This window comes from Stegodyphus dumicola, chromosome 1 (genome assembly GCF_044657685.1).
Source record: "Stegodyphus dumicola isolate Sdum_Otavi_A_Nest chromosome 1, ASM4465768v1".
Lineage (NCBI taxonomy): Eukaryota > Metazoa > Arthropoda > Arachnida > Araneae > Eresidae > Stegodyphus > Stegodyphus dumicola.
The window spans coordinates 160,111,009-160,399,366 of record NC_140768.1 but is presented as its reverse complement, the minus strand read 5'-3'; positions in this window follow the sequence as shown (position 1 = coordinate 160,399,366).

The following is a 288,358-nucleotide window of genomic DNA, read 5'->3' as shown; positions in this document are numbered from 1 at the left end:
ATAGAAAAATATATCTCTGCATATAATAAAAGAAATAGTCTGTCTGTGTGTCTTCTTATTAGCGTAAGCTAATAGACCCAGGGTACCCAAGATATTTGGTACATAGGGGCATCTACACAAAAACCAGTGACCCTCGAAGCGATTTTTTTAAAATTCCAATCAGAGTTTTTTTAATCTTATCTTTTTGATAAAGTCGCGTCATTTTGAATAGTTTCATTCTTTTAGAAATATGGTTTTTGGCAACAGGTTTTCATTAACTGTTTTGGATACCGGACTGTTGACTGTTTTCTCACGAAAATATGTGATTTATTGCTTATTTAATTGCATTTTTATATTATGATTTAGTGATATGTAATTTTAATTATATAAAAAGTTTTTGCTCCTTTTTTTTTAAATTCTTAAGATTTTGCAACGGAAAGTTGGTTAATTTATGTATTAGGATAATTAATATTTGTGTTAAGGATATTGCTTATTTCATTGTAAATTTTTTTATATACAATACAATTTTATTGAAATATCTTTTTTTTTTTTTTTTCAGAGTAAAATTCTGTGCAGTTCTAATATTCAATGTTTGGTGTTTGCTTTATTAATTTTTTTTTCTGTTATATTTAAAAGCCAGACGAAGCTTGGCCGCATAGCGAAAAATAAAGAGTAAAATAAAATAATAATAAAACAAATTGAGACTGGAGTAGATTTTGAGAAAAGGTTTTGTCAAAATTTTGGTCCTGAATTAAAGAAATCAGATGATTTTTGAAACGTATAAAATTTAAGTCAAAATCCACAAGAAAACTAAATTTGAATTTTTGCCTAATTTTTAAATTTTACATAGGCAGGTTTCTCTTCTAATTATAATTTTCCATATTACATGCAAAATGCTCAGTATAATTTAAGCAGTAAAACTGTAATTTTAATAGTATACAATAAATTAAGTTTGAACATTATAATTTCTCGAATTATCCTATTTATCTTACTTCATATCGTTTTACTCTGTTGCTATGAACCCACCAGCGGCCGAGCGGTAAAGACGCTGAACACTGGTAGTTCTGTCCGAGGTTCGAATCCCGCAAACGGGCTGGCTGCATGGGCGTTTTCATGGTTTTCTCCATGTGTAACGTGTATACGAACCAGTTCCCCTTAGAAAGTCTTCCGCGAAGGCATCCCTCCCTTTAGGCAGATAGCCCTCGTGTGCTTTGCCATAATTAAATAATCCAATCCAATTTGTTGCTATGAAAAGTTATTATAAATTCTACTACCATACTCTAATATCAACTCCTCTCTTAATATGCAAAATTCGTACTAAAATAACAAGACGTCATTCTACAGTTATGTTTTTTATATATTTAATGTTTTTCTCTTGACATGTGAAGTCAAGTAGTCGTCTGTTATGTAAAGCTAGGTTCCACTTAAAAATGGAATTTTTAAAGCCGGATGACCTAGAGTGAGTGAGTGAGTGCACGGCTATGATGGCTTCCGACCACGGACATGAACCAAACGGAATTATATACCATCACGGCGGGGAAGACTCCAGAGTAACAAGGTTGAATATTATATACTATTAACAGTTTTTACATATTGTTAGCTGCAAGGCACTAAGCGTTATTCTGGTTATCTGCTTTAAGTTCTGAACTTTTGAAACATTATAATATTATCCACGGTTGTTTTTGCTTAGGCAGTGTCCTGAGATTTTCTCTATTTTATCAAGGGCTATTCTGTTTTTGAGTGTGTTAGTCGTCCACATTGCCCAGACACAGTCCGCTGGTTTCCTCAAGTGCCAGGTTCTTGTATGTACACAATGGAAGTAATAATGGTCCGTGTCGCCTTCCTCTCCGCATTCGCAGAAAGGAGCATCCCTAAGTCTGAATCTGTTCAGGTATACTAGGAATGGTCCATGACCTGTCAAGAACTGTATTAGGCTAGCACAGTGAGTCTTTATTTCCATGTTAACTTTTGGCAGTAAGCGAAATGTCCTTCGTCCTACCTCTGCGTCTGTCCATCTACTTTGCCAATTTTGTAGCAGACTTGTCAAAGTTGTTCTCTTAATATATAAGGCCAAGGAAGTTTAGTTGGTCTTTCTAATATATCCGTGCAGTTGGCTGCCTGCTTGGCCAGTAGGTCAGCGGCTTCATTGCCTTGAATTCCTGTGTGAGCGGGAACTCATTTTAAAGTGGGTCTTTGCGAAATAGGCATTGTCAGAAGCTGTTTCTGAATTCTGTATACCAATGGACTCCGGCTGTTTTGACTTGCGATAGCCGCCAGACTTGATGCCGAATCACTGAGTATGGAGAATTTCTCCTGTTGACATGTGTTCGCATATCTAATTGCAGCACTGATAGCTAGAAGCTCTGCTTGGTATACCGAGTTGTTCGAGCCTAATTTCCTTTTCCACTCGAATGTTACAACTTCATTTTCTAGTCTACAGAAGGCGCTGCCCGTGCCGTTCTCAGTTTTGGAGCCATCTGTGAAAAGGTTATTACTGTACCTCTGAATTGGTTAGTCGTTTATACTGATACCGTCAGAGAGATTAAAAGCTGCTGGATGAAAGTTATTGCAGTTGTTTTGCTCCTCGTAGCCCGAGTGATGATAACTATGACCCCAGAGTGTTGAAGTTTGACCCAGCCTGGTAACGCTTACGATAGCTGCCTCCCTTTCTACTATTAAATCTAGGGAAGGAATTCCTGCTAGTTGTTGTAGGGCTAGTGTTGACGTGGTACGGTAGGCCCTGCATACTTGAAGTAGCTGCTGTCTCTGAATAGAGAGCAGGGATCTTTTCATATGAGAGGTACGTTCGCCACCCCAGATTGCTGCTCCATAAGTTATTACTCTTTCTGTAATGGTTCTATGCCAAATTTTTAGTAGCTTAGATGAGATACCCCATTTATGTGAAGTCATGCGTCTCATGTTGCTTAGGATGCTAATTCGAGTCATAAGATTCCTGACATGTGGCATCCAAGAAAGTCTGTTGTCGAGTAATAGCCCAAGATATTTCAATTGGGGGAAACATTTTACCGGTATCCCATGGAGTTTAATGCTTGAGTTGCGTCTTAGCTGCCTATGAGTAAAGCTTTAGTTTTCTCTGCCGAAATCTGAAGCTTATGTGCTCTGGCCCATTGGGAGAACAGATCAAGACAGTATTGAGATCTCATTTCGAGGTTACTCCTTCCTGCCACAACTAGCATAAAATCGTCCGCATAGGCTATGATTCGAGCGTATTCTACACTCTCAAACTGACGAAATGCCGAGTTTGCCACTATATTCCACAGTGTTGGTCCAAGGCATGGATGCGAGCGAAGGATGGTAATAATGGCTGTTGGGCAGGCCATGTTGTGCAGCAAATTTATTACGTCTGGCCACCAAAGGGAGTCAAAGGCTCCCTTGATGTCAATGGCTATTGCCAGTGAGTGGAAATTGTTATCCTTGTTCTGTTTGATAGTGGCCATTAAGTCTTTTATGGCATGTTCAGTTGAGTTGCCCATTCGGAATCCATATTGGTTGGGATGCAGGGGGTTGTTCCTTTGCAGGAAGAAGTCCAATCTGTAAAGAATTACTCTTTCCAATACCTTACCGAGCGCTGGCAGTAGACAGACTGGCCTGTAAGATGTAGGTTCTGCCGGAGGTTTGCCTGATTTTAGGAATAACGCCACTTCTGCCAACTTCATATTTTTAGGAAAGTACTGATGTTTCCAGCAAGCTGAAATGACCGCAAGGAATAGTTTTGGGAATTCCCGGTGTATCTCTCTAATGATGATATTATCAATTCCATCCGGACCTGGAGCTTTTTTGGGTGCCAGAGTACGTATGATGTTATCCACTTTCATTTGCGTAGGAGGGAGTTCGTCTCTTCTGGTAACTTGGCGAAATTTCGTACTGTAGGTTTTTCTCGCTTCTTTTTGCTCCTCTAAGAAATCCTCTTCATCATAATCAGGAAAAACTGCATTTATGATCTCACTGATTACTTCGATGTTGGATGAGGCAGTGCTATTCACCATAGGCGAAAGGGTCGTAGGAAGAAACAGGTTGACCTAGAGTGAAATTTATCTTCCTTCGTATTTAATGTGTAGAGATATTAGGTATTTTTTGAAAGCAGAAGATGTGAAAAATGAGTAACGCTTTCGCCGGGACTCGAAATACCTGCCTTTCGAATACGAGCCGAGTGTGCTGACCACTACACTACAAAGGCATGCTAAGAAGGAGGGAGAAATACCTTATATATTTCCCCCTTTTAAAGGACGTCTGGGGATTAGAGGACTCAGTCGTTAAATTCTGGTGGAAGAGAATCATCATCCACCACATTTTTTTTTTAGTTCGGACGGCATTATAGAGACATTACGTTATTTCAATGCAGGCGAGATGAAAAATGAACCCTCGCCGGGACTCAAACCTTGGACTTCTCGAATACGCGCCGAGTGTGCTGACCACTACACCACGAAGGCATGCTAAGAAGCTGGGAGAAATATATTATAACCTCTCTATCAAAACTGGGACAGAACATCCCTGTTCTCGGAGGTCTAAATTCTATTGCCCTCTATGGTGCACCCTGGGAAACGTTCTCGGTGATGAGACAAATACATAGCTCACGGTCTTGGTCATTCCCGATGTATGCTTTCAGCTGCGAATGTCCGGATATTTTAAACAAGATTTTTAACTATTTATTTATTTGAGTTTTTACATTTGATAGAATATTTTATACGAGGTGCTTACATACTTAAATTCTTCAATGTATTAATGTAAGATGAAATTTAATTAATTTTTTATTGTTGTTGTCAACAGCAAACGTTTTCTCGCCATAATTCAAACGCATTTTCCAATTATTATTATTGTGCTGAAATGGACAGGAATGAACCTGCTCTATTTCCGCACTTTTGCTAACGAAATAAAAATAAAATTTAATTTTCGTAAATGAGGTTGCAGAAAGTCCTAATTAAAATGTTATTAAATCAACAGAGATTAAAATGAAGGAGATCCAGTTAAAAGCAAATCGATTTTTTCGTGCTTTGGTTCGTTTTAGTGACTTAGAATCCATACCTTCTTATTGTTAATAATGACAAATTTGCGTTATGCAGCGGTTTTAAAAATCAAGAAAAATAACTAAAAAGACTTTTTTCTTTTCTGTTCTATACTCTTATGTTTTCAAACAAAAGACAACAGAGATAATTGTAAGAATTTGAATGCTATTTTTAAGATTCACGTTCCTATTAATTAACAATTTATAAACGTAAGAAAATGAGTTTAGAAATGTACTTATTTTCAATAATACTTCCGAGAACATTTATTTTTTTTCAGGTTAAAAAGATAAAGAAATTCGTGAAATATCGTCTGATTAAAAAATCTCATAATCTCAAAATTAGCAATGTAAAAAAATGAAAGCCATTAAATTAATTGCTTTGACTGTTTCACTTAAAATAATTAATTTATTGATTTTGTTAACATAATAATTAAAATGTGAAAGCATCCCGTTTAATTACGAAAATAATATAATACAATGCTGCCTATGTTGATTCCCTTCGCGCATTTAACATACAAAGGAAACTATTACGTAAACCGCCTTAATTTACCTATTTTATTTAATTTACTAGTGCGGAAGCCCATTATATAAGGGTGCTGCAGCCAAATAAAAATTTATACGTTCTATGTACACTGAGGGGGGGACAGATGTATGTCTCCCGTTGTAATCGGACTGTTTCTGAAATAATATGCCATTTTTTTCCATATTTCGATTCTACGACGCAAATGATGCCAAACTGCCAAGTTTTGCAAAAATCGTGTATTTTTTTTTTTAAAAATTAGCTCTCCAAATGTTAGCTCACCCATGTTAATTGAATTTGCTATATATTTATTAATATCTCTTTTTAACTAAACTTATTTGATTCTTCCTTTCATATTTATAATTTAGGTTCATTCCGAATAAAATTCGTCCATTTTTTATGATTTATTTATAAAATTTGTATTTTTAAATAATTTTTATAAATTTTTCGAAAAAAAAAAGTTTAATTATAATTTATAAAATTTTTACCGTTAGCTTAAAGTAGTTGTATTTCTAAGTATACCTGCAAAAATCAGAGTTTTTCATTCAACATTTCCTAGGATAAACATGAATTTACATATTGGCGAGTTCTGATATTTGGAGTCTTTATTAACTTATTATATGCGATTATAACGAACTTTATAAGCGATAATAACGAAAATGTGCTTTACGCACTTTGCTAAAATTATTTGAAATTATTTTTGACGCTGCTCTTTTCCCCGCTCGTAGAAAAGGAAAAAATAGAAAGGAAAATAGTTTGATATATATTAATGAATTCGCCAAGTGAATTAGTCTCGGCGCAAACTGAAAGAAATGCGCCAAGATAAATTTCTCCATAAATATCGCATCAAATTTTACAAAATATAACATTTAGACGTAATTTGAGTCGCAGAATCGAAATATGGAAACGAATTGGCATGCCACTTCAGAAAAGGTCCGCTTTTGTGTCAAAATATCTTAGATTGGTTTATTGGTTTATTAGATTACGGCAAAGCTCTCGAGGGTTATCTGCCTTAAGGGAGGGATGCCTTCGTGGAGGACGTTTTAAGGGAAACTGGCTCGTATACACATTACACATGGGGAAACCACGGAAACGCCCATGCAGCCAGCCCGTTCACGGGATTCGTACCTCGGACCGAACTACCAGCGTTCAGCGACGTTACCGCTCGGCCGCTGGTGGGCCATCAAAATACCTTAGGATAACGCTATGTATGCCAATTTAATATATATCTTAAGTCGCGCTTTCAAGACATGAAAAACGCAATTTGAATTTTGTCAATCGGCCAGGTAGAACGGGAGATATAGAACTGTCCTTTTTATTTCATTTATTTATTTATTGCACATTGTGCATCTACACAACACGTCTGTTCTCTGCGGTAAAATTTAAATTATTGTCCTAATTAAAAAACTTAATTTAAACTAATTAAAAACGAAATACGAGTCTATGATGAATATTTAGTAGTCGGTTTGTAGCTACATGTAATCAAGCACTGGTCATAGTAGTGGCTATTACACATCTCTGTCAGAATGATATTAAATAGATTCGGTAGTGCGCAGAGGTATGGAAATTATTTCACATTATGAAAGCAGACGAATTAAAAGAGCAATACGCAGGAACAACTAACTCATTCCGATTATAACACCTTTCTTTAATTACGAAACATCAGGTAATTGCCATTAATTCGTTCGGAAATGCAAGGTAGAGGAATAATCAATGTGCCGCAGCAGCGTATACAGTAAAATGTTCTCTTCTAGGTAATTAACATTTCTCCAAATTCTGTTAGCAGCTCACTACTTAGCTGTGCTTAAGGTTAACTAGAGGTGTTTCAACATTAGCCCGCCAACAGAACCTGATTCCGGAATTCTGCTGCAACGTAACTAAATAATGAAAAATGCTAAAATCAATTAATTTCAAATAATGAAATTTATTTTTAATATATCAGTAACTGTGTTCTTAAACTACAAATCGATTTGGTGTTAATAGAAATTTATGATTTATGTGAAAATATTAATTTATGTTTTTTTTTCCGCTTTTATTACGGTCAAAAGTATGCATATATTACTTAAGAAAATGCAGCGAGTTTGGGAAATAAAATTAAGAAGAAGGTAAATCATTAAGTACAGTGTGAAATAAAAATGTAAGATATATAAAGTTTTTAAAAACTTGCAAGATAAAATGGCTATGCAGAAAAGGATGCAGTTTAGATAGTAGATTTATTAAAGAGGAAAACAAATTCACAGTACACGTAAATTTTCATTTCAATTTACATGAATTACATAAAAGACAGAACAAAATATGAAAAAGAAGAAAATCTGAAACGTTTCAGATTTTAAATTACTTCCAAAGCGGCGTTTTTTAACATTTTGTGTATAGCCTTTATTTATTAAATATCATGTTCTTCGCACTTAAACCATAACATTCACTTCTACAGCAATATCGCAAAATAATTTAAAATTGAGCTTATATTTAAAATTTCCGATACACAGTCTCTCGCGCTGGGGATCAAAACGTTTTTTCTGTACAATGTTGCCATGGCTCGCTTTGAAATCCTTGAGTTTGGTAATCAAAAATTCTCTAAAGTTTTACAAAATATACAATCGATCATAAAACAAATTCCAAATTTCGGCTTCCAGATGCCCATATTCGCAGTAGGATTACGTCTCGTTCAAAATTGGATGGCTCTAGGTACCGTCATTTTATCACAGTGCGAGAAACATACATACATTTATGCAGATTCTCCATTATTTAATTTCTTCAAATATAATGCAGTACGATAATATTCTGTGGCAACTGTTTCAAAAGTGATATAGCTATTTATAGTGTTTCAACGCGAAATCACAAAACAAAAACAATAGTCCCTCAGTGACAAAGCCCCTTTGGACTAATAATGAATTTGATTTTTAATATATCAGTAACTGTTTTTTTAAATTATACACAATATACATTTATTTCATAGAAAGTTATGATTTATTTGAAAAAGCAGCTTATTGATTTTCTGTTTTATGATTTCAACTCTATTCCCTCCAAAAGTATTCATACATTACCCCTGCTTAAGAAAATCCAGCTATTTTGGAAATAAATTTGGCAAAAAAGTAAATCACTATGTACAATGTGAAATAAAAATTTAGATATACCAAGTTTTAAAAAACTTGCAAGATCAAATGGCTATGCAGAAAAGGAACCAAAGAGCAGAGAAGAAAAGCAAAGAGAAAGATACCGATGCAAAAAATACGATTCATAGTCAGACATTTTTCAGTCTGATATGATAAAGAACGCACATAAAAAATTTCTATAGAAAAACCAACTAATTCTCTATCATTATATAAGCTACAATGGTACGCAGATTTTAATGATTTTCCTCTTTGTAATCAAGTAAAAGCTCAAGTTCCATCCAATATTTCATATATGTTCAATTTTAGTTGATTAAATGTGGCAAGAATGATATCATATTTCATCAGAAATCAATAACGTGAACAAGCAAACAGAAAAACAGTCATTCTTCCTTATATCTATATATATATAGATTTTGTAAAATTTACACACATTTTTGATTAACAAACTGTACTATTTGAAAGCGAGCAGTAGCAAAACATTTCGAAAAAAAAAAAAGCATTTTTAGCTTCAATATGCGAGACTGTTGCTACGGTGGAAATGAGTGCGAAAATTGATGTTTTCGGAGTTTTTAATTAATTAAAAGTCGATTAAAGTCGTACGCAGTCGAAATGGCTTCCCAAGAATTTTTGGAATCGGGAATAATATATTTAATGCTTGGCAAAGCTATTTTTATTTCAAGTTAAACTTCGAATTTTTTTATTAACGAACTCTACCATTTGAAAGCGTGCAGTGCCATCAAATTTCGAAATAAAGCAGATTTTCATTTCCAGCTTGCCTTATAAATTATATAATTATGTGGTTGTAAAGATCAAGATTGACTTTATTAAACTCTTAGGAAACACTGTAGAGACATTAGGTTTTTTAAAGTAGAAAACATGAAAATGAGCAGTGCTCTTGCCGGAACTTGAAAAATACCTTAGGACGGATAAAATACCTTATTAATCTTCCTTTTAAAAGGAGACTTGGGATGGGGACTCAATCGACAAATCCTATCGGTCAAGAATCATCATCCAGCACCTTTTCAGTTCGGGCGCCACTGTAAATTTTTTTTTTTTTATATATATATGGAAGACCGAAAAAATGAGTAATGTCGTCGACTGTATTCGAATGAACGCCGAGTGTTGCAAACGTTACACCACCATGGCATGCAGAACGGAGTAAGGACATAAAAATTTAAAATATGTATCATTTGAGACACAATAACACGCCGAACAAATACTTATTTTCAAACAACAAAAATCAGCGTTATATTTTCGATGGTTTTACCGAACCACCCTCCTCAGCTGCCCAATCTGAAAATTTGAAAATATAACGCTGATTTTTGCTGTTTGACTTCTGAATTATATATCAATGGACAAGCAATATGAAGAGCTATTAAGATTTGAATACTTCTCGCATTCTTTATGTATTTCAATGCTAGTTTCAATCTTATTACAGAGCTCGTCGAGTTTAGTAAGATAAACATTCGAGAGAAACGGAATTAACTACAACGAAAACAGAAAGAACGTGATAACGATTTAGGGCCAAAAGCATCTCTCACCTCTGCCGCATGTTCTATGCATTGATCTGGAGAGCTTATGATAGATTCTTAACATGTAACCTGTTGAAATCAGGAATTGGAAGTTTCGCATTAGGCGGCAAAATGTTCGGTATACACTGTTTACATAAACTTGCTTTCGAAACCGCTTGGAGATGGCCGAAATCGAAATATATTTTGTTATTTCTTTGTATTTCGATTTCAAAGCTAAACAGACCGGGTCTACGAATAAAATCCATTTTATAGTCAAGAAAATATTTCGCTGAACGAATTAGCAAATATTTGTAATGTGTCTAGCATTTCAGCGAAGGCTCGAACACAGAAGCGAGCACAATTTATGTGATTATGACATGCTTACTTTATATGGACATTTTCTAAGAGATTCGTTGTTTGTAAATTCCTTTAATAATTCCTAAAGGGCTCACTTGTCTGACGTAGTCAGCCCACGCCCACGAAATTCCTCGTGGCAAGGAGTGCACCATTACGCCTGTCGTTTGCGACAGCCTTGAACATCTTACAGGTTATAAGGCATTTCTCCCACCTTCTTAGCGTGCCTTCGTGGTGTAGTGGTCTGCATGCTCGGCGCGTATTCCAGAGGTCGGTGGTTCGATTCCAGGCGTAGGCGTTGCTCATTTTTCATGTTGCCTGCACCCAAAAATACCTGATATCTACAAGGTGCCAGCACGATTTGGCTCAGTTCCGCCCCCCAATTTTGATGGTAAGCAGCCCGGGGGGAACGAGTCCGAGGGTTTCCCACCTCTCTCCCCTTCCATCAAACCACACTAGAGGACTTTAGGCTCGTCGCATATTTAGAGTGCCGCCATAAAGTACCGACATTATACACTTACAAAAATCCATGCCTTCGAACCGGGCACTTCGGCACGGCAGTTAGCGACGCTACCCACTATATCGGTTGGACGAACTAAGAGATTCTTGTTAGCTATAAGGAATCTGATGATGAAGTTTCCGACATGGAAGTAAATTACGCTTAAAATGATGTATTTCTAGAGGATAAACAATGTAACGTGCAACATGTATACCGTATGTTTGTATCAATTAGTTTTAGTGATTTAGATAATGTAAATGTCCCGTTCATGATACTCTGCATTGTTTTGAGGATAAGTGGTTGGATGACATTAAAGATACTTCTAAACCGTTGGAAAGAAATGGTTCATAGAAATAAATATTTGGTAAAAGGTTCCTAATACCTAAAGTTAAATACTTTATTCAAATCCAATGAAAAGAGCATTGATGTAACATTTTGAAGACATTTTTCTGAAGCAAATTTGACATTCATTATAATTTTGCTCAATTTTATGACTTAATAACCAAATATAAAATGAAAACAAACGAAACTCTGTTTAAAAACGTTTTATATTAAACGGACTTTGTGCTAAAGGTATATGGAAGACGCGTCTTTAATACGATGCAAAATTAATGGAATAAGAAGTACAGCACAAGATACAGTTAGTTTGGTTCTTCCTTATAAAATACTGCCCCATTTCTGTACATGGCACGAAAATTATCTTTAAATCGCAAATATTTTTAAACCATTTTCAAATTCCCGTCAACACGAAAGACGATCATTGATAATTTGGTTGTGAAGAGGAGAGCTCCCGGTAAATCACATTTTCTCGTGTTTTCTTTTTTCCATACAAATATTAACAATTTAGGATCGCTCATAATTCTGTAATTCTTTCGTCAAAAGACCAGCTTCGAGTATTCCACATGTTAAATTAAAAAAAAAATAATAATAAAAATATAAAAAATCATTTATCATATTAATATTATTTTTCATTAAATTATTGTAAATAAAAAAGGCTGAAAGCTTTCAGATTTTACATTATCTCCAAAAGAGCAAATAAATTTTGTTTAGTAAGAAAGACAAATTAATTGGATATCATGCAACAATACATCTTATTTAACAGAACCGACAAAGCCTTAACAGAAGATTTAACTTTAAAAAAAAAGAGAATCTGATCTTTATATTACCAAAACGTTAGAAAACGCCCAAAATGGCGTTTTCTAACGTTTTGGGCGCCGTTTGACGCCCAAAATGGCGTTTTCTAACGTTTTGTGTGTTACCATTATTTGTTTAATTAAACGCTCTTTGCATTTAAACCAAATAAAATTCATTTCAACTGCAATATCACAATATATTTAAAAACAGGAAAATAGCATATATTTAGAATTTACGATATAGAGGAGAAACTCTCTGGAACAATTTTTTTCGTACAGTGTTGCCATTGCTCGCTTCGAAATCTTTGCGTTTGCTAATCAAAAATTCGTTTAAAGTTTTACAAAATGTTAAATAGATAATAAAACAAACCCGAAATTCAAAATTTGGGCTTCCGAGTGATCACGTTTGGTTGGAGGACTACGTTATTCAAAACTGGATTACTCTAGGTGCCGTAGGTTTTTCACAATGCGAGAAACATTTTTACAGATTCTTCATTATTTAGTTTCTTTAAATAAAATACATGGTAATCCTATTTCCTAGCAACTGTTTGAATCGAGGCAAAATGCCGTTCTGAAATTAACAGTCCTTTTCGGCTAGAAAGAAAGAAAGGAGGAAATGAAAATTAATAAAATTTAAAACTTTATTTACAAAGAAGCAACGAAGATGCTATATTTTTCCACCAAGGAAGCTCAATTTACATCGTCTTCGAATATTCGAAGCTGGCTATTAGCAGTATACAATATAGAATATTCCAATAGCACTGAATGTGAAATGTGATGAATAGCAAGCGAAGAAAGATCATACATTTTGAAAACTAGATCAGTGTTTTCATAATACAGTACAATGCCTTTTATCCGGCAGCAATGGATATTCTTGGATTCCGGATAAGAAATGTAATAGGATAATTGGAAATATGATTTTATAAGGTGTTTTGTGATGGCCATGACAGCATGCGAAGTGAGTCGGTCATGCTTTTATTTATCCACGGGACACAAATAAATAACAGTGAAAACCTTACAGGTCGATTAAAATACATATATGATTTTAAATTCATAAAAAGCAAAATCAAATAAAAGTAAAAAAAAGATAGAGATATTTGCTTATTTTAAGCAGGAGATGTGAAAAATGTGCAATGCCCTAGCCGGAACTCGAACCTCGACCTCTCGAATACACGCCGAGCGTGCTACGGTTACACCAGGAAGGCATACAGAAAGGAGGGAGAAAATACCTTATTTTCATTAATGGGTATGTGTTGCTATTTAACCCTTTCCGGCACGCTACCTCTCAAAGTCGGGGTTTTGATAAAAAAAAAAAAAAATAAATAAAAAAAAAAAAAAAAAAAAAAGAGTAGGCAGTCTAATTAGGCCTAGAGGAGTACACAAGTAAAATTTTGTGAAGGTAGCAGTTATAGTTTTAATTCTGTGGGTATGCCCAAAGTGGCCCACTGATATAATAGAGCTTCGAAAAGAGTGCTGAAACGAGCCTTGTTGTCAATGAAGTGACCGATGAGATGCAGAGAAACAAGCAATACAGAATCTTAATTGTCCTAGATTATCGGTGAACTCGATCTGGGCACACCTAGGGTTCGCCGTTTTGATTTTAGACAAGATTTCAAAGTAAAAATTTAAAACTAATATAGAATAAGGAGATTAGCACAAAGCCAAAAAATTACATAGAGATTTCGTTTCAAACAATTCCTTTTATAGCGTAAAAAAAACTGGAAGATTTCTTTGAAAAATGAGGGTCTTAAAAAACTAAACACGGCTAAAATATATGGACTGGTTTGTGTTGAGCTGCCATCTACTATAAATAAAGAAGATTCAGAGTAACCTATAATAACCTATAAATCCTTTTTTATTCAATTTTTCTGTGCGTACAGAAGGAAATTTTTAGGTGTGTCCAGACTGGACATACTGCAAAGGATTGACTGATAACGACAAAACACAAGATGGCTCAAAATCAATTTGAAATAAGCATGCTAGCTTTTGAATATTTAAATATTTGCAGTGATGGCACCCACAGATTTCAAAATTTAATATATTTATTATTAAAAGCTAAAAGCTTTCAATAAATATTTGAAATAAATGTCATTCATTCTTTCACAAGAATTTCAAGTTCCATTCTTATAAAAAGAGTTCACTCAATAAATAATTCCTAAAGGGTGTAACAGAATAAGACAGTACTTCTACTTTGAAACTTTTTGAGAATAGCTCAGATATAGTACATGCTTTTCTTTACGGGAAATACAATTTTTCTTCTGCATGTAACCTTTTATAACTGTCATTCATATGAAGGATATATCTTTTCTAGAATCTACTGAACTACTAGAAATCTACTGAACAAAGTACGTCCAAGAACTTTCCAGGGATATAACCTTTTCATTTGTATGGACGCAATTGTCGATCTATTTGCAGTAGCTACCTAACCCGCGAGTACACGCAACGGGTATGTCATACCCATGCGCATTTTTCTTTTTGTATATTTCTCACCCATTCTTTCATAAAAGGACGAAACTTGGTGTAGCTGAGTTCAAGGTCACATACTTAAATGGGAGAAATTCCTGGGGTGACAAGTGCAACGGTTTTTTAGGAACAGCATTGTTCGGGCATGTCATACCCGCGCGTGTACTCGCGTTTCTCAGTGAGTCGCTTCGCACTTCTCGTTTTCAAGCTTTTAGTATAGGTTTTTCTTGAGTTGTAAGCATGGCATCGTATATTCCTTACGATGAAGAGATGAAAAGATTGAGAAATCTTCTTGAAACAGTTTCTTCTGATGAGGATTAAATTAATGAAGATGATGAAGATGTTGATGACGAAGAATATAATAGTAATCATGATTCATCCATAGAGAGTAGTGATTCAGATACAGAAACAAAAAACTTTGGAATGTAGCAATGAGTTTTATGTTGGAAAGAATGGAGTAAAATGGAACAAAAATAAATTCCGGACTAATGTTAGAATTGGCGCCAAAAATATTATAACTAAACTCCCTGGAAATACGAAGTATTCTAAAGACGTCTCAACACCTTTAGATTCCTGGTCACTGCTTATCGATGAAGCTATGTTAAAACATGTAGTCGACAATACAAATATTTATATTGATTCAGTACGTGGAAATTTCACTCGTAAACTGGATGCGAAATCAACAAATGAATTGGAAATCAAAGCTTTAATTGGATTGCTGTATTTATGTGGAGTTTATAAATCATCCATGTGAACGTAAGAGATTTGTGGGCAACAGACGGAACGGGAATGGACATATTTCGGGAAACAATGTCAGTGAACCGATTCCTCTTTCTTTTACGATGCCTCCGTTTTGATGACATTAGAGATCGTCCCAGTAGAAGAGACGTTGATAAATTAGCTCCGATCAGAGAATTTTTTGGAAATTTTGTCACAAATTGCAAAAAGGCTGATACTGTAGGAGAGTATGTGTCCATTGATGAGAAGTTGGAATCATTCAGAGGTCGTTGTTCCTTCAAACAATATATGCCCAACAAGCCAGCAAAGTATGGCATAAAAATATTTGCTCTTGTAGACGCAAGGGTATTTTATACCTGGAGTATGGAAATTTATGCTGATAAACAACCAGATGGGCCAGTTCAAGTTGAAAATGGTGCAAGCGAAGTTGTCAAACGTTTAATAAGGCCCTTATACAACTCTGGTGGAAATTTAACAGTTGATAATTGGTATATGGGATATGAATTATCTCAAGATCTCCTAAAGAAAAAAATTACGATAGTAGGTACAATTCGTAAAAATAAGAGAGAAATCCCACCTGAGTTTCTGGCAAAGGAAAGAGAAGTATATTCTTCAATTTTCGGTTTTCAGAAAGAAGCAACACTTGTATCTTATGTGCCGAAAAAAAATAAGAGTGTGATCCTGTTATTCACAATGCATTCCGGCGATCAAATCGATGAATCTACTGGGGAATCTAAAAAGCCTGAAATCATTACATTCTATAACATGACAAAAGGAGCAGTCGATGTTGTAGATGAGATGGCAGTTGCGTATTCTACAGCAAGAGTAGCACGTCGATGGCTTATGGTGATTTTCTTTTCAGTGTTAAACGTGGTTGCCATTAATGCAAGAATAATTCTACTATCAAAGAAGGAACCACCAACGGAATACCGTACCAGGCGTACTTTTCTCAAAGGGATGCAGCTAATAGAAAGTGTTCAAAATGAACGACGACGAGTATCTGTAGTTCCTGATTCTAGACAAACACTGACCACCGATGAACATGTTAACAATGAAACACCCCCCCCCCCGAAAAAAAAAAAAAAAAAAAAAAAAAAAAAAAAAAAAAAAAAAAACTAAAATTACTTACAAGAGGTGTACAGAGTGCCCCAAGAAAAAAGATAGAAAGACTAGATTCATTTGTGAAAATTGTAGCAAAAGTATATGTATGGAACATATGACCTCATTTTGTAAACAATGTTAAAAAAATTGTAAGTAAATAATTTTACCTCTCCTTATTCTTTCATTTGTCTAAAATAAAGTATTAACTTGGTTTTACATTTTAATTTCTTTTAAAAACAGATTAATTTTATTTGGCAAATTTTTAATTACAAACTTTTTATTCGGGTATGACATACCCGGCGCGTGTTCTCGTGTTCGTCGGATCGGTGCGTGTGCTCGCGGGCTAATATTGTTTTGGAAAATTGTCGGATGTAGATACCACATGATTTCCTTGTACGACTTCCTATGAAATTATACGCATTTTGTGATGCATTACAAAATTATTTCCTAGAGCTTTATTAAAGATACTTTCGCGTGCGTACGGGTTCGTTATGAAATGAATGCACAAGTCCGATAAAAAATTAATAAAATTTATTATTATCACTGTAGAGTACCTCACTTTGGAATTCTAAGTTAATGTTGGAAGTGAGGAGTCTAAGAACTAATAAGCGAATAATCGCTTGCGTTCGGTGACAAGAAACAACAAGATAGAAGGGTAACTAACCCTTTATTATTCTAATAAGATTTAACAAACTCCGCCTGGGAGTGTACAAGCAAAGCCCGCACTTGGACTTGAACTAAAAAGACTAAGAATTAAAATAAAACTAAGATTAACTAAAAAGAAGTATAGCCGAAGCTATCAAGGTTCAATTTGAGTTGGCCCCTTAACTTATTTTACTACGAAGCTTAGCAAGGGCCTGAGTACGGCTGAGCGTAATAACATCTTTGAGGGAGAGAGTGGCCAAAAAGGCAGACGCGCGTAAATCAGAAACTCTGATTCTCTCTGACTCAGTAACTTCGTGGTTTAAATATCGCTCCTCCTCATTAAATATTAAGCAAGATTCCAAAAGTATGTTCTGGCCGGAAGTAGTAAGTTGAAGTTAAGAATTTGACAGGAAAGGAACTTTAACTTAAAATTTAACTGTTAATAAAATTAACATAATCCTTACATCACACCAAATAAAACATTAATGCTTACATTTCCTCAGATTATTCGTACAATACCTCTAGTTATCTTTTAAACTACTAAAAGCGTTCAAGAGAACTAATTCAAAATAGAGAAAGCTAATACGATTTTACCGCGAATTCGCAACAGTAAAGAACAGCAATTTTCCAAACAAAACTGAGCTGAGGTGTTCTTTCTCTGGCTTTTATAGCTTTTTAAATCGGCCGCACGATATTGTTCTAGCAATTTCTCGAAATCAAAAAGATATATTTATTTATTAAATGTTAAATGCACGTACTCTTGTATTTTTAATTTCCCGGCTTGGCTTCCTCTTAATATTCGTCTCGCGCTGCACTGCACGGGGAATAAGACAATTTAATTTATAATTCTATTAAAATTAGCTATTTAAATACCAAATCCGTAACAATATTTCTCATTCTGTTAATTCAGTTCTCACTTCGTGCCAAGGCTAAAGTACATAAAACTTCAAAATATCTTTATTGATAATTGAAAAATATAGAAATATGTAAAACACAATATACAGTTAAAAATAGTTAAAAACGATTATGCAATAAAAATAAGAAAATATATGTGAAAACAAGCAATTCGGCCGACGTGCAAGAAGACAGATTTTTCGGTGCACACAACTAGAAGTTTACTTTTGGTTCCACTCGGCAGAAAGACACTGAAGTTGGTGTACAGACTGACTTAATTCACTGTTCTACTAGGAGTTTCAAATATAAACAAGCGGCGCCCTCGTTAGGCTTACCAGCGCCACTTTTAAGTTGTTGGTAATTCTACAACTATTGCATTCAAATCCATTTTTCCATGCATCATACTTTTAGAATAACATGTTCATCTTTTCATCTTATAAAAAGAATCCATTATTCAAAACTGAAATTTAGTAGTGAGGTTCTTCACATTAATTACATTCGAATGCACTTCACTAAAGGTTCCTCATGCTAATTGCATTCGCATACACTACACAGAAAAATATCACACGAGACATTACGTAATTTTTTAGAGCAGGAGATATAAAAGATGAGCAATGCCCTCGCTGGGACTCGAACCACGGACCTCTCGAAAACGCGCCGAGTGTGCCGGCCATTACACCACGAAGACATGCTAAGAAGACGGAAGAAATAACGTATACACTAAATAATAAAGTACATAATATAAATACAGTAGCATATGTAAGCAATTTCCCACTTAGCTATCTTCCCACTTAGCTATTCTATGTTTAATCATTTTATTGTCGTATCGTCTGTGACCAGGATAAACCAAGCTAATCCCTTAGCATTTTGGGTAATAACGCCTTCAAGTAAAATTTTACCTAACATACAAAAGTATTAAAAGCAATATCATTTTAGGCCCACCACCTGCCGAGCGGTAAAAAGTCGCCGAACACTGGTAATTATCGACAGGGGTTGGATTGGTTGGCTGCATGGGCGTTTTTGTAGTCTTCCTCATGTGTAACGTACATGCGAGACAATTTTCCTTAGAAAGTCCTTCACTAAGGCATCCTTCCCGCTAAGTAGATAGTCGTAATATGCTCTGCTATAATCTCAATAAACCAAACCAAAGCAATCATTTTACAAATTTTTGAGAACGCACGTTTTTCGAGCGTAGTCCGTAGGCTCTCTGCAACCATTGGTTTTCTGCCAAATGGCTCCATCTATTGGCGTGAAGTACTGGGATGGCGGTGGAAACGAAAAGACGAATTTACTGGTGATGACGCTATAAGGTGTTTCTCCCGCCTTCTTAGCCTGCCTTCGTAGTGTGATGGTTTGCACACTGGGGGCGTATTCCAGAAATCCGTGGTTCGATTCCCGGCCAAGGCGTTGCTCATTTTTCACTTCTCCTCCTTCCCCCCCCAAAAAAATACCTAATGTTTCTGCAAGTGGTGCCCGAACAAAAAAGGTGGTGGATGATGATTCTTCACACCCAGAATTTGGCGACTCGGTGCGATAAAAAAATCCCAGTCAGCCTTTAAAAGGGTGGAATATATAAGGTATTTCTCCCGCCTTCTTAGCGTGCCTTCGTGGTGTGGTGATCTGCACGCTAGTCGCGTATTACAGAGGTCCGTGGTTCAATTCCCGGGGAAGGAATTGCTCATTTTTCATCTTTCCCGCTTCCAAAGTACCTAATGTGTCTACACCCTTTAAAGGTATACATAATACCTTGATCTAATGGCTGGAGTAACAAAGTAGTGTTAGCTAGTAGGAACAATATTTTGACGTTGGAATGATTCAAATCTTGTGTTTGACATGGAGGTGCCTGTGCTGACATGGAGGTTTGACATAGAGGACATTATCTAACAGCAATAGCGCCGTCAAGCTCAAATGTTTATGCCTTAAATAACGTTCAATGTCTGTCACAAAACAACTTATAAACCATTCTTTAAATAAATTTGCAGTTAGCCAAGCAGTGAGGGTGGGCAGAATTTCTCTGACGGATACATGAGTCAGATTGTTTTTTTTTTTTGGGGGGGGGAGGCTTTGCAAATCTGGCTTATATTTCGGCCACCGTCTTCAAAGTGAATTATGTTGGTGCTTTGCTCAATATGGAAAAACTTCCTCCGGACTTTTGTTTAATTCCTTGGGATTGCTTGGGCAATTTTCTGATCGTGTTAGAGCAAAACCATGTTATAGGATGACGTGTTGTAGGAGGGTTTTCGCAATTTATGATTCGTGTAATGATTATGACATGTATGGTTTATGGCGTGTATGATTCGTCTCAATTTATGATTAAGACGGCATCCTGTAACACGCAAAACCGTGTTACAGGATGCCGTCTTGTAGGAGGGCTACCTGTACCACCTATAACCAATGGTAGGCTAAAATATTATAACTTAGAGATTTATTTTCTAGTAAATTGCTGTTTCTGTCAGTGAAAAAGTAGTGTATTAAGACTGCATTGCAAAACTTGCACAGAAAAAAAATGTAAATCTGAAAGGTTTCAGATTTTAAATTACGTCTAAAGGGACCTTTAATTAACATTTTGTGTGTTACCTTTGTTTATTAAATATCATGTTCTTTGTACTTAAACCATAAAATTCAGTTCAAGAACAATATACCATTTTTAAATTGAGCTTATCTTTAAAATTTCCGATACACACTTCCGCGCGCTGGAGATAAAAATTTTTTTTTTTTTTTTTTTTTTTTTTTCCTGTAGAGCATGGATTGCTTTGAAATCGTTCAGTTTGTTAATAAGCAATTTCGTTAAAATTTTACAAAATATGAAATCGATAATAAAACAAATTTGGGCTTTCTGATGCCCGTATTCGCAGTAGGATCATGTCAATTAAAATTCGAAGACTCTAAGTACCGTTGTTTTATCTCAATGCGAGAAACATACATACTACATTTACTCAGATTCTTCATTATTTAATTTCCTCAAGTATAATACAGGGCGATAGTATTTGGTGGCAACGATTTGAAAAGTGGTACGCCGTTTAAAGAGCTCCGACGCAAAATCGCAAAACGAAAACCATTCTCCTTCAGAGACAAAGCCCATTTGGATTAAAAAGAAAAAAATGGGACAGTTCTATATCTCAGGTTCTACTGAACCGATTGTCGAAACTTAACTTACGTTTTCTATGTCTTGAAAGCGCGACTTAGGATATATATAATATTGGATTTATATATAGCATTGTTCTAACATAGCCATTTTGAATACAAAAATCGGAATTTTTCTGAAATAACATGCCAATTTTTTTCCATATTTCGATTCTATGACTCAAATTATGCCCATATACTAAATTATGTAATTTTTGGTGTGAGATTTACGGAGAAATTCAAAAATTTATCTTGGCGCATTTTGTTTTCAGTTTGCGCCAAGAATAATTTATTTGATGAATTTATTAATATAGGTCAACCTACATTCCTTTCCTTTCACATTGTGCATGAGCAGGAAAAAAGTCACATCGTTCCTTTCAAATACTGTTTACAAAGAACCTAATTCACATTTGATGTTATTATTGTTTCAAAAAATATGCCAAATTTCAAAACACGCCAATATATAAATTCAAGTATATCTTTGGAAATTTTGAACAAAATACTCAAACTTTTTGCAGGCATGCCTTGTGGAAAAATCTCCCAATTGATTTATGTATCGCCGTTAGAGGGCGCTTCGCTTCAGAGAAAGAATTTTAGTTTTTCAATTTGCGACGTAGTTAGTTAGCAGTGAATAACTGATGCAATTCAGGTTGCTTTGTAAATAAAATGATTATTTTTGTAGATTGTTGAAGTATTTGCCTTCAATTAGAATTAGATCAACATTTCGCAAAATGTCTAGAAGTACATCTACGTTAACATGAGAGTAAATATTTGATAGATTAAAATTCTAAATGTTTTTCGAAAAATCTATAAAAATTATTTAAAAATACAAATTTTAAATGTTAATTATAAAAAATGGGCGGATTTTATTTGGAAGGAACCTAAATTTCGAAATGTGAAAGAAAGAATCAAATAAGTGTAATAAAAAAAAAAAAAAAAAAAGAAGAGATAAAAAATATATATCAAACTCAATTAACATTGAGGATTTAAAATTTAGAGAGCTAATTTTTTTAAAAACTACTCGTGCAATTTTTACAAAATTTGGCAGTTTGGCATCAATTTGAGTCGTAGAATCGAAATATGGAAAAAAAAATTTGGCATGTTATTTCAGAAAAAGTCCATTTTGTGTCAAATTACCTATATTAGAACAATGTTATATATACGTCTAATATATATCCTAAGGCGCGCTTTCGAGACATGAAAAACGCAAGTTAAATTTCGTCAACCGGCTAAGTAGAACGGGAGATAAAGAACTTAAGATATCTATTAGATTTATATATAGCATTGTTCTAACATAGGTATTTTGACGCAAATCGGACTTTTCTGAAATAACATACCTTTTCTTTTCATTTTTCGATTCTACGACTCAGATTATGCCTAGATATTAAATTTGTCATTTTTTGGTGGAAAATTTAGAAAGAAATTGAAAATTTTATCTCGGCGCATTTTTTTTTTTTTTTTTTTTTTTTTTTTTTTTCAGTTTGCGTCAAGAATAATTCACTTGGCAAAATTGGTTCGGTAGTCAAACCATCGCAGCTATTCCTGGAAAATTTGCAAATATAACACTGATTTTTATTGTTTGACTTCGAAAATACTACCTGAATCTTTTATTCCGTTGAAATTGTTCCTACTATAAATCTACATCAAACCTAAAATTCTTTAACCCACATTTCGACAGCGAAAGGTTTTCGTAGAAACTGCACTTCGCTTCGAACGGGCGAAATACGCAGTTCATCTACATTCGCTTTAATCTAATTTGTAAGGTAATTAAGGAGCGCATAAATTAGACCCTATTAAAGTCAAGCCAACACCCGATAAGGACGGTTAGTGAAGACGAAAAGGGCACATTAGATGCGAAATATGCTTCTAAAGTTTTTCACTGTGAGACGATTTCGGGGTCATATTACTTAATTTAGCACTTTGCTGGGAATAGCAATTCATGTAATTCAGCGTTTCACTTACGGATATTAAAATGTATTTATTATGCAGTGTTCTGTAATATAGATCTCTCAAAATCTTTATAACAATTTTGCAGTCGGTTTGAACTAAAAAATAATGTAATTACTTGAAAAGGTTATAAGGTATTTCTCCCACCTTCTTGGCATGCCTTCGTGGTGTGGTGGTCTGCAAGTTGGGCGCGTATTCCAGAAGTCCACGGTTCGATTCCCGGCGACAGCGTCTCTAATTTTTCATCTTACCTGATTCCAAAAAAATATTTCTACAGTGGCACCCGAACTAAAAGGGTGTTGGATGATGATTCAGTAGCCCTTTAAAGGGGTTGTATATAAGGCATTTCTTCCACCTTCTTGGCATGCCTTCGTAGTGTGATGGTATGCACGCTGTACGCGTATTTCAGAGGCCCGCAGTTTGATTCCTGGCGAAGGCGTTGCTAATTTTTCCTCTTGCCTGCTTCCAAAAAAATGCCTAATGTCTTTACAAGGTATTGTGTGCATACGGATTCTTAATAGATTGAATGCACAAGTACGATAAAGGTTAATAAAATGTATTCTTATCACAATAAATTTAATAGAACGCTGGATTTTTCCTTCAGAAATATTCGTTCAATATCACGCAATATAATCAGTAGCTATAATAAAAAAAAATTGTTAAAATAGAATGCAAAGAACAAGGAAAGCTAATCTGATCAACAATAACAACAGCAGCTAACTAAAGAGCTGAGTTCAGATATTTCTCTCCGGCTTTTTAACGCTCTCAAACGGTCGCGAGAGATTTCTAGTTATTTCTATGCTTCTTCTTTTTTCTGGAAAGCAACAGAGTAGAATTACGGTTACAGCTAACACATTAGTCAATTGCATTTATTCACTTTCACTACAAATAAAACAGATATCCATTTATTGAATGTTAAATGTACGTGCTCTTATATATTTTTTACTTTTTCGGCGTAGCTTTCTCTTAAAATTTATCATGCGCTGCATTGCACGGGGAAATTCATTTCACATTTCGAAATTTAGGTTCATTTCAAATAACATTCGTCCTTTTTTTATGGTTTAATTTTAAAATTTGTATTTTTAAAGAATTTTTATAATTTTTTTAAATTTTAACCTCTAAAACTTTTACCATCATCTTAAGTAGATGTGTTTCTAAATATATCTGTAAAAATTCAGACTTTTTCATTCAAAATTTCCTAAGATATACGCGAATTTTAATATTGGTGCGTTTTGAAATTTGTCATATTTTTTATAAGCGATAATAATGCCAAGTGTGGGTTACGCACTTTGTTAAAATTATTTGAAAGTAGGAACGATGACTTTTTTTCACTGGCCAAGTGAATTATTCTTGGCGCAATCTAAAATAAAAGGCGCCAAGATAAATTTTTAAATTTCTGTATAAATTTCTCACCGATAATTACAAAATTTAATATCTGAACATCATTTGAGTCATAGAATCGTAATATGGAGAAACAATTGGTATGTTATTTCAGAAAACTCCGATTTTGTGTGTAAATACCTATGTTGGAACATAATCTATACATAAATCTAATGTATATGCTGTGTCGTGCTTTCAAGACATGGAAAACGCAAGTTAAATTTCGACCATCTGTTTAGTAGAACTGAAGATATATAACTGCTATTTTTTTTTTTTTTTTTTTTTTTTTTTTTTTTTTTTTTTTTTTTTTTTTTGCAAGTTGTACATGTAGAATGTACAAATGTACATGATCTAAATGTACGGAGACTTATGTTACCATTCTCCGCCCTAAATCAGTAAGCGTTATCCCACCGAACTGATGTTTATCTGCATTCGGTACGAGTGTTACAGATAGCCTGTGGCATGTGCAGAATATAGCCTATTTACGACCCGGAGGTCTACACTGGGGTACATCAAACAGCAAATGAAAAATGACTAGATGCCTCCTTCCGAAATATCCAAGATTTAAAAAGGTGTGAGGCCCTTGGTTAGTTGCCAATATTAGGCGTATGCTAGAGTGAATACCGGATCCTATATCTCAGTAAGTGTAATTAATATAAATTCATATATAATCACATGTATTATACATCTCAATGATTACAGAAAATCAAATTATAATCATAATATATATTATGAAAATTAGTGTATTAATCTTAATAATTATATAAAACAATAATTATGCAAATATAAACCCTTATTATTAGAGATATACTAAATAAATATGAACGAAAAATATAAAACCATAATTATTAGAGACACTAACTATCGTAACTGAAATCTAACAAAACTTTGAAAGGATTTTCTATTTTCTAGTTATAAAAAGCTTTACAAAATGTTTAATCTATCTTAAGTTAAATGCTGTTTTTGTAAAAACATTACAAGGTCAGTGAAAGTGTGTAACAATAGGGGATGTAAAGGGAGATAAACCCATTTTACCGATATATGTTTCTAACCAATTAGCGGGGTGTTGGGTTAAAAAAAAAAAGTTGTCCTTTTCTACCGAGTAACAAAATATCTATATTTTGAAATTTGTTGATAAATTAGTAAATCGATTTACCGATATTACAGCCTCTAAAACTAACAAGAAAACTGCGAAGAAGGAATTATTTCAAACAAAAATCCAATGGCAAAAATTTGATATTTATTTCTGATAATTTTTTAGTTTCTTATTTATGCGTTTGCTGCAAAACTCATATATGGGAAACCGAAAGGGTTGAAAATGATGAAGATGCGATTATAGGTATGACACTACGATATCGATATATATGTACAACAATATGAGAAGTTAAAATATATATTAGTGGCATTATTAATGTTTCCAGAATAGTCTAAGTAAGCAACTTTTTGTATTAGCTGTGCTACTCTTTCGAGTTCCTTCCTTGAGTTTTGTTTATTTGATTATGGCAAAATCCCTCGAAGACTATCTGTCTAAAGGAAAGGATGCTTGTCATGGAGAACTTTCTTTTTCCTTGTATGAAGAAAAAAGGAAATATTGTAATCGCGCAAAGTTTCAGGCATCATATTTCAACGCAAACATCTATTTTTAACGCAATCGAATGCAATTTAACGATGTTTTAGCGTGACATCTGTACGTAAGGACAGAATAAAAGACTCTTTTCCCCGAAAAAAAAATTATAAAACTAATTTAAAATGAATTCTGAAGATAATTTTTTTTTTTTTTTTTTTTTTTGTGGCGTCTGAGCATAGGTACGTATCTCGCATAACTCGAAAGCGAGTAGCCTCAGAACATTGAAATTTTATATTATAAGACTGCTACAACACGTAGATGTGCACGTCGAATTTTGGTTGCAATCGGCCACACCAAAAGTATATAAATATATGTATATATACATATATCCACTCTGTTACTCGACTCAGTGATCTCAGGTTTTTTATTCTTATATGTTTGTAAATTATGCATTTTTTTTCTTTAAAAATGATTGAATTATGTTATTCTCATCGTCCGCTTACGGTTTTCGTTCCTTTGATTCCCGGCGAAGGCGTTGCTAATTTTTCATTTTTACTGCTAAAAAGAAACCAGATGTCTCTACAGTGGTACCCGAACTAAAAATAATTTTGGATGATGAGTCTCCTCATCCAGGATTTGGCGATCAGGTCCCCTAAAAACCCCAATCACCCTTTAAAGGGGGGAGTATATAAAGTATTTCTGCCGCCTTCTTAGCGAGACTTCGTGGTGTAGTGATCTTCAAGTTCAGCGCGTAATTGAGAGGTCCGTGGTTCGATTTCCGGCGAAGGCGTTGCTAATTTTACACTTTTACTGCTTTAAAAAAGGATACCTAATGCTTCTACTAAGAAACTAAAATTAAAGGTACTTTCTCTAGGTTTTAGGAATATTTGTTCTGTACTTTCGATAGGCACTGAAATGCACAGATGCTAAGACAATTCTCATAAATATTGTTACGAATTGTGTACTTAGATAGGTAATTTTAGTAGAATTATAAATAAAATTGTTGCCTTTTTTTTGTAACACGATCAATCTAAAGAGGAGCTGTGCCGGAGAAGTACAGGACGTTCAAAACTGGATATGAAAGTCTAATTAAAAATAACTGCTGAATTAATTTGGGCAATATTTCAAAACCAGACAAGTTTAAATAAGCTTTTATTCAATTCGCGAAATTTTATTTTATTAATAAAAGAAATATTAAACAACCCAGACAACATCAAGGTAAAGAAGTTAAACAGAAAATGTTACAACTGCATTTGAAAAAACCTACAAATTATCAAGATTTGAAAATTTAAATATCAAAAGCGTTCTGCAGGAAGAAACTGAAGATAACTCATGAGCGGATAAAATCAATTAAATATTACATAAATTATCTTACAAGTGAATTTTCTCGAAGAAAATAAAAAATCTGATGTGTACACTACATGACTTCCTTGTACGGAATATTAAATTATATGACTTTTTTCCAGCATTCCATTTAAACTTATTTCCTCGAATTTCATTAGTACAACAGACCGCTTATAAACCGCTTTAGCGCAGCTTACCTAATGCGCATGCGCTACTAATTAATTCTCCCTTCCTGGCGAGGCAAAAATACACAAAATCTCAAAATATCTTCATTAAAAACTGAAATACATAAAACAATTAAAAAACAGTTGTTACAATTAAAATTACAGTTTCTACAGAAAAATAAGCAATTTGGCCAGCAGGCTAATTTTTCGGTGCACAAAACTAAAAGGTCCCACACGACAAAAAGACACTGAAGGTGCCGAAACTGACTTAATTTACTCTACTGCTAAGTTTCACATGTAAACAAATATGGATGCTATGGTAAAAAAATTAGGCCGCAATTAAACAACTTTTAAATTATTGATAATTCTACAACTATTGAATGCAGCTCAACTAAAGACATATAAACTTTAACCGGAAGATAAGCATATAATAATTCAATTATTTTTAAAGCGAAAATGCTCAATTTAGTAATATATATATATATACATTTGGTGCAGCCGATGGCAACCAAAATGGGAAGCGCAAAAGTACAGGTTATAACAGCCTTATGTACAAAATTTGAACGTTCTGGGTCTACTCGTTTTTCCGTTATGTGAAATACATATATACTGCACGAAAAAAATCTCTTCTGAATTCATTTTAAAGCAATTTTGTAATTTTTTGAAGAAGAGTCCTTTATTCTGTCCTTGCGTAGAGATGTCACGCAGAAACATCGTTAAATTGCGTTCGGTAACTGTCAAAATGGATATTTTCGTTGAAATACTATACCCGAAAGTTTTCCTGACTGCAATACTTCCTTTAACTTCGTACAAAGAAGAAAAAAGAAGTTAGTACTTTTTATTTGCGATCCGACAATTTTAAAACGCAATATGCCGCTCAATCAATCTTGCAAATCTCTGAGTTCAATTTAAGGAACTGAAACCATCTCGGGAACATTTTTGTTTCTGTCATCAAATTTTTGCTGCCACATAATTTATGAGTCAAAAATTCGGTTGTATCATAAATTTTCATCACAACTACCCGTACAAGCGACAAAACATAATTTCGGAAGCTTTCAAAATTTTTTTCCAAAAAGGATAATGCAATTTGAGGATGTCTGCAAATCGCATTTTCAGAAAAAAAGGAGACATGGTGCACTTGTGCTTTTGAATATAATGTCATTACGGCAGCATCCGTTTTTCTAAAGCTTTTATTTCCGACGTAAAGTGCAATGTGACTCAAACAGAATTGCAAATGGAAATCTGGAATATAAAAAGCAGAAAAGCTATTTCTTTGTGTTCCTGAGTAATTTTTTTAAATCGTTTTCACAAAAATGAACTAAAGCTAGTAGTGAAGAGAATATTACATAAAAAAATCCACATTTTTAAGAAATCTGAATCAATATTTTTCAATTATTCTACTTCACTGCATTCTTCTGGTTAGTATTATTGCGTGCGTATCTTTATAGACTGAATACACACAGGTACGATGATACTTTAACAAAATTTTTTTCTATCAAAATAAAAACTTCAAAGTTCTGAACATTATTAATAACTAAAAACGTTAAACACAACGCAATGTGAAGCGCATCTAAAGAGAAAGCTAACTCGGATGTATCTCGGTTCACGTGAACTCAATAATAACTATACAACTGACAGTAGAGACTATCTCTTCGGCCTGAAATAGATTTCAACCGGCTGCCTAGACATTTCTACTTCTTTCTGCTTCTCGAAATTACTGGAAAGCAAGACGAGGGTGGAATTACGATTACAACTAACCATAGAGGTCAATTGCATTTATTCAAATTCAATACATATTACGGTTCTAAATGAACCGGACCAAAATGACGCCAAATGTTTGCGTAATTTGGCGACATTTCGCGATAAAATAACTCGCCAAAACCGCTGTCAGCTTGGCGATTTCTCGGCAATTTATCGAGATATCTGTTTACTCAATGTTAAATGCAATGACCCTGTACTCTTGCTTTTCTGGCATAGCTTCTCTTTAGAGTTTTCATGTTGCCAAAATAATACAAGAATTTTACTTATAATTCTAATAAAATTACCTATGTAAGTACAAAATTCGTAACAGTATATATAACATAAAAATATGTTTTTACCATTATTATTTCTTGTAGGTGATGGTTGAAATTTTTCTTAATTTCGATGTAAAGTTTTCACTTTCTTTGCATAAAGTAATGACCTTTTTTTTTAAATAAGGTTTCGAATGTGGTTCGTTAGCTTGAAAAAATTTTTACATAAATCATTCATAATCGTAGATTTATTAATATACATAGTAGATGGTGTTATTAAAACCAAATGAACAAGCACTATAATTATTTTAAAAAAATCTGATGTGTACACTACATGACTTCCTTGTACGGAATATTAAATTATACCATTTTTTCTTGCATGTCATTTAAATTTATTGGATTGAATTAAATCTACTTCTTCGATAGCGCATAAACCACAATAGAATAAATCCACTCTTTAAAATTCACTATATTTGTTTACGAATTGCGACACTCTGGCGCTAGTTTTACTTACGTTATATTTCATTCATTTTATACCTCAGAATGCACAAAATTTGTATCATCTGAAGAATTATCTAATCGTTGCCACATTTTCTATTCAAATACTGTAATAAATCAAACGATGTATAAAAGAAATTAAATAAAATAAAAAAAAATAAAAAAAAAAAAAAAACCAGCTTTTCACATACGATTCAGTATTTCTCAATCGTTTAATTTAGTTCTCACGACAACGCAAAAATACATAAAAACTTAAAATATTTATATTAAAAATTACGAAGTAAACTTTAAACACTTATTTTTTCGAATAAATTCCAGAATGGATTTAAGATGATTTAATTTGCAATAATAAAAGAAGGCGTTATCTTTATTGTTGCGAAGCTTAGTTTCTCTAACTAAGCTTCGCAACAAATCCATTCTCTTAAGTTTCAAACATAAACAAACATGGCCGTCATGGTACTCAAAAATTAGGCTTAGCCGCACTTAAAAAATTTTTAATTGTTGATAATTCTACAAAAATTGCATGAAGATTTACTCAAGGCAGTTAACCGGAAGATAAGAACAACATAATACAATAATTTTTAAAGCAAAAAATGCACCATTTACAAACGTATAAGAATAAAGAAACTGAGATCACTGAGATGGTTAACAGGGTGGCCGTCTGGTGATGGTAACGTCTGGTGAGGCCGATTGCAACCAAAATGCGCGGTGCAGATCTACAGCAGTCCTGTATACAAAATGTTAACATTTTGAGGCTTTTCGTTTTAGAGTTATGTGAGATACGTACGTACGCGCAGACGCCAAGAAAAATTCTTTTCAGAATTCATTTTAAATCAGTTTTATATTTTATGGGGGGAAAAAGAGCCTTTTATTCTGTCCTTACATGAAGATGTCAAGTAAAAATATTGTTAAATTGCATTCGAATACTTTTTTACAAAAGATATTAGTATACTGTTACAAAACGGAAAAATATGCGGATTATTATTGCCCGAAAAATCCTGACTTATTGGAAACGCAAACCCTCACATTTTCACTCCGAATTTAATGTCGTTTGAATATATTTAGCTACGAATTCAATGTCGATTCAAATATATTCGTTTGAGTTTGGGAGTAAAAATAATATTTTATACCTATTTGATTCTTACGACTGAATCGGTAACGCAGTGGGGAAACGAAAAGATATAAACATTATTTGAAAATTCGTGTTTACAAAAGACATTAGTATACTGTTACAAAATTTCAAAATATGCAGATTATTATTGCCCGAAAAATCCTGACTTATTGTAAAAGCAAACCCTCACATTTTCTCTCCGAATTCAATGTCGATTCAATACATTCAGCTCAGAATTAAATGTCGATTCAATACATTCAGCTCAGAATTCATTGTCGATTCAAATATATTCGTTTGAGTTTGGGAGTCAAAATAATATTTTATACCTATTTGATTCTTAAGACTGAATGAATAACGCAGTGGGGAAACGAATAGATAAAAACATTTCCTGAAACTTCTTGTCTACGAAAGACATTAGTATACTGTTACAAAATGGCAAAGAAAAGATTATTACTTCTCGAAAATTTCTGTCTTATTTTAAAGGCAAGCCCTCACATTTTCACTCCGAATTCAATGTCGGCAGCGGCAACCGACGTTGGCGAAAACGATTAAAAGTTGACCGTCAAATTTGAGGACTTAAAGGACTTCTGTTAATACAATTTCAGCCAAAACAACCACTAACGACAGGACAAACAAAGCATACAAATTTGATACAGATGTGAATTTAAATCTTTGAGGAGAAGGAAAAGGCAATTAACTTTTTCAGCCAAACTCTTGTTTTATTTACTGTGTCAGGTGTTACAATGAAATTATTTGCAACCATTACACATATTTTGTTCAATACGCGGGAAAACATATGACCACTTCTGGTGGTTCTGGAGGTTCTCAGACCACCCCCTGGATGCTCTTCCTCAAAATTGGGGTGTAAAGTAAGTCCAACCTTCTTGAGGCTCTGGCAACTATTCATCCATGAAATTACATAGACAAGATAACAGCAGAAGGCTGTTACAGCTGTTGGTGTGAGTATTGTTACGGATTTGGTATTCAAATAGTTAATATTAGTAGAATTATAAATTAAATTGTTTTATTCCCCGTAAAGTGGCGAATATGAAGAGAAAGCTAAGCCGGAAAATTACAAATACAAGAGCACGTGCATTTAACATTTAATAAATAAATATCTCTTCTAATTTATATTTAATTGGAATAAATGTTAATTGGACTAGCCATAACCGTAATTCTACTCTTTTTGCTTTCAAGAAATTGTTAAAACAATTCATGCGGCCGATTTAAAAAGCTATAAAAGCCAGAGAGAGAACATCTCAGCTCAGTCGTTTAATGAGTTTTGTTTAGAAAACTGTTGTTGTTTACTGTAGCAAATTCGCGGTGAAATCGGGTTAGCTTTCTGTGTTTTGAATTAATTCTGTTGAACGCCTGAGTAGTTTAAAAGATAATTACTGTAAGGTATTACAATATTGTACGAATATCTGAAGAAATTTAAGCATCTTGCTTTATTCGTTGTGATAAGAATCAATTTTATTCACTTTTCATCGGACTTGTGCATTCAATTTATTACCAACCCGTACGCACGCAACAGTATTTAAAAATAAAATACCTCGACATTTGAATTGTATGTGAGAAAGTAAAGTACACTGTTATTCGGTATAAGCGACAACTCAGTTGTAAACACATTTTTATTTTATATTTTGGAAAACTTAACACGTTTTCTTTATTATATACTAGCAGCTACTCGGTCAGCCTTCACCTGGCTTTTAAGTGAACCGGAAAAATGCCTGAAGAGAACACCAAACGTTACATTTAAAAACTTTTATTTACTCTGCAGAAAAAACTTCAGAAAAAAAAAATATTACATGTAACCAAATTACAACGAAATAAGCAATATCCCTTAATACAAATATTAATTATCGTAATAAATAAATTAACCAACTTCCCGTTGCCTTCTCTCCACAAACGTCCAGTATCGAATAGAAACATTAAATTAAAAAAAAATGTATAGAATTATCGCCGTCATTTTTTTAAGTGACAACACTGCTGATTTTCAATAGTCAGCAGTCCAGTATACAATTGAATGAGAAACTGTTGCCAAAACCCCATTTCTAAAAGAATGAAACTATTCAAAATGATGCGATAAAATCAAAAATATAAAATAAAATAAAAAAAATTGATTCGAATTTTGAAAAACATCGCTTCGAGGTGCACTGTCTCTCGTCTAGATGCACCTCTATACCAAATTTCGTAGCCCTGGGTTTATTACCTTACGCGCAGCAGGAAGGAAAGACACACAAACTATTTCTTATGTAGAGACAAATCTGATAGCTTTAAAAGATTAGTTTCATTACACTGCTGACATCAAACGTTTTTATATTTTCATCAAAGATTTTTCATAAAGTATTCCAATTATTGGTTGAAAGAAGATTTTACCAAATGCAGCGAAGATAGTTATTAGTCCAAAGGGCCTTTGTCCTTGAAGGACTACTGTTTCCGTTTTGCGATTTTGCGTTGAAAACGTTAAAAGGCTGTTATCACTTTTCAAATCGTTGCCACCAAACATTATTGCCCTGTATTATATTTGAAGAAATTAAATAATAATGAATTTGCATAAGTATATGTATGTTTCTCGCATTGTGATGAGACAAAGGTACTTAGAGCCATCCAGTTTTGAATGACGTCATCCTACTGCGAACATAGGCATGTGGAAGCCCAAATTTGGAATTTGTTTTATTACCGATTTCATATTTTGTAAAACTTTAACGAATTTTTGATTAACAAACTCAACGATTTAAAAGCGAGCAAAGGCAATACTCAACGGGGGGGGGAACTTTTTGTTTCCAGCGCACGGAACTGTGTATCAGAAATTCTAAAGATAGGCTCAATTTAAAATTATTTTGCGATGTTGGCTTTGAATTGAATTTTATGGTTTAAGTGCGAAGAACATGATATTTAATAAATAAAGTAAAATAGGAAACGTTAAAAAACGCCAGTTTGAACATAATTTAAAATCTGAAACATTTCAGATTTTTTTCAATTTTATATTTTGAAAAAATTACCACGTTTTCTTTATTATATATGAAGCTAATAGTTTTAAAAGATTAGTTTCATTACACTGCTTACATCAATGTTTTCATTTCATAAGTGTTTTGATAAATTATCCCAATTGTTAAAAGAGATTTTACCAATTGTAGCAAAGATATTTATTAACTTTTATTATCGCTTCCAAATGATGGAACAACTGCCTCGTATTTTCCATCAGTCGAACCACCCTTCAGTTCGGCTTGTCGAACTATGACAGAATAATTTTTTTTCTTTATCATTCGTTAAGTTCGTCTAATGGCATTAAAAATGTTCTGCAATCGGATGAGTCAAATTTGTCCAAACCTAACTCTATAAGGTATTTCTCTCGTTTTCTTGGTATGCCTTCGTGGTGTGGTGGTCTGCGCGCTGGGCGCGTATTCCAAAGGCCGGTGGTTTGAATCCCGGCAAGGGCGTTGATCATTTTTCTCATCTCCCGCTTTCAAAAAATACCTAACGTCTTTACAACTCTTTCACGAAAATGAATACCTAGATGAGATCGTGTTGGGTATGCTGCGCTAACCATGAGGTGGATTATTATCGGCCTGAAGGGTTGCAGCGCACTTGCATATTACATAATATTACATTACATTATCTAGCTGAACTTTAGGAACTATTTTAAAATAAAATTCTCTGGAGCATTTCATATTGAAAGATCGATACAATTAAGTCCATCTTTTATTTATGTGACTTTTATCTTTTTATTTATGTGACTTTTATCTTTTATTTATGTGACTTTTATCTTTTATTTATGTGACTTTTATCTTTTATTTATGTGACTTTTATCTTTTGTTTATGTGACTTAGCTCACTTGTCTAACAGTAACATCAGAACAAGACGACGAAATTCAACGTGGTAAAGACAGCAAAATGCGTCTGCCGTCGGCAACAGCCTTGAGCACTATACAGGTGACAATACTACTTCAGTTCCGCCCCACTCCCCTGCTACCAACCTCTCGAGAGGAATTCGGCTCGCCATATATTTAGAGAGCCCCCATGCCGCAAAGACATTATACATTTTTAAGAATCCATGTCTTCTCCGGGATTTGAAACCGGCTTTTTCGGTGTTCGTTTTTCGGTCTCTCCTAACCACTACTAGCAATTACTCTTCTGACTCTGGAAGATAGTAGCCATAAAATACAAACTTGAGTCGTACCTAACACACATTAGGTTCTAACAATGCCATTTCTAAGCACAGTTCTCTTAGAAATAGACATCGCACCTTCAGTATGGCATTAACTCTTCTTAAACTGGCACATTTATCAACCTGAAGACAGAATATTTGCTCTGCAAAGCATACCAGTATGCACGTTAGACCTATATAAGCTAGTTCAATATGTCAGCAACAGTGTATGTGATACGTATGTTCAACATGTAATTTTGTATTCATGCTGTGCCAGGTTTTCATACACAAAGTTTGTACTGTATCTGAATGCTGTAATGTATCTGTACATGTTTATATCTTTTATTTATGGTACCTAATTTATAATAAGGATCACGCGTACCTCATTGGCATGTAAACTTTAATTAACATCATAATGTATAGATTATATATGAATTGAGTGAGAGTATGTATACTTTTATTTGCTTCGGAATATATATGTATGTAATTGTGTATATATCTGTATCTGAGTTGGTATTTATATGTTATATGCATATATTTTGAATGTATTCTTCTTCAAGTGCCTTTCATGCACATGTATATATCTTTTTTGCATTTTATAAATGTCGTCTGCTCAGCCGGGGCTACCCAGGGCTGAGGCCTGGCAGCTAGTGATTAACTCCCGCTGAATCGGTAACCAATTCTGCATGGATATACCTGTACCTGGGTCGGAAGCCAACTCGGCGGTTTACTCCCTTAACCACTATACCGGGTCTGGGCGACGATTACGGAAGGTTCGATTGTCATAACCATCTACAGGAGCTTAAAGCGAGTGCGATACGTCCAATAATCGTTTAATGCGACTGAGCGAAATATTATTATTTCTTGCTTTAGACAAATATTGAATCATTAAATACTTTTTACATATTTTTTAAATGTTTTTAATCCTAAAATGTACGTTTATTCTATGTTATATTAAACGAGCTAGCACCAGATTCTCTAATGAATCGAATAATTCTTAATTATGATTGTACTATGATGTTCTTAACTCTGTAAGTTAGAAATTTACGAAAACAAAAATTCTGAAAGCTTTCAGATTATACCGTCAGAGCTGCTCTTTTATTTGGTAAAAGTTCTCTGTAACCAAAAACCATTTACTTTTCAAAATATCTCGAGCTTTCGAATGCAAATTTTCAGAAAAGTCCAGTATCTTTAATTATTCACTTCAACACATTTTCAGGAAATATCTCTGACCAGATCGCCAAATATTTGTGCATTTTCTGACATTCCATTGCTTTAATTTTAATGAGAATATTTCAGCCAGATGTTAAAATAAATTAAATGTGAAAAAAGAGTTTTAAGCAGACTGACTGGAAAGATTTGTTTTAAGAAGAAGACAACAAGACAAAGCTCTTTGACACAAAACAATATCTTCCGTGAAGATATCTTCTCTTACGAGATGGGTGGTGGAGACATTTCAACTCGTAACCGAAATAAGAACCGAGAGATAAACCAGAAATAATATTTTTAACATCCAAATGATCGTATGTCAATAAATAGATATAGAAACAAATGGAAAAATTAGCTACTAAGAACGAATGGATTTATTCGTCTGAACGTGACTTCTAAAATGATGCTTATTGACAATCTGATAAATTCCTAAAACTCTCAATCCTTTGTTCCTAACTTTAACATTAGCTAAAAGATCCGATATATACACCACATGACTTCCTTGCACGGAATATTAAATTATGCGCAATTTTCATGCATTTCATTTAAATATATTGAATTAGCTACAGAATTTGGAATAAAATTTACTTCGCCGATAAAGGAGAAACCACAACAGAATAAATGCACTCTTTAAAGTTCACTATAATTATTTACCATAGCGACACTTCGGCGCTAGTTCACTTAACAGCATTATCTCTCATTTATTTTATATAACTCAAATGAGGCAAGGCAAAAAATACATAAAAATTCAAAATATTTTGATTAAAAATTAAAAGAAATAGGAAAACACAAAACACCAGATACAGTTAAAGCAATTAAAAAAAACAATTTTTACAATTAAAATTACAGTTTCTACGCAAAAACCAACTAATAATTGAAATGATAATTCCAGAATGAATTAAACATAATTTAATTCGCAGTAATAAAAGAAGACATTACTTTGTTGTTGCGAAGCTTAGTTTCTCTAGATTGGCAACAAATCCACTGTTCTGCCAAGTTTCAAATATAAACAAACATGGCTGCCATGGTAATCAAAAACTAGGCTTAGCCGTACTTAAAGAACTTTTACATTATTGATAATTCCCCAGTTATTGCATGCAGGTTAACTAAAGGCATAAAAATCTTAACCAGAACAACATTATTCAATCATTTTTAAAGCAAAAAATGCAGAATTTACAAACACGTAAGAATAAAGGAACTCAGCTCACTGAACCGAATAACAGAGTATATACATATATTTATGTACTTTAAGAGCGGCCGATTACAACCAAATTACGAGGTACACATTTGCATGTTATAGCAGTCCTACATACAAAATTTCAAAGTTCCGAGGCTACTTGTTTTTGAGTTATGCAAGATAAATACGTACACACAGAAGCCATGAAAAGTTCTCTTTAGAATTCGTTTTAAATCAATTTTATAATTTTTTTGGGGAAAAAGAGTTTTTTATTCAGTCCTTACGTGCACATGCCACGCCAAAACATTGTTAAATTGCATTCGATTAGCGATCGAAATGGATATTTTCGTTGAAATATTACACCCTAAATTTTTCGCGATTACAACACTTCCTTTTTACTTCGTACAAGGAAGTAAAAGTAGTCCAAACTTTCATGAACCCTGAATAAATCGTATAAAAACAAAATTTCTTTAAACTCTGGTTGAAATTGCATAAAATGACTTTCGCTTCGGTTCCCAATTATGCATTTCAAGAAACCAATTTCACCACTTGACTTTTCTAATGAAGCCTTCTCTAAATAGCCGTTGTTTGACTTCTGAGTTAGAACCGTTACCTCTCCAATAATTGGATCTTAGCTGCTATCATGAAAAGTAAAGGAAATTCGATTAAAGAGAAATATTAATTATTGTCACTGCAATTCGGCATTAGCAGTGGGAGAAAGTAACATTTAAACTATTCATCAGAGACAGCTTTAATTCTCAGAAACTTTAGTGAAGGTTTCATCTAAACAGAAAGAAATACCTCATGTATAAAAACAAACGAATAAAAGAGTGATTCTTTAAACAAATTGGCCCTTAACATTTATGTCCTAGAAGAATGTTAAATATTCCGTTCGGGTGTCATATTTACATACAAATATCCATTTTGACCATTGTCAATTTAAAGATGTTTTTGCTTGGCATTTGTAAATGCGGAAAGGATAAAGGACTCTTTGTTTTCCAAAATAGATTGTAAATTGAATTTAAAATGGCTTCAGAAGAGATTTTTTTTCGTGACGTCTGTACGTAAGTAGGCATGGATCTCGTATAATTCAAAAAGAAGTGCCGCTGGGCATCGAAATTTTGTCTATCGGACTTCTATAACATGTAGTTGTGCACCTCCCTTTGCAGGGTTTCCTTTAATGTAATTAACCAATTATTCAAACTTTTGTTATCTCTCCTGAACTCCTCAAATTCCCCTCGCATTTCCCGGCCAGGATGCAAATTTAAAGTTCAGTGAAGTGAGTATTTAAACGGGGGAATCTTGAAGGTCTTACAGAGCGTGTTTGTTGATATGCCGTTCTGGCCATTTAAATAATTATCATGTCGGGTAGGTTGTTCAGTCAGCCTAGTTAGCCTTAACTTGAAAGCGCTAGTCCAGCACTCCTCTTTAGCTTCGAATTTATTGTGTGAAGATTTTTAAGTTCCACCGCAAGTTGTCGGTGTTATTGTAGCCAGTAAGTACGTGCCTTTTTCTGTTCAGAGTTTGAATAATAATATATGGTTATTTTTACCTTTCTTCTGTGCTACTTTCCTTTACGCATGTGCGAGAAGTCGCCAGGTTCCTTGGTAGGATCTAGTAGAGTTTATATGTAGAGTTTAAGAGAATACGAGCCTACACATTTTCCTTTGTAATCGGCTGCACCAAAGTATATATAAATATAAATAAATAAATATATGTAAGATAAAAAATATGTTAATCAAAATTATAATTTAAACTAACGGTGAAACCTTAATTCTCCTTCTCTATTCTAAAAATTGCAATACCCTCTCTCGATTGCATCATTTCTAGATCATTCTATGGCCTGCTGTGATTCTATGGTTCTGATGACGTAATAATTGGGAACTGAAACTATCAGGACTTGTATTTCTCTTGATTTGCGTTGGAAACACGAATGGTCCTGAATCGGAACAGGGAGCTTACTCAAGCTATGTTCAAGAAAGTGTGAAGTAGACAATCCCAGCAGGAAAGGTAACGAAACCCTTTATTTTCTATCTTTTACAGGATATTCCGAGCTGCGGAATACAAAGACCAACCACTCGTGGTCTGAACGTAAGAATATAAAAACTACTAACTAAAACTCTAACTAAAAACTAACTTTGAATTATTATACAAATGCCTAGCACTAAGATTGGCCTTTATTTAAAGAAAGGTACGTATGAAGTACGCCGTGCTGCTTAAACTACAATACGTTTGCAAATAACAAAAGGGCTAAACCTCTGGCCTTAAAGGCAACCAGAAACAGAGTGAAAACTCGTAAAAACTACAGTGGCAAGCGGCTTGCTTCCTATAACTCTTTCCTCTCTCTTTCTCTCTTGGCAAAAAGCCACAACTTAAGCACTTGGCATTAGCAAGACAATTTGCATAAACAAGTTAAAGCATTTAATTCTGGCCGGAAGTAGAAAATAAGAAGTGATAGTACAGTTTTAAAATAAAATAAACGTGAGTAAAACTTAGGATCCTTACAAAACGACCATCGTAAACCAAAACGTTTTCTCTTCGTGTGCTTCAACCTTGTATAACTACGCGCTTCAGCCTCTGTCTCTGCTTTACTTGGACGTAATTTTGCTATGCTGCTTGCTATTGCAAAAATATCAATAATGTAAATGTTCTTGAACAGGCACGATTAAGGTGCCTAGTGATCTGTGGCCACATAATGTCAGTTGGAAATAAAAATGGAATTAAAATCGCCAAGTTTTATTTACGAATTCAACTCATTAGCTTACGACGCAATCAGAATACTTCCTCTTCAATGTAGGATAACTACGCAGCAACAGTGCTCCGTCTTTTCCTTTGCTTTTATTGTAACATATATATATATTGCCACTCTGTTAAACGCCTCGGTGTGCTCAGTGTTTTTTTCTTACACGTTGTTAAATTTTACGTTTTTTGCTTTAAAATTGATTGAATTGTTTTGGTCTTATGTTCGGGTTACGTTTTCATGCTTTTACATTAATCTGCATGCAATAGATGTAGAATTATCAACAATTTAAAAGTTACAATGTGGCGTTACAATTCTTCTTTGACTATAAGGAAGTAAACATTTATCAGTATATAAATGTGTTAGCCATAATGCGTTTAAATTTCCGTGAAGTTTACATCGCAAAGGTAAAGCTGAAATAACCTTTTTTGCAGAAAAACATTCAAAGAAGAACTTAAAGCCTTAATAAGGAATACACTTCATACGAATTTGGCACTCTCGTTTAATAGTGCGCAGCATTCTGTGTCGCCGCAGAATGGAGCCATGACGAGTATATTCGTCAATTACAGATTAATTTGCGCTGGTAACATATTGGATGAAAAAGATGGGTTTATTTTATAAAATTGAAAATGTTATTACTAATATTTACTTATTTGGTTAACATAAGCATATATTACATACATATTAAACTAAAGACGCAATCAATTAAATTAAATATTATACATATAAAAGTAAGAATTTAAATTCCTGCTGTGGAGTGATATTCAGCAAACAGGGTACTATACACAATGGAACTTTGCAAATCGAACACCATTACCGCGATTCCTTCCTGATCTTACGTTTGCAGCCATGCGAACACCTTCGCGTAGGGTTGTTTTTTTCCGATGTTCCGGGTATATAATCCGGAAGATGATTCCCGCCTAATTGGCTTATATTAGGTCTAAATGACCGAGTTTGTGTCGATTTATTTCTTTCAATTGGATACGTCGCAAAAGTGTCTTCAATCAATTTGAGCAAAATGTTGATACGCGATCATGTCCCATTATTTTTTTTATATAATATGAATGCATTTCTTGCTGTGGAGTACGTTATGATAATTCTATCGCTCATATCCACTCCACCCACTCCGGTTTCTTTGTTATTATATTTTCTCTGTTTCTATTACGTTGTTATTATGTACAGTACTTACTGAATAAACCTCCGTCTTATCTTTCCATTTCATTATACGCATGACGAGAATACTCGTCAGTACACAAAATCATGCCAATTCTCCATGACGAGTGTACTCGTCAATCACAGTTAAGTGGTTAAATGCATTGTAATTTAGAAATTCTGATACTGCATTAAAGTTCAGTTAAGAAAATATCTAGGGATGCTACATTTCAGTGAAGAAGTTCCATTAAAACAAATATGAAGTTGCATTACAGCTAAATAACAATTATATTTAATATCGCACTTAATGTTTTTATTTTCCTAAAAAGAAGACGTGTATTAAACAACAATCGTATTTTGCACAAATTCCATTATCAAAATGCGTAATCCATTTAAAGTGTGCAAAGCAACATGAATTCTCCAGCAGTAAGGTAAAATACAAAACTGTTCTACTCAGAAATTCTTCCAGGAAGGCATCCGTTTTCAAAGGTCTGGAGTGCCTTACAATAGTTAATTAATTAAAAATCTCTACAATGCAAATAAAATAAATGAAAAAATCTGAAAGCTTGCAGATTTTACATTATGCTCAAAGGGGCGCTTTTCTAGCGTTTTGCGTGCTACCATTATTTATTAAATATCATGTTCTTCGCACTTAAACCAAAAATTCAATTCAACAGCAATATCGCAAAATAGTTTCAAAATGAGCATATCTTTAGACTTGTTGATACGGAGTCTCACGCGCTGGAGATAAAAATGTTTCTTTTTTTCCGTACATTGTTGCCATCACTCGCTTTGAAATCGTTGAGTTTGTTAATCAAAACTCATACATTCTTTAAAAATATGAAATAAATAATAAAACAAATTACAAGTTCCAAATTAGATCCTCTGGGCTAATGAAGCAATGCAAATAAATTTCTTCAAGTCTTAACACTTAATATAAAGTCACCGCAAAAGAAAAAGACACATAATTATGAAAAATACGGAAGTTAAAAACAGCTCTAATGAGCATTTATTGAAGTTTTTCCCGTTAAACAAAACTTTTCAGCTTATTAAATGACATAATTTATAATCACACCCATATGTTTTCGATAGAAAACTATTTTATTCCCTTTTTACTTCCCTGTACAAAGTAAAAAGGAAGCATTGTAATCGCGAAAAGTTTCAGGCAGAATATTTCAACGAAAATATCCATTTTGACCGCTATCCAATGCAATTTAACGATGTTTTTGCGTGACATCTGTACGTAAGGACAGAATAAAAGATTTTCTCAAAAAAAAAAATTATAAAACTGCTTTAAAATGAATTCTGAAGATAATTTTTCGTGGCGTCTGTACGAACGTATATATGTACGACGTATCTCGCATAACTCGAAAACGAGTAGCCTCAGAATGTTGAAATTTTGTATATAGGATTGCTATAACATGCAGATGCGTACATCGTAATTTGGTTGTAATCGACCGCACTTTAAGTACACAAATATATGTATATATATATATCCACTCTGTTACTCAGCTCAGTGATCTTAGTTTCTTTTCCTCAACTTTTTTTAATTTCAATTCCTCAACTTTTTTGCTTGAAATACTAGAAAGAGGAGAAATTCTGCCGAAAAATAAAATTACGGGGCCAAATCTTTTTAACATTGAATAAAGGGCTATCTCGTTAAACTGGCAAGATACCCCAAGCTGGCAGCGGTTTTGACAACTAATTTTGTCACCACATTTGACGAGAAGTTTTGAAGGGCTGCCAATCTTGGCGACATTTCAATTCGGTCCTCGAATGAACTGAATGTATAAATAATTGATAACTATATGTAACTGCAACCGTATCCAGTCCTTAGATGCAACTTTTACCGTATATGCCTCCTAGTGGTTTCCGGAAGTGGAAGGTACTAGAAATTTTTCGGCGGCTGGGAAAAACTATATACCGGCTACAGCATTAGCTTCGGAGTAGTAGTTGATAGTTCAGGCCTGAATTAGGAGTATTGAGACACCCGTGAGAGCTTCGTCTTTTAGATAAGCTTTGCACTGCGTTGTGTTTAACGCTCTTAGTAGTTTGAAGTGTAATTACTGATTGTGCATTGTGATACATAGATGAGCTGAAAGAATATTTTTGTAAAATCCATTAAAAACCCATACGCAAATAACAATTCTCTGCACTTCTCGAAATATATACAATCGATAAATTTCTTGATATTTCTCCAGATACTTATGCATAATCTTACATGTTTTGAAATTAAATTTAATAGTGTTTGAAGAAGTTAATGAAATAATCAGTGTATTATTAAATAAAATCCTCTTATTTTTTTCATTTATTAAAAAAGTACTTATTAATACACACTTATTTAAATAAAGAGTTCGATACATATGTAATTAAAGAAAATAATTATGTTGAACTAATTTGTCTATTATGTAAAAAAAGGGGACAGTTTTATTATGCATCCCCTTCTACTGATCCGATTGACGAAATTCAACTTGCGTTTTTCATGCTTAGAAAGCGTGACTGAGGATATGTATTAGATTTATATATAGAATTGTTCTAATTCAGGTATTTTAACACAAAATTGAACTTTTTCTGAAATGACATGCCAATTTTTTTTTCCATATTTTCATTCTACGACTCAAATAATGTCAAACTGCGAAGATTTGTAAAAATCGCATGAGTAGTTTTTAAAAAATGTAGGTCTCAAAATTTCGGCTCGTCAATGTTAATTGAGTTTGATATATATTTATTAATATTTCTTTTTTTATTAACCTTAGTTGACTCCATCTTCCAGAATCCAAAACTTAAGTTCATTCCAAATAAAATTTACCCATTTTTTCCTGATTTATTTTAAAATTTTGTATTTTTAAATATTTTTTATAAATTCTTCGAAAAAAAATTTTTTATCCTACAAAATTTTTAACATCATTTTAACGTATATTATTTCTAGGATTTTATTCAAAATTTTCAAAGATATACATATTGGCGCGTTTTGAAATTTGATATACACACACATATATATATTATAAGCGATAATAACGCCAAATGTGGTTTAGAACTTTATTAACATTATTTGAAAGCACGGACGAAGACTTTTTTTCGCTCCTGTACAGTGAAAAAAAGGAAATGAAAATAGTTTGAAATAAATTAAGAAGTTCGCCAAGTGACTTATTTTTGGCTGAAACTGAAAAAATGTGCGCCAAGATAAATAAAAAAAACTAATAAATAATATATCTCATGTGTACACCATATGACGTTCGTGTACGGAATATGAAACTATATGCATGATTCCTGCATTTCATTTAAATTATATTCTCGAATTTTGTTAGAGATATATCTCTCATTCAATAAACTCAGTTCTCATTTCGCGGCAAGGTGAAATACATAAAAACTCAAAATATCTTCATTAAATTTGAAAGATATAGAAAAACGGAAACCACTAAATACAGTTAAAACAATTAAAAAAAACAAATTTTACAATTAAAATGACAGTTTAGATGGAAAAACAAGAAATCGGCGGGGGGGGGGGCAAGAAGGCAGATTTTTCGATGCACAAAACTAAAAGTTTCGTTTTGGTCCCACTCAGCAAAGCGACACTGAAGTGGCGAAAAATCATATTTCACTATTCTGCTAAGCTTTCAAATGTAAACAAATATGGCTACTATGGTAACAAAAAAATTAAGCCTAGCCACACTTAACAACTTTTAAAATGCTGATAATTCTAAAACTATTGCATGCAGATTAACTAAAGGCATAAAAACCTTAACCGGAAGATAAGAACAACGTAATTCAATCATTTTGAACACAAAAAGTGTACAAAACCTACAAGAATAAAAAATTCAACTCGCTGAGTCGAGTAACAGAGTGGATATATTTATATATACCACTTCTGTTACTCGACTCAGTCAGTTGAATTTAATATACTTTCGCTGCGGCCTATTGTCATCAAAAAGGGAGATGGATCACTACATGTTATAGCAGTCCTATATACAAAATCGCAACGTTCTGAGTCTACTCGTTTTTTAATTATGCGACGTACAGGCGCCACGAAAAATCTCTCCTGAATTAATTTTAAATCAGTTTTATAATTCGTTTGGGGAAAACGAGCATTTATTCTACCCTTATGTACAGATGTCACTCAAAAACATTGTTAAATTGCATTCGATAGCGGTCGGTCAAAATGGATATTTCCGTTGAAATATGATACCCGGAAATTTTCGTGATTACAATAATTCCTTTACTTCGTAAAAAGAAGTAAAAACTCTGGAAACAAGAAATACTCTGGAATCGTAAAACATTGATTAGCTGTATACGTCCGCGCTACATTCATATATTTTTTCTTGTTTTTTCTAATATAATGCAAGTTTCCAAAATTTCTCAAGAAAAGATAATTTAAAAACTAAAGAATTTCTCTAAAGGACTTCAAGCGAAACGCAACATAGAAAATACAGAAAAATTGCACATCACGTCAAAATTAGTCGCCTTTCATGAAGAAATTTCTAAAGGAAACTGTTTTTATATTATGCTAAAAGAAAAATTTTAATATTCACTCGCATCGAAATTATGTCAAACGAAAACTTTAAAACTGTGTAAAATTACAAATCCTAAAGGATATCTTTAACTAAAGATTTATCTAAATGATGCGAGAAAGAAAAATATAAATTATATCTGAAAATATTTCAGCCTATTTGCAAGAGATTAGCCATTAATTATGCGTGTATTTCCTTTGACAATACCAAAAAATTATATTTGGTACATGTCACGCAAAAAATAAGTCTTTCATTCTTCGTTTAATGATGTTCAGAATGGTGTCAATTATTTTTATATCTTTGATTATGATAATTGAGGCTAATTATTTATAAACTATAACAGAATTTCAGGTACATGTTCTCTGCTTTGAATAAAAGATAAAAGAAGGAAATTCAGATAAAGGTTAAAATAAAATAGATGCTCCTTTAATAAGAAGTGCATTTCTATAATGGTAGGGACAAAATTAGTAAACTGTTGCTGCTATTCTATCAAGAAACAACAGCTTTGACAGCAGTAATCTTGTATAAAGATCTTGTGCAAACATTAAATTCAACTTCCCGTTGCAAAATCTTAAGAATTCAAATGGTATAAAGGAAGTTAAAAACTTCGTTTCCTAAAAAAAATCATGCAAAATATTTTATATAATTGAAATTATATATAATTAAAACAAAATATAAAAAATTACAATGAAATAAGCAATAAATCTCATATTTTCAAGAGAAAACAATCAGCAGTCCAGTATCCAAAGCAATGAATGAAAACCTGCTGCCAAAACCACATTTCTAAAAGAATGAAACTGTCATCAGAAAGCGATAACCAATCAAAATCTTGCTTTGTGGATGACATAATTCAAAATATACAAACCTCTTTGCCATTAGCTACTAAAGAGAGAGAGAAAGAAAAAAAGGAGATCATTCTGTTGTGCCTCGCGACACTTGCGCGTCAGAATAAGAAAATTGCGATGTGCGTGTTGCGTGTCCGAAAATCAGAAGAAAATAAGCAGCATTTTATCTCATATTTTCAACAGTCAGCAGTCCAGTAGACAAAGCATTGAATGAAAAACTGTTGCCAAAACCACATTTCTAAAAGAATGAAACTATTCAAAATGATGCAATTTCATCAAAAAGAGAAAATAAAGCAAAATTTGATTCGAATTTTAAATTTTGAAAAACAAAATTTGATTTGAATTTTTTGATGCCAGTGCATCTTTAAAATTTGATTCGAGATGCACTGGCTCTTGTCTAGATGCGCCTATGTACCGAATTTCGTAGCCCTATCTATTAGCTATTCGTATTATCTATTAGCTATCTATTATCTATTCGTAGCCCCGTCTATTAGCTTACGCGCAACACGAACGAAAGACACACACACAAAGACAAACTCATAACTTCTAAATTTTGTGGCCTACAATTTTTTTTCGGGTTGGGGGAGAGGTGATATCGGCACCGGAATTTTGAGATTTATTTTTTATTCAAAATATATAGTTAGAAATTTTGTACTTAGATATGTAATTTTAGTAGAATTATAAATAACATTTTAGTATTTTCTCTGTGAAATGTAGCGCGAGACAAATTTCAAGAAAAAGCTATGTCGGAAAAGTAAGAATACAGGATCAAGTGCATTTAACATTGAGTAAATGGGTATCTCGGTAATTTGGCGAAAAATTGCCAAAAATCGCCAAATTTGGTGACATTTGTGGCTGGTTAAGCATGACCGTAATATGTATTGAAATTGAATTAATTTAAGTGGCCACAATATTGGCTGCAACCGTAATTCCGCCCTCGTATTGCTTTCGAGTAATTTCAAAAAGCAGAAAGTAGTAGAAATATCTCGCGGTCGGTTGAAAACTATTTAAGGCCGAAGAGAAAGCATCTTCTCTCAGTATTTAGTCAGTCAGTCAATTGCTGTTTTTGCGAGTAAGATCGGATTAGCTTTCGCTTCAGATGCGCTTTGCATTGCGCCGTGTTTAAAGTTCCTAGTGGTTTGAAGTATAACTACTGATTATACTGCGTCATACTGTGAACACTTGTGCGAATATGTCTAATAAAAATTCGAGATTTGTAATGTATTTCTTTTGATAAGAATAAATTTTATTAATCTATTATCGGACATGTACATTCCATCTATTACGAACCCCTACGTACACAATAATATGTTTTTTATTTGAGTTACTTTTTGCGTTCTTTATGTTTCGAAAGTTCGACTTAAGCTATATATTAGATTTATATAGAGCATTGTTTATACATAGGTATTTTGACAATAAATCGGATTTTTTTCTGAAATAACATACTATTTTTTCCATATTTAGATTCTACGACTCAAATTACGACTAGATATTAAATGTTGCAAAATTTGGTGCGAAATTTACGGAGAAATTCAAAACTTGGCGCAATTTCTTCAGTTTGGGCCAAGAATTATTCTCTTGGCGAAATTCTTAATACACGGCACCTCGTTCCAATATTAAAAATGGCACCTCGTTCCTACCTTTCACATTGCTCTCCTTATATTAAAAATGGCACCTCGTTCCTACATTTTTACATTGTGCATGACCGGAAAAAATTCACATCGTTCATACTTTCAAATAATTTTAACAAAGCACCTAAACCACTTTTGATGTTTTACCGCTTTCAACAGATGTGCCAAATTTTAAAACGCGCCGATAGATAAATTCAAGTATATCTTCGGAAATTTTGAATAAAAATTTTAACTTTTTGCAGCTATGCTTAGAAATGCGTCTGATTTAAGATGATGGTAAAAATTTTATAGATTATAATTTAAACTTTTTTTCAAAAATTTGTAAAAATTATTTAAAACTACAAATTTAAAAAATAAATCATAAAAATGGGTGAATTTTATTTGGAATGAATCTGAATTTCGAAATGTGAAAGGAAGAATCAAATACGTTTAATGAAAAAAGAGAGATTAATAAATACATACCAAACTCAATTAACAATGAGGAACTAAAAATTTGAGAGTTAAATTTTTAAAAACTACTCGTGCGATTTTTACAAACCTTGGTATTTTGGCGTAATTTCAGTCGTAGAATAGAAATATGGAAACAAATTGGCATGTCTTTTCAGAAAAAGTCCGATTTTGTGTCAAAATACCTATGTTACAACAATGCTAGATATAAATCTAATACTTATCCTAGTTCGCGCTTTCGAGGTATGAAAAACGCAGTTTGAATTTTGACAATCGACCCAGTAGAACTGGAGAAATAGAACTGTACCCCTTTTTTTCCCGCATTGCACATCTAGTCGACCTCAGCAGTTGGAACATCCAACAAAAATATTTTATGCTAACATACACAAGGGTTATGTAACAATTTGACTTGTGGGATATTCTGACGCTGAAGAATGTATAAACAGAAATATTATGAATAAATGTTGTGGCTGTCTCCAAAGCACAAAGAAGTATTACTTTCGCGTTAATGAGTAATTTCGCATACATTTTATCTGAATTAATTAATTTTCTTTATATAACAAGTAATATAAAAATTATTTTAAAATCAATTCCTACTTAGGTCAAAAAAATTATTTTAGTTACTTTTTATTAACATTATTAAAATTTTTTCGTTTTCTATTAATATTTCATTTCATTATTAAAACTTTTTCGTTATAGATGGAATATTAATTGAAGAACTGGACTGCTGGAAACTCACTGGAAAGGTTCCTTGCAATAGTGGAGCATTACAAGAGATTTATAGAATGAGGAACTATAGACCACCACCAGCTTCATAAATTTAAAAAAAAAAAAAAAAAAAAAAAAAAAAAAATGTTAATAAAAAGAAATGAAAATAAAATTTTTCTCTGTTGACCTAGGTAGGAATTGACTTAATTTTTTTTATTATTTTAACATATGAAAAAACGGTATTAACAGCAAGTGTCATCAACTATACGTTTAAAAAATACATTTAAACCTATGAAGATGCTTAAGAAGCATTTTATTAGCAATTGAAAATTCGAACAAGATATAGAGAAAGTGTGAGCTAATAGTATGAATTTAATAATTGAGAGTTATTTGTTAACAATAATGTTAGTAACTAATAATGAATAAAAAATAGCAACAAAACCTTATTTTACTTCCCAGAATTCTTTATTAAAAAATTACATTGAAAACATACATTCTTGCAGAAATATAAACTTTTAATATTTAATTAAGCTAAATATAGAAAGAACACATTAAGACACACATTAGTAGAATAACAGCGGACAAGCCCGCCAGATGAGCGGGTTGCAGCCGAAGCAAAATTTATAAGTTCTATGTGCCCCTGAAAAGCAAAGGTACAAGAACATTTCAGTATGAATGAAACCAGTTCATTCTTTCCAAGTAATAACATTGCCGTAAATAATTTTTTATTGCCAAACCAGGAAACAAAAACTTTCGACACTTCAGGTTAGTTTAATACGTATGACGTTAGGATTTAATTTTAATGTAATGTCTAATAATATTTTGTCAATATCAATAAAAGAATTATCGTGGCATTAATATATGATGTCGAATTATACTAACACGAAACAAAAACGTTGCCAACAGCGGCTATATATTTAAAAGCCTGATATCGAGGAAAAAAGTTTTCGACATACAGTGACGCCACATGTAATCTCATGCTTTATTCGAATTCAGAATATGACCTTATATAATAATAATAATATGTTTAAAGTTTGGCAGTGCTTCATATTTCGTAAAACTTAAAAAATTTTATTGACAAACTCTACAATTTGAAAGCGAGCAGTGGCAATACTTTTCCAAATAAAGCAGATTTTCATCTCTAGCGCACAAGACTGTTGCCACTAGAAAAAATGAGTGCGAAAAAAAGCGTTTTCAAAGTTTTTAATTAATATGTCGGCTGATTAACGTTGTTCGAAGATGATAATGGTCAAAATGGCTTCCCACGAATTTTTGAAATTAGGAATAATATATTTAATGTTTAGAAATGCTATTTTTATTTCATATTTTGTTAAACTTAAAATTTTTTTATTAACGAACTTTACGATTTCAAAGCGAGCAGTGGCAACACTTTTCTAAATAAAGCAGTTTTTGTCTCCAGTGCATAAGTTTGTTGCCATTCGGAAAAATGATGGCGGAAATTAGCGTTTTCAGAGTTTTTATTAATTAAAATCGTATGAAGATGAGAATTGCTGAAATGGCTTCGCACAAATTTTTGAAATCCGGGCGGGGGGTACCTCTTTCAAAGCTCAATTCTCCGCCGTTCGGAGGTGATAATGCCACAAACAAACAAACAGACGGACACATTTAATATTCAAAATAAAGCTTTAAGCCACAGTTTACAGAATTGGCAGTTGTGTATAAGTGTACCGCATAATGAGCTATTGAAGTTCATTTAGGGAAGAGTATCTAATTATATACATTAGTTGGTAAAGTTACTTGTAACAGTAAAAATGCGGGAATTACAAAAGACTATCAACTTTTCCTCCTTCGTCCCCTATCACATTCGTTAATTCCTAGCCTGAATTATTTCGGCATACGCCGGGGGGAGAAAAAGTAAAACTAATTTCGCTTGCACAAATTACTTCCTCTGTCTGCAAACTCTAATGTAAAAATCAATTGATGCATAATTTGCTCATACTAACGTTAGTAAAATGAAAATGATTAAAAGTTATGTTTCTCAGTGAATTTTATGCCTTTTATTCGTGATCCAAATTCTCAGTTTATTTTTCCTTACAGGGAAAATCACGGGCAGACAATAAAATGATGATAAACATAAATTAATTAAGAAGATAAAAATGGTATTTACGTACGCAACGCAATTTCTAATTCAGGGAGTTTACAACGATATGCACGATATTTGCTTTTGAGATAAAGATTTCGCTTAAGCGTTTATTTTAGAAACTTGCGTTTTTAAAAGATAACAATGTTTCAAAATCCAATTTAGAGTAAAACATACATCTCTGTTTTTTATACTTGAAATTGATCTCTGAACTTGAATTAAAAGACAGTATTATTGCGTTTAGTGAATGTACGTGTGTCTTTAACGTAACAAACTAACTTTGTATTTTATGCATGTGCAATAGATGAAGTTTTATTAATCTTACTAACACAACATCCTTCTAATTACCACTTCTATGATTCGCATACCTGATTTGAAAAATGATGCAAATTACTTTAATATTAAAAATTTAGTATGTTTTATTTGATTGTGGCAAAGCACTCTAGAGCTAGAATCCAAGGGGAGGGATGCTTCCGTGGAGGACTTACTAAAGTAAACTGGCTCGTATCCACGCTACACATGGGTAAAACTAGAAAAGGTCCATGCAACCATCCCGTTCTCGGGATTGAACGGTTTTATCGCGTACGAACCTGGAAATTATTAATCATTTGCGTAAATAACAGTAAAGTAGCTATAAGTGAAGATAGCTTCAATCACCCGGCGTGGATTCCATATTTTTTAAAGCCAACGACTTAGACGTTGCACAACTAACCAACTTATGCTAGTTGTTGTGGTTGTTTCCATATTACAAGGAAGACTGATTACCAGAGCCGACTCCAAAGAGAGTTTGGACTTCTATTTTCCACTCTAATTTAGAAGGAGAGCACCTCTGGGTGGGGGCCTCGGGTTGCGTAATGGCAAACTGCACATTGAGTTGATCAAAGTTAGGCAAATTTCGCTTATTGCGCATGCCCAGAATATAATTTGGTGCAATTACAACTTTGGCGCAATTTTAAAAGTAGATAAATACGGTATATGGTTGATATTGTGTTATCTGGAAATAACGTAAACAGTTCGGAGTTTTAAAACTTGTAAGGTTGTAAGTTGCTTCATTACATAGAGTGCAACTATCGATTGTGCACTACGCAAATTTTAGTTTAAGAAGGATTACAAAACAGGAAGCATTGCAAAATACAATAGCTGAATATTTACTGATTATACTTCTGACGAATACAAACACTTGAGTATTTACCATACGTTCCATTTCTATATACTTTAATAAATTAAGGAATAAATTCAGTTTAAATTACTTAATTAAAGTCAAATAACTGATATTAAATGTAATGTTTATAAATAAAATAAACCAAAATAAAATGAAACAGGAGCACACGCAATAAGCACATACAAATTTCCTGATACAATTGCAAACAGTAAATCCAATATGACAAACTGGCTTATGTAGCGTTGCTTATGCCCCTTAGCCGCCAGTATTTCCACCCACGCCAAAGGTACACCAACAATGTTGATTTTCGGACCAACAATGAACAATGTTGGGCAACAGAAGACTTCTGTGTTTCCTTTTTTCTAACACATGCCTCATGTTCCTTGACGCGAAATTTTAAGGCTCTCTTAGTTTGGCCAAAGTAAATTAAACCACACTGGCAAGGAATCCTATAAATACCCCAGAAATTCATATCCGGAATGGGGTCCTTGAGTATGGTACTCGGAATTTTATTGATGGGAGAATAAACGACCCGAAAGTTAAATTTCTGCAAAATATGTGCAAGTTTATAGCTAATTGATGGAAAGAAGGGAATGACAACAGAATTTTTATAATCTCCTAAAACAAGAGTGTGTCTTTTAGCGTGTTGAGATGAGAATTTTTTAACTGCTTGATTAATAATGTTGGGTGAAAAGCCCCTGTCAATAGCTGTTGCTTTTAAATAATTTAATTCTTCATCAAGGGAGACTTTGGAGAAGCAAACTTGAAGAGCACGGAAGACATAGGAATAAAATGAAGACAACTTTTGTTTAGTCGGATGACATGATTTAAAGTGTGGTGGAAGGCAAACCCATGAAAGTTTACGGTAAACCGTAGTACTGAAGTCGGATGTGTTACGTGTGACCAGAATGTCGAGAAATGGAAGAGAATTACAAGTCTCAAGTTCAAAAGTGAACTGAATAGCAGAATCAATAGAATTCATTGTTGAAAGAACTTTATTTAAATAATTTTTATTAACTTCAAACAGGGTAAAATTATCGTCTACGTAGCGGAACCATAGAAACCGGAAAGTTGAAAATATAACGTTGATTTTTGTTGTTTGACTTCTGAATTAGTATTTGTTCGGCGTGTTATTGTGTCTTAATCTGTGTATGTTATATTCTTTATATCCCCCGGATATGTAATGACTCCTGCTATGTACATCGTTTCTTGCCACAATAGTAACACTATATAAATATGTACATGTTGTATTATTTTTTCAACTGTAACATTGCAATCTCTTCTCATATAGTAGTCGCACCATATAGTAATTTGCAAGTTATTTATTATCAGTTGATTGTATCGCATGTCTTATGCGTATGACTGTACATTCCATTACTGCGCTTTGCTCTACGTATTACATCCGCATTTCTATATTGAACAAGTGTACTATTTTTATCTTGTAAGTCACATAATATGAGCACGCATTTTTAGTATGCGTATGTATATGTACCTCTGGTATATCATCACTTGTGAAGGTAGTGTGGACGCACAACAATCTGTAAATATTACATATGTTATATAGTTTATATCCTATTCTTCTTGATGTAATTACTCCTGCTATGTACATCGTACCATGCTTTATTTGTAATGCTAGTTACATATGTTAATGCTGTTCTCTAAATAATGGTGGGCGTGGTGCTGTACTGATTAACCACTATGGTAAAGGGACAGTGCCCACGTCCTCCCTCACTTATCACTTACCCTCTACCACACGATGTAAAATCTATTTCATATACTAAAATTTTCCAGAATAATAGGTGTGCTTATAGTAAGTCGATCGCCTCGTGTGGGACATATGGATCCCACCATTAAACACGACTGGGACATAAGTGTCCCAGCCATTGGCTCAAACCGTCTGTCAAAAAAATCCCAAATGCTAAATTAAACTTATTTATGACATATTTTATTCACTTGGATAGAAAATGAAGTAATTTATTTTAAATTCGTAGAGGGTTAAATATTCATTAAAATGCACTAAACCATTATCATTTAGTCTTCTTCTCCCCGATATCATTTGTCTGCTACCACCGCACTATTCAAGGCATGTGGGGTTATGCAAAGGTAACAAGCTGATAATTTATGCAGGGAAGACTGACTGAACTTATAGATATTAAGTCAAGATCGTGAATATATAATTATTTCTGAAGCTATACTTCGGAAACATGGCTACTAAACTGATGATATTTAGATAGTTTTGTGTAGCGACCGAATTGAATTGGTAGTTGAGTATAGTATTGGTAGTGTAGAAAAAAGGCTATGTTTATCTTAAAAAATACTCATATGCAAATTTGGCCAGTCAGTTACGTGTAGCCATATGTTTAAAACATGCATTAAGTTAATTTGACATTAATTTCTTCCTTTTTAAAGTAATTCATAAGTCATTTCAATAAAAGTAAACACGTTAACATAATTTTACCTAAAGACATGTTATTTAGGCCTGTTAGTTATCATTTGGTTTACAGCCTGTGTCTTATCTTTATAAATGACACGCTATCTTATACGTAATTCATTCCTTTTCTTGTAAAGCGTCTTAAAAAATGCACGCGTGTGTTATAAATAAGACCTCAGATAGGACACACTTTCTTCCTCCTTCCAGCATGCCTTACGCTTAGCACACTCGGCGTGTATCGAGAGGTCGAGGTTCGAGTCCCGGCCAGGGCATTCCTTACGTCTTCTGCTTCAAAATAACCTAATGACTGTACAGTGGCACCCGAAATAAAAACGGTGGTGGATTATGATTCTTCACGAGCAGGATTTGACGACTGGGTCCCCTAATCCCCAATCGCCCTTTAAAAGAGGGTGTACATAAGGTTTTTTATTCTTGACTATTTAATTATGACAATTTAATTATCTGCTGCTAAGTTGGAAGTCTGCTGTTCCTCATTCCAACTTGCCTTCGTGCTGTAACGGTTAGCACACTAGCGCGTATTCGAGAGGTTCAGGTTCGAGTCCCGGCGAGGGCATTGCTCATTTTTCATGTCTCTTGCTTCAAAATAACCTAATGACTCTACAAGCATATTGACTAATAATAATGAACTAATATTAATATCAATTTTCTTTTATTTAGAACGTTATTTTGCAATGAAAATGTGCATTACATTTACTTTTAAAACACCAATAACCAGACTGAGCCCTATATTTTAATATTCAGCTAATTCCATCGCCCTTCTATTTATCTCTAGATATAATAAAAGAAATAGTCTGTGTGTGACTTTCGTTCGTGCTGCCTGAAAGCTAATAGACCCAAAGCTACGAAATTTGGTACATAGATGCATCTACACAAGAGCCAGTGCACCTCGAAGCGAGTTTTTCAAAATTTGAATCAGATTTTTTTTAATTTTACTTTTTCGATGAAATTGCACCTTTTTAAATACACTGCTGGCCACCGTAAATTCAACACCCTGAAGGAAGCATGCAAATAACATGAAATTTACAACATGCATTAGAGGAGGTGAGATATGCAAATGATTAGAATTTCAGCGCAGACTCACGTCTCGCGCACCTGTGGCGCCACTTCAAAGCGATATTTAAGGCTTGGAGTTTTCGACGATATCAAGTTCGGCAATTGTGTTTTTCCTGTGTTCCCCCCCAAAAAAAAAGATCAATTATGCCTCGTAGTAAACAGACAGAGGAAGGATAGTGGCCTACCGAGAGTGTGGATTATCTTTCAGGAAATCGGTAGTCGTGTTCCACGAAACCAAACAACTGTAATGGAGATATGTGACCGTTGGATGCAGGAGGGTGCAACGGACCGACGTGTTCGATCGCATCCACTCAGGGCACCACTTCACGTGATGATAGGAACATTGTGCGCATGGCAGTGACGGATCGCTCAATCACATCACGAACCATAGCACAGCACTTTCAGCCTGTAACGCATCATCCAGTGTCTGCGCGTAACATTCGACGCCGTTTACAGCAGAGTGGTCTGTCAGCAAGACGTCCATTGCTTCGTCTATCCTTGACGCAGAACCACAGACGTCTCCGCCGCCAATGGTGCGATGAAAGCAGGATGTGGACGGCAGAATGGAATGAAATTGTCTTTACTGACGAGTCAGGCTTCTGTCTGCAAAATCACGATGGTCGCATTCGAGTCTGGAGACACCGTGGAGAGAGGATGCTGAACAGCTGCGTTATGCACCGCCACACTGGTCCTGCACCGGGTGTTATGGTAATGGGCGGTATTAGATATCACTCTCGCACTCCTCTAATACGCATTGCCGGTACTTTAAACAGCCAGCGATACATCTCCGTGGAGTTGGAGCCCGCGACCATACGTGGGACGCATTGTCCAAGGGTTGTTCGTCAATCGCCATATGGAATTGCTTTCCTGGCCGGCTCGCTCTCCGGATCTTTCGCCGATAGAAAACATGTGGTCCATGGCTGCTGAATGATTGACCCAGATTTCATCCCGAGCTGCCACACCAGATCAACTTCAGGCAACGTGTGGAAGCTGCTTGGTCTGCTGTACCCCAAGAACACATCCAAAGTCTCTTTGAATCAATGCCGAGGCGTGTGGCAGAAATGATCTCCAACAATGGCGGCTACTCTGGCTACTGATTCTGGAAGGAACCACGCTTCACAGAAGTCTATAATTTAATCATTTGATGCTTGGTCAACATGTTATCTGCTAAATAAGTTTTGTTGTGATATCTCTTGTCTTTTTTTGTGTTGCAATTTGGGTGGCCAGAAGTGTAGCTTGATTCTTTTAGAAATATGGTTTCGGCAACAGTTTTTCATTCAATGCATTGTATACTGGACTGCTGACTGTGGAAAGTATGAGATAAAATATTATTAATTGTGCACAAAACACCCACATCACAATCTTCTTATTCTTAAACTCATGTGTCTCGCGGGGCGCAGCAGAATTTCCTTTTTTCCCCCTCTCTCTCTTTATTATCTAATGGCAAAGAGGTTTGTACATTTTGACATATGTCATCCACAAATCAACCACACTGATCGGGTATTGCTTTCTGATTAAAGCTCCATTCTTTTAGAAATGGGGTTTTCGCAATAGTTTTTATTCATTGCTTTGGATACTGGACTGCTGACTGTTTTCTCTCGAAAATATGAGATTGATTGCTTATTTCATTCTATTTTATATATTGTGTTTTAATTACATATAATTTTAATTATGTAAAAATTTTGCATGATTCTTTTAGGAAACAAAGTTCTTAACTTCCTTTACACCTTTTGAATTCTTGAGATTTTGCAACGGGAAGTTGGTTAATTTATTTAGTAGGATAATTAATATTTGTGTTAAGGGATATTGCTTATTTCATTGTAAATTATAAATATATGACTTATATAATAATATATTATAACATATACTTTTTTTTCTTTTTTTTTTAATAAAGTTTTTCTGCAGAGTAAAATTTTGTGCAGATTTTAAATTTAATGGTGTTCCCTTTAGGCATTTTCCCGGTATATTTAAAAGCCAGACAAAGGCTGGCCTGGCGGCGTAGTGGTTAGTACAGATATAAATACATGCATGCATTTTGAATTTTCTTCGAAAAGAACACATATCAGATACTTGGGCATATAGAATTTTTGTATAAAACGTTTAACTAAATGACTGTTTGAATACTGAAATATGTATAAATTCCATTTTTATATATGCGATTTATTTCTGAAATTCAAGTCACGTGCTATAGAATTTTAACTCAAGAGTTTAAAGAAATCTATATTTTTATATTTCTTATTTTTGAGAAGGAAGTTCAGTAGAATGATTGGCTTTTATTTTTGGAATAACAACCTAGTGGCAATACTTTTCCAAATAAAGCAGATTTTCATCTCTAGCGCACAAGACTGTTGCCACTAGGAAAAATGAGTGCGAAAAAAAGAGTTTTCAAAGATCTAAAGATCTAATTAATATGTCGGCTGACTAACGTTGTTCGAAGATGATAATGGTCTAAATGGCTTCCCACGAATTTTTGAAATCAGGAATAATATATTTAATGTTTGGAAATAAAGCATAGAAATTTTTTATTATCAAACTCTACGATTTGAAAGCGAGCAGTGGCAACAATTCTCGAAATAAAGCAGACTTTTATCTGCAGAATGCGAGACTGTTGCCACTCGGAAAAATGAGGGCGAAAATTAGCATTTTTAGAGTTTTTAATTAATATCTCTGATTTTCGGTATTTTCCTTTGGAAAAAAAGTGGACGTCGACGTTTCCCAAAACCCATAAAATTATTGTAGAAAGTTTGATGACGATAGCTATGGTAGTGTCTGAGTTAATCACGAACAAACACACAGCTAATAATATGAATTTAATAATGAAACATTCTGCGTCACATTTGTAACAAAAGTATATGCATTTTATACAAAATACTGTCAAAACAATAATTGAAAATTTTGATTAAGAGAAATAAACGAAACCCTAGTATAGTAATCCTTAAATAAATAATGTTTCGACAAAGTATGTTATGGTAAGAAATGGACTTACGTAATACGTGAACAATATATTTTCTATGCGATGTTATACCTACTGCACAAAATCTTCCGTTGAAATATTATTTACATTTGAAATAAGCGTATTCTGGATTCTAAAGCTGCCTGGTTAAAAATTACATTTTCCCAAACATTTGTGTTAGCTAATCTGGGTAATGAACATAATAAAGTAATGTAATATTCTATATAGCTTGTTGTATATTGTAATGTAATATTCCATATACCTATTATTAACGATATTGATCGCACATGAAAATATTTTAGTTTCGGTTTGGTTTAGTTGATTATGGCAAAGCACGCAAAGACTATCTATCTAAGGAGAGTGATGCCTTCGTGTAGGACTTTCTAAGCAAAACTAGCTCGTATAAACATTACATATAGGGGTTGATTGGTTGGTTTATGCAATTACGGCAAAGCTCGATGTCCTAAGGGATGGGATGCCATCGTCGAGGGCTTTTTAGGGTGAACTGGCTCCTATACACGTTACGCATGTGGAAAGCCACGAAACCCCCATGCAGGAGATTCGCGAGATTCGGACCTGAATTACCAGTATTCAGCGACTTTACCGCTCGGTCGCTTTTGGGCCGAAAATATTTTGGAAACTATAACTTGTACTTTGGGTTTAGTTTATTTATTATGGTAAAGCACACTACTGCTATCTGCCTAAAGGGAGAGATGCCTTCGCGGATGATTTTCGAAGTCAAACTGTCTCGTATACGTGTTACACATGAAGGAAAATCATGGAAACGGCTATGCCGCCAGCCCGTTCTCCTGGATTTGAACCAAGGCCGAACTACCAGTGTTGGCGATTTTACCGTTCGGCCGCTGGTGGACACCCGGTGTACTTTGTGAATCTGTGTTATTTTAAAGTACGTAAAAAACGCACCACTGGGTTTTATTAGTTATAATTTATAGCTTAATTAAAATACGAATTACACTTAAAAATATATATTACAATATTTTCATATAAGCGAGCCGAAGTATTTTACGCAAATATATTCCATGTTACCTTTAATACAGAAGCAGAAATTATTTAATGATATGTTCCTTGTATCTTTGTATAACTTTGTAACTTTGTATGAACGAAACTGATCATATGCATTTGCTAAGGCTCGTATGGTTTCCGGATTAAATTATTTTACATGAAATAAGCAGTGTGTAGAGTATTAATCACTCAGTGATATATTATACATATATAGCTTCCTGGATTTAATATATTCCTAGCCGAAATGGCTTAATTAGAAACAGCATGAACTGAAATAATTTTACAGCACAAGTTAATTTGAATTAATGACATGTGTTCCTGACAGCAGTATAGGTTTAAATGTCGTGCAATCATTATACATTGTTGACAAACGTATTTATGCGACCTTTACTTTCACTATCGTTAGTCCTGCATATATACTTCCAAAAATAAAAATATTCAAAATGACGCAAGACTCTAAGTTTTGTCATTTTTAAATGAAAAAAAAACTTTCAATATTGGAACATATTATTAAACATAATATTATATAAAGTCATATTCTGACGTGAAGAAAGCCCGCAATTTCATGTGACGTCATTGTATGTCGAAAATTTTCCCTAATGTCGGCATTTTAGATAAATAGCTGCTGTTGGTATCTTCTTTGTTTCGGGTTAATACATTTGACAGGATATATTAACGCCGCGTTAATTATTTTATTGATATTGAGAAAATGTTGTTATATTACATAAAATTTAAATCATGGCTTCATACGTATTCACTTGAAGTGTCAAAAGGTTTTGTTTCTTGCTTTTTGAAAAGAAAATTATTTACGAATTAATTTTTACTTGGAAAGAATGAACTGATTTCATTCATAATGAAATGTGTTTATGCATTTGCTTTTCAGGGATATATAGAATTTATAAATTTTGTTTTGGCTGCACCTGCTAGTAATATAGTTTGAATTTGGTAGATAATTACAGAAAGTACTTTATCCTGATTTTGATCAATATTTAAATTAGTATAAAATCTAATTGTTTCGTCTGCATTTAATTCGCATTCTTGCTACTTGCGGAGGAATGTTGCATTAATATTTGTATTTGAGTACTTAGTTTTGGCAACATCAAGCATCCTTCAATATTAAATTTGTCACGGATGTCACTTTTGTGAAAAGACTCCGGTTGATACACTTCGACGCACTCAATATTCTCAAGATCTCGCTTTAATCCAACCTAACTCGGTCTATGGTTATTTTCACGCCTCAGAGGATGGAGCTGTCATTGCGAAACGCAAGCACGTCGCCGGAATGCAGAGGAAAATCCAGCTAAGATAAGGACCGAAATTTACTGGAGCGAAGTTATTTTGCATCAAATTGAAAGTTTTCCTGTAATGAAAATTAGAGTTTATTTAGTGCAGCAAGCACTACGTAGAACAGTTAGAGAATTACAGTAGAATAGTTATACTTCAGTTTATGCGATAAAAATAACTACCGATAATTGTGAAGTAAACAGCAAACAAAATTGTTTAGGTAAATTTATTTGAAATCTCTACATGTAATAAAAGAAACAGTCTGTGTGCCTTTCGTTCGTACTGCGCGTAAGGTAATAGACCTAGAGCTAAGACATTTGGTATATAGGTGCATTTAGACAAAAGCTAGTGCCCCTCGAAGTGATTTTTAGTCCAAAGAGATTTGAATCCCGAAGGACTATTAGTTTCGTTTTGGCATTTTGCGTCGGACTCATAAATGCCGGTTCACTTTTCAAACTGTTGCCACAAAATGTTAGAATCCTGCATTATATTTGAAGAAATTAAATAATGAAAAATCTGCATAAATGTATGTATATTTCTCGTATTGTGATAAAACAACGGTACATAGAGTCATCGAATTTTGAATAACGTAATCCTCCAACGAATATGAGCATGTGGAAGACCAAATTTGAAATTTGAAATTTGTTTTATGATCGATTTCCTATTTTTTAAAACTTTGACGAATTTTTGATTAACAAACTCAAGGATTTCAAAGCGAGCAATGGCAACGTTGTGCAGAAAAAACATTTTTATCTCCAGCGCGTGAGTCTCTGTATCGGAAATTCTAAAGATATGCTCGTTTTAAAACTATTTTGCGATATTGCTGTTGCACTGGATCTTATGGTTTAAGTGCGAGGAACATGATATTTAATAAAGAAAGGTAACACACAAAATGTTAAAAAACGCCCCTTTGGACGTAATTTAAAATCTGAAACATTTCAGATTTTTTTTTTTTTTTCAAAATTTGAATCAGTTTTTTTTTAATTTTAACTTTTCAATTTTATCTATCATTTTGAATAGTTTCATTCTTTTAGAAATGGGCTTTTAGCAATAAAAGTGCTTAGCTAATGGCAAAGATGTTTGTATATTTTGAATCATGTCATAGACAAAGCACAATTTTGATTGCTTATCACTTTCTGATGATAATTTCATTCTTTTAGAAATGTGGTTTTGACAATAATTTCTCATTCATTGCTTAGGATACTGGACTGCTGACCGTTTTCTCTTGAAACTATTAGATTTGTTGCTTATATCATTGTCATTTTTTATATTATGTTTTAATTATATAAAAGTTTTGCATGATTTTTTTAGGAAACAAAGTTCTTAACTTCCTTTATACCATTTGAATTATAAGATTTTGCAACGGGAAATTGGTTAATTTATTTATTAGGATAATTAATATTTGTATTAAAGGATATTGCTTATTTCATTGTAATTTCGTTATATGTAATAATTTAAAAAAAAAATTGTGGGTTTTTTTTTGTTGCATAAAGTTGTTCTGAAGAGTAAAATTCTCAGCAATTTTTAAATTTAATGTTTGGTGTTCCCTTTAGACATTTTTCCGGTACATTTAAAAGCCCAACGAAGGCTGGCCGCCCAGCTGCTATCATGAAATAAAAGCAGTTTCGAATATTTTCTGTTGAAAATTTGCTACAGGATAAATGATGTCATTTTGCTTTATACTAATTGTTATTATATTCTTAATAATTATTATGCGTAGTAAAATGTAGCGAAATTGCAAAAATTAAATAATTTAGGAACTTCAAATAGATTTCTTTCACATAATTTAAGTTGTAAGGTATATTTTAGTTTTATAACAATTATTTTAATTTTAAAGCGCTTTCCTATCAATTCTTGTTTCCGCTTACAATTCCCTACCGGAATGGGTTTTCAGAATAGCGTTGAATACAAGTGAGTTAGAAGGAATATTTAAGGAAGGTTCAACTTACTTTGAGAGAGAATTAGGAATCTTGAGTAAGTTTGCCTTTGGGCTAAATGTCTCTTGAAGATGTTACGCTCGGCCGTATTATTACGTGGCATTTGATATTTGGCGGCTAGTTTAATTTAAGGGGCAATTACATTACATACTTTTGTAAATCTTCGGCTAAGTTTCCTTTAGTTAGTTATAGTTTAGTTCTTATATCTTATTCCGAGTGAAGGCTTTGTTGTAAGCCAGAGAAAGGGACCACCTGTTATTCTTATTTACTGTAGATGTAACGTGACATGTATTGAGCGCACATCTGTTAAGCGTCTTACAACTGTGAAGTCTCTAGATGGTTGCAGGGACAGGGTAACACCCGAATAGTCATAGAAAGCCGTCCGGGTACCCTGTCCTGCTGTCACCTGTTATTCTTATTTGAGATAGATAAAGGGTAGCTTAAACCCTTCTTGAGTCTGCATCTTTAGTTATTTGAACTCAACGATAAGTCGCTAAACAGTTCACTAGGTTGAAAATAAAGCATGAGGAACCCTACAAGTGGCGCCCGAACTCAAAACGGTGGTGGATGATGATTCTTCCCCATCAGGATTTGGAGATTGGGTCCACTAATTCCCACTCGCTCTTTGAAAGAGGAATTTTCTCCCTCTTTCCAGCATGCCTGAGTAGGTGTAACGATAGCACACTCGACACGTAATCGAGAGGTCCAGGTTCCAGTCCCGACGAGGGCTTTGCTCATTTTTCACGTCCGCCACATAAAAAAGAAATTCCTAGTGTCTCTAAAAGGTTAAAGAATTTATCTTGTGATTTAAGATGTAATTGGGTCTTATTTAAGAACTCTGTGAATAAGTAGCGGAAGTACCCGATGCCAATTGAGTTAGATTGAGAGTAATGTGTCTACCAACAGAGACCGATACCGCTGTAATTCTTCTCTAATAACGATGCAAAAAATACGATTCAGAGTCATACATTTTTCAATCTGATGCTATATGAAACCCACATTAAAAAATTTCGTTAGAAAAATAAACTAATTCTCTCTCATTATATCAGCAACAATGACACGCAGTTTTGAATAATTTTCGTCTTTTTGATCAAATGGTCGTAAAAGCTCAACTTCATTTCAATATTTCACTTATAATCAGTTTGAGTCGATTAAATGTGGCAAAGAATTTATCATTATTCATCAGACATCAATAACCCGAACAAACAAATATTCTTCTTTATATATACACTAGAAAGCCCGGCGGTCATACGAAATGACCGCTGTTCTAGATATAATAAATTGTAGTTAAAATGGTTTGTGCAAAGGTGTCTGCTAATTCAAACTGAATTACCCAGGGCACCCTTTGCTTACTGCCCCACGGGGTTTCCCCCTTATACTTGCTTAATTGCTTAAAGTAGAGTGTAATGAAGGAAACCACTGGCGATACATTTCTTAAGAGACACCGCTAGCTCAATAAATAAAGGTGATTTAAACAATAAAATGTTAATTCACATGTCAAAGATCCCTTTGTACACAACATTTCTTGCGTAGTTGACCGTGTCCAAATGCAGCCTCAGGTAAAACAAATGCTAACACGCTTAAGCGTTTAGCCCTGAGACTTATGGATGGTAATAGCAAAGGCAAGTTTTACATGAAATTGTCTACGTCTCAATTGAAACGGCAATCCTGTGTCGTGGCAACTTCACCCCATTGGCTAGTACCGTTACGCAAGCAACGCATAAACTATAGGCTACAGACAGACACTTAAGCTGCATACATATATGGGGTGAACTAACATTAACTCCTCCGAAACGGCTGGCTCCCGGGCTTAGCGAAGCACACCGTTGGATTCCGCAGGTCCGTGGCACGCCATTTTGACCATTTGCGTCTTCTTGGTACTTTAATTAGCCGATATATTAATTAAAAACTAATTTTCCCCTACATTTTCCACTTTCTTTCTTGGGTTTTTCCTATTACAGGGATTTGGCTACGTGCCAAATTCTTTTCTCGAAAATCTACGGAACGGCGCCGAGTTGAAATTTGAGACGCGTATCCTCGAATTCCAAAAAATTCTCCGAATCCATCGATACTGTTCTCATCTTCCTACGACTTTAATCGATCAATATATTTGTAGGGATTATAATGCCAGAATATGTAAATTTGAGTAGAACGCGCAAGGATTCAAATTATCAGCGGAAGTATTCTGATTTAAATAGAAGGAAACAAGTTCGGTGTGAGAGATATTCTTACTTAGCGAGCGCGGAGGTAGTTAGCGAGAATTGAAGAACCCCGCGTTGCGGCCTATGTGCTTGGCGGGAAGTAGTGGTCATCGTTCCAGTGAGCTTCAAGTCTGCTGAATTAGCAGCGGTATTGTAAAACGCGGTGAGTTAGTTATTTTAGAGAGCCTCGTAGTTAGAATCTTGTCTTTACTTTCTTTTCAGGTTATTATTTTTATTTTGACTGCCAAGTTGGCACAGTTTGTAAGCGTCAAGAGGACGCAATTGTAATTTATTACGTTGAATAAAAAGGGACTTAAACCCTTTACAAGACTCTGTGGTTTATACAAGCTTTCACAGTCACCCTTGGTTGCGTGCAAGTTGGAGGCGCGCAACGTTATATTGGCGCCCGAACACTTATCGAACTGAAATGGCCGAAAACTGGATGGAAGCCGCTGGACAACACCAAGAAATGACAACGCAGTTAGAAGGATTTGGATACCTGGTCCAGACTTTGAGAGCATCAATCAAGCCAAACGTCTATTTCGACGGAAAAAATTCGGTGTCCGTATTTTTAGAAGGTATAGAAAACCACTTTCAGCTCTACCCTGTGCCTGAAAGACAAAAAGTTGCCATCGCCACATCAGCACTAAGAGGACAGGCCGCGCTATGGTGGAAAAATATAGGCAAATTTCTTCTAGGTGAATTTGGAAGCCTGACGTATACATTTGAAAATTTCAAAAAATCGTTAGTAAAGGCCTTCCCCATAGTGAAAGATCGCGCACGGCTGGAAGCCGAACTATATAGTTTCTATCAACGGGATACAGCAGAATTGACGGACTTTATTTTACGAAAAATCAAGCTAACGGATATGCTGTATGGGAAAAAACCCGATGCGGAGATTATTGAAATAAAACTACCAAGATTGTTACCCGCTGTCCAAGACTACTTTGAAATTAGAAACCCAAACACATTGCAGGAACTTTTCGAATTGGCGGTGAAGTTTCAAAATCGCAGAACAGCGGAAAAAGCGAGAGGGGAAACATATTCTCAACATACCCGAAGGAAGGAGGAAACCAGAAATGGAAATCGCTCATATGGGGGAAAGAACTATCAAGCTAACGCATCGAAACTCGAAGGTCAAGGCCCAAAAAGAAAATTTGAAAATAAGCATCCGCGTACCCAGAAGACACAGATTGAAAGGAAAGCTTTAAACGAGTAGAGGGGCCTGTGAAAGGGAGGGTCCAGACCCCGGAAGTTTTAAAAAAACCTTCAAATAGACATTTAAATACAGTCATCGTAAAAAACTCACAGTTACCAATTATACAAGTCCTGGTTGGCGTTGTACCAGTAGAAGCCCTCATCGATGCAGGAGCAGAAGGAAATTTCATGAGTGAAAAGTTCTTCAAAAAGAATTTTTATAGGATACGACTATTTAAAACAAAAAATACGGAAATTATAGAGGCGCAAGGAAAAACATGTCACTGCATCGGAAAATTATCATTAAACGTACAGGTAAAAGAGGAAAATCTCAAAGTATTAATTTTTGTGGTGAAACACCTGCAACACTCTCTTATTTTAGGTATGGACTTTTTAAGGGCCGCGAGGGCCAAATTAAATTTTCAAGATAGTTCCGTGGTATTGGAGATGGACCAGAGGGTGGTGGAACCTGTGGAGACACCTGAAGTGGACCTTAGCCATTTGAATGACCAGGAAAGTAAAGCAATACAGCAAGTGGTGAGTAATTTTTCTCATTTGTTTTCAGAAAAACCAGGAAACTGTCAAATCGTGACTCACAAGATTCAATTAAATGCCGAAAAACCTTGTAGGACTAAACCGTATCGCTATGATAAACAAAAAGACTTAATCATCGAAGAACATATTCAGGAGATGTTAAAGAATAAAATAATAACACCCATAAATAGTGAGTACGCGAGTCCAGTCGTACTATGTAGGAAAAAGAACGAGTTTCCTCCTTCGGATAAAAGGGCTTGGAGGTTTGCTATCGATTATAGAAAACTAAATAGTATCACTAAATTTCCAGTTTACCCTTTGCCGGTTATAGATGAGATCATTAGACAGATCAAATCGATAAGATATATGTCTACTTTGGACTTAACGTCTGGCTACTATCAAATAGCTATGAGACCCGAAGATATACACAAAACCGCGTTTATAACAAAATCGGGCACTTATGCATTTTTACGCATGCCCTTTGGGTTGTGTGGGGCCCCATCATTCCAGAGAGCTATGGACATTGTTCTAAAGCCTGTCCTAGGAAAATCAACTTTAATTTATCTAGATGATATAATTATAACGAGTAGTACGTTGGAAAAACACATTAATGATTTAGAACAAGTTTTTAAATTATTAAAAGAGGCCGGTCTTACAATTAACGCCTCAAAATGCAAGTTCGCAACTAAAGAACATAAATATCTCGGTTATAAAATTTCGCAAAAGGGTATAGAAACGCAAGATTCAAAAATAAAACCTATTAAGAATTTCCCACCGCCCAACACCGCCAAGAAACTTTCGTCTTTCCTTGGATTATGTTCTTACTATCGATCTTTCATAAAAGATTTCGCTAATATTGTTGAACCACTCTTAGTAATCAAAAGAAAAAAGAGTAAATTTACGTGGACAGCGGAAGCTAACACAGCTTTTGAAAGATTAAAAGAAGCGCTTATTAAGGACCCTGTTTTAAAATTCCCTGAGGGGGACGAAAACCTGGAAATTGCGGCAGATGCGTCAGACTATGCGTTGGGTGCGTTTCTTATGCAAAATAACCATCCGCTGGCATTTTTTAGTAAAACATTGAATCAGACACAAAGGAATTATACAGCTACAGAAAGAGAAACATTAGCCGTATTAATGGCTGTACACAAATTTCGAGTTTATTTCGGCAAATCGCCAGTAACAGTCTTTTCGGATCATGCGGCTGTTGGTAGACTTTACTCGGGGAAAAATCTAACGCCCAGGTTAATAAGATGGGCTTTAAAACTCCAAGAATATAATATCACAATAAAATATAAACCGGGTAAGGAAAACAATGTAGCTGACGCACTTTCTCGTATAAAACTGGACGACGAAGGAAATGAACTTAAATGCGCTGTGTTGACTTCAAAAATTTTAGATTCTAGAGATACGGTTATTACTGAACTGAAAGCTGATCCTGAATTTGGAAATATCTATGCTTATTTGAAAGACCCCGAAAGCTTTGAGCACACAGATATCGATGCGATAAGAAATAGAGCAAAAAACTATGAAATAATAGATAATTTATTATTCTATACGAAAACAACAAACGAAAATCTCGAGTATAAGCCAGTCATCCCAGCCTCGCTTCGATTAAGCATTTTGAGGGAGTTGCACGAAAACAAAAAACAGCGGGCCACCTCGGGGTCAGAAAGACTATAAAAAGGGTACGCGAGGCGGTATATTTCCCGCAATTATACAAAATAGTAACGGCGTATGTCATGTCCTGCAATCAATGTCAGTTAATAAATGATATTAATTACAGCCCGGCCGGGTACTTAAATAGCATTCGCGCTACATTTCCGAATGAAATTTTAGGCATAGATCTTCTTGGTCCCTTCCCCCAGAGCGAGTTAAATAAAAATCGTTTTCTTTTAGTAATAGTAGATCATTTTTCAAAATGGACAGAAATTGTTCCACTTAAACGCGCGTCAGCCAAAACAGTCGCAGATGCTTTCTTACACAGATACATTTTAAAATACGGTGCACCGATAAAAGTCATTAGCGATAACGGAAAACAATTCATTAGTCAAATATTTGAAAACATATGCAATGGACTTGGCATACGCCATATCAAAATGGTTCCGTATAGACCACAGGCAAACATAGCAGAAAGAGTGAATAAAAACATAGTAAAAATAATTCGCAGTTACGTGAGCACACATCACAAGCGCTGGCATGGCTACATAAATGAATTAGCTTATGCTTTAAGAACGGCACATCATGATACTACGGGAAAAACTCCAGCAGAATTATTTTTAGGCAGAAAGTTAATTACGCCTTTAGATAAATTATTCTTTGTGCAACAAAGAGAGCAGGAGTTTAAACAACAAGATGTGCAAAAGTTGATTGATCAGGCGCTTAAAACCTCGGATACGGCAAGAAATAGACAAAAGTTATATTATGATAGAAAACGCCGTGAAGCAGATTTTAAAGTTGGGGATAAAGTATTGAAGCGGAAATTTTCTTTATCAAGTGCCCCAGACAATTTTATGGCAAAGCTAGCTCCAAAGTTTGAAGGCCCCTATGTAATTCAGGAAATCAAAGGGGTAGTATTATATCTTAAGAACGACAGAGGGGAAATCTGTAAAGCAAGTCCCGACCAGGTTAAAAAGTACTATAATCCAAATGATTTTGAAATCCTTAAAAGTTTCTTGCAGGACTCAAGTCTAAACGAAATAGAAGGACCAGAGACTGCAACAACTATTCGACCACCCAAGAAACGGAGAACTGAAGAGAGACCTAGCACTTCTACAACCCGGACGTCGGTATCAAAAAGAAAAAATGATTTTCAAACTCCGGCGTTTAAGAAAAACAAAAATACAGATGAACCGGGTAAAGAAACCGTGGTAAAGACGAAAACACCACCTACAAAGGATGGCAGGAGAAATTACACATCAAGGAGAACGCGCACACGGCCACAGAGTCAGGTGTCAGCAAGGCCGCCGTTCCGGAAACTGAAACGCCAGCAGGAGGCACAAAAATACGAGGAACAGAATAAATTCAAGAAGAACTCCAGACCGGAGGACGTCAAGACCAGCCGTCCCAGGCAGAAACGCAAAGGCCAACAACCAGACGATTACTCCGTCAAGAGGCCAGCATGTAGAGGACGCAAAAGAAAGAGCAGCGTGGACGACACTCGGAGATCAATAAGGAGAAGATTGACATCCATGAAACCTCTAACTTGGGATCAATTTTGCCAAAAAACGGATGACGGAGTTTCAAGCATCGAAAACTCAAAGATAAGTTAAAACCTTCTATAAATTTTTTTCTCTTTTGTTCCGAAATGTTATGCATAAGTACGAAGTTCTATGTTTTGACGAAAGTCAATATGTCTCGGTTGAGGCTTAGTTTTGTTTTACTTTATTTAGCTAAGGCAAAAGTATTATTTTCTTTAAGTGTAAAAGCTAAAAACAAGCATTTTCTGTTGGTCGAAAGACTAATTCTGTTATGTTAAAGCCAAAATTTGGCCGAAGATAAAAATAACTTCGTATTCTTGTATTAATAAGAATTTTAGTTTCAGTGCCGCCAGCTTGGCGAAGAATGAGTAAAGTAAAAATTTATTTTCTCTTATTCATTTTATGGTAAATTGTAAAAAGCATATGTATAAAATTTTTTAAATGTAGGTAAATACTTGAAGGTTATGTAAAAGTAGAATTTAGTCTAGAAGCATAAAATTGTAGATGCTAAAAGTGAATGCTTAAAAGCAATGAAGTCAAAATTTAAGTAGTAAATTGTAGATAAAGTCATGCTTTAGAGCGAAAGCCTGCATGTTTAAAGATGAATGAGGGGGAAGTTAGAATGAATGTGTTTTGTAGGGTTCTCCACCTACATTTGAATTTTTAAGAATATTAAAGTAGCTCATTGAGTTGTAGAATGTCGAGTAAGGTGTGTCTATTTGTTTGTTGAATTCTAACAAATCATGGTGGTTAGGGGAAGTGTTGTAAGACTAAAACACGAATATTCCCGTTTGACACCACACACGGTGGAGAGCCAGGGTAAAGTTAAATTAATGCTTGAAAAATTGAATGAATGTGAAGTAAGCAATAACTAAGAAAAACGAATCGTTAAAAACAAAAATTTATTGTGTCAAGAAAGTGTAAAGTATAATGTATGTAGAAAGATACTGATACTTATTCCTTCCAGATGCTGGAAAGAAAGACCAAGATTGATTGATGAAGTCCAGGAAAAGTTGCTGTAAGAAGAAAGCTTTGTAACGAGTAACAGAATTTTAATATATAATTGTTACATAAGATTTTTTTTTTTTTTTTTGTGTAAACGAGGTTCTCGCCAGTTAGTTCAGAATTAGATAAACTTACAACAGGTCGTTTGTAGGACCTGCTTCCAAGTTTTCCAAATTCTGGCAGCGGCAAATGTAGGGTTTATATTTATTTTAACTAACATTTATTTTAAGTTTAAACTATCTTTCCTGTCAAGCCTTACTTTCCCCTGGAACTGCCAATGCCAGAATATGTAAATTTGAGGAGAACGCGCAAGGATTCAAATTATCAGCGGAAGTATTCTGATTTAAATAGAAGGAAATAAGTTCGGTGTGAGAGATATTCTTACTTAGCGAGCGCGGAGGTAGTTAGCGAGAATTGAAGAACCCCGCGTTGCGGCCTATGTGCTTGGCGGGAAGTAGTGGTCATCGTTCCAGTGAGCTTCAAGTCTGCTGAATTAGCAGCGGTATAGTAAAACGCGGTGAGTTAGTTATTTTAGAGAGCCTCGTAGTTAGAATCTTGTCTTTACTTTCTTTTCAGGTTATTATTTTTATTTTGACTGCCAAGTTGGCACAGTTTGTAAGCGTCAAGAGGACGCAATTGTAATTTATTACGTTGAATAAAAAGGGACTTAAACCCTTTACAAGACTCTGTGGTTTATACAAGCTTTCACAGTCACCCTTGGTTGCGTGCAAGTTGGAGGCGCGCAACGTTATATATTAATTAAAAACAGCGGAAACGTTCATTTCCGCGCTCATTTTTCCGAGTGTCAAGAGTAAACCATCGGCGATGCACACTTTAACCGCTTATATACTACATAAAGATATATATTTTGTAAAACTTAAGGAATTTTTAATGAACGATTTGAAACCGAGCAGTGGCAACACTTTTCAAAATAAAAGCATTATTATCTCCAACCCGCGAGACTGTTGCCACTTTGAAAAATGAGTACGAAAATGAGCGTTTTCAGAGTTTTTAATTAATATTTCGGCTGATTAAAGTCGTACGAAGATGGGAATAATCGGAATGGCTTCCCGCAAATTTTTGGAACCGGGAATAATGTATTTAATATTTTACAATGCTATTTTTATTTCATATTCTGTAAAACTTATAATTTTTCGTTAACAAACTCTACGATTTGAAAGCGAGCAGTAGCAACACATCTCGAAATAAACAGATTTTTATCTCCAGCGTGCGAGACTGTTGCCACTCAGAAAAATAAGGGCAGAATTAGTGTTTTCAGAGTTTTTAATTAATACCTCTGATTTTAGATATTTTTTGTTTGAAAAAAGTGGACATCGATCTTTTCCAGGACCCAGAAAAGAATCGTAGAATGTTTGGTAACGATAGTGTAGTAGTGAATGAGTTATTAGCGAACGAACAAACACATAGATTTTAGTCTTTAAATATAAATTTCGAAATATCTAAATTCAAAGCATGTGATGCCTTGAGTGTCAAATAGTATCAAACACCAAAGTGTGTAATCTCTAAAATACTAGACCAAACGGAAAAAAATTAAAATTTCGAAAGCGTCTTCAAAAGTACTTGGCCGAAAAGAATTGAAAAGTAGATGATAAATTTAAACGTGATTGATATAAAAAAAGGAAAATCAATCAAGTAAAGCCACATCCACCAAAAAGAAAGCAAAGTCAAGCAGTGGAGCTAGAACTGAACACAACAATACAGCAAGTACAATTCAAATGTTATCGGTAGAATGAAACATACTGAATGAAACAGATTTCGTATTTAGTTAGACATTTGGTAGAATCATAATACAAATTGTTTTATTTCCTTATGCAATGCAGTGCATGACGAGTTTTAAGGGAAAGCTACACCGAAAAAGTGAAAATACAGGAGCACGTGCGTTTAACATTGAATAAAAGTTTATCTTCGTAGTTGATGTTTAATTTGAATGAACGTAATTAATTGACTATAATGTTAACTGCAAGCGTAATTATACCCTTTTAGCTCTCCAGAAATTGCTGGAACTCTCTAGTGTGGCCGATTTAAAAAGCCATAAAAGACAGAGAGAGAACATCTCAGCTCAATTGATGTTTAGGTGACTGTTGTTAATGACTGTAGCGAATTCGCGGTGAGATTTCTCTGCGCTTTTAATTGTGTTCTATTAAATGTTGTAGTAGTTTAAAATCAAGCTAATGATAATATTGCGTGCTACTGCGATATTTTACGAGTATCACTGAGGAAAATCTTAACATTTTGTTTTATTTCTTGTGATAAGAATACATTTTATTCATTTTTTATCGGACATGTGCTTTTTATCGCTTGAGGAAAGATATTAAATAAGATTATTGCACGACGACTAACTTGTTATATATGAAAATTTTGTTGTGTATTTTTAACTTTAAACTTTGATTCATGGTGCCGGACAAAACTAACTCAAAAAAATCAAATAACATATAATTCACATTCAAAATCTAATTCATAATATCCATATATCATACCGACATTCTTATAAACATTAAAACAAATCTAATTCATAATAATCAAAAGATGAATCAAATAAACAATCGTATATCATATCTATCAATCAATCGTAGAGTTGTAGTACAATCTAACTTTTAGGATTGCGTTGTGAGTAACCTATGCAAAAGAAAAAAAAATCAATAACCCCAATTCAATTAATTACTCCATGTTTCTTAAAAGCCTCCCGGCTCAAACAAATGGAGGGACAATGACAGACCACAGTAAATTATACGCTACATAAATACACAAATGCAATTAAATTTTAAACACACATTTATTAAATTCTTGAATATATTATATAATTAAATAATAGATAACTGATGAGTAATCCTACCACATATTTTTTTAAGCCAAAATAACACATAATACTACACCAAATTACAGCTTACATTAATTAAGATTAACATTATTTTTTTTTCAAATTAAGTAGGTGTAACAAAATTTAATCCTCCTAAAACTGGCACTCACTTGAAATTATAAATAACTTCTCAATTTTACTAAAAGTAATATTTAATTTATATTAGTAATAACAATATACAGGTAGATAAATCCTTATTAACTGTTCTGCATTCGGGAAAACCAAGAAAGAGATAGAGAAAGAAAATATACTTAAAAATTTCACTCACAGATGGAAAATGGTTTTTCCTTATTAGCAGGATCCTTAGTGTCCAATCCACATGGAAATGAGCCAAGCCCATTTTTCTTTCTGTGACACCCTTTCTGAAGCGTCTAAAAATCATTAGGAATCACGAGTGGAAATTAGAGTCTAATAATTCCTCAAACAGCCAGGAATCGCTTTAACTGTCCATTAGGTGGGAACCAATAGTCCAATTTAGAATGATCTTTTATCTGTCCATTAGGTGGGAACCAATAGTCCAATTCAGAAGGATCTTTTATCTGTCCATTAGGTGGGAACCAATAGTCAAATTCAGAAGGATCTTTTTTCAATTCAATAACAGGTAGCTGAATATACAACAGTTTTTAGCACAATCACGTGCATCATCGAAGCGGCGAGGCAACATTTATGCTGAATGTTTCGGAAAAAGGCTCTTGGAGATTAACCGGCGATTCAGGTGAAGAGAGAAAATCTGTGCTAAATTTTCTTGGTAGATTTTTCTCTATACATCTCACGCAGCTCTCAGTAAAAATGCTCTTTGCAGCTCGCGCACATTTCTCCATACATCACGCAGGAAAATGTTCCTTGCATCTCGCACAAACTTTTAAACATCCCGCAGAAAAAGAATTCTCTAGAGCAAAGAAAAACGCAACCCAGTCTTCTTGCTCAGGAAGCCCGCAGCAGAGCAAAGCATTCCACGATCTTTCTTTCTCTATTACATCACGGCGGCTTAAAATTCACTCAAATCAGACTCCGCTACATCCATCACCGCAGCCCGCTGGTACAAATCGCTCGCCCCGCAAAACTTTCTGCTTCTCCTTTTTCTTTTTTCTTTTTTTTTTTTTCGCTCAAAAATCAGAATCAGAATGATCTCTAGCCTGGTGCAAGCAAGGAAAACTCGGTTTCTCCGCCTCTGTGAGTTCATAGGCTTTCAAAAAAATCATAAAATTAAATCTTACCAATTCCGGAATTTTATGTTATCTAAATTGAGAAAATGACACACCCATGACGAATCAAACACCAGAAAATCTGACAATGCAATCCGAAAAGCATCTGTATACATAACGTGAGAAAAAAATAGATCCCCCAACTAACAAGCGAAACTAACTTTATGAGCATCCAATTACCTAACCCCCACTGTCTTGAAGTACGCAAAACTGCAAACTTTACAAAGCGACAGGAAGACAATTTCCGTTTCACACGCCATGAGTTAAAAGGACCCTACTGCCTCCATTATTAGTAAAAGGCTATAACCAATAAACCAGATGTGTGTCCTCGCAACCGTCTCCCGCCTTTGTTACAATTCCTACGCAAAAATAACGAGTTAAATAGAGCCTTAAAAGTTTAAGAATATTTTTTTTCAGATTTAAATACACATGAATACAAACAAAAATATTAGAATAATAATGACTTGAAACACATATTAATAATTGAAATTCGTGACATAAAAACTCATTTTTTTTATTTCAAAGAGAAAATACTCAGTAGCAACAAAATGCGGGTCGCAGCATAATTGATGCAATAAATAACACAGCGGGTCGTAGCATAATTGATGCAATAAATAACAATCTTCCTAAATGTCTTATTTCATACTTGTGTGAAATTAGTTCATTTTTTTATTCGGAACCAGGAAACAAAAACTTTTCACACTTCAGGTTAATACGTATGACATCAAGATTTAAATTTAATGTAATATAACGGTATTTTCTCAATATTAATAAATAAATTAACGTGGCAATAATATAGCGTGTCAATTGCTCTAACCTGAAACAAGAAAGTTGCCAACAGCAGCTATGTAAACTGCTGACATTAAAGAACAATTTTCGACATACAACGACATCACATGCTATCTTCACGTGCTATCTTCAACGTCAGAACATGACTTTATATAATAAGAAAAAAAAATAAAGTAATAAAATCTGAAAGGTTTCAGATTTTAAATTATTTCCAAAGGGACTTTCTTTAACATTTTGTGTGTTACCTTTATTTATTAAATATCATGTTCTTTGCACTTGCCCACCAGCGGCCGAGCGGTAACGTCGCTGAACACTGGTAGTTCGGTCCGAGGTTCGAATCCCGCGAACGGGCTGGCTGCATGGGTGTTTTCGTGGTTTTCCCCATGTGTAACGTGTATACGAGCCAGTTTTCCTTAGAAAGTCCTCCACGAAGGCATCCCTCACCTTAGACAGATAGCCCTAGTGTGCTTTGCCATAATTAAATACAACAACAACAACAACAACTTTGCACTTAAACCATAAAATTCAGTTCAACAGAAATATCACAAAACAATTTTAAAATGAGCATATCCTTTAGAATTTCCGATACACAATCTCGAGCTCTGGAAACAGTTTTTTTTTTTATATACAATGTTGCCATTGCTCGCTTTTAAATCCTTGAGTTTTTTTAATAAAAAATTCGTTAAATTTTTACAATATATGAAATCGATAATAAAACAAATTCCAAAATTCAAATTTGGTCTTCCAGATGCTCATATTCGCAGGAGGATAACTTTATTCAAAATTGGATGGCCTCTAGGTACCGTTATTTTATCACAATGCGAGAAACGCATATATTTATGCAGGTTCTTCATTATTTAATTTCTTTAAATATATTACAGGGCGATAATATTAGGTGGCAACAATTTGAAAAGTGAAACAACGCTTATAGTGAATCAACGCAAAATGTTAAAACAAATTTAACAGTCCTTCTGAGCAAATTGGCCCTTTGGGTTAATAAATTGGGATGAACAAAAAGTGGGGAAGATTCTACATGTTTTTCATCATTAATTTATTTATGCTTCACCCCTGCCACTTCGAGAAATATACTCAATATTCCGTGTTGCTGTTTTTCAAAGGTGTCCTTCTACCTTTATTGAAAGCGAGTATAAGACATTAACTGGACCTTATATCCAACTTCAAATATAAACGTTCAGCACTTTATTAGCTACTTCTGCCATTCAACCCTAAACTTATCTTCCTCTTTCTAATTCTTTCAAAGACTACGGTTTACCGGAATCCTTTAAATATTTTTTTTAAGTTATCAGTTGTAGACAATAAAATGCCAGGTTTTCTTGCTTAGAGATCTTGTAAAACTCTCTGTGAATGCGTTTTGCGCATGCAGAAGAAATCCACACATCTTTAAAATTCAAAATAAGGAGCACAGACGGATATTAAACAGAAGAAAGTGGGAAGTTATTCAGGAGATTCTCATTTGTGAGGTGAATATTATACATTTCAATTTCGGGATTCAGTATTATTGCTAGCATTTATTTGCGCCTCAGTTTCGATTTCTTGGGAGTTTCCAAAGTATTCCTTCACAGCAGTCTCTCGAATGAAGCAATTCCTATTCAGTTTCTGTCGAAAGAAGTCTAAAAAAGTGTAGTTCGAAGTTCCAAGTGACTTCTTTCAACCACGCTTTTCAACTTTCACTTCAAGCAATAAAACATCTACGGCTTTCGTCACTGTAATAGCAAAGTGTGGATAAAGTTAAACTGAATACTAACAAAACTGCAGTCAATTTTTGTTAACTTTTACTAACCGTTGGGTTGAAACTCTTCTTTTATTAAGCTGGGAAATGTTCTGCTGACTCAGTTCGCTATTAGGTAGTAAAAACAATCACAAAAAAAAAAAAAAAAATTCACTACAAAAGTAGCTTCCTAGAAGGAGTGGTAAATAATCATATTAAGTAGTGTTAGGTATAGAACATAACCTTGGAAGCTTTGGTGTGGTTTATGTGGCTACGGCAAAGCCTCGAGGGCCATCTGTCTAAGAGGAGGGATGCGTTCGTGGAGGACGTTCTAAAAAAATGGCTTATATACATGTTACACATGTTGCACATAAGCCAACAATTGAAAAAGAGTTTCCTTTTGCTTGTTAAACCATTTTGGACGCTTTTGTTCAACTCACCGTATAAGGTATTCCTCCTGTCTTCTTAGCATGCCTTCGTAATCTAGTGGTCAGCACGCTGGGAGCGTATTTCAGAGGTCGTGGATCGATTTCTCGCGAGGGCATTGCTTCATTTTTCATCTTATCTACTTCTAAATAACCTGGTGCCTCTGCAGCGGTGCCCGAAATAAAAGGCGGCGAACGATGAATCTTCATTACCAGGATTTGGTGACTGAGTCCCCTAAACACCAGTCACTCTTTAAAAAGGGGGAGCATATAAGGTATTTCTCCCGCCTTCTTAGCATGCCTTTGTAGTGTAGTGTTTAGCACGCTGGGCGCGTATTCCAGAGGTCCGTGGTTCGATTCCCGGTGAGGGTGTTGCTAATTTTTCATGTCTCCTGCTTCCAAAATAACGTAATAGCTCTACAGTGGCTCCCGAACTAAAAGGGTGGTGGATGATGATTCTCCACACTCATTTGGCGGTTCGGTTCCCTATTTTATTGGTTAAGTATGTTTCCATTGTTTGCTCGCCTTTCGAACATATCCGACCAAATTGTTTAACCATCTTGATTAATATTTCGTTAATTAATTCTCATTTCACAGAACTTACTTTTATGAAATAGCCAAAAGAAAGTGTTTAGCATACTTCAATACACTTTATGCTTCAATACACTTTATGCTTCAATACACTTTATGCTTCAATACACTTTATGCTTCAATACACTTTATGCTTCAATACACTTTATGCTTCAATACACTTTATGCTTCAATACACTTTATGCTTCAATACACTTTATGCTTCAATACACTTTATGCTTCAATACACTTTATGCTTCAATACACTTTATGCTTCAATACACTTTATGCTTCAATACACTTTATGCTTCAATACACTTTATGCTTCAATACACTTTATGCTTCAATACACTTTATGCTTCAATACACTTTATGCTTCAATACACTTTATGCTTCAATACACTTTATGCTTCAATACACTTTATGCTTGAATACACTTTATGCTTCAATACACTTTATGCTTGAATACACTTTATGCTTCAATACACTTTATGCTTCAATACACTTTATGCTTCAATACACTTTATGCTTCAATACACTTTATGCTTCAATACACTTTATGCTTCAATACACTTTATGCTTCAATACACTTTATGCTTCAATACACTTTATGCTTCAATACACTTTATGCTTCAATACACTTTATGCTTCAATACACTTTATGCTTCAATACACTTTATGCTTCAATACACTTTATGCTTCAATACACTTTATGCTTCAATACACTTTATGCTTCAATACACTTTATGCTTCAATACACTTTATGCTTCAATACACTTTATGCTTCAATACACTTTATGCTTCAATACACTTTATGCTTGAATACACTTTATGCTTCAATACACTTTATGCTTCAATACACTTTATGCTTCAATACACTTTATGCTTCAATACACTTTATGCTTCAATACACTTTATGCTTCAATACACTTTATGCTTCAATACACTTTATGCTTCAATACACTTTATGCTTCAATACACTTTATGCTTCAATACACTTTATGCTTCAATACACTTTATGCTTCAATACACTTTATGCTTAAAATTAGCAACAACCTTGCGTTTAGTAAAAAACTCAATGGATTTCGTGGTCAGACAGATACAGGTCCCTCTTCGTAAGGAGCAAAGAAATCTCAAAACTACAATCTTACAGATTTCTTTGTTCCTAATGAAGAGACATCTATATTTGTTTGCTCTCTAAATCGATTGAGTTTCACTTTGGCGTGTGTTTCTTGTGTTTTGATACCTTATGCTGTTTTCAGCGTGGTGAGTCTAACATAATATATGGATGATTTTATAAAGTTCTGTTTTCTGTGTGTTTTATCTCGGATATCAAATCGTAATTTTTCGCATTCTTCTAGCATGTTATACAGGGTGTTTCAGCAAATCAGTTACAAACTTTCAGAAGAGATAGAGTACACCTAGACAGTGGAAAAACACATAGCAATGCATGGTCGCAAATGAATTCTTGGCGTGGTAGGAACGACATCAAACACAAGGAAAAAAATTGCACGAACAGGGTGAGAATATATGTTTAGTATGATTAGTTTAGCGGAAACCAAGAAATAAGAAGGAAAAAAAAAAAAAAAAAAAAAAAAAAAAAAAAAAAAAAAAACCATTTTTATCTCGAGTGCGCCAGACTGTGTATCGGAAATTCTAAAAATACGCTCATTTAAAAATTATTTTGAGATATTGCTGTTGAAATGTATTTCATGGTTTAAGTGTAAAGACATGATATTTAATAAATAAAGGTAACAATGAAAACGTTAAAAAACGTGCCTTTGGGCGTAATGTAAAATCAGAAGACTTTCCATTTTTTTTTAATTGTCACTAAATTACTAATCCAACGGGGCTTTAACTCTGAAGGACTATTTTTTTCGTTTCGCAATTTTGCGTTGAATCACTATAAATGTCCGTTTCACTACCCAAACTGTCGACACCCAATGTTAGAGTCCTGCTTTTATATTTGAAGAAATTAAATAATGAAAATTCTGCATAAATGTATGTATCTTTCTCGCATTGTGATAAAACAACGGTATATAGACCCATCGAATTTTGAATGACGTAATCCTACTGTGAATATGGGCATGTGGAAGCCTAAATATGAAATTTGGAATTTGTTTTATGATCGATTTCATATTTTGTAAAACTTTACCGAATTTTTGAGTAACAAACTCAACGATTTGAAAGCGAGCAATGGCAACAATCTAGGGAGGGGAGAAACCTTTTTATCTCCAGCACGCGGAACTGTGCATCGGAAATTCTAAAGATAGGCTCATTTTAAAATTATTTCGGGACATTGCTATTGAAATGAAATTTATGGTTTAAGCGCGAAGAACATGATATTTAATAAATAAAGGTAACACACAAAACGTTAATAAACGCCCCTTTGGATGTAATTTAAAGTCTAAAACCTTTCAGAATTTTTTTCGTTATTTTTTTAAATATGCCAGTGTGTTGTTATAATGTTTATGCATGTTAACCGTCAAAGTGTTTGCACCGAAGATTCCTACTACCAGTTACTTCTCATCTCCAGTGATTTATTGCGGATTTATTTCCCAAGTATTCAAGAATGTTTCGAGATTTTAATCATTTCCCTAAAACCAGACCTATGTTACAATATATTCCATGAATTTAACAATTTCAAAACCTTCATCCCGCTTACATCCCAGATTTAATGCGTTGTGTTTGAAGTTTTCCATTTCTTGCCTCCAACATTTGTTGGTAATTTGTTTAAAAGGTTCTGAAACGGAAAACATTGCCCCTAATTTCCAATAATATGACACATTCAATGCAGTGTATATACCGCAAAAGCGAATTTTATCATAAAAATAACAAGATCCATTCAGAAGAAACCCGAGCACTTTTTACTGAAACCCGAGCACTTGATAATATAATCGAGATCTGTTACTTAAAATTTAAATAACAAATATTTCAAACTTCCAAATACATAAATGAAACGCAGTAAGTGGAACCAATAATGCGAAGGTAAATTCAATATTGAAAATTACGTTACACAATCAATAAGAAATTCCACTTAAAAAAAGGGGGAAGATTCAATATTCTTTCCGTTTACGATTTACTGATGATATGAAACAATGGAAACATGCGCCTGCCAGTTCTTTATCAGATATTTTATCTTGTTCTGTAGAGATATTAGGTTTTTTTCGAGGCCGGAGAGATGAAAAATTAGCAAACTCCTTCGCCGAGAATCGAACCACGGACCTCTGGAATACCGCCCCAGCGTGCAGAACCACTATACTACGAAGGCACGCTAGGAAGGCGAGAGAAATACCTTATATACTCCCCCTTTTAAAGGGCGACTGGGGTTTTTAGGGGACCCAATCCCCAAATCCTGGATGTTGAGATTCATCATCCACGACCCGTTTTTAGTTCGGGAGCCACTGTAGAGACATTAGGTAATTTTTTCGAAGAGCAAGATGAAAAATTAGCAAATGCCATCGCCGGGAATTGAACCACGGAGCTCTGGAATACCGGCCCAGCGTGCAGAACCACTACACCACGAAGGCACGTTAGGAAGGAGGGCGAAATACTTTATAGTTCTACAAGGTTAAATATCATATTATTGGGCTTACGCCACAAAAAGTTCCCATTCAACAGCAGCAAAGTCACAAAATATTTAAAAACAGTTGGCACTGCTCGCTTTGAAATCATAGAGTTTGTTAATCAAAAAGTCGATAACGTTTTAAAAAATATGAAAAAAAAATATAAAACAAATTTGAAATTCTAAATTTGGGCTTCAGGTACTCACGTTTGGGTGAAGGCCTACGTTATTCAAAACTGGATGGCTCTAGGTATTGTTGTTTATTCACAGTGCGAGAAACATGTATACATTCATACGGATTCTTCATTATTTAATTTCTTTAAATGTAAATTAGGACGACAATACTTGGTGGCAACTATCTGAGAAGAGATTATAGTGATTCAACGCAAAATGCCATTTCGATACTAATATCCCCTTCGGAATGCATTTCTCTCTTAACTATTAAGAGATGGAAAATGTTTTCCACAGAAATGACAAAATTAAGAAATGGAAAACATTTTCCCACATTCTTCCTGAAATAGCAGACAAACCCTAAACAGTTGAATACCCTATAATAGTGTCGCAGCAAGGATAATATTGTTACGAAATCGACAGGCGCGGTGAGATAGCTTTCCCGAAAAGCAGGTTTAGGTTGCCATAAAATAGAAAGGGAAGGCAGGATTTTCACATTTGGCGGGAAACCGCCCATTTGGCAACAAAATTGGCGATATACCATGGATGGATGGAGAACCTTCTGGAACGAATTCTTACCAGTTGAGCCCAGAATATTCCCGAACGCAAGCGGAAAGCTATATAAACCCTGCTAGTCCGCAGTCAGTAAGTGTGTATCTCGTCGAGAGGGCGAGTTAGTGTGTCTCATCTAGTTAGTCTGTGCGGAGATGATCGAGTTGACAGCCGGCCAGAGAGTGCCGAGTGGGTCGTCGAGTACATCGAAGAGTCTCTTAGTGTATCGCGGTTAGTGCATCGTCGAGAAAGTGTGTTGAGCTCCGGGAACGACTGAACCGAAGAGTCGGGAGCTGTGCTCTGTGTGTCGCTGAGTGCATCGCGAGTTAAAGCGTGGAGAGTCTCGAGAGTACGTGGAGTTCCGAGAACGACCTAGCAGAGTCGGGAGCTGTACTCTGGTGCTTTGCAGTGAAGCTGTCTCCCCCGTTATAGCCTCATATTTTGAGGGCTGTATCGCCGATTGTTCCAGCGTGTTTATAGTACATCTTCGATGACTGTAAAAGTGTTTGGGAACTGTTCTGATAAATATTGGTAAATAAAGTGTGTGTGTTTCGATATTCCATCAAGTGCTGTCGTCGTTATTCACTCCAAATCCACACGAACCCCGTACGAAAGTGAAGGAAGAAAATAACCTAACAATTGATGTCAGAAAAGAAAAACGCAACAATATCACTGTGGCACAGGTGTCGCTGCGATGAGTTTATGTGTTTCTGCGCGAGTCGCTACAAGGAGGTATAAAAGTCCACTTCCAGTTGCTCAGCTCATTTCGCTCTGCAATACAGTAGTGATTTTTATTATCTTCCTTAAACAATCTTGCAGTTTTTAAGGTGAAATGAGTACACAACTTTGCTTAGACAATGGTACTAGGTGAAGAATCGTGGGTAGGCTTGAGGCAGGGCAATCCCAAGCTCAGGTTGCAAGAATACCAAGCTTTATCTCTAATTTGTGGAATCAGTTTAAAATCAGCGGGACAGTGTTACAAAAGACAAGGACGCCCAAGAGCCCCAATGACGACGGGTATTTAATACTTTCTGCCAAGCGCCAGAGGACGACTACAGCAACACAACTATAGCCTTGTGACCTCACTCCTGCCGCAGCAATATCAGTTTTAAGAAAAATAATTGCCAGGAGGCAGCAGACCAGACGGTACAGCCTGACTGCGATACCGAAGAGCTGGGTTCGAATCTTGGAGAGAGCATGGATGGAGTTGTCTGTTCCTTCATAGGACGCAAAGGTGGCCCACCTATAAGGTGCCTCCATAATAAAGAGACCACCACATCTGGCCTTAGAAGTGGCCGATGTCGACATAGGCAAGTGCCCACTATTGGAAAAAAAAGTTGCCAGAAGCCTCCATGAGACTAGACAGTATGCCAGAGAGCCCGCTATCTGCATCCCACTCAATCCCTTCCATAAAAGAGAGGATTTACAATGGTGCATACAACATATCGACACTGGACAGTTTCAGCGGGCTAATGTTTTCTCCATGAATGAGTCCACATTAAGTCTACAACCTGATTCTCTGTGATTATTGATATGGACGGAACCGCGGACCCGATACCATTCCAGAAACTTTATGGGAAAGGACCATTATGGTGGCGGAGGAGTGATGGTCTGGGTGGGCATCATGCACGATACTCGCACGCACCGCTCCACGTGCTTGATACTAGTTTTGTGAATACCGAAAGGTACAGGCAGAAGATCGTAGTGCCCTATGTGCAACCTTTCAAGTCCTCAGTTTATTTTTATAGACAAAAATGCAGGACCACCGACGGCCCACCTGGTTGATGACTATCTGGAAAGCGAAGATATTCACCGAATGGATTGGACAGCCAAATCTTCTTACCTTAATCCTATTGAACATGCTTGGGTTGATCCTGGGAGGACTACTGCAATACGCCAAGCCTCACCTAGAACCATAAAATTTCTCTGGTGAAGAAGTGGGTGCGACTTCCTCAAGCATTGTTGCACCCTCTTGTTAATAGCATGGCTACCCTATGTGCATGCTGTCTGTCAGAGGCCACCATTTACATTTTCACTGCCATCTTTAAACCTCAAGTTTGGACAACACTGAACTCTTGGCCATAACTCAAGCCAATGAATGGGATTTTAACTGCTGTTTGGTACATGTTATTGTCATACAGTAAGCTATATCCATACCTAATTTCATTCATTTCTGTTCAGTTATTCTCGAGATATTTTGAAAAACCTTCCTCATCTCTTAATTTTGTCCACCAGTGTATTTAATGAACCTGTAAAAATAAAATCAACTGGTTGAATTTGATAAATCTACTTCATGCCAAAATAGAATCAAGCAGGAAGAAGACTGGCCAGACCTAAACTGCTTGTCACCGTTTCAGCTGCCATACAATCCGATGGATGAAACTAAACTACTATCCTTAAAAACGACACTTCTTTCCTGAAAAAAGAAAGTTTTTCTCACTTTGACTTTTGACTACTGATGTAATGTTTACTTCATTTTAGCAATCCTAGAATTCCGTTTCAATTCCTGGAAATGGCAAGAAATCCCAGAAATATTTCGAAGACACATTTATATTCATCTTCTACCGCTACTCGGTCCCGTTGCTTATGCCTTCCTTCTATGGATACAAACCAAGACAACAGATCGATACTGTGCAGATATGTGGCAAACACACCACTATTTGTGCTTTATAAACCATTTGTAGCAAATAAACGTGTATCTTAATGCTCGAGAGTTAACGCTACAAGATATATAATGGATAGGGCATATCAGTACGGCACTGTGCCTTATAGTTTTTAATCATTACTCGCCAAATGATTACCAGTTTATCGGTTTCTGGGTGAGTTCCATCGCAAAAACGCTTGATACATTTATCAGCGAGACTGTTGAAGACAGTATCACATCAAACGACTGAGCGAAAAGAAATTAACAATGTAAAATGCATCACAGCAGAAAGAATCTATTATTTTTATTCAGCAGAGTGGCAGCATATGGCTTAGAGATAAACTGTTGCCGACAAGCGGTAAAGTTGAATTTGAATTTATTGTATGATAAAGAAACATAAGCAAAACGAAGGGCGTTGAAAATTTCTATTTCAAATCAATAGAGTTAATTTTTAATGTATGAAATATTTGCTTAAGCCAAACGTCAGTCAAAACGTATTCTCAATCCTAGACCAACTACAAAAAATGTTTTAACTCTTTTAACATAGGTGTCGACTTATGTGGCAACACATTAGGTTCTGGTTGACCCTGAAAATATTCCTTACTAGCAGAAGTACCCGATGCCAGTTAAGGTAGATTGAGAGTAATGCATCTAACAACAAAGAGAACGATACCGCTGTAAACCTTCGCTAATAAGCAAAAAATACGACTCATAGTCAGACATTTTTCAGTCTGATGCGATATGGAACCCACATAAAATATATTGATAGAAAAATAAGCTAATTCTTTCGAATGATTATCGTCTTTCTAATCAAATGGTCATAAAAGCTCAAGTTCCATCCAATATTTCACCTATATTCAATTTTAGTCGATTAAATGTGGCAAAAAATTGATCATAATTGATCAGTAATCTATAATGCGAACAAATATACAGACAGACATTCTTTTTTATATGTATAGGTTTTGTAAAACACATACATTTTTTATTAACAAACTCCATAATTTTAAAGCGAGCTGTAGCAACACTTTTCGGAACAAAGCATTATCTCCAACGCGCGAGACTGTTGCCTCTCGGAAAAAAGAATGCAAAAATTAGAGCTTTCCGACTTTTTAATTAATATTTCGGCTGATTAAAGTGGTACGAAGGTGAGAATAGTCGAAATGGCTTCTCACGAATTTTTGGAATAGGGAATAATGCATTTAATGTCTGGCAATGCTATTTTTATTTCATCGTAAAACTTAGAAAAATTTTATTAACAAACTCTAAGATTTGAAAGAGAGCAGTGGCAACGCTTTTCGAAATAAGAGAGATTTTCATCTTCAGCTTGCGAGACTGTTGCCACTCGGAAAAATGAGGACGAAAATGATCGTTTTTACGAGTTTTTAATTTAATATCTCTGATTTTAGAGATTTTTTTGGGAAAAAGTGGACGTCGACCTTTTCCAGGACCCAGAAAAGAATTGTAGGCAGTTTGGTGACAGTAGCTGTAGTAGAGACTGAGTTATTAGAGAACAACCAAACACATAGACTTTCTTCTTTATGCCGCAATTAGGAAATTAACAGATAATCAAGATACAAAAATTATTGAAAAACAAATGCGAGTTAAAATAACATAATAATAATCTATCTTTATTAACATCCAAATAACTTTAAGACGTTGACTCCCACGCGCATTTGACGTAGTTTGCCTAAGGCGCCAACATGAAGTTTTTATAACGCGATTCATATTATGGTGAAATATTATCAACAGAAGACAAATCGAGTAATATAATCCCGTTTTATGCATTTTTCATGGTGGTGGTGGTCGGGGTCACCGGTGACCTCCGAGCCGCTGTTTACCATTTTTGCGATTGACTATTTAAATTTTGCGATTTACTATTCTTCAAACCATTACAGTTACATTGGAAATTTTTGAAAATTTATCAATATCGATTTTTTTATGAATTTTTGCTATTGATTAATATACTAATTGTGTATGTTTACTTTTGATCGCGTCGACGGTCACCAGTGGCCCCCAAGGCGCTGTATCCAAGTCGAGTTCAATAAAAAATTAGCATAGCATCATTTAGATAACTCATAAACATGATAAGCTGGTAATAAATAATTAACACAACAGCAAATTTTGTATTTCTTATTTATTACAAAATTCCATATCATGTCTTAAAAATTTCATGTTTTTAATTGCAATGCTTTGGGTTTAGAGCTTTGATCAAAATTTGCTTTCATTTGTATGAAATTTCAATAGCAAAGAAAAGTATTAATGAAGTATGTATAACAATGCATTAATGGAAATGTTATACATAATTTGCCAACTTTTTTACAAATGTGACAGGAATTCGGAAAAAAAATTAAGTTGATCACTTATAGCTCAAAAGAAAGACCTATTTTTTTCCTTTCCTCAACAGATGGTGACAAAGCGGTTCACTTACTAAGGATATACTTAAAATGTTTACCTTAAATTATTAGTGTTTAATTTAGCGATAGAAATTTCTCAAATCGAAGCTCGACTTTTAGAAAATGAATCAAGATATAAAAATACATTATATTCATGTTATATTGACTTCCTTAAGACGGCTCATCTTAAATCTAATTGAAGACAATACTTCAGCAATGTACAAAAATAATCATTTTATTTACAAAGTAACTTGCATTGCATTGATGGTTCACTACTTACTACGTCGCAAACTGAACTAACATTCTTTTCTCAGAAGAGAAGCGCCCTCTAACGGCGATACAAAAATCGTTTGTGGGGTTTTCAAACACTTCCCACCTCATAATTTTTGCAAAAATTATCACTATTTCAGCATCCAAAATAATTCAAATGTAAGAAAGCAACTTACATATGAATATCAAGTACATTTACCTGATGTAAATATAAACAGCAAAAGGAAATTCTATAAAATAAACAAATATAGTTAACAGCATCAATTCAAATGTTAATAAATAAATATTAATTCGAATTACAAACAGTAAATTATTAGTAATAACTAACCTAATTAACTAAAATTAATGTTAGTGAACATGAAATATAAGAAATAAAATTAAAAGTTACGAAATTAGTTCATTTTCAGTCAAACAGTTTCAAGGGGGTATATCAATTGCACAGGTTTCTTAAAGTCCCCTTTTTTAGTTTTTACTACACATGATCGTACAAGACCATCACGTCCTTTAAAAACTTGAATTACTCCACCTAAATCCCAGAGGAACTTAGATTTAGTTGTTCCTTCAAGTACAACTATATCACTAATTTTAAGAGTTTTCTTAGTTTCGGGTGTACCGAAGAAGTGAGCATTTCTGAACTCAAGAAGATACTGACTTTTCCATTTTTTCCAGAACTGTTTTTTATAAGTGTTGCCTGATATTTCTTTCGTTTTCTTAGACTCTTTCTGGGCCCACCAGCGGCCGAACGGTAAAGTCGCTGAACACTGGTAGTTCGGTCCGAGGTTCGAATCCCGCGAACGGGCTGGCTGCATGGGTGCTTTCGTGGTTTTCCCCATGTGTAACGTGTATACGAGCTAGTTTCCCTTAGAAAGTCCTCCACTAAGGCATCCCTCCCTTTAGGCAGATAGCTCTAGCGAGCTTTGCCATAATTAAATACACACTTAGACTCTTTCTTGTTGGAGAACTATCCTAATATCTTTTTCAACGGTTCCTTTACGGTTTTCATAAGGCGTTCATAAAACAATGCCCACCATGGAGCAAGCTCGACGATAAATTTCCAAGTCAAGCTTTCATATGCTAAAATATTTTGAAAGTCTGCACCTTTAATTATGCTGTAAAAATACTGTAAATCTTTGGCAGCATAAGAAATGATTTGGAGGAAATTCTAGCAACTTTGCACATTCTCGAAAAAGATTAAATGTGTATTTAACGCTGTATCCAAGTCGTCGTCAGAGTCAATGTAGTACTTGTCTTTCACTCAAAAGATCTGCAACTTGGTACTAGCAAATGAATGCTAAAAACGTTCTAATTCTCATCGAAAGACTGTGGCGCCCTTTTAAGTAATCTTACATAATAAGAATGTAATATTGGCAATCTTAACTTAAAAGGAGCTAAGAACAACAAAATTCTTTTTGACATATAATATAAATATAGAGCTATTTTTAGCCCAAAAGGAACACAACTCTCGAAACGGCATTTTAGAAACGGCTGTATCACTTTTCAAATTGTTGCCACCAAATATTATCATATTCAATGAAATTAAATAATTAAGAGTTTTCATAAATGTATGCATGTTTCTCGCACTGTGAAAACGTTACGGTACCTAGGGCCATCCGATTTCGAATAACATAGTTTTCCATTCGAACATGGGCACATGGAAGCCCGAATTTTTAATTTCGAATTTATATTATTATCTATTTCATTTAAAAAAAAAAAAAAAACTTTAACGAATTTTTGATTAACAAATTCAAGGATTTAAAAGCGAGCACTGACAATGTTGTACAGAAAAAATATTTTTATCTCCAGCACGTGAGACTGTGTATCAGAAATTCTAAAGATAGGCTGTTTTAAAATAATTTGTGATTTGGCTGTCGAATTGAAATTTATATGGCGCCAAGAACGTAATATTTAATAAATAAAGCAACACACAAATGTTAATAACAAAGTTAAGACAAAAAAAAAAAAAAAAAAAAAAAAAAAAAAAAAAAAAAAAAGGTTTTGTTAATACATAAGAGTCTCTATTGTGGCACCTAATGATAAACGGTAAATCATCATCATCTGGATTTGATCGCCACCGATTTGGTTTGCAAAATTGTAAACAGTATTTTATTGTATTGTATTCGGATGCTTATATTCAGCCCTATATTTTTAATTTTTTAATAGCCCAAAAGGAGCGTTATCCAAAATGGGATATTACTCTCGAAAAGCGATTTTGCGTTGATTGACTATAAAAGTTGGAATAACTTTCCAAATTGCCAAATCCACCAAATATGATCGCCCTGTTAGATATCTCAGAAAATTAAATAATGAAGTGCATGAATATATATATATACTTTTTGCATTGTGGGAAATCAACAGTACCGAAAAACATCCAATTCTGAATAACGTAGTCTTCCATCGAATATGGACACCTGGAAGTCCGAATTTATAATATCGAATTTGCCTTACTGTATTTATTTAATATTTCCTGAAACTCAAACGCATTTTTAGTTAACAAACTATTTCGATGCGAGCAATGGCAACACTAAGGCGGGGGGAATAATTTGTATCTCCAGCGCGCGAAACTGTCTATCGAAATTTCTAAAGATGTGTATATATTTTTTGCATTGTGAGAAAACAACAGTACCTAGAACCAACCAATTTTGAATAACGTATTCCTCCACCCGTATATGGGCAACTGGAATCCTGAATTTTGAATTTGCTTTACCGTATTTATTTCATAATCGTAAAACTCGAACGAATTTTTAGTTAACAAACTAAACGATTTCAAAGCGAGCGGTGGCAACACTAGGAAGGGGGCATTTATATCTCTAGAGCGCGAAACTATCCATCGAAATTTCTAAAGATGTGCTCTTTTTAAATATTCTATGACTTTGCTGTTGAATGAAATTTTATGTGGCGTAAGCACTAAGAACGTGATATTTAATAAATACACTTAACACAATAAACGTACATAATAAAAGATAAAAGAAAGCTTTGAAAAGCTATCTTAGTAAGAAAATTGGATATTGATATGATAAACTGAGAAAACTCTGAAAAATTAGAAAAATGTATGCCATGCTGCTTTTAAAAGTTTTAAAATTTTGCTGTTGAGTTCTATATAGCGTAAGTGGGAAGAAAATGATGCTTAATAAGAAAGCTAAAAAGACAAAAAAAGAGGATGTTAGCATGATGGAGTGTAGCAGTAGACTCGTAGATTGAGATCTCAACGAGAGTGTAAAAAACCTTAATATCTCTTTTGGACGACCTTTAAAACCTGAAACATTTCAGTATTGTTTTATATTTTTACGTAAATTTGAACTAAATACACACACGAAAAACTGTTTATAAAGGAATACGAGAAATATAAGCATGTAAATATATCCTCCTTCCGGAGGGGAGAAGAAACTTTAGATCTATCTAAGAAAGCAATTTAATTAACCCTTCCCTATAAAAGAAAAAATAACCATATAAGGGAATACGTAACAAGATCTTTAAAAGCTGAAAGAGGATTTTCAGACACAGGGAAAAAAATATCTTAGCATTTGAAATTAAAATCAGACTCTTTTGATAACAAAGGAATTTCTCCCGAATTATGAAATTGAACGTTTTTTCAAGTATGGGTTTTAAAAAAAGCTCAATTTCTCGATAATTTCTAGTTTCTTCGAGTTAATGTAGCAAAAAATTCCTGTTAGTTAAAATTTTAATCTTAATGTTTACTTTCTTCCTTATGCAAGCTTAATGGTGTCAATACTAGAAAATACAAAATTATTTTTTTTTCTGCCTTGCTCAGAAAGTATACACAAAAGCTAAGTTCCTAAAAGAATACTGTTTAAAGTATATTTTAGCACTGCTTGAATTCCTGTTAATAAAACTGACTAAAGTACAATTAAACGGAATACTTTTATTTCTTCTTATATTTTTTATTTCTCTTAATTATAGTAATTTATATTTAAAAACACCTAACAATCGAATTTAAAAAATAAATTAGCGGCTCAGCTCACTAGATGAGCCAAAACAAAATTGATATGTTCTATGTACACTAAGAAAAAAAAAGGAAAGTTCTATTATCAACCGTTCTTACTGGGAACAATTGACGAATCTCAACTATGTCTCGAAAGCGTGCCTTAGGATATGTATTAGATTTATATATAGGATTCTTCTATAGTAGGTATTTTGCCGCATCGGAATTTTTCTGAAATGACATGCCAATTTTTTTCCGTATTTCGATTCTACGACTCAAATTGTGCCCAAACTGGCAAGCTTTGTAAAAATCGCACGAGTATTTTTTAAAAAATTAGCTCCCAAAATTTTAGCTCCTCGATGTTAATTTAATTTGATAAATATTTATTAATATCTCTTTTTTATTCAACTTAAATGATTCCTTCTTCCAGAACTCGAAATTTAGACTTAATCCAAATATAATTCGCACATTTTTAGCTTAAAGATCAAATTTGTTCAGAAAGGCTAGTAATTTTGTTTTGGCATTTTGCGTCGGTTCACTATAAATGTCGGTTCACTTTTCATATTGTTGCCACCAAATTTTAGAGCCATGCATTATATTTCAAGAAATTAAATAATTAAAAATCTGTGTGAATGTATGTCTATTTCTCGCACTGCGAAAAAACAATGGTACCTAGGCATCAAATTTTGAATAACCATTCGCAGGTATAGTTTTTACAAAATTACCTCTCAAAATTTTAGCTCCTCCATATTAATGAAATTTGGTATATATTTATTAATATCTCTATTTTTCTTAAACTAACTACTTCTAGAATTCGAAATTTAAGGCTTAATTCGAACATTTTTTTAAGATTTATTTTTAAAACTTTTATTTTAAAATATTTTTTATTAATTTTTCGAAAAACATTTTGTATCATAACCGAGAAAATTTTTAACATCATCTTAATGTAGATGTATTTCAGGGCACACCTGCAAAAAATTAGAATTTTTAATTACATTTCTTCTAAAATATACGTATTGGAGCGTTTCGAAATTTTGCATTTTTTTTGAGCGATAATAACGCCAAATGTAGTTTACACACTTTGTTTAAATTATTTGAAATTATGAACGATGACTTATTTCCTGATCGTCTTCAATGAAAAAAGGGAAAAGAAAACAGGTTATCATAAATTAAGAAGTTCCTCAAGTAATTATTCTCGCCGAAAACTGAAAAAAAAGTGAGATAAGATAAAGTTTTGAATTTCTCCGTAAATTTCGCATCAAATTTGACAAAATTTAATATTTAGGCATAATATGAGTCGTAGAATCGAAATATAGAAAGTAATTGGTATGTTATTTCCGAAAAATTTGGATTTTTTGTCAAAATACCTATGTTGGAATAATGCTATATATACGTCTAATATATATACTTATTCGCGCTTTCGAGACATAAAAAATGCAATTTGAATTTCGTCAATCGGCTCAGTAGAACGGGAGATATAGAACTGTCCTATGTTTTAAGTCCAAAGGGACTTTGTCCCTGAAGGATTATTGTTTTCGTTTTGCGATTTTGCTTCGATTCACTGCAAACGGCGAATCACTTTTCAAACTGTTGCTATAAAGTATTATCGCCCTGTGTTATATTTAAAGAAATTAAATAATAAAAAAATTGAATGTATGTATATTTCAGACACTGTGATAAAACAACAGTACAAAGAGCCATCGAATTTTGAATGACGTAATCGTCCTACGAATATGGGCATGTGGAAGATCAAATTTGAAATTTGGAATTTGTTTTTTTATCGATTTCCTATTTTGTAAACCTTTAACGAACTCAAGGATTTCAAAACGAGCCATGGCAACGTTGTACAGAAAAATACATTTTATGTCCAGCACGTGAGTTTCTTTATCGGAAATTCTAAAGATAGGCTCATTTTAAAACTGTTTTGCGATATTGCTGTTGAACTGAATTTTACGGTTTAAGTGCGAAGAACGTGATATTTAATAAATAAATGTAACACACAAAATGGTAATAAAACACCCTTTTGGACGTAGTTTAAAATCTAAAACATTTCAGATTCCCCCCCCCCCCGCATTGTACATTTTGATGCCAAATATGCTGAAACCTAATCAAGATATAATAACACGCTGAACAAGTATTAATTTAGAAGTCAAACAACAAAAATCAGCGTTATATTTGCAAATTTTCAGAGGACGTGTCCGATGGTAGTCTAAGGATGATATTTCGGTAAAAGCATCGAAACTAGTGCTGTGAAATTTTGCATATATAACGCTGAGTTTTGTTGTTTGACTTCTAAATTAATACTTTAAACTATAATGAATACTTATTAAATTAATGAACTACTATAACTTTAAAACTATAATTAATATTTTATTCTTATTTAATTAATAAATTAATACTTTATACTTTTAATCTACTGCCTATGAAATCTTTCATAGCGACTTGTATCTATAAGTAAAGTTCAAAGATGATACATAAATATGAACTTAGACTATCAGCGGTAGTCATATAGAAGCCAATTTCCCGTGAATCAAGTTTGGAATTTTCCCTTAAAGCATATGAGCATCTGAAATAAAAATTAGCATTTTTGGTTTTGTTTTGTTATAATAAGACTGTATGTCGAAAGAGTATAGGCATCGTATTTTCTAGCTAAAAGCTAAACCAAAGCAAACAGTCGAAGCGTAGTATTTATTATAAGAGTAGAATTAAGTAATGGAAGAAGTAAATGGTTTGCTCAAGAAGTAAAGGGTTTCAAAACTCTTTTCATGATGTCCCTTCGACGAGATTTTAAAACCCAAACGTTGGTACTAGAATGTGTTTTACTTAGCTACTTGCGACATTCAGAAACTACACATATATTGATTAAAATATAATTCTACCATCTTTAATATTTCTACCATCTAGAGGCTGCATTATTTAAAAGTTCTAGAAAGATAAAAAGATAAAAAAATTTCAGATTTTAAAGTACGTCCAAATGGGCGTTTTTTAAACATTTTGTGCGGTATATTTATTTATTAAATATCATGTTCTTCCCACTTAAATCATAAAATTCAGTTCAATAGCAATGTCGCAAAATAATTTAAAAAATAATTTAATAAATGGTACTTTTCCGTTTTGCCGGCGCAAACGATAAAGTCGCCAATAATAGTAAAATTGATGCCAAACGGAATATCTTCTCTGGTAACCTTTTAGGCTTCATTTTCAAAACACGTCGCAGCCATTTCTTACCAGATTGATTGTTTCTTTCAATACTGGCATACAATGACATAGAAATTTTACCAGATAGTTCAATTATATGCCCCAAAGTCATTCGCGGTAATTAAGTCAATTAGGACGCAATCACACCGCTCACCCGAAGGCAAAAATATAGAAAAGGCGATGTCAAGGGTTAAATTCATCCATACTAATGAGAATGCACTTGCGAAGTAAAGCACTGCGGTTTTACATACTTTCTGAGTAAGCTATTCGTACGAATTGAAATAATTCTTGCATTTAAACTTGTATTCCAAATTAAGATTTAACTTGAAATTAATGTAGACAATTACTGAGAATTAGATTTTGGTAGCGTAGTTTACGTGAGATGAGTTCACTTGGGATCACGTGATATGAAACGGCGAAGCAGGGTGAAAGCATAGTAAATTCTTAAATTAATGCCTTTTTACAAATTTATTGTCCTTATTTATTGGATTCTTATAAAATTTTAAACGATATTAAAATATTTATTCCTTCAAAATAAAAATTACTTAAAACTAACATTTGTTAACATTTTTTATGTGTATACTGTGTGTTGTCGCCAATAAAGTCTGCTTGACGAGATTTGCGCCCGAGAAACGAAAAAGTACTTAATAAATTATTCTATCTTCAGAATTTTCGATACACAGTTCCGTGCGTTGGAGATAAAAAGGTTTTTTTCCCCTCCTAATAGAGTGTTGCCATTCCTCTCTTTTAAATTGTTGAGTTTGTTGATCAAAAATTCGTTTTAAATTTTACTAAACATGAACTCGATAGTAAAACAAATTCCAAATTTGGACTTTCAGGTGCACATATTCGGATGGAAACGTACGTTATTTAAAACTGGATGGCTCTAGGTACCACTGTTTTATCACAAGTCGAAAAACATACATACATTTATGCAGATTCTTCATTATTTAATTTCTTCAAATATAATACAGGGCGATAATATTGGGTGGCGACAATTTGAAAGGTGAATCGAACATTTATAGTGAACCAACGCAAAATGCCAAAACAAAAATAATAGTCCTCCAGGGCCAATTGCCCCTTTGGACTAAAAATCTAAATTCGATTTTATTTCTGAAAACAAATTTCCTAAGCACTAATCCGAAACTAAATAAACTGCGAATACTTTTAAAATGTCAGAACTTGCTTTCTCTAATCGAAGCCGATAAAATAAGAAAAAATCTGAAATAGAAGTTTCTGCTCCTAAATACATACAGCATTACAGTAAAAGGAATATATATCTCTACTTACTCCATTTATATTTAAGTGGAAATATTTAAGTATAAATGCATCATTTCTTAGTGAATAAAATTCCGTCGCTCGCTCTAGTTACCATCACATAATGAAAACTATTTTCTAAAGTTAATCACTGTCTGGAATCTAATAAATTAAAAAAACTGGGATTCATTTTATTTCCATGGCATAATTTTAGTTTCAAGTTTGCATTTAGATAGTACACATTAAAATTTAAATATAACTCGAAGTAAAATCTTAGCTTTTGAATGTAGAAGAAAACCTTTTATTAAATTAGAGAGAAAAAGGCGGATTCAAATCATCGTATGCAGGAAAATTTATCAATTAATATTGGAACTTGCTTTCTTAAGATTGCTAGAGATAAATAATGTTGAAGAATGTTATCTTCAGGGTTATCTGAATTTTATTTATTTTCTTTATCACAGATGACAAATCATTTATTTATTGTTACGATTTTTGTAGTCGTGGTACAAAACATTGAGGGAGAAAACATCGTAATACAAAATTAAATGGCTCAAAAATTTCGCAGTTTAAAAACATCGTCGTCGAAAATATCGTGGTAAAAAATTAAGTACCTACAAATCATCGCATGACGATAACATCGCATACATGCGTTTTTCAAATTGCATAGTGACATATTACGTAACGGACTTTCGTCATAACTAACAAATCGACATCCAAAAAACTGATTGCACGCTATACATGAAAATGTTAACGGCACTTTAAGAATAGACGGAAACAAAGCAATACGTAATTTTGATTAAAATAATATCAGATTAACAAATGCGAAAGAAAATAATTTTATAATTAACTAAGCAATTTTATAGGTGTAACCTCATGCAGATATTTATCTTGCTTCTTCTATTAATTTTTAAACCGTATTCTTCGTAAAAAATTATCAGTAAAGCTTCATGAAAAAGTTAATTTTTTAATGACCTTTGTTAATTAACTATGTAAATTTAAAATTCTATTAAGTTCTACAAGTTGCATTAATGTTCTATTTATTTTCAATTTTTAAATACTTCAGTTTCCCTCTTACTTTTTCTCGAAAAGTTTATTAGTTCGTTCAAATATATGAAATACAGAAATAGAAGAATCCCTCTTTCCTTTTTGCGCCTCATGACCTTTATACGAACATGCATTTACAACTTTCAGAAACCTGAAAATGCATGTGTGCGATGTTATCTGCATGCGATGATTTGGAGGTACTTTATTTTTTTACCACGATATTTTTGACGACGATGCTTTTAAACTGCGAAGTTTTTGAAGCGCTTTATTTTCGACCACGATGTTTTTTTCTCTGCGACGTTTTCGTCCGAGATGTTTTTGCCGCCACGTTTTCGGCAGACACCATGTGAAATTGTATTTTTCTTTGTGAAATTCTACTTCTTTGTGGAATTGTATTTTTTAGCCTAACGCCAAGCGAATTTTAACAGAAAGCTATGCCGGTAAAATACGAATACAGGAGCAAGTGCATTTCACACTGAGTAAATAGGTATCTCGTTAATTTGACGAAGTATCGCCAAGCTAACAACAGTTTTGACCACTTTTTATTTTATCGCCACGTTTGGCGAGAAAACGTCAAAGGTTGGCGACCTATTTTAGGTGCAATGCCATCTTCGGATTGCTTTCCAGTAATTTTGAGAAGCGGAAAGTAATAGAAATATCTCGGCGGCCGGTTCAAAACCATTGAAGACGGAAGAAAGAGCCTCTGCTTCCCCCCAGATGCTTATTTGTTGTTCTTAGTTTATTTGTTCATTGCAAGGGAATATAAAACAATTTTAATTAGTTCAACAAAAAATAACTAAATAAATAAATTAAAAAAAATCAGAAAAGTTTCAGATTTTCACTTACGTCCAAAGGGGCTAATTTTTAACGTTTTGTGTGTTACCTTTATTTACTAAACATCACGTTCTTCGCACTTAAACCATAAAATTCAATTCAACAGCAATATCTCAAAATAATTTTAAAATGAGCCTAACTTTAGAATTTCCGCTATACGCTCTCTCTCACGCTGGAAATAAAAAGGTTTTTCTTTTTCGTACAGTGCTGCCATCGCTCGCTTTTAAATCGTTTAGTTTGTTAATCAAAAATTCGTGAAAGTGTTACAAATTATGAAACAAATTCTGTGAAGGATTGCGTTATTCAAAATTGGATGGCTCTAGGTACAGTTGTTTTATCACAATGCGATAAACTTTCCTACATTTATGCAGATTTTCATTAATTAATTTCTTTAAATATAACAGAGGGCTCTAATATTGGTGGCAACAATTTGAAACGTGAATAAGCGTTTATGGTGAACTGACGCAAAATGCCAAAACGAAATTAATAGCCCTTCTGGTGAAATTGCTCCTTTGGACTAAAAAGACTATTCAAACTATAGCTTTTATATTTTCCTGAAAGCATAAAAATTTTGCAAGAATTTTTAAATGAAACTTTTGGTTTAGATTATATCTAGATCAGTAAAAAAGGTAACAGATATAACCAGAAAATCTTACATTCGATAAAATATTATAGAAAATTCAAACGGATAAAAACTCTCATATAACTTTTTATTATCTTACTTACATATTTTTTTTTACGTTAACTTAGTAATTTCACTAAGGAAGCGATATTTAAGTTAACTTTATTCCCATATTGCTTTTCTTTTATTAGAATCTGTTATTATTTTAGCGTAAGGCTCCTCCGATTTTCGTTAATTAAATTTCTTCGTCAGAAGTCTGGGGTGTGCAACTGTATATCTTATATTAAAATACACCGTCACTTTCGTTTACTATCTCCATTTCAGAAGTGTTAAATATTTTATTCTTAACTCTTAGAAGAAAATGCTATCAATTCGTTTATCTAAGAATTCCTTTCAGAAAAGCGAAATAGGTTGCCAGTTTGCTTTTTGTTTGCAATAAGAGCTTCATTTTGTTTCAGAAGGAAAAAAAAGTATTTTTATGCGAGAAATAAAATCAAATAGAATTTTTATTTTTAAAAAAATAAAATAAAACAGCTGTGAATTTTAAACTTTTCTATGTCTTGCATTAAAATACATAGCAAAACACATTTTAATTTCAACTTTCATTGAACATATGAGAAAAATTTCACTAATGCCAGTTCTCAATTTGGATTTTGCAATAGTAATATACGTTATTTAGAATATTGTTCCAAATTTTTTGTGTTGATAATAAAAAATCTCATGCGGACAGCACATGACTTCCTTGTACGGAATATTAAATTGTAGGCATTTCTTGCTGCATTTCATTTAAATTTATTTTCCCGAATTTCATTACAGATAGATTTCTCATTCAATTAACTCAGTTCTAACTTTGCGGTAAGGCATAAAACCTCAAAATATCTTCATTAAAAATTGAAAAATATAGAGAAATATAAAACATCAAATACAGCTAAGAGAATTATTAAAAAAAAATTACAATTAAAATTAGTAAACAATTAATTTTACAATTAAAATTAGTAAACAATTAATTTTACAATTAAAAATTTAAATTAGTAAAACGTAAAACAATTTTTAAATTAGTAAAACAATTTTACTTACAAACGTAAAACAATTTTACAATTAAAATTAGTAAACAATTAATTAACAATTAAAAATTTTACACTTAAAATTAGTAAACAATTAATTTTACTATTAAAATTAGTAAAACGCAAAACAATTTTACTTAAAAACGTAAAACAATTTTACTTACAAGCGTAAAACAATTTTACTTACAAACGTAAAACAATTTTACTTACAAACGTAAAACAATTTTACAATTAAAATTAGTAAAACGTAAAAAATTTACGTTTAAAATTACAGTTTTTAAGCAAAAACAAGCCATTCGGACAGCGAGCAAGAAGGCAGATTTTTCGGTGCTCTAAACTCAAAAGTTTACTTTTGGTCCCACTCGGCAAAAAGACACTGAAAGTGCAGAAACTATTCTGCTAAGATTGAAATGTAAAAAAAAAATGGCTCCTACAGTACAAGAAATTAGGCTTAACCAGACAAAAAAAATTAAATTGTTGATAATTCTACAGCTATTGCATGCAGAATAACTAAAAGCATAAAAGTAATAACCGGAAGATAAGAACACCAATAACTCAATCATTTCCAAAGAAAAAAATGCAAAATTTACCAACATATAAGAATAAAAAAACAGCTCAGGAAGTGAGTAACAGAGTGAGTATACATACATATATATATACACTTTTGGTGCAGCCGATTGCAACCAAAAAGGGAAGTGCACAACATGTTATATACACACATACGTACGTATGTTCGTCGCGAAACAAATCTCTTCTGAATTCATTTTAAATCAATTTTATAATTTGTTTTGGGAAAGAGTCCTTATTCTGCCCTTACGTTCAGATGTAATGCAAAAACATCGTGAAATGTTTTGTAACAGAGCCACGTAAAGTTGTCTAAGGGAACTAGGTCTTTTCTTCGTATGTTCTCTCGTAATGGAAGCGGCAAAAAATCCAGTTTGAGGTCGATGATTCATTGTTCGGATGCCGGAGACGACCGTAGAGATGTTTTCTGATGCTTCTCGCCGCCCCCGAAAAAAGAAATTCCTGACGAATTTCTATAATGGTGTCCAAACTAAAATATTGTAAACGGAAATTCTTCACCACCTCGATTTAGTCGACTGGATGTCACGCCCTAACTTAGGCATTTAGGTCCTCAGCCACTAACTTATAAATGAACGAAAATAAATAATTTTCACCGTTCCTCATGTGTGTTGCTATAGAATAAACAGAAGAACGTTATGCTGGCAGCGAAGGTCTGTGATTCGAATCGCAGTAAGGATAATATTGTTACGAAATCGACAGGCGCGATGAGAGAGCTTCCCCGCAAGGCAGTTTTAGGGTTGCCATAAAAATGACAAATAAAGGCAGGGTTGCCACATTTGGCGAGAAATCGTTCATTTGGCTTCATTTGGCGATATACCATGGACGTTTGGAAAACCTTCTGGAACGAATTCTTACTTGTTTAGCCCAGAATGTTCTCGAACACAAGCCGAAAGCTATATAAAACATGCTGGTCCGCAGTGTGTCTCAGTGTCTAGAGTGCGAGTGCGAGATAGTTAGTATCGAGTTGGTGTCTCGTCTAGCGAGTCAATCCCTGCGGAGTCGATCGAATTGACTGCCGGGCAGCGAGCGCCGAGTGGGTCGTCGAGTGCACCGAAAGAGTCTCGTAATGTATAGCGGTTAGTGCATCGTCGAGAGAGCGTGTTGAGCTCCAGAAACGACTGAAACGAAGAGTCGGGAGCTGTGCTCTGTGTGTCGTCGAGTGCATCGCGAGTTGTAGCCTGGAGAGTCTCAAGAGTACGGAGTTCCGAGAACGACCGAGCAGAGTCGGAAACTATACTCTGGTGCTTTGCAGTGAAGCTGTCTCCACTGTGATAGCCTGATAACCTGAAGGCTGTGTCGCTGATCGTGTCAGCGTGTTTACAGTAGTTCATCGACGACTGTAAAACGTGTTTTGGAGCTGTCCTGACAATACTGGCTAATAAAGTGTGTTTCGATACTTCATCAAGTGATGTCGTCGTTATTCACTCCAAATCCGCACGAGCCCCGTATGGACGTGAGGGAAGAAAATAACCTAAGAACTGTGTCAGAAGAATAAAAAATCTGATGTGTACACCACACGACTTCCTTGTATTGGAATATTAAATTATACGCATATTTTCTTGCATTTCATTTAAACATATTGGATTGAATTAAATCTAGTTCGCCGGCAGAGCATAAACCACAATAGAATAAATGTATTCTTTTAAATTCACTCTAGTATTTGTTTACCATAGCGACACTATGGCGCTAGATTAACTTAACAGTATTAATAATTATATAACAGTTAACTTATATAATAATTATATAACGGAAACTAAGTTAACTGTTATATAATCCAATAATTATATAACAGTTAACGTATATATTTCGTTCATATTATAACTCATAATGCAGAAAATTTATATCATTTAAAGAATAGAATTATCTAATCGCTGCCACATGTTCTATTCAAATACTATAATAAAGCTAGAATAATGTATAAAAGAAATTAAGCAAACAAAACAAAAAAGAAACAGTTTTTCACAGACGATTGAGTATTTCTCATTTAATTAATTCAGTTCTCACTTCGCGAGAAGGCAAAAATACATAAAAACTCAAAATATCTATAATAAAAATTACGAAGTATATCTCAAACACTTATTTCCTCGAAAAAATTCCAGAAAGGATTAAGCATGATTTAATTGGCAATAATAAATGAAGGCGTTATCTTTCTTGTTGCAAAGCTACGTTTCTCTAGATTGGCAACAAATCCACTAGTCTCCTGTTTCAAATGTAAACATCAATGGCCGCCATTAAAAACAGGCTTAGCGCAATTAAACAACTTTAAAATTGCTGATAATTCTAAAAATATTGCACACAGATTTAATAAAGGCATAAAATCCTTAACCGGAAGATAAAAACAACATAATTCAATCATTTTTAAAGAAAAAAATGTACAATTTACAAACATATAAGAGTAAAGAAGCTGAGATCACTGAGCCGGGTAACAGAGTGGATATATATATAAATATATTTATATACGTTTGGTGCGGCCGATTACAACCAAAATACGAGGTGCACATCTACATGTTATAGCAGTCCTATATACAAAATTTCAACGTTCTGAGGCTACTCGTTTTTGAGTTATGCGAGATACGTGCGTACGCACGCAAGTACGTACGTACAGACGCCACGAAAAATTCTCTTCAGAATTCATTTTCAAACAGTTTTATAATTTATTTGGAGGAAAAGAGTCTTTTATTCTGTCCTTACGTACAGATATCACGCAAAAGCATCCTTAAATTGCATTCGAAAGCGGTCAAAATGGATATTTTTATTGAAATATGCTGCCTGAAACTTTTCGCGATTACAATACTTCCTTTTTACTTCGTACAAGTAAAAAACGCAACAATATTTATTTTTGATAGGTTTCGCTTCAAAATGTCCTAATCAATCTATCTCCCTTTGAGTGAGCCTATCTTTAGAATTTCCGATACACAGTCTCGCGCGCTGGAAATAAATTTTTTTTTCTTTATAGTATTCCATTGTTCGCTTTGGAATCGTTTAGTTTGTTAAACAAACATTCGTTGAAGTTTTACAAAATATGAAAAAGATAATAAAACAAATTCCAAATTAGGGCTTCCAGGTGCCCATATTTGCTGGAGGATTGCGTTATTCAAAATTGGACGGCTCTAGGTACGTTTTTTTTATCACAATGCGAGAATTATATATACATTTACGCAGATTTTTCGTTATTTAATTTCTTCAAATATAATACAAGACTTATATTTGGTGGCAACAGTTTGAAAAGTGAAACGGATATTAATAGTGAACCAACGCAAAATCGCAAAAAGAAAACAATAGCCCTTCAGGGACAAAGCCGCTTTGGACTAAAAATCCCTTCAAAGTTTGGTTAGATTTTAGTTAGAATATTTTGTGTGTCTAATAATTATGGTTTTATATTTTTGGTTATTATATCAATCTTTTTCTCTAATAATTAGTGCTTACATTTATAAAATTATTGTTTTATATAATTAGCAAATTTTGATGGCTCAAATTTCAAATTTTGCTAGGTACCATTGTTTTATCACAGTGCGAGGAACATAATACATTTATGCAGATTCTCTATTAATTTCTTTAAATATAATGCAGGGCTCTAATTTTGGTGGCAACAGTTTGAAAAGTGAACCGACATTTATAGCAAATCAACGCAAAATGCCAAAATGAAATTAATATCCCTTGTGGGCTAACGCCCCTTGGGCTAAGAAAAACAAACAAACAGAAATCGTGTTTCTGATGTACATGTTTTCGTACAAAATTTTTTATGAGGTGCATCTGCGTAATATCTGGTTTTTTTCGTAAATAACAAATTATTAGGAATTGTTTTTTACGAATAACATTATAAACGTAATATGTTATTCGTAAATAACAATTCCTAGGGAACAATAAATCCTTATATATCTGTATGTATGTCACGATTTTTTATTTTATGAAAAATCATAAATCTTTATAATAGATCTCTCTTCTGCAAGAGGTTGTGAACACGAGTCCGTTTCTTTCAGAATGTCCTACACAAAAGCATCCCCTTTCAGGCAAATAGCCCTCGTGGCTTTGCCATATTTAAATAACCTAACATTCTAGAAGAAGTAAAAGGATGTAGTAAATAAAATGAAAATGTATATAGAAAAATGTCTTAATGCAGAATAATGGAAGTAAATTAAAATAATTAATATCTGTTTCGATTTAAATAATTATAAATAGAAAAATCTGAAAGCTTTCAAATTTTATATTATGCGCAAAAGAGCTTTTCAAAGTTTTGTGTGTTATCTTTATTTATTAAATATCATGTTCTTCGCACTTAAACCACATAAAATTGAACTGAACAGCAACATCACAGAATAATTTTAAAACAGCATATCTTTAGAATTTCCTATACACAGTCCCGCGAGCGGGGGATAAAAATGTCTTTTTTTTTTTTTTTTTTTTTTTTTTTTTCGTACAGTGCTGCCATTTTTCGCTTTGAAATCATTGAGTTCGTTACCGAAAATTCGTTCAAGTTTTATGAACTTTGAAAAAGATATTAAAACAAATTAGAAATTCGGCTTCCAGGTGCCCATGTTTGGTTGAAGGACTACGTTATTCAAAACTGGATGGCTCTAGGTATCGGTGTTTTATCACAATGCGAGAAACAATCATGTAGATTCTTCATTATTTATTTTCTTTAAATATAATACATGGCGATAACATTGGGTGGCAGCAGTTTGAAAAGTAAACCAACACAGAAATTGAAACAACGCAAAATACCGTTTTGAGACTAATAGCCCTTTGGGTCTAACGCCCCTTTGGGCGGAAAGTCTGCATTGAATTGCAACTTGAAACTGAAATCAAAGAAATTTACAAATTGATTTTGTAGATCTACCGAGAAATGTATAGACTGAACGATGTTTCGCTAACTGAAAAACCAGAATTATGCATTCCAATAAAATGTGCTTTCATTCTGATGAATGTACGAGTATATGCGATTTCTTACGTTTCTTTCAATATAATATCATATGTTATATTATCTGTAATTAAACAAATTAGTTAAACTTTTTTTTCTAATAATTACAACGAAATCGTTAAATTTAGGTAAAATGCATACAAGAACGTTCCTGCGTAGCTGAAAATACCTTATTGTAAAAAGGAGATACATGTTACATAAATATTTGATTTCTCATTTACAAATCAGGAGAGCTCGCTCACATACTTAACATATATGTTTGACAAAATAAAATTAATTTCTCTAATATTTTACTTTTAATTATATATTTAATTCACTTAGACTAAATTGTCTTCTTTACTGTCCATTAGTGTTACCATTAAGCTCAAAATTTACATTTGAGGTCGTGATTACTAATAAAGAAGATCTAATAAAGAAATATATATTTAAATTTCCTATAATTTAATGACGCATTTTCTGCAACCAGACTTCACTCTTTTCGCTCTGTGATGAAGAAGGCAGCTCTCTGAAATTCACAAAATGCTCATTTTCTCTTTAAAACCAGCATAAATGGGATTCAAACTTTTGCCTAATTTAAGTAAATATGGTTTTTATAGAAGTTTAAAAAATGTTAAAAAATTCCCTATACTTTAATGACGCATTTTCAGTAAGCATAGTTGGCAATTTCTGCTCTATGATGAAGAGGACAGATGTCTGGCATTATTAAAATGCTCATATTTTCTTCAAAATCAACATAAACGCAATTAATTTTAATTTTGCCTAATTTTAATAAATTACGAAGATTTATGAACAGATTTTTAATCACATAATCATTCACAAATTATACAACAAAATCCCCTCGGTAATATGAATAGAGCATTGGAAAAAGTATTGAAAAAATTCACAAAAGTCACAACTTTAAAGTTTCTCGAACGAAACTTTCTGAAAACTTTCAAATCTAAAGCTTCAGATGACAGTACCATAGTAAAAGTAATATTATAATTTTTTTGAAATTTTAAACCTTCTTATTGGAAGTAGAACCTCCTATGCCGACCATGCTAATTTAGACATTTTTTATGTTCCTTTTCTCAAAATCAATGCATATGTAGATGTCAGTTTGAAATTTTTGTGTAATTAAAGTACACATGTACACCTATCTGATTATACTGAAATGAGCTTTTGCAACAATTTTAGAGTCATTTATAGAATATTGTATTAACAAAGTATTAGCATAGCAAAGTTTAGCCCTTTTCGCAACAAAAAAATTGTGAAAATTGTTTTTATTAATTTATTACAAAAAGCTCATTTTAGTATATATTAGGAAGCATAATAAATAAGCCATGAAAAATTAAATACCCTTGACCAGTAGTTCCGAAAAAAATGTACAGAGTATAAAAAGGCACATTTGGGAAAAAATGCATTCTTATGTAAAAATCCTCATTTATCAAAGCATTGGAAGATAAATTAAGGCTAATTTTTTTTACAGTTCTAATTTTCATAGAGATTAAAATATGGTATTCCTAGAAGGCTAAATGGGCAGAGAATTTGTAAATGCAAAAATCCCAAATTACCATTTTCGAAGATTTTTGGCTTCCAACACCCCTGAAAGACATTTTTTCCCGGAAACAACGCTCTTTTACCCGACCAATTTTTTTTTTCAGTATGTAATGCATATTTTACCGGCCACGTTTGAAATCTGGGATTCTACGGAATGCCTAAAACTAGCTAGCAATGTATTAAACGATTCATATTTCACACATTTCTTTTCATTTGGCATTCTACAGAATGCCAAATGAGAAACCGTCGTAGTATGAAGTACATTTCCGATTCGTTTCGAAGAACCAAAACTACTTATCAGAATTTAGTAAATAACGTAAAAAAGCCAAAATGACTACTAAGAAGGAACCACGGGACTACTGGGCCGCCGAATCGCTAGGATGAGATGTCTGTAGAAAAAAAAGTGCATTCATTTACCCTCTTAAAGAAAGCGTCACTACTATGCAGTACTACGTCACACACGCCGAGTTATTTTCCGTATTTCACGGAAACTCATTGGAGTACTGCACAGGAACGACTTGACAGAATGTCGAAAGAACTTTCAACCGATTACAAAAACGTTACACGTAACGATATAGAACTCTTAACAACCACCTTTGTAAACGTGCCAGAAAAAACAAAACGGTACTAAAAAGGGCACTCATGTGACACTTATGACTGTTTCAGAATTTAACTTCCGTTGTCAGGTAGATCTTATCGATTCCCAGTGTCGGCCAGATAGAAAATAAAAATTTATTAAGATGCATCAAAATCACCCCACTAACTTCTTTTTATGTATTTCGAAGAACAGTTTTTTAATGGCACACTATCATTAATTTTTCAAAATATAACATTTGTGTTTTAGAGGAATGAACGTCTTTTAAATAATAAACCTTATCATAACCGTGTTTTCGTATATTGCCTAAAGAGCATTTTTCATTCTATAGAATGCCTAAGTATTATATACAATGCCTAGGTAAAGTATGTAATAATTCACTTATTTCATACTTTGCCTAAAATCGTCCGGCATTATACACAGTGCCTAGGTATTCTATAGAATGCCGGCGTTTCATAATTTATCGGTAACACATGTACAGCAACAGCAAATGAGGAATTTTTATAACAAAGCTTTAGTTTTAACCACGTGTTCAATAATTGTTTATAAATATTAATCTACACACCCTCTTGCTTGCCAAAAGATCGGTGAGGTCTGTGGAATTAAGAAGAAACCAGCGGTCAATTACCTGCAATCAATGATTCGGTCGTAGAATCCTTTCTGCCTGCTTCACCAGCAGGAGAAGCTTCGATATCGTGGGGCCCTTCTTTGGCAGGGCCCTTTGAACTTTTCTCACATTCTCCATCCTTCGAACACGCACTTTCTTCCTTTCCCGGATCCTTCGGTTGGACAGGCTCCTCTTTATGATTACCGTCCATGTCTCAATGCCGAACCGTGCACCTGGTTGGACAAGCGGGTTTCACGCTGTTCTCCAGGAAACGGTTCCGGTTCGGTGCTGCGTACGAAAAGGTGACTGCGGGGTAGTTTAGGCGCGTGTCTTCCGGTACCCACTGCCTCTAACGTCCCATCCACAGTGGAAGATGCGGGAGCACAGGATGCTTGGTCCAAAAATCGATGCGGAGAGAGCGCCAACTGGCGGTTTCTGTATTTCTACCTTTGGCGATTATGCTTCCAGCAGTTCTCGCTGCCCGCATTTTTCAAAACCGGATTCATTTTATTTTTACTTGTGTCTTTATGTGTTCTCCAACATTCGGTTCTGTTTGGAGTTGCTTTTTCTTTAGCTTTTTTTTTTTTCCCGTTAAACTTTGGTGTACAGGTAGAAGATAAAGGTATTAGTGAAATTTGATGTATCGATTTCAGCCGCCATCTTTCCTTGAATTAGTGAAATTGCTGACTTAAAACCTATAAAAAACTTTAAAAAAAGCAAGTAGTTTCGAAGCTATAGGATTTAGAATTATGAATTATAACCCACTATCCTTGAGTTACAAATATATGTTAATTATCGATTAGGTGCTATGTTTTTCTTGAGCAACCCTAAAATTATTTTTGAATTAATGATTCCCGCAGAATTCCTAAACATAAAATATGAAGTTAGCATACCGTATATAAAATGGGGAAAACAATTTTTAAGTCCTTTAATAAGCAAAACTGCTCTAGTGTTCGTAAATAAGCACAATCTATGAGCAAAATCATGAGTCCTCCAATAAGTAAACCTGTTCTGATAGTCGAAAATGCGCAAAATGTTTACGAGAAACCATTTTAGAGATCTTTAATAAGCAAAGCTGCTCTAGTGCTCAAAATTGAGTACATTATATGTGCAAAACCATTTTAAAGCATTTTAATAAGCAAACCTGCTCTAGTGTTCGTAAATGAGCACATTCTATGCGCAAAATCATTTTAAAGGACATAGGCCTACAGGACATAAGCCCAGAAGGGCTATTAATTTCGTTTTGGCATTTTGCGTCGAAAACATTAAAAGTCTGAATCCTTTTTCAAGCTGTTGCCACCCAATACTATCGCCCTGTCTTATAATTAAAGAAATTAAATAATGAAAAATCTGCATAAATGCATGTAAGGTTCCAGTATTGTGATAAAAACGACGGTACTAACAGCCATCCAACTTTGAATAACGTAATCTTCCACCGAATATGGGCATTTCGAAACTCTAGTTTGAAATTTGTTTTATCATCGCAGCAAAGCTTGAGTACGCAGAACGTGATATTTAATATTATTTATTAAATACGTGATATTTAATAAATAATATTAAATATCACGTTGAGTACATAGAACGTGATATTTAATATTATTTATTAAATATCACGTTCTATGTACTCAAACCATAAAAATCAGTTCAACAGCAATATCGTAAAATAATTATAAATGAGCTTATGTTTTTATGTTTAAAATTTCCGATATACAGTCTCGCGCGCTAAAGATAATTTTTTTTTTTTTCCCCCGTATAGTGTTGCCATGGCTCGCTTTAGTGCTTCTTAATCAAAAATTCATTGAAGTGCTACAAAATATAAAATAGATAATAAAACAAATTCCAAATTCGGTCTTTCAGATGGCCATTATTCGGTGGAACATTGTATTATTCAAACTTCGATGTCTCTAGGTACCGTCGTTTTATCACAATGCGAGAAACATATATACATTGCGGGGAAAAAAAGGGGGGAGGGGGGACAATTCTCCCGTTTTATTGGGCTGATTAACAAAATTCTAATTGCGTGTTTTTCCTATCTCGAAAGCGCGACTTGGATATATATTAGATTTATATATAGCATTGTTCTAACATAGATAATCTGACACAAAATCGGACTTTTTGTGAAATAACATACCATTTTGTTTTCTTATTTCGAGTCTATGACTCAAATTATGCCTAGATATGAAATTTTGTAAAATCTGTTGCGAAAATTACGGAGACATTCAAAAATTTGTCTTGGCGCGTTTTTGTTTTCAGTTTTCGCCAAGAATAATTCACTTGCGAACTTCTTAATATGCGGCAACCCATTTTCCTTTCCCTTCCATTATGCCGGAGAGGAAAAATTGGCACCTCGTTCCTATCTTTTTACATTGTGCATGAGCGGGGAAAATTCACCTCTTTTCTACTTCCAAGTAATTTTAGCAAAGTGTTTAATCCGCATTTGATGTTTTATATGTTTCAACAAATATGCCGAATTTGAAAAAGCACCAATATGTAAATTCACCTATATCCTAGGAAATTTTGAATAAAAAATTAATTTTTTGCAGGTATGCTTAGGAATAAGTCTATTTTAAGACGATGGTAAAATTGGGTGAATTTTATTTGGAATGAACTTGAATTTCGAAATGTGAAAGGAAGAATCAAATAAGTTTAATAAAAAAAGAGTTAATAAATACCCTGGTAATCGTAAATTAAGGAAAAATCACAAAAATCACGATTACTGAAAAAGTTACATGTAGAATTTTATGAAACTTACCCACAATATATAACACATAGTATCAAATACCATAAAAAGAATTACCAGACAATTATGCTAGTATAGAAATTAGCACATGTATAAAATGAACAAATCGAAGGCGTCAGTTTTCTATAGTAAAAGTACCTTCAATATGGAATTTGATCGCCTCTAGAAGCAGTACAGCACATAAAGCGATGTGTGATGCTTTCAATTATGCGGTCTATCAGTTCCATAGGAAGCGAAAGCCATTGCTCTTGCAAAGCAGTTGCAATCGCGGCAAGGGTTTGAGGGGGCGGATCGAGAGCAGCTAGACATCTTCCTAAAGCATCCCAAACGTGCTCGATAGGATTCAAGTCCGGGGATCGTCGGGCCACTCCATTTGCATAATTGTTTCCTGTTGAAGATAATCATATACTATGCGAGCCCTGTTTGGTCTTGCGTTGTCGTCCTGTAAGAGGTAACCATCACCTATTGCCCCGGCATATGGGCGCACATAAGCATCAAAGATGTCATCTCTATAACCTGAGCATTCACGGTTCCCCTTGGAAAGGCATGGAGGTCTGTGCGTCCACCCGAAGAGATGCCACCCCAAACACAGACACTGCCTTTTCCTTTTGCATCTCTTTCATAGATGTTTGACGGATGATAACGGGTTCTAGATTCTCTCCATATCAAATAACGCCTACTATCGCTTTCTAGACTAAACCTGGACTCATCCGTAAAGAGAACCGCCCTCCATTGATCAGGCGTCCAGTGGACATGTTGTTGTGCCCACTGAAAACGGTCCCCCCATGGCGTGACGTGAGCGGCACACAAATGGCTAGTCGCTTCGCATACAGACCACCTTCGTGAAGCCTTCTACGCACAGTTGACGTTGACACGAACTTTCCGGTGGATGCAGCAAGGGAGGATCTAAGAAGAGTCGGAACATCGGTTCTATTCCTGCGTGCACATAATGTCAAATATCGGTCATCGTCGCTCGTCGTAGCAGTTAGCCGTCCTCGCCTGAATCTCCTAGATGCCGAACCTGTGGTTTGAAATTGCCTCCAAAGTCTATGAACCACAGAAGGACTCACATTTAGCCATCTGGCCACTTCTGTTTGACTTTGTCCGACCTCTAGTCTCCCAATGGCTCTCCATCGCAGTTCTGCAGGCAAATGACGCCTGGATGTCATTGTTACGAATTGGCTATCTCAGATTTCTGATGTCACTGTCACAGTGAAATATGTGGGCTTGCTCTCAAACATGGACTTTTATGCTCCTCGCAGATTACGTATTCCGAGTGCAGGGTCACTAATTTGCGTATTGCAGTTTTACTCACCTACTCTTACTTGGTAACATATCCAAATTTTACACGGTGTGGCTTATTTTTAAGGGAGTTATCGGTATTTTTGTGATTTTTCCTTACTTTATTATAACCAGTGTATATACTAAACTCAATTAACATGGAGATGCTGAAATTTTGAGAGATAATTTTTTAAAAACGACTCGTACGATTTTTACAAAACATGGTAGTTTGGCGTAATTTGTGTCGTATAATCGAAATATGGAAAAAATTAAAATTCTTCATTATGTAATTTTCTTAAATATGAAACAGGGCGATAATATATGATGGCAAAGATTCGAAAAGCGAAGCGACATTTAAAGTTTTCAACGCAAAAGGCCAAAACGAAATTAATAGCCCTTCTGGGCTAAAGCTCTTTGGGCTCAAAATTAATCTTTTTAACTTATATTCTAAACGTTTATCCTCATTAAAAGTACTAGTAAAAATGATTTTTTATTGCTACTCCAACTGTTTTTTACCGCAATGCAAAAAACGATTTTTTTTAAACATAAATGATCCACGAACACAAATTTGCAAAAGTGGAGCAGGGTCCATCTTACTGGACCATCTTTCATATATTATCTGGCAAGATTCCAATATATCCATTCTAGCAACAGGTTATGTCTCAGTACATTATCTTTCATCTCGGCGGGAGATTACCTCCCAGCAATTTGTCAGAAAGAAATCGAAAAAACCGTTGTGATAATTTAACGCATTTATTCATAGAATGTTGCACATCCATTGCTTTGAATAAAATATATTAGTCAGGCTTATAGGAATTTCTAACACTTAAACATTCAAGCAATACATAAACTGGCATGACTCCAACACCACTTCGTTCATATCAATGGTGTATAATTTTCGGTCAGAAAACAACCTGCAAATTGATCCGTTAGTAGACTCCGCAGAACATTCGCCAGGCAGTGACATTGACCTAGCGAAACAACTTGTGGTTCAAGAAAGAATCTAGGGCATTGAGGTGGTTGGATAATTTCTCTTCGTTTTTCTTCAAGATTTCTGGCAAAGGTTCAAGTAAGCCACCGTCGGTTTTGACGTGATAAATAGCCGCAGCAGCATACGTCGAGTTCTTGTAGATGGAAGGTCATTACCACTGGGAAAGCTGTGGTATTATCTTTTGACGTATGAGGCACGAAGTATCTTTGATTATGTGTATGCACAGAATGTAAAATGTTTTTTTTTTTTTTAGCCCAAAGAAGCGTTAGCTCAGAAGGGCTATTAATTTCGTTTTGGCATTTTGCGTCAATTCACTTTGAACGTTGATTCATTTTTCAGATGGTTGCCAGCCAATATTATCACCCAGTGTTATAAAAGAAATTAAATAATGAAGAACCTTCATAAATGTATGTATGTTTCTCGCATTGTGATAAAACATCGGTACCTACAGTAAACATCGGTACCAATTTTGAATAACATAATCTGCCATAGAAAATGGGCATGTGGAAGCCTTAATTTGGAATTTGTTTTATTACCGATTTCATATTTTGTAAAACTTCAACGAATTTTTGATCAACAAACTTAAAGATTTCAAAGCGAGCCATTGCAACGCTGTACGGGAAAAAAACTTTTTTTTTTATCTCGAGCGCGCGACACTCCGTATTGGAAATTCTAAAGATATGCTCATTTTAAAATTATTTTGCGACATTGCTGTTGAACTGAATTTTATGGTTTAAGTGCAAAGAACATGATATTTAATTAAATAATGTAGCACACAAAATATTAAAAAAAACGCCCCTTTGGACGTTATATAAAATTATCTTTCAGATTTATTTTTATTTATTTTTTTTAATAGTTCTAATTTAAACGGAAAATTACTTGAATATTTTTACATTAGTAAAACCAAATGGTGCTCTAAAAATCTTTTATTTTCGTCATAAGATTTATTTCGTCATTTCGTATAAGATTATTACAAATTGCATACCTTCTGTTAAGCAAACGCTTTTCTCTTAAGCACCAAGTGTTTCGCATATTCCTGCAGCTTACTCGTTATTTAGATTTTAATCGGTATTCTAATACAATATTAAATATACCCAACAGAACATAACAAAAATAGCTTTAAGTACTCTTAAAGCATTGTTATATTATATTTAAGAGTGATGTCATCTTACGGTTTTGCATTAAATATTTCGATACAATGAGTTGTTTCTTGCATTTGGGAATAAAAGATGAAACTGCGTTTCATTTTGACTACTTTTATTGTATATGTTTATTTTAAATGTTGGATATTTTGATGATGCGTCTTTGCTGCGAAGAACCGCTAGTAAATAGTAATACGGTACAATTTAATCTACGATTTGCTAGTTGTTTTAAGTACTATTCCTGTAATTTCCTTGTATGCCTTTATAGTTGTTTTTGATCAGATTTTATTTATTTCGTAGATGATTTACAGTTGTTAATTTAGTTCCACGGATGTAACTTTTGAATACGTAAGTCTTTTGAAATAACTGTGTTTTTAACAATATTATTTTTTAGTACTTCCTTGTATGAAACATAAAGGAAGTATTGTAATCACGAAAAAATTCAGGCATCATATTTCAACGAAAATATCCATTTTGCCCGCCATCGAATGCAATTTAACGATATTTTTGCGTGACATCCTAGCTAAGGACAGAATAAAGGACTCTTTTCCCCCGAAAAATTATAAAACTGATTTAAAATGAATTCTGAAGAGAATTTTTCGTGCCGTCTGAGCGTATCTAGGTATCTCGCATAACTCAAAAAAGAGTAGCCTCAGAACGTTGAAATTCTGTATATACAATTGCTATAGCATGGAGATGTGCACCTCGAAATTTGGTTGCAATCGGCGGCTCCAAACGTATATAAATATATGTATATAAATCCACTCTGTTACCTCGACTCAGTAATCCCAGTTTCTTCATTCTTATAGGTTTGTAAATTGGGCACTCTTTGCTTTAAAAATGATTGAATTAGGTTGTTCTTATCTTCCGGTTAAGGCTTTTATGCCTTTAGTAAATCTGCATGTGATAGTTTTAGAATTATTAACAATTTAAAAGTTGTGTAAGTGTCGCTAAGCCTTTTGCAATGGCGGCAATGTTTGTTTACATTTAAAACAGCAAAATAGTATATTTGTTGCCAATCTAGAGAAAGTAAGATTCGCAAAAAGAAAGATAACGCCTTCTTTTATTATTGCGAATTAAATCATGCTTAATCCATTCTGTAATTTATTTGAGGAAATAAGTGTTTAAGATTTACTTCATAATTTCCAATACAGATGTTTTGAGTTTTTATGTATTTTTGCCTTGTAGCGAAGTAAAAACTGGATTAATTGAATGATAAATACTGAATCGTCTGTGAAAACATTTTTCTGTTGTTGTTTTTTAGCCTAATTTCTTTTATACATTGTTTTAAATTTATTATAGTATTTGAATAGAATATGTGGCAACGATTAGATAATTCTTAAGATGATATAAATTTTGCGCATTCTAAGTTAAAAAATGAATGAAATTTAGCTCTTAAGCGAACCTAGGGCCGGAGTGTCGCTATGGTAAACAAATATAGTGAATTTTAGAGAGTGCATTTATTCTATTGTGGCTTTTGCGCTAATGATGAAATAAATTTAATTCAATCCAATAAGTTTAAATGAAATGCAAGAAAAATGCGTATAATTAAATATTCCGTACAAGGAAGTCCTCTGGTGTACACATCACATTTTTTTTCCTTCTATAAATGAGTCGCTATGAAGCCAATGCGGTCAAGTCCAATTTTTGATATTATCTGATTTTTGTAAATTTTGATGAAATAAATAATAATCTTCTTAGTTGGTAAATAATTTACTGATTGCTTCCTTTTCTCTAGGTCAGACTGACCCTTCTTTACAGCTTCTGAATATATTGTATAATAATTTCAGAAGCCATTGTGAGTAAGGTCCACCTTTTATCAATATTTTTTATATAAACATTGAAATAAAAATTAAATTATTCTTCTTCTTTCGATATTTGCTGGCAACACTGAAAAACAACAAATTCATAGTAACTGTAACTTCTACTATTTAGAATTGTTCAAGTTTTATGTACGTACTTTCTTTTAATTTGAAATATCTAAACTTTAGTTAAAACGTAAAATATTATATTGAAGTGCTTGTGAAAATTATTGTGTTAACAAAACATGAAATATATTTTCTTTAATAACTGTAAAAACTAAACAACTGATAAAAATTTCAAAGGTTTGTCATCTGCCAAAAGATGTAAGTCCTAAAATTTTTAAGATGCTGTCATTGTTCCAATAAATATTTACCTTTTTATTTACACATCCTGTACATATCTTGGATGATTTTTTTTTTTTTTGCAGAGTTTACATTTTGAAAAAAGACTTTGAAAATACACTTTTCTGATCAAATTAATAAACCAAGAATTTTAAAAATTAATGCATCAAAAACATTAATTTTCTCAATTTTTGTCTTCTGGACTAAACCGCATTGGTTCCTGAGCGACTCAATTAACCCTTTGCGGCACAGTGCACCCTTTCTGAGCACACCTAAAAATTTCTTCTGTACTCACAGACAAATTGAATGAAAACTGATTTATAGGTTACTCTGAACCTTCTTTATTTATAGTACTCAACACAAACCAGCCATGTTCAGTTTTTTAAGGCGCTCATTTTTCAAAGAAATTTTCCAGATTTTTTTTAGGGTATAAAAGGAATTGTTTGAAAAGAAATTTCTATGTTATTTTTTTGGCTGTATCCAAGCAGTGTGCCACTCTGGGCACACCCACAAAATTAAAACGATAAGTGCTATCTTCACAAAATTTTAATTGTGTACTCCTCTAGACCTAATTAGACTGCCTATCTTTTTTTTTAATTGAAGTTCCAACTTTAAAAGGTAGCGTGCCGGAAAGGGTTAAGAAAAATAAATTGGATATTCTACAAAGAAATCTGAAGATATTTTGCGAACACACTTCGTTTCTATGTTATTTCGCAAGATCGTTTTCTCTTTAGTAACAAACTCTACTACACCTTACTAAGGTTTAGTTGGTTTATTTTAATTACGGCAAACCTTTAACTCTGTAAAGACCGGCGGTTATCTACAGTAACCACCTTTTCTATTGAACGTCTTACTCCCTCGTGTGAGTGGTTTTCAAGACTGACCGTTTCTGAAGTTCCCTTGTAGCTCACTAGATGGCAATCAAGAAACATGAGCCAGTAGTTGATGCAGCAATTCGTCTTTCGGAAAATAAGTATCAGCCATCGAAGGAAACATCACGACGATGCATCACCAAGAAAAAGCCTGTAAGAACTGTGTGGGAATGCAGCACATGCAAAGTTGCACTCTGCTTGAAAAACAAAAACTGTTTCCATCAGTACTCTAGAGACTGATTTGTAGGGATGTGCTCTGCGGGCGCTTGTCACTGACACCAAATACCAGAAGGAGCCATTTTGTTTCCACGCGTCTTGGAGAAAATATGTGTAATTGTCACAAATAATTTCATTGTAATACCTGACATAGTAAATAAAACAAGAGGTTCGATGAAACAGTTAATTGCCTTTTCCTGCCCTTTAAAGTGTTAAGAGCTATCTGCCTAAGGAGGAGGATACCTTCGTGGAGGACGTTATAAGAGAAACTACCTAGTATACACGTTACACATGGGGGGGGGGGGAAACCAGCCATCCCGTTCGCGGGATTCGAATCTCGGACCGAGCTACCAGTGTTTAGCAATTTTACCGCTCGGCCGCTGGTAGGCCTAGATCTTACTAAGGAACGTGGCGATTTCTCGCACATGCGTAAACGTACCAGCACAGAAGACGGTTAAAAACAACAATTTGTCATTAGTCAAACTCTGAACAGAAAAAGTGCGTACTTCGTGTTGACAATAATACCGACAACTTATACAGTTGAATCGTTATAAAATAAATCAAGACCGAAGAATAGTGCTAGACTAACACTTTAACTTAAGGTTAACTAGGTTTTCTAACTAGGAACACACAAAACGTTAAAAAAACGCAATCTTTGGGCGTAATATTAAATCTGAAAACTCAGTCGGGGGTTGTAGTTCAGTGTTTTGTCGAGAAGCTGTCTTTACCTTTATAGCCGGATAGCCCGACGGCTGTGTTGCTGATTGTTTCCGCGTGTTTGTCGTAGTTTTTCGCCGACTGTTAATGTAATTTTGGAACTGTATTTGCCATTTCGAGTGTGACAGTGATATGGGTCGGTGGAGTGCACAGCATCGTGCCCTTGCTGTTGAAAGTTATTTCAAGAATAATCACTCTGTTACTGCTACCCAGCGTCTATTTGGGCAACATTTCAACTTGGGACGTCACGGGAAAGTACCACATAGACGGACCATTGCGACAGACATTTCCAAGTAGAGTAATTCGCCGTTTTGATGACATTTCCTGGCCGCCTCGCTCACCTGATCTTTTATGTGCAGACTTTTTCCTTTGGGGCCACCTGAAGCAAGAAGATCTCGGACGTTGTGCCACCATTTCTGAGTTGAAGGATCGCATCAGAACTGTCGTCGGCATTGTCCCAGGGAATACGTTACGCCGAGTTATGGCAGGCTTCCGACGCCGCCTAGGTGAATGTGTTGTGCATAAGGGTCATCATTTGACAGGCATCATATTCAAAAAGTAATCCACGAAATGGGCAATGACTTACACATTAGTAACCTTCAACTCTTAATTGACATAAGAGGTAATAAATAAATTACTGTCACTGCCTTATGCTGTGTTTTTAATATCCTACTATGAAAGCTGCCGCACCCTATATATCGTTTTATGCATTATTATATAATTGAAGATGTAGCCTGCAGACTGCCTCATTGCTTAGTTAAACACAGCTGAGCTTTCTGTTTGGGTAAAAGACACTTTTGTAGAATAAATTCAAAAGAAAAAAAAAAATCTGAAATTTTTCAGATTTTAAATTACGTCCAAAGGGGCGTTTTTTTAACGTTTTGAGTGTTACCTTTATTTATTAAATATCATGTTCTTTGCACTTAAACCATAAAATTCAGTTCAAGAGCAATATCGCAAAATAATGTTAAATTATGCATATCTTTAGAATTTCCGATATACACAGTCTCGCGAGCTGGAGATAAAAGTATTTTTTTTCTATATAACGTTGCCATTTCTCGCTTTTAAAGCATTGAGTTTGTAAATCAAAAATTCGTTAAAGTTTTACAAAATATAAAATCTATAATAAAACAAATTCCAAATTTGGGATTTCAGATGCCCATATTCGCAGTAGGATTTCGTCATTCAAAATTCGATGGCTCTATGTACCATTGTTTTATCACAATGCGAGAAATAGACAATCATTTATGCAGATTTTTCATTATTTAATTTCTTCAAATATAATGCAGGACTCTAACATTTTGTGGCAACAGTTTCAAAAGTGAACCGACGTTTATGAGTCCGACGCAAAATGCCAAAACGAAAGCAATAGTCCTTCGGGACTGAAATCCCTTTGGACTAATAAAAACTGGTTCCCAGTACTCAGCCCAGGAAAAATTTAAGAATACCCCATAATTGCAGCCCACTCGGCAGCTGTGACCTGAACCCGATACGAATTGACAATCCTCTGTATGATTTCATCTGATGGTACACTGAAGAATCAGAACAGGCTAAAAACGTAACAAATATCAGGCGAAATTAAAACAGAATATTACGCAGACATAACGACCTACATATCGAGATAATAGACCCTCGAGTAGGATTACCATAAATATGATTACCCGGCGAAATAATCTTCTTAACCACATCACGTGATTAATTGATTGCGTCAGCATTTATTCCTATCTAACATCCGTCATCTTCGCGAAGAATCGTTTGTAAGTAATCCTCTTAATCTCCCTCATCAAATCGTTTTCGAAGTGATGGAACGGAAATGTGGAGAATTTCTCGCCTTGCATATGACCCGCACGGAAATATCCCTATATTTGCGATCATAAACGATGGAATTGGATTTTCCCTGAATGTGAATTGCGATATAAGATGTTTATATTATTAAGATAGTAATGATCTCTTTCTAATGTATTATATTAGACTAACTAACAACTAGTTCTGATAACAGCATAGCAAAGCGAAATGAAAACAGAGTTTATGAAAGCATTCTTTTTTAAAATCAGGAAATGAGTTAACAGAGCCAAAAGGAAAAACAAAAATTAAAAAAGAAAAATTTGAAAGGTGTTAGATTTTAAATTACGTTCAAAGGGGCGTTTTGCTAACGTTTTGTGCGTTAACTTTATTTATTAAATATCGTTTTCTACGCACTCAAATTATAAAATTCAATTCAACAGCGATATCGCAAATTAATTTTAACATGAGCATATCTTTAGAATCTCTGATACTGAGTCTCGCCCACTGAAGACAATTTTTTTTCGTACAGTGTTGCCATTGCTCGCTTTGAATTCGTTTAGTTTTTTTTAAAATCAAAATTTCGTTGAACTGTTACAAAATATGAAGTTGATAATAAATCAAATTTCAAATTCAAATCAGGGCTTCCACATGCCTATATTCTATGGAAGATTACGTTATTCAAATTTAGATGGGTCTAAGTATCGTTGTTTATCATAATGTGAGAAACATACACACATTGGAGCAGATTCTTCATTATTTAATTTCTTTAACTATATCACAGGGCTGAAATATTCAGTGGCAACAGTTTGAAAGGTGAATCAAAGCAGAAAGTGAATGGAAGCAAAATGCCAAAACGAAATTAATAGCCCTTTGGAGGTAACTCTCCTTTGGGCAAAAAATTCATGCATTTAAGACACACAAAATGTTTTTAGATGCACGCACTATTGAAATATAATACAAGACGATGAGGTTTGGTGGCACAATTTGAAAAGTGAAACAACATTTATAGTTTTCAACTCAAAATGCCAAAACGATATTAATAGTCGTTCAGGGCGAATTGCCGTTTTGGACTAAAAATAAGGGGGAATTTTATCTGCAGTTTTGTCATTTGCAAGCAAAAATAAAGGAATTGATGCCCGATGTTGCATTTGTTTCGTCGATACAATATGTGGGGAGATATTCACTTATATTTAGTTTGTAAATTTACATCATTAATGGCTGAAGGTTTAAATTCAGGAGAAATGGAAATACTAGACCAGATGACATTTTAACTTGAACATTTAATAAAAATATTACCGATTTATTTACACACTATGAAAATGGATGACAGGAACGTAACCATTAACAAGAAAACCGTCTCAATAGAAAAAAAAAATTAAAAAGTTCTTTCATCTTCGAAATGCGTACTGTCATGGCGGCTTCGTCTGTTTTTTTTCACAAAGCAAACAGACAGCGTGCAGCGCCATCTGTCGGTCGTGAAAGATGACATACCACTTATATATCCTTGCTTATTTTAAATAAATATATATAAAACATTTATATAAAAATTGTAGGGTTTATATTTATTTTAACTAACATTTATTTTAAGTTTAAACTATCTTTCCTGTCAAGCCTTACTTTCCCCTGGAACTGCCAATGCCAAAGTATGTAAATTTTAGTAGAACGCGCAAGGATTCAAATTATCAGCGGAAGTATTTTGATTTAAATAGAAAGGAAACGAGTTCGAGGTGTGATATTCTTACTTCACGAGCGCGGAGGTAGTTGGCCAGAAATTGAAGAACCCCGCGTTTCGGCTTGTGTGCTTGCCTGGAAGTAGTGTTAACCGTTCAAGTGATCTTCAAGTTTGCTGAATTAGCAGCGGTATGGTAAAACGCGGTGAGTTAGTTACTTTTAGAGACCCTCGTAGTTAGAGTCTTGTCTTTAGTTTCTTTTCAGGTTATTATTTTTATTTGACCGCCGAGTTGGCGCAGTTTGTGAGCGTCAAGAGCACGCACTTGTAATTTATTACGTTGAATAAAAAGGGACTTAAACCCTTAACAAGACTCTGTCTTTTATCCAGTTTTCACAGTCACCTCTTGGTTGCGTGCAAGTTGGAGGCGCGCAACGCTACATTGGCGCCCGAACAATTATCGAACTGAAATGGCCGAAAATTGGATGGAAACCGCTGGACAACACCAAGAAATGACAAGCCAATTGGAAGGATTTGGATACCTGGTCCAGACTTTGAGAGCGTCAATCAAGCCCAACGTCAATTTCGACGGAAAAAATTCGGTGGCGATATTTCTAGAAGGCCTAGAAAATCACTTTCAGCTCGACCCTGTGCCGGAAAGACAAAAAGTTGCCATCGCCACATCCGCACTAAGAGGACAGGCCGCGCTATGGTGGAAAAGTATAGGCAAATTTGTATTAGGGGAATTTGGAAGCCAGACATATACATTTGAAAATTTCAAAAAATCGTTAGTAAAGGCCTTCCCCATAGTGAAAGATAGAGCACGGCTGGAAGCCGAACTATATAGTTTCTATCAACGGGATATAGAAGAATTGACGGACTTTATTCTATGAAAAATTAAGCTGACGGATATGCTGTATGGGAAGAAACCCGATGCGGAGATTATTGAAATAATCTTACCAAGATTGTTACCCGCTGTTCAAGACTACTTTGAAATTAGAAACCCAAGCACATTGCAGGAGCTCTTCGAATTGGCGGTGAAGTTTCAAAATCGCAGAATAGCGGAAAAAACTAGAGGGGCAACGTATTCTCAAAGTACCCGAAGGAAATCTTCAAATGAGGAAACCAGAAATGGAAATCGCTCTTATGGGGGAAAGAGCTATCAAGCTAACTCATCAAAACTCGAAGGGCAAGGCCCAAAAAGAAAATTCGAAAATAAACATCCGCGTACCCAGAAGGCACAGATTGAAAGGAAAGCTTTAAACGAGTAGAGGGGCCTGTGAAAGGGAGGTGTCCAGACCCCGGAAGTTTTAAAGAAACCCTCAGACATTTAAATACGGTCATCGTAAAAAACTCACAGCTACCAATTATACAAGTCCTGGTTGGCGATGTACCAGTAGAAGCCCTCATCGATACAGGAGCAGAAGGAAATTTTATGAGTGAAAATTTCTTCAAAAAGAATTTTTATAGGGTACGATTATTTAAAACCAAAAATACGGAAATTATAGCGGCGCAAGGAAAAACATGTCACTGCATCGGGAAAGTATCATTAAACGTACAGGTAAAAGAGGAAAATCTCAAAGTATTAATTTTTGTGGTGAAACACCTGCAACACTCTCTTATTTTAGGTATGGAGTTTTTAAGGGCCGCGAGGGCCAAATTAAATTTTCAAGATAGTTCCGTGGTGTTGGAGATGGACCAGAGGGTCGTGGAACCTGTGGAGACACCTGAATTGGACCTTAGCCATTTGAATGACCAGGAAAGTAAAGCAATACAGCAAGTGGTGAGTAATTTTTCTCATTTGTTTTCAGAAAAACCAGGAAATTGTCAAATAGTCACGCACAAGATTCAATTAAATGCCGAAAAACCTTGTAGGACTAAACCTTATCGGTACGACAAACAAAAAGACGTAATCATCGAAGAACATATTCAGGAGATGTTAAAGAATAAAATAATAACGCCCATAAATAGTGAGTACGCGAGTCCAGTCGTACTATGTAGGAAAAAGAACGAGTTTCCTCCTTCGGATAAAAGGGCTTGGAGGTTTGCTATTGATTACAGAAAACTAAATAGTATTACTAAATTTCCAGTTTACCCTTTGGCGGTTATAGACGAGATCATTAGACAGATCAAATCGACAAGATACATGTCTACTTTGGACTTAACGTCTGGCTACTATCAAATAGCTATGAGACCCGAAGACATACATAAAACCGCGTTTATAACAAGGTCGGGCACTTATGCATTTTTACGCATGCCCTTTGGGTTGTGTGGGGCTCCATCAACATTCCAGAGAGCTATGGACATTGTTCTAAAGCCTGCCCTAGGAAAATAACCTTTAATTTATCTAGATGATGTAATTATAACGAGTAGTACGTTGGAACAACACATTAATGATTTAGAACAAGTTTTTAAATTATTAAAAGAGGCCGGTCTTACAATTAACGCCTCAAAATTCAAGTTCACAACTAAAGAACTTAAATATCTCGGTTATAAAATTTCGCAAAAGGGTATAGAAACGCAAGATTCAAAAATAAAAGCTATCAAGAATTTCCCACCGCCCAACACCGCCAAGAAACTTTCGTCTTTCCTTGGGTTATGTTCTTACTATCGATCTTTCATAAAAGATTTCGCTAATATTGTTGAACCATTCTTAGTAATCAAAAGAAAAAGGGGTAAATTTACGTGGACAGCGGAAGCAAACACAGCATTTGAAAGATTAAAAGAAGCGCTCATTAATGCCCCTGTTTTAAAATTCCCGGAGGGGGACGAAAACCTGGAAATTCCAGCAGATGCGTCAGACTATGCGTTGGGTGCGGTTCTTATGCAAAATAACCATCCTCTGGCATTTTTTAGTAAAACGTTGAATCAGACACAAAGGAATTATACAGCTACAGAAAGAGAAACATTAGCCGTATTAATGGCTGTACACAAATTTTGAGTTTATTTCGGCAAAGCGCCAGTAACAGTCTTTTCGGATCATGCGGCTGTTGGTAGACTTTACTCGAGGAAAAATCTAACGCTCAGGTTAATAAGATGGGCTTTAAAACTCCAAGAATATAATATCACAATAAAATATAAACCGGGTAAGGAAAACAATGTAGCTGACGCACTTTCTCGTATAAAACTGGACGATGAAGGAAATGAACTTAAATGCGCTGTGTTGACTTCAAAAATTTTAGATTCTAGAGATACGATTATTACTGAACTGAAAGCTGATCCTGAATTTGGAAATATCTATGCATATTTGAAAGACCCCGAAAGCTTTGAGCACACAGACATCGATGCGATAAGAAATAGAGCAGAAAACTATGAAATAACAGATAATTTATTATTTTATACGAAAACAACAAACGAAAATCTTGAGTACAAATCAGTCATCCCAGCCTCGCTTCGATTAAGCATTTTGAAGGAATTACACGACGCGGAAACACCGGGCCATTTAGGGGTCAGAAAGACTTTAAAAAGGGTACGCGAGGCGGTATATTTCCCGCAATTATACAAAATAGTAACGGCGTATGTCATGTCCTGCAATCAATGTCAGTTAATAAATGATATTAATTACAGCCCGGCCGGGTACTTAAATAGCATTCGCGCTACATTTCCGAATGAAATTTTAGGCATAGATCTTCTTGGTCCCTTCCCCCAGAGCGAGTTAAATAAAAATCGTTTTCTTTTAGTAATAGTAGATCATTTTTCAAAATGGACAGAAATTGTTCCACTTAAACGCGCGTCAGCCAAAACAGTCGCAGATGCTTTCTTACACAGATACATTTTAAAATACGGTGCACCGATAAAAGTCATTAGCGATAACGGAAAACAATTCATTAGTCAAATATTTGAAAACATATGCAATGGACTTGGCATACGCCATATCAAAATGGTTCCGTATAGACCACAGGCAAACATAGCAGAAAGAGTGAATAAAAACATAGTAAAAATAATTCGCAGTTACGTGAGCACACATCACAAGCGCTGGCATGGCTACATAAATGAATTAGCTTATGCTTTAAGAACGGCAAATCATGATACTACGGGAAAACCCCCAGCAGAATTATTTTTAGGCCGAAAATTAATTACGCCTTTAGATAAATTATTCTTTGTGCAACAAAGAGAGCAGGAGTTTAAACAAAAAGATGTGCAAAAGCTGATTGATCAGGCGCATAAAAGCTCGGATACGGCAAGAAATAGGCAGAAAGTATATTATGATAAAAACGCCGTGAAGCAGATTTTAAAGTTGGGGATAAAGTATTGAAGCGGAAATTTTCTTTATCAAGTGCCCCAGACAATTTTACGGCAAAGCTAGCTCCAAAATTTGAAGGTCCCTATGTAATTCAGGAAATCAAAGGAGTAGTATTATATCTTAAGAACGAGAGAGGGGAAATCTGTAAAGCAAGACCCGACGAGGTGAAAAAATACTATAATCCAAATGATTTTGAAATCCTTAAAAGTTTCTTGCAGGACTCAAGTCTAAACGAAGTAGAAGGTCCAGAAATAACAACAACTATTCCACCACCCAAGAAGCAGAGAACTGAAGAGAGACCTAGCCCTTCTACAACCCGGAAGTCGGTATCAAAAAGAAAAAATAACTTTCAAACTCCAGCGTTTAAGAAAAACAAGAATACAGATGCACCGGGTAAAGAAACCGTGGTAAAGAGAAAAACACCACCTACAAAGGATTGCAGGAAAAATTATACATCAAGGAGAACGCGCACACGGCCACAGAGTCAGGTGCCAGCAAGGCCGCCGTTCCGGAAACTGAAACGGCAACAGGAGCAACAAAAATATCAGGAACAGAAGAAATTCAAGAAGGACTCCAGACCGGAGGACGTCAAGACCAGCCGTCCCAGGGAAAAACGGAAATGCCAACAACCAGACGATTACTCCGCCAAGAGGCCAGCATGTAGAGGACGCAAAAGAAAAACTAATGTGGACGACACTCGGATGTCAGTAAGGAGAAGATTGACGTCCATGAAACCTCTAACTTGGGACCAATATTGCCAAAAAAGTATGACGGAGTTTCAAGCATCGAAAACTCAAAGATAAGTTAAAACCTTCTATATTTTTTTTTTCTCTTTTGTTCCGAAATGTTATGTATAAGTACGAAGTTCTATGTTTTGACGAAAGTCAATATGTCTCGGTTGAGACTTAGTTTTGTTTTACTTTATTTAGCTAAGGCAAAAGTATTATTTTCTTTAAGTATAAAAGCTAAGAACAAGCATTTTCTGTTGGTCGAAAGACTAATTCTGTTATGTTAAAGCCAAAATTTGGCCGAAGATAAAAATAACTTCGTATTCTTTTATTAATAAGAATTTTAGTTTCAGTGCCGCCAGCTTGGCGAAGAATGAGTAAAGTAAAAATTTACTTTCTCTTATTCATTGTATGGTAAATTGTAAAAATCATATGTATTAAAATTTTGTAAATGTACGTAAATACTTGAATGTTATGTAAAAGTAGAATTTAGTCTAGAAGCATAAAATTTTAGATGCTAAAAGTAAAATGCTTGCAAGCAATGAATTCAAAATTTAAGTAATAAATTGTAGATAAAGTCATGCTTTAGAGCGAAAGCCTGCATGTTTAAAGATGAATGAGGGTTAGAATGAATGTGTTTTGTAGGGTTCTCCACCTACACTTGAATTTTTAAGAATATTAAAGTAGCTCATCGTGTTGTAGAATGTGGAGTAAGGTGTGTCTATTTGGTCGGTGAATTCTAACAAATCATGGTGGTTAGGGAAAGTGTTGTAAGACTAGAACACGAGTATTCCCGTTTGAAACCACACATGGTGGAGAGCCAGGGTAAAGTTAAATTAATGCTTGAAAAATTGAATGAATGTGAATTAAGCAATAACTAAGAAAAAAGAATCGTTTAAAAACAAAAATTTATTGTGTCAAGAAAGTGTAAATTATAATGTATTTAGAAAGATACTGATAATTATTCCGTACAGATGCTGGAAGGAAAAGACCAAGATTGATTGATGAAGTCCAGGAAAAGTTGCTGTAAGAAGAGAAAGTTATAAGTATACACAGAATTTTAGTATACAATTTGTTACATAAGATTTTTTTTGTGTAAACGAGGTTCTCGACAGTTACTTCAGAATTAGAGAAACTTACAACAGGTCGTTTGTAGGACCTGCTTCCAAGTTTTCCAAATTCTGGCAGCGGCAAATGTAGGGTTTATATTTATTTTAACTAACATTTATTTTAAGTTTAAACTATCTTTCCTGTCAAGCCTTACTTTTCCGTGGAACTGCCAATGCCAAAGTATGTAAATTTTAGTAGAACGCGCAAGGATTCAAATTATCAGCGGAAGTATTTTGATTTAAATAGAAAGGAAACGAGTTCGAGGTGTGATATTCTTACTTCACGAGCGCGGAGGTAGTTGGCCAGAAATTGAAGAACCCCGCGTTTCGGACTGTGTGCTTGCCTGGAAGTAGTGTTAATCGTTCAAGTGATCTTCAAGTTTTCTGAATTAGCAGCGGTATTGTAAAACGCGGTGAGTTAGTTACTTTTAGAGAGCCTCGTAGTTAGAGTCTTGTCTTTAGTTTCTTTTGAGGTTATTATTTTTATTTGACCGCCGAGTTGGCGCAGTTTGTGAGCGTGAAGAGCACGCACTTGTAATTTATTACGTTGAATAAAAAGGGACTTAAACCCTTAACAAGATTCTGTCTTTTATCCAGTTTTCACAGTCACCTCTTGGTTGCGTGCAAGTTGGAGGCGCGCAACGCTACAAAATATATATAATACTACGAATTCTGCATGGTTTGATTGATGATTGAATTTGTACAGTAGTGCGACGGAGCCTTGTTCAATTCTATTATCATAACTGCTTCATTCAATAAAGTAAGTAATATAATGTTTTGCGAAATTAGCTTGAAAGTGGCATAATATATGATATGCATTCTAAATTTTGAGTCCTGTATCTGTAACGTCCCCACCCTCAGCCTCACGTACCTTAGATTTGTAATACTGTAACAGCGCTTGTTAATTCATAAACATACATCCAAGCAGAAGATTTTTTACAGCACAGTAAAATCTAAAAAATGGGCCATTAAAATGTTCTGCTTTGGTTTATTAATTGAAATTAAGATTGAAAGATAAAAAGACTATTAAAATCACAATGTATTCTTTAACTTTAGCATAAAATAAATACGAGTCTCCTTTTGCAAAATTTCACTATGTATGCAAACTAACCGAAATGCAAAAGGTGTGGAAGAACATTTACACTCATAGCACGAAAATAAACCAGCCGTGTTGCCAACAGAAATTTATGTCGTTTCCTTAAATATATACCAAAACTATAGAAGCGATACAGCTGTAGAACGGAGACACTGAAGCGGCGAATAAATATATGGATAAGTGTATTTTCAACCAATATCTAAAACCTCTTTACTCGAAAGTCCTGCAGAAGTAGTACATGGCAACATTCGGACGGCTGCTTTCCCAAGGAAATGCTTTTTTTCAAGCACTTCGTTTTCCGAAAAAACGAAAACGCTAAGCTGCGATTTTTTGACTTCTGACAACATTAAAGTTGGAACCTTTAAAGATTCTATTTTCTTGTATTTTTTATCCTTAAGCATGGTAGTTTAAAATATATTACTTTGTTTACCGTTTGAATAAATGTTCCGAATTCTTATGCCAGAGTATTCCTTTTCTTATGCCACAGTATTTCTAGCGTTTCGTTAATTACAGTTATATATTTATTATTCATAGTAATAAATTTTACAATTTTTATTGAGTATAAAAAGCCAGTTTCCCTTAAAGAATTCTTCATGAAAGCATCCATGCCTTTAGGCAGATACCCTTCGTATGATTTGTCGTAATCAAATACACCACACTGCATCGCTAATTTTTATTCGGAAGAAAAGAATAAATTGAGGGTAATATGGACTTTACATACCAACTCAAAGCAAGAATTGACGTAATAAACTTTCCAGAATTGGAAGTTACAGTGTGAGAAAAAGAAAGCTGGCTAGCTGATTCTACTTATATATTGATTATGTATTAATGTAATATTTTATGTATTGTGCAATTATATGTAATATTTTTATTGTATATATGTACTAGCGGAAGTATGCGATGCCAGTTGAGTTAGATTGACAGTAATGCATCTAACAACAAAGGGAACATTACCGCTGTAATCTTTCTGTAATAACCATGCAAAAAATACGATTCATACTCATACATGTTTCAGTCTGATGCGATGAGGAACCAAATAAAAAATTTGCAGAGAAACGTAACCTAAATCTCTCATTATATCACCAACAATGGCACGCAGTTTTGTATGATTTTGTCTTTCTCTAATCAAATGGTCGTAAAAGCTGAAGTTTCATCTAATACTTCACCTATATTCAATTTCAGCCGATTAAATGGGGTCAAAAATGGATTGTAATTGATCCGAAATCAGTAACGCAAACAAACATCAAACACAAAAACAGACAGTCTGCTTTATATATATATATATATATATATATATATATATATGTTCTGTAAAACTTACAAATTTCCGATTAACAAACTCTACGGTTTGGAAGCAAGTAGTGGCAACGCTTTTCGAAATAAAGCATTTTTTTTATCTTCGAAGCATGGATCTGTTGCCACTCGGAAAAATCAATGCGGGAATTAATATTTTCGGAGGTTTTAATTAATATCTCCGCTGATTAAAATCGTACGAATATGGGAATACTCAAAATGGCTTCCCACGAATTTTTGGAATATATATATAAGATTATTCCCGATTTCTATTTTTATTTCATCGTAAAACTTAAAAATTTTTGATTAATAAACACTAGGATTTGAAAGCGATCAGTGGCAACAACTTTCGAAAGAAAGCAGATTTTTATCTCCAGCGTGCGAGGCTGTTGCCACTCGGAAAAAATGAGGGCCAAAATGATCGTTTTTCTGAGTTTTTAATTAATATCTCTGATTTTAGCTACTGTTTCTTGGAAAAAAAATGGACGTCGACCTTTTCCAGGACCCAGTAAAGCATTGTAGAAAGTTTGGTGACGATAGCTATAGTAGTTACTGAGTTATTAGAGGACAAACAAAAAGACGTTCTTAGTTATTGTAGATTAATTTAATATTTTTGTAGCATTTTTCTATCTTGTCGTAGATAATGCTTTATTTGTTTTGCATTATTGTACTAGTTTCTGTTGGTATACATTCTTTGCAGGTGACGTTGCACATTTTTGCACAATTTCTGCCCGTTTATGGGCGTATATTATTTCATTATATTTTGTTATTTTAATTTATGGACATGAAACGTTTTTATAAGTACTTTAATCAGAGATGAAAAATTTTAAGACCAGCCAAACAAAGGCAGAATTGGCGAAACTTGATACTTAAACTTGGCGAAATTTGTCTTTGAAAAGATATCGCCAGATTTTGTCTTTTATATCCTGCGGGGAAAACCTCGAAAACGCCCATGTAACTAGCCTGTTCGCAGGATTCGAACCTCGGACCGAAGTACCAGCGTTCAGCGGCTTTATCGCTCGGCCGTTGGTGGTCCCGTCATCAGCCCCCCCAAAAAAGGGGGGTGGAAGAGAAGCATAACAGCTCTAAAATATCGTGGTAAAAAATAAAGCATTACAAAAATTTCACAGGTTTAAAAATTTGAATTTATATCTTTCAAAATATTGCAGTAAAAGATAAAGCACCTACAAATCATTGCATGATAATAACAACACAAGCAATGCTTTTTGTAACTACAAAAATGTTACGTGAATATTTGCTTAATGATGTGCGAGCACTAGAGGAAACAATATTTTTATCTCCAGAGTTAATATTTTTATATTAATTGATAAATTTTTACTGAAAATTCTAGAAGGAAACTTAAGTATTAAAGAGTTAGATATTAGTAAGGTTACGTATAGCTGTTAATAGAACTTAAATGCTGTCGCATCCCTAAGAAGATTACTTCTGAAATGTGACAAATACTTCCGTGAGTATGAATAAATATTTGTACCGAATTATCACCTCTTCAACACGCGCCAGACTACCAAAGCGCGCAAAATAAAGTGCATCGCCTGGAATCAGTTTTAAAGTCAAGTAATTACTAATTTCAATCTTGTCGAAAAATCGATGAAGTATTTTCGATGGAACATCAAAATTGCGAAAACCAACGCAATATAGAGAGCATTTAACAACTATTTTTCTTCATTCCGGAACACATCACGTTAAAACATTACCTGTCACATTAATTTAAATACGAAACTGAAACAACAATTTTAGTAGTTGTATGAAACTTTCAAATTTTGCCAAATTTAGTCAAAACGTTCGCCGTAAATAATAGGAAACTCTGTATTTAATTATTTTTTGCGTTATATATCGATTATTAGCAACTAATTTGGTACTGTTCTGATATCAAGACCGGACTGAGAAATGTATGTATGTTCATATACGTGTACATACATATACGCACACATACATATATACAAGCATACATGAACACATACATATATTTCTGAATTTGGTCCCGATAACAGAACAGTACAGCTAATGTTTAGTGTTATGCATTTCTAGGTGAATGCATATGTTACGGCCAGAGCCTGGAGTCGGCCAGTTTCGAATTGGCCGGCCAAATCGCGAAATAGCCAATATCGCTTCACAATGACCGGCCAATGTCCGATCTTTTCTTGATTTCGAGGTTTGACCAGCCAGTTCCCGAAATGGCATGGGGCGATCGGTTAAAGTCAGAAGAAAAAGGTCATGAGCAAATTTTGGGTGTTTATATACCGTAATGCTAATGATAATCACATTATAGCTGCCACAGAGGAGTTTTCTGACGAATCCGCCCCGTTAGGCGCCTAGGATCATCCTTCAGAACAAAGGCCAAGGAGGTACGGTGGCCCTAGGTGGGCTGTAGTCTGAAGAGAGAAGTTTTAGTGAGTAAGGATCTCACAGTACCAGAAACCTCCTGGTCTCTTATGAAAATCTCTCTCCCTTGGAGAAAACAAACAAACAAAAAGATAATCACATTATCTACTGAATTAGTTTATTACAGAAAATTATCAATATCATGACTTGTTACAACAAGATGAACTTTTATGACATTTCGAATTGCACAGCAGTTTGTTATTTTTACATCTGCAGCGATTTGTTGAGCACTTGGTAGTGCAACTGCATCGAGTGTAGCCTTGGCCGCAGGTCACCGATTGTGAAGAGGCAACGGTTCGTAATGATTTTTTCTCTGTGCCCATGGATGCCAATGTAAGTAGTTTCTCTTGCAAAATGGAAATCTAACTTCTGGAGTACAGCTGTTTGAGAACACCATGTTCTGTTCCTAGCTTGTAGAAAGCGCCCTCGATGTTCATGACAACTGCAAGGACGCTTCGTGGATCATCGCGACCTATGTCAACCTCTGGTATGCGGATGCGCACATTATTTTGCTAGTGGAAATTTTGCATTTGAATTTTTTAGCATCTTGACACCTTGAGTTTGTAAGCTAGCATGGGCAGCTGACCTCTTATTCGTGATCTATTTTTATTATGACACAGTCTACAGGTAATTTTTCGTCTTTCGTCTGCTTCATTACTTATTCCACAAATAGCGTGCACAATCTTTCCGCAGGATCCACGAGAATGGGCCTGAACTACACTCTTGTTGACATACTACACAGAATTTGTTCGCATTTTTTCCCACAAACTTTCGCTGGTGGAAATTTTGCGTCTAAATATTTTAGCATCACCTTCATCACATTGAAATCAACAGCTGTGCCCCCTACCGAACAGTCTTGCTTCAGAGGAGACTCCCTGGCACATCGAACATTGGCCAGGGAGTTCCGAGTACTTCGGGAAGTGCCCGGCCAAAATCGCATATACGCCATTCATTTCCAGTACATCGGACATGTGGCCAATGTGCGAAATGGCCGGCCAATTCGGGAACTGGCCGAACTTCGGGCTTTGGCCGTAACACAAACAAATCGATTTCTATCAGAAATATCGAAGTTCAAGTTTGAGAGACCACCCTTGTGAAAGTATATCTGCATGGCTTCAGCATTTTTTTTCGTTTGATTCGCAATTGTAAAATTCTGTCATTTTCTGATTCGCCTTCCTAGTTAGGCATAAGATTTTTTCGAATACAACGTAATGTTCAAAATTACCCAACATTATATTTTCGTTTGGAAATCACTAACGTCTGTGACTTCTTTTAGATATTTCTGAGAAGATTACGAAGTTGCTAATAATCATGAAAATTAACATATTTATGCAGTTGGCAATATAACTTATTTAGATCTTCCATTATTAAATAGGTAAAAAGCATAATAACGACTTCAAATGATCTAAGAAAGTGACTCACAGGGCCAGTGAAAAATGCTATGACATTATACGTACCTAATCACAAAAGTACACGCACACACATGTAAAATATATCCCAATAATACACAACCTTCATTTCTGAGGACAAATTCTTTAATGAATTTGGTATTTCTTGAAAATGAGACAACTAAAATGATATACACAGCCCTCGAGGACTCTGCTTACTCAAACTGAAAAGCTACTTACCAAAAAAGTACTATTCCGTTTTGAGGACCGTAAAAAAATTGCAGCGGAAATGTATGCGCAAAAGCGCCAAATCTAGCAAATGCGCCCATTTAACCGCCGCCAAATCTAGCGTAAGCGCTGATTTGAAAGTTTAAATAGTTCTATATTTCTAAGACGCCATTGAAATACTAGTTTAATTTTTAAATCCTTTTTTGATATCCTATGTATTTAAAAATTTGGGAATTGACGAAAAGTCTGCAATAGAATTTTGGGTAAAATGCAAAATCATCCACTGCTTGACGCGTTTTTAAGAAACTCGGTATCCATGTACACATCGACCTATTTTCACTTAAAAAAATTCCCAGAATTGCGCAAAAATGGTATTGCGCACACCCTTGACTTTATCTATGTACACATCGACCTATTTTCACTTAAAAAGTAAAATAAAATTGACAAAAATCCATTTGTTTTCACCCTCGTAAAAAGCGGCAAACAAATAAGTGGGCGATTCTGCACTTTACCGAGAATTTTTTCATAGAAAAGGCATCATTCATTATGGAAAATTATGTTTGAACAACCAACGAGGTGAAACTATGCTTTAGCGATAACTCGGTAGCGAAATAGCGATGCAGGCATCCATTCAGTTATGTTTAGCAATTTTTATATAAATTATAATAATGATTTGAAATAGTTATTTACTCTTGTACTTCCATTCAGTCATGTTTAGCCTTTTTTATATAAATTATAATAATAAAAAAGTATTGTTTTAAATTAAAACATCAATCTTAGTTATTTACTATTTTACTTCGTTTCTTGCGTTAGGGTTGCCGCAATTTTTTTTGGCAGCACTGGCATCAACAACAGTTTGCCGATTTTTAACGGCCCTCAAAACCGAATAGTACCAAAAAAAGGTAATTAATTAATTGTACACATGTATTTGTTAACGGTGCCATATTGAAAAATAAATAGTTCTTTCGTATCAAATGCTACCAATTAGCGAATACGGACAGCAAGTCTTTTACTCCAGAGAAATTGCCCCACTTAAAGAAGTGGGGTGGAGCTTTTTTTTTTTTTTTTTTTCCATTTAACATCCCCATGCGTGTTCTATATTTTGCGTGTGTGTATCCAACTTTCAGGATCAATGGAATTATATTTGTTATTCACTTTACATGGATTCGCTCAGACTATTCAAGCTCTTCAGATTTTTTACCAATTCCAAATAGTCGAAATATTCGTTAATAATTTCGTTTATTAGTTATATGACACTGCGATCGGGGACCATTATAAGAAATGTTTCGCTCGTTTTGTGACAAATGCCCCCCAAAATCCACTGTGGAGACACATTCTACTAGCAAGGAGACATTCCCTACTCATCATCACCGATTTCGCTCAAATTTATAGGACATGCAAGGCTTGACAATAAATGAAAGTACCCGAAGTGGGAACACCAGATGGCCAAGCGTTTAGAAAATAAAAATGTTGACGTGGCTGCGTCGCACCGTATAAACATTTACGTTAGCATGTTTTGCGAAGCAGCGGTTGGCGCAGCGGTAAGAGCTCGGACTAGTAATTCGATGATCGTGGGTTAGACTCCCCGAATGGAAAGTTTTCTGGCTAAAGTGCGGAATCGCCCACATATTTGTTTGGCGCTTTTTACAAGAGTGAGAAGAATTGGATTTTTGTCAATTTTCTTTGACTTTTTAAGTGAAAATAGGTCGATGTGTACATGGATAAATTCAAGGGAGTGCACAATGCTATTTTTGTGCAGTTCTGGGATTTTTTTTAAGTGAAAATAGGTCGATGTGTACATGGATATCGAGTATGTGCAATTCTTAAAAACGCGCAGAGCAGCGGGCGATTCTGCACTTTCCCCCTTTTTCTATCTTTTTCTCAATTTTTATATTATTCATTTTCCAATGAAACAAAGAGATGAATAATTTATATTATTTATTTATTTATACGCAAAAGGCATATAGGGTGTCATTTTTTAATGAGCGCATAATCGTAGAAAATTTGGATTTGCGAAAATTTCGAAGTGTGCTACATGCAGAAATAATTATCGTTTCCCTTGCTCCTACGATAAATATCATTCCGACACATGTAAATTATCGAATGCCAACGAATAAAGTTTTGAATTTTCATGTAAAAAGTCTTTTCGTATGCGCTTTAATTACAATACCTCGTTGAAAAGTTAAAAGTTCCAAATTTTTACCTTTTCTATGCCTTTCGCGAATAAATAAATAAAATAAAATAAAAAGAATTTATTAATTAAAAAAAATCTGAAAAGTTTCAGATTTTAAATTACGTCTAAAGAGCCTTTTTTAATGTTTTGTGAGTTACCTTTTCTATTACTTACCTTACCTTAAACCATAAAATTCAGTTCAACAGCAATGTTGCAAAATAATTTTAAAAATCAGCATATCTTTAGAATTTCTGATACAAAGTCGCGAGCGTTCGAGATAAAGAGATTTTCTCCCCGTAGACAGTTGCCATCGCTCGCTTCTAAATCCTTGAGTTTATTTATCAAAAATTCAAAAGTTTTAAAAATATGAAATCGATCATAAAACAAATTCCAAATTTGGTCTTCCACATGCCCATATTCGCAGTAGGATTACGTCATTCAAAATGGGATGGCTCTAGGTACCGTTGTTTTATCACAATGTTAGAAACATACATACATTTCTGCAGATTCTTCATTAGTTAATTTCTTCAAATATAAAACAGGGCGACAGTATTGGGTGGCAACGATATGAAAACTGATATGCCGTTTATAGGGTTCTGACACAAAATTGTAAAACGAAAACAATAGTTCTTCAGGGACAAGCGCCTTTGGACTAATTATTCACCTTTTCGGTTAATTGGAAAAATAATAATATAAAAATTGCGAAAAAAAAATGTCTCCACACGGGGAGTAGTCGAACCCACGATCATCGAATTATTATTCCAAGCCCTTATCTCTACGCCAACCGCTGCTTGGCAAACATGCTAATGTGGCTTATACGTACGGCTAATGTGGCATGTAAATGGCTAACGTAAATAGCTTGATAACATTTTTATTTTCGGAACTTTTCCGTTTCGACGGCGCAAATCTCGCCAAGCAGACTTTATTGGCGATAACGTACAGTATACACATAAAAAATGTTAGCTCTAAGAATTTTTTATTTTGAAGGCATAAAACATTTTAACATGGTTTACAATTTTGTAAAAAAAAAAAAAAATAATAATAAAGACAATAAATTTGTAAAAGGACATTAATTCAAGAATTTATTAGACTTTCATGATTCTACATCCTGATTCGCCGCTTCGTATCGCGTGACCCTAAGTTATCTCATCTCACTTAAACTACGGTACAAAAATCTAATTGTGTCAGTAATTATGTGCATTAATTTCAAGTTAAATCTTAATTTGGAATACAAGTTCAAATGCAAGAATTATTTCAATTCGTACGAATAGCTTACTCAAAAGTTATGTAAAACCGCAGTACTTTACTTCGCTAGGGCATTCTCATTAGAATTTAAAAATTTAACCCTCGACTTCGGCTTTTCTATGTTTTCGCCTTCGGGTGAGCGGTGTGATTGCATACTAATTGCTTAATTACCTCGAATGGCCTTAGGGTATAACATTAAACTATCTGGTAAAAATTATACGTAATTGTAGGCCAGAATTGAAAGAAAGAATCAATCTGATAAGAAATGGCTGCAACTTGTTTTGAAAATCAGGAGTGAAAGGTTACCAGGAAGGATATTTCGTTTTCAACGGTTGTACCATTATTGGCGATTTTATCGGTGCCGGCAAAACGGAAATGTACCACTGCTGGAATCCATGCAGATTTTTATTCTTGCAGTTAAAATCTCCCATCTAACTGTGTTATGTTAACTACCGCTGTTACAACATCAAATATTTCTATTACGCATTAAAAGAACAAGGAATATTTTCGAACTGCAGAAAATTTTGAAAAATTATTTTGCTTTAAAATACAACATTTATGGTTTTGTATAAATTGTAACAATATTTCAAAGTTTATTCGAAATATTGTTATTACCTCAATTCGAAGTTCAGGTTTTCTAAGAATTTAAAAAAAAATAGTTACAGCGAGAACGGAACAAAACGTTTCTCACAATTTCGTAATGCAAATAATTGGCAAATAGTGAGAAAACTAATAAAACAAAACGGAAATGGTTGGAAGCGAGCCAATTAGTGAATTTTTTATGCATTGTTAATTTAGGTTTGTTAGAGTTTCAACCGGTTCTAATAAAGTTCTTACTTTATGCATGTTTGCTCCATCTAAACTCTGTTCGCTCTCGAGTAAGGTATCTGCGGAAAATATGATGTCATTTCTGAAAGCAAAGCATTTTTTTCCTGCTGCAAAAAATTACAGTGTTAACGAATGGCTAAGTTAAAACAAAATTAGTTTAAAGCTATTACCTAAAAGCATGTCTCTAGTTAATTATAATAAAGAAGTTGGGCAACTTTACGATCCGTTTCTTGCATTTCAGACAAAGAAAAAAGAAATTAGAACAATTTTTACTTTAAACAAGTAATATAATATTTTTAAAGCCAATTCCTATTTACGTCAACAAAGAAAAATTTTATTTTAGCTACGTTTTATTAACATTATTAAAATTTTTTTCGTTTCTAAATTATAAAGCTGATGGTGGCCTAGAATTCCTCATTCTATCCATCTCTTGTAATGCTTCATTATTCCAAAGAACCTTTCCAGTGAGTTTCGAGTAGTCCAGCTCTTCAATTAACATTCCATCTAATGATTTCATAGGACTCGAGGCGATATAAGCTTAACCTTCTGCGAAGAGTTTTCTTCCTAGATATATTACTGAATAATCTACAGTTCTATTTATTTACTTTAATAAGCAAGGGACATTTTAAACGGTTATATTTTAAACATATATTATTATCACGTTAATATAGAAATATGGACAGAATTTTCGTTACATTATGGGACACTACATCCGCTTCATCAACACTTTAAAATTATATTTCTTTAATTCCATACACTTTAAAAATTTTTAGAACTCTCTCTTACTGTAGCTACTTATTTTTATTAAATATTACAATCCCATCAATCACAGTCCTGTACCATTATTTATAACATCTTATAAAATTCATTTTTACATCACGTGAGAATTCCTAATAAACGGTCATTATCTATTATTTAAGTCTTATAATGTTGTTACGAATTTGGTATTTAAATAGCTAATGATAGTTGAATTATAAATTAAATGGTTTTATTCCTCGCCCATTGCAGCGCGTGACGAAGGAAAGCTAAGCCCGAAAATTAAAAATACAAGAGCACGTGCATTTAATATTTAATAAATAAATATCTGTTTTTGATTTCGAGAAAGTTCCAGAAAATTCTGGAGCGCGATTTAAAATCTTATAAAAGGAGGAAAACCTCTCAGTTCATAGTTAGTTAGTTACTTAGTTTGTTGTTGTTTTAAGAATTTGTTTAGAAAACTGCTCTTGTTGATTGTAGCGAATTCGCGGATTAGCTTCTTCATCTGTTTTGAATTAAGTTCTATTGAACGTTTGTGTAGTGAAAAGATAACTACTGTGAGATATTGTGATACTGCACGATTATTTGAGGACATTTAATCATATTTGTTGTGATAATAATACATTTTCTTCATTTTTCATCGAACTTCGTGCATTCATTTCGTAACGAACTCGTACGCACGCAACAATATATTTATTTAATAAAAACAGGCTCTCTTTAGTTCCGATAAACAGGAATGAATGAGTAGTAATTGACTTGTGAAAACCTGTATTACCATTAAATGTCATCCATTCACTACAAGTTTAAAAAAATGTATTTGAACTTGAGTGGATAAAAAAAGGTAGTTTTTTTAACGACTGAAAATTCGAAGAAAATATAGCGAGAGTGTGAGCTGATAGTAGGAATTTAAAAAAAAAAAAAGAAACAAATTTCAATTTTAATGTTTTTTTTTTTCCAAAATGTTCATTAAATTTTACCGAGTTTTTCAACATGCAAAAAACACGACGGCTATCTGCCTAAGACGAGAAATGTCTTCGTGGAACTTTTTATACAGGAAATTGCCTCGTATTTGCGTTACACAAGGATTAAACCACGAAAATCACCCATGCAGCCAATCCGTTTGCCTTGGATCGAACCCAGCCAGGTTAAAGTACCAAAATTCAGCGGTCTCAACCGTTCGCCACTGGTGGAACTCTAAGTTGAAAGTTTGGAAAACAAACTTTCAAATACTTAAGAAGTCAGTTTCCTTAATTACCAAATACTTAAGAAGTCTTATTCAAAGGAATTTTTTATACGTACATCTTTTAAAAACTGAGACAAATCAGTAAAAATATTACAAGCTATATAAAACATTTAATTAAGAATCGTAATGCATCTTTAATATCATATAATTACCAAAACATATGAATATAATTCCTAGTAATTTGTAAAAGGGACACGTTCTCTATAAATCTGCTATTTGGATAAAAGAACTGCTTCCAGATTGGCTCTTACCTACACACGTTTATAGGGAATGAGCTGGTTTAAAACAAAGATCACCCATCAAGCAACATGAGTTTCAGTCTTCAAAAGAAAGTTAAAAAAATACCGAGTAAATAAAAGATTTGTTAATACCAGTATTTTTTTAACACTAGCTGAAGATGGCAACATTGTTTCGTAATTTTTATAGCCACAGTCCTACGTCCAGCAACACCTGTATAAATTCAATGCTATTCTAGATGAATAGCAAGAAAATGCATAATATATATTATATTTTATAAGGTGTTATTTAAGTTCATTTCGTTGTTTAGTTGTTTGGTTCAAATCATGAGTTTAATGTTTCTGATTTTATTCAAATTTAGATTATTATTTTCATAATTTTCTTGAAATATTTTGTGCACACATATTTCTGATGACACTGACAGAAAGTTTTCAAATTTTATTACAACATTTTTTACTTAATTCTAAATGTTTCTCATAAAGCTTCCTTTGCAGTCAAGTTTATCACCGCAATATTTTTGTTTTCACAGTATCGGATCGAGGGAAAAAAGATTTCTAAGTAAAGAAATGTCTGAATTTCTAACGCATATAGTAAAGTGTTTGAACCAAAATATATTAATAATTCATTTTTAACATGTTTGTGAGTTTAAATGATATGATACCAAATTTCCAAGTCGAATAGAAATTTAAATTTATTTAATGTAAACTTGCATCATATTAGAAACATTTTTTTGAAGACTCGGGCAGTTATTTTTGGCTTTTTTTTTTCCAAATTACAAGATATGAATTAAAGGTATATGATGAAAAAGTACACTTCTGTTGTCGGGACCGGATTCACAATTGTATGCATGTACACTCAAACTTGGTTTTGTACGGTAGATATTACCCGCATAAAAAAATCGCACAAAACTTCACGAGTAGCTATGAAAATAGTTAGAGTATTTTTTATGCGGTGAATATGGACCACATAAAAAAAGTCACGTATAAGATAACTCAAAACCTTACCAAATAACTAGGAATTGCTTTTTTAAAAGAAATCTTAACACGACGCTTGGCAGGAAATCTCGCCAGACCTTTTAGTATCCAATTCAGAAAATACACACTCGAATATTTTTAATTATTTTATTAGACCAAAGCGGCTTTGTTCTTGAAGCACTATTGTTTTCGTTTGTCCGTTTCATTTTTCAAACAGTTGCCACCAAATGTTAGAGTCCTGAATTATATGTGAAGAAATTAAATAATGAAAAATCTGCATAAATGTATGTATATTTCTCCCGTTGTGATAAAACCACGGTACCTAGAGGCATCGAATTTTGAATGACGTAATCCTTTTACGAATATGGGTATGTGGAAGCCCAAATTTGAAATTTGGAACTTGTTTTATGATCGATTTCCTATTTTGCAAAAATTTAACGAATTTTTCATTAACAAACTGAAGGGTTCCAAAGCGAGTCATGGCAATGTACAGAAAAAACATTTTTATCTCCAGCGAGACTGTGTATCGGAAATTCTAAAGATATGCTCAATTTAAAACTATTTTGAGATATTGCTCTTGAACTGAATTTTAAGGTTTAAACGCAAAGAACGTAATATTTAATTAATAAAGGTAACAGAGAAAATGTTAAAAAAACGCAGGTTTGGACGTAATTTAAAATCTGAAACCCTGCAGATTTTTATTTATTTATTTTTGCATATGTACTTATTTTACACATACCAAACTTTTCAAAACGTATAAACATACTTATGTACCTTCGTAGTTTGACAATATGTGAACTTTCTTGTGGTAAAACTGGTTCAAAATCGCTTTCGTCATTCGAAGATACTACCTTGCACTCGTTTAGAGTTGGGGTTTTTTAGTTACCATGTTTTTGGTGATCAGTTTTTGCGACGACTGTGTTTTTACTAGACGCTTGTGTATGTCTCGGTAACCAGATATACAACATTTTATTGATAACTTCGTTAATTATGTTCCAATTTGACTGAAATTTTCATAAACCGCACACACACACACAAAAAAAAATCGCACAGATGTAAAGTGGCCCAAAAAAAGACCGCACAAAAACAGGTGCGAGTGCCAGTCTTCATACGCGTTTGTAGGTACACTGCTAAAAAACGGGGGGATAGTTCTCCCGTTCTACTGGGCCGATTGAGGAAATTCAAAATGCATTTTTTATTTCTCGAAAGCGCGATTTAGGATATATATTATATTTATATATAGCATTGTTATAACATAGGTATTTTGATACAAAATCGGACTTTTTCTGAAATAGCATACCAATTTTTTTTTCATATTACGATTCTACGACTCATATGCATAGATGTTAAATTTTGTAAAATTTGGTGCGAATTGTACGGACAAATTCAAAAAGTCATCTTTGCGAAAAAATTCACTTGGCGAACTTTTTAATATATGGCAACCATTTTTCCTTTCCCTTCCATTATGCCGGAGCGGAAAAAAAGGGCACCTCGTTCTTACATTTTTACATTTACAATATTCCCAGCAATACCTCCACTGATATCTTAATTAGTCAACTTTCAATGACAACAGGTTGTGACAGTCAAGATCTCAAACCACTATTTAAACTTTCTGACAAATCCAGGGATCTAGTGAGATGGGTTATCATTTGCACCCCAAACGCCTTCATATCTTGCCTGAAGCATTCACAAATTCTATTGGGATGGATAAGTTGTAAAATAAGAGAATTTTACGTCATAAAACGTTGTTAAAATTGTCAGGACTTCGGTCATACAAACAGAGACTGTAAAGTAAGACCCTACTGTTTCTTTTGTGGTCAAAACCACTACGCAAAAGATTGTTTAGCAGAAACGCCAACTTTCATTAACTGTAAACTTAACAACAAAACAAATTACACTAAATTTGATATCAACCAAACAGCTGCTTCTCCAAATTGTCCCTCTTATTTGCACCAAGTTAACAAAATCAAAAGGAGAACTGAATACGAAGAAACAACTGTTTATACTGCTCAATCCTTAAATTACCAACAACAAAACAATGTGTAGTTTATCAGCATGTATGCCACAAAATATTGAACAGAATATACAGGACTTCAAGACTATAAACATAGCTCACCAACAACAAAATAAGCAAATACGATGTCTGCAAATCAATCTACAAAAGGCACAATCAGTATCAGCACAAAGTGTTGAATTTGCACTCAACTACACAGCCGACATAATACTATTACAAGAACCATACACCAAAAACAGAAAATTATCTGGTTTTTCTCGTACATGGAATATTATACAAAAAGGAGACGTAATACAACCACCCCGAGCTGCAATAATATGCTGTAATCAAAATTAGACACCGTACATAATAGCTGCAGAACGAGATCAAGTAGCAATTCTTCTCGAAACAGAAAATATTTCAATAATTTTCATTTCTATTTATTCAAGCCCTACAGACGACCTCACAGCAACATTTGCTTTTCTAGAAAAGATTTTCAATTCAACAAATACTCACCATCAAATTATACGCGGAGATTTTAATGCAAATAATGTTACCTGGGGATATGCGTCAACAAATCCAAAAGGTCGAAATTTAGAAGATTTTATCTCATCTAAAAATCTAATCATACATAATACAATAGATACTCCACCTAATTTTGATGATAGGTATGCAATAGGATGGCCGGACCTCACTCTCACTACACCACAAATGGCCACTCTCATCCAAAACTGAGCAGTTGAAGAAGAACAAAGCTTATCTGATCATAAATTTATTACATTTCAACTTGAAGAGAGCACATCTGTTCCAGTAATAAAAGGATACATTCTGCCAAAAAATAAAATTCCAATACTCTCTAATAAAATAAAAAAACATCCTTTCAATTCACGAGCAACAACTACAAAACATAGAGTACCTGAAGAACTTGAAAATCTTACCGAACTTCTGCTAAATAATTTACAACATATATGCAATGAAATCCTCCCAAAGCGCCAATCTAAAAAATTGTAATCATTAAAATGGTGGACAAAAGAGTTAAGAATTCAGCAAAAGAAGTGCAGAGCCTTACGTAGAAAACTAAAATCCGAAAGGCGGCAAATGATACAATCAAATGTATTACAAATTTATCAGCGAGAAAAAGCTACTTGTAAAAGGATGATATTGCAAGCCAAAATTAACGCTTGGCATAAGTACTGCACCAAAAATAAAGAAATATATGGGTTTCACCATAAAAATAGCCACAGATAAACTCTTCAAACCAGTCAAATTATATCTTTCACCGACAAATTTTCAAGGATTTAATCTTCCAAATGCTACTATTAACCATATTTTAGAAACGGGTTTCCAGAAGATGACAAAACTCAAGACACACCTGTACATACTATAGTCAGAAATACAACGACTTTACCTTCATCTAATGAAGACGTTGAAATTACCACCACAGAGATTAAAAATATCATCAACTTTCTACCTAAAAAACGAGCACCTGGCTCTGATGGAATTGACCTATAACATTATTAGTGTTCTAATAAATTCAAAACTACATTTTTTTCAAAATTTACTTCAATAAGCTTTTAAATGCAGGTCTATTTCCCAAAGCCTTCAAAATTGTACAAGTAATATTATTTCTAAAGAAAAACAAAGACCCTCAACTAGCCAGCTCTTATCGTCCAATCTGTCTACTGTCGGCACTAGGTGAAGAATTCGAAAACCTTTTAATAAATAGACTTAAACATCATCTTTTCAAGATAAAGTATCTTAGTGAACAACAATATGCTTTTCGACCAGGTAAATCTTCCGTACATGCTCTTACAAATATTACAGATGATATTCTTACTAATCGCAATAATGGCCTTCATACAGCTTTTATTAGCATAGACTTAAAAAATGCTTTTGATACTTTGTGGTGGCCGGCCATCCGTCAAGCACTACGAGAGGCTAAATGTCCTGATAATTTATTCAAAATATTTAATAACTATCGCTCATATCGTCACCTGATAATCATAAAAAATAATGGGATAATAACAAAACGTCAAACTAGAGGTTGCCCGCAGGGCTCATGTGCGGGCTCTGATGTGTGGAATTTAACATTTGACAAAATACTAAAATCTAATTGGCCATGCCACACTAAGGTATACGCTTATGCCGATGATGCCGCATATATTGTTAAAGGACGCACAAGAAGAGATTTACAAAATAATTCCAGTGAAACCTGCAATATTTTTAGTAACCTCTGCCAAGTTCTTAAGCTGGAAATAGCAGAAAATAAATCTCAGGTTCTCCTTATACCTAAAAAAAATTGGATCTTTATCACGTCGTCCTACCATCCGTCTGCAAGATATTCGTCTTAAAATAGTAAATCAACTTAAATACCTAGGGATCACATTTGACCAAAAAATGAATTGGATCCCCCATATTATAGAACTCAAAAAACACACCAATATCATAGCAACAAAACTACGTCAAATGCAAGGTCATCAGTGGGGATTAAATCCCCATATTCAAAAAATTCTCTACTCTACAGTCGTAGAAAAAATTGTCACATACTATGCAGCCATTCACATTATTGTGAATACTGTATTGCAGCAAAGAAGCACTTTGCCTTGATTTTGTACATAAACACATTTTCCTCTCGTGTCGTTTTTTTGCGTTTTTGCCTTAATCCGTCACTTTAGACCCTACATTCCTATAAAAAATGCATGGTTTAGTACGCTCCACCACCTCTCCAAGTTTGTCCCATGATCTATGAAACACCCTGTATAAAGAAGAATCTTTATACAGGTTTGCCCTGTAATAACTGTCACTTTTTTCCAAACAAATTAGCTAAAATCAAAGATTAAATTAAAAACGTTGAAAAAGGATCATTTTTGCTGTCAATTTTCCGAGTGGCAACAGTCTTGCAAGCCCAAGATGAAAATCTGTTTTATTTCGAAAGTTGTTGCCAGTGCTCGCTTTCAGATCCTAGAGATTCTTAATCAAAATTTCTAAGTTTTACGATGAAATAAAAATAGCATTGCCAAACATTAAATACATTATTCTCGATTCCAAAAATCCGTGAGAAGCCATTTCAAGTGCGTAAGACTTTAATCAGCCAAGATATTAATTAAGCACTCCGAAAAAATTAATTTTTGCACTCATTTTTCCGAGTGGCAACAGTCTCGCGCGTTGGAGATAAAAATGCTTTATTTCAAAAAGTGTTTCAACTGCTGGCTTTCAAATCGTAGAATTTTGTAATTAAAAATTTGTAAATTTTACAAAGAAGAAAGCCTGTTTGTTCGCGTTACTGATTTCTGCTGAATTATGCCACATTTAATCGACTCCAATTGAATAGAGGTGAAATATTGGATGAACGTCCGCATTTAAGACCATCTGATTAGAAAAGCGAAAATCATTAAAAACTGCCATTGTTGCTGATGCAATGAGAGGTTAGGTTAGGTTATTTAATTACGACAAAGCCTCGAGGGCTATCTGCCTAAGGGAAGGGATGCCTTCGTGGAGGACTTTCTAAGAGAAACTGGCTCGTATACACGTTACACATGGGGAAAACCACGAAAACACCCATGCAGCCAACTCGTTCGAAGGATTCGAACCTCGGACCGAACTACCAGTGTTCAGTGACTTTACCGCTCGGCCGCTGTTGGGCTGATACAATGAAAGAGAATAAGCTATGGAAATTTTTATGTGGGTTCCGTATCGCATCAGACTGAAAAATGCCTGACTATGATTGGTATTTTTTGAATCGTTATTAGAGAAGTATTACAGCGGTATCGTTCTCTCTGTTGTTAGATGCATTACTCTGAATTTAAGTTAACCGGCATCGGGTACTTCCTTTAGCAATTGTATAAAGAACAGCAACATTGCAGACGTAATGGCAGAGAATCGGATTATATTTTATTTTATGTGTTATAGATTCATGTCTGTCTGTCTCTCGCAGTATATGAAAAATCCAAAAATTTGAAAAACTTTGACTTGAATTGAAAATTTTTATATCTTTCTTGAAGATTCTTTCTCATTTCTTATCAACGGATAATATCCTTTCAGAGAACTATCGATATAATGATAGCTGAAGAGAATTCCCTTCTATTCCCCATAAGAATCCCACTATACAAATCCAGGGTCTGCAGAATGGAAAAAGTACTTTTTCCCCTTTTGGGGAATATAAAAGCATATAAAATATGGAAAAAAATGAGGCTAGTTATATGCATTCGTAATATACTACATCTTCTGAATGCTAGAGAAGAAAAAGCGATAAGTTCTACATATATATAGCAGTGGATTTCACTTTTTTTTAAGAAATAATTTTTCCATAGAAATTTCCTTTCTTAGAGTATTATAATCTCTATATATAAAGAAGAATGTCTATTTGTGTGTTTTTCTGTTTGTTTGCGATACACTCAGCCACTACTATAGCTACCGGCACCAAACTTTCTACAATTCTTTTCGGAGTCCTGGGAAAGGTCGACGTTCACTTTTTTTTCCAAAGAAAAGTAGCTAAAATCAGATATATTAATTAAAAACTCTGAGGAAGCTCATTTTCGTCCGCACTTTTCCAAGTGGCAACAGTTTCGCACGCTGTAGATAAAAATGTGCCTTATTTCGTAGTGTTGCCACTGCTGGCTTTCAAATCGTAGAGTTTGTTAATAAAAAATTTGGAAGTTTTACGATGAGATAAAAATAGCATTTTCAAAATTAAATACATTATTCCAGATTTCAAAAATCCGCGTAAAGCCATTTCGACCGTTTCCATCTTCAGACGACTTTAATCAGCCTAGATATTAATTAAACACTGAAAACGTTAATTTTCGTAACTCATTTTTTCGGAGTGGCAAGTCTTGCGCGTTGGAGATTAAAAATGCTATATTTCGAAAAGTGTTGCTACTGCTTGCTTCCAAATCGTAGAGTTTGTTAATCAAAAATTAGTAAATTAAAAAAATATATATATATAAAGAAGACTATCTATTTGTGTGTTTGTTCGCGTTATTGATTTTTTATCAATTATGATCGATTTCTTTTACCACATTTAAAATTAAATATAGGTGAAATACTGGATGGAACTTGAGCTTTTACGACCATTTGATTAGAAAGTCGAAAATCAGTAAAAACTGCGGACCATTTTTGCTGATTTTAATATATTAGTTTGTTTGTTCTATCGAATTTTTTATGTGGGTTCTATATCGCATCTAGCTTAAAAATGTGTGAATATGAATACTATTTTTTACATCGTTATTAAAGAAGGATTATAGCTAAGCCTTAAGTACAGCGGTATCATTCTCTCCGTTGTTTATATATAACTTATGAATGCGGTAGAAGAAAAAGCGAGTTCTATTTATATAGCAGGGAATTTTATTTATTTATTTTTAATTATGCGTAGAAATTTAAGCAAGCATTAATTACACTTATTATTTCACGTATTCTTCGTTAAAGGGACGCCACGGGTAAGACATTAATAAAACATGGAACACAACATGTGGTATTTCTGTAATTATTTAGAATGACCATTAAAATTAAGTTGAAAGTTTTAATTCTGTATTTAACTTAACTTACGTTCTATATACCTAATGGTACTTCATAAAATTTACTTCTTATATATGTGAGGATGTATTACATACGTATATCCTTCGATAGATGGCATTGTATAAAAGACACCTATAGAGGGAGTATGATAGTAAAAAAAATAATAATCTAGAGTATGCGAGCGATGTGACCAGGCTTCCTCAACTTACACCTATACGTAAATATGCATATATTTATTGTAGTGATAAACATATTTAATTATTATTTAATGCATTTAAGCATTAACATAATTTATGCATTATGTCTCGAGTTCAAGACACAATCTTTAGCGACTGTCGCTGTTCATAAGTCTTTTACTTTTTCCGTGCAAATTAGTTATACAAATTGGCTTTCGCTTTTCTAACGTAACGGATTAATTGGTTTTAGCTTCGTAACGGTTTAAGAGCTTGATCCAAAGCTTCTAGGCGAGCTTTACACTGTATTTATTATGAGTCCATAGCGCCAATTTCCCCAGAAGGACTATTAATTTCGTTTTGGCATTTTGCGTTGAAAACTATAAATGCCAGTTCACTTTTTAAATTGTTGCTACCCAATATTAGAGCTCTGTGTTATATTTAAAGAAATTAAATAATGAACAATCTGCATGAATGTTATGTATGTTTCTCGCATTGGGGTAAAACAACGGTACTTAAAGCCATCCAATTTTGAATATTGAACGTTTCCTCCCGAATATGGACATGTGGAAACCGAAATTTGAAATTTAGAATTTGTTTTATTATCTATTTCATATTCTGTAAAACTTTAACGAATTTCTGATTAAAAACCTCAACGATTTCAAAGTGAGAAACGGCAAAATTCTACAGAAAAAAAAAAAAAAATTTCCAGAGCGCGACACTGCGTATCGGAAATTCTAAAGATATGCTCATTTTAAAATTATTTTGCGATATTGCTGTTAATTTGAATTTTATGGTTTAAGTGCGAAGATCAGGATATTTAATTAATAAAGGTAACACACGAAACGTTAAAAAAACGCGCCTTTGAGCATAATGTAAAATCTGAAAGCTTTCAGATTTTTTAAATTTTACTCAAACATTTGTTGTGATTTTTCTTCAAACTGATAAGATTTTATTTTGGATTATGTATTACAAATTCTTTGTTAGTAAGTAGGTTATGCTCATGCTCATGAGCAAATTAAGAAAGTCATTTTATACTTTCTTTCGGTTGGTGTGTAGAGACTTTAGGTTATTTGGAAGCAGGACAGAGGAGAAATGAGCAACACTTTCGCCGGGACACGAATCTCTGGAATGTGCGCCCAGTGTGCAGACCACCACACCTCGAAGGCATGCTAGGAAAGCGGGAGAAATACTTTATAAGTGTTATCCGACTTAGAGATTAAGACGAGACGACAAATGGTCCGACTGAACTTACGTTTCCAGGAGGTAATATTCACAGTACCATCGATGCGTATAGTGGATTTCAATGGGCATAATCAAGATGCTTGGAGCTACTGCAATTTTTGTTGTTGAGTATCTAGAGGAATACTGGCACAATTGATGGAAGGATTCGGATACCTCGTATATGACATGTGAGCTTCAATTAAGCCAGCAGTTCCTTTTAATGGTAGGAGCTCGGTGTTAAATCTTGTGGAAAGGTTTTGAAAGCCACTTTCAATTTGGGAAACATTTGGGAGGTAAATAGAAGATAGCAACAGCTGGGTCCGCTTTGCAAGCACAGGCCTTGGGTTGCTTAAAGGTATCGCTAGAAGTTTTCTAAGGAAACATAGCAGCGAGAGCATAATTTTGTTGTTTTAAGGTATCAGTAATTAAATCCCATTCTGCAAAAAGGGATAAGTCTGAAATATCAAGAGAGATCTAACAGTTTAAGTGACCACTTGCGCTAAGATTGAAGGGAGCGGTGAAGATGAACGGAGAACCCAAGAATCCAAGGAGGCTGAAAAGGCAACACGAAAAGCACAACCATGAGAAGCGCAGCTACGAAGTAGCCCGGCTATGATTTAATCAGTTAACTGTGATTGACGAGTATACTCGTCATGAAGAAACGGCATGATTTGGTGTATTGACGAGTATACTAGTCATGTGAATAAAACAGTGTAAGCAACGTAATAGAAACAGAGAAAGTAAAAATAATACCAAAGAAACCGGAGCTAGTGATCGATTATAATAAAAAAATGGGTGGAGGGATAGGAGCGATGGAATTATCACAGCGTACTCCACAGCAAGAAAACGACTCATAAAGTACTACAAAAAGATATTTCTCCATATCTTAGACATTGTGTGTCTGAATGCAGTTATATTATATTTTAAAAAATAATGGAACATGATCGCATATTCACGTTTTGCTCAAATTGGTTGAAGACACTTTTGCGAAGCATCCAATTGAAAGAAATAAATCGGCACAAACTCGGCCCTTTAGACCTAATATAAGCCAATTAGGTGGGAATCATGTTTCGGATTATATACCCGGAATATCGAAAAAAAAAAAAAAACAACCCTACGCGAAGGTGTTCTCATGGCTGCAAACGTAAGATCAGGAAGGAATCGCGTTACTGCCCTGCTAAAAATGCCCCTTAGAAACCCAGAAAATTTTTTTACGGGGAATTGGCCTACGGGTACCCGTACTGCTCTGTGGGTACCCGTAGGCCAAATCCCCGTAAAAACCCATAGAAAGAAACCCGTACGGTTGTACGGGTACCCGTAGGCCAAATCCCCGTAAAAACCCATAGAAAGAAACCCGTACGGTTGTACGGGTACCCGTAGGCCAAATCCCCGTAAAAACCCATAGAAAGAAACCCGTACGGTTGTACGGGTACCCGTAGGCCAAATCCCCGTAAAAACCCATAGAAAGAAACCCGTACGGTTGTACGGGTACCCGTAGGCTAAATGCCCGTAAAAACCCATAGAAAGAAACCCGTACGGTTGTACGGGTACCCATAGGCCAAATACTCCTAAAAACCCATAAAAAGAAACCTGTAATTTTGTACGGGTACCCGTAGGCAAAATTCCCGTAAAAACCCATAAAAAGAAACCCGTACGATAGTACGGGTTATAGGCCGAATACCCGTAAACTCATACCCGTAAAACTCAATACCCGTAAAACTCATAGGCCGTAAAACTCATAGGCCGAATACCCGTAAAACTCATAGGCCGAATACCCGTAAAAACCCATAGAAAGAAATTTGCACGGCTGTATAGGTACCTGTAGGTGAAATACCCATACAAAACCTCTAAACGGAAACCCGTACGACTGTACGGATACGAGTAGGCCAAATCTCTGTAGAACTGTAGGCACTATAAACAAAATCCCAGTAAAAACCCATAGCCAAAAATCAAAACTTTATATGCATATCCATTGGCCAAATTTCCATTAGAAAATGGATATTCCGTAGGTCTATGCCTTGTAAAGACCAGTAAACAAAAGCATGTACACCTATACAGGCACCCATACGCCAAATCCGGTAAAAACCACTACACAAAAATCCACAGACCAATAAAGGTACCTCTTGGAAAAATCGCTGCACAAAACCCATAAACAGAACCAATAGCATTATACCATAGTGGAGTATCCATACATAGAATCGTACATAGAACGGGTATCCATATACAGAATCCCTATAAAAAACAATACACAAAAATAGAACTGTAAATCAAATTTCCATAAAAACATAAACCAGCAGAAGTACATAATTAGCACTGATGAAATGTACAGAACTAAATTGCGGAGAAAGCATGCAAAGTAATTTTAAATAAAACTCAATGCGAATAAATAAAAATTTTAAAATATCTAGAAGCCTACGAGCTCGTCCTTCTTAATGCACGTCAATATCTATAAACACATTACAAAATATTTGTATAAATTCTCTTTACAAAATTTTAAACTACCTTTATATAATTCTGAAAATAAAATGAATAGAAAGATAATAACCAAAGTCATGATTCACAACCATCGAATGATATACGTACATATATATATGTAAGAAAAATAAAGAATATGCAAAAGATTAAATTAGCAGCGTAAAATTAATTTTCCTTCTCTATTCTAAAAACAGTAATCTTTCTGCACTGCATCATTTGGAGATTAATTCATGTCATATGACTCTTACTTAATTTGATGTTGTAAAAGAAACTAAAACTCAAACAGCCAATAGTAATTTTACAGCAGTATTAACTATCAAAGACGAGTAAAAATGCATCGAGAACCAAAATTAACTCGGTCTGAATTAAGATTTCACCCTTAATGTAACGCATTTGCTTTTTACGCTTTGTATTAGCTGGATTGCAGTTTGTCTGCTCCTTGTTTCTTACTATACATTTATCAAAAATGTTAATTTTTGGAATAGGCATAAATAATGTGCCAACTTGTTTGTGGCTGCAACATATTTGCTGAAAGAAAAGTTGAATTAAATCTACCTCGACTGCCAAATTTCTTATTCATTGTGGATTGGTGTTTCAACATCTCTAAGCCATCAAAATTCTTGCTGTTCATTACGGATTCAGCTGCTTGCATTCGACTACAGAATCTATTACATATATATATAATATCATTTCATTTGATGGTTGCGAATCATTACTTTGACTGTATATATATTATTGATTTCATTATAAATATATACATTTAGTACTGTACCTCACTGCATATATTTGAGTTTCAGTTCTTTAAGTGGGAAATTAAACAACTGTATTTAATCACATCAGCTTGTTTAACAATTTGATACCTAATGAGAAATGTATTGCCAAAGGATGGTACTCTCTAGCATCTGCTTAAATTTTAAGTTACCTACAATGCACTAAACCAAATTAAAAAACAAAACTAGAAGAAACCCAAATTTTCAGGAAGAGAAACATTATTAACAAGCAAACAAAAAGAATACTGGACTTGCAAATTAGAAACTTAACATAGAGTTCAAATTTAGCATACTTGCTTTCCCTTAAAGCTCGCTTACAAATGATAGTAACACCCTGCAGCTTATTATGACATGCATACACATAGATGTTTTGCGTGGAAGAAAGGATGAATCCAAGAATATAATGTAGTGAAGAAATAATACACTCATGTCCAAAATTATGTTTACATGCATAAATTCACGGATTTCTCAGAGACTATGACTTATAATTTAATGAATTTTCGTGGAATCATACATAACATGATGACACATAAATGCAAAAGAAAAAATTGAAGATCACCTCATATGATATAAAATTGCAGCATGAAACGATAAAAATGGTAATAAAGTGTGACAAAGAGAGTTAAGAAAAAAAGGAATGATTCAGAAAAAGAATTAAGTCTTACGAATTTAATATGGAATATGATCTCCCCTGACTTGTACACACATATCACAACGTGTTTTAAGGCTGGAAATAACGTTGTTAACCACAGTTTGGGGAATTAATCTCCATTCTTCCAGCAATGCCGTCTTCAGAGCATTTACATCTCTAGGAGGAGGATGTATACGTGCAATTGCTCTTCCAAGGTAGTCCCATAAGTTCTCTATCGGCTTAAGGTCAGGATAGTTTGGTGGCCAAGGTATTCGCTTAATGTCTTCACTTCCAAGGAATTCATCAACGAGGTTTGCTCGATGTGGACGGGCATTATCATCCATAAATAAAAAGGCAGATCCATATGCACCCCTGAAAAGTCTTACATAAGGATCTAAGACGTCATCTCGATATATCTGGCCTGTCACAGATCCGCTGCTGAACACGTGTAGGAGCGTACGTCCATCGATCATTATTTCACCGCATACCATCACACCTCCACTACCGAAACGGTCACGTTCCACAATGTTCGAGGGATCATTTCGTGTTTCTGACTCCCTCCAGATTTAACACGTTTAGAATCACCAGTTAAACTAAACCGCGACTCATCAGTAAAGAGAACATGGGACCACTGATGTTCAGTCCAGTTTTGATGTTCTTTACACCAATTAAAGCGATCCTTCTTTTTCTGTGAAGAGAGTAAAACACATACCCTTGGATTTCTGGCATAAAGGCCTTTTTCATTAAGCCTTCTGTATATTGTCTGCCGTGATGCAACAGTTCCAGTGGCGGCTGCAAGCTCTGAACTTAACTGGCGAGCAGTAGCCTTTCTGTTACGACGGGCAGTTAATGCCAGATACCGATCTTCAGAAGCTGTTGTCATTCGTTTCCGACCTTGTCCAGGCCTCCTTACAACACTTCCATCATTTTGAAACTGTTTCCATAGCTTAGAGACTGTCTGTCTTGAAATATTCAGACATGTGGCTGTTTCCATGATTGACTGCCCTGCTTCTAAACGGCCGATAATTCGCCACTTTACAGATTCTTCCAAATGATACTTCGAAGCCATAACAAACCGCTTCGAGTCCCTACACACTGAAATCAAACGCTATGTTGCAGAAATTCACTCAAATATTCAGTTTGCGAAAAGCGCTTGATTCACCCTTGGATGACGTAACGCCTAGATTTGCATATCACAAACCGTTTGATTACTTTTGATTGGATAATGCTAATTAGGCTTCGTTTTCACACATTCTCTGCAAATACGGATCACATTGATTCGATATTTCATTGAATATCATAATTTTTGGGTATGTTAAGATAATTTTGGACATGAGTGTAATATACAAACACTGTGTCGACCCCTTATTACAATACTTTGAATGTTACCTGTATCTCTCAAAAGATAAATGAAACATGAATATAACATATAATAAACTTAATAATACCCAAAATACAATAAATTATATTGTAACAAAACGAATTTAAAAAATTTACAAGTTTCAACAAATACCAATTCTCAACGCACAGTTCGGGAATTAAGGAAATATCTCATAGCGTATAATGTTTTATTCCGTATCTCACTTTTAGTGCTATATAATCTTCCACAGATTTTATATAAATAAAATCTATAACGTAATGGGTATTTATGGTATATGTAGTTCTTGATGTAAAAAAGATCAACTTTCGTACTGTAAAAATTCCATCTATGTGAATAAGTATGAATATACTCATATACACATAATTATACTAAATAACTAATTTAATGAAACTAAATTCCTATAGAAAAATGGGGAAAGTGTAGAATCGCTCACTGCTTGGCGTGTTTTTAAGAATTGCTCATACTCGGTATCCATGTACACATCGACCTAAAAACATCTCAGAATTGCACAAAAATGCGATTGTGCACTCCTTTGACTTTATTCATGTACACATCAACCTATTTTCACTTAAAAAGTCAAAAGAAAATTGACAAAAATCCAATTCCTTTTACTTTTGTACAGAGCGCCAAATAAATAAGTGGGCGATTCTGCACTTTACCCGAAAAAATATATAAAAATACTATTTACCTATATATATTAATAATTTATTATTACACAAGGTTTTTCATATATCATCTCAAAGGAACATAAATTTAATTAAAGCGATGCATTATTGGAACAAATTTGAGTCAGTGTTTTAGGTGCAAGTTATTTAGATTTCTATTGTAGAAAGAATACTTGAAATAATGTATAGAAATATTATTTTGAACCATAAAAATTCTCAATAGTAAAATTTAAAGTACTGAAAAGGTAGCTATTGTTTTTGACAGTAGATTATATAATATAAAAATACCTCATGCTGAGCATTTTCTGAAATTACAATGCTAAATGAAATTCATATAGTGCAGTATTTAGCAATAATAACTTTTTGTAAACAAATGTGGCTATATTCGCTTAATTGTAATGACAGTAATGTTAACTGCATTTGTATAAGGCCGTACAGAAGATTTATTTATATGGGTTTTCATCCGCAGAGAACAAACGGATTCCGAAAATAATGTTTAAATATTACTCTATTTGAAAGCAATGCTATAATAGTGCTCTTATAAGACTCATGATCCGAAAAGCGTTGGTTTTAAATGTCTCGTAAAAACTTTCAATTACTTCTGCAAAATTCATACCCACGTAAAAATTACTACACTGAAGTCAATTGATTATACAGCAAAACGTTCCTAAAACAATCAACTCCACAATTTGAGATAATGCCAGTTTCCTGTAGTCTGACAAAACTATGAATGATTTTTAAGTCCTAATATTTAATTATTGTCCTGACAAATGTGCCATTATCAGAGGTGGTCATTTAAGAAAATAACCACTATATGAGGTTTCAACTTGATGTAATTTTTTTCAAATAAATAATTCACTTTTTATACTCCCAAGACTAGTACATTTAATATTACATAAATCTTATTCACAAATCTATTTCTATTTCAAAAGCAATTTATGAAAAACACATTTGAAATTTTCTTCATCAAACTAATAATAATGAAAATTAAAGTATGCATAAAAATGATTATATGTGTTTTAACAAAATAGCACAAAATATTGTTGCGTGCGTACGGGTTCGTTATGAAATGAATGCACAAGTCCGATGAAAAATGAACAAAAATTTATTATTATCACAACAAAAATGCTTAAATTTTCTCAAATTATCATGCAGTATTACAATATCTCACAGTACTTATCTTTTAACTACTCAAATGTCCAATAGAACGTAATTCAAAACAGCTAAAGAACGCTAATCCGCGAATTCGCTACAATCAACAACAGTAGTTTTCTAAACAACAACAAACTAAGCAACTACTACAAACTGAGATGTTTTACTCCTTTTATAAGATTTTAAAATCACGCGCTAGAATTTTCCAGTACTTTCTCGAAATCAAAAAGAGATATTTATTTATTTAATGCACGCGCTCTTGTATGTTCAATTTTCCGGCTTAGCTTTCTTTTAATATTCGTCACGCGCTGCACTGCTCGAGAAATAAAACCATTTAATTTATAATTGAACTAACATTAGCTTTTTAAATACCAAATTCGTAACACTGCCCCCTTCCCAAGGACTGCACGTCCCGGGCAGTACAATCCCTGGACATGAAGCTAAACTTACAACTGTGGCATAATTGCAACTGAGGCATAAACATTACATTACAATATCAAACAACATAAACAATAAATGCAATAACTAACTTAAACAAATCAAATGCTATCAAATACTAAATACAAAACAAATACTAAATACAAAACAAATACTAAATACAAATAAAATACTAAATGCAAATCAAATACTAAATACAAATCAAATCAAATACACATTTAAAAACAAAAAGGACCATGGTCTGATACTATTTACAATTATTTACATTACGTACTATGGCCATAGTAATGAGCTAACCTGTCGTAAGAGTTCGAAGACTCACGGATCCGAACCACGGCATCATTCGTGTTCAGTACTGTATATGGACCATCCGAAGGTGACTGTAATTTAGGACTCAGTCCTTTTCGTTGAATCGGGTTCCACAACCATACCTTGTCTCCTTTGTTGGATCTATGTCTAGTAGCTCTTGTGTCGCATCTGGTCTTCATTTTCTCCGTCGCCAAGTTGACTCGCTTTCGTGCAGAACGGTGCATCCCCTCAAACCGGGCCTGGGCATCTTGGATGTGTTCCTCAGGCGATGAAGGCGCATCCGTAGGGCGACTAAACAGGCGGTCACAAGGCAGACGAAGGTCTCGACCGAAGAGCTTCTGGGATGGAGAATAGCTGGTAGTCTTGAGTTTCTTTTCGACCCTGGTATGATTTCGGCAGCTTCCCAAGCTCGATCTTTCGGACAAGGCGTCGACATTTCCAGGCGAGGATCCCTTTTGAGGATGGATAGTCATGCCATCAGATGCTGAAAGCAGCTTATTGTTTTTGAAATCTAAGGAAAAATTGTATTTCCTTAAAAAGTCCAATCCGAGTATGCATGGATCTGTAATATCCGCCACATATGCCGTGTGATGGTAGGCGGCACTTCCAAACGTGATGTTTACGTTTAACTTCCCAGTTATGTCGATCTTGTCACCAGACGCAGTCTGAAGGGTAACACAGGATGGCGTCCAAATAAGTTTATCTTTAAACTGTTCAGCTAAATCTTTCCTAATGATGGTAACATTAGCTCCTGTGTCAATGATCATATTGCAATGAACTCCATCGATATTCCCATTGATGGACAGTCCGTTATTGTTGCCACTCACTATAGAGATCTTAAGCGCTTTAAAACAGGGTTTTTCATTATCTGGCAACCTCCGTTCCTTGATATGGTCATTAATTTCTTTCCTGCGTCGTTGCTCAGAAATTGTCTCAATTTTCGTACCCTGGGGTGTTCTGCAATTCTTTCGTACGTGGCCTTCAGCTCCACAGTTCCAGCACTTTGGTTTCTTGTCAGTCCTTTTCCTTCCCGTGGCATTTAATTGTCTGTTTAAATCGTATGCCTTATTTTCCGTGCTCTGGGGAGTTCTGCAGTTCCTTCGTAGGTGGCCTTCAACACCGCAATTCCAGCACTTTAGGGTCGGTTTTGTTTCACCACTATTCCGTCTTAAAGCATTCACTGGTCTTGTCAACTCATCCGTTTCATTATCCGTGCCCTGGGGTGTTCTGCAATGCCGTCGTAGGTGACCTTCAGAACCACATCTCCAACATCTTACAGCCACTTTGTTCTCACTGCTACTCCGTATCAAATCTTCGACTTGTCTGGCTAAATCATCTAAACGAGCCATCAGTTGACCCACTGGCTCATGGACTCGCACTAACTGGGTAGCGGTCTCGACGAGTGGCTTGCTGGGCTGCCTCAAATTTCATGGCGTACACTAGAGCACTTTTTAAATCTTTTACATCCGCCATTCGTAGAGCTTTCTGTATTTCAGTATCTCGGATGCCGTCGATAAAGTATTGCAAGGACAGGATTTCCCTTGTTTCTGTCGGGCATTCCGAAAAGGCGAGATGGGACAGCCTTTCAACATCCGCGGCGAGCTCCTGAAGTGTTTCGGTAGGCTTCTGTTGACGAGATTTTAATTGGAGCCTGCTGTAGTCTTTTAAACACTTCTCCCCAAAGCGCAACTCCAAGGCGCCGGACAGAGCTTCGAAATCTAACCTTTTGTTTTCGGGAAGAGTCTGAAGGATATCCGCTGCGTCGGCTCTTAGAGAAGCGGCGAGATGACAGGCCTTAGCTTGGGAACCCCATCCATTCGCATCCGCCACGATAGAAAATTGTGTCTTATACACCTGCCAGGAGGTCTTCCCATCATATGTGGATAGCTTCAGAGGTGGACGAGCAGGCATTGGTAAGAATTTAAAATCATCACTCCTGCTCCCTGCCGACGCTACGAATTTCTTTAAAGTATCCATTTCTTTGGCAACTGCAGAAACTCTCTCATCAATTTGTTCTTTTACAGAAGAAACTCTTTCTTCTATTTCTTCTTTCACCGAAGAAACTCTTTCTTCAATATGTCCAACTTTATTTTCAACTGCGTCAATTCTGCCTTCCATAGCTTCAAATTTATTTTCTATTATGCAAGTAATTTCTCTTTTCATTTCTTCTTGACCAGCTTGAACGGCTTTCATTTCGTCCTTAACGGATTCCTGGCCCAATTTCATTTCTTCCTTAAATGATGCTTGGCCAGCTTCCATCTTTCCTTGGAATGCAGCAAAAGCACTAATGAGCTGTCTCAATTGTTCTTCCATCGCTCTTGTTATTGGCATTCAAATCCCACTTCTGACACCAAAAATTGTTGCGTGCGTACGGGTTCGTTATGAAATGAATGCACAAGTCCGATGAAAAATGAACAAAAATTTATTATTATCACAACAAAAATGCTTAAATTTTCTCAAATTATCATGCAGTATTACAATATCTCACAGTACTTATCTTTTAACTACTCAAATGTCCAATAGAACGTAATTCAAAACAGCTAAAGAACGCTAATCCGCGAATTCGCTACAATCAACAACAGTAGTTTTCTAAACAACAACAAACTAAGCAACTACTACAAACTGAGATGTTTTCCTCCTTTTATAAGATTTTAAAATCACGCGCTAGAATTTTCCAGTACTTTCTCGAAATCAAAAAGAGATATTTATTTATTTAATGCACGCGCTCTTGTATGTTCAATTTTCCGGCTTAGCTTTCTTTTAATATTCGTCACGCGCTGCACTGCTCGAGAAATAAAACCATTTAATTTATAATTGAACTAACATTAGCTTTTTAAATACCAAATTCGTAACAATATTTAATGTAAAAATGTGGTTCTAGTCTCATACTTGTAAAGAAAAATAGACCAAAAAGAAAAAAGCAATGTAAGCTACTATGATCATCTAAATTTTCACATAATTTTAGTAGTGGAAAAAAGATTCCTTAAGCTTGTATGTCTTGTCTACCCCATTCAATAAGTAATAAACACATTAAATATTTCAATGTTTATTTCATTAATAAACTTACCTTTTTTTGCTCGCAAAATATAATTAGTACATTTTTTAAAACATAAAAAAACATTCTTTTTGCTCGGCCACATCACATTAGTCGAAAAATTCAAAATTGAATCATACAAGATCATTTTTAAGTAAGGTATGCTCAAATTTATTAGTACATAATATTCAAATGATAAAGCATCTACATGAACAAGCTTTAAAAAAGTATTTCTAAACTGTAATCAAAAAAATTTATTTTACAAAATACAGTTTCAGTAGAATGCAAAAACTACATTTCTGCATCTGCACACTGAAACAAATTATCAAGCCTGAAATTATCACTTTTCAGTCTTTAAGCACATTGTTTTTCAGCATAAAAGTAAAGATGGAAAATCAATTTCACGCTCAGAAACTCCATTTCACAACTAGTCAGTTATCAGCAGCGTTCTCTCAAACATTAGACACGATTACACGTGCATGGCTTTAGTGGTATACTCATAGTCAGTGCTGGTATTTTATTATTTATTACTAATTTCTAAACAGTAAAACATAGTAAAATTTGTAATACAGTAAATCCTAGTAAATAATATATTGCATTACTACAACCACGAAGAAAATAACACCACCATCACACAACAATAACTAGAGCGGCGCCATGTTGCTTGTTTGGGAAAGTTCTGAGAGTGGGAGAGGGAGGGGGAATTTTTTTCTTCACGTCAGCGTTAACAGGGAGAAAAGTTTTGCGATTGTGAATTAACTTGTTCGCGTTAAAGAGATGTTGGTTGATACCGGTGTTTATTTGTAATATCAGAAATGTAAGTGCTTATGTGTGTGTATTCAGAGAACCAACTCGTAGCAAAAACCACCTCCCTAAGACGACCGCCTCTGAAAGAGACCAGTATTTCTGAAACATAAGTATACTTTGGTATTGAATATTCCCTCTGTAAGGCGACCATTCACAAAGAAAATTCTGCAAGTGTGTTTGGTTGCCTTAGAGAGATTCATTCCGTAGATGCAATCTCCCTAAGACGACCACCTCTAAAAGATAAACGTAGAGAACGTGAGTATCTATTGGTATTGAGCATCACCTCTCTAAGGCGACCACTTGCAAAGATGAATTTTTATTTGCGGCTGGTCGCCTTGGAGAGACCTTGTTGTTTGTGGTGTATATGATTACTGTTATTGTTCCCGAAAAAAAATTTAAATGAAATAAATAAGCATATTTAGTAAAAACTCTCTCTAAAACGACCACCTGCGTTTCCAGGTTACTCTGGTGGTCTTAAAGAGATCATATTTTCATTCTGTTAATTTTATTGTTTACAAGAAGTATATTAACATCAGATAAAAAAATAGCACAAACCGATATAAACCAACAGAAGATTTATTATTATATTGATACCAGTAAGAAAACCAGTAAAAGTCAATATAAACCTATACAAACCAGTACAAAGTTCTGCCATTGAATGTTGGTTGTATGGGTGTCAATTGATACCAGTAAGAAAAACCCACAGAGATCAATAGAAACCAGTAAAAGTCAATAGGAACCCATAAAATCTTATGGGTACCCATAAAAAGTTTTACTGGTTTCTATGGGGCATTTTTAGTAGGGTGGTGTTCGATTTGCACAGTATAGTACCCTGTTTCGCTGAATATCACTCCACAGCAGGAATTTAAATTCTTACTTTCATACGTATAATATTTAATTTAATATATTGCGTTTATAGTTTAATATGTATGTAATATATGCTTATGTTAACCAAATAAGGAAATATTAGTAATAAAATTTTCAGTTTTCTAAAATAAACCCATCTTTTTCATCTAATATCTTACCAGCGCAACTTACTCTGTGATTGACGAATATACTCATCATGGCTCGATTCTGGCCATACAAAACGGTGCGCACTCTTAAATGAGGGCGCAGCAGTTAACTGGTTAAAGAACTAAAGAATTGTCAGTTACTTTTATATGCAAAATGAAACTTGTTATTTCTCCTGTTTAACTCAGATGAGGACTTCTGAATTATAATTCGTAGCTAGAATGTCTTTCATTTACAAATTTTTATATCATTTGTAATAATATTTTATGTGTGACCACAAAGGTTGTGACCGTAAAACTGAGCTTTTGTTGTGTAAATAGATTACAAAGTTTCAGACATCAATGCGACTGTGAACAAGAGCAACTCTTAATGCAGTGAAAAGAGAGACAAAATCAAATGTGTTAGAAATTTAGTGGAAGACTTCCCATAAACACTTTGCTGTGATATTAAGTTAAATTAAATTATGAATTTAAATTATATTTCCTAATTATAGGTACTTCTTAAGGACATCCAACACATAAATAAGCCCTTACAAATATTTTCCCATCACCAAATGCCCCGCAATCACGCAACCAATCACGTCATAACATTCAACTACTCAGGTTACCATAAATGAAACAACTAGGCGATAATCCTAAAATATAGGCTAACCTTCATGAAGCGTTAAAGAAGAAAGTAAAATGCTAATATGTTTCAGTCTAAAAACTTTAGAAAGCAAAATCTGAAAAAAAAAAATTTTTAACTTATAAAAATAATATTCTTAAGAATTTTGTACATACGTAAATACTTTTAGTGAAATTATAGTATTTTTTTTTAATATATAATGTAACGTCAAAATCTAAAGAGGTGAAGCTTTGCCAGACAAGTAAGGGGCAAAACTACATAACGCTGAATAAATGGCTACATCACTAATTTGGCGAGATATCGCAAAGCTGTCGATAATTTTCAAGACTAAATTTTGTCGCCGAATTTGGCGAGAAATCATCAACAGACGCCAAACATGGCGACATTTTGCTCCGGTCCCTGTATATCTGTAATGGGTAGACTAATTGAATAAATGTAATGAATCCTATACATAGCTGTAACCGTATTCGGTCCTAATATGTCTTCCGGTAATATCCAGAAGTGTAATACTGTGCACTCTATGAAATGAGTGCACAGAATGAAATGAGTGCAAGACTTCATTACTCAAGACATATTCTTATATGCCTTCAGGTAATCGCAAAGCTGTCGATGATTTTAACAAATAATTTTTGTCGCCAAATTTTGCGAAAAATCGTCAAAAGTCGCCAAACGGCGATATTTTGGTCCGGCCTTTGTATAACAGTAATGGGGTATTGTATTTGAATAAATTTAATGGATTCTATATGTAGCTGTAGCCTTATCCTGTCCTCATACGGCTTCCGTTGATTTCCAGAAGTAGAAGGTACTAGAAATCTCTTGGTGGCCCAGAGTACACTATATAAGACAGGGGGGTGGGCACATCAGTTTTTGAGTAGTTCTTCAGCGTTTGTTTCGAGCGTTGGGGTATCTCCGTGTTTAACTTCGTTCTTTGGATGCGCTTTGCATTGCGTTGTGTTTAACTTTCTTAGTAGTTTCAATTTTAATTAATGATTGTATGTGATACTGTGGAGAGCTGTACGAGTGTTCTTGTGGAGAGCTCCAAAATTGTGAAGTTTTCCTTTTGGTGAAATACATTTCATCAAGATAACAAAAATTTTGTCTGCATTCAATAAATTACGAACCCGTACACACGCATCAATATAATTAAGAGGAAACATTATATTTACATTCTAATTACCGCCGAGAGATATCTAATACCTTCCACTTCTTGAAATTACCGGAAGGCATACGAGGACCGGATACGGTTACAGCTACGTATAGGATCAATTAAAATTATTTAAATACAATACCCATTACAGTTCTACAAGGACCGGACCAACATGTCAGATGTGATGTTTACATATTGCAGTATATCGGCTTGTATTACATACTATATGTATATATGCAGATAGCTTAAACATTGAAAAACTTTCAAAAGTCAGCTACTATGATAAGCCTACGAGTTTAAAAATGCCCCCCTTGAAATTACAGACGCGGAACAGAAAATCCGTAAAAGTATATTTACGGGTACGCCTTGGCGAAAATTGGCGAATTTTGGAGGTGCATAGATATCGGAGATTGTGCAATTCTTTGACTTGTTATTTTGACTCTGTGCAGCGGCGATTTTTAGCGCTAAAAATCACCAAAGACAAAATAACAACTCAAAGAATTGCACAAAGTCGGTATCCAAGTACACATTGACCTATTTTCACAAGAATATCGCAGAATTGCACAAAGTAGGCAATGAGCCCTCTCTTGAATTTTTCTATGTGCACATCGATATATTTTCGCCTAAAAAGGTCAAAGGAGCACCCAATTCTATATAAAAGTATATTTACGGAACCTTCAACTACTCAGATTACCATAAATGAAACCACAACTTGGCGATAAATGAAACAAAAACTTCGCGATAATAGAAGGATTACCCTTTGCTCTACTCTAACCCAGAAAAATCTTACATTTAAAATGAGTTGTTCAAATGCCAAATGTTAGTTACATTTTGATGTGGCTTTACGGCATAAATTTACGATATACGCAGAACTGTCCACTCATTTAATATTGAAAAGACTTCATTATTCAAAACTTATCTCTGCAGTTATTTCATCATTACATTTCGTTTGCGCGTGAGGCTTGCTGCAAGTATTTCGCTCAAAGAGAAATACCGTCCTTTTTTATTCTGGATATCACATCCTCCAGCTGGAAACAACATAAAAACCTCAAAATGCTTTCATTCGAAGTTTTGAAAAGTTTACATATTACAATACATCGGCTTGTATTACATGCATGTTTTGATTTTTACAGTTACGATTAGCTTGGAAAAATACACACATTTCAGCGCACAGTTTATAAGGTATTTCTCCCGCCTTCTTAGCACGCCTCCGTAGTGTAGAGGTCTGCATGCTGGGCGCGTATTCCAGAGTTCGGTGGTTCGATTCCCGGCGAGGGCGTTGCTCATTTTTCATCATTCTTGCTATGAAAAAAAAAAAAAAAAAAACTAATGTCTCTACATGGCGCCCGAGCTAAAAGGGTGGTAAATGATGAATCTCCACACCAAGGATTTGGTGATTGGGTCGCCTAAAACACCAGTCGCTCTCTGAAAGGGAGAATGTATAAGATATTTCTCCCGCCTTCTTAGCATGCCTTCGAAGTGTAGTGGTCTTCACACAGGGCGCGTATTCTAGAGGTCCGTGGTTCTATTCCCGGAGAGCCGTTGCTAATTTTTCATCTCTCCTGCTTCCAGAAAAAAAAAAAAAAAAAAAACATAATGTCTCCACAAGTTTTCAAGTAAATGTTTTATAAAAATGTTCGATGCCAATATTTACATGTCCAAAGTCTAGCTCAGGTGGTGAAAGTTCCATTATGTTTCCATGCCCAGATTAATATAATATTATGCTAAATTTCAGCCCATTTGAATGGGTAACTGAAAGCTCCCATTAAACATCTCCATACACCTAACTATTCTGTGTGCTGTTTCTCAGGTAAAAGTTTAAAATTAGGTGCCCCTTGTTTAATTGGTGATTCTTTATTTTTACGCCAAGATCTGTGCCAGGAAGCCACAATTTCAAGATGGCCGCTACACAAAACCAAAATAAGAATTCAAAGAATTGCACAAACTCGGTGTCCATGAATACATCGATTTATTTTCACTTGACAAAACATAAGAGAATTGCACAAACTCGGCATTGCGCACCCTGTTGACTTAGTCCATGTACACTGCGCCAAACAAAAATGAGATAGTTCTATATATCCCGTTCTAATGGGTTAATTAACGAAATTCAATTTGAGATTTTCATGTCTCGAAACCGCGACTTAGGATATGTATTAGATCTAATATAGGTATTTTGACACAAAATGGGAAGATTTCTGAAATGACATGCCAATTGTTTTACATATTTAGATTCAACTCAAATGACGCCAAACTACCAAGTTAAAAAAATCGCACGATTAGATTTTAAAAAATTAGCTCTCAAAATTTTAGTCCCTCACTCTTAATTGAGTTTGATACATATTTATTAATCTCTCTTTTTTTATGAAACTTATTTGAATCTTCCTTTCATATTTCGAAATTCAGGTCCATTCCAAATAAAATTCACCCATTTTTTATGTTTTTTTTTAATTTGTATTTTAAAATAATTTTTTTTTAAATTTTTCAAAAAACAATTTTGAATTGTAATCTATAAAAGTTTTACCGTCATCTTAAATTAGACCTATTTCTAAGCATACCCGCAAAAGATTACATTTTTTTAATTCAAAATTTCCGAAGATGTACGTGAATTTATAAACTGGCGAGTTCTGAAATTTCGCATACTTTTTGAAAGTGATAAAACATCAAATGTGGCTTAGAGACTTCGTTAAAATTTTTACTCCAAAGGGATTTGAGTTCCAAAGGACTATTACTTTCGCTTTGGCATTTTGTATCAGACTCCTATAAATGCCCGTTTACGTTTCAAACTGTTGCCACAAAATGTTTAATTCCTGCATTATATTTGAAGAAATTAAATAATAAAAAATCTGCATAAATGTATGCATATTTCTCGCTTTGTGATAAAACAAAGTTATCTAGAGCCATATAATTTTGAATGACCAAATCTTACTGCGAAATGGGCATCTCAAATCCCAAATTTGAAATTTGGAATTTGTTATTATTATCGATTTCATATTTTGTAAACCTTAACGGATTTTTGAGTAACAAAGTCAACGATTTCAAAGCAAGGCAATGGCAACACTCTACCGGAGAAAAAGACCTTTTCATCTCCAGCGAGTCGAACTGTGTATCGGAAATTCTAAAGATAGGTTCATTTTAAAACTATTTTGCGACATTGCTATTGAACTAAATTTTACGGTTTAAGTGTAAAGAACATGATATTTAATAAACAAAAGGTAACACACAAAACGTTAAAAAAAACCCTTTGGACGTAATTTGAAATCTGAAACATTTCATTTTTTTTTTTTTTTTTTTTTTTTTTTTTTGAAAGTTGGAACCAATTGACTTTTTTCCGAATTTCTTATATTTTTAAATTGATGCACAATGTAAAAATATAAGAACCAGGTGCCTTTTCTTCCACTCTCGCATAATGGGAGGGAAACTAAAATAGTTTGCCATATATTAAGAAGAACGCCAAGTGAATTATTCTTGGCGCAAAAGCGAAAAAATTGCGCCAAGATAAATTTTTGAATTTCTCCGTAAATTTCGCACCACATTTTACAAAATTTAATATCTAGGCATAATTGATGTCATAAAATCGAAATATGGGAAAAATGTTGTTTCAGAAAAAGTCCGATTTTGTTTCAAAATACCTATGTTAGAATAATGCTATATATAAATCTACTATATATCCGAAGTCGCGCTTTCGAGATATGAAAAACGTAAATCGAATTTTGTCAATCGACTCAGTAGAACGGGAGATACAGAACTGCCCCATTTTTGGGGGGTGGAGGACGGTGTACAAGTCGATCTATTTTCACTTAAAGAAAATCAGGAGAATGATGATATCATATAAGATTAAAACAAAGTTGCTCATCGCTAAAATGTATCGCCAATCGAACGTTTTCCCAATTTCTACACTACAGCGAGATGTTTTACAACAATGTTCGATGCCAATATTTACATATTAAAATTTAGCATAATGTTTCCATGGCCATACTAATGAAAAATTATGCTAAATTTCAGCCCTCTTGAATGGTTAATTGAAAGCTCCATACACCTAACTATTCTATGTGCTCATTCTCTTACCACAGATACAGTGCACTGCCTTGCCACTAAACCTAACTTACGAAAATGCTTTCGTGCATAATATTATAGCTTTAGTTTCCTTAGTGGAGAAAGGTCAGACTGCATATACACAAGGAAGCCTTGCAAATTACTTGAAGTAAACAAGGCTGCAAGCAATTCCACTATTTCAAAGCGTCATAAAATGACTGATTCTAAGAAGCCTATATCATGCGTAAAAATGCACTAATTACTTGCATCGTCTTGTTAAGGATTGCGGATAATTTCTAAGCTATTTCCTAAGTCCATAATTGCTCCAGAATGGATTCAGCTTGATTTAATTCGCAATAGTAAAAGAAGACGTTACGTTGTTGCGAAGCTCAGTTTCTCTGGAATGGCAGCAAACTCACTATTCCGCTAAGCTTAAAACGTAAACAAATATGTTTGCTATGGTCAATCATTTTTAAAGCCAAAAACTGTGCAAAAATTTTTAAAGCTTCAGAACATTTTCACCATTAAATTTTATATTTCAGTATTTAATTTGGTACAATTCCGTTTTGAGGACCGTAAAAAATCGCCAAACTATTGTTGATCACAATGCTGTCAAAAATAATTACGGCAACCCTAACGAAAGATTGGATTGGATTGCATTATTTAATTATGGCAAAGCACACAAGGGTTATCTACCTAAAGGGAGGAACGCCTTCGTGGAGGACTTTCTAAGGGAGACTGGCTCGTATACACGTTACACATGGAGAAAACCGCGAAAATGTCTATGCAGCCAGCCCGTTCGCGGGATTCAAATCTCGAACCGAACTACCAGTGTTCAGCATCTTTACCGCTCGGCCGCTGGTGGGCCTCCTAAAGAAAGAAAGGAAGCATAATAACAAATAACTATCTAATATTATTGTTTTAATTTAGATGAAAAGTTAATTTCGTGTAATACATTGTTTTATTATTATAATTTATGTATATATATAAAAGGCTAAACATAACTGAATGGAAGCATAATAGTAAATAACTATTTAAAATTATTATTTTAATTTAGATGCAAAGTTAATTTCATATCTTACAATTTTTTATTATTATTTTTTTTTTTCCAATCGCAGATTGTGAACAATTACAGTCCATTAGTCTATACAAGGCCGGATGTGGTGGTCTCTTTATTATGGAGGCACCTAATAGGTGCGCCATGCGCCACCATCGCCTTTCCTATGAAGGGGACGGACAGTTACAGCCATGCCTTCTCCGGGATTCGAACCCAGGCCCTTTGGCATCGCAGCCAGCTTCCCTGACCACTATACCGACTGGGCGGCTTTTTTATTATTATAATTTATATAAAAACGGCTAAACTGAATGGAAGCATAATAGTAAATACCTATTTCAGAATATTATTTTAATTTAGATGAAAGATTACTTTCATATAATATAATTTTTTATTACTTTAATTTATATAAAAAAGGCTAAATATACTTGAAATTAAATGGGAGGCATAACATTTTTAATGTGTTCCAACATAACAGAAAGAATTTTTTTTTTTTTTTTTTTTTTTTTTTTTTTTTTTTTTTTTTGTGGAAACGTTGGTACTCGGATAAATAAGAATCGAAATGCTGTCGAGCATTGCCCCGATGGCATTTATTACGCCATTTAGCATTGCCCCACAATCGCTCTACTGTTTGTGTATGACACCAACTTTCGGGGTCCACAAAATTGTAGTTGTGGTTAACATTAAAGTGTTCAAAACCGGCATCTTTCAATTCATCCGACTTGCATGATTTACAGCATATCAGTATAAATTAACGCTTCCTTCTGCGATATTTTCCTTTATGATGTTCAATAAGGTTTTGGCCGATTGATCTGGAAAAGCGACTTAGAAACATTCATTCGATTCTCTGCATAAGCCGCCGAAAACCTATTGGGGCGGAAGAACACGTCCAACATTATTTCTTTTACTGAAAACGCTTTGGTCTACTTTAATAACTTTGCCACATCCGCCGGTTTTCGACTTAGGAAGAGCAATTAAAGCTGCGGCACACACCTCACGCATGTAACTGTTCTTGTGTGCAACTGTATTCTTTCCTTCACCACCATTTCGCTACTAAAGCATAATTTTATGTCGTGGTTGTTCAAATATAATTTTCTACCATGAAAGATGCCTTTTTTTTTTTTTTTTTTTTCGAAAAAAATTCTATTGCAGACTTTTCGTCACTGGGCAATTCCCGAAGTAATAAATCCATAGCGTTATCAAAAAGAGAATTAAAGTATTTCAATGGCGACTTACAAATATAGAACTATCTAAACTTACGCAATTTGAAATCAGCGCGTTCGCGAGATTTGGCGTGCTGTTTAGAGGGCGCGTTTGCTAGATCAGGCGAATTTGCGCATGCATTTTCGCTGCAATTTTTTTTTACGGTCCCCGAAACGGAATTGTACCCTTAATTTTTATAACAAGGACTTTCAAATTTTAAAATTAAGCAGATTTCATATTATGGATAATTTCGAATGCAGAAAGTATTTGCTCATTGGGCAGTTATGTCTGAATTCTAAAAGCTAATCACCTTCAAAATAAAGAACCTAACCCAAGTAACTGTCACCGAAAGTAACTGTTAAAAAATATTGACGTAACAATTTTTTATTCTGGTTAAAGATAGAACTTTTTATTTCAATAGAATATCAAAACTGAGCTGATTTCTACAAGGAAATATGTTTGCTAAGAAAAATCCCCCTTTTTACTTTCTTGTACGAAGTAAAGAAAGTATTGTAATCGCGAAAAATTTCAAATCACATACTATTTTGAGTTTTGTTCGTATTTTGAATTATTATCATTTTAATTACAGTTAATTGAGCTTTGGTTTTCGTTAGCTGATGGTTCTAATTAAGCATTTTTCCGTCACTTCTACAAAAAAATATTGTTTGTTTGTCGAGATGAATCCTTCTTTCTATTTCTTTGTACGAAGTAAATTTTCGGGTTTCATATCTCAACTCAAATATCCATTTTAATCGTAATCGAATGTAATTTAACGATGTTTTTGCTGACACCTGTACGTATGGACAGAATTTTATGACAGAAGTCACTTTTTTTCCAAAACGGGTCGCAAAAAGGATTCAGAAGGGATTCGTTTCGTGATGTCTGTACGTACATTTTTCAGTTATGCGAGATACATGCACACGTAGCATAACTCAGAAATGAGTAATATTGCAATCAGCTGAACCAAACTTATATACATAAGATATATAACCACTCTCTTTCCCCAAGAGCTTTCCAACACTTAAACTGCATAGGGAATTCTAAATGTATAAAATAACGGTACATAGAGCCATCGAATTTTGATTGATGTAATCCGACTGCGAATATGGCCATGTGGAAGACAAAGTTTGAAATTTTGAATTTGTTTTGTTATCTATTTCATATTTTGCAAACGTTTAACGAATTTTTCATTAACGAACTCAAGGATTTCAAAGCGAGCCATGGCAACGTTGTACAGAAAAAAACATTTTTATCTTCAGGGCGCGTTTTGCGATATTGCTCTTTGACTGGATTTTACGGTTTAAGCGCGAAGAACATGATATATAATAAATAAAGGTAACACACAAAATGTTAAAAAACGCCACTTTGGATGTAATTTAAAATCTGAAACTTTTCACATTTTTATTGAAATTTGAAATGATCACATTTTTGAAAACAGTGATTTTTGATCTGCACTGTTACTGAATATTATCTGGAGCGATATACAGAGTGATTCAGAATTCATCATCAATATTTAGTGGGAAGGTAGGGAATAGGAAAAGAAGGAGATTTCACATAGGATTGCATGGGCGCATATGCCATGTAGTAGGGCAAAATGACCCCAGTTCAATAATTGGAAGAACACATAAAAAGAAAGTAGTAAGGGTAAAAAAACATTTATTATCTTACATGTAGCATTTCTTTGCATCAGTTTTACAGACTTACAAGAGGTGCTCGAACTGCCGACCATGTGCTGGAAGGCATGACTCACAACACATAGACTTTGCATGATCAACTGGACCGTCTGGAATATGCCTGGCATTTACATGCATATCTGCACGTTCATTCCACATATACCGGTTCATGTTACTTCTGCAAAGTCACCTAGTCGAATGATGACTGGCTGCACACGTCAATGTGGGCTGTGCTTATGTATGGAAGTTGTGTACACACAGCGCCCTCTACACGACCATGCGTTCGTCTGCGCCCATATTTTCTTATGTGTAATCTCCTTCTTTTCCTATTCCTACCTCCCCACCAAATATTGATGATGAATTCTGAATCACCCTGTATTATTGAAACTGAAACCGTTTTATAAATGGAAGTTATTTACTAAGATTTTTTCAACCTATTATAAAACGTCTTAAGGGGGAAAATAAATATTCAGCAGCAATGTTTGCTTTCTTTGTTCGTTTTCGGTTTTAGTAGTATTTAGAACATAACAGAATAGTTTTATATAATATAAAAAAGGAATTTGTGAATGTATAACAAGTTTGAGACAATATGTAAAATATAGAAAAGCAATTAAAGTTTTGGATGATATGAAAAATTGCTTAGTATCTGCACTGAAATATCATCCAGTGCAAAATGAGATACCAAAAGTTTTAAATAAATGCATCTCTACTGCTATGCTTTATTCATCAATTTTGGTTTTATTTTCTTAGTCTAAAAACGTCAAGATCTTAATTAAATTCAGTTTCACACGAGATACCTTCACAATTTTATAACATTCTTTATTTAATTAAATAATTAAACTCTGCAGCATCTTCTTCATTGCAAGATCTCTGGTTTAAAGAATTAAAGCAAAAAGTGAAAAATGCCAAAAGCAAAATTATATTCCGAGCCATAAAAGCGTAAAGAAATTTTTATAAAATAATAGTATGCTAAAAGAAGATTATTTTTTAACATCACGTGTAAGTTAATTTTATATTCAAAGTAAAATTAACGAACCAAGAAAGTTCTTGGAAATAATTGACTTCGCCCGGGAAGTATGCAAAAGATCTTTGAGTTTTATCTTTCTATCTCATTTCTACACTTGAATTAGATTATTTACATTTATTTTGCTTTTCGGATCCCAGTAATTTTAATTATTTAGCAAAAAATCGAATTATTTATGGCAAGCGTTTTCTTGGAACGAAATGTATTACGTAACTTTTCGAAATTAAAAGTACAGATCATGCAGCAGTTTTAGTTTTTGCTACGCTTTCAGCAAAAGCATCGCGAACACACAAATGTAACTAAGCTGAATGCGAATAAACAATGATCATAATGTTGCGGGTTAGTAAGATATTGAATGCACAAGTGCGATAATAGGTTAATATAAATTTATTTTTATCAAAAGAAATATTTCAGAACTCTGCAATTTTTCCACAGAAATGTTCGTGCAAGTGTTCAAGGTATCACAAAGTATAAACAGTAGTTACACTTAAAAGTATTGGGTCATATAAAATGTCTCTGCGTTTTTTGCCACTAGATAGAGTTGATGCCTATATATCTGGCAAAACTGACTCGATTGTTTCAAACGAATATGCGCTTAAAAGTTGACAACCAGCTTCCATTATTTGTGGAAATAGGTTTCTAATTCGCTGCTCGTGCAAACCGTTATATTGCATTGAAAATGAGTGAAATATCTGAAGAAATACGTTATGTGATGCTTTTTTTTACTATAAACAAAGGTAAAAAGGCTGCAAAAGCACGCCGAAAATTTTGTGAAGTGTATGGTGAGATTGCTGTGAGTGAACGAAGGACACAAGAGTAGTTTGCTCGATTCCGTTCCGGAAATTTCGATGTCAAAGATGCTCTTCGCTCTGGTCGGCCAGTCACTGAAAAAAATTGATGAAATTTTGCAACTGGTGGAGCAAGACCGGCACGCAAGCTGTCAAGAAATAGCAGAAGCACTAAACATCAACCACACGACAGTTTGGAATCATTTGAAGGCTACAAAAAGAAGCTTGACGTTTGTGTGCCACATAAATTGCAACCTGGTGCAACTTGGCGAAACCATCCATTCGGCCCTGTACTGTGCACAACTCGACCGTTTGAACGAATCAATACAGAAAGAGCGACCAGAATTGGCCAACAGAAAGGGAGTTGTGTTCCATCATTGCAATGCGAGGCCGCACACATCTTTGATGACTTGGAACATATTGGCAGAACTTGGTTAGGAAGTTTTGGTGCATCCGCCATATAGCGCGAAGCTTGCATACTCTGACTACTATTTTCTTCTGTTTCTGCGAAGCTCTCTTGATGGCAAAAAAACTGGCTGGCAGAAGAGCCGCTGAAAATCACTCGCCCAAGTGTTTCGACGATAAACCACAGAAGTTCTACACCGACGGCATTATGAAGCTACCCAAAAAATGGCAAAATATCATAGATAATAATCGTCAATATGTGCTTGATTAAAATTTATTTTCTATAACGAAAGGTTTTGTTCAAAAATGTACCAAAAAAAAAAAAAAAACGCGGAGACTTTTTATGTGACCCAATACCAAACACGTTACAACGTTAAACACAACGCAATGCAAAGTGCATCTAAAGAGAATACTAACTCGGATTTATCTCAGTTCACGCGGAACTACAACTCGCAATAACAATAACTAAGCAACTGAGAGCATATAAAAGTTCGTTGCAAACTGTTTAAAGCTCTTCTGCTTTAAGGAATCGCCGAGGTATTTCTAGCACTTTCTGCTTAGCGAAATTGCTGGAAAGCTGGGATCGGTTGCAGCTAATATAAAGGAATTACGTTTACAGCTAACATAGTGGTCAATTACATTTATTCAGTTACAATTCTTATGAGGGTGTTACAGAGACCGGACCAAAATGTCACTAAATGGTCGTCATATTTGGCGACGTTTCGCAATCTTTCGCCAAATTACCGAGATACGCATGTACTGTACGTTAAATGTACTTGCCCCTGTGTTATTACTTTTCCGTCATAGCGTTCTCTTCAAATTTGTGTCGCATTCCATTACACAGAAAAATACAACAATTTTAATTATTATTCGACCAAAATTTATCCAAGTACAAAACTCGTAACAATATTTTAAAATGTAAATTTGAGGCAACTATTAAACGTAAAACTTTCATACATATATAACCGTGTATATGTGTGCGTGCAAGATACAAACTATGTAAATAAAAATTAGGAGTTTAATTTGGAATAACACCTTAATTCTCCAGTTTGTAAATTAGGATACTTTCCCTTTCTATCCTAAAAGTAAAACGGCTTACAATAAACTACGTCAGTTGGAAATTAACCCATGCGATATGATTATTTCGGAACTCTAGTGTTAGAGGCACTTTTACAAACGATTCATCGGATGAGATTTAGATTGTGGCCATATGTCTTTCTTTATCCACATTTCTTCTCACGCGATATCCTACGAAAATGCTGCTGCTTAAATCGAACTTTCAGCATTGGTGTGATCGCAAGATGTGGGAACTACACAAATATTATCAGGATTATGCTCACAGATTGCGTCTATTATGATGTGTAATTCATTTTAAGAATGTGCATCTAATATTATCGCTGTGTGCGTACTAGTATTCCACCTTGAATACTAGCACTATAAATTGAATGTACACAGCTTCGATGATAGACTGGTAAAATTTATTTTTACCGAAAGAAGCACTTTACCAGTTCTGGAACTTGTTCTGGAACTTGCGCTCTGCGATGCAGAGAAGAACCCAATCACTAGTTATACTTCAAATTACTAAGAATGTTAAACACAACGGAATGCCAAGCGCATCTGAAGAATGAAGCTCACACCAAGATATCTATGTATAGTACCTTCCCTTTCTCGAAATTTATGGAAGGCACATACGATTAAAGTTACATATAGAAGACGAATTCGGTTAGAGTTACACACTGGGATCAGTTAAAATACCAATTATGGTTGTAGAGGGACTCGACTAATACGTCGCCAAATGAACTCCACGTTTAGCTACTTTTGGCGACCAGACTTAGTCACCAAAACCGTCGCCAGTTACATATCTTGCCAATTTAGCGAGATAGCCATTTACTGAATAACTCAATATTAAATAGACTTGTCCCTGTGTTTTAACTTTTCTGTCAGAGCTTAGACTCTCCAAGTATTTCATGCTACATTGTACAAAATATATTACAATATCGCATATAATTTCACTCAAATTATGTATACAAAATTCGTAACAACATGTTTTATGCTCATGCCATCCATTTGTCCATGAATTGAACTTAGCTGCAGGTTTGTAAACTGCGGGTATATTTATCCGGAAAAAAATATTTTGTTTTTCAAATTTTAAATTTATTTACACGGTTTGCGAGCTACCAATCGGAGAGTTGTATCTACAGACCTTGTATTCTGACGCTATAATATTGTTACAAATTTTATACATAGACAAATGGATGATTTTAAGAGCAATTATATGTGAAATTTTTGCATTTTTCTGTGTAATGTAGCGCGAGACAAATTTTAAGAAAAGCTATGCCGGAAAAGTAAGAATCGGAGGCACATGCATTTAACGTTGAGTAAATGGGTATCTCGGTTGCGTAAATGGGTATCGCTAATTTGGCGAAATATCGCCAAGCTGTAAACGCTTTCGGCGACTTGTTTTGTTGCCAAATTTGGCAGGAAATCGCCAAAAGTCACCAAACTTGGAGACTATTTGGCAACAGTTGGGTCCGGTCTTCGTATCACCATAATAGGCATTGTAGTTGAATAAATGTAATTGACCACTATGTTAGCCGTAACCGTAATCCTACCCTCATATTGCTTTCCAGTCATTTCGAGAAGCAGAAAGTACTAAAAATATCTCGGCGGGCGGTTGAAAACTATATAAGGCCAGAGGGCGAACATTTGCTCTTAGTTAGTTAGTTAGTTGTTTTTGTTATTGTTGCGAGTTGTTAGTTTAGGGTGCGATCATAGATATTTCCAGGTTAGCTTTCTCTTTTTAACGTTATTCGTAGTTAGAATTGTAACTACTTATTGTACTCTGTGATACTGTGACTGCCTGTACAAGTATTTCTGTGGAAAATTCTAGGATTTTGAAGTGTTTTATTTTATAAACCCTTAAACACACATATATTATATATATATATATATATATATATATATATATTTGCATTATTTTATATAATCTAGATTCTATAGATGGAAAATTTATTAAATAGTTTAGTTTGTACGCATTTGCAAGTAAGCAGTGTTTATTTTATTTATTTGATTAAGTATTCCGTACTTTTTCATATGTGATTTAAAAATTAATTTTTAATGCATTAATTTTAGAGTTTTAAAAAGAATTAATTGCTTCAATATAACAAGCAAATTGTATAAATGCGTATATAATAACAATAGTATAGTATTTTTAAATTTTATGTTTTTAAAATGCAAAAAATAGAACTCGGTCTGAGAGACCCCACTGTGTTTACGTAACAGTAAATGAACATCTGTACTTAAAGGTGAAAATAAATTTTATTCAATCTTTTTCGAACCCATACGCACGCAGCTATTTTTAAGGGACTGATTGAGGTTCATTGAAAACAGATGCGTTTTGCATATGAAATTCCATATTAACGTTAGATTTTTTTAAAAAATTGTTATGATCCTGTAGAAGGGGACGTTTAATTTTCTCTTAAAATTTAGAACCCGGTTTCTGTTAGGGGAAGCTGAGTATATTTTCTGGCTCTTTTGACTTTCCAAAGGACCCCCAAATCCCTCTACGGTACTTAAAATATATATATATATAATGACATTTGTAGTTCATGAACATCTAAAAATATCAGACATAGAAGGTTTCTGTAACAATTTTTCTTCTCTTTTACAAAACCTCTGCTTTTATCAATCGAGCTGTGTGGAAATCGACAGTTTCGTTTTAAATCTACTTCAGGCTAGCGTTATTATTAAATTCCTACGATTAGCTTACTCTATCTATATATATTGTACAAATTTTCATTCGTTAATAAAATACTTTTTATTCATCCCCTCAAGTTCAAATACATTTTTTTAAACTTGTAGGGGATGTTAATACAGTTTTTTCACATACTAAAGTCAATTTCTACTTATTGATGCCTGTTTATCGGAACTAAAGATGGGCTGTTTTTATTCAAAGGTATCAGCAGCCCCTATACCGACAATCTTAAATTGGCCATTTCCGATGTACCTTTTCTCAAAATCTGCTGTAGATACACGCTTGAAATTTTTTGCGTTATTAAAATGTACCTACCTGATTATGCTGAAATGAGCTTTTGAAACATTTTAAATTTTAGAGTAATTTACAGAATATTTTCTTAGGCATAGTAAAATTTAGTACTTTTCTCCCACAAAATATTTAAAAAATTTTTAACATTTTTTTTAGTTTATCACAAAACGCTATATTCAGTAAATATTAGGAAACCTAATAAATAAACCATAAAAATTTAGGTACCTGTACTTCCTGAGCAGTAGTTCTTGAGAGCAATAGTTTCTGAGAAAAGGTACATCAAGTATTAAAAAATCACGCTTGGTGAAAAACGCGTTTTTATGTAAAAAATCCTCATTTATCAAAGCATTTGATGACAAATTAAAAGTAGATATTTTACAGTTCTAATTTTCATAGAAATTAAAGAATGATATTTTTAGAAATATAAAAGTGTATAGAATTTGAAAATGAAAAAAATCCGAAATCACCATTTTTTGAAGATTTTTGGGTTTCAACACCCCTTAAATAAATATATTATAAGACTTACAAATAACGATCGTTTATTAGGAATTCTCACATGCTGTGTAAAAATTAATTTTATAACAAAATAAATAATAGTACATGACTGTGATGAATGGGATTGTAATACTTCACAAAAATAAATGGCAAGGGTAAGACAGATTTTTAAAGTGTATGTCCATTTAAAGATAACCCTTTAAAATGTCCCTTGCTTCACAAACGGAGAATGCGAAAAGAAACTTAAACAAATTCACAGATGACACGTAAGCAACCTCTTTCCAAAATGCGGGAGGAAGAAACGTGGCCAACGGAGCGCAATGCAGATCTGTCATGCAGAAAATCTTTAATAAGGCGGAAAATATTAATTGTTTTTGGTTTGTTGAGATTACGGCAAAGCACACTAGGGCTATCTGCCTAAGGGGAGTGATGCCTTCGTGGAGGACTTTCTAAGGCAAACTGGCTCGTATACACGTTACAGATGGGGAAAACCACGAAAACGCCCATGCAGCCAGCCCGTTGGCGGGATTCGAACTTCGGACCGAACTACCAGTGTTCAGCGACTTTACCGCTCGGCCGCTAGTGGGCCTGGAAAATATTAATTGTAAAATTGACTTTAAAAACACTTTTTTATTATACTTCTATTTTTTGGCTAATTTTAGAATAATGTTTTTAACCTGAAGCACTTATCTAAATAAATATCAAATATATATATTTTCCGAAGGTTTATTTAAATTAGAATTTAAAACTGTTATTAACGTAAGTCTAAAGTAAGTACCATACGATTAAAAAGTATATATCTTAAATTAACTTTTTATTTCTAAGATTTTAAATATAACTTGCAATTTTTCACGTTATAAAGTTTACGAGACATATATAAAAGTGAGAAATTTATAACTTTAAAAATATATGCAGATGTTTAAAAGAAAAGTACACTTGAACAACTACTGAATATTTTATAGCAGACAGTATATTGTGCTTTATATCTTTAAACTTTTCAACATGAAGTAAATACGTTTCATAAGATATATTTTTACACCTCTATATATTCAAAATTCTGATAAAGAGCTCAAAAATGCTGGCAACGTTGAAAAATATGAAAATAATTTTCTTTCTTAGGTGTTTTAAAACTTTACTCTCGACATTAAAACTCCATTTGTGAACTTAAATCTCGCGAAAATTTCACGCTTCAGCATCAACGCATGACATACTCTCAAACTTTCTTAAAATAAATTTTTACTTACATGTAGTTACTTATGAAGGAAGTTTTATTTATGATACAAACGATGAATATTGATATAAAATTCCAGATAAGGTGAGTAGAACATTACGTAATACCGGCAATAAGATATTTTTCTGCAGCTAGGAGCTATGGAACAGCAACTGTGTTAAAAATATTAGAGATAGAAGGCTTCTGTAACAATTTTTCTTTTATTTTACAAGACCTCTTTGGGCTAATTGACGAATTTCAAATTGGATTTTTCATGTCTCGCGAATTAGGATATAAATTAGATTTATATACAGCAATCGTTCTATTATAGGTATTTTGACACAAAATCGGACCTTTTCTGAGATGACATTCCAATGTTTTTCCCATATTTCGATTCTACGACTCAAATTATGTCTGAATATTAAATTTTGTAGAATTTGGTGCTAAATTTACAGAGAAATTCAAAAATTTATCTTGGCGTATTTTTTCATTTTGCGACAAGAATAATTCACTTGGCATACTTCTTAATTTATGGCAACCTATTTTCCTTTCTTTTTTTTTCATTGTACACGAGCGAAAAAAAAAGGGTTATCGTTCATACTTTCGAATAAGTTTAAGAAAATGCATCAATCACATTTGGCGTTATTATCCCTTATAAAAAATATGCCAAATTAAAAAATGCGCCATTATGTAAATTCAGGTAGATCTTAGGAAATTTTGAATAAAAACTGATTTTTTGCAGGTATGCTTCGAAGAACGTCTCCTATAAGATGATGGTAAAACTTTTATAGGTTATAATTAAAAATGCTTTTCAAAAAATTAATAAAAATTACGTAAAAATACAAATTTATAAAATAAATCACAAAAATGGCCGAATTGTTGCAATGAACATGAATTTTGAAATGTGAAAGGAAAAATGAAATAATTTTGATAACGAAAGAGATATTAATAAATATATACCAAATTCAATTAACATGGAGAAGCTTAAATTTCCATACATGATTGTTTAAAAACTACTGGTGTGAATTTTACGAAACTTGAGAGTTCGGCATAATTTGAGTCGTAGAATGGAAATATGGAAAACAATTGGCAGGTCAATTTGGAAAAAGTCCTATTTTGTGTCAAAATACCTATATCAGAGCAGTACATATAAATCTAATACATATCCTAAGTCGCGCTTTCGAGACATGAAAAACGCAAGCTGAATTTCGTTCATCATCCCAGTAGAACGGGAACTGTAACACACTTTTTAGTCCAAGGGGCTTTGTCTCTGAAGGACTATTATTTTCAATTTGCGATTTTGCGTTGGAATCCTATAAACGGCGTATCACTTGCCACCAAATACTATCGCCTGTATTTTATTTGAAGCAATTAATCATGAAGAATCTGTATAAATGTACGTATGTTTCTCGTATTGTGATAAAATAACGGTATCTAGAGCCATCCAATTTTGAATGATCTAATCCTGCTTCGAGTTTGGGCATTTGAAAGCCCGAATTTGGGATTTGCTTTATCATCAATTGCATATTTTGTAAAACTTTAAAGAATTTCTGATTAACAAATTCAAGGATTTCAAAGCGAGCCGTGGCAACGCTGTACAGAAAAAAACACTTTTATCTCCAGCGCGCGAGACCCTGCAGAGGAAGTTCTAAAGATATGCTCAATTTAAACTATTTTGCGATATTGCTGTGCAACTAAATTTTATGGTTTAATTTCGAAGAACATAATATTTAATAAATAAAGGTAGCACACAAAACGTTAAAAAAATGGCCCTTTGGAGGTAATTTAAAATTTGAAATCTTTCAGGTATTTTTGTTTTTTATAATATGATTTTGTAGATAATTAAGGAGACAAAAGTGGGTATATTTAACCCTTTCCGGCACGCCACCTTTTAAAGTTGGAGTTTTGATTAAAAAAAAAAGGTAGGCAGTCTAATTAGGCCAAGAGTAGTACACGAGTAAAATTTTGTGCAGATAGCACTTATCGTTTTAATTCTGTGCTTGTGCCCAAAGTGGGCACACTGATTGAGTGGATCTTCGAAACTAGTGCTGAAACGAGCATTGTTGTCAATGAACTGACCGATGAGATGCGGAGAAACAAAGCATACAAACTCTCAGTTGTCCTAGATGATCAGTGAGCCACTTCTGGGCAGACCTAGGGATCGCCGCTTGATTTTAGGCCAGATTTCAATGAAAACATTTAAAGCTAATATAGAATAAGGAGATTAGCATACAGAAAAAAACATAACAGAAAAATTTCTTTCCAAACAATTCCTTTTTACCCTAAAAAAATTGGAATATTTTTTTAAAAATAGGCTCTTAAAAAACTAAACATGGCTAAAATATATGGCCTGGTTTGTGTTGAGCTGCCATCTACTGTAAATAAAGAAGGTTCGGAGTAACCTATAGTAACCTATGGATCCTTTTTCATTCAATTTTTCTGTACGTACAGAAGGAAATTTATAGGTGTGACAGACCAGACACAATGGGTTAAAGAAGTACCGTATTTCCGGAAAGCAATTTTAAAGTTCATAATTTCCGATATTTACTCTATGTTTGAATGAAATTCACGCTATGAAAAGTTATTTACTGTCTTTCATTTTACCAGTGTTATATTGCTGCAGAAATGCTGCAGGCAAGCCTCATTGATAGTGTTGCTCGTAATTTTCCTAATTTAATCTGAATATTGAATTATGGTTCTTCGACGTTTTTGTTGTATTTAATAAGATCGAAACAATTCGCTTATTAAGGGAATTTTGTTTCCAATTAATGCATGCCCTCGAGGCCTAATTTTGAGATATACCTCAGCAATCGATAGTTTTTGGAATCAACCATTTTCAAAGCATGTGCTTCAACGATTTGCTTCATCGAAACTCATGAAAATAGCTTTCAGCAACTGAAAGATATGTTAATTCAACAGAAAGATAAAGTTCTAAATACAGACTTTGAATTTATTATAAATTTATCAACAACTAGTTTATATTTTGAAAAGCATTAACACTTACTAACAACGAGTGAACTAAATTTCTTCTTGTCTTCAAGAAATGTTTTCTCGAATTTCTTCAAGATTCAAACAATTATTCATTTATTTTGTTGCTGATATCTTCCACTGACAATAACATAGATAAAACTACGTTGTTAAATAACCTTTCCTCATTACCTCTCATAAGGGACTATATCCCTAATAACTGAGTTATCTCCTTGTAATCAACTGGAACAGAACCAAAAAAATAAATTTTAAAAAATAAAATAGCTAAAAGATTTCACATTTCAGCAGTCGCCCAGAAGGGATTGTTAAGGCATTTACGCTCCAGTTTGCCTGATATTATACTCACTCCTACAAACCCATTTTTTTTTTTTTTTTTTTTTTTGTCTGTTTAGCTTTATTATTAGTCTAAAGGGACACTTTGTCCTGAAGAACTATTAATTTCCTTTTGTCATTTTGCGTTGAAAACTGTAAACGGCCAATTGCTTTTCAAATTGTTGCCAACAAATATAATCACCCTGTATTATGTTTAAAGAAATTAAATAAAGAAGAATCTGCATGAATGTATGCATTTTTCTCGCACTTTGATAAAACAACGGTACCTAGAGCCAGCAAAATTTCAGTAACGCAATCTTCCATACAATAGGGACATGTGGAAGCCCTAATTTGAATTTGAAATTTGTTTTATGATGTATTTCCTATTTTGTAACACTTCACCAAATTTTTCATTAAGAAACTTAACAATTCCAAAGCCAGCAATGGCAACACTCTACGAAGAAAACATTTTTATCTCCAGCGCGCGAGACTGTGTATCCGGAAATTCTAAACATAGGCTCATTTTAAAATAATTTTGCGATATTGCTGTTGGACTGAATTTTATGGTTTGAATATGTAGAACATGATATTTGATAAATAAAGGTAACACACAAAACGTTAAAAGAATGACCCTTTGGACGTAATTTAAAATTTATATAACCGTTCAGAGTTTTTTGAAACTTTATTTTCTTTGCCTTTACGCCATACGCAGTTAAACAGCGAAACTGCAAACATTTTAAAAGCAGCACAGCTGTGTACGTTTAGATTTTTTGATGCAGCGTATATGTTGGCGTACATTTTTCTGTTTTTTTTCAGTCTCTTCTCAGTTCATCATATCAATGTTCAGTTTTCTTACTAAGATGGCCTTACAAAATTTTCTTTTGTTTTTTCATTATTAACGTTTTTGTGTGCTTACTTTGTTTATTTAATATCACGTTCTTGGAGCTTACGTATCATTAAACTGGATTCGATAGCAAACTCCCAAAATATTTTAAATCAGCATAACTTTAGAATTTCCGACAGACAGACTCGCGGGCCGGATATAAAAATGTTTGTTTTTCCATGGAGCACATTCGATGGAGCTCGATTTCAAAGTGAGCCAGCTGAGTTTGTTAATCGAAAGTTCGTTAAATTTTATAAAATTTTAAATAGATAAAAAACAAATTCGACATTTTCCAGGGGCTTAAGTTCAGGTAGAGGACTACGTTATTCAAATTGGATGGCTATACGTACTATAATGTTTTCACGATGCGAGAATAATGCATGCATTCATGAAGATTCTTCATTCATTAGTTTCTTTAAATTTGATACATTTGGTGGCAACAATTTGAAAAGTGATACGCCGCTTATTGTGATTCAACGCAAAATTCCGTTTGGGGATAATGTCTCATTTGGGACTAAAGTTTCTTTTGGGCTAAAAATATCGAAAAGCGTCAATTACTTGGAATTTGTTAAACTGAGGTGTTTGAAAAGTTGAAATGAATGTCGAAATATATAATTGGAAATTAATGTGACCACTTCTGGGTAGCTTACGTTAATTTTTAAATTCCTGCTATTAGCTGTGCCTATAACCATGGACCTTATAAGAAATAGACTAACCCAAACGGGTTTTCTCCCTCGTCTGAGGCGTTGCCGGCTGTCATCTTGATCACATCCGGAGGAGTACGGACGACTTACAGAAATTTAATAGTGGTTGCCTATCGCAGCGTGTATAATTGTCAAGAAAAAGCTGGTTGTAGCGCCTCATTTCACAAATTAGAATTTCTACATATTTTTAATTTTGAACTTGAGATTCATTTTTAAAAATTGAGCATATTTATCAAGCATAAGTAACGTTCCAAATAATTATAAAGCTATTACATGCTTTCAGAGCTGGATATTTTTTTAGCTTTTTTTAGGTGTAAGGAAATTTGTAACTACTTCCTTTAGAAAATAATATTTTAAATCTAGAAAATTTCAAACAAGCAATTTTCTCTTGCAATTTTTCTGCTTTTTATTGGCGTAAATAAGTAAAATATACTAAAATATTTAAAAACGAATTTTCGAAAGTTTTGTTTAAATTTCTAACTTGTGCTGCTTTTTTAAAATTATACGTGAGTACAATAGCACAATTTCTATAAAGGAATTTTATTTCAATTATATTTCATAACATATCATAGTGATTAACACTTTTGACTACTTTTTGACTACTTTAAAAAAAAAAAAAAAAAAAAAAAAAAGAAAAATGGGTTTGTAGGAGTGAGTATAATATCAGGCAAACTGGAGCGTAAATGCCTTAACAATCCCTTCTGGGCGACTGCTGAAATGTGAAATCTTTTAGCTATTTTATTTTTTTAAATTTATTTTTTTGGTTCTGTTCCAGTTGATTTTATACATTTATTTTTATACATTTAATTCTAATAATAAATTGTATTTAACCGTAATAATTAATTTTGTTTATATTTTTTGAGATTATTTTTTTAATTTATTTTTAGTTCTTCATAAGATTTTTTTTACTGTTATTTTAATTTATTATCCCAAAGCGGCAATAACCTAGTAAGGCTGTTAGTTTCGAAGCAGCATTCTGCGCTGTTTTACTATAAATGTCCGTGTCTCCTTGCAAATTGTTGTTACCAAACACTATCGCCCTCTATTATATGTAAAGAAAATTAAATAATGAAGAATCTGCTTGAATACATGTATGTTTCTCGCACTGTGACAAAAACGACAGTATCTAGAGCCATCAAATTTTGAATAATGTAATCCTCCAACCGAACATGGGCATCTGGACGGCCGAATTTCGAATTTGTTTTAATCTATTTCATATTTTGTAAAACTTTAACGTATTTTTGATTAACAAACTCAACGAGTTCAGAGCGGGCACTGTACGAAAAATAACAGTTTTATCTCCAGTGCGGAAAAGATATGCTGTTTTAAAATGCATGTGGTTTACGGGTGAAGAACATGATATTCATTAAATATAGGTAACACACAAAACTTTAAAAAAAGGTTCCTTTTAGGCGTAATATAAAATCTGAGTGCTTATAGAATTTATTTTCTTTCCCTTCATTACACTCAGAAAATTTAATGCTCCGAATTTTATGAATTATTAAAATAACTAATCCACTTTAATGTTAATAATTTAATGATCATATAATCAAATAAATATGATCGTTTCGTAATGTTATTATAATTTGGAAAATCACAGCCTGAAAATGTTCATTAAATTAAAAAAAAATATCAGATCTTGTTTAAAATTACCTTATTTATTTCAAAGTATCCAATCTTATTTAATTTTACTTTATTTTTAAGCAAAATTAAGTTCATAAATTTTGTGCTTAGAGTTTTTACCGTTTTGCCAAAGTAAAGATATTTATACAAGAATTACGCGTGAAAAAATACACGAAATGCAGTAAAAAGTGCTTTAATGAGATATATTAAATCCTATTTGAAAAAAACTGTGGCTTTCATAATTCCATCACTATACAGCGTATCAGTTTTAATAATTAAAAAGAGTTATGTGATACAAATGCGATAGGTTTTAGTGTTAAAGTAAACCAGATCGTCCCTACTCATTCTTGCCGACATGCCGGTGACGCCCGCCCCGCCCACTGGGTTAGTCTATCTCTTATAAGGTCCATGCCTATAATTTGTTTAAATTTTCAATAGTAAATAAAATACTTTTTATTCAACCACTCAAGTTTTTTTTTTTTTTTTTTTGCCTTTTAAAAATTTTTCTTTGTTGACCTAAGTAGGAATTGTCTTTAATTTTTGTATAATTTAATTATTAATTACTATTAATAATTATTTTAATTAAATAATTATTATAATTAATTATAATAATTAATATCCGTTTTAATAATACCATGTTCTTCGCACTTAAACAATAAAATTCAATTCAACAGTAATATCGCATATTAATTTTAAAATGAGCATATCTTTAGAATTTCCGATACGCAATCTCCTGCGCTGGAGTTTTTTTTTTTTTTTTTTTTTTTAAGCACAGCAGTGTTGCCATTGCTCGCTTCGAAATAGTTGAGTTTGTTAACTAAAAATTCGTTAAAGCGTTACAAAGTATGAAATCGATAACAAAACAAATTCCAAATCGGGGCTTCCAAGTGCCCATGTTCGGGTGGAGGCTTACGTTATTCAAAATTGGATGGCTCTAGTTTGTTTTATCGCAATGCGAGAAAATTATCTATATTTATGCAGATTTTTCAATATTTAGTCTCTTTAAATATAACACAGGGCGACAATATTTGGTGGCAGCAATTTGAAAAGTGAAATGGATATCTAAAGTTTTCGACGCAAAAGGCGAAACGAAATTAATAGCCTTTCGAGGCTAACGCCCTTTGGGCTAATAATTTTACTTAATATCAGAAGCACCATCTAAAAATTCAGGGTGAAAAAGTTCTTAGGTAAACAAGACAAGCACATAAAAAGGCACCAATTATTCGTAAAAGCTTTTACTTTTCGTGAAAAAAATTCTTTAACAGACTGCGATCGTAAAAGGGACTGATTTCATGAAAAAAATATGGTAATCGAATTAATTTTCGCAAAGGCGATATTAATATAAAATTGAATACAGCGAAAATAAATTATTATTTAATTACCGTCATTGTAGGAATTAACTTAATGTTCATTTATGGAACATTTTCATTCGAACTCTTTTTAGTAGCTTTAGAATGTAATGCATAAAGAAGCGAACTTCGTACTTTACGTGTCTATTTTGCCATATAAAAGGTAACACAATTAACACTCATTTTAATCCCCATTTGTATAATCGCATAGCACATGCACTAGAAATAATTTAACTGAGCATTGATTAATCCAATATTTTACTGTCTCGTGGAAATGCATTGTTTGGTATTCTTATTAAGTTTTAAACTTACAGCTTCATGATTGAAATCTTTACTCCATTATCATTCTCCGTTTGCTTGGTTGAATGCGATAAAACACACGAAGATTTGCCTAAAAACATGGATGCCTTCGTGGAGGACAACAATTTTGCTTTAACGCTTTATATTCGGAAATCTATGAGAATATCTATTCAGGCAGCCTGCCTGTCGGGCTTTAACATTGGGCTTTGGTTTATTTAGCTTCGCCAAAGCACTCGCGAGGTATCTGCCTAAGGCGACGGATGCTTTCGCTGAGGACTTTCAAGGGGACAATGGCACGTAAACACGTTACACATGGGGAAAAACACGAAAACGCCCATGCAAACAGCCGGTCCACCGGGATTCGAAACTCGGACCGGACTACCAGTGTACAGCGATTTTACCGCTCCGCCGGTGGTGGGTCGATTTGGAATAGGGTATAAAGTGTGGCGGGAATTGGAATTTATTTTAGATGAGCACTTCTCTTAGATAATGAATTTGAAGAAAATTTTAAATTTCGAAACATTAAAATTACGAACATAGACCAAAAGCTTAAATTTCGATCTAATACAACAGATTAATAAAAAGCAAAAATTGAAATATATATATATATAAGCTTTCAGATTTTACATTATGCCTAAAAGGGACTTTTTTTTTAACTTTTTGTGTGTTACGTTTATTTATGAAATATCATGTTCTTCGCACTTAAGCCATAAAATTCAATTCAGCAGCAATATCGCAAAATAATTTTAAAATGAGCCTATCTTTAGAATTTACGATACACAGTTTCGCGCGCTGGAGATAAAAAAGTTTTTTTTTTTTCTTTTCCGTACAGAGTCGTCATTGTTCGCTTCGAAATCTTTTAGTTTGTTAATAAAAAATTCGTTAAAGTTTTATAAAATATGAAATCGATCATAAAACAAATTCCAAATTAGGGTTTCCAGATGTCTATATTCGCTGGAGAATTACGTTATTCAAATCTGGATTGCTCTAGGTACCGTTGTTTTATCACAATGCGAGAAACATGCATACATTTATGCAGATTCTTCGTTATTTAATTTCCTTAAACATAATGCAGGGCTTTAACATTTGGTGACAACAATTTGAAAATACGCCGTTTATCGTGAGTCATCGCAAAATGCGAAAACGAAATTAATAGTTATTCTGGGCAAATTACCCCTTTGGCCTAAAAAAGGGAGGATTCAGTTCAATCTTTCAAAATCAATTCGAAACAACATCAGACATTGATGGTTAAAAATATATTAAGATCAGACTTGGAAAGTTAGCCTTTCCCACAATTTGAGCAATCCGCAATAAAGACTTTGCAATTTTAAATTCATTGCTCACCATTTGATTTTTGTAATCTGTTCTTTCTTTTCAAATTTTTGTTCAGAGTTCGTAGAGTAGTTACGATATTTCTACTAGTTTTACTAAGAGTTCTTTTGGAATTAAAAATATAAAGCGCAAAATATTAAGCTTAAGGCAGCTATTAAAATTCCAAAGAAATATAATAAAATGCAATAATCGTTTGCGCACGAGGCTTACAACAATTATAACACTTAAAGGCAATATCTTATATTCTGCCAAGACATCGAATCCACAAACTGAAAGTAATGAATATTTCTAAATGTTTTCGCACGAAAAGGAATCTTTTAAATTAAATCTTCTCGAAACGTACAAGTAAACGACCATTAAAGTTTAGTATTCATGGAATAGGACACTCTTCGAAATGTTTTAAAATTATACGTAACTTTAAAAGGTATTTCTCCCGCCTTCTTAGCATGACTTCGTGGTGTAGTGGTAAGCACGCTCGACGCGTTTTCGAGAGTTCCGTGGTTCGAATTCCTGCAAGGGTAATGCTCGTTTTTCATCTCCCCTACTTCGAAATAACCTATTAACTTAAAATATACTGCTATGGAATTTAAGTTGTAGTATATTTTATATACTACAACTTAAAATATAATGTCCTCCAAAAGTTACGGTACAGCATGCTTTTCCAAATTCATCATTACAAAAATGTCAGCAAAGTTTAAATTCACAGTTCATATGCATTACAGTAAAGAGGAAAATATTTGCGAAAAACAATAGCTACCACTTTTATTTTATAGAAAGGAATACATGTATAGGAGCTGGAGAAAAAATGTAAAAATTGTAATTTTTGTTCACGAGTGTTGATCATCAGTTGTTATTACAGTTTCGTGGACAACATCCAGGAGAGTCTATGAATGGCCAGGAGAAGTCGTCTGCCCGATTCGTTGAGGCGGGTGATCGGGTGGATGGAAATGATATATTTTTAAATTCTACTGTTGACGTCTAAATGTCTCTCGTAGTGTGGTCCGCCGACCATGGAATTATTTTAAATCCGAGGATTCTGTGTCTAGAAGACATGTCCGAGGCAGACTTGAGTTACATCACCAGCGGCAGACCGTTATTTAGCTCTTCCGGCCCGAAGGAGGAGTAGCATTAATGTGCCTTAGCTCATGGCAGAGCATTTAGTGGCAACAGGAACAAGAATCTCAGCTAGTAAAGTGCGCATACCCCTGCATAATACAATTTTGTATGCAAGACGACCAGTTGTTTGTGTCCCCTTGACCCGAGGACACAGAAGTGCCCATTTACGTGGGGCAATAGAACACGTCTCTTGAACCAGTCAACAATGGGCGTTTGTTCTGTTCACAGACGAGTCCAGGCTGACACTGGAGTCAGGTCGTCAGCTGATCTGGAGGGAACAATGCACCAGATATAACCAATCCGACATTGTGGAAAGATGCACTTACAGAGGTGGTGGAATAATGGTTTGGGCTGTGATCTCTCTCGGTGGTCACACTGACCTGCATGTGTTCCATGGAGGAACGCTGACTGGTTGAGATATCGTGACAAGATCCTTGATCATTATGTCCGCCCATACGCCGCTGCTATTGGTCCTTCATTTCTTCTGATGGACGGAAAGGCGCGACTGCACCGAGCTCGGGTTGCTGAAGAATATCTTGAGGTTCCCGGTATTAAGCGGATGGAATGACCAGCTCAATCCCAAAACCTGAATCCGATAGAGCATCTTTGGGATTACCTTGGGAGAGAGAGATTGCTGCTTTAAGTCCTCTCCCAAGGTCTTTAGATCAGCGAGAACAAGGATTACTCCGTGTCTGGTCGTTGCTTCCCATTTCAATGACCGACAACTTAACTGACAGCATGGAACGTAGCTGCCCCCAATGTATTGCAGCTAGGGGTGGACACATTCCTTATTAGAACCCACTGTGATGTTACTACCCCATTTTTCCTAAAAAAACTATGATATACTGTTTTTCCAAGACTGAGTTTCTTTGCCAAGAGTACAATTTTTTGATGTAATTCTTGTTTGTGTTAAAACATTAGAAACATTCTACGTGGTATTCATTAAAGAAGTGTTTAGTGAACATGTCCTGTAAAATTCTTGTTTCCATGTCGCTTCATTCTCGAATTAAACACAAAAAACACACTGTTCCTTTTGGAAGGCAGTGCAAAACGTCGTGCCAAATAATTTCTGTTTTCTGAAGAAATTCCATGTTTTGTGAATAATGCAAGTAAAATGCATCCCTTTTTTTACAACAATAACGAGGGATTTGAAGTTGCGAAGATATGCTTCCCAAGGGACATACAAATCTCGTTTGTAACTTTATTATTAATTATCTGCACTTAGCTGCACTCCTAAAAAACCTTTTCTAATCCTCAAGGAAAAAAATAACCTTCACTTAATACTTATCTTTTGGATATTTTTGCTTCTTTTTTTGTTTTTAAAGTGTGTCGGTATATATATATACGTATATTTAACACGAATCGTTGTACTTTTTATGTAGCTAAGTGTGAATGCAGTTTAAGAGCTCAGGTATCTGCATTTAATAGAATTTGCAAAAAAACTGTAACAATTTATCATCTAGTATTTGACTGTAAAGGAATGCTCCATGTTTCACTAAAAAAGTCATTGTAATTTAGTGAATTACGAAGACAGCGATGTAAATTTATGCAGAAACAAAGTATTTTTTTTTATTTAGAAGAAAGTGTGTGTGTATTTAATTATGGCAAAGCACACTAGGGCTATCTGCCTATATTTCGAAGAAAGAAATTCTTCTACAGGCAGTAAAATGACGTAAGTTACACTGCGAAAAAAAATGGGCTATTCTATATCTCCCGTTGTAAACCCCACGAAAACGCCCATGCAGCCAACCGGTTCGCGAGTTTCGAATCCCGAACCGAGCTACCAGTGTTCAGCGACTTTACCGCTAGGCAGCTGGTGGGAGCGAGTTATTAAATAAGCTTGCAAATAAATATATCTCAGATTTTAAAAGTGTTGACTTAATAAAATGTAACAGCTAAGTTTTAGATCGAAAACGCTTCATTGGACAATAAAAGATGTCGAAAGATTTATATACAAGATAAAATTCAAAGCTAAATAGGCCTACCAAGCAGCCGAGTGATAAAGTCGTTGAAGACGGGTAGTTTCGGTCCGGGCTTTCAAATCTTAACGAACGGGCGGCCTGCAAGGGCATTTTCGTGGCTTTCCCTCTGTGTAACGTGTATACGAGCCAGTTTCTATTAGAAAATTGTCTGCGAAGGCATCCCTCCACTTAGGCAAATACTACTCGAGTTCTTTGCCACAGTCGAGTAAACTAAACCAAAGAATGCTAAATGTGATATTTAATAGGCATGAATCCAAAATGCTAAAACTTCGTGAAACTAAAACATTCACGAATACCAAACAAGAGAATAACAAATCACTGGTGTAGCAACAATTCACCTTTATTTTGCTTTTACGTAAATTTACGCATTCCCAGACAGATCCTTGCTGGAGACAAATGATGTCATTTAAAGGATAAATGGAATTTTCTTTTCTTAAATCCATTTCCATCTAGTTTTGTAATGGAATTCCTGGCCTCAGATGTGAACAACGGCCAAAAGGTTCTAGGTCTGTTTGTCGAGGAGACTGCAGATACGGTTTGCAGATCAAGGCCCAGTGGGAATGAAGTTATTTGGAATATTTATTACCTTTGTAGAATAGTGTCAACGTAACATTAGAGTAATCGTAATTAAAGGAAAATTCGTGCAGGATGTACTAAACAGTACTATTAGTTAACGTATCGGAGCACGTAGGTTCATCGATTAATCATGCTAATGGCCAGACCACTTCTGGTACTTAACGATATTCTAAATTATTCCGAACTTTCCAAATTCTGAAACCAAGTATGGAGTCGATTTCCAAAGCTCAATGAATCAGTAAAGTAATTTGAAAGCTGTGTTTTACAGCCTACCTGTAGTTTGGCTGGTTAAATACGACTGCAGATGGATTGACATTTTCATGAAAGAGGCAATAAAATTTTATTATTATGAAAAACAAATAGCAAACTTCATAATACAATAATTGTACTATTATTATATGGTAAATATTAAGATAATGACAAATGGAATTTGGATATAAGAGAAATTGGTCTCGATTTGTAAGAAAGAATTTTTGTAAAATGTAAAGACCTTTATCAGACATTGCAGTTTAATTTCAAAAGATTTCGACTAAATTAAAATTAATAAATTTTCAAATAAAGGAAAAAATAACAAAAATAAAATTTCAAATAAAGGAATATATTAATAAGCAAAAACTAACAAACAAAATATCTGAAAGTTTTCAGATATTGTATTACGCCTAAAGGGGCGTTTTTATAACGTTGTGTGTGTTACCTTTATTTATTAAACATCATGTTATTTTCATTTAAACGATAAAATTAAAGTCAACAGCAATATCACAAAATAATTTCAAATTGAGCATATCTTAAGAACTTGCGGATACACAGTCTCACGCGATGGACATTAAAATATATTTTCTGTAAAACGTTGTTATCGCTCGCTTTGAAATCCTTGAGTATGTTCATCAAACATTCGTTAAAGTCTTACAAAATATGAAATCGATAATAAACCAAATTTCAAATTTGGGCTTCCAGATTCCCTATTAGCAGTAGGACTACATCATTCAAAATTCGATAGCTCCAGGTACTGTTGTTTTATCACAATGCGAGAAACATACATACATTTATGCATATTCTTCCTTACTTAATTTCTTCAAATATAATGCAGAGCGATATTATTGTGTGGCAACAGTTTGAAAATTGAAACGTACATTCAGAGTGATTTGACGCAAAATCGCAAAATAAAAAGAATAGTCCCTCGGACAAAACCCCTTTGGACTAAGCAAATCTGAAAGCCTTCAGATTTTATAATTATGCACAAATGGGAGTTTTTTTAACGTTTTTTTTTACCTGTATTTATTATTTATTAAATATCAAATTCTTCACACTTGAATCACAAAATTCAATTCAACAGCAATATCACAAAATAATTTTAAAAGAGCATAAATTTAAAATTTCCGATACGTAGTCTCCAGCGCTGTAAATAAAATTGTATTTTTCCCCCTGTATAGTGTTGTCATTTCTCCCTTTTGAAATTATTGAGTTTTTTGATGAAAACTCATAAATGCTTTACAAAATATGAAAAAGATAATAAAAAAATCCTGATTCCAAATTTGGGCTTCCAATGTCCATATTCGTGTGGAGACGTAGGTTATTCAAAATTGTATGGTTCTAGGTACCGTCGTTTTAACGCAGTGCGAGAACCATACATAACATTTATGTAGATTCTTCATTACTTAATTTGTTTCCTTCATTATTCAATTGAAACGCTCTTATATTGCTTGATAACAATTGGAAACGTAATTCGACGTTTATATTGAATCAATTCAAAATGCCAAAACGAAATTTATAGCCCTTCTGGGTTAACGCCCTTTGGGCTAGTAAATGTAAATTTCGTATGTAGTGCCTCTACGTTATCTCTAGACAATTTTTTGAATTAGTCATGTAAATGCTGCAATCATGCAATTTATTCGTAGCAATTATGTGTAAGCTTTTAACATTCGTTCCAGCCTACTGTTGAGCAAAAGGTGTTTGAAACATAAATATTGCTATATATAACTAACATAATTATTACTATATATAACTGAGTATATATCACTGTGGAGAAACATGAAAATGCAAAATTAAAAATTAGGGGGAAAACTTAAAGTTTGGAATTGTTGTTCAAAACCGATGTTTGAATTATAAGGTATTTTTCCCACCTTTCTCCGCGCCCACCAGCGGCGGAGCGGTAAAGTCGCTGAACACTGGTAGTTTGGTCAGAAGTTCGAATCCCGCGAACGTGCTGGCTGCATGGACGTTTTCGTGGTTTTCCCCATGTGCAACGTGTATACGAGCCTTGGAAAGTCCTCCAAGAAGGCATACCTCCCTTAGGCAGATAGCCCTAGTGTCCTTTGCGGTAATTAAATAAACCAAACCAAACCAACCTTTCTGCATGCCTTCGTGGTGTAACAGTAGCACAATAGACGCGTATTCGAGCCGGCGAAGGTATTGCTCATTTTTCACGTCTTCCGCATCCCCCCCCAAAAAACCTAATGAATCTACAGTGGCGCCCGAACTAAAAAAAATGATGGATCATGAATTTTTACCACCAGGATTTTGCGATTGGGTCCCCTAATCCCCAGTCGCCCTTTGAAGTCGGAGTATATAAGGTATTTTCTCTTTCCCTTCTGCATACCTTCGTGGTGTAACGGTTACCACACTCGGCGAGTATTCGAGAGGTCCACGTTCGAGGCCCGCGAGGGCACTGCTCATTTTTTACATCTCCTGCTTCCAAATTACCTAACGTTTGTACAGAATAACGTATCAAAATTTTAGATTTTCGATCTTTTTCAAAATCATTAATTAAAATCTAAACTATTTGTTGCAAATTTACGAAATCAAAATTTAAATTTCAAAATCTAAGGTTGAAAGGCCCAAGTTAGTTTTCTACTTAATTTTAAAATACCAGTCTATATTCCCAAACATGACTCCTTCATAGTGATGAGATTAAAGTCCGAATTACTATTTTTAGCCTCAAAGGCTATTAATTTCGTTTTGGCATTTTGCTTTGAATCACTAGAAACGATGTATCACTTTTTAAATTGTTGCCATCCAGTATTATCGCCCTGTATTATATTTGAAGAAATTAAATCATGAAAAATCTGCATCAATGTATGTATGTTTCTCGCATTGAGATAAAACAACGGTACCTAGAGCCATCCAATTTTGAATGACGTAATCCTCCGGCGAATATGGGCATCTGGAAGTCCAAATTTTAAATTTGGAATTTGTTTTATGATCGATTTCCTATTTTGTAAAACTTTAACAAAATTTTGATTATTTGATCAATGATTTCAAAGCGAGCTATGACAGTGTTGTACAGAAAAAACATTTGTATCTCCAGCGCGTGAGACTGTGTATCGGAATTCTAAAGATAGGCTCAATTTAAAATTATTTTGGGACATTGTTCTTGAACTGAATTTTATGGTTTAAGTGAAAAGACCATGATGTTTATTAAATAAAGGTAACACACAAAATGTAAAAAAAAACACCTTTTTGGACATTATTTAAAATTTGAAACCTTTGAGATTTTTAAAAATTTTTTTAAATTATTTTATATTATTATAAACTACTTATTGCACATTTGAATATCTATCGGGAAAATTTTTATTATTTTTAAGTTAAATATAAATAATTCGAAATCGTTTGCGCAAAATTCACACAGATATTCTGAATTAACATTTATTTAATCAATAATTGGCAAAAGAAGATACTTTTATTGTGTAGTTCGTCAAAACATTTCGACGAAACTTACATACAAACGAACATTACGAGAAAACCTAAATTTCAAACAAACATTACGAACAAACTTAAATTTCGTCGAAACACTATTGTTTTCCAGCTTCAAGTCCCATTAAAAGTAGACATAAATTCCGTAAATTGTTTCTCAGATATTGGAATTTCTTATTTTTAAACTATCAAAGAGTTTTTAATACTTAAATAATTGGAATTTTTGTTCTTCGTAGCCCGTACGAAAAGTGAGACTTGATATTTACAGAAAGCTTTCACATGTTAATCTAATAGGACAGATTCCAAACGACAAAAATTCTAAATGTGCAGTATAGAATATTTTTAATACATTGATGAAAAGTGAATATTTGTCTAATCGAAAATGTTAGTCTTTGGGAATGCTGCAAAAATTTGGAAATTTATACTTAACTCTTCATTTACAGAATTAAAACTTTTTATACACTCATGTCCATAAATTAAGGATAATTCGGAGTCACGCGGAAATCGAACTCTAAAATAAATATATCACCTGTAAAATCACTACACACATCTTCAAGAATCATATGCAAATTTCAGGAAGTAACCAGACGACACCGATGGTACGTCACAAAGACGAGAGTGTAAGAGAGTGATATATAAGGAATACAGGCAAAGAAGTAAAATTGTTCGCAGGCGCTTTATAAGAATTTCAGTGCAATAACCGAATAGTTATGACACAAAGGACGCATTTGGATGATTTTTTACGTGGTAGAATTATCGGAAGTCTGGAATGTGGGTGTATCTAATTGGAAGTATCAGACGAATTTAGAATTGCCCAGAGTGTCATCTCCAGGCTTTGGCAACGATTCCAAGATGATGGTAATGTGAGTAGAAGTTACAGCACAGGTCGCCCCAGAGTTACAACGCCGAATAAGGAGCGGTATTTGGCAGTTACTGCCAAAAGAAACAGGCGGAGCACAGCCTAAGACCTGTCTCATCAGCTCTCTTCAGCCACTGGTACGACACTTTCAAGGCAGACCGTGTACAGACGCTTAGGGCAGATTGGTCTATATGCTCGTAGACCTGTCAGATGCGTTCCACTTACTGCAACTCACTGTCGCCTGCGGTTAGCCTGGAGTAGAGAGCATGCATTGTGGACACCGCAACAGTGGGCTTGTGTGATGTTTTCCGACGAGTCCAGGTTTAGCTTGCAGTCTAATTCTCGCCGGACTTTCATATGGAGAGCTCCAGGTACCCGTTACCACCAAGAAAACATCATTGAACGACACCGTTACGGTGGTGCAGGAGTGCTCGTTTGGGGTGGAATTATTCTGGGTTCCAGAACTGACCTGCATGTTCAAATTGGAACCATGAAAAGCCAAATCTATCGGGACGTCATTCTGGAACAACATGTACGTTTGTTTCGGGGCGCCATGGGCGCACAATTTGTGTTTATGGATGACAACGCCCGTCCTCACCGTGCAAACATCGTAAGCGAATGCCTTCAACCGGAGGATATCACCCGTATGGACTGGCCAGCATTCTCACCGGACTTGAATCCAGTAGATCAATTTCAAGGCAGACCGTGTACAGACGCTTAGGGCAGATTGGTCTATATGCTCGTAGACCTGTCAGATGCGTTCCACTTACTGCAACTCACTGTCGCCTGCGGTTAGCCTGGAGTAGAGAGCATGCATTGTTGACACCGCAACAGTGGGCTTGTGTGATGTTTTCCGACGAGTCCAGGTTTAGCTTGCAGTCTAATTCTCGCCGGACTTTCATATGGAGAGCTCCAGGTACCCGTTACCAACAAGAAAACATCATTGAACGACACCGTTACGGTGGTGCAGGAGTGCTCGTTTGGAGTGGAATTATTCTGTGTTCCAGAACTGACCTGCATGTTCAAATTGGAACCATGAAAAGCCAAATCTATCGGGACGTCATTCTGGAACAACATGTACGTTTGTTTCGGGGCGCCATGGGCGCACAATTTGTGTTTATGGATGACAACGCCCGTCCTCACCGTGCAAACATCGTAAGCGAATGCCTTCAATCGGAGGATATCACCCGTATGGACTGGCCAGCATTCTCACCGGACTTAAATCCAGTAGATCACGTGTGGGACATGCTTGGCCGACGAGTTGCAGCCCGTCAACCTCCTCCTACATGTCTACCGGAACTTCGGAAAGCATTGCTTTTTGAGTGGTGTAATACCTCCCAAGATCAGATCGATAATTTGATATTCAGCATGTCTAGGCGTTGTACGGACTGTATTGCATCGTCTGGGAGACATACAATATATTAACAATCATACCAACAATGTAATATTGGTTTTTTGTAAATAGTTTTTTTTTAATTTGCTCCAGGGAGAAAAAAATCGCTAATTTTTTTTAATAATATCAAACATATAGCATCTTTTTTTGCTCCTTACCTTTTGTTTAATAAGTAAGCTTTACAAATAAGTCAAATTTGTTTTGCTTCTAACTCTTCCTTTGCTTGATTTTACATTATCCTTAATTTATGGACATGAGTGTAAAAATCTGTCCTTTGAGAAATATTTGCAGTCAGAAATACAGACTTAGATTCGATATTTAAAGAATGAAAACCTCCATCCACCCTGTGAAAGTATTCTTTATGAACATCTTCCATGAATTAAGAAATTAAATAAAATTAAATTTTTGAAAGTTGTTTGAATGTTTTATTTATAAAAGAAAAAAGTTTTGCTCCGAAATTAATGTGCATATTATTAAGCTAAATATCGATTAACGCAGAGTATGTTTCGCAAAATATATTTATTTATTATAGAGCAGCGGCTACACGGCCAGCCTTCGTCTGGCTTTTAAATGTACCAGAGAATGCCTAAAAAGAAAAAAATCAAACATTAAATTTAAAAGCTGCACAGAATTTCACGCTGAAGAACGTTATCAAAATAAAAATGTATTATATATAAAAAATTACAATTAAATAAGCAATAACACTTAATACAAATATTAATTATCCTAATAAATAAATTAAGCAAATTCCGTTACAAATTCTAAAGAATTCAAATGGTATAAAGGAAGTTATGAACTTTGTTTCCTACAAAAAATCATGCAAAACTTTTTATGTAATTAAAATTATATATAATTAAAACGTAATATAAAAAATACAATGGAAGAAGCAATCAATCTCATATTTTTGAGAGAAAACAGTCAGCAGTCCAGTATCTAAAGCAACGAATGAAAAACTGTTGCCAAAACCACATTTCTAAAAGAATGAAACTGTCATCAGAAAGCAATAACCAATCAAAATTGTGCTTTGTGGATGACATAATTCAAAATATACAAATCTCTTTGCTATTAGTTAAAAAAGAGAGAGAGAAAAAAAGGAAATTCTTTCTGTTGTGCCTCGCGAGACACATGCAAGTCAGAATAAGAAGATTGCGATATGAGTGTTGCGTGTCGAAAAATCAAAAGAAAAAAAGCAGCATTTTATCTGATATTTTCAATAATCAGCAGTACAAAGCATTGAATGAAAAACTATTGCCAAATCCCCATTTCTAAACGAATGAATCTATTCAAAATGATGCGATTTCATCAAAAAAGGTAAAATAAAAAACAATCTCATTCGAATTTTAAAAACATTGTTACGATGTGCACTGGCTCTTGTCTAGATGCACCTATGTTCCAAATTTCGTAGCCCTGGGTCTATTAGCTTACCCGCAGCACGAACGAAAGACACGCAAACAGACTCTTTCTTTTATTATTATATAGAAATAAACTTTCAACATATTTTCATTGTCATTTCTATCGTTTATGATGCAGCACAAAACAAATAACAACGAAAATAATTAAGCACATGACAGCAGTATGCATAAATAGGGAATAAATTAAGGAATGCACTAGATTCTATTCATAAATAATCTTATTCAGTCTTCATACCATTTTTTCCTTAGCTACCATAGAATTAGCTTCTCGGGATATTGGATCTAAGAGAAGAGTTTATGGCGTTCCATAATGAAAACAATTATCGATGTGACTTCCATTGTTTAAAGAAATTTTTTTCACCGCGTAATGACCTTTCATTGAAAGCAAGGTATGTTTTATGTTGTGCATCAAAAAGAATAATATTTCATATATACTATTAATTTCCATGAACAGGTAACGTATAATAACTTAAGCCAAAATATGCTTCTGGTAATCTGTGACTTAGGTATTCACAACTTCAAATGACTCATTATTTCATCAACAACGCCACGTAGGTTTTAATGGCTTTCTGATAAAATGGTCGTAGAAGATCGAGTTCCAAACAATATTTCACTTATATTCAATTTACGTCGATTAAATGTTGCAAAAAATGGATCATTATTCATCAGAAAATAGATAACGCAACCAAACACACAAACAGAAATTTTATAAAGTATTACTCCTGCCTTCTTAGCGTGCCTTCATGGTGTAGGTTAGAGGCACGCTCAGAGCGTATTCTGGAGGTCCGTGGTTCGATTCTCAGCGAGGGCACAGCTCATGTTTCATCTCTCCTGCTTCGACGAAAAAACCTAATATCTCTACAATTCTTCCTTATATATATAGATTTTGTAAAACGTATAAATTTTTTATTAGCAGTCTCTACAATTCGAAAGCGAGCAGTCACAACACTTTTCGAAATAAAGCAATTTTATCTCCAACGCACGAGACTGTTGCCACTGAGGAAAATGAGTACGAAAATTAATGTTTTCGGAGTTTTTAATTAATTAAACGTCATACACAGTCGAAATGAGTATTTTTAATTAATATTTCAGCTGATTAAAGTCGTACGAAGATGGAAACAGTCAAAATGGCTTACCACGAATTTTTGGAATGGTTAAAAATGTATTTGTTATGGAAAATTCTTAATTCTCTTAATGGAAAATTCTTAATTCTAACTTAATTAATAAGTTATGGAAAATTCTTAATTCTTAATTTAAATTTTGTTATGGAAAAAATGTATTTTTTGTTGTGTATAATTATTTCGTGTTATTTTACTGTGCATAAGGTATTTTTAGTAATTATATTATTTTACTGTGTTTAATGAATTTGTATTGTTCTTATTTAAAAATTAATGCGTAATATTTAATATTGTTAAACCTTACGGCAAAGCTCTTTTAAGTTTGGCAGAATATGTGTTACAGTTAAAACGGCGCGGGTGTATTTCAGTTTCTCACAAGTCGGCTTCTTTGGAGGTTAGAGGTCACTGCCCAGCTGCATTTTCCTCTTTTCGCGGGGATTGAAAACACGTGTTTTGCTCGTTCAGAGACCAATAGTTCTAAGGGGCGGCGATTTTTTTGACAGAGTTATAGGTTGGAAACATTCTTCTGTTGCTTGGGAAAGAAAGGGTCTGTCATCTTGTAGAAAGTTCTGAATTTATGAGAATTTTAGAGGCTATTTATTACCTTTTTCCTAGTTGGCTAGAGCGAATCCAAGTTTCCTTAAGATTGGTTAAATTTTCAGTTTTAGTGTTGTTTGAGCCAATAGTGATTTTGAGACGTTTCTTGGTGAGTGTAAACCGAGTTTTCTTAAGCCGTTGCACGAGAAGCAGGGGGACGATTTTAGACTGAAAGAAACCTTTTAGCGGATTTTTTCAGAGGTTCAGGGATTTGATTCCTTAACGGCGGCCTTTTCGGGGACGGCCGCGGTCAGTGAGGTTCTGGGATGGAGCGGAGGAAAAACGCGGCGGCTCTTCGGGGGTCGACCGCGGTTTACAGTTAAAGCTGTTTATCTCAGAGATTCTCGTTGCGGAGATCTGTCCGAGATAGTGCGGGTGCTCTTCGTGTTGGACGGTGGCGACTCCTGTCCTGCGGCCTATTATTTTCAATTTCGTCGCTGATATTTTTTTCCCAATTGTGGAGAAGTCTTGAACTGCTCGTGCTGGAATTTCTATTTTGCTTTGGAAAATATGGAAATATGGAAAGTCGTCATCTCCTGAGGTCTGCCTTGGTCTGTTGTCTCCAGTTTCGACCTCCTTCTCTTATCTTCAGTGGAACTTCGAAATCGGGAAGTTGATTTTGTTGAGTTAAAATGCTGCTTGACGGAGGTTAGTGCTGGAACTATGAAAAAAGTCCGGTTCCTGAGAACGATGAGGATTTAGCAGTTATTGTTTCGGTGTGTTGTGACTGGATCCGAGCAGCTCCCTGAGTCTCTCACATGTGTGTACGCGGATTTCGTGAGTGACTTTATATTTTCATTCGTGCTTTTCTTTTGATAATTAATCTTTATAAATTTGGAAATGTTTAATACTAAAGCAAAAGATGTCATGTTTAAGTAGATGAAAATTGAATATCTATTGTTACTAAATTTCAAGCTGAGAAGGTAATTTTTTTATTAATGTTTAATAGTCAGAAGTTAATTGAACTAATTGCAGGAAGTGAATCTTTGTTTTAATGTTTAAGTGCTATGTTCATGAAATTTCACTTGACCGAGGATGAACATGCTGATGTGCCACAGTTGAAGAAATATGATTTATTCTAAATTAGCTTTTATAAATGAGTTTAAACTTCTTGAGTCCCTGTTTAAAATGATTAAGAACTGTGACGTGTTTCACTATGATTTTTGTATTAATGGAATAATATTTAATGTGAGATTGATATGGAAAAAAAAACTATGAGTAACTTTAAAAGATTTTTGTAGGGATAGTCTGGCCAGCTATCTTGAATTATAAGATGTGAATTATTTAATAAATGTGTTTATTACTTTTTATTACTGTACGTTTCTTTGAGGTTGATTGTGGTCTACTGTAGGTTACCCATGTGATCCTTACGGAACATGGTTATATTTTAGAACCTGGGTAAAGAAAAAATCAGTTTTAAGAGTTGGTGACTATTCGATCGGTATACTGAATTTATTTTGATTTGATGAGTAGAGTCCTTAATTGTGAGATTGTATCTTTCCCTGGTGTTTTGAAGATCTGTGCGGTATTTGAAATGTTAAGTGTTTAAGGCTATCTCTAGATTTTGTATTGAAATTTATGTGTTTTCAGGTTGGAGATCTAAATTAGTTTTAATTTAGTGAGAGATAGCGTGTTAAAGATTTTGTTGTGGAAGTGCATTTTCGAGTTTTGTTTATGTCAAATAAATCGTGATTCTACCAAAACACCAGGGAGGATATCTTTCTTTGATGTCTCTTAGATTTAAAAGGTTTGATTATGTAAGTACTAAGTTTAGTTTTATATTAATGTTTTTTTTTTTTTTTTTTTTTTTTTTTTGTTTTTTTTTTTGTCGCGGCACCAGTTTAGTCACTTTTAAAGAGTTAAATGTAAAAGAAAATAATTTTTTCCTACGTAACATATTTAGTGCTTCGCAATGCTCTTTTTATTTCATTTATTTTAGAAAATTTTTTTAACCATCTCTACGATTTGAAAGCGAGCAGTGGCAACAGCTTTCGCAATAAAGCAGATTTTCATCTCCAGTTTGCGTTAGTGGACGTTAAATCATAAAAGTCGCAGTTCCTTTAAAAGTGATTTCCACGGAAAGATGTTCTTTGAAAATAATAATATAGAGAGTATTAATAATATCGTAAAAATGCGGTGGCGGCAAGGATATCCGTGTCGTAAGTTTAAAGAGGTTTGGGGTGATTTATGTTGTAATGCCACCCCTCTTTAATCTCTTAACTAAGTTTTCGGGAACCTAGTGAATTACAAGGCGAATAATCGCTTAACTCCAAGAACAGAAATAGAAACTCAAGAAGTGTTAATTACCCGTTATTGTTCAAAATAAAGTTTCAAAATGGCCCCTCTCTCGGAGCATACAACGAAACCTCCACTTAATGTAAAAAATGTAAGAAATAAGAACTAATGACTAGTTAAAGAAATTTAGCCAAAGCTAATACAAATTCTAAGCTAGTTTATAAGGTATTTCTCCCACTTTTCTAACGTGCCTTCGTGATGAAGTGGTTCTGCACACTGGGCCGGTATCCAGAGGTCCGTGGTTCGATTCCCGGCGAAGGCGATTGCTAATTTTTCATTTCTTCGGCTTCCAAAAAATCCTGATGTCTCTACAGTGGCGCCTGAACTAAAAGGGTTGTGGATGATGACTCTCCACATCCGGGATTTGGCGATTGGGTCCCTTAAAACCCCCAGTCGTCCTTTAAAGGGGGAGTATATAAGGTATTTCTCCCACTTTCGTAACGCGCTTTCGTGGTGTAGTGGTTTTGCACACTTGCTAATTTTTCATCTCTTCGGCTTCCCAAAAATCCTAATGTCTGTACAAGTTGACCCGTAATATTAAATTATCTAGCGAAACTAAGGTTAGGTTAGGTTAGGTATTTAATTACGGCAAAGCCTCGAGGGCTATCTGCCTAAGGGGAGGGATGCCTTCGTGGAGGACTTTGTAAGGGAAACTGGCTCGTATACACGTTACACATTAGAAAACTACGAAAACACCCATTTAGCCAGCCCGTTCGCGGGTTTCGAACCTCAGACCGAACTACCAGTGTTTAGCGACTTTACCGCTCTGCTGCTGGTGGGCCCGCGAAACTATCTAAAGGCACGTAATACGGCCGAGGGTATAAACAGTTAGAGAGACGTAGATAAAAGGGAAACGCGCGCTATTTAGGAATGCTAATACTCCCTCTCGATGTCAGTGGAAGTTGACTTCAATACTACTCTACTTCTCCTTTGTATTTAACGCGACTCTAAATATCATTCTGGTAAGGAATTGTAAGCTGAAACTAGGAGAGAAAGGAAAGTGTAATAAACTTAAAATAGCTGTTATAGAATTAGAATATGCATCATAATGTGATTATGGCAAAGCCTCAAGGGCTATCTGCGTAAGGGAAGGAATGCCTTCGTTCTAAGGGAAAATGGCTGGTATACGCGTTGCGCATGCGGAGAAACACGAAAACGCCCATGCAGCCCGCTCCAACTACCAGTGTTCAGCGATTTTACCGCTCGTCCGCTGGGGGCTATAGTTTAAAGAAGAATTTAAATCGCATGAATGTTGCTAAAGAAACTATTCCTGATTTCCTGTCTTATTTTCTAGAAATACGCACTATGCCTGCACATGATGTGTATTTAAATTAAGGCCCCCCCTCAATGGTAGGCTCTAGACAAGTGTTTCCCAACGTGGAGCCCACGCCCCACAAGGGGGCAATGCGACTGTTAAGGTGGGCAATTCGAAAATGGACTCATCCAGAGTTTAAGGGAACAAATGACGTTCAAACTTCTAAATATGCTTCATGAAGTCAAAATTTTTCGAAATTTCATTTTGTATTCCCCAAAATAAAGAAAACGTGATGTATGTAAGTGATGTATACGTAAAAAAGTTTTTAAATTGCGGTGCATTTTAAATATTTTATAAAGAATTCTCGCTGTAGACATAGATATTTAAATGCTTTTAAAAGGCATTTAAATAACTGACACATTATGCTTTCCAGACTTTTCTCGCACATTTCAGCCAACGAATGTATTTTATTTTTTACTGTAGAAATGGAAACCGGTATATTATTTTTCCTTGAATGGCAACAGCAGCTGCTTTCAGCTTTGTTTATATTGATCTTATATTTATTTATTTCAGCCCTTAGTGAAATGAGGGATGCAAGCAAGAAAAAACGTTCGTCGGTATTCGGAGGCATATTTAAAATTTAGTTTCATACCCGGTGCATAAACCGTCAACTTTTGTCCTTTTACGCCAATAATGCCTACCAACAAATTAATGAATGTAGGTCGTCTTGAGGCACATTTGATGGCGAAACATACTGCTGATATTAATTCAGATTTGAATTATTTTCCCACTTTGGGCACCGGTATATAATATATACCGGTTGTTTGTCAATTTTTTAACCTCCGAAAAAATGATAATTTTACTACACCAAAAGCTATAATCGTAAGTGTCTAGTACTTTCTTTCGATTCTAAATGGCAACATCCCCCTATGAATGCTCAATATTTTACAATTATAAAATTAATATACCTCGTTCCAAGGTATCATGTTGGAAGATTGATAAATTCTATTGGAGGGAAAGAAAAAATTCAAAATCTGCAAATATATGACGTACACATGCTGAATCTTATATATTTACTTCATTTCAGTCAGAAGTGATAATTAACAGAAGATTATTTATACGATTTTAAAACCGGTATATAATATATACCGGCGCCCACACTGAGGGTACCACGCCAATAGATGGCAGCACCAGTCTTCTCCTTTTCTACTCTGTGACATGACAGAATTTCTTTATTATTATAACAGTTTATGACTTGATAATTTTTCATGATTAACTTATAAGTCGTTTATGATTAAATATTATGATTATGGAGGACTGGGGAGTTTACTGACTCTGCGCTAGGACTGAATACAAGTGTATTAGTTTCATTTATTATTTGTGTACTCAGCTCAAGTTTCATTCATCTGTGTTTAGCTAAAATTTTTATTTCAGCACTTATCTCTTTCCCAAGAGAAAGACTCATCGATTTCAAAATTGCCGTCTGGGGTCAAAACTTTACAAAATTGTGGGGGTTAAACGTGGCATGGTAGCCCCCAAAAGACACCTGTTGCTTCTTGTTTTCCAAAATCCTAGAATGTAAGAAAAGAGGTGATTGACAACCAATTTGTCATTCGGGAGTCACGCCTTCTTCCCTTTGTGAAATGTGATAAGATCGCACAAAGGGAAAGCTCACTTAAAATGGAAACGTACTTAAGGTCCATCTCATAGTGTAATCACAAAAACTGCTGGTTTGAAATCATGCCTTTATTCTTTAGGGAAATTCTTTTTAATTCTTTGTTAATTTCAGATGAAAGAATAGAGAACACAAGAGAAATTTGCACTCTGGTTGATACAAATAGGTTGTTTCGGAAATAAATTTTCAGTTGGTGAAAGGAGGAAAAATATTTCTAAGCCCCGTTTTAGATGCAAACTAAAATTTATCCAAAAGTTGAAAAGGAGCCCCTATGAAGCCAAAGGGATTGAATATCAGAATAAGAGCTTTGAGGTGTATCAAATAATAAAATTGTTTAATGGCCTTTCTTCCTGAACAAAAAGATATATTACAACCTATGTTTACAAAAAATAAAAAAGGGACCCTTACGGTCCTCGATGATCTAAAGTGTGTGTGCGTGGAGGGGGCGGGCGATTCTTCGTATCATAGTATGAAGCATGGTTTTTTTCACAAATTATCTAAAGCATAAAATATAACTTCAAAAACGCAACATACTTTCTCAGCTGAGTCGGTCGTAATGCTTCATTTTTCAATTTTTTTAATTTTCGGCTGAGTTACATCTGCTTGTAATATTATACTAGTTCAGTTACAGCATGATACGGTTTACACATGCAGTGTTATATTTGCTAAATTTTTTTATAAAATAATATTGAATTTAAATCAAGTTGAAAAGCTTTTTACCCATATTTTACATAAGTATGTTCAGCTGGGTTGCATCATCAAAGTGCATAAAAACATAAATTTTATTTTTAAAATTTTAAATTTCTGCTGAAATTAAAAAAAAAAAATTGTCTTTAGACTTACATAACTATATTCAAGCGCTCATCACTACAGACGCACATCAAAATTAATTTAAAAAACAGAGATTTACAGTTGGCGACTACCTGAAAAAAAAAATGTCCTAGAGGGGCGCCGGTATAGCTCTCAAAATTCAGGATTTCGCTTTAGATTTTTTTTAAGTCTCAATTTTGTGTCCTTAGGGTCCATAAGTTAGAGTTCATGCAAAATTTTACCACAGTTTAAATTATTTTATATACCACCCCTCAAAGGGTTAAGGAAAAATTGTGTAATTTTAAAGTCTCTATTTACTGCTCATAATGCAACTGTTAATCGTGATTTTGAGGTTATTCATCAAATTTCATTACTCATCGCTTAATTTGGGAAAAGTCGTATCATAGCGGAGAATTTAATCAAACCATCAACATTTAGAGCATTTAAAACTGCTCTAGAAAAAGATGACAAAGACGTTAAAGCTATGCCACTAAATAACAATACTGTTTGCAGAAGAAAGATGAAATGAGTGAAGATATTGAAAACAAGTTGTTGAAAAGCTGAAAACAAGAAAATTTTCGGTGCAAATGGTTGAACCAACTTTGAGAGACAGTGAAGCCGTACTTGTAACTTATGTAAGATGTATTCATAAAGGGGATTTTGTCGAAGAAATGTTCTTCTGTAAATCATTAGAAAGCACTATTACCTCCAAAGATATTTATAATAAGCTAAAAAATTACTTAGATATAAAAAATATGCCAATGAAAATGTAATACATCCTGTACTGCAGATGGTGCTCCTATTATGATGGTTGAAAAATAAAATAAAGCACGGAATAAAAGAAAGGGTTGCTTAAAATTGATAAAAGATGATAATCCAGAAATGCTTTTTGTGCATTGTGTTATTCATAGAAAAAAACCTGGTAGCTAAAAACAATTTGCCTGTTCCAAATGAAGTACTAAATTCAGTTATAAAGTATATTAATTTTATTAAAGCTAGGGCCAAATGTGAACGTATTTTTAAGTTATTTTATGAAGAACAAAATGAAGACTACATGAGACTTGTACTTCACACTGAAGTAAGAAGGCTGTCGAAAGGGAACTGCTTGGAAAGATTTATGGAACTATTTGAAACTCTTAGTTATTTTTTAAGCGACAAACCTGAAATGAAAAATCCATTAACGGATAATAACAAGGCAATTGTGAGTTATATAGCCAATATCTTATTATATTGTGAGTTATTTAGCCGAAAAATTAAATATATCAAATAAACAACTTCAAGGACCAAATAAAACTTATGTCGATGCAAAAGGAAGATATTTGCTTTCATTATCTTTGTTGAATTATGTCAGGCATATACTACTTAGCACAAAATTTTGAAAAATTTCATTGGCTCCAAAAATGTGACGTGACTACCACTATACTTGTTATTGATACCGCTATACTTGTTATTGGCGATCATCTGAAAATTTTATCGGCTGATTTAAAATATTTTATAACTTAAAACGAATTAATTTCCCAACTTGGATGATGCAGCCAATGCTAGTGGATTTGACTGATATTTCAAATATGCAGTGAAACGAAGAACTCGCAGAAATACAAAATGATGAGTCAATTAAAACTTTATTTAATTTAAAATGAGCTATGACATAGCTTTGTGAGGAAACCAGAATCAGATATCCAAATGCAACAAAATTTGCAAGAGAACTATTGTTACCGTTTCCATCTTCATATTTTGCTGAATGCGGATTTAGTGCCATAAATGTTTTGCTGCTAAAAAAAAGAAATCGGTTGGGTATAATGAAACCGGGAGACTTGAGACTCAAGTTATCTTAATTGGAACCTGACATAAAATTTCTTTGCAGCAAATATCAAGCGTAAGGAACTCGCTAAATTTAAATAATAAAAATTACTAATACTTAACATAATATTAAAAAAATTACTAATACTTAACATAATATTAAAAAAAACTTTCACTAAAATGAGTTTGTTCTTGAATTTCAGTTCTCCATGTTTTGAAAGTTCACTTACTGTGTTTGCTAAGAAAATTTCGTAGTCATTTCTTCCTAAAAGCTATCATTCAAGTTTCTTTGGTGAACATTTCAATTTTTAAATATTAAAAATTATGTATATGCTAGGGGGAGCTTAAGAATTTTAGAGAGGATTAGGTGGGGCATGGCACAAAAAAGGTTGGGAAACACTGTTCTAGACATTATAAGCACCGGCCACTACTAAGGACGGAACCAGTGGTCACTTTACTATGAAGTGATTTTATCTCTTTATTATGGGGATGGTAACCTACATTATTAGGGATTTATACTCTTGATAGAGTGCGCCAAAATTGCGTCCTTAGAAGGGACAGGAAATTTGCATCCATGCCTTCTCCGGGATGCGAACTCGGACTCTTTCAGTAAGGCAGTCATAGTCACAAACAACTTTCACGTCCGGACAGCCATGACTTCAGTTTATTTGCAATTAAAAGGAATTAGCATGAAATTTGGCGAGGAAATGACCTTGCGTTAACCTTGTTCTAATAGTAGTCGCCATTGTCATTAGTTAAAGTTTTATATTTTCTGGGGGGGGGGACATGTTATAAGCCTTTGTCTTGAAATCTTATATACGCAATCTTCTGTAAACAGGAAAAATAAAATCAAGTTCTTACGTAATGATAATAGAAAAATCTATTGCGAAATAATGTACTCGAAAGAAAAACAAATCTTAAAGTTTCAGGTTTATATTACGCCCAACGGAGCTTTTTTTAACGTTTTGTGTGTTACTTTTATTTATTACATATCATGTTTTACGCACTTAAATCATAAAATTCAACTCAACAGCAACATCACAAAATAATTTGAAAAGAGCATATCTTTAGAATTTCCGATACACAGTCTCACGAGCTGGAAATAAAAAATGTTTTTCTTTTTTTTTTCGGATAGTGTTGCCATTTCGCGCTTCAAAATCGTTATCAACTTGTCTTAATCAAAAACTTATTAATGCTTTACAAAATATGAAATAGAAAACAAATTCCAAATTTGGGCTTTCAGATGCCCATATTCGAATGGAGAACTATATTATTAAAAATTCGATGTCTCTAGGTACCGTTGTTTTTTCTTTCACAGTTCGGGAAACATAAATACATTTAAGCATATTCTTCATTATTTAATTTCGTTAAATATAAGTCAGGGTGATAATATTTGGTGGCAACAATTTGAAAAGTGAACCGACGCAAAATACCGAAACGAAATTAATAGCTCTTGTGAGAAAATTACTTTTTGAGATAATAAAAATTACATGTTTTAGGTAATGGGTTATAAAATGTGAAAATACTAAAACTCTTATATAATTCTCAGACATGCCAAATTAATTAGAATGAAAATTAAACTTCATCAGAATTGAAAATATACGCAATATGATTTGAGAGAGATGATACCGAAGTACGTTTTAATAGGTACAAATACAAAGCGAAAAGTTAACTCCGGCAAAATTAGTAAATTTCCATATCGCAAAAAAGTAAATAAATGCTTTGATAACCGAGAAAGGGAAGTTTTTGAAAACACTACTGCATATGTCTTCGACCGTCAAGGTAATAAGAAATTGATGAAAGTAAAAACTGTAAATCACAGCAGAAGGTTAATGAAATCTTACGAACTGTTAAAGAGAGTTTCAAAAACTTCAGTCTTTTCACGTATACAGGTTATGTAGCTTACGGTTGAAATTAAGGTTTGATGATTTTGATCATGGATTTCAGCGTGTAAAAAAATGCTTAGAATGTTTCTTTTAGATGCCCAGTGACTGTGAGACGAATTAAAAATTAGTATTCTACTGAACAAAATCTAATTGAAAGCATATTGGAAATTTCAAGGTGTGCTGACAAACAGAACTATTTAACCTTTTACTTCATTATTTTACTACAGAACCATTTTATTTATTTTCAAAACTGGGAACTATTTTAATAAAATCAACATGCACTGCGAAAGAAAATGGGACCAATTGACTGAGCCAATTGACAAAATTCAAATTGCGTTTCCCATTTCGGAAAGCGATACTTAGGATATATACAGTGTCTCACAAAGTGATGGGACACTTGTGCTTTACAAAAGGAAACTGTAGTAAAATAAATGAAGAAAACATGTAAAAATGTTGTGTGGGTGTGTTTCATAATTTAGTAACAATTATTACATAACATACATTTTCTGAAAATATTAAACTATTAATTTAATAAAAATATAATTGTTTAGAACGGAGCAAAAAATGGCTCACATAAGTGATGGGACACTTACTTTTCCATCAAATATTTATCCAAAAATTTTACTTTTTAAAAGGTTTTAATATTTTGTTGGATTTCCTTTTACTTTTAAAACATGACTTAATCTTCTTGGAATGGATTCGACTAATTTTTTTTAATTTATTTTATTACAGTTTCCTTTTGTAAAGCACAAGTGTCCCATCACGTTTGTGAGACACTGTATGGCTTTGCTCTAATATAGGTATTTTGACACAAAATCGGACTTTTTTTTCAAATGGCATACCAATTTTGTTTTCCATAGCTAGCTGCAAGGAACCTTTCTTGTTTTCACCATGCATAACGTAAATACTTGTCATATTTCCCTAAAAATTTCGCTAGTTCTTTCCCTAGGCAGACAGCCTTCGTCACTCTGCCGTGATCAAAATAATTCAAGCCAATGTAACGTTGTAAATGTTGTATGGATGTATGGATCTCTCTGTATGGATACCTTTCTGACAGCGAAACTAAGTTGCAGCTTTCTAGTACATTCCTTCACATATATAAAAACTTCAGCATGTGTTTAATAAATAAAAATCATTAGCATGCCTTCGGGGTGTAGTGGTTAGCACACTCGGTGCGCATTCGAGAGGTCCGAGTTTCGAGTCCCGGCTAAAGCATCGCTCATTTTTCATCTCTTCTGATTCTAAATAACGTAATGTCTCTACAGTTTTTATGTCAATCTCTAATGAGTGTTTGTCCGTTTTAATATCGAATGCAAGGTACTGTGGATTCCAAACGAATTCCATTTACAAATTAATATTGATAATCAAACATTTTTTTTTGTCTTTCTGAATTTCTTTCCCGTTTCCTTCATGTGTCAAAACAAATCTTAATTTCTGGTTTAGAAACTTTTAGTTCTCTTCAAGATTTTTCTTAGTCTAGATTTTATTTTCTGGATTAAGGAAAATTTTTAAATAACGTTTGAATACCAATACACAGTGTGAATGTCTGCCAGGTTATTGTGAAGTTAATATACAGGATGTATCAGTCAGCTTTGACAAACTCTCAGGAGAGATGGAGTAGACCTAGACAATGGGAAATCACATAGCAATGCATGGTCAGAAACGCTTTCCTGGCGCGGTCTTGAAGACAAAAAAGTCAAAGAAAGAACACAAACGGGGTGCGAAAACATGTTTATTATTCGAAGTACAACAAAAACAAATAAAAAACAACATCAACTGACAATGATCATCATCCAAAGAAAGTGTTCGAACTTACGACCTGGACCGTGCGTAGTGCGTCATTCCATGCAATCTTCCATTCGAGATGCAGATCTTCCATTCGCCGGAGAAGTGAGGCCTGCATCATGGTCCGGGATCATGATTTCGAATACCTTCTTTAACGACGATCGCTGTTTCTTTTTGTTCTTATTTGTTGGTTTCTGCTGTAGTAAACACTTCGTTTCACTGTTTGTGTCCTCCCGTTTTTGCGTTTTGTGTGGTCACCACAGCGCCAGGAAAGTGTTTCCGACCATGCATTGCTGTAAGATTTCCCATCTTCTAGGTGTACTCTGTCTCTTCTGAAAGTTTGTCACCTCTGTATTGATATACCCTGTGTAGGGTTAGCATGAATGAATTATTCATTTTGAAAAGGTTATATTTCCAAAAGTATTACGGAATAGAACCACAAATCCACCAAGTTTTTTCATTATTTCACCAAGTTTCCGGGATAAGTTGAAACGTTGCTTCACCGTTGAGTATTATCTTGATGGCGAAATTTTCGTCCTCCGATGTTGACGCAAAAATCAAGTTGACAAGAGTAATTCTCTGGCTTTAATTGTTGCAAGAGCTATACAGAGTACGGTTTCAAATGCAATCGTTGACGCAAAATCTTCCAAACATATTTTTCTGGTATTCTGAACATCTAGTCAATTGCCAAGTCGAACAACAACAATTCTACAAAATGTATGGAATGTGCTCGATTATCCTCTGGACGTAGGCCGTGTCACCAAAGTCGCGCATACTGAATATTTGTAGACGATGTACCAACTTAGTGTGTGCTTTTTCACATATCTTTCATGTGTGTAAAAAAAAAGAAAAATTAAAAAAAACAGAAAGATTTCAGATCTTAAATTACGTCCAAAGGGGCGTTTCTTTAACGTTTTGTGTGTTATCTTTATTTATTAAATATCACGTTCTTTGCACTAAAACCATAAAATTTACTTCAATAGCAATGTCGGAAAATAATTTTAAAATGAGCATATATTTAGGATTTCTGATACATAGTCCCGCACGACGGAGTTAAAAAGGTTTTTTTCCCGGTAGAGTGTTTAAATAGCTCGCTTTTAAATCGTTGAGTCTGTTAATCAAAAATTCATTAAAGATTTATAAAATAGGAAATCGATGATAAAAAAATTCCAAATTTCAAATGTGGGCTTGCAGATGCCCATATTTGCAGTAGGATTACGTCATTCAATATTGGATGGCTCTAGGTACCGTTGTTTTATCACAATAGGAGAAACATATATCCATTCATGCAGATTCTTCATTATTTAATTTCTATAAAGATAATATACGGTGATAGTATTTGGTGGCAACGGTTTGAAAATTGATGCGCCCTTTATATTGTTCCGACGCAAAATCGCAAAACGAAAACAATAGTCCTTCAGCACCTCTGGACTAAAAAAAATGGGACAGCTCTATAGCTCCCGTTCTACTGAAAAATTGCTTTTTCATGTCTCAGAAATGCAACTTAATTTATGTATTAGATTTATATATAGCATTGTTCTAATGTAGGAATTTTGATATTAAATCGGACTATTTCTGAAATGGCATGCCAGTGTTTTCCATATTTCGATTCTAAGTCTCAAATTATGCCTAAATACTGAATTTTGTAAAATGTAATGCGAAATGTACAGAGAAATTTCAAAAATTGAAATTGAAGCTTTTTTTCCAGCTTGCGCCAAGAATACTTATTTACTTGGAGAACTTCTTAATTTTAGAGCAAGCTATTTTACTTTTGATTGTTTCATTGTAGACGAGAGAAGAAAAGGTCGCTCTTCGTCATTTCAAATAATTTTAACAAAGTGCTTATTATCGTTTGGCGTTATTATCGCTTAAAACAAAGATGCCAAATTTCAAAAAGCTCCAACATGGAAAAGAAAAGATGCCAAATTTCAAAACGCTCGTACATTTTAGAAAATGTTGAATAAAAAACAATAATATTTTGCAGATGTGACTAGAAATACATCTATATTAAGATTATGTTAAAAATTTTATAGGTTATAATTCAAAATGTTTTCCGAAAAACTTATAAAAATTATTTAAAAATACAAATTTTAAAAATAAATCTAAAACAAATGGGCGAATTTTATTTGGAATGAATCTGAATTTTGAAATGTGACAGGAAGAATCAAATAAATTTAATAAAAAAAGAGAGAGATTAACAAATATATAACAAATTCAGTCAACATTGAGGATCTAAAATTTTGAAAGCAAATTTAATAAAAACTACTCAAGGGATTTTTTCACAATTTTGCAGTTTCGCGTCATTTGGGGCGTAGAATCGAAATATGGAAAAAATATTGGCGTGTCATTTCATAAAGAGCCAGATTTTGTGTTAAATACACGTATTAGAGCAATGCTGTATATAAATCTAATACATATCCTAAGTAGCGCTTTCGAGTCATGAAAAATGCAATTTGAATTTAGACAATCGGAGCAAGAGAACGGGAGATATAGAACTGGTTCTTTTTTCGGGGCTTTTTTCCTGAAGGACTATTGTTGTCGTTTTGCGTTAAATCACTATAAATGTGCGTTTCACTTTTCAAACTGTTGCGACCAAACGTTGAGCCCTGCATTTTATTTGAAGAAATTAAATAATGAGAAATCTGCATAAATGTATGTATATTTCTCCCATTGTGATAAACCAACGGTACATTGAGCCATCGAATTTTGAATGACATAATCCTTCTACGAATGTGGGCATGTGGAAGAACAAATTTGAAATTTGAAATTTGTTTTATGATCGATTTCATATTTTGTAAATCTTCAACGAATTTTTATTAACAAACTCAGGGATTTCAAAGCGAGACAATGGCAACACTCTTCGGGGGGGGGACCTTTTTGATCTCCAACGAGTGGAACTGTGTATCGGAAATTCTAAAGACAGGCTCATTTTAAAATTATTTTGCGACATTGCTCTTGAACTGAATTTTATGGTGAATACGAACTATTGAATTTTTAGTTTATCTGCTAACGATCACACAACACGTTTTCTTTAAGAAGCCGTGTGAACGACGAAACGCAGTCAAAAACAAAACCAACCCACCGACGCGAAAACGTACTGTCACAGTACTGTGACAGGCCAATGCAACACTGACTGATTGGTAATAAAAACGTAACAGTAATAGATGGGCAGGGACGGTCACCTGGGAACGGACGACGGTAATGTAGCTAATAATAAAACTGCTCTATGATACGGTACCTCATCATCTCAATAATGTTGGCGCTGCGCCTTTGTGGAAGGGAGGACAATAGAGTGCTTAGAGAGAATCATTATTTTACGAATCGCAGTACGTTTCCTTCTTAATTTTTTCTTAACTTCTGAAAGCAATTCGGATAATTAGCGATTCGGATAGTTGGATTTCGGGTAATTGGAGTTGTACTGTAGCTGTTATAAGATAAGAAAAAATATACAACGATTTTCATGAGCCAGCTATTGTAATTACACAGGGCACAGCTAATATAATCTATTGAATGCATATAATGATTTCAATAACAAAACGCAAGTTTTGTCTTATTATTTAAACTAGCAGCTTCGCTGCCAGCCTTCGTCTGGCTTTTAAATGTACCGAAAAAATGGCTGAAGGGAACACCAAACGTTAAATTTAAAAACTGCGTAGAATTTTATTCTGCAGAACAACTTCATAAAAAAGTTATTACGTATAAAAAAATTACAATGGAATAAGCAATATCCTTTAATACAAATATTAATTATCCTAATAAATAAGTTAACCAACTTCCCTTTGCAAAATCTTAAGAACTCAAATGGTATAAAGGAGGTTAAGAACTTAGGAGGTTTCCTAAAAAAATCTCTCAGAAATTTTCAATATCTCAAATACAGTAAAATGAGCTATAAATAACGTAAAAAAATATAAAAAACAAAATATTTTGAAAAGCAAAGTATAATTAATGATATTATATCTTATATTTTCAAGAGAAAAAAATTAAAATGAAATAAACTATATCCCATAATACAAATATTAATTATCCTAATAAAAAAATTAACCAACTTTCCGTTGAAGAAAAAAACTCATGCAAAACTTTTCAATAGCTTACAAACAGTGAAATAAGGAAAAAATATCATGAAAGAAACTCAAAAAACAAACATTCCGCGCAGAATTTTGCTTTGCTGAACAACTTTATAAAGTAAAAATCAATAAAAATGTATTATATATATAAAAAATGACAATGAAATATGCCGATCTCTTAAAAACAGTGACAAAAGAAATACGACGAAAAATTGTTGCCAAACCCATATTTCTAAAAGATATTCAAAATGATGCGATTTCATCAAAAATCTATCAACAACAATAAAAAGTAAAATTGTTGCCAAAATCACATTTTTAAAGATGTGAGATGTTTGAAGTATACTCGGAAGCTTCATATAATTTTTTGTCTTAAAAAATACAAAATATTATCATTTTTCCAAAATTCGTTTTGTAAAAGCAGTCGCAAGGATAAAAGTTTAACGTGTCCAAAAATCAAAGAAAAATAAATTGTACATTTTTAGAAATAAACATTTTTAGAAAAAATCCCGTTGAAAAGGTGTTAAGCTCCCTTCGATAAATAAATTCGTATTTAATTGATTTATTGAAACACGAAATTTATTTTAAGTTCGTAAAATAGATAAGTGCCTACGTTTCATGACGATGTCAAAATGGAGTGTGCAGAGTAAAATTTCGCTTTCCTATAGCCCATTATGTCTCAAAATTTTGTTACAAAACATAAAAGAAAAAAAATTCGAATCCGAATTTCAAGAAAAGAAAAAAAAATCGCTTCGAAGTGCACTGACTCTTGTCTAGATGCACCTATGTACCACATTTCGTAGCCGTACGCTCAGCGCAAACGAAAGACACACACACTGACACAGAGACAGACTCTTTCTTTTATTATATGTAGAGATTAATTTAATAACGGTGCAGATACAACAGTACTATGTGTTAAAGACAATGGAAATTAAACAACAAGTCGTAGTGTACAGTGAATATCATATCCGTATATCGTTAACAACAACATAGTTCAAAGATTATTTTAGATCTTATTCCGCACTGTTTCAAAACAATGCACCCCTCCTCTTACGCTATGACTCATAACGTACGGATACAGCACTATCTCTATCTCAGGTCACTGCTTATAGTACTTTCTTCCGCAACCTTGTCATCGAATTTCAAACACATTCACAAAAAATAACAATATTCGTAAATTTTCTTAGTCCAAAGGGGCTTTGTCCTTGAAGAACTACTGTTTTCGTTTTTCATATTTTGCGTTGAAAACTTTAAAAGGCTATATCACTTTTCAAATCGTCGCCACCGAATACTATCGCCCTGTATTATATTTGAAGAAATAAAATAATGAAAAAACTATTAATTTGAAATTTAGAATTTATTTTATTATCGATTTTATATTTTGTCAAACGTCAACGAATTTTTCATTAACAAACTCAAGGACTTAAATGCGAGCAATGGCAACACTTTACGGGAAAAGAAAAACCGTTTTATCTTCCAGCACGCGAAAATGTGTATCGGAAGTTCTAAAGATAGACTCATTTTAAAATTATTTTGTGACATTGCTCTTGAACTGAATTTTATGGTTTAAGTGCAAAGAACATGATATTTAATAAATAAAGATACACGCAAAACGTTAAAAAAAGCCCCTTTGGGCGTAATTTAAAATCTGAAATCTTTCAAATTAGTTTTTCTTTTGTTTTAGTTACAACAAAAGTTAACTAATTGTTTAAAACATTGTATAATCAAGATATAAAGGCGGTTATCAGTAATGATAAATATTTAAGTAACGGACGAGATTTAAATACCTCGTAAATTAAGAATTTCAAATGCTGGCTGGATTTAAGTTAGCTTCCGTTCTCCAAACTCAGTCTAATTTAGGATGACAGGCTATTACCTCGTGAGCGAGTAGCGATGTTAATTTATTGAAAAGGTTATAAATCCCGTTAGAAGCTAAAGTTTCGGAATGTATTAAATAGTTTCCTTAGGCGAGAGAAAACACATTTTGCGTGAATGCTTGCAGAGAGAAGTATATTGATGCTTTTAAATCGCGATATTGTAATCTGAAAATGTTAATCCATTATTTATGATTTGTTTAGATACCTAGCAGATCATAAGAAAAATTGTAATACGAAATGGAGGATATATTTACAAAGTTTGGATTTGCTACTGTTTAGAAAGAAGTCCAGTTTGCTTTTTTACACAGCTTATCGTTTAACACGAATGGAAAGGCATTCTTTTTACTTCCTCTGTAAAGGTATTAGGATTTGGGGGAAGTAAGAGAGATTGAAAAATAAGCCACGTCTTTGCCGGGAGTCGAACCACAGACCTCTGGAACACGCGCCCAACGTGCAGACCACCACACCATGAAGGCATGACAAGAATGCGGGAGAAATACCTTATTTACTTCCCATTTCAAAGGACGACTTGGTTTTCTAGGGGAACCAGTCGCCAAATCCTGGGTGTGGAGAATCATCATCCACCACCCTTTTAGTTCGGGCGCCACTGCAGAGACATTAGGAATTCTTTTTATAGCAAGAGAGATTGAAAAATGAGTAACGCCTTCGCCGTCAATCTTCCGCGGACCTCTGGAATACTCGCACAGCGTGCAGACCACAACACCACGAAGGCATGCCAAGAAGGCAAGAGAAATGCCTTATACGAAGTAAAGGAAGTATTCTAATAGCAAAAAATTTCGAGTATCATATTTCAACGAAAATATCCCTTCTGACCACTCTGGAATCCCTTTGAATGATTTTTTGATTTTTGCGTAAATTCTGTACGTGCAAACAAAATAAAGGACTCGTGTTTAGAAAACGGATTATAAAATAGATTTAAAATGGGATAAATAGATTAAAAGGGAATTTTTTTTGTGACGTCTGTATGTACGTATGTATGTAGATTACAACTCCAATTATCCGAACTCCTACTATCCGAATCGCTTTCAGGAATTAAAAAAGAAATTAAGAGGGAAAGGTAGTGTTGGACAATTAAGGATTTCAGACATTCAAAGGAGCAAACCTACACTTTTAAACTTCGTGTCACTGCTTGAAAACGAAAATGGATGTTCTTCAAAAAAATCAATGATGGCAGCAACAAACAAGAATTTAGAAGATGTCAATTTTGAGTGGTTTTTGCAGCAACTTTCTATGGGAAACCCAATCTCGGGTCCGATTCTTTGAGGAAAAGGTAAGATCTTAGCTCAGAAGCTTGGTTGTTCATAATTTAATGCAAGTAACCCTTGGCTAAGAAATTTTAAGTGCAGGCTCAGTGTCCGTTAAAACAGATTACTTTGACCGAGATTTTCAGCAAGCAATGACTTTTAGCACTTGTAAGTACTGTACAGTACGCTATCTAACATGTACGCAAAAGTGTTGTCTTTTCATTTTAATTAATTAAACCTCTTTTTCTTTAAAAATAGTTTTTTCTCACATTTTCAACATATAATACATACAGTAATTAATTAAAGTGTACGTACACCTTTCTTACGAAATTTTGGTTATCCGAATATATATTTTATTATAATAAATTTGATAATCGGATTATCAAATTTATCATTCGGATAAAAAATTTGATTATCCGATTTTTTTGGTATTCCGAAAAAATCCAATTATCGGAAATTTTCATTATCCGAATGGGGTCCGGTCCGAATTGATTCGGATAATTGGACTTCTACTGTATCTCGCATAATTAAAAAACGGTTAGCCGTAGAACGATGAAATTTTGTATATGGGTCTGCTATAACATCTACTCATGCACCTACCTCCCTTTAATCTTACCTTATAACATATACATATATATATATATATATATATATATATATATATATAGATATGTTATATACAGTTGTATAATGACTTAATTATATCCACAAGCGCAGTTAGTTTAGCAGTGATCAGTTTTCCTGCCTGTACACTTGCAATGCCGTGAAAACGTTTTACAATAAATATAAATCTTTCTTCTCGTATAAGCCAATTGCTCGTCCTCGTATTACTACATATTGCAGACAGTGTTTACACATTTTTGTAACGACAGAAAAGATTTATATATAAACAAACCTTATAATTTTATTTTCTTATATGTTCAGTTATAAACCTTTATATTATCCTTATGTTGAATTGTCATATTACATCTTGATTTCCAAGATAAATGTCTTTTCTTAAAACATGAAAGTTGATTTTATTCCATTCTTCCTTCACAATCTTCCAGAGTCCATCCAATATTTTGCGATGCCTCTCATAAAGAGCTTGTTTCAAATATCCAAATGCACAGTTATCTATAAGAGACACATCAGCGGACTTGGGTGGGACGCATTTAAAGATAATAACTTCATTTCCGGTTCCATTTCGCATTTTTAAAAGAAAATACAGCAGTAGATTTAGAGTTATGGCTTGGAGACTTATCCCGATGGAAATTAACACTGGGAAGATTGTTTGGAAAAAATGGAATTTCGTCTTTAAAAATAGGTGTGAAACTATACCTCTGATAGTAATCCGCTAACATTTTGACATTTGTTTCTACTTTTTTCATTTTAAGCTTTCCGTTATAAGAGAATCCTGTAATAACCATAAAACTTCCTCGTTTTCTCTGAACCAACATATTAAGACTTTTTCTCTTCTTTTTCAGCAATAAATCGATCTTTCTCTATTACAGTCCGATAAGAATATTCAAGACACATCACTATAACTATATATTCCCATTTTTCACCTGCAAATAATTTTCATACGAAATCTGCACGTTTACGCCGAAACACATGTTTTGGCGTTAGGCGATGAACATCATGTTTTTTTGTTTATGAATAGTTTTAAATACAGATTTTATAATTTTGTTCGCCGTTTCTGCAGAGATATTTAAAGAGTTTGTAAAAGCTCTTTGGGGGGGGGGTTGGATTTTGCTTTAAGAAATGAGAGGCGGCTTTAGATTTAATAAGAGCTGAACGTACCTTTGTTGGGTATGTATATTTCGCCTTTTTCCCAGTCAGATGTAAACTTTCACATTTCCTTCATTTCATATTAATTATACCACTGATTTTACCTGTAGAAATATTAAAACTGTGCTTTTCACATGTTTTTTAATAATCGAATAAGAGTATTTCTTTTCGGACAGAGAACAAATATAGCCTTTGATCCATTGTTTATTTTTCTGAGATATTTTAAAGAAAATAATATTTTTAATTCTGCAAACGATAAACATACCTGATTCCAGTTTGATGCCAGTCACGTTTGTATTTAAATTTAATATTTAAATTCATGAAGAAAAACAAAATCGTTACAAAAAATGTCTGTACACCCTCTTTATTCCTTTGCAACGTGAGTATGCAATATGAAAAATATTTATAATTCTTCTCATAGACCAAGGAAAGTTGATGTTCTTCTAATAGAAAGCTGAACTAAGTACATCAGACAGAATTCCGAAGTAAAATTCTATATAGGTATGAATACATATATTATTAACATGTTTCTACATGTAAGACGTGAATGGTATGAAAATATTTATGTATACATACGAATACTTTGCATAATTATCTTTACATGTCATCATACATTTGAAATAGCAAAGCCACAAGGGTTAACTGCCTAGACTGATAGATGCCTTCGTGCAGGACATTGTGAGGAAAATTGGATCATACTTACATTATAGAGACATTAGGTATTTTTGGTTTTGGAATCAGGAGAGAAGAAAAATAAGCAAAGCCATCGCCGGGAATCGAACCACTGACCTCTGGAATACACGCCCTGCGTACAGACGACCTTACCACGAAGGCAGGGGAAATATCTTATATACTCCCCCTTTTAAAACGAGATTGTGTTTTTATGGGACCCAGTCGCCAAATCCTGGGTGTGGAGAATCATCATCCACCACCCTTTTAGTTCGGGCTCCACAGTAGAGACACTTCGTATTTTTTGAAAGCAGGAAAGATTGAAAATGAGCAACGCCCTCACCAAGAATCGAACCACAGACCTCTGGAATACGCGCCCAGGGTGCAGACCACTACACTACGAAAGCACGCTAGGAAGTGGAAAGAAATACCTTATAAAATTACATAAAAAAATTACGAAACCTATATCTGCAGCTAGCCCATTCGATTGGTATCGAAGTCAAATCAGGTCGAGTTACCAGTATTGAGCCGTTATAACGCTCGGCTGCTGATGGGGTGATTAAAGTGCTAATAGAAGTAACTATCAAGGATAAGCGTTAGTTACCCTAAAAAATGATCTGGACACTACATCACATTCTTCTGTGGCCTCACATTTTTTTTCTGCATTTATAACGTATTTCTCCCACCTTCTTGGCGTGCCTTCGTGATGTACTGGTCTGCATGCTGGGCGCGTATTCCAGAGGTCCGTGGTTCGATTTCTGGCGAAGGAGTTGCTCATTTCACTTCTTCCTGCTTCAAAAAATTACCTAATGACTCTACACATTTAACCTTATTTACTCGAATGATTCTAATTAATTAACCGATCCATCAAGAAAAGTTGCAAATGACATCAAAACTGCCAATTTTTAAAATAAAATAACTCTGTCAACTTTTGTTGTACGGAAGGAAAATATCATATAATATCATTTCTTATAACAAGTATAAAACTTTCTGAAACAAACATTTAGGAACCGGAAGAGCGCATTAAAAGTTAGATTTCTCTGTTTCTCGAAAATTATTAGACCAAAGGGATGTTAGCCCAGAAGGGGTGTCAGTTTCCAAACGGAATTTTGCGTTGATTCACTAAAAGCGTTATATCACTTTTCAAATTTTTGTCACCACATATTATCACTCTTTATTGTACTTAATTAAATCATGAAGAATATGCATAAATGTATGTATGTTTTTGGCATTGTGAAAAAAAAAAGACGGTACCTAGGACTGTCAAATTTTGTAAAACGTAGTCCTTTACGAGAATACCGGCACATGGAGGCCCGAATTTTGAATTTCGAATTCGTTTTATTGTCGATTTCTGATTTTGTAAAACTTTAAACGAAATTTCGATTAACTAAATTAACGATTTCAAATCGTATAATGTCAATACTGTACGAAAAAAAAACAAAAACACTGCGCGTTTCTTAACATTACTTAAGGTTTAGCTTTTCATGTAAAATTTGGCTCTTAATCTTAGAATTTAAAATCCTAAACTTAGAAATTAAAATCCTAAACTTGGAATTTAAAATCTCAGTAAGGTCAGTTTAGACCTTAGTGTTCGATTATTTAAATTTTCTAGGGAAAAGATGTGGTTTTCCCAGAAGTACTATTACTTTCGTTTCGGCAATATGCGTTGTTTCACTAAAAGCTTTGTTTCACTTTTTAAATTGTTGCCACCAAATATTATCGCTCTGTATTATATTTAAAGAAATTAAATAATGAATAATCTGCATAAATGTATGTATATTACACGCATTGTAATAAAACAACTTTATCTACAGCCATCCAGTTTCGAATAACGTAATCCTACTGCGAATATGGACATCTGTAAACCCAAATCTCAAATTTGGATTTTATTTTATTATCTATTTCATAGTTTGTAAAACTGGAACGAATTTTTGATTAACAAACGCAACGATTTAAAAGCGAGCAATGGCAACACTCTACGGGGTGGATAAACCTTTTTATCTCCAGCGCACGGAACTGTGTATCGGAAATTCTAAAGATATGCTCAGTTTAAAACTATTTTGAGATATTTCAGTTGAACTGAATTTTATGGTTGAATGGCGTAGAATATAATATTTAATAAATAAAGGTAACATACAAAAATGTTAAAAAACGCCCCTTTGGGCGTTTTGAAATCTAAAATCTTTCAGATTTTATTTAATTTTTTTATTTATAATTTTAATTCCTTTATTTTTTTTATAATTTTTACCCATTTTCAGTGCTACTGTACATTTGCTAACTTTGGTAGCGGCATAACGTACTTCTGCAATCCTCGTGGTAGAATTTGTTGAAAATGCGGAATTAAAATTAGAATTCACAAAAACATTTCACCAGTTAAGAGTAGTGTTGACATACGCCTTGAGTTCAGTAATGAAACTGAATCAATAATTTCGTTTTTTGCTCAAATTATCAACTGTGAAGAATAAAAATTCAAATCATGTACTACAGTTAAACGAATATCCTTTTCTGTTTACTTTTCTCCTTGTACCAAATCTTTTCAATCTGCTAGAAGAAAAACTCTACTTTTTCTTTTTCGTACCTTCCTTTCCATCCATTAACATTTGTTTTCCTCTGTCTGCTCTCTATTACTTAAGAGCAATCACGATGAACTCTCTTATTTAAAAGCTGCTGCTATCGTTAGAAATTCATATCATTTCTTAAACAAGACATTAAATCATTTTTTAAATTCCTTCTATTAGCTCACACTCTCTCTATATCTTATTCAAATTGTCAATCTTTAAAAAATACTTTTTATTCATCCACTCAAAATGAAATACAATTTTTTAAACTTGTAATGGATGACGCTTCATGTTAATGCAGTTTCTTCGCACATTAAAAATTTTTTAAATTTTAACTTTTTAAATTTTTACAATGTTTATTAAAAATGTTGTGTTTTTACAATTTTTCTTTGTTCGCTTAAGTAGGAATTGACTTGAAATTTTTTATTTAATTTATTATTAATTAATTAATTTTCAATCCTTAATAAAATACTTTTTATTCATCCACTCAAGTTCAAATAATTTTTTTAAACTTGAAATGGATGACGCTTCATGTTAATGCAGTTTTTTTACATATTAAATTTTTTTTTAATTTTATCTTCTTAATTTTTCAAAATTTTAATTAAAAAATTTGTTTTGCATTTTTTGCTGCTGACCGGAAGTAGGATATGACTTCAGATTTTTTATTTAATTCATTTTTAATCGTTAATAAAATACTTTTTATTCATCCACTCAAGTTCATATTTTTTTTTTAAACTTGTAGTGGATGACACTTGATGTCAACACAAATGTTTCACATTCGTTTTTGTATTTTTAAAATTTTTCTTTGTTGACCTTCTTTTTTATTTTATTTATTTATTTATTTATTTATTTATTTATTTTTTGTTCGATTTTGCTTTGTTTGTTGATTCTTAAAGTAGGTATTGACGTTAACAATTTTTTTTTATGCTACTTGTTTCTAAGTCTTTAAAAAATATTCCCAGATCGGCTTCAGATTACTATTTGTATCACTTGCCTCTCTTTCAATCAAATTCGTCTTTAACATTCAAAAATTTTATTAACTGATATTCTCCAAGTCTCTTGAAGAACTGATACCATCCTCTGTGCATTACGTGAAACGTTTTAGCACTAATTTCTTTACAGTACCGAAAGTAGAAAAAAAATAATATTCTTACAACTTTAATGTATACTAGCGGAAGTACTCGACGCCAGTTAAGTTATATTGAGAGTAATGCATTTAACAAGAAAGAGAACGATACCGCTGTAATCCTTCTCTAATAACTATACAAAAAATACAATTCATAGTCCTACATTTACCAGTCTGATACGATATGGAACCCACATAAAAAATGTCCATACAAGAAATAAGCTAATTTTCTTCATTATATCAGCAAAACTGACACGTAGTTTTAAATAGTCAAAATGGCTTCCCGCGAATTCTTGGAATCGTGAATAATGTATTTAATGTTTGGAAACGCTATTTTTATTTCATCGTAAAACTTAGAAATTTTTTTATTAACAAACTCTAGAATTTGAAAGCGAGCAGTGGCAACGACTTTCGAAAAAAAGCAGATTTTTATCTCCAGCATGCGAGACTTTTGCTATTTGGAAAAATAAGGACCAGAAATAGCGTTTTTAGAGTTTTTAATGAATATCTCTGATTTCATAGAATTGTTTTTAAAGAAAACTGAACGTCGACTTTTTCCAGAACCCAGAATAGAATTGTAGAAAGTTTGGTGGCGGTAGCTACAGTAGTGACTAAGGTATTAGAGGACAAACAAACCTACTTTCTTCTTTATATATATATAGATTATTGTATGAGTTTAATAAATGTTGACACTTTATTTCATTTGCGTATTTCTCGCAGAAAGAACACATCATGTGATATGGCTTTTACGCCTCCACTGAATATTTTTGTGAATCTTGGCAACGTTGTTAAAATAAAAATTTCTTAAAATCGTCTGCAGACTTTAACTCTTAAATGCATGACGTTGCCATTTGGCAACATACTCATATTTAGTCATGCAAATCAAATCAAAACACATATTTTAGCTTACTGCATGGTGTACCAAATTGGATAGCTACTGTTTACGTATGCAGTTTTGAAAGTTTCGGTGTGGTGTAACGGTCATTATTATAGGGCTGTGGACATTATTTAAGTTTACAAAATTTTGATTTTGTTATTTTGATGCATTCAAAGTTTTCAAACTGTTTGAAGAAGTTTATAAGGTATATATTATTACATAAAATTGTTACATTTGTCTATCATAATTTTTGTAAAAATCAATAATTTGGTTTTCGAAAATTGCAATAAAAATTTATTTTAGAATGTTTTTTTAGTATTTTTTTGTTTATTTGGTATCAATTCTAATGTATTTTTGACTTAAATAAAAAATAAGAAAAAATTAACAAAAGAAAAATAAAACCTGAAAAGTTCCAGTTTTTAAATTATATTCAAAGGGACTTTTCTTTTACCATTTTGTGTGTTACTTTATTTATTAAACATCCTGTTCTTCGCTCTTAAACCATAAAACTCAGGTCAAGAGCAATATCGCAAAATACTTTTAAATTGAGCATGTCTTTGGAATATTCGATACACAATCTCGGACGCTGGAGATAACAATGTTTTTTCTGTACAACGTTGCCATCGCTCGCATTGAAAACCTGGAGTTTGTTAATAAAAATTTCTTTCAAGTTTTACAAAATATGAAATCGATAATAAAACAAATTCCAAATTTCAAATTAGGGTTTCCAGATGCCCATATTGGGTGGAGGATTAAGTTATTCAAAACTGGATGGCTCTAGGTACCGCTGTTTTATACCAGTGCGAGAAACATACATACATTTATGTAGATTCTTCATTATTTCATTTCTTTAACTATATCACAGGGCTGTAGTATTCGGTGGCAACAGTTTGAAAGGTGAATCAACGCACAAAGTGAATCGAAGCAAAATGCCAAAACGAAATTAATAGCCCTTTGGAGATAACTCTCCTTTGGGTTAAAAATTCTTGCATTTAAGACACACAAAATGTTTCTAGATGCACGCACTCTTGAAGGAAAAGTGATATTATTTAAATTCTACACGGCTAATTTTTAAGTCTTACTCTACCTCGTGCATAATAATGTAGAAACCCTGTGTACAAAATTTCAAGTAATTAATATAAGGAACTTTTAGAGTTATCATGGTTCCTGTGAACGTAAATCATACAGAAGAACAATTTATCGAAAGTCGCATTTAAAGTATTCCGACTGTCATGACGTATACACACAACTATTTAGGTTACCAAATGAAAATGAGAAAATTCACAAGAAAAATATTTTGCTAGATTCTCCAGACATACTGAAAAGCTTAAAATTATTTAGTTAAAAAATAACATAAAAATGAGTGAAAATTGCATCTTTAGTTTTCTCTTTAAACTCTGACTTCCGGTGTGGTGAAAAGTAACTTCCGGTTTATTTTCTCTCATGTCTCCTTTCTCAAATCAACATCAAGAAAAGAGAAAAAAATAAGCAAAATCAGTTAATTCGTCGGCTACCTTAACTTGAAGTTTCTTGAACACCTCTATCTTGTGAATTAGATTTCCATGAAACTTTTAACAACAGTGAAATTAATGAAAACTGATTTCTTAATTTTAGCAAATAAGACACATTAATTCGAAATTTCAATAAAACATTTTACGGAATATATTTGCTTATCTCTTTGTATTCAAGAAGCTTTTTTTAGTCGTGTTATTGTATGTTTATTGTATTATTATTCAAGAATTAATACATTAAATGTAACGAATTAATACGTCCCCTTTAATTTCGTTGCAAGCTTCAGCCAAATGAATCACTGTATGTGAGCAGAAAAATATGCTATCGAGAAAGTCTTAAATTTAATGAAACCACCTTATATTTAATTAAATCAAGTTCCTAACATATGCGGAATTTTGCCATTTATGAACTACTCCTAATAACTTCAACTTGGAAGAGAAACACGCCAACGTAAAATTTAAAATTAGTAAGGTGAAAAAATAAAACTTTGTTTGGCACAGAATTTGAATAAAAATCTATATCTCGAATGCGGTCAGACATAGCTCTCTCTTGGCCCACCAGCGGCCGAACGGTAAAGTCGCTGAATACTGGTAGTTAGAATCCCGCGAACGGGCTGGTTGCATGGGCGTTTTCGTGGTTTTCCCCATGTGTAACGTGTATACGAGCCAGTTTCCCTTAGAGAGACCTCCACGAAGGCATCCCTCCTCTTAGACAGGTAGCCCTAGTGTGCTTTGCCATAATTAAATAAACCAAACCAAACCATAACTCTCTCTTCTTCAGGAGCAAAACATTTTTGAAAAGGTAGGAAAAACAACAATCATTCTATATGGACAGCAATGGTTTCAGCAAAGTGAGAACGACCGTAGTGCCATCTGCCGAGGAAACCCGTAATGGAACTTGCAAATTCCCCTTATACCTTATAAAGTATTTCTTGCGCCTTCTTAGTGTGCCTTCGTGGTGTAGTGGTCTGCACGCTGGGTGCGTATTTCCGGAAGTCCGTGGTTCAATTCCCGGCGAAGGCGTTGCTCATTTTTCATTTCTCCTGCTTCAAAAAGAAACTGCTTACTAGGTTTACAATCTGAGCAAGAAAATGTTTGCTTCTAAAGAAGAAATACCCATATCTGAACGCATTCGAAATAAGCGAAGTTTTACTCAAGATCTAGGCCAACCTAAAGCTGCTTTCTCTTGCCCAGTTTTAAATTTACATACTGAGCTCTTTCTTGTAAACTTTCACATCGACACGTTTAAAAGAAAAGCCCCATCTCGAAACAAATAGAAAAAGTTGGTTTCTGGAAAACGGATTACTGATTTTATGAAGTTCGAAGATTATGTTCCCCCTTTGCGGAAGAACGCGTATGCATTTAAATAATCCTACCGTCATGCAAATCTACCAACGTTATAGTCGTGCTTTATATGACAAGCTTCTTAATCATCTAAACCACAGCGACGATATTTTCCGCAGAACATCATGATGATTCCATGACATTTTATTCTTCAGAACAAGTCCGCTGAGTACACATTTCATTCTTTTCATGAGCATTTTCCTGACCCCTAACGAATCGTTATGGTATTAGAATGAAAGGTTGTTTCGAAGTAATAGGCGAAATATAAGCGAAAGTTACACTCTAAAGGCAATTATATGTCTCTGAGAAACATATATCGGATTTCTCAAGTGAGCATCCAATGACTACTAAGTATTCTGAAATTTTCCAAGACAGGAAATATACATATTTATTTATTACAGAAACGCTTCACATTTATAGCCTTTATCATACTATGGTTTTAGACAATTCTACCTTCTCTATAAGACACCCTCTGTGTCAAAGGACACGAAATTTCTTTCCGAGTGTAAAATGCATTTTCATTTGTTTTAAAATTCTGACATAAACGATAACAAACAAACCAATAATAAAAAAAAAATCTGTAAGTTTTCAGATTTTAAATTACATCCAAAGGGTCGCTTTTTTAACATTTTGTGTGTTGTTACCTTTATTTACTAAATATCATGTTCTCTAAACTTAAACCACAAAATTCAGTTCAACAGCAATATCGCAAAATAATTTTAAATTGAGCGTATCTTTAAAATTTCCGATAGGCAGTCTCACGCGCTGGAGATAAAAATGTTTTTCTGTACAACGTTGTCGTTGCTCGCCTTGAAATCCTTGAGTTTGTTAATCAAAAATTGTTGAAGTTTTACAAATATGAAATCGATCATAAAACAAATTTCAAATTTGGGCTTTCGGATGCCCCTATTCGCAGTAGGATTACGTCATTCAAATTTGGATGGCTCTAGGTACCGTTGTTTTATCCCAATGCGCGAAACCTACATAAATTTATGAAGATTCGTCATTATTTAATTTCTTCAAATATAATGCAGGACTCTAACAATTGGTGGCAACAGTTTAAAATGTCAAACGGACATTCAGAGTAATTCGACGCAAAATCGCAAAACGAAAACGATGTATTAAGTATTTAGTGAAATATGTAGTATGAAAATATTGTACTATGTCAAATATTATGTTGAGTATTATTTCAAGCATTATGTGCAGCTTTAGCGAATTGTAGACGTGGCGCTAAACCGATTAAGCACGATGGTAGAGGAATGTTACCCACGTCCCCCTTCACTCACTCACTCACTCGCTTAAATAGCTTTTCTTTCTTCCTTAATTTGACTAAACGTACGCTAACAAATTAACATTCCGGAAGGAATGGAAAAGAGAGTTGATTTAACTAAACATTAATTATTACTCAAAATAAATAATTAAATCCATACAAACTTGATTCGCGAGATTTTACAAAAACTTAATTGAAATTTTGCTAAAATTTGCAGAGAATTTTCTCTTCCACTGAAGACATAGATGAGTCGCTCAGACGGTATAGTGGTTAAGGGAACCTACTACACTTCGATTCCCGGAGAAGACATGGATATTTGTAAATGCATAGTGACGGTGCGGCCTGGTGGCACTCTAAATACGCCGCGAGTCAAAAACCCTCTCATGTGGATTGGTGGGTGAGGAGAGGGGTGGGAGACCACCGAATCCCCCCCGGGGTGCTCTATCTGAAAATTGCGGGTGGGAAATAAAAGTTCAACCTCTCTTCGGAGTAGGCTTTCGTAACGATTGTTCCATGAATTAGGGACAAGACAAGAACGACAATATAGACGAGTAAACCATCCACAGGTTTACAACCCATTACATCAGACCAGCCTATTCCGCCGGGAAATATGAAATATTACTGTATTTACAGAGTAAGCAGCTCAGAAAACAATAATTCCGAAATATAAAATATATTATTGAAATCAACCTTTCTACATCCAATAATCAGCGACAGAAAGATAAAACTTTAGTCTAAGGTACAAAAAAAAAAAAAAAAAAAAAAAAAAAAGAACTTTAATGACATTAAGAACGAAATAAAAGCGACAGACAATAGGGTGATCACCTTACAGAAATGGAGCTCTACTAAAATCCATACAAAGGACGTTCAATTGCCAATGAGGTAAAGACGTCAAGGTAAGAGATATCCGGCTGCTAAGAGGTCCGGCAGAGTTCACAGCTAGTCTATTGAGACGCATACTAAAGGATAAGTTACATGAGATGTCAAGACGTGTCTTCGAGGCCACCTCAAAGATAAATGAACGAACCGATTTTCTTTCAGCGCCTTACACTGAGGTTAAATGATGGCTAGTTATTATGGATAGTCATTATATGCAAAGTACATATTTTATACCATTACACATTTACTAATTCAGAAGTCAAACAACAAAAATCAGCGTTAATTTTCAAAATTTGAGATGCTGATTACGCTGATTTTTGTTGTTTGACTTCTGAATTCGGTGTGTTATTGTGTCTTAATCATTACACGCTAAAACCTGGTACCTTATAATAAGCGAAGCTTCTGAATTACAAAAATTAGTAGTCATTTATTTCAGTTAAACTTGTTATCATGTTTGTTACCTTCATGTGATATAAAACAAATAATTTCATCCTACCTACTGCTAAATATCCTTGTTTTTTAAAATTCTCTTTGGAAAGTTTGTTTATCTTAATGTAAAAATCTTAACGTAAAAAAAGTACATTAAGCTAAATTATTTCTTTAGCTTCACTTTCAACAATTACTTATGTTTTATATTTAAAAATAAAATTAAATAAATAAATAAAACACTGAAAGCTTTCAGATTTTACATTGCGCCCAAGGGGGAGTTTTTTTAAGTTTTGTGCGTTACCTTCATTTATTAAATATCATGTTCTTCGCACATAACTATAAAATTCAGTTCCACAGCAGTATCACCCAATAATTTTAAAATAAGCAAACTTTAGAATTTCTGATACACAGTCTCGCTCGCTGGACATAATTTTTTTTTTTTTTTTTTTCCCGTACAGTGTTGCCATTGAGCGCTTTGAAACCGTTGAGTTTGTTTCATCAAAAATTCGTTTAAGTGTTACAAAATATGAAATTCATAATAAAATAAATTAATAGTTCCAAATTTTGGGGTTCCAGATGCCCAGATTCGGTGGATGATTAAGTTAATCAAAATTGGATGGCTCTAGGTATCGTTATTTTAATACAATGCGAGAAACATACATAGATTTATGCAGATTCTTCATTATTCAATTCCTTTAAATGTAATACAGGGCGATAATATTTGGTGGCAACAGTGTGAAAAGTGATACAGCCATTTCAATCTGAAAGCTTTCAGATTTTACATTACGCCCAAAGAAGTGTTTTTTTAACGTCTTGTGTGTTACCCTTATTTATTAAATATCATCTTCTTTGAACTTAAACCATAAAATTCAATTCAACAGCAATATCGCAAAATAATGTTAAAATAACCCTATAAGGTATTTCTTCCGCCTTCTTAGCATGCCTTCGTAGTGTAGCGGTCAGGACGCTCGACACGTATTCGAGAGGCCCGTGGTTCGAGTCCTGGCGAAGGCGTTGCTCTTTTTTAAGCTCTCTTGCTTCGAAATAACCTAATGCCTCTTCAAGCCTATCTTTAGAATTTCCGATACACAATCTTGTGCGCTAGGGACTTTTTTTTTTTTTTTTTTTTTTTTTGTCATTCAGTGTTGCTGTTGGTCGCTTTGAAATCGTTAAGTTTGTTTATCAAAAATTTGTTAACGTTTTACAAAATCTGAAATAGATAATAAAACAAATTCCAAATTCGGGCTTTGCTTTCAGATAACCATATTCGGTGGAGGATTACGTTATTCAAAACTGGATGGTTCTAGGTATTCTTATTTTATCACAATGCGAGAAACGTACATACATTTATGCAAATTCTTCATTATTTAATTACTTTGAACATAATACAGTACTGTAATATTTGCTGGAAACAATTTGAAAAGTGAACCGACATTTATAGTGAATCAAAATGCCAAAACGAAGTTAATAGTCCTTCTGGGCACATTGCCTTTCGGAATTAAAAAAAAAAAAAAAAAAATCTGGGCTAACGCCCTTTGGACTAACTATTTACTTAGTTTTACTTTAACGGTTGGTGTTGAGGCCAACCTTTACATACCAAATACGTGTACTCGAAAAGTAAGCGTTAGTCACTGAAAAAGGTTCTTGAAAAAAGAATCTTTTAAAATGCAGAATCAACTTGCTTGTCAGATTATAATATATTTGTAAAAGCAACTAACATATGTAATATTTTTATTGCTAATCCAGTGGAGGAAAATTTAATACATTGAAGGAAAATGACTTGCTTGATTTAAAATTTGGTAAATGTACGATTTAAAAGTTAATAAAAACAAGTAATATAAAAAAGTTTTTTTTTAATTCCTAATTAGGTCAACAAAGGAAAATTTTATTTTAGTTACATTTTATTAACATTTTTTGTTTCTAATTTATGAAGCTGATGTGGTCTATAATTTCTCATTCTATCCATCTCTTGTAATACTCCATTATTTAAGGACCCTTTCCAGTGAGTTTCGAGCAGTCCAGTTCTTCAATTAATAATCCATGTAATGATTTCACACGACTCGAGGCGGCATATGCTTGACCAGCGTCGAAGCGTTTTCGTCCTAGATATATTACTGCATAATCTACAGTGCTATTTATTTATTTCAATAAACAAGGTACATTTTAAAGAGTTATATTTTAAACATAGATTATCACGTTAACATAGAAATATGGGGAGATGTTTTGCTACATAATTGTACATTACATCCGCTTCATCCAATTATTATCCATATAAATTTGCAATTCTTTAATTCCGTACACTTTAAAAATCTTTAGAACTCTGTCTTATTGTGGCCACTTTATTTGTTAAATATTACAATCTCTTTGATCACAGTCATGTGCTATTATTTATAAGTTGTTATAAAATTTATTTTGACAGCACGCGGTAATTCCCAATAAACGGTCATTATTTGTAAGTACAGTCGATTCCGCTTAATTGGGACACATCGGGACCGGGCATTTTGTCCCAATTAAACGAATTTCGCAGTTTTTTAAATAAATTTATTTGGTTTTGGAAACTAAGGCCAATAATCGGTAATAAATTAAACAATACATATTTTTTTCAATACTTTTAATAAATGTAAATTACAAATGGAAAAATTATGTATTAATATTTATCTAAAATTAATATTAATCTAAAATTCAAAATTAAAATTACAAAAATGAGTCAAGTGTAGTCTGTTTTTTGTTTTTGTAGCATTTCTTTTCTACAAAATCAGCGCAGATATTCAGTGCGGATACGTTCTCCCTTCATTTCCTTCCTGCATAAAATAACTCTGCAACGTGGCAATGCAATTTTTTGCTTCCTGGTTAGTCACAGGCACAGGTGACTCATCATCATCTTCGTCTAATTTTCCATGTTTTGATTTAATACCTTTTCGATTGAATCCTCACAGTTTTCATTATCATCGTATCATGGTAAATTGTTATCTATTGTTGAAAATTCTTCATAGTTAATACAAATAGGAACTTGCAACATATCCTCATTTTCTTCGTTGCTTAAATTTTCGGAAATTTATAGGGGTTAAAAGCCACAATTAGTAAAACAGTTCTGTATTGTAGTGGCTTTTATAGCTCGCCAACTATCAGCGACAAACTGTATTGCTTGCAAAAGGGAAATTTTTTAACTTATCTTTCTGGCTCTTGTGGAAGTTGTTAATAAATTTTCGTCAATGTATTCTAATATGTAATTAACCAATTTCCCACGATACAAAGTCTTAAAATTTTTTATTACCCCCATGTCCAGTGGTTGCATTAAAGATGTGGTATTAGAAGGAAGAAATTCCAGCTGTATATTTTGTAGATTGTCTAAATGAGGGCGTGCTGCACAACTGTCAACAATCAGCAAAATTTTCTTTTTTTAGGTTGTAAATTTCGGTCCCAACTGGTAAGCCAATTTCGAAAAATTTCAGAAGTCATCCACGCATTTTGTTTGCATAGTACTCCACTAGAACACCCTCCATGCTCAACCCCTTAAAGCATTGAGGTCTAGCACTTTTTCCTATGATCAGTAGCTTTCGTTTGTCAGTACCTGACATATTTGTACAGCATAACACAGAAATGCGGTCCATCGCCTTTTTATAACCAGTCAGTGCAATGTGTTTATAGCATAAGGAACCGTCTGGCCTAGCACGATAATAGAGGCCGGTTTCATCAGCCTTACAAATGTCATCAGCACAAAAATTCTCTAAAAAAGTAGGAATTTTCGTAGTTTTCCACTGTTCGAAACTTTCCTTGTCGGCACTGCTCTTTTCACCGTGCGCTTTTTTAAATTTAATGTGTGTCTTGTTTTCCATCGCGATAACCACCCGTCAGTTGCTTTGAAATCATTGCAGCCCAGTTTTTTAGCTAATTCCTCTGACTTCGCCTTCAATATCGGGCCGTTGATATTTACGCCTCTGCCACTAACAATAGAAAACCATTGATCTAAAGCTTCTTCGACGTCTGGATCCTTCCCCTCGAGTTTCCTTTTGGATTTCCTGTTTGCACTTCTTTCCTCTGGGTTTTCCGGGCGCTGGGCTGCGTTTTCGGTTGCGGGCCGCTCGTGGGATTCCATCAATTGGCTCTGCTCTAGACTTTGGGGAGCACGGTGCTTATACCGATTAACCATTATGGTAAAGGGACAGTGCCCGTGCTCTCCGTCACCTGTTAACTGCTTGTCCTTCTTGTAAAACCAATTCCTCACGCAGTTGACTTTCTTGTCGTAAGACACGCGATATGGTAGATTTTGGTACTCCAGTTATCTCAGCGAGCTGGCGATAACTTGTATTAGGTGGCTGGCTTTTTATTTTATCTATCAAAGCAATTTTGCTAGAAAGTGTCAAATCATTTCTTGGCATTTTGGCAAGGGTTAAATTTTTCAACAATAAGTTTATGCACTGTTCACGCGCGATGTGTATTGTGAGTGAATAAATATGCAACAATCGAAACAGTCGTCACGTACGAGGTGTAATGATAACTGAATAAGAACGCCCTTGCGCTCGCCTGTGATGCAACGCATACACAATCAGCTGTAAGGCAACGCATGCCCAATAAGCTGTAAGACAACGCTCCGTAACAAACTCGTAATATGTACTGTGATCTTATATTTACTGTCCCAATTAAAAATATAAATTTTCTATTGGCTTCTTAGTTTGGTATCTGTTCTTTGAGATTAGTCCCAAATAAGCGGATGTCCCGATTAAGCGGTGTCCCAATTAAGCGGAATCGACTGTATTTATAATATATTTAATTAAAAGAGCCTATTTTTTAGGTCCGATATGCAGGAATCAATCAGTAGGAACTGACTTTAATATGTGAAAAAACTGTATTAACATCAAGTGTCATCCACTACAAGTTTATAAAATGTATTTGAACTTTGAGTGGGTGAATAAAAAGTATTTTATTAATGACTGAAAATTTGAACAGGATATAGGGAGAGTGTGAGCTAATACTAGGAATTTAAAAAAAAAAAAACTTAGACAAGCGTAAATTTTCAACGAAGCTCTACCAGTTTCAAGAACGGTTAGGTATATGTCTCTTTTCTTTAGGAACAAAATATTTTTTTAAATGTAGGAAGAACAGAAATAATTTTATTTCGAAATCAATGAGCGGAGCAAACTGAAACTAGGATATTCTCTTTCAGTCTTAAAGGATGCTTTAGAAAGTCGCATGGAAATTCGTTACGTTACTTTACGATAACATTAATTTATAAGCCACGAGTCCTTCGCAATTTTTGCCAGTGAAGGAGACACTGTATTGAATCTAATGATATTTCCCAATATACCTTAAGTCAGCGTTATCTAAAGGTACAGAGGCAGTGTTAAAATTAATAATTCCAATGAAGAACGGGCCTAAAAAATTGATTTATTTTTGGATGATTTACCTTCAAATGTAAAAGTCAACTGACACAGAAAAAAGACAAGAAAAAAATACAAACATTTATGACGAGAACTATAGCAAATTCTCAGAATGTATGCCAAAAGGAACTTATAAAGTAATTTAAACATGCCCTTCGCAAAAGAATTAATCGTGTAACAATCGTTTGTAAGTTTTAGTTTTATACGAATTACATTGCCTAAAATACCTCAAATGTGTTTTAATGGTCTAACACATACTCTTTGAACTTTCACAGAAATTTTCTAATACAAATGGGTCTCTAATTGATATTATGTATTAATATTAAGAGCGCTTAAATTTCGGTGTCCGCCGATAACATCGCGGCAAAATCATCGCGGGCGGAAACGTCGTGGAGAAAACAACGCAAGGCGAAAACGTCGTGCTACAAAACATCGTGGGAGAAAACATCGCAGTTCTAAAACATCGTGGTACAAAACATCGTCGTCGAAAATGAAGCGGTTCAAAAACTACACAGCTTAAAAACATCGTCTTCGAAAATATCGCGGTAAAAAATAAAGTATCGACAAATCATCGCAGGGCGATAATATCGCAGACCTACTTTTTTTCAGGCTTTAATAATTATAAATGGATATTCCCATAATGATTTGTGAGCGCGAGATGGAAAGAAAAATACTTTTTACTTTCATATTTTTTATTAAATAATAAATATTTGCTGAAAAAGTAAGAAGGAAACTTAAGAATAAACTGAAGCAGAACAAGAAATAATTTTCATTATAATAGTATTAAATTGACAAAATTGAACAAAATAATCTCATAATTAGCAATTTTTTATAGATAAGGTCATGCAGTTACGTAGCTTCCTTTTTCTAAACATTTTTAGATTATACTTTTAATGAAAAATTACCAGTAAAAACTTTATAAAAAATGATTTATTAATGACCTTTGTTAGTTAACTATGTCAGTTTAAAATTCTATTAAGTGCTATAAGTTGCATTAATTTTCTATGTGTAAATTTCTTTCTCACTTTTTCAGCAAAAATTTATTAGTTAATAAAAAATATGAAAGTAAAGATTATCCTTCTTTCCATCTTGCGCTCACAAATCATTATGGGAATATCCATTTATAATTATTAAAACCTGAAATGATCATGTCTGCGATGTTATCGTCATGCGATGATTTGCAGGTACTTTATTTTTTACCACGATATTTTCGACAACGATGTTTTTAAAGTGCGAAATTTTTTAACCGCTTTATTTTGGACGATGACATTTTGTATCAGGATGTTTTAGAAACTGCGATGTTTTCTCCCACGATGTTTTGTACCACGACATTTTCGCCTAGCGTTGTTTTCTCGGCGACGTTTTTGTCCGCGATGTTTTTGCCACGATGTTTTCGTCTGTAACCTAAATTTCATACCAATAATCCTCAGTAGACACTATGTGAATTTATCATACGCAGTGAATTAATGCCAGCTTTCAGTGTTCATAAGCAACTAACAACACATTAAGTTTCATACCAGATATTGGGTCGTATAAAACATCTGCGCAGTGTTTTGCAACTAGAGGGTGTAAATAACTGGCCGTCCGAAGCGCCGCAGAAACTCACTTGGTTGAGTTTTTCCGCGATAAACCGCAGAAGTTCTACACCTATGGAATTATGAAACTACACGAAAAATGGCAAACGGTCATAGAGAAACGATAAAAATCTGAAAGGTTTCAGATTTTAAATTACGACCAAATTACGCGTTTTTTTGTCGGTTACCTTTATTTATTAAATATTACGTTCTTCGCACTTGAACCATAAAATTATGTTAAAGAACAATATCGCAAAATAGTTTTAAATTGAGCATACCGTTAGAATTTCCAAAAGCAGTCTCACGCGTTGGAGATAAAAATGTCTTTTCTGTACCACGTTGCCATGGCTCGCTTTGAAATCCTTGAGTTTGTTAAACAGAAATACGTTGAAAATTTACAAAATATGGGATCGATCATAAAACAAATTCCAAATTTGGGCTTCCATATGCCCATATTCGCAATAGGATTACGTCATTCAAAATTCGATGACTCTATGTACCGTTGTTGTATGACAAAGTGAAAAATATACATACATTCATGCAGATACTTCATTATTTAATTTTTTCAAATACAATGCAGGACTCTAACACTGGGTGGCAACAGTTTGAAAAGTGAAACGGACATTTATAGTGAACCAAAGCAAAATCGCGAAACAAACAAACAAACAAAACAAAACAAAAAAAAAAAAAACAAAAAAAAAAAAAACAGTCCTTCAGGAACGAAGCCCCTTTGGACTAATAATAATGGTCAATATGTACTTGATTAAAAGTGATATTCAAGAAAGAAAATTTTTGTTCGAAAATGTGCGAAAATACCGCAGAGACGTTTTATGTGACCCAATACAAATATTTTAAATGAATGCTTTTTCTGAAAAGGCTAATATAATCAAGGAAAAATGGAAAGGGCTAAAATAACAAGAACATTTCGAAAACAAAATTATAACCCGTTATGTTTTAAATTTTGAATCACATTTCCAATCTTTCGATTTAAAAGGTTAGCAGATATTGATTTTCTTTCTCTCCGCTGAAATTCAAATTTTCCGTCTGATCCATATCTCCATATTTCATGAAACATGAGCTTTCGAATATTTCTTACGCCACCTTTGCTATACTATCCCCACCCATTTCCATATCACTGTTATCTTTCTCTATAAAAATAATCATCGTTTCTTGTAGAATCTAATGGTTTTGAATTTCAGTATGAACGTAACACCGCATTTATGGAAAACATTACCATTAAACACTTGGATTCTTCAGTTCTTTTTTTGATTGGTTTGCCGACGATCACGTTACTGCACCACATTAATCACATAACTGAGTACTTTAAATCCATGAATGTTATCCTTCTTTCTTTTTAAGTAAAGGATGTTTTGTAATCATAAACAAATCGGGTTTCAACGAAAATATCCATTCTGACCGCTATCGAAAGCAATTTAACGATGTTTTTGCGTGACATCTGCATGTAAGGACAAAATAAAGGACACCTTTTTTCCAAATGGATTATAAAACGAATTTAGAATGGATTCAGAAGAGATTGTTTTTTGGTGACGTCTGTCCGTACGTACATATGTATGTATCTCGCATAACTCAAAAACGAGTAGTCTCAGAACGTTGAAATTTTGTATATAGGACTGCTATAACACCTCCGTTTTGGTTCAAACCGGTCTACCAAAAGTATATAAATATATACATCTATCCACTTTTTTATTCTTATTTGTTGGTAAATTTATAAGGTATTTCTCTGGCCTTCTTAGCATGCCTTCATGGTGTAGCGGTCAGCATGCTCGACGTGTATTCGAGAGGTCCGTGTTCGAGTCCCATTGCTCATTTTTCATGATTTCTGCTTCCAAAGTAACCTAATATTTCTATAAATTATGCATTTTTGCTCTATAAATTATGCATTTTTTAAAAGTGATTGAACTGTTTTATTCTTATGGTCCGATTAAGGTTTTTATGTCTTATGTTAATCTGTATGCAATAGTTGTAGAATTATAAACAATTTAAATGTTGTTTAAGTGAGATTAAGCCTAATTTTTGTTTACTATGGAGCCATATTTGTTTACGTTTGAAACTTGGCAGAATAGTGAATTCAGTTTCCGCATCGTCAGTGTCTTTTTATCGAGTGGGATCAAACCTAAAGTTTCATTTTTGTGCACCGAAACATCTGTCTTGTTTCCTGTTGGCTGAGTGGCTTGCTTTTGCGCAGAAACTCTAAATTTAGTTGTAAAAAAATAATTATTTAAATTTTATTTGTGTTTTATGTTTTTCTATATTTTCAATTTTTAATGAAGATGTTTTGAATTTTTATGTATTTTTTGCCTTGCCCCGAAGTTATAACTGAATTGGTTGAATGAAAAATATATCTCTAATGAAATTCGAGAAAATAAATTTAAACGAAATGCAGTAAAAAATGTGTATAATTTAATAAATCGTTCAAGGAAATCATGTGGTGTCCATATGAGGTTCTTAGAGGAATAAAACTTTCGGTTCATAACCTTACTTGAAAATTTCACGTAAGAGTTGCCAAGCAATATGTAAGTACGTTTGAGTACAGCAAAATTAAAAATCTGATATGTACACCACATGACATCCTTGAACGGATTATTAAATAAGACGCATTTTTCCTCGCATTTCATTAAAACATATTGGACTGAATTAAATCTACTTCATCAATAGCGCATAAACCGTAACTGAATAAATGCACTCTTGATAATTTACTTTGTTTGTTTATCATAGCGACACTCTGGGGCTATATTCACTTAACAGCGTTACATTTCGTTATTTTATAACTCAGAATGCACAAAATTTATATCATCTGAAGAATTATCTAATCGTTGCCACAAGTTCTATGCAAAAACTATAAAAAATCTAAAGCGATGTATAAAAGAAATTAAACTAAAAAAAAGTTTTTGACAGACGATTCAATATTTCTCCTTCAATTAACTCTTCTCATTTCGCGACAGGGCAAAAATACATAGAATCTCAAAATATCTACATTAATAGTTACGAAGTAAATCTTAAATACTTATTTCCTGGAATAAATTCCAGAATGGATTAAGTATGATTTAATTTGCAATAATTAACGAAGGCATTATCTTTGTTGTTGCGAAGCTTAGTTTCTCCAGACTGACAACAAAATCTACTATTCTGCCAAGTTTCAAACGTAAACAAACATGGCCGCCGTGGTAATCAAAAATTAGACTTAGCCGCACTTAAACAACTTTTAATTTGTTGATAATTCCACAATTATTGCATGCAGGTTAACTAAAGGCATAAAAATAGTAACCAGAACAACATAATTCAATCATTTTTAAAGCAAAAAATGCACAATTTACAAACATATGAAACTGATCTCATTGAGCCCAGTAACAGAGTGTTTGCCTAGGACTACTTTTCTTGAATGGAAAGCTGCACTTATTAAAGAATTTCAACTTATGCTTTTCAAGTTACCCTATTTCAATAATTTATACAATAAAAGTCATCTAGAAACTCTTATTCAAAAACAGCAAGATAACGTTATCATCAGAAAAATTGACAAAGCTAGTAATAATTTCAGTGTCATTTGTAAAAAATTTTATTTCGACATTCTGCATAAAGAATTTAATAGCACTTGCACCTATCAAAAAATCACTAGCAGCGCTAAGATTCTTCTCAATAAATTTAATGCACTTCATAAAAAACTTAAAATCCGTCCTTGCAAATATAATAACAGGTTTGCTAATCTTTATGTACTTTCAAAATTTCATGAGACTCCGGTCAAATTAAGTTCATTGCCAATAGTACCAAAAGTTATTTAAAGGAAATAGATTAGCTCTTTGCACAAAAACTTCATCTCATACGTGACTTCATCATTTTAAAGATCTACATTGCAACTGGATGATATCGAACAAATTTTAAAAACCTTAAATTTTCTTAAAATAGAACATATCCACTGCTACGACTTTGAGAACCTCTATACTACTTTGCCACTTTAAGAAATTTATAAAAGTTTACTTCTATATTCTTCGAAGCTCTTCCTAAATTGTTTCCCCAAATTTCTACAATATTAAATGCTGAAAAATGGCAACTTTTTCTTTCAAGCGTACTTTTCAATAATTATATTCAATTCAATAACATCTTTAAACAAATACAGGGAATACCTATGAGAGACGGTTTTTCAAGCGCAATCTGTGAATTATTCCTTTTTACACAAGAATTGACTTTTATACGTTCGCTCAATAATGAAGATCATAAATATTACCAACAGATCTTTCATAATATTGATGATGTAATAGCCTTCAACAACTTCAACAAGATAGAAAAAGCTAATATCTACCCTTCATGCCTAAAACGTAATACTAGAAATACAGTGCAACATGATATTGTGTACCTTGATTTGCATATTATAGATTACAATTTTTTGAAAAATCTATGATAAGCGAAGAGAATTCAACTTTCCAACACTTAAATTAACCAACTGGAATTCCAATATTTCAAAAACAGTCGTCCTTAATACAATTTACTCACAGCCGCTTAGAATTAAAAGAATCTGCAGTACTGCAACACACCTTCAAGAAGAAGTACTAACAATTTTGAAAAATTACCTAATTCCTAAAAACGTAATTAAAAATACATTAAAAAAGCTGGCATTAACCTTATTTTTTAGATTTTTTAATTTAGATAATGAAATTTTATGCTTAAATCCCATGGAGGTAGGAAGTAAGATGGAGTAGCCCTAAACAGGTTTCTCCCGTACCCTGATCTGAAACACTGGCGATCCCTTCTTTGGTGACCAAAACATTGGGTCGTTTACCATTAAATTCAATGGGTTTTCACGCGAAGGTATGTAAATATTTTGTAATTACGTCGTAAATATACATATAAATGTATATATTTTCTTTTTCTACAACACTTCAGAGTCCTAAGTATATGAAAACAACATTTCATTCTGAACGGAATTAAATGCTATACTTTTCGCGGAACAGTTTTCTCAGAATGGTTTAATTTGAATGAACTATTTTCACAAGTTTTCGTTAATTACACTAGAAAAAAAATTAAGGTATCCGAACACGTTGAAAAGGCCAATTTTGGCAAAAAATGGCAATTTTCTTTTATTCGTTCATTGGATAGACTGTTTATTTAGCTTTCCAAAACTGGTGTGCTTTTGTTTATACGTTAATTAGAAAGCAAGATATTAAGGATTTCATAAAGATACAAAAACTGGAAATGGGCATTTAAATCAACGAAAGTGCCATTCAAAGGGTTGAAAAGAGCTAGAAATGGACATAAATAATTTGACTTTGATTAGTATGACTTTGATTTGATTCGACACATTGCATACTGCAATTAGATTTATCTTAGTCTTTGATTATTTTTAAAAATATTCTACTTAAAAGCATAATAAAGGGTCATAAAAAAATCTAAGTCATGTGTTTGTAAACGAAAATACGTAAGGAACAAATTTATGAAACGTGTTGTGAAGGAAATAGAGAATAATATTAATAAAGCAATTTCCATCGAGTGAACTAAGAATAAAATGTTTCTCATCGGCAGGAGACATGTTTGAAAGTGATTTGTGACGTAAATATTTATACTTAAGTAGTGTCACTAAATATGAATGCGTAAGTCACATTCAGAAGCCCCGTTCCAGAGTTAGAAAATTGAAGCAAAAACAAAAATATCTTGATGGAGGGGTCAACGGCGCTCACTAATGATGTCTTTATTGACAAACTTTAAAATGGAATTAGAATCAGGAACAATGAATGGAAAGTGCTGGAACTGCTCCATTTTTTTCACACTTTCTCTCGTGCAAAACTACTTATACATGCTCAGTGCCCAGATGGACCAGACATTTTTTGTAAATATCAGCGAGCTGTATCAGTTAGAAGAGTGTATACAAACAAATCCAAAGGACTGGGCAAAGGATGTAATTAAAATTCTTCAGAGTGTATATAAAACTATGTGAGCAGAAGTGCTTATAAAAAAGACATGAAATGCAAACAAAATTTTAATTACATTTTTTGGAAATTTATACCGATGGTTGCCATTGTGGAATTACAAACCCTTAAATTGGGGGCATATATAGCTGTTATACACTTTAACAGAGGGCTTTTAGGCTTACTAGATATTTTAAATTATATAGGTATGCAACATGGTGAATATGCAGTTGAGAGATTTAGCAAGCTCGACATGGAGCGATTAAGGAAATCAAAATATCACTCACTACGCAGAGTAAAAATTGGCACAAAAAAAAATAGGCTGAATATAAACAGAAAAACAGATAAAGTTGAACAAACGGAAGGTATAAGCTATAAATATGGGGAGTTTTAGGTATCTGGGTCAAGATTTAATAATAAAAATCAAGCATTTTAAACTTTAAATGCATTTTTCTCAAAATCTATTTTTTCTAAAAACTGGCTCACTTGGTGCACGATAAATCAAATTATTATTACTTAATTTTTATGAAAATTTATACGCTTAATCTATATATAGTTATCTAGGGAATGACATACCAGAAAATTTATATATTAAATATTTTTGAAATTGTGGCCTGTTATTTAAATAATGACACCGTGAATTTATTGAAAATCTCATAAAAAATTTTCAAAATTCTGAATTTTTTTACTATTTGAGATATTTTTAAAATCCTATGTCATTCCCTAGATAAAAGCATGTAATTTATTGTTATATGACTCTTTTTAATATAACTTCAATATTTTTTCATATAAAATGTTTCAAATTGTTTTAAAATTTGCTTAAAATTTCACGTAAATTTAATATTTTTTGCAGGATAATAATAGAATATATTAAATTTTGATATTCCATAATTTATCTCTGTAGATAATAAATGAGAAAATGTGTTTATAGTGTACCTATACTGCTTTTTTGAAAAAAAGTGCTCCGAATGTGGTCTGATACCTTAAGGTAATTCGGTTTTATTCCGTTAAGGTAGAAAAATTAAGATCAAAGTTTATTGTATTATTAATATTAAAATTATGCATTATTTTTTTTTCTATTTATAGAGCTTCTTCCTAAAATACTTTCTTAAATATGACATTATTTTTTGATTTCTGAGGCATCTTTTAAATCGAAGAATATAAGTCAATTTATAATTAATGCTCTATTTGGTTCATTTTAAATTAGAGAATTATTAGAAATTAGCGAAATACTTTAAATAGTACTAACTTTCTCTGAACATTTCTGAAAGGGAATAAAATAAGGATTTTTTTTAAGTATTATTTAAAACTTGTAATTGAGTTATTATAAAATGTAAGGGGAATAATTCTTTTAATTATACTTATCAGATTTTTTTACCATTCATTTCAACAATACATATTCCAAAAACTCTTTATTACTTTCTTAAGTGCGCATCTCATAGCATTTGCTTTACAATGCCTTTTAACAGATTGCTTTCCAGTACGAACAATTCTTGCTTATAGTTTTATAACGTATTTGTCAACAGGATTTCAATTTATGTTTACAATTCAATATTAAAGTTATATATTTAGATAACATTTATATTCATTATAAATTAGATACATTTAATAATTAGATACATTAATAATCACAGTTGTTTATAAATGAATAAATTCTTTATTTTAAATACATTTATAAATAATTTAATGAATATTTATGTATTTTGTTAAATGCAGATACATGCTTTTTGCAAGCACATGCATTAATACCCATACATATTTCATATTCTTCATTTCCGGCATGTGCAAATCTTTAATTTCTGTGCATTCACTATATTTTATTTTTAATTAACCCAAGTAAGTAAAACGTGTAAGCCCAAAGAGATTATTTTTCAGATATATAAAATTAAAATGATGAGTTTAAAATGAGCAGCAGAAAAGCCTCTCCTCTAAAAAAATTTAAAAGGTACATGCTACAATAATATATGGATGTGAAAATCATTTATTTTATTTAAAATATTTTGGCGTTCGGAACATAAAATAAAAATTGCGAATACTCTATCAAGGGTATCGAAAGACGTATACAATTTTAAAGGTACCGTAAGGTATTTTTCATTCTTTAAGCAAAACATTTTTGTTAAAATTTATATTTTTGTAGTTCAACAGCTTAGAATTTTATAAAACAAATTCATAATCAAAATCGTTGTTGTTAGTTATTGAAAAATAACCAAGATGTGATTTTTGCAAAAATGTCACTAAACTATATAAATGGCTATTATCCATCACACTATGAATGTGTCTTTCATGCGAAAGTGTCCCCTTTTTCGATTTGTATGGAACTGTCGTGTCTCGAAATACTATCAGAACACTCTCAAGCGAGCTTCTGAATGTAAACAAAGAACACCCCATCTGGTGACCGAAGTTTCGAAGCAGTGCTTTCCTTCTAGTGCCGGCTGGCCACTCCTTCCTTTCTTACCTCCATGTTAAATCCTTATGGGACGGTGTAAAGTGGATGGCTGATTCAGAAGATCTGATGTATAAATGTACAAATAGTTCCCGTAACAGCATCAATTTTTCCTCTTAAAATTTCGCACAATACTTTTAATTCTATTCTTAAATATATTTTAAGCATTTGCTGGCCAATTCTCTCCTGCATTAACTTAAGGGCCATTTCGTTTCTGGTAGCTTGATCGCTATCTAGCTTGAAGAATTTCGACTTTAATTAACAAATATCTATTTTTCATTATTTCTTCTTACTTTTGTGGCCATTTTATAACATTTTGCTGAATTAGCCATTTTTTCTTTCACCCAGCTCAAATTTCTTCAAACTCCTCAAGCAAGACGCCATCTTGAACCATTTTAGCATATTTCGACACATATAGCATTGCCAAATAGCAATGCTATTTTTATTTCATCCTAAAACTTAAATTTTTGATTAACAAACTCTACGATTTGAAAGAGAGCAGTGGCAACAACTTTCGAAATGCAGCAGATTTTCAACTCCAGCTTGCGCGACTGTTGCCACTCGGAAAAATAAGGGCGAAAATGACGGTTTTTAATTAATATCTCTGATATTTAGCTATGTTTTTCGGGAAAAAAGTGGACGTCGACCTTTTCCAGGTTCCAGAATAGAATCGCAGAAGGTTTGATGACGATAGCTATAGTAGTGACTGATTTATTAGAGGACAAACGCACAAACTTTATTCTTTATATATGTAAATAGATGGTGGTAAAGAGTGTATTTATTGCGTTAACCCTTTCCAGCACGCTATCTTTTAAAGTCGGAGTTTTGATAAAAAAATGTAGGCAGTCTAATTAGGCCTAGTGGGGCACAGAAGTAAAATTTAGTGAAGATAGCACTTATCGTTTTAATTCTGTGGGTGTGCCCAAAGGGGCACATGCATTGAATAGAGCTTCAAAAAGAGTGGTGAAACGAGCATTGTTATCAATGAACTGACCGATGAGATGCGGAGAAACAAAGAATACAGGCTCTCAGTCCTAGATTATCGGTGAATCCGGTCTGGACACACCTAGGGTTCGCCGTTTGATTTTAGGGAAGATTTCAAGGTAATAGTTTAAAACTAATATAGAATAAGGAAATTAGCATACAGTCAAAAAAATAACACAGAAATTTCTTTTCAAACAATTATTTTTATACCCTAAAAGAGATCTGGAAAATTTCTTTGAAAAATGAGGGTATTAAACAATAAACATGGCTAAAATATATGGACTGGTTTGTGTTGAGCTGCCATCTACTATAAATAAAGAAGGTTCAGAGTAACCTATAAATCCTTTTTCATTTAATTTTTCTGTGCGTACAGAAGAAAATTTTTAGGTGTGTCCAGACCGGACACACTGTGCCGAAAAGGGTTAAAAGCGATTGAATTATGTTGTCCTCATGTCCTGTTTAAGATTTTAATGCTTATAGGTAATCTGCGCGCAATAGTTGTTAATAGCGCCAATTCAAGTTTAACTGGCTCTAGGCCTAACGATGCCGTAGCCACATTTGTTTACATTGCAAACTCTTAATAGAATAGTGAATTAAGTCATTTGGAGTACCAAATTCAGTGTCTTTTTGCCCAGTGAGACCAAAATTTAACTTTCAGTTTTGTGCGACTAGAATGTTGTCTTCTTAGCAGAATTACTTGTTTTTGCTTACAACTTCTACATTTATTTGTAAAAAAATTTCTTTAACCGTATTTCTTATTTTACGTTTTTCGGAATTTTACAATTTTGTAATGAAGATGTTTTCTGTTTTATGTATTCTTCGCTTTCCGCGAAGTGAGAACTAAATTAATTCAATGCTAAATATATTTCTCATGAAATTGGAGGGAATAAGTTTAAATAAAATGCAACAAAATATGGGTATAATTTAATAGGCCGTACAGGGTTGTCATGTAGTGTCCATATCAGCTTTTTTTAAATTCATATTCCCAATTGCACTTTTGAAATGAGAGTTTCAAAACAGCCAAATGAAATGGAGTTGTAAGGTCATTAAATATCTTTTAAGAGCAAATATTCATAATGTGATTTTTGTATATATTTTTACTCACCGCATACTAGTAGTCCATGATTAGTAATTAGAGTAATCGGCTTACCTATAGAAAGAAAAAAACAGTTACTTATTATACACTTGAAACAAAGTAAAATTTCATTAAGCGGTACATTAAAATTCTAATGTCTCCTAATTACTTATGGATGAAGTTAATAGGGTAGAGGAATATTTACGTTTGTAGAAGACTTCTTGATGCAGATGCTTACAGAAAAACAAATCGGAATTATCAAAAGTAAATATTAAAATTGGAATTCTATACCATTAATATGTCGTGTATAAGTAATAAATTAGTATGTAAGAGTGAGACTGTTATAAAAAATTATTTACGTCTCTGGCAAAGTTATGTCTCTTATTAATCTTTTATATATTTTCTCTACTCGACAGGGGATTTTTTAAGATTTGGGTACGTAGGACATGATATTTAATAAATAAAAGTAACACACATAATGTTAAGAAAACGCCTCTTTGGACGTAGTTTAAAATCTGAAACCGTTCAGATTTTTTTTATTATTTATGTTATCATATTCAGTTGATTTTTTTATGTTTCCTTAGCTCGTCTGCTAAGCTCAGTTTAATAAATCCGTTTTGCTCAATTTCAAAACATCTTATCCTACCGAGAGTTTTTCTCTAGAAATGAATGTTTTCTGATATCTTTAAATCCGAAATAATATGGGTTTCATCGTTTGTAAATTTCCAGTGCTTCTTACGTAAATATAATACAATTAGCCGATAATGACAAAAAAACAACTTTCTTTTATAGTTTTGCATTTTTTCCCCATGCACCTTTATACGCCGATAACGACACCTCTTCCATCGTATATCGATAATTACGAAAGAAAATGCCTTTGCTTCGGTTATAAATTTGAAGATAATAATAAATGACGAAGAAATTAAAAATTTAGTAAAACACAATGCATATTTAATCTGAAATATTACTTCGAATTCTTCGACAGGTTTGGCTTTCCTTTAACTTGATTAATTATATTTTTTATATTTTTCAAACTTGCAGGATATGCCATTCTTAATTACCCCACTTCGTTTAAACTCCCTACACGAGACATTTAAGCATTATCTAATGAAAAGAGCTGAATACGTAAGGCAAATATTTATTTAAACATTAGTCATATCTTATTTATGTTATGCATATGTAACCGACCTTGAAAGTTAGCTGTGCTTCAAAAGATTAGATAGCGATTTCGAATAATATTCATTCGCATTTTTCAGTTCCTTAGTATTAATTACATGTTTCACATTTATAAGATTTCCAAACAGGCCTTCTGTCTTTCAGAAGAGTTAAATATTTGCAGTTAAATTTGGTTAATATTTTCGTAATCATTTAATTTCCTAAATGATACTTGTATAGAGAGATATGTTTAAAAATTAGATTAAAAATGCTTTACTGGCGTAGTTCTAGGAGAAATTTACTAACTCAGTCCTATAAATTGAATATCCTTTTAACTGTGAACAAAAACAGAAGTTAGAAATCATGAGTTAGTTTATTAATTTTGGGTAAATTTCTTCAATATAATTTTGCAAATTTGGTGGAAAGTGCAATTTAATTTCGTTTAATGGAATGCTGTGTATTTTGACCCATGCGTAATATTATTTAAAATAGAAGAAATATTAATTGAAATGTTCCTGTGCATTTACAATGTTCAGAAACTTCTTTCAGGTCTTATTATTTTAAAAGTTATTAATGCAAAATTTTGCCAAATAATGCTTTAATTCTCGATATAAAAAATTTTGCTCTATTCGTTTTTTTGTCGAAGGCTGAGCATTATTTAGAATATACCTAGCGGACAAAGCAAAAATATATGTTATATGTACACCTAAAACGAAAATGGATAAAAACATTTCGAGCTAAATAAAATGAGTTCTTTCTTTAAAAGCAACACCCAATTCGTAAATAATTGCTTTGTTGCCAAAAACGTTTGACTTATCAGGTTAATACGTATGGCATCATGATTTAAATTTAATGTAATATAACATTTCCTAAGTATCAATAAAAGAATTAACGTGGTGTTAATATGTCGTGTCAGTTATACTAACCTGAAAGCAAAAAGTTGCCGAAATCAGCTACTTATTTAAAATTCTGACATTAAGGAAACATTTTCGACCTACAATGACGTCACATGCCATCGCTTGCTTTCTTCAACGTCAGAATATGAACTTATATAAAAATAATATGTTTAAAGTTTGGAAATACTTTTTTTATTTAGCATTTGGTAAAATTACAAAATTTTTAGTAACAAACTCTATGATTTTAAAGCGAACAATAGCAACAATTTTCGAAATAAAGCAGAATTTTATCTCTAGCGGGCAAGACTGATATCACTAGGAAACATGAGTGCGGAAATTAGGGTTTTCAGAGTTTTTAATTAATATCTCGGCTGATTAAAGGCTTTCGAAGATGATAATCGCCGAAATGACTTCCCACGGATTTTTCGAACGGGAATAATATTTGTTTCATATATTTTTTAAACGTAGAAATTTTTTATTAACCAATTCCACGATTTGAAAGCGAGCAGTGGCAACACTTTTCGAAAAAAAGCAGAATTTTAACTCCGGCTTGTGAGACTGTTGCCACGCGACAATTATTGTTTTCAGTTTTTAATTAATAACTCGCTAATTAAAGTCGTACGAAGATGCAAATGGTCGGAATGGCTTCCCTCGAATTTTTGGAATCCGGAAGTACCTCTCTTGAAGCTAAACTTCCCGCCGTTCTGGAGGAGATAATGTCACAAACAAACAGAAAAACGCGCATAGATTTTAACAGTATAGTTTGCTCAACTTCACGAAATTTGATCAGACGTAATCAATGCAGCTTTAAAATATTACATTTCAATTCAAACGTAAAGAAATTTACGAAACAATTACAGCGTGTTCCAAATTACTAAAAATCTTCTTTGGGAGTTCTAAATTTATTATTATTCCTGTTTCATGGCTATAGGCCTCCTTTTACTGAGGAGAAGTTACATAACTAAAAAAAGCACCAGATATTGGCCGGGATTTGCAGGAAGTTTAAGCATTTCAGTACAATCTCCTGCATCGGCATATGTCACGGAAAAAGTTTCACATTTTGTAAATATTTACAGATTGTGCGGATATGATGGGATATTCTGAATTTCATTAGTAGAAGTGGGTCTTTATTGGACTATGTACATAATTGTTTTGGAGTCAGAAATATACTCAAAATAATATATCTGTATTTTCTGGATATTTTCTTTTTTTAAGTCCAAAAGAGATTTGTCCCTATGGGACTACTGTTTTTTCGTTTTGCGATTTTGCGATGAATCACTCTGAATGTCCGTTTCAACTTTCAAACCGTTGCCACCAAATATTACCGCCCTGTACTATATTTGAAGAAATTAAATAATGAAGAATCTGCATAAATGTATGCATTTTTCTCGCATTTTGATAAGACAACGGTGCCTAGAGCCGCCCAATTTTGAATGATGTAATCTTACTGCGAATATTGAAAGCCCAAAACTGAAATTTGGAATTTTTTTATTATCGATTTCATATTTTGTAACACTTTAAGGAATTTTTGATTACAAACTCAACGATTTCAAAGCGAGCAATGGCAACAATGTACGAGGGGAAAAAAAGTTTTATCTCCAGCGCGCGGATCGGAAATTCTATAGATAGGCTCATTTTAAAATTATTTTACGACATTGCCTTTGAACTAAATTTTATGGTTTAAGTTCAAAGAACGGGATATTTAATGAATAAAGGTAAAGTGTTAATAAAACCCTTTGGACGTAATTTAAAACGTGAATCAGATATTTTTTTTTAAAATTCTAATGGGAGATTACAAAAACAACTGCAGACGTTTTCTACATATACATCTTAAGGTACTCCCAAGATCCTCATAAAAACTGATTTTTGAGAAAATACCTGGATTTCTTCTTCACCCGCATTTCATTTCAGAAAATGGAAGATGAAATTAAATCATAAAAGGATTTGAATAGAATTACGTTGTTAAAATATTGCAAAACCTAATTAAGCTGTGAATAGCTGAATTAAAAAGAAAGTGGAAGCTTAGGTACCTTACTACAAATCAGTCAATAAAACACAAAAACACAAAGTACCTGAAAAAGGAAATAATTGAGAGACTGAAATGAAGCAAATTAGCTTCTTTTAAAAATTATTTAATTTAATTTAAATTAATTTTTAAATAGTTTTCCATAATTAGTAACTTTTAAGGGGACTCATACACCTTAAACCTTTCATGTTCTTTGAATATGTGACTATTGCAAGAATTGGGATATTTTATTTATTTTAAAAGCAATTACTTCCAACTTTTTACAGCTGACTACATAATATAGCTGCTTTGGAAACTAGTAACTAGAAAGTTTGTGTTGCCACAAATATTTTTGTAATTTAATCCTCTTTGCGACAAAATATTTCGCCATGTTTCCACCTTGCGCGCATGATATTTTAAAAATGGCTAATGGTACATACTTGAAATTGGATGGAATTCTTTATATGGACACTATTTTCTAACTGAACCAACAATCTGATGAATATTTTAATATTGAAAAATTTTATGGGCGAAAACATTACAAATTTTGTTAATAAAATACATTTTATAAACTCAACTCCAAATAAAATAAAAATTTAACATGAAATTTTTAGAATTTTAGGTTCACAGTAGTTTTCAAATGTTATAAAAGCTATATATTAAATATGGAATTAAATTATGAAACAGAATGTTTTAAACTTTGCGCGCAAGTTGGAAACATGACGCAAAATGTTGTCACAAAGCGGATTAAATTATAAAAATATTTGTGGCAACACAAACTTTCTGATTTCTATTTCAGAAAGCAGCTATATTATGTAGTCAGCTGTAAAAAGTTGGTAGTAATAGCTTTAAAATAAATAAGTTATCCCAATTCTCGCAACAGTCACCTATTCGAACATCTTATGGGTTTTAAGGTGTATGAGTCCCCTTAAATCAGTACCTTGTAAAGTAATTAGGTTATTTTTTGAAGCAGGAGAGATGTGAAAATTGAGCCGCGCTTTCGGCTGGAATCGAACCACGGATCTCTAGAATAAGCGCCCAGCGTGCAGACCACCACACCACGAAAGTGTGCTAGGAAGGCGGGGGAAAATAGCTTATAACGTTTAAATTTTAATTTTTCTAGATAGCAAAAGAGTACAATTATGAAATATCTATTTATTAATTAGCCTTATTAAATGCGCGTGCTCCTGCATTTTAACATTTCCGTCGTAGCTTTCTCTGCAAATATGTCTCGTGCTGCATTACAAGCGAATATAAAACAATTTTAATAACAAATTCTACTAAAAATAGCTAAATAAATAACAAAACCGTAAAAATACGAATATTTAATCAGGTCAGAAATAAATCTTTAATGACAATTTTTTTAACATAACATATTATTTTTATGTTATTTCTGTCCTTAACTGCTGTTTCTTTCTTCAACCCCATCACAAATATGAATTAGGTTTGATTTAAATGGCGATCAAAAATGCAAATTCAAAGCGAATATTTGGCAACGTACCAAAAGTATGTCTTTTCTTCCAAACTCTAAAACTAAAAAACATTTTAGGGGACCCAATCGCCAAATCCTGGGTGTGGAGAATCATCATCCACAGCTCTTTTAGTTCAAGCGCCTGTAGAGACATTAGTTTTTTTTTTTTTTTTTTTTTTTTTTGAAGCAGGAGAGAGGAAACATTAGCAACCGCTTTAGCCGGGAATCGAAACGCGGACCTCTGGAATACCGGCCCATTGTGCAGAACCACTACACCACTAAGGCACGCTAGGAAAGCGGGAGAAATACCTTAAGAACGTTTCTATTATAAAAAGAATGCGTCGAAACGTTTTCGTTTTTTCTTTGTTTGTATTGTTTTATCTTTATCTATTTTCAGATACATTGTGTAAAAATATTTGATAATTGTACAATTGTTATATAAACGTTAAAGAAATATCAAAACTGCTAAAAATTTTGGCGATCCCCTGCTGCAGATCTCGCGTCCCCACAGTTTAAGAAACCCTGATTTAGAGGAACATTACAACTGATTTCATGCCAAAGATACTTAACTACACTTGTAAGGCTTAACTATCAGTATCCATATATTCCTTAACGAACAACGATGGATAACTAGCAGCGTAACTACATCTATGATTCCATATCTAGATTTATTATGAGGAAGGTGCCCAGATAAGAACCATTTAAATTCACCAGACACACCCCAAACATTAGCGAAACAATGTACCGAAGAATAAACGTCGCCTCATAACAATATCCGTTTCCCACTAAAGCTGCAAAACAAAACATCCGGTGTTTACCAATCCTCAAGGGGGTGGGCAGTTTTGGGAACTATCTCATCTCGAAGAGCACAAAAAAGCAGGAAAAAAGAAAGAAAGAAGATGTGGATGAAGAGCGTCGCAGGATTATAAGAGGCAGCGCTCACGTACGTGCAGTTGTTAAGATTCAGGATGAGCCGCAATCAATACTCTGGTCCTTTCCTGGCACCTTGCCCGGATCAGAACGTACTCCAAGTTCCCACCAGACAGCGGTGCGCCGTGAATACATCTCGGGAATGCAGAAGGATTAAAGTTTTAAATTCTGAACACGAGAGTCGAGTCTTGTGTGGCCTCCTGTAGCCTGTCCCTTGATCCTTAAATAATTGTGTTCCTATTTAATTCGAGCAAATATAACAAGAATATAACATCGTTTGCATAAGCTCTAAATTACAAACTATGTGGCTAAAAATATACTTGGGTCTTTTGTTACATGGGTTTTATTTCAATATACTCCCACCGTCCCAAATGAGTTTGCTACATTCAGGTCGAACGTTTTGTCCAAAATTAGTTGCTACAGTTCAAGTAGGTGGCGTCATAAATAACTTTCGATGCAGTTTAGTAGATCGACACCAGTAAATGATTAATCCGAAGGGACAATTTGCGCAGAAGGACTATTAATTTCGTTTTGGCATTTTGCCACTATAAGCGTTGTTTTTTTGACATTTGATTCACTATAAGCGTTGTTTCACTTTTTAAATTTCTGTTACCTAATACTATCGCCATGTACGAGTATTTAAACCCTTAAAGACCAGCGCCAGGAGAACGAAGCGCAGTCACGGGACCAGACCCTCTGAAATGGATCGTCGCCACCGGCTCGCGCATTTTCAGCAGTTAAGCCTAATTTTACAAAATAAAAAATCATATAAAATCAGCATTTTGATATTATGACTTCAATTTTTGGAGTATTTAATGTACTTGTTTTTAATGTGTATTAATATAAAGAATATCACATTAATAGAAATAAATTAAGCAGGCAAAATACTAAAATCATAACTATACACACAAAAATAAATACTATAAATATGAAAAAAAAATTACAAATACGAAATTAAAATAATAAACAAGAATTACCTGTAGTTAATTAAATTCCAATTTAAAAATTCTGCTGTGTGTGAAAGAATTCAAAACAAGTATCGACGCACAGTCCTACATTGCATATTTCGCACTCAAATACGTTGTTTGCTTTCGCTTTTCCTTGGTTTTAGCGCACATAACGCATTTTCTCCTACCTTTATTACCTTTTCCGTCAAAATAAATTTTCGGAAACTGTCTTCCAGTTAGACGGAAAGGTGGAGTGTCCGGTGGTTTTGGACAAAATTTTAAGTTATTAAATAAGGTCTATTAGCCATGGCTAACGGAATGAAACTGAATATAACCCCAACACATGTCCCATAAGTAATAATGAAGTATTATAATAAATTCATATATAATTCCCATTCATAATTAAATCATGAAGAAGCTGCATAAATGTATGTATGTTTCTCGCATTGTGATAAAACCACGGTACCATCCAAATTTGAATGACGTAATCCTCCTGCGAATATGGGGATCTGGAAGCCCAAATTCGAAATTTGGAATTTGATTTATTACAGATTTCATATTCTGTAAAACATTAATGAATTTTTGATTAACAAACTCAGGGATTTCAAAGCGAGCATTGGCAACGTTCTACAGAAAAAACATTTTTATCTCCAGCGTGCGAAACTCTGTATCGGAAACTCTAAAGATATGCTCATTTTAAAACTATTTTGCGATTTTGCTGTTGAATTGAATTTTATGGCTTAAATGCGAAGAACAGGATATTTAATAAATAAAGGTAGCACACAAAATGTTAAAAAACGCCCCTTTAGACGTAATTAAAAATCTGAAACCTTTCAGATTTTCTTTAATGTTTTTTTAAATATTTTATATTAATAAAATTGTTTTAGTTTTAATTAAAATTACCACAACTTGATACTTTCATCCTCAGTTTTTACTTTCCACAAATTTTTCACTTTTTTTGGGTTGGGGGGAATGTTTTCGAAGCAAATTTTATAAGATTCGCACGCTCTGAGGCTACGCCCCATTTTGCAAGGACACTGCCACCAATCTATTAGAAACATTATGCTTTTGAGATTCCTCTCTGCCTAAGGGAAGGGATGGCTTCGTGGAGAACTTTGTAAGGGTATAACGTTGCACGCCTCCAACTTGCACGCAACCAAGAGGTGACTGTGAAAGCTTGTATAAAAGATAGAGCCTTGTGAAGGGTTTAAGTCCCTTTTTATTCAACATAATAAATTACAATTGCGTCCTCTTGACGCTTACAGACTGTGCCAACTTGGCAGTCAAATAAAAATAATAACCTGAAAAGAAAGTAAAGACAAGATTCTAACTACGAGGCTCTCTAAAATAACTAACTCACCGTGTTTTACAATACCGCTGCTAATTCAGCAGACTTGAAGCTCACTGGAACGATTACCACTACTTCCCGCCAAGCACATAGGCCGCAACGCGGGGTTCTTCAATTTCTCGCTAACTACCTCCGCGCTTGCTAAGTAAGAATATCACACCGAATTCGTTTCCTTCTATTTAAATCAGAATACTTCCGTTGATAATTTGAATCCTTGCGCGTTCTACTCAAATTTACATATTCTGGCATTGGCAATTCCAGGGGAAAGTAAGGCTTGACAGGAAAGATAGTTTAAACTTAAAATAAATGTTAGTTAAAATGAATATAAACCCTACATTTGCCGCTGCCAGAATTTGGGAAACTTGGAAGCAGGTCCTACAAACGACCTGTTGTAAGTTTATCTAATTCTCAACTAACTGGCGAGAACCTCCTATACACAAAAAAAAAATCTTATGTAACAATTATATACTAAAATTCTGTTGCTCGTTACAAAGCTTTCTCCTTACAGCAACTTTTCCTGGACTTCATCAATCAATCTTGGTCTTTCCTTCCAGCATCTGGAAGGAGTAAGTATCAGTATCTTTCTACATACATTATAATTTACACTTTCTTGACACAATAAATTTTTGTTTTAAACGATTCGTTTTTCTTAGTTATTGCTTACTTCACATTCATTCAATTTTTCAAGCATTAATTTAACTTTACCCTGGCTCTCGTTTGTGGACCACCGTGTGTGGTGTCAAACGGGAATATTCTTGTTTTAGTCTTACAACACTTCCCCTAACCACCATGATTTGTTAGAATTCAACGACCAAATAGACACACCTTACTCGACATTCTACAACTCAATGAGCTACTTTAATAGTCTTAAAAATTCAAATGTAGGTAGAGAACCCTACAAACACATTCATTCTAACTTCCCCCTCATTCATCTTTAAACATGCAGGCTTTCGGTCTAAAGCATGACTTTATCTACAATTTACTACTTAAATTTTGACTTCATTGCTTTTAAGCATTCACTTTTAGCATCTACAATTTTATGCTTCTAGACTAAATTCTACATTTACATAACATTCAAGTATTTACATACATTTACAAAATTTTAATACATATGCTTTTTACAATTTACCATAAAATGAATAAGAGAAAATAAATTTTTACTTTACTCATACTTCGCCAAGCTGGCGGCACTGAAAGTAAAATTCTTATTAATACAAGAATACGAAGTTATTTTTATCTCCGGCCAAATTTTGGCTTTAACATAATAGAATTAGTCTTTCGACCAACAGAAAATGCTGGTTTTTAGCTTTTACACTTAAAGGAAATAATACTTTTGCCTTAGCTAAATAAAGTAAAACAAAACTAAGTCTCAACCGAGACATATTGACTTTCGTCAAAACATAGAACTTCGTACTTACGCATAACCTTTCGAAACAAAAGAGAAAGAAAAATTATATAAGGTTTTAACTTATCTTTGAGTTTTCGATGCTTGAAACTCCGTCATCCGTTTTTGGAAAAATTGATCCCAAGTTAGAGGTTTCATGGATGTCAATCTTCTCCTTATTGATCTCCGAGTGTCGTCCACGTTGCTTTTTCTTTTGCGTCCTCTACATGCTGGCTTCTTGACGGAGTAATCGTCTGGTTGTTGGCCTTTCCGTTTCTGCCTGGGACGGCTGGTCTTGACGTCCTCCGGTCTGGAGTCCTTCTTGAATTTCTTCTGTTCCTGATATTTTTGTTGCTCCTGTTGCCGTTTCAGTTTCCGGAACGGCGGCCTTGCTGGCACCTGACTCTGTGGCCGTGTGCGCGTTCTCCTTGATGTATAATTTTTCCTGCAATCCTTTGTAGGTGGTGTTTTTCTCTTTACCACGGTTTCTTTACCCGGTTCATCTGCATTTTTGTTTTTCTTAAACGCCAGAGTTTGAAAATCATTTTTTCTTTTTGATACCGACGTCCGGGTTGTAGAAGTGCTAGGTCTCTCTTCAGTTCTCTGTTTCTTGGGTGGTGGAATAGTTGTTGTAGTCTCTGGCCCTTCTATTTCGTTTAGACTTGAGTCCTGCAAGAAACTTTTAAGGATTTCAAAATCATTTGGATTATAGTATTTTTTCATCTGGTCGGGACTTGCTTTACAGATTTCCCCTCTGTCGTTCTTAAGATATAATACTACCCCTTTGATTTCCTGAATTACATAGGGACCTTCAAACTTTGGAGCTAGCTTTGCCATAAAATTGTCTGGGGCACTTGATAAAGAAAATTTCCGCTTCAATACTTTATCCCCAACTTTAAAATCTGCTTCACGGCGTTTTCTATCATAATAAAGTTTCTGCCTATTTCTTGCCGTATCCGAGGTTTTAAGCGCCTGATCAATCAACTTTTGCACATCTTGTTGTTTAAACTCCTGCTCTCTTTGTTGCACAAAGAATAATTTATCTAAAGGCGTAATTAACTTTCTGCCTAAAAAAAATTCTGCTGGAGTTTTTCCCGTAGTATCATGATGTGCCGTTCTTAAAGCATAAGCTAATTCATTTATGTAGCCTTCCCAGCGCTTGTGATGTGTGCTCACGTAACTGCGAATTATTTTTACTATGTTTTTATTAACTCTTTCTGCTATGTTAGCCTGTGGTCTATACGGAACCATTTTGATATGGCGTATGCCATGTCCATTGCATATGTTTTCAAATATTTGAGTAATAAATTGTTTTCCGTTATCGCTAATGACTTTTATCGGTGCACCGTATTTTAAAATGTATCTGTGTAAGAATGCATCTGCGACTGTTTTGGCTGACGCGCGTTTAAGTGGAACAATTTCTATCCATTTTGAAAAATGATCTACTATTACTAAAAGAAAAGGATTTTTATTTAACTCGCTCTGGGGGAAGGGACCAAGGAGATCTATTCCTAAAATTTCATTCGGAAATGTAGCGCGAATGCTATTTAAGTACCCGGCCGGGCTGTAATTAATATCATTTATTAACTGACATTGATTGCAGGACCTGACATACGCCGTTACTATTTTGTATAATTGCGGGAAATATACCGCCTCGCGTACCCTTTTTATAGTCTTCCTGACCCCGAGGTGGCCCGCTGTTTTTTGTTTTCGTGCAACTCCCTCAAAATGCTTAATCGAAGCGAGGCTGGGATGACTGGCTTATACTCAAGATTTTCGTTTGTTGTTTTCGTATAGAATAATAAATTATCTATTATTTCATAGTTTTTTGCTCTATTTCTTATCGCATCGATATCTGTATGCTCAAAGCTTTCGGGGTCTTTCAAATAAGCATAGATATTTCCAAATTCAGGATCAGCTTTCAGTTCAGTAATAATCGTATCTCTAGAATCTAAAATTTTTGAAGTCAACACAGCGCATTTAATTTCATTTCCTTCATCGTCCAGTTTTATACGAGAAAGTTCGTCAGCTACATTGTTTTCCTTACCCGGTTTATATTTTATTGTGATATTATATTCTTGGAGTTTTAAAGCCCATCTTATTAACCTGGGCGTTAGGTTTTTTCCCGAGTAAAGTCTACCAACAGCCGCATGATCCGAAAAGACTGTTACTGGCGATTTGCCGAAATAAACTCGAAATTTGTGTAGAGCCATTAATACGGCTAATGTTTCTCTTTCTGTAGCTGTATAATTCCTTTGTGTCTGATACAATGTTTTACTAAAAAATGCCAGCGGATGGTTATTTTGCATAAGAATCGCACCCACCGCATAGTCTGACGCATCTGCTGCAATTTCCAGGTTTTCGTCCCCCTCAGGGAATTTTAAAACAGGGGCATTAATAAGCGCTTCTTTTAATCTTTCAAAAGCTGTGTTAGCTTCCGCTGTCCACGTAAATTTACTCTTCTTTCTTTTGATTACTAAGAGTGTTTCAACAATATTAGCGAAATCTTTTATGAAAGATCGATAGTAAGAACATAATCCAAGGAAAGACGAAAGTTTCTTGGCGGTGTTGGGCGGTGGGAAATTCTTAATAGCTTTTATTTTTGAATCTTGCATTTCTATACCCTTTTGCGAAATTTTATAACCGAGATATTTAAGTTCTTTAGTTGCGAACTTGCATTTTGAGGCGTTAATTGTAAGACCGGCCTCTTTTAATAATTTAAAAACTTGTTCGAGGTCATTAATGTGTTGTTCCAATGTACTACTCGTTATAATTATATCATCTAGATAAATTAAAGTTGATTTTCCTAGGACGGGCTTTAGAACAATGTCCATAGCTCTCTGGAATGTTGATGGGGCCCCACACAACCCAAAGGGCATGCGTAAAAATGCATAAGTGCCCGATTTTGTTATAAACGCGGTTTTGTGTATATCTTCGGGTCTCATAGCTATTTGATAGTAGCCAGACGTTAAGTCCAAAGTAGACATATATCTTGTCGATTTGATCTGTCTAATGATCTCGTCTATAACCGGCAAAGGGTAAACTGGAAATTTAGTAATACTATTTAGTTTTCTGTAATCAATAGCAAACCTCCAAGCCCTTTTATCCGAAGGAGGAAACTCGTTCTTTTTCCTACATAGTACGACTGGACTCGCGTACTCACTATTTATGGGCGTTATTATTTTATTCTTTAACATCTCCTGAATATGTTCTTCGATGATTAGGTCTTTTTGTTTATCATAACGATACGGTTTAGTCCTACAAGGTTTTTCGGCATTTAATTGAATCTTATGAGTCACGATTTGGCAGTTTCCTGGTTTTTCTGAAAACAAATGAGAAAAATTACTCACCACTTGCTGTATTGCTTTACTTTCCTGGTCATTCAGATGGCTAAGGTCCACTTCAGGTGTCTCCACAGGTTTCCACCACCCTCTGGTCCATCTGCAACACCACGGAACTATCTTGAAAATTTAATTTGGCCCTCGCGGCCCTTAAAAACTCCATACCTAAAATAAGAGAGTGTTGTAGGTCTTTCACCACAAAAATTAATACTTTGAGATTTTCCTCTTTTACCTGTAAGTTTAATGATAATTTCCCGATGCAGTGACATGTTTTTCCTTGCGCCGCTATAATTTCCGTATTTCTGGTTTTAAATAGTCGTATCCTATAAAAATTCTTTTTGAAGAACTTTTCACTCATAAAATTTCCTTCTGCTCCTGTATCGATGAGGGCTTCTACTGGTACATCGCCAACCAGGACTTGTATAATTGGTAGCTGTGAGTTTTTTACGATGACCGTGTTTAAATGTCCATTTGAGGGTTTTTTTTAAAACTTCCGGGGTCTGGACCCTCCCTTTCACAGGCCCCTCTAGTCGTTTAAAGCTTTCCTTTCAATCTGTGTCTTCTGGGTACGCGGATGCTTATTTTCAAATTTTCTTTTTGGGCCTTGACCTTCGAGTTCCGATGCGTTAGCTTGATAGTTCTTTCCCCCATATGAGCGATTTCCATTTCTGGTTTCCTCCTTCCTTCGGGTATGTTGAGAATATGTTTGCCCTCTCGCTTTTTCCGCTATTCTGCGATTTTGAAACTTCACCGCCAATTCGAAAAGTTCCTGCAATGTGCTTGGGTTTCTAATTTCAAAGTAGTCTTGGACAGCGGGTAACAATCTTGGTAATATTATTTCAATTATATCCGCATCGGGTTTTTTTCCATACAGCATATCCGTTAGCTTGATTTTTCGTAAAATAAAGTCCGTCAATTGTGCTGTATCACGTTGATAGAAACTATATAGTTCGGCTTCCAGCCGTGCGCGATCTTTCACTATGGGGAAGGCCTTTAGTAACGATTTTTTGAAATTTTCAAATGTATATGTCTGGCTTCCAAATTCCCCTAATAAAAATTTACCTATATTTTTCCACCATAGCGCGGTCTGTCCTCTTAGTGCTGATGTGGCGATGGCAACTTTTTGTCTCTCAGGCACAGGGTAGAGCTGAAAGTGGTTTTCTAGACCTTCGAGAAATACCGCCACCGAATTTTTTCCGTCGAAATAGACGTTTCGCTTGATTGATGCTGTCAAAGTCTGGACCAGGTATCCAAATCCTTCTAACTGAGTTGTCATTTCTTGGTGTTGTCTAGCGGTTTCCATCCAGTTTTCGGCCATTTCAGTTCGATAAGTGTTCGGGCGCCAATATAACGTTGCGCGTCTCCAACTTGCACGCAACCAAGAGGTGACTGTGAAAGCTTGTATAAAAGATAGAGCCTTGTGAAGGGTTTAAGTCCCTTTTTATTCAACGTAATAAATTACAATTGCGTCCTCTTGACGCTTACAGACTGTGCCAACTTGGCAGTCAAATAAAAATAATAACCTGAAAATAAAGTAAAGACAAGATTCTAACTACGAGGCTCTCTAAAATAACTAACTCACCGTGTTTTACAATACCGCTGCTAATTCAGCAGACTTGAAGCTCACTGGAACGATTACCACTACTTCCCGCCAAGCACATAGGCCACAACGCGGGGTTCTTCAATTCTCGCTAACTACCTCCGCGCTTGCTAAGTAAGAATATCACACCGAACTCGTTTCCTTCTATTTAAATCAGAATACTTCCGCTGATAATTTGAATCCTTGCGCGTTCTACTCAAATTTACATATTCTGGCATTGGCAATTCCAGGGGAAAGTAAGGCTTGACAGGAAAGATAGTTTAAACTTAAAATAAATGTTAGTTAAAATAAATATAAACCCTACAAGGGAACTGGCTCGTATACACGAGAGAAATCATCGAGTTCACAATTCATTATCCAGAAGATAGTTTTATGCGATTACTGGTATAAGAGTCGTTACAAAATGGGGTGTGGCTTAAGGGTGTGGGAACCCTGGTATTTTAAACTAAATTGGTACTGATTTAAGTAGGAAATACTTGGTAAGTGAACATTGTTGACTGATAACGTAGCTCCCTGAAATTTCTAAAAAAACGTTTAAACCAAATCAAAAAAGTAATCAGTATCAACAATCAGTATTCAAATGTAGCAACAAATTTGGGACAGAGGAATTATGTGTTCTTGTGAATGATCTGCAATCTCACCCTCCAACTGGTACCTTTGACCTTCGTTCCTTAACTCTAAATGTCAGTAAAAAGGTATTGCAATAAACTTAGCTTTGGTAGATAAAACCTGTAGACCCACTAGGTTATTTCGAAGCAGAAGACGTGACAAATGAGCACTGCCCTCACCTGGACTCAAACCCTGGACCTCTCTAATACGCGTCGAGTGTCCTTCCAATTGCTTTGCGAGAGCATGCGGAAAGAAGGGAGAAAATACATGACACATTCCCGCTTTTAAAGGCCGACTGGGCATTAGGGGACCCAAAAGCCAAATCCTACTGGTGACCAATCATCGTCCACCACCTTCTAGATAAAGCGCCACTTTAGAGACACAAGTTTTTTTTTTTTTTTTTTTTTTTTTTTTTTTTTTTAAAGCAGGAGAAGTAAAAAAAACATGTGCAGTGCCATCGCCGGAAATCAAACCCTGGACCTCTTAAATATACGTCGAGTGCGCTTCACGAAGAAAACACGCGCAAAGGAGGGGAAAATTCCTTATGAACGTTTATAGAACTGTGCCATGAACCGACATAAAATTATGTTAAACTCGCGCATGTATGCTGCCAGTATTAATAAATGCAGCTTCGCTGTGTAATATTCTTTTATTCTACGAACAAAAGTGAGACGTTTGTATTCCAGAGACGCACGTATTCCAGAGGTCCAGGTTCAAATCCCGGCGAGTTCATTGCTCATTTTTCATGTCTTCTGTTTTAAAATAAACTAATGACTCTACATTGCTGCCCGAACTAAAAATGTGGTGAATGATGATTCTTTACCACCCGGAATTGGCGAATGGTTCCCCTTATCCCCAGCCGCGCTTTAAAAGGGGAAGTGTATAATGCATTTTCTCCTTTCTTTCGGCATACCTTCGGGGTGTAACGATAGCACACTCTGCCCGTATTCGAGAAGTCCAGATTCAAATCCCGGCAAGGGCTTTGCTCATTTTTCATCTCTCCTGCTGTAAAATAATCTAATGATTGTACAGGGTAATTAAGTTATCAGGGTCAATGTTCCTTTTAACCTTCTTCGGGAACATACAAGGACCTGACTCGGAACAGAGAGCTTACTAAAACTATGTTCACTAATTGTGGTAAGTAGACAGGATACACATGAATGGTATACAAAACCCTTTATTTTTCTCTATATACAATAACTTACGTACTTCGGAATACACTGACCCGCCACTTGGGGTCTAACGTAAAAGTATAAAATAAAACTAAACTCTAATTTAACTTTAAACTAATAAACGTGGAAGATTGGCCTTATATTAACAGGAAGCGTATGTAGTACAGAGACTGTGAACACTACAATACGTTTAAATTTATCAAGAGGATTAAAACCTCTGGCCCGGAAGGCAAACAGCAACTAAGTAACTTCTGAGGTAAGCGGCCTGCTTTGACTCACTGCTTCCTCTCTGTCTCGCTTGGCAAGAGGCCACACTTAAATACTTGGCGTTCGCCAGACAAACTTTGCATAAAAACCTTAACGCTTATAATTCTGGCCGGAAGTAGAAAATAAGAAGTGATAGTAAAGATTTAAAATAAAATAAACGTTAGTAAAACTTAAGATCCTTACATACTTCCCGCCAGAGTTAATTAGTTTGAAACTGAGGTCTAAAACGACCTTTTTGAAAACTTTTAGCTCTAGAATCTAACGCGAGGCCAATCTTTTACAAACACACTTCGCTAGAAACTAGAAATTTAAAAGAAAGAAATTTTTTACAATAGCAGCTCCCAGGATATACAACAATCTTTTTTCATCTGTACTGCATCTAAACAGGACCTTTTATTCAATTCTGGTTCCTTCCAGAGATCTGGAAGGAAAACTAGTTTAATGAAATGTTACACAATGAAATGGCAAGTAACATATACAATTATACTTCTCTTAACATTCTTATTTCATTCATGACTATTTTAATTATCTCTCCCCATGCTCTCTGACATGTGTTGTAAAAGAACACCAAACACGAATGTGTTTCTGTCTACGTGTGCCACACTTCCTCCTACAATCAAAACACTAACGTGTTAAAATTCAACATAACGAGACCTCTTAAGACACCCTAATTTCAACTCTAAACCCTGAGGTACTATTCTAAAAGTGGCTAACTCTAAAGTGTAGCGTCAGAGAGCCTAACTACATCATTCAACCTTTACCACATATTCGCCATGATTTAGTCTTTACAGTCACACGAATAACAAATTTTTAACATTACTTTCACTTTTACCATATCACGGTATTTCTTAACATTTAAAATAACAGTTCACATGTATATAAGAACATATCAACATGCCGTTAATTTTACACATTTGAAAACATACATTAGTAGTACATTGTTAACTTCTATTCTTTTCAAAGCAAGTGCCAATTCTTTCTACATTGAAATAATACATTTCAAAAAGTCTTTCAGACTAAAACTTCTTTCTTGCTAGAATGTTTTAAATAAAATTTATACAATAACTTTTTACAATATTTAAGTCTTTACACAACGCTATTATACATCAACTTTAGTTTTACGCGCGAGTAATTGAAAAACATAATAAGAAAATCGGTCACAACTCATTTCTCGCCCTTTTGGCGATAAAGGTAGACCTCGCATGAGGTAAAACTTCTTGAAATCTGCCATTTGCAGTAAGAATGAAAGATTAACTTAAGTTTGCAAAGTAACATATAATTTTACTTATCTTTGTAATATTCGGACATCCTTTTCTGGGCCCAGTCTTTAAAGGTGCTGCAGATAGTAGTTTGATTTATCCTCCTTCTTGTACGGGCTCGCCCTTCAGTGCTTTCCTCTGGAAGCTTCCTTTTTTCACCAGTTCGGCCACCCTTGAACACCTTCCTTTTCTCCTCTGCTTGTGGTCTTGGTCGTTTGATGGCAGCTGGTCTTGGCGGAACCGGGAAACTTCTGTCGTGATCCTGCTTGGACCTCGTTGTTGGCCGTTCAAATTTTCCTTGTAACTTTTCCTGCGCCGCTGATGGCCCTTCCGCAGTTCGGCTGCATTTACTGCGGAGAGTCCTGTCGGATGAGTCGATCATCCGTTTTAGAGCCGGGTTATAGTTGCCGTCATTTCTCCTGGTTCTCTTCACATACGTCGTCCTTCTCCCTTCTTCATTCTGGGGGTGTTCGTGAACTCTCTTTTCTGGACGGTGGAACGGCTTCTTTTTCTTGTTACCTTCAATTTTTCCGCGGGGCAATTTTCTTTTCACTTGCTTCTGTCTCTCATTGGCTTTCCCTTGTACTTGTCGTTTTTCCACCTCTGGAGCTTGTGCCTGCGCTGTCTGCCGTGCCGGATCCTGCAAAAGATCTGAAAAGATTTGCATTTTATTACGATCGAAGTAGGGCTTGATTTGATCAATGTTTGCGGAACAGGTTTCACCATTTCTGGCTTTTAACACTACTACAGCGTGAGTTATTTTTTCTATAACATATGGTCCTTCAAATCGTGGAAAAAATTTGGCAGTTTTATCTTCTGGTGCTGAAGAAAGTGAATGCTTAATTTTTAAAACTTCATCCCCTACTTTATAAGTTACTCCCCGTCGTTTCAAATCATAATATAGCTTCTGTTTTCTTTGTGCTACTTCCGTATTCTTTTTTGCTTCTTTTATTAGTTTTTCTATATCACCCATTTTAAATTCTGGGGCTCTTTGTTGCACATAAAATAATTTATCTAACGGTGTTATAATCTTTCTGCCTAGAAATAACTCAGCAGGAGTTTTGCCCGTTGTATCATGTTTTGCGGTCCTAAGGGCGAAAGCAAATTCATTGACATAGTTAACCCAGCTTTTATGAAAATTTTTAACATAACTACGGATAATTTTCACTATATTTCTATTGACCCGTTCCGCTATATTTGATTGCGGCCGATACGGGACCATTTTTAAATGACGTATGCCCAGTTTTTGGCACATGTCTTTAAATATATTACTTACAAATTGAGGACCATTATCCGATATAACTTTTAGGGGCACCCCGTATTTTAAAATATATTTATTTAAAATAGAATCAGTAACTAATTTCGCGGAGGCTCGTTTTAAGGGAACAATTTCGGTCCATTTACTAAAATGATCAACCATAACAAGGAGATAGAGACTTTTATTTAACTGACTTTTTGGGAAAGGGCCCAATAAATCGATGCCAATTATTTCATTTGGAAATTCGGATTTAATACTATTTAGAAACCCGGCCGGGCGGAAATTAATATAATTAACTGCTTGACATGTTGGGCAGGACTGGACATACGCCCTTGTTAACTTTTGCAGTTCAGGAAAGTAGACTGCCTCGCGTACGCGTTGGATAGTTTTTCGAATACCAGCATGAGAAACTAAAGGGCTGTCATGGAGCTCCTGCAGGATATTTAATCTAAGACTAGCTCGGATAACAGGTCGAAATTCGTTGTTGGAATTCGTAGTTTTTGTATAGAATAATAGACCATCTATTAGTTCGTAATGGGCCGCCCTATTTCTTATCGCCACAATATCTTGGTGGCTAAAATTTTCAGGATCCTTTAAATACCCATAAATCCTTCCAAACTCAGGATCCTTACCCAGTTCGGTTATTACAGTTTCTCGGGAATTTATTGTACATGCTGTGAGCATTGCCACCTTTAGAGTATTACCTTGTTCGTCTATTTTAATTCTGGATAGGGCATCTGCTACGATATTTTCCTTTCCGGGGGTATGCTTGATTACCAGATTATATTCTTGCAGCTTGAGTGCCCATCTTATTAACCTTGGGGATAAATTTTTCCCTGAGTACAATCTAGTTACCGCCGCATGATCAGAGTACACTGTTATTGGCGCCTGTCCAAAATAGACTCGGAACGTTTGCACTGCTAACAGAACTGCAAGTGCCTCTCTCTCGGTCGCGGAATAGTTTCTTTGTGTTTGATTTAAAGTTCGGCTAAAAAATGCCACGGGCTGCTGATTTTGCGAAAGTACCGCTCCTACCGCATAATCCGAAGCATCCGCTGAAATTTCTAAATTCTCATCCTTTTCAGGAAATTTCAACACAGGGGCTTGCGTTAATGCTTGTTTTAATTTTTCGAAAGCACTATTGGCTTCGGCCGTCCACGAGAATCTTGCCTTTTTCCTTTTTAATTTTAACAATGGCTCAAAGTCCTAGAAAAGAAGAGAGCTTCTTTGCCGTGTTTGGAGTCGGATACTTTTGTACAGCGATTATTTTTGATTCATCTGTCTCGATCCCTTTTTGAGATATTTTGTAACCTAAATATTTTAATTCAGGGGCTGCAAATTTGCACTTTTCGACATTAACTTTTAGACCGGCCTCATTTAATAAAGAAAACACCTGTCTTAAATCCTGTACATGTTGGTCGAGATTATCACTAGTAATAATGATATCGTCTAAATAGATAAATGTGGACTTTCCAAGAACAGGTCTTAACACAATGTCCATGCATCGCTGAAATGTTGCTGGGTCCCTGAAAGGCCAAACGGCATACGCAAAAATGCATAAGTGCCAGACTTGGTTATAAAAGCAGTCTTAGGCACGTCCTCAGGCCTCACCCCTATTTGAAAATAACCAGTCGTTAAATCTAAAGTCGTCATAAATTTGGTTGATTTTATGTTCCTTAAAATTTCTTCTATGATCGGTAACGGATATACCGGATATTTCGTTATGGAATTTAATTTACGGTAATCAATAGGGAATCTCCACCTTTTTGGATGCTCCAAAGGATAGTCATTATTTTTCTTACATAAAACCACCGGGCTAGCATAACTACTTGAGATGGGCGTTATGATCTTTTTACGTAGCATATCGGTAATATGCCATTCTATAATTTTTTCCTTATTCTTATCATACCGGTATGGTTTTTGGCGAACTGGCATTGCATCTCCGGTGTCAATACTATGGTTAGTAACCTGAGTAAATCCTGGAATATCACTAAATAACGAAGCAAATTCACTTACCACTTGTCGGATTCTATCTTGCTCGTCATTAGGGAGGTGGTCAAGTTTTAACATCGGCGGTTCAGCGTTTTCAGTACGAACTGGTTTCATTGTCAGCTTAAGGGACGCTTCATTAAAATCCAGCGTAGCTTGGGCTTCTGAAAGAAAATCTATTCCTAAAATTAAATGTGCTTGCAGATTCTTTACTATAAAAAACATCACCTTTATTTGTTCGTCCTTGATACGGATATACAAAGGTACTTTATCTACGCACTTACATTTTTCTCCTTGCGCCGCTAACACTGTCGTATTATCCGCATTATATATGCGGTATTTGCGAAAATACTTCCTAAAAAACTCTTCTGCCACACAGGAACACTGCGCGCCGGTATCCAGGAGTGCGGTGGCTGGGATATTATTCACCAAGACTTCAATCTTCGGAAGAGTCAGATTTTTCACCATTACTGTATTTAACTTGTAGGAAGAGGGGTTTTCTTGGCCTTCGGATTTCCGCACCCTCCCGTCAGCTGAAATCCGTTTTAGTTTAAATTATTTTTCCTTTCCGTGCTTTCCTTCTTTTTCCCCTGGCCTTGAGACTTTTTTCCTGGGTTGCTATTGAACTGTCGACGTTCGCCGGCTGTTTTTGAATGCTCGGGTTTCCTTGCCCACTGATTCGCTTTTTCTCCGTAGCCGTGTTCTTGAGTTTGCTGTAGTCTTGGCGTACCAAATTGGTTTCGCTGTTGATACTGGCGTCTTCTTTCGACGTCCGCCGTTCTTCTACTTTCAAACTGGATTGCTAGCTCAAATAACTTTTCCAGTGTAGTCGGGTTTCTTAATTCAATAAAGTCTTGCACTTGGGGTAGTAACCTCGGCAAAATCACTTGAATTATTTCAGGATCCGGACGGTTTCCATACAAGAGTTTGAAAACGTGAATTTTTCTTAAAATAAAGCTCGAGAGGTTTTCGATTCTTTGTTGATATATACTGAAAAGTTCCGTTTCTAATTTCGCACGATCCCTTACAACAGGGAAGGCTTTTAGTAGGGCAGTCTTGAAATTTTCGTAAGTATAGGTGGGACTTCCTGCTTGACCCAAGAGACTTCTGCCTATACATTTGAACCAGTTAAGCGCTTGGCCCCTCAAAGCGCTGGTAGCTAAGGTAACTTTTTGAAACTCGTGCACGGGGTAGAGCCTGAAGTGGTCATCCAATTTTTCCAAAAAACTGGTTACCGGTGAGTTTCCATTAAACGTTGCTTCTGGTTTCATCGAAGCGCGCATGGTCTGGACGATGTAACCGAATCCTTCCAGGGCGGCAGCTGGCATTTCTGAATTCTGAGCCGTTTCTGCAGGCAGCACAGGTTCTTCTTGAAACTCGGCCATGGTTATTCTTCTTCGTTGGGCGCCACTATCAGGGTCAATGTTCCTTCTAACCTTCTTCGGGAACATACAAGGACCTGACTCGGAACAGAGAGCTTACTAAAGCTATGTTCACTAATTGTGGTAAGTAGACAGGATACACATGAAGGGTATACAAAACCCTTTATTTTTCTCTATATACAATAACTTACGTACTTCGGAATACACTGACCCGCCACTTGGGGTCTAACGTAAAAGTATAAAATAAAACTAAACTCTAATTTAACTTTAAACTAATAAACGTGGAAGATTGGCCTTATATTAAGAGGAAGCGTATGTAGTACAGAGACTGTGAACACTACAATACGTTTAAATTTATCAAGAGGATTAAAACCTCTGGCCCGGAAGGCAAACAGCAACTAAGTAACTTCTGAGGTAAGCGGCCTGCTTTGACTCACTGCTTCCTCTCTGTCTCGCTTGGCAAGAGGCCACACTTAAATACTTGGCGTTCGCCAGACAAACTTTGCATAAAAACCTTAACGCTTATAATTCTGGCCGGAAGTAGAAAATAAGAAGTGATAGTAAAGATTTAAAATAAAATAAACGTTAGTAAAACTTAAGATCCTTACAAAGTGTATTAAAAACTATATGTATGAACTGTAGAAAGAAATTCTTATGTTCTTAAGTGTAACATATTTTCACTGCGTTTCCTAAATAGCTAAATGTCTTAGCATACTTGACATAGGTATTTTGGTATTTTATTTTTGTATGCAATATGCAGTGCATAGTATACAGATAAGAATTTTTATGTGTATCTTTACTATAATATTGTGTATATGCATTGCGTAATTCGCTTGGTTCAGCGTTCTTCCTTGAGTGTATTTTTTGTAGGTATTTATGTGCATTATAAATGTATGTATCGTGTGGTGAAGAAATATGTGGTATTCAGTTCTTACGTACATAATGATTCAATACTACACTTTCTCTTTGTTTCAGTGCCTTACTTTGAGAAATATATCTAAGTATTTTTGTGCTTAATTGTTTATATTACGTAGTGTGTACGTTGCGTCCTCCATGTATGGACTATATTTCAATAATTTAATACTGTATCTCAGCATTGTGTATTTTATTTAGCTTAATGTCCTATTTGGTGTAATCCATATAAGTATTTATGAACTTTATAACTAAATGTTAAATCTATCCATTGTGTATTTTATTTAGCTCAATGTCCGACTTAACGTATCTTATACAGGTAATTACGCGATTTATAATTGTATGTGTTACGGGGTAAGTGCATTGTGCAGAACCCATATAGATTCTTACAAGCTCCACAATTTAATAATATACCAACGCATTGTGTATTTTACTTAGTTTAATGCCTAACGAGGCTTAGTCGATTATGGCAAAGCACACTAGGGCTATCTGCTGGAGAGAAGGGATGCCATCGTGGAGAAAAAGAAACTGGTTCTTTTTTCTAAACGAAACTGGTTCGCATACACGTTATACAGGGTGCGGCAGCTTTCATAGCGTAATTTGACTTGCGTAGTACAATGACGTACTGCAGGAATGCGCGCCAGCTCGTGCCGCATTCGTGTAATAATGATCTGTGACTTCGAGTGTGACTGTGATGTGAATCGGTGGAGTGCACAGTTGCTGTTGAAAGTTATTTCAAGAATAACTACTCTGTTATTGTACCCAGCGTCTATTTCAGCAACATTTCAACTTGGGACGTCATGAGAAAGTTCCAGATGGACGGACCATTGCGACAGACATTTCCAGGTAGAGTGATTTCCCATTTTGGTGACATTTCCTGGCCGCCTCGCTCACCTGATCTTTCATGTGCAGACTTTTGTCTTTGGGGCTACTTGAAGCAAGAAGTTTTTCGTACACGTTGTGCCACCATTCCTGAGTTGAAGGATCGCATCAGAGCTGCCGTCGTCAGTGTCCCAGGCAATATGTTACGTCGAGTTATGGCAAGTTTCCAACGCCGCCTAGATGAATGTGTTGTGCAGAAGGGTCATCATTTGACAGGCATCATATTCAAGAAGTAATCCACTCAATGGACAATGACTTACACATTAGTAAATGGCATACCTTTAACTATTAATTGACATAAAAGGTAATAAATAAATTACAGTTACTGCCTTATGGTGGGTTTTTAATATCTTACTATGAACGCTGCCGGGGCATCGGGCAAACCACGAAAACGCCCATGCAGCTAGCCCGTTTGCCTGGAATCGAACCCAGATCGAACTACCACTATTCAGCGATTTTACCGCTCGGCCGTTCCCGGTCCCGTTTAATATCCAAGACAATTTAGTGTCATAGATATTTATGCGATACATTGCGAAGCATTGGTACTGTGTAACACGCATAAAGTCTTTTACGCGCATCGTAATTTAATGCTTTATTTCTGCATGGCGAATTTTATTTAATTTCACATTCTTATTCAGTGCAATTAAGAAAAGCATTTATCGCACATATACGTAGTGTAATAAACTTTTTATCTAGTGCAGTTCATACAAGGAAAACCTATGCATTTTTATAGGAGTCAAAATCGCATTCCCATAACGAAACAGCTCTGTGTAGTATAGTTATTGTAACAATTTTATATCACATTTTTTATTATAACCTAGGTCTCTTAAATGACTCAGATGCACTAATTAGAGTATCTAATTAGAGGCCATCTAATTTAGATGCAATTGCAATGAACTAACAAGGCAGCCTTGTTCGAGAGCTGATGTGCAGGACGCGAGACAAATACTTCTTTACCTCTGTAAGCCACCAGGTGTCCCCTTCCTCCATCACTTATTTAACAAACAAACCAATTATTTATTTAAGACGCAGCTGTACAATGCGAAAAAAAGGGAAATGTTCTATATCTCCCGTTCTACTAGGCCAACTGACGAAATTCAAATTGCATTTCTCTTGTATCAAAAGCGCGACTTAGGATATATATTAGATTTATATACAGCATCATTCTAGCATAGGTATTCTGACACAAAATTGGACTTCTGAAATAACATGCCATTTTTTTTCATATTTGGATTCTACGACTCAAATTATGCCTAAATTAGAACCTATATTCCAAATACCTATATTAGAACTATACTCCAAATACCTATATTAGAACAATGCTATATATATAAATCTAATATATATTCTAAGTCGCGCTTTCGAGATATGAAAACTGCAAATAGAATTTCGTCAGTCGGCTTCGTAAAACGGGAGATGTAGAACTGTCCCCTTTCCCGCCCTCATTTGTTTTTTCGCAGTGTTCTTCCCAGTTCCCCAGAAGTTCACGTACTAACGAGAAATTTAACCATTATCTCCTAGAACTGAAATGGGAAAAAATCAAGAATCTGAAACAATAGTGAAAGCAATAACACTATTTTCGAAATGTTATAATGTTTCGAAATGTTAAGTCAATATGATATAATTTTGACACATTTCCATCTTGTATCACCCTTTATATTCCAATTATTGTAATCATTATATCCATTATATTCCCATTGTATCATCCATTATATTTCCATTATTATATCTATTACAGTACGTTATTATTCCATTATCATCTCTTATATTCCCAATATTATATCCATTATATTCCCATTGTATCATCCATTATATTCCCATTATTAATAACTTTGTTGTGATCTCTTCTGTAATGTCAGAACAAGCGCACGAAATTCATCGGAGCAAGGATGTAAGTTTGCGCCTATCGTTGGGAAGAGTCTTGGGTACCATACAGCTGACACTATGAACTTGGTGTGTTCCGCCCCTAGTCTTGACGAACAGAATTCCGCGGGGCCGAGCCCGGGGATCTCTCAACCCTCTTCCCTTGCCACCAAAACCTCTCGAGAGAACTTTCAGTGCCATATCTTTACAGTGCTTTCATACTTCCCAGACACTATACATACCAACCCAGTCCTTAACTACAGCAGTCAGGGTCGTTAACCAATATCCCGGCTGGGCGGCTTATTAGTACCTAGAAAGCCCGGCCAGTCATATGAAATGACCGCTGTTCTAGATATTATAAATTGTAATTAAAATGATTTGTGCAGAGGTGTCTGCTAATTCAACCTGAATTACCCATGGCAGGCGGAGAGGACGCCCCTTTGCTTACTGGCCCAAGGAGTTTCTCCCTTTTACTTGCTTAATTGCTTAAAGTAGAGTGCGATGAAGGAAACCACTGGCGGTACATTTCTTGGCTCTTTTAAGCTCACTGGCGGTACATTCCTTGGCTTCTTGGCTCTCCGCTAGTTCAATAAATAAAGGTGATTTAAATAATAAAATGTTAATTCATATGTCAAAGATCTCTGTGCACAACAGTTCTTGTGTAGATCTTTCCATCATTTTTAAGCTCGCTTTGCAGAGGACCGTCCATTATTTTTAATTTTATGTCCGTTCTTTCACGAAATCTTGAACAGGCAACATAAAGTTGACCGTGTCCAAATGCAGGCTCAGGTAAATAAATGTCAACACGTTTAAGCGTTGGACCCTGAGACTTACGGATGGGCATAGCAAAGGCAAGTTTTACAGGAAATTGTCTACGTCTCGATTGAAACGGCAACCCTGTGCCGTGGCAACTTCACCCGCTTGGCTTCTACAGTTACGCAAGCAACCCATAAACTATCGGCGACAAACAGACATTTAAGCAGCATATAATAAAGATATATATTTATTTCCTTTTATTTCGTTTTTCATCGTTGCCGGTTTTTGCCGGTTGCATATTTCCTCCCTTGTTTCTATTATATATATATTCTATTATATATACATACATAAATGATAAATTTGAATTTTATTATATATAGATGTTAAATTTATTTATTAAATGTTAAATGAACGTGCTCTTGTATTTTTAATTTTTCTGGTTTAGCTTTCTCATAATATTCGTCACGCGCTGCACTGCACGGGGAATAAAACAATTTACTGTTACGCAAGCAACCAATAAACTATCGGCGACAAACACTTAAGATGCTTATATATAGTACATAGATTATATTATACATTTCCGTAATTGCATTACATTATTTATGTGGAAATGTAGCATTTCTTCCTCAGTGGAAAACCCAGTTTTCCTTAGGGTATTTGTTTCTATGGAACACCCGTCAAGATGGTATAGTGGTTAAGGGAGATGACTGGAGTATCAAAGGACACGGGTCCGAATACCGAAGAAAAATGGTTGTATTTGTTCGTCATAGGTGATAACGGTGGCCCATCTATTAGGTGCCTCCATAATAAAGTGACCACGGCTTCTGGCCTAGGAAGTGGCCGACGGCCATGCAGGGTTTGGGTCCGCCATTCCGTAGGAAAAGAAAATATTAAAAGAGTGTAAAAAAAAATCTGAAAGAATTCAGATTTTAAATTGCGTCCAAATGGGCGCTTTTTCAACGTTTTGTGTGTTAACTTTATTTATTAAATATCATGTTCTTTGCACTTAAACCATAAAATTCAGTTCAATAGCAATATCGCAAAATAATTTTTAATTTAATCTGTTTTTAGAATTTTCGATACACAGTTCTGCGCGCTGGAGATAAAAAGGTTTTTTTTTTACCCCCGTAGAGTGTTGCCATCGTTCGCTTTTAAATCGTTGAGTTTGCTAATGAAAAATTCGTTAAAGTTTTACAAAATATGAAATCGATAATAAAACAAATTCCAAATTTCAAATTTGTTCTTCCACATGCCCATATTCGTAGGAGGATGACGTCATTCAAAATTCGATGGCGCAAAGTACCGTTGTATTATCACAATGCGAGAAATATACATACATTCATGCAGATTTATCATTATTTAATTTCTTCAAATATAATGTAGGACTCTAACATTGGGTGGCAACAGTTTGAAAATTGACTCACCGTTTATAGTGATTCAACGCAAAATCGAAAAATGAAAATAATAGTCCTTCAGGGATAAAGCCCCTATGGACTAAAACAAAACCATTAGGCTTTCAGATTTTATATTACGCAAAAAAATGTCTTTTTTTACCGTTTTGTGTATTACCTTTATTTTTTCGTACATTTGTAGAGATATTAACATTTTTTGGAAACAGACAAGATGAAAAATAAGCAACCGCCTTCGCCGGGAATCGAACCACGGACCTCTGGAATACCGGCCTAGCGTGCTACACGAAGGCATGCTAGGGAAGTGAATGAAATACCTTATACATTGTTCCCATTGCTCGCTTTCAAATCGTTCAGTTTCCTAATCAAAAACGACTAAATGCTTTGAAAAATATCAAATCGCTAACAAACCAAATTCCAAATTTGGGTTACCAGATGCCCATATTGGCAGGAGGATTACGTTATTCAAAACTGAATGACTCTAGGTACCGTTGTTTTATCACATTGCGAGAAACATAAATACATTGATGCAGATTTTCATTATTTAAGTTCTTTAAATACAACACAGGTCGATAATATTTGGTGGCATGAATTTAAAAAGTGATTATCTGTTTATAGTGATTGAAGGCAAAAAAACGAAATTAATCGCCATTGTGTGCAAATTACCCCAATGGGCTAAAACCCTTCTATGAAACAAAGAGCTACTCTAAAAAATCCTTCATATCTGCCATTGACTTTCAAGGGGGAAAGCAAAGAATCTTAAAATGAGAATAAAATTTGATGACCAGAGTCCATTTCTTGCAATTCTTGCTGTGGTGAAGCAAAAATATTTATATGGTAGGAAATGACAATGTAGAAAACATTCTTAAAATGTATGAAACAAGGGAGGAAAATTTTTAAATAAATCTTCAGCAATACGTTTCTAGCGTCAAGTCTATTTCACGAAACTCTGTCCATTATGACAAAAAAAAAAAAAAAAAAAAAAAAAAAAAAAAAACTGTTCTAGAATTTACAGGCCACGTTTCCTAACAGGTAAAATAATAAATATGAAAACACGAGAGAAATCTTTATTTTTTCCTGGAAGGCCCTTTCTCGAGAGAGCACTCAAACGAAAAGCATTGAAAGGGTATTTTTCTGCCAAACTGAAGGATTTTCGATCACAAAAACAGAGATCTTCGTAAACTAAATGCAGTTGCTCTCTTCATGTTTTTAGGCATCTGTTCCAAATAATGAAAGAAATGTTTGGAACAAAAAGAATGCATTTCTAACTCCGTGTATTGTCTACTTTTATACTTGCTCCTGCGATTTTATATAAAATATGAAGTTAATTAAATTTTGAATTATTTTTCATGTTTATGATTAGGTTTAGAGAGTAAGTCAAATACGCTTAAATAGTTTTAAGACAAAAATACTTCGATAAGTATTATTGTAATAAGTGTATTTTCCTTTGCTGGACATAGATCTATAATTTTTCCTGGAAACTGAATCACACTTGGTAGACTTTCAGACTGTCATACCCTATACCATGCCTATACTTCAGCGAAAAACAGTTTATTCATAACCAAATAAAGTAAAAAAACAAAAACAAAATCTGAATGATTTCAGATTTTAAATTACGTCCAAAGGGCATTTTTTAATATTTTGTGTGTTACCTTTATTTATTAAATACCATGTTCTTTGCACTTAAACCATAAAATTCAGTTCTAGAGCAATATTTACAAAATGGATTGGATTGGATTATTCAGTTATGGCAAAGTACACGAGGGCTGTCTGCCTTATCCACAAAATGATTTTAAATTGAGCCTATCTTTGGAATTTCCGATATACAGTCTCACGCGCTGGAGATAAAAATGTTTTTAATTCACAACGTTGCCATGGCTCGCTTTGAAATCCTTGAGTTTGTTAATCAGAAATTTGTTAAGGTTTTACAAAATATGAAATCAATGATAAAACAAACTCCAAATTTCATTTTTCGGTTTCCAGATCCCCATATTCGCAGTAAGATTACGTCATTAAAAATTCGATGGCTCTAGGTACCGTTGTTTTATCACAATGCGAGAAACATACATACATTTCAGCAGATTCTTCAATATTTTATTTATTAAAATATAACTATATTGTGGGGATAATATTTGGTGGCAACAGTTTGAAAAATGATACAGCCTTCTAAAATTTTCAACGCAAAATGCGAAAACGAAAACAACAGTCCCTTAGGAATAAAGTCCCTTTGGACTAAAAATAAAACAATCTGAAAGGTTTCAGATTTTAATTACGTCCAAAGGGGAGTTTTTTAACGTTTTATGTGTTACCTTTTTTTTTATCAAATATCATGTTCTACGGACTCAATGTATAAAATTCAGTTCAACAGAAATATCGCAAATACAATATATAAAGTGGTACAAAATACAAAATTGATAATAAAACACATTTCAAATTCAAATTAGGGCTTCAATATACCCATATTCTACTGAAGATTAAGTTATTCAAATTTCGATATCTCCAGGTACCGTTGTTTTCTCACAATGCGAGAAACATACATGCATTTATGCAGATTCTTCATTATTTAATTTCTTTAAACATAAGACGGGGCGATAATATATGGTGGCAACGATTTGAAAAATGATACAGCCTTTTAAATGTTTGGACACAAAATTCCAAAACAAAATTAATAGTCCTTCAGGGCAATTGGCGCCTTTGAACTAAAAATTCTGAAAGCACTTAATTTTCGTACACGTTTTCCGGAGTGCCTACTGTCTCGCGCGTTGGATATAAAATGGTTTTTCGAGAAGTGTTGCTACTGCTCGCTTTCAAATCGCAGAGTTTGTTAATCACAAATATGTAAGTTTTACAAAATCTATACATATAAAGAAGAATATGTGTTTCTGCGGTTGTTTATTTGTTCGCACTGTTGACATTTGATCAATTATGATCAATGTTTTACCACATTTAATCGACTAGAAGTGAATATTGGTGAAATATTGGATAGAACTTGAGCTTTTATTAGCATTTGATTAGAAAGACAAAAATCATCCAAAACTGCGTGCCATTGTTGCTGATATAACAAGAGAGAATCCCTTATTTTTCTATCGAAATATTTTATGTGTGTTTCATATCGCATCAGACTGAAAAATGTCAGACTCTGAATCGTATTTTTTGCATCGTTATTAGAGAAGAATTACAGCGGTATCGTTAGATACATTACTCTCAATCTAACTAAATTGGCATCGGATACTTCCGTTATATAATTTAGTTAATACAATTCTTGGCGTTTTTCCTTTCTCCTGCTTGCAATTCAAAAAACACTCTTTTGCAAAAAAAAAAAAAAAAAAAAAAAAAAAAATTGAAGCACCAAAAAGGACTTTTGCGATCGTGACGAAATTTGGTATGCAAAAATAACTCTATGAGCATGCAAATGATCAAAATTTTCAAGGAATTGCGATCATAGCGCGCATTTCTAAGGCGCCATTTCGCAAAGTATAAAACCAGTAACAAAGGCGGAAAATTTATCTTATTTTGTTGCTGCCATTGTAATTCCGTAAAGAAGCAACTAAAGATATCATTACGACGACATCGTAGACGTTACAGACAACTAAACGACTTCGAACGTGGTAGCATTGTAGGGATGCGCGAAGCTGGGTGGTCATAACCGAGCAACAGGCCGTCACCTGCAGTGTACAGATACTGCTGTGAAAAGATGTTGGCAGCAATGATTAGGATTAGGATTAGGATCGGGGGACGTGTTCACCATCCCTTTACCGTTATGGTTAATTGGTTTAGCGCCACGTCCTCCAACATCCAGAGCAAGGCCAGAAGAGGCCATACGTGAGATTCGCACCAGACGCCCAGACCCAGCACCCTATTCATCCGGGCCCCGAGTGCCCCCGAGCAGTCCAGCCGACCAAAGTGCCCCCGAGGAATACTTTAAACCAAAATGCCGGGTCCAGCATTAATTTGTTTTCAGGAGTAAAAAATACAGTGCCAAACAAGGGCAGAATCTTTACATAGGTTAACATACAATTACATAGTTGATCACAATAAGATTATAGAATTATGACATTATAAATAACTGGAATTATCCGCCAAACAGTAGGTGTACATATGCAAAATTTGATTAAGAGTAGTAACAATTTGTGCGGATTATAGATTATAGGCTACTCGTATTTGACAAATTACCTTTTAAGTATAAATCTTACAATTGCACTTATATATGTCATGTTGTTTAGAAATTGATTACAAAATACAAATATGCAGACATTGAATATGAGTTATAACAATTAATAAATTATTCTGCAAATTAAAGGCTTGTAACGTTGCGTGCCTCCAACTTGCACGCAACCAAGAGGTGACTGTGAAAACTGTATAAAACACAGAGTCTTTTGAAGGGTTTAAGTCCCTTTTTATTCAACGTAAAAATTACAATGGCGTGCTCTTGACGCTTACAGACTGTGCCAACTCGGCAGTCAAATAAAAATAATAACCTGAAAAGAAACTAAAGACAAGACTCTAACTACGAGGCTCTCTAAAATAACTAACTCACCGCGTTTTACAACACCGCTGCTAATTCAGCAGACTTGAAGCTCACTTGAACGATTAACACTACTTCCCGCCAAGCACATAGGCCGAAACGCGGGGTTCTTCAATTTCTCGCTAACTACCTCCGCGCTTGTGAAGTAAGAATATCACACCGAACTCGTTTCCTTCTATTTAAATCAGAATACTTCCGCTGATAATTTGAATCCTTGCGCGTTCTAATAAAATTTACATATTATGGCATTGTCAGTTCCAGGGGAAAGTAAGGCTTGACAGGAAAGATAGTTTAAACTTAAAATAAATGTCAGTTAAAATAAATATAAACCCTACATTTGCCGCTGCCAGAATTTGGAAAACTTGGAAGCAGGTCCTACAAACGACCTGTTGTAAGTTTCTCTAATTCTGAACTAACTGGCGAGAACCTCGTTTACACAAAAAAAATCTTATGTAACAATTTGTATACTAAAATTCTGTTGCTCGTTTTAACTCTCTCTTCTTACAGCAACTTTTCCTGGACTTCATCAATCAATCTTGGTCTTTCCTTCCAGCATCTGGAAGGAATAAGTATCAGTATCTTTCTACATACATTATAATTTACACTTTCTTGACACAATAAATTTTTGTTTTTAAACGATTCGTTTTTCTTAGTTATTGCTTACTTCACATTCATTCAATTTTTCAAGCATTAATTTAACTTTACCCTGGCTCTCCACCGTGTGTGGTGTCAAACGGGAATATTCGTGTTTTAGTCTTACAACACTTCCCCTAACCACCATGATTTGTTAGAATTCAACGACCAAATAGACACACCTTACTCGACATTCTACAACTCAATGAGCTACTTTAATAGTCTTAAAAATTCAAATGTAGGTGGAGAACCCTACAAAACGCGTTCATTCTAACTTCCCCCTCATTCATCTTTAAACATGCAGGCTTTCGCTCTAAAGCATGACTTTACAGTTTAATACTTAAATTTTGACTTCATTGCTTTTAAGCATTCACTTTTAGCATCTACAATTTTATGCTTCTAGACTAAATTCTACATTTACATAACATTCAAGTATTTACATACATTTACAAAATTTTAATACATATGCTTTTTACAATTTACCATAAAATGAATAAGAGAAAATAAATTTTTACTTTACTCAAACTTCGCCAAGCTGGCGGCACTGAAAGTAAAATTCTTATTAATACAAGAATATGAAGTTATTTTTATCTTCGGCCAAATTTTGACTTCAACATAACAGAATTAGTCTTTCGACCAACAGAAAATGCTTGTTTTTAGCTTTTACACTTAAAGAAAATAATACTTTTGCCTTAGCTAAATAAAGTAAAACAAAACTAAGTCTCAACCGAGACATATTGACTTTTCGTCAAAACATAGAACTTCGTACTTATGCATAACATTTCGGAACAAAAGAGAAAAAAAAATTATAGAAGGTTTTAACTTATCTTTGAGTTTTCGATGCTTGAAACTCCGTCATTCGTTTTTGGCAGAATTGGTCTCAAGTTAGAGGTTTCATGGATGTTAATCTTCTCGTTACTGCCCTCCGAGTGTCGTCCACCTGACTTTTTCTTTTGCGTCCTCTACATGCTGGCCTCTTGGCGGAGTAATCGTCTGGTTGTTGGCATTTCCGTTTATCCCTGGGACGGCTGGTCTTGACGTCCTCCGGTCTGGAGTCCTTCTTGAAATTCTTCTGTTCCTCGTATTTTTGTGCCTCCTGTTGCCGTTTCAGTTTCCGGAACGGCGGCCTTGCTGGCACCTGACTCTGTCGCCGTGTGCGCGTTCTCCTTGATGTATAATTTTTCCTGCAATTCTTTGTAGGTGGTGTTTTTCTCTTTACCACGGTTTCTTTACCCGGTGCATCTGTATTTTTGTTTTTCTTAAACGCTGGAGTTTGAAAATTATTTTTTCTTTTTGATACCGACGTCCGGGTTGTAGAAGTGCTAGGTCTCTCTTCAGTTCTCTGTTTCTTGGGTGGTGGAACAGTTGTTGTCTCTGGACCTTCTATTTCGTTTAGACTTGAGTCCTGCAAGAAACTTTTAAGGATTTCAAAATCATTTGGATTATAGTATTTTTTCACCTGGTCGGGACTTGCTTTACAGATTTCCCCTCTCTCGTTCTTAAGATATAAGACTACTCCTTTGATTTCCTGAATTACATAGGGGCCTTCAAACTTTGGAGCTAGCTTTGCCATAAAATTGTCTGGGGCACTTGATAAAGAAAATTTCCGCTTCAATACTTTATCCCCAACTTTAAAATCTGTTTCACGGCGTTTTCTATCGTAATAT